The sequence below is a fragment of the Oncorhynchus tshawytscha genome, linkage group LG27 (assembly GCF_018296145.1).
Source record: "Oncorhynchus tshawytscha isolate Ot180627B linkage group LG27, Otsh_v2.0, whole genome shotgun sequence".
In the NCBI taxonomy this organism is placed as follows: domain Eukaryota; kingdom Metazoa; phylum Chordata; class Actinopteri; order Salmoniformes; family Salmonidae; genus Oncorhynchus; species Oncorhynchus tshawytscha.
In genome coordinates, this window is record NC_056455.1 from 977790 (window position 1) to 1200148 (window position 222359).

Genomic DNA, 222359 nt, shown 5'->3' on the forward strand with positions numbered 1-222359 from the left:
AGACACTAAACAGAAAATAACACCCCACAAAACCCAAACGGAAAATCACAACTTACAGTATATATGATCCCCAATCAGCAATAGACAACAATAGACAGCTGCCTCTGATTGGGAACCACACTCGGCCAAACCAACAAAGAAATAGAAAACATAGATATTCCCACCCTAGTCACACCCTGACCCAACCAACCATAGAGAATAAATAAGGATCTCTAAGGTCAGGGCATGACAATATTACAGTTTTTAACGTCCCGTTGGTAGGATAGTCTTAATCGTAGATTGTCCAGTTTGTTTTCCAATGATTGCACGTTGGCCCTTAATGCTGAGATAAGTAGTGGTTTACCTACTCATCTGCAAATTCTTACAAGGCACCCAGCCCTCCTCCCCTTTCCCCCCACCGTTTCTTCACACTGATGACGGGGATTTGGACCTTGTCTTGACGAAGCTTTATAACCTTTGCGTCGGAGTCATTAAAGAAAAAATCTTCATCCAGTTCGAGGTGAGTAATCGCTGTTCTGATTTCCAGGAGCTCTTTTGGTCATAAGATACGGTAGCAGCAAGATTATGTACAAAATGAGTTACCAACAATGCGTAAAAACAAGCAAAATAGCACAGTTGGTTATAGGAGCCCGTAAAACAGCAGCCATCCCCTCCGGCACCATTATATACAGAATGACAATGACACTGAGAAAAAGCAATCACATTCCTCAGCAAAGAGGTCCCCCAGTCAACATGTTGAACTGCCCAGGAGGGACCAGTACATCCAACTGTAGGGAAAGATGTGTGACATACTATCGAACAGATTCATGATTCCAGAAGTTATTAGGCCCTAATTAGAGCTCTATGAATTCATATTTTTCATGTGGTCTGGTATAATTTTGTTTTTTTTACAAAATGTGCAAATATTATATAACAATTACAACAACATATATAACAATTAAAACAACATATAACATTTAATGTGACATTTTGGATTAGATTTTGAATTATGTTGCTTGAGTTATTTTGCTTTTATTTTCCTCATATATAATTTCAATTGTGTCAGCAGCACTTGGTGATTTACACACTAGTTAAAAGTCCAAGGAAGTCGTTTTTATCTCAATATCAAATCACTTATGGGTAACAATTCATTACTTTACAGTGATTGTTTTCAATTGAAATGGTCAAAAATAAACAAAAATAGATTCATAGCAAAGAGCCATTTCTCAATCAAGAATTTTGCTAGGACTGTCTGGGAGTGGCCTGAGTGGGGAGGGGAAAGTTGAAAACTATCTGTTATTGGCATGGAGGTTTGTAACTGTCTTTGTTATTAGTCTACTAACTAATCTATCGTCTGGTGATGTCCCCAGCCATTCCAAAACTCCATCCCAAAACAGTCTTTTCAAACAGCTCTTACACTAAAACTGCATGGTCATCATTTTCACAATTTCATAGTATTATTCCAACCTTAAAGTGTGGAAAAATATATAAAACACAGGAAATCACATTTTTGACTGCAATGGGCCTTTAAATGGTGTTTTAAAACGATTAACATAAAAGACACATCAACACTACTATAATTAGCCTTTCAAGTAATTCAAGTGTCTTTGTTTCCCTCTGCAACATAATACAGCACTCTACACCTACAGCAATACATCATAAACTCTACTTTTGTTCAACACTTAGGCATGAGCAACCACTCATTACAGACATTTTGCACCTGCCAATAACTCATTAGAGCAACTCAGTTGTAAATTAGACCTTTGAACTGTTAAACTAAGTGGTTATTGATGCATTTTGTAAAACAGACAGTGAAACATAAATAAAAACACAAGTAAGCATTTCACTGTTATGGCTTTTTTCAATGTGTAAAGCTGAGGCGATATAAATGTAAAGTTCATTCAGATTGAGTAGATATATGCATCTTTTACCGAGAATGCTAAAGCAGAAACATTGTCTTTAAATTTCAATCACTCTGCAAAAGCTGAACTTCTGCGATGCGGATTGAATAGAGCCCTGTCTACACCTGTTGTTTACAAAGCATGTGACAAATAACATTTCATTTGAAATCTAAACATTTGAAATTCTTTTTAAAAATATCACAGTAACGTTTGCACACGTGCAGGTGCTCACTTATGAACTTCGAAGCCAACAAAAGATTCAGACATCTGTGTGTAAAGTCTGGTTTTCAATAACTACAAAATCCAATTTACCTCATCACATCATCTGTATGGCTTTTCACAGGATATAAATCTGCATCGGCCGCAAGTATATTTCATCCATAGCAAAAGTGTATATTATTAGCCCAATTTAATATTAAGCATACAAGTACCTTTTAAGCATCTTCATGTATGTATATATAAATAGAAAGGACCCCGACTACTGAACACATTTTCAACCAACTGTTTGCATGCGGTGTCTATTACATTACGTCTCATGTTTCAGGTGAGTAGGATATATAAGGTCGAAGGCTTAGGCAGGGGGGGCTTACACCATTTGGCAGAATCATCTTTGCGAATCCACTCAAGCCTTAGAGCCAAACCTGAGGTGAGTCTGTTGCAGAGGGATAAATCTTAATCTTGTCAGGTCGACAACATCTTGCATGTATCTTCAACCCTTCGGCTTTACTACACCTTGCTATGGAACTGAACATGGAGGAAGCATCTACTATAAACGATATCTCAATTAAAGAAACGCAGGAAAAGTTTTTTGCCTTTGGAATAATCAAGGAACCAAATGGAAGGACATCATACAACTAAATCCCTAGGCTGCATCATTGGGATGATATCCTTTATCATTCACTTCCTGCAAGTCTGGGCTTTGGAATAGAAGACCTTCCATCCTGATGCTCTCTGCTGTGTGAACCTATCCTAACCAAAAGAACCAAAACTAATGAAAAGAACCTGTCCTAATCTATCCTAACCAAAAGAACCAAAACTAATGAAAAGAACCTGTCCTAATCTATCCTAACCAAAAGAACCAAAACTAATGAAAAGAACCTGTCCTAATCTATCCTAACCAAAAGAACCAAAACTAATGAAAAGAACCTGTCCTAATCTATCCTAACCAAAAGAACCAAAACTAATGAAAATAACCTGTCCTAACCTATCCTAACCAAAATAACCAAAACTAATGAAAAGAACATGTCCTAACCTATCCTAACCAAAATAACCAAAACGATCCAAAATAATAGAACTTGATTTTCAGATGTTAATAACATAACAATAACAATGTTATTTCCACTTATATTATTAGGAAATGCAATTGTTTAATATGGGTTGAGAGGTTCAATCTTCCAAATATCCAAGGACAAAGTTTCAGCATAATGAAATCAGTAGTTTCAGTTGCTATACAGAAGCAGGTGAAGAACAGAATAACATTTGCTTTGCTGTAACTGATCTTCTCTGCTTTCTACACAGCTAAACATGTCCTTCGCCGGTCTTAACGATGCTGATGTTGCTGCAGCCCTCGCTGCTTGCGCAGGTAAACCTCTTATAGATGCCTCAATTCACTTTCACTCTCTAATTTCTGTCTGTCTGTCTGTCTGTCTGTCTGTCTGTCTGTCTGTCTGTCTGTCTGTCTGTCTGTCTGTCTGTCTGTCTGTCTGTCTGTCTGTCTGTCTGTCTGTCTGTCTGTCTGTCTGTCTGTCTGTCTGTCTGTCTGTCTGTCTGTCTGTGTGTGTCTCTCTCTCTCTCTCTCTCAATTCAATTCAATTCAAGGGGCTTTATTGGCATGGGAAACGTGTTAACACTCACTCTCTCTATGATTGTGTGTGACATTGTATAGAGCAGGCTTCTTTCTTTTCTTTCTGTTTGTGGTTGATGAGAAGATAGATGAGAGGGATACAGCACAGAAAAGAGTGACTGGAATATTGAACAGCTGCCTCCAGGAGAGTGTGGTCCAGTCCGGGGGCAGCAGCTCTACCACTAGACTATCCCTGGGCAAGCAGGCACAGCCATGGCCCACCAGCATCGTTCAGTGTAGTTGTAACTGTGAAATCCTCCTACAGCACTTTAATAGATACCTGATCTCCCCTCAGCTGCTGACTCCTTCAACCACAAGGCGTTCTTTGCCAAGGTTGGCCTGGCCAGCAAGTCTAACGATGACGTGAAGAAGGCCTTCTACGTCATTGACCAGGACAAGAGTGGCTTCATTGAGGAGGATGAGCTCAAGTAAGGACCCCTCTGATATTCCACTCATCCTCTAACACCTCTGATTCTGGTTTATGCCTGCTCTCTCATGCCTCACCAGGCTCACAGCTCCGATGTTGTGCTGAAAGGGAGAGTTTGATCATGTTCCTTAGAGTGAATGGGGGCTTGACTGATTGTTTAGTGTGGGGGGGGGAATACCTAACTTCAAACCTACCTCTCTGTATTTTTAGCTCAGCAAAATATGAGTGGAGAAGGAAAGCAGCAGGATAGTCTGTATTCACGGTCTTTGCTCATTGCCTGCATGCGCTTTATCCATCCAGGCTGTTCCTGCAGAACTTCTCTGCTTCTGCCAGAGCCCTGACTGATGCTGAGACCAAGGCTTTCCTGGCTGATGGGGACAAGGATGGTGATGGCATGATTGGAGTTGATGGTGAGGAATATTCCTTTTGGAATTTTGGAGCATTCTTTCAACAACAAGACATGCATGTTCCTGGCAAGTCTTTGCAATCTCAGATGTCATTGAAAATGAACTGTTGAATAAGACATTATTGAACCATTGATATACATTTCTGTGTTCACATTTTCAGAGTTTGCTGCCATGATCAAAGGATAAATAAAGACCTGACCAACACATCTTGATCTGAAGGAACAACTTGACCCAAGACATCCCCCTTTTCATCTTACCACTTTTATACACGTGACTGTGACTGTCTGAGATGACACCCTATCCAATAGATAGTGCACTACCTTTACCCATTGCCGATGGGCAAAAGTAGTGCACTACATAGGGAATAGGGTGTCATATCAGACATAGCCTGTGACTGTCTACCCATAGTGCATCTTTCTGTCCACTTTGAATGTAAATGTAGCATGGCTGTGTCTCCGCTGTCCTCGTTAATTTGAGTTTTGCTTTACTGTCAAATCAATGGTGCACTTTTTGGGAAATAGACATCGAATGATATAGAAGAGAATAAACGTTCTTTTTCAATATGGTGTCTCATCTTTTCTTAGGAGTTTGCTTGAATTTCAGTAACACTCCACATGCGAGTACCTTTTTAGACAAGAGGGGAATTTTGTCATCACCTGACCCACTTTAATAGAGCTTTTCTCACAATACTGATCTGAACTGAACCAAGCCAAACCAAGCTGTACTGAGCTGGCCTAGTTACACATCCCCCATAGTTGCTGAAAAGGACCAGGTGGAAAAAAAAATATCGAAACCAGCATAGTTGGACTCAGTAGGATAGTGCGAAGCGGATGTAAGCGGAGCATCCGCTATTTATAATCAAAATGATCACCACATACAGTAGAAACTAAGGTGAGGAGATGAGAGGTCAATGGTTGAACTGGAATAGTCACGTCATATAGTAGCGAACAAGTGGTTAGTCATGTATATTTCTGTCACTAAGACCTAAATCTAACTTTCAGTTACTTGAAAATGAGATAATCTCCAAAATATACAGTTGAAGTCATAAGTCTACATACACTTAGGTTGAAGTCATTAAAACCCGTTTTTCAACCACTCCACAAATTTCTTGTTAACAAACTATAGTTTTGGCAAGTTGGTTAGGACATCTACTTTGTGCATGACAAGTCATTTTTCCAACAATTGTTTACAGACAGATTATTTCACTTCTATAATTCACTGTATCACAATTCCAGTGGGTCAGAAGTTCACATACACTAAGTTGACTCTCCCTTTAAACAGCTTGGAAAATTCCAGAAAATTATGTCATGGCTTTAGAAGTTTCTGATAGGCAAATTGACATAATTGGAGTCAATTGGAGGTGTACTTGTGGATGTATTTCAAGGCCTACCTTCAAACTCAGAGCCTCTTTGCTTGGCATCATGGGAAAATCAAAAGAAATCAGCCAAGACCTCAGAAAAATAATTGTAGACCTCCACAAGTCTGGTTCATCCTTAGGAGGAATTTCCAAACACCTGAAGGTACCACGTTCGTCTGTACAAACAATAGTACGCAAGTATAAACACCATGGGACCACGCAGCCGCCATACCGCTCAGGAAGGAGACGCATTGTGTCTCCTAGAGATGAACGTACTTTGGTGAGAAAAGTGCAAATCAATCCCAGAACAACAGCAAAGGACCTTGTGAAGATGCTGGAGGAAACAGGTACAAAAGTATCTATATCCACAGTGAAACGAGTCCTATATCGACATAACCTGAAAGGCCGCTAGGCAAGGAAGAAGCCACTGCTCCAAAACTGCCATAAAAAAGCCAGACTACGGTTTGCAACTGCACATGGGGACAAAGATTGTACTTTTTGGAGCAATGTCCTCTGATCTGTTGAAACAAAAATAGAACTGTTTAGCCATAACGACCATCGTTATGTTTGGAGGAAAAGGGGGGAAGCTTGCAAAACCAAAGAACACCATCCCAACCGTGAAGCACGGGGGTGGCAGCATCATGTTGTAGGGGTGCTTTGCTGCAGGAGGGACTGGTGCATTTCACAAAATAGATGGCAACATGAGGGAGGAAAATTATGTGTATATATTGAAGCAGCATCTCAAGACATCAGTCAGGAAATTAAAGCTTGGTCGCAAATGGGTCTTCCAAAATGACCCCAAGCATACTTCCAAAGTTATGGCAAAATGGCTTAAGGACAACAAAGTCAAGTTATTATCGTGGCCATCACAAAGCCATGACCTCAATCCTATAGAAAATGTGTGGGCAGAACTGAAAAAGCGTGTGCAGGCAAGAAGGCCTACAAACCTGACTCAGTTACACCAGCTCTGTCAGGAGGAATGGTCCAAAATTCACCCAACTTATTGTGGGAAGCTCGTGGAAGGCTACCTGAAAAGTTTGACCCAAGTTAAACAATTTAAAGGCAATGCTACCAAATACTAATTGAGTGTATGTAAACATCTGAACCACTGGGAATGTGATGAAAGAAATAAACGCTGAAATAATTAATTCCCTCTACTATTGTTCTGACATTTCACATTCTTAAAATAAAGTGGTGATCCTAACTGACCTAAGACAGGGAATTTTTACTAGGATTAATTGTCAGGAATTGTGAAAAACTGAGTTTAAATGTTTATTTAATTTATTTATCTCACCTTTATTTAACCAGGTAGGCTAGTTGAGAAAAAGTTCTCATTTGCAACTGCGACCTGGCCAAGATAAAGCATAGCAATTCAACACATACATGGAATAAACAAAACATACAGTCAATAATACAGTAGAACAAAAGAAAACAAAAAGTCCATATGCAATGAGTGCAAATGAGGTAAGTTAAGGAAATAAATAGGCCATGGTGGCGAAGTAATTACAATATAGCAATTAAACACTGGTAGATCGGCAGAAGATTCATGTGCAAGTAGAGATACTGGGGTGCAAAGGAGCAAGATAAATAAATCAAATCAAATCAAATCAAATCAAATTTATTTATATAGCCCTTCGTACATCAGCTGATATCTCAAAGTGCTGTACAGAAACCCAGCCTAAAACCCCAAACAGCAAGCAATGCAGGTGTAGAAGCACGGTGGCTAGGAAAAGACTCCCTAGAAAGGCCAAAACCTAGGAAGAAACCTAGAGAGGAACCAGGCTATGTGGGGTGGCCAGTCCTCTTCTGGCTGTGCCGGGTGGAGATTATAACAGAACATGGCCAAGATGTTCAAATGTTCATAAATGACCAGCATGGTCGAATAATAATAATGCAGAACAGTTGAAACTGGAGCAGCAGCACAGTCAGGTGGAAGTTGAAACTGGAGCAGCAGCATGGCCAGGTGGACTGGGGACAGCAAGGAGTCATCATGTCAGGTAGTCCTGGGGCATGGTCCTAGGGCTCAGGTCCTCCGAGAGAGAGAAAGAAAGAGAGAAGGAGAGAATTAGAGAACGCACACTTAGATTCACACAGGACACTGAATAGGACAGGAGAAGTACTCCAGATATAACAAACTGACCCCAGCCCCCCGACACATAAACTACTGCAGCATAAATACTGGAGGCTGAGACAGGAGGGGTCAGGAGACACTGTGGCCCCATCCGAGGACACCCCCGGACAGGGCCAAACAGGAAGGATATAACCCCACCCACTTTGCCAAAGCACAGCCCCCACACCACTAGAGGGATATCTTAAATAAATACAGTATGGGGATGAGGTAGATAGATGGGCTGTTTACAGATGGGCTATGTACAGGTGCAGTGATCTGTGAGCTGCTCTGACAGCTGGTGCTTAAAGCTAGTGAGGGAGATGTAAGTGTCCAGCTTCAGAGATTTTTGCAGTTCGCTCCAGTCATGGGCAGCAGAGAACTGGAAGGAAAGACGACCAAAGGAGGAATTGGCTTTGGGGGTGACGAGTAAGATATACCTGCTGGAGTGCAGGCTACGAGTGGGTGCTGCTATGGTGACCAGTGAGCTGAGATAAGGTGGGGATTTACCTAGCAGAGACTTGTAGATAACCTGTAGCCAGTTGGTTTGGCGACGAGTATGACGCCAACCAACGAGAGTTTACAGGTCGCAATGGTGGGTAGTGTTTGGGGCTTTGGTGACAAAACGGATGGCACTGTGATAGACTGCATCTAGTTTGTTGAGTAGAGTGTTGGAGGCTATTTTATAGATGACATCACCGAAGTCGAGGATCGGTAGGCTGGTCAGTTTTACGAGGGTATGTTTGGCAGCATGAGTGAAGGATGCTTTGTTGCGATAAAGGAAGCCGATTCTAGATTTAATTTTGGATTGGAGATGCTTAATGTGAGTCTGGAAGGAGAGTTTACAGTCTAACCAGACACCCAGGTATTTGTAGTTGTCCACATATTCTTAGTCAGAGCTGTCCAGATGAGTGATGCTGGACGGGCGAGCAGGTGGGGGCAGTGATCGGTTGAATATCATGCATTTAGTTTTACTTGCGTTTATGAGCAGTTGGAGGCCATGGAAGGAGACGGGCGAGCAGGTGGGGGCATTGATCGGTTGAATAGCATGCATTTAGTTTTACTTGCGTTTAGAGTTGTCTGGCATTGAAACTCGTCTGGAGGTTACTTAACACAGTGTCCAAAGAGGGGCCAGAAGTATACAGAATGGTGTCGTCTGCATAGAGGTGGATCAGAGAGTCACCAGCAGCAAGAGCAACAGAAAATAGAGTCGGTCCGAGAATTGAACCCTATGGCACACCCATAGAGACTACCAGAGGTCCGGACAACAGGCCCTCCGATTTGACACACTGAACTCTATCAGAGAAGTAGTTGGTATACCAGGCGCGGCAATCATTTGAGAAACCAAGGCTGTCGAGTCTGCCAATAAGAATGTTGTGATTGACAAAGTCGAAAGCCTTGGCCAGGTCGATGAATACGGCTGCACAGTAATGTCTCTTATCGATGGCAGTTATGATGTCGTTTAGGACCTTGAGCGTGGCTGAGGTGCACCCATGACCAGCTCTGAAACCAGATTGCATAGCGGAGAAGGTACGTTGGGATTCGAAATGGTCGGTAATCTGTTTGTTAACTTGGCTTTCGAAGACCTTAGAAAGACAAGGTAGGATATATATAGGTCTATAGCAGTTTGGGTCTAGAGTGTCACCCCCTTTGAAGAGGGGGGTGACCGCGGCAGATTTCCAATCTTTGGGAATCTCAGATGATACGAAAGAGAGTTTGAACAGGCTAGTAATAGGGGTTGCAACAATTTTGGCAGGTAATTTTAGAAAGAGAGGGTCCAGATTGTCTAGCCCGGCTGATTTGTATGGGTCGAGATTATGCAGCTCTTTCAGAACATTAGCTATCTGATTTTGGTGAAGGAGAAATGGTGGGGGCTTTGGCGGGTTGCTGTGGAGGGTGCCGGGCAGTTGACTGGGGTAGGGGTTACCAGGTGGAAAGCATGGCCAGCCGTAGAGAAATGCTTTTTGAAATTCTCAATTATTGTGGATATATCGGTGGTAACAGTGTTTCCTAGCCTCAGAGCAGTGGGCAGCTGGGAGGAGGTGCTCTAATTATCCATAGACTTTACAGTGTCCAATAACCTTTTTGAGTTAGTACAACAGGATGCAAATTTCTGTTCGAAAAAGCTAGCCTTAGCTTTTCTAACTGCCTGTGTATATTGGTTCCTAACTTCCCTGAAAAGTTGCATATCATGGGGGCTATTCGATGCTAATGCAGAACGCCACAGGATGTTTTTGTGCTGGTCAAGGGCAGGTCTGGAGTGAACCAAAGACTATATCTATTCCTAGTTCTACATTTGTTGAGGGGGGCATGCTTATTTAAGATGGTGAGGAAGGCACTTTTAAAGAAAAGCCAGGCATCATCTTCTGATGGGATGAGGTCAATGTCATTCCAGGATACCCCGGCCAGGTCGATTAGAAAGGCCTGCTCGCAGAAGTGTTTTAGGGTGCGTTTGACAGTGATGAGGGATGGTCGTTTGGTCGCAGACCCATTACGGATGCAGGCAATGAGGCAGTGATTGCTGAGATCTTTTTTGAAAACAGCAGAAGTGTATTTGGAGGGCGAGTTAGTTAGGATGACATCTATGAGGGTGCTTACTGATGTTTACTGATTTGGTGTTGTACCTGGTAGGCTCATTGATAATTTGTGTGAGATTGAGGGCATCGAGCTTAGACTGTAGGATCAAATCAAATCAAATCAAATTTTATTTGTCATATACACATGGTTAGCAGATGTTAATGCGAGTTTAGCGAAATGCTTGTGCTTCTAGTTCCGACAATGCAGTAATAACCAACAAGTAATCTAACTAACAATTCCAAAACTACTGTCTTATACACAGTGTAAGGGGATAAAGAATATGTACATAAGGATATATGAATGAGTGATGGTACAGAGCAGCATAGGCAAGATACAGTAGATGGTATCGAGTACAGTATATACATATGAGATGAGTATGTGAGCAAAGTGGCATAGTTAAAGTGGCTAGTGATACATGTATTACATAAGGATGCAGTCGATGATATAGAGTACAGTATATACGTATGCATATGAGATGAATAATGTAGGGTAAGTAACATTATATAAGGTAGCATTGTTTAAAGTGGCTAGTGATATATTTACATCATTTCCCATCAATTCCCATTATTAAAGTGGCTGGAGTTGAGTCAGTGTCAGTGTCAGTGTGTTGGCAGCAGCCACTCAATGTTAGTGGTGGCTGTTTAACAGTCTGATGGCCTTGAGATAGAAGCTGTTTTTCAGTCTCTCGGTCCCAGCTTTGATGCACCTGTACTGACCTCGCCTTCTGGATGATAGCGGGGTGAACAGGCAGTGGCTCGGGTGGTTGATGTCCTTGATGATCTTTATGGCCTTCCTGTAACATCGGGTGGTGTAGGTGTCCTGGAGGGCAGGTAGTTTGCCCCCGGTGATGCGTTGTGCAGACCTCACTACCCTCTGGAGAGCCTTACGGTTGAGGGCGGAGCAGTTGCCGTACCAGGTGGTGATACAGCCCGCCAGGATGCTCTCGATTGTGCATCTGTAGAAGTTTGTGAGTGCTTTTGGTGACAAGCCAAATTTCTTCAGCCTCCTGAGGTTGAAGAGGCGCTGCTGCGCCTTCTTCACGATGCTGTCTGTGTGAGTGGACCAATTCAGTTTGTCTGTGATGTGTATGCCGAGGAACTTAAAACTTGCTACCCTCTCCACTACTGTTCCATCGATGTGGATAGGGGGGTGTTCCCTCTGCTGTTTCCTGAAGTCCACAATCATCTCCTTAGTTTTGTTGACGTTGAGTGTGAGGTTATTTTCCTGACACCACACTCCGAGGGCCCTCACCTCCTCCCTGTAGGCCGTCTCGTCGTTGTTGTTAATCAAGACTACCACTGTTGTGTCGTCCACAAACTTGATGATTGAGTTGGAGGCGTGCGTGGCCACGCAGTCGTGGGTGAACAGGGAGTACAGGAGAGGGCTCAGAACGCACCCTTGTGGGGCCCCAGTGTTGAGGATCAGCGGGGAGGAGATGTTGTTGCCTACCCTCACCACCTGGGGGCGGCCCGTCAGGAAGTTCAGTACCCAGTTGCACAGTGCGGGGTCGAGACCCAGGGTCTCGAGCTTGATGATGAGCTTGGAGGGTACTATGGTGTTGAATGCCAAGCTGTAGTCGATGAACAGCATTCTCACATAGGTATTCCTCTTGTCCAGATGGGTTAGGGCAGTGTGCAGTGTGGTTGAGATTGCATCGTCTGTGGACCTATTTGGGCGGTAAGCAAATTGGAGTGGGTCTAGGGTGTCAGGTAGGGTGGAGGTGATATGGTCCTTGACTAGTCTCTCAAAGCACTTCATGATGACGGAAGTGAGTGCTACGGGGCCGGGGTGTTAAGAATGTCCCAGTTTAGGTCACCTAGTAGCACGAGCACAGAAGATAGATGGGGGGCAATCAATTGACATATGGTATCGAGGGCACAGCTGGGGGCAGAGGGAGGTCTATAGCAAGCGGCAACAGTGAGAGACTTGTTTCTGGAAAGGTGAATTTTTAGAAGTAGGAGCTTGAATTGTTTGGGTACAGACTTGGATAGTAACACAGAACTCTGCCGGCTATCTTTGCAGTAGATTGCAACACCGCCCCCTTTGGCAGTTCTATCTTGGCGGAAAATATTATTGTTAGCGATGGAGATTTCATGTATTTGGCTAAGGTGTATGTAAACTTCCGACTTCAACTGTAGCTATTTTTAAAGCAAAACATAGTAAGTTCATTGCTGTTTCAGTTAAATCCACCAGAAAATACATATCAAATATTACAACAAATATTATGATTAAACACAAATATATTTTCAGGTCTCTCCAGAGATGTTCGATCGGGTTCATGTCCAAGCTCTGGCTGGGCCACTCAAGGACATTCATAGACTTGTCCCGAAGCCACTCCTGCATTGTCTTGGCTGTGTACTTAGGGTCATTGTCCTGTTGGAAGGTGAACCTTCGCCCCTGAGCGCTCTGGAGCTGGTTTTCATCATGGATCTCTCTGTACTTAGTGCCGTTCACCTTTCCCTCATGCTGACTTTTCTCCCATTCCCTGCTGCTGAAAAACATCCCCACAGCATGATGCTGCCACCTAATTCTTCACCATAGGAATGGTATTGGCCAAGTGATGAGCCATGCCTTGTTTCCTCCAGACGTGAAGCTTGGCATTCAGGCCAAACAGTTCAATCTTGGTTTCATCAGACCAGAGAATGTTATTGTGACCCACATGACCACACAGCGAGGAAGAGCTGTGACTCACTGGTCCGGACAGGAAGCTATTTAACAAAGCAATATTCACTCAGGAATTGAGCGGACGCATCGATTGGTCCTGTAAAAAGTTTTTTCCCCTGGGGGGTTGAGACGTCTCATTGTTTGGATTTGAAAATCCAACAGTTGTATTGTGTTACGGTTTTCTTCCGTCAAAAGAGAGTCGGACCAAAATGCAGCGTGGTTAAATCGATACATCTTTAATGACGATGAAATACGAACAATACAAAAACAACAAACGGAATGTGAAAACCTATACAGCCCTTCTGGTGACAACTAACACAAAGACAGGAACAATCACCCACGAAACACACAAAGAATATGGCTGCCTAAATACGGTTCCCAATCAGAGACAACGAGAATCACCTGCCTCTGATTGAGAACCACCTCAGGCAACCATAGACTTTGCTAGAACACCCCACTAAGCCACAATCCCAAAACCTACGAAAAAACCCCATACATAAACACAACACAAAATAAACCCATGTCACACCCTGGCCTGACCAAATAAATATAGAAAACACAAAATACTAAGACCAGGGCGTGACATATTGGAAGGGGCGGCGCTCGTGGGCTGTGTGTGGCTGTGCCTGTGGGTGTTTGAGTGAGAAAGACACACAGGAGAACCAACCAGTAAAACCACAGACCCCTTAATTATCAACACGTCGTACCAAAAACATAAAGACAAATTTTCCAGACTCTGAAGTCAGGAGGATTTCGAGTAAGGTGTCAGTGAATTGCAGGAAAAAGATTCAATCCAATGTCCATAAACTAATTATCATCACATTGTGTATCAATACATTGTGCAGTGCTAGCTGCGTTACTACAGATCCTGGTTCAAAAAGACCCATGAGGTGACGTACAATTGGCCCAGCGCAGTCTGGGTTAAGGGAGGGTTTGGCTGGCCGGGATGTCCTTGTCCCATCGCGCTATAGCGACTCCTGTGGCAGGCCGGGCGCATGCTCACTGACACGGTTGCCAGGTGTACAGTGTTTCCTCCGACACATTGGTGCGTCTGACTTCCAGGTTAAGCGTGCATTGTGTCAAGAAGCAGTGCGGCTTGGCGGGGTTGTGTTTGGGAGGATGTACGGGAGTTGCAGCGATGGGACAAGACTTTAACTACCAATTGGATGTGATGAAAAAGGGGGTAAAAATAAATAAGTAAATAAACATAACAAATAAATAAATCATATAAAAAAATATATATGAAAAAGATTCCCTCCCATGTCCATTAACTAATTATCAACACATTGGACCAAAAACATAAAGACCAACTTTCCAGACTCTGAAGTCAGGAGGACTTTGAGTTAGGTGACAGCCAATTGCATGATGAATGAAATGTTCATGCAGACGCTATAGCTGGTTGGACTTTTTGCCCATTTATTAGCAGCAAAATTCAAAAACATAAATTGCAACAATTCCATGCAGGCAGATGTAATTAGTAGGTTCTCCATACCTGTGCCAAAGATAGTGGATTTTAAAGATAATGCCAAAAGGCATTTTACCACTGGATAAAATAAAATCACAGTTCCGGTCTACTAAGGAGGTGGCTCTCCCATACGCACCAATGCGATAGCAGCTGGGTCTGGTCTACTTAGTTCTCCAACTCACCACAGATTAATCAGAAAAAAGGCCCTATGAAATGTCTTGCTTTCTCTATTGTCTCTGCCTGTGCCATAGAGCCCCACAGTGGAGGTGTCATAATACCCATAACACCTAGCGGTCAAACAGGGAAATGGTTCCAATTGTATTTCCACCATTAAGTTTTCCCATATGGGATTTTAGAAACACTTCAAATAAGGGCTGTGTTTCATGTAGGCTTACCCCTGCGTGGCGTTTTGATAACCGTGTAAATCTCTCTCAAACAAGCTGTCTTTTATCAATATATCCAGCTGTGCAGCCAGACGTATTTGCCATTCCTTTTGCCTCATCCCTCTCAACCATACAACATACAATTTTTCAATTCCTCATCAATCCACGGGGATTTAACAGTTTTACAGTCCTTTTCTTAATGAGTGCTTGCTTACTAGTAACTGGGATAAGACATTTCATAAATATTGAAAGTGCAGCATCTGGTTGCTCCTCACTACACACCACAGACCAGCAAATATTCTTTACGTCAACAACATAGGAATCACTACATGACCTCTTATACACTACATTAGGCCCGCCTTTGGAACTTTGCTTTCCTAGATATGGCTACTATATTGTGATCATTAAGATGGGATCAATACATGTTGATGATTTAATTCCTGTGCTGTTTGTAACTACACAACACAACTTCTGACTCAAACTCCAATCAATCAAACTAGAGGGTTGGGGGGGGAACAGCCTTATACCTTATTGATTTAATAAGCATATACAACAGTGAAAAATTGGTCGAAAACTTAGAAGCCATTTTGGCCTACTTATGTGGATGTTATGTTGAGGCCCGGGCATTGGCAGAGACAAACCGCTAGGTGGTGTGAAAGTCAAACGATCTAATGCCAGAGGCACTGTCTGGCACTGAATCAAATCATAAAAATTTCACAAACATGTTTCTTCTTCTATGCATACCTTCATATCATCTATCAAGATCTGTCAATCAAGAGATGAATGGTTGGTAAGGGGTTGGACTGGGTTTTGGGTCGAGTATAATTGAGAAAAATCATTCCCTTGGTCCCTTCATCTTCCCTCCACCTTCATTTTGTCCTTACTAAATGAAGTCATGAGAGATGCTGCTGCTGTTCCGGATGTTTTGAAAGCCTCTACTGATCCCTTACACATCCCTCGCCACAGCCAAGAAGGTTGTTATAGTGACCAGGTGGAATCACAAGCACAGTGTGCAGGCTACCAGCCAACATGTAGGTTGAGTGAATTTATTCAGGAGGCAGAATACTGTGTGTGGGCTATTCACCTTTACAGTGGAACAGAACACAGTTTGGTACCCTGAGAGTATAACAAAACTGTGCAGAGCAAACATTTCATACAGGAGTTTTTATTCTAACAATTTCCTGATATGTTCATATAAACTAAAAGACTTTTGAAAAAGAAAAAAAAGTAAAATAACATGTACAGTAGACTTTATTCACTAAGTATTGAGATTAAGATGTATGTGAGTTAATATGTTGGATTGAAGTGCAACCTTATACTGGTGGGGTGTGACATGGTTAAATTGCCATGCTGTTTGTTGATGGATGGCCAGTGTAATATCTGTCTGACAGCCTACATTAGATTAGCATGAGAAGATATTAGATAATCTGTCCCCATCTGCTCCCACTTAGTTTTTGACAGAATGGTAGGGGAATTCATATTTTAGGATTACTTACTTAACAGGCAATGCTCATTTTAATCTTCTCATGGATCAGTCAGTAGATGTTTCTTTTGATTATTTGTTAATAATATTTCTCAATGTTCAATGTTATTATATAAATTAAACTCATACATCATTTAGCACTGACTACCACATTTAAGCCTATAGGGCAGGGGATGGTCAGGGGAAAGAACACAGGTATATATCATTTGCAGACTGCAAATTGACAACAAGAATCCCAAACAGATATAGCATTTGACAAAAACAGAATAATTTCAAACCTTTATTACATTGGGATAATATCCCAAATGCCTCTATTTATGCGTGGGAATACTTGAGAACATATTTCCTAAATTAAAATCACTTTCAGCTGATTAGCTGGTGATTTTACCGTCTTTTATGTCCAACAACGAAAATGATTATTTTTTAAAGAACAGAAAACTTGGGGGACCAAATAAAATCATTGGGGAAATGCCTATAGATAACATTGCTATAGGGAATATCAATACGTGGTGTGTGTGTGTGTGTGTGTGTGTGTGTGTGTGTGTGTGTGTGTGTGTGTGTGTGTGTGTGTGTGTGTGTGTGTGTGTGTGTGTGTGTGTGTGTGCACGCGAGTTTGAGGGGAGAGAGAGAGAGAGAGAGAAAGAGAGAGAGAGATGCGTAAAACACTTGCTGCTATAGTATAAGGGCGGTACAGTTGCCAGTGCCTATTTGCACGCATCAGCCAGTGAAGACGGATATAAATAGCAGGCTAACGGTTAATTAGTTAGGTAAGGAATTCGAGAGGGGCCTGGCTGTGAGAATTTGATACACGGACAGGTAACTCAAGCATTGCTGATTCTCGGTGTATCCAGTCCATATATAAGTCCTCATCGGCTGACATCAGTCACCACAAAGCCTTACATCCTCTGCTTTGGACACCGGCAAGGCGAGACAATCAAAGCGGTGAGCAGGATAAAACACTATTGGAGTTTTTGGTGTGACGTGTGCGTGCTGTAACTTTGCCGACCGAGATATGCTTAGGTAGCCTAGTGCGGCCCAGGTGATACGGAGGAAGTTTCAGGTTAATTTACCTGGCTGACCCTCTCTTAGGTAATTTTTCTCGGGAATTTGTGTTTTTAACGGAATTTGGTTTAAAGGTTTTCGCTAAATAGCCCAGACTATTCCTAATCCATTTGGCAGACGCCATTATGCATATGCATGCAGATGTGTTGTTGCGTGTTCATCGATTGCCTTTTTGCCAGATAATTTCAAATCGGCTAAATCAGAGGAATCAGATCCAGCAGCCAGATTATGACAAAACAGACAGAACAGGGACATAGACATAATCTACATATGTAGATTAACAGAGCAAGGAGAGGAAAGAAGCTGACAGAACGAACTAAAACTGTACTTTTAGAAGTCATCACCTGGGAGGGAGGGAAAGGGACATATAGGTAGGTTTAAACGGTTGTGTTGTTCAATTCATGGCAGTGTTGTTGGTTCTGGTTACTTAAGATTGATTCATTTGAGAAAGATTCTGAAGAAATTGATTCGTAACATTGCATAGTTGATGAATTTTGTATCAATGCATTATTATTGGCATAGCCTACTGTACACCCTTGTGTAATCCAGCTGCTTTTCTCCATTCATTAAGGAATATGAATGCAGTCAGGATTACTGACTCATATTCTCAAAATGAAGAGACTGGATTTGACCGTTTAAATAGCCCTGGTGTGTGTGTGTGTGAATAATTTTCGATGTTCCTCTGTCCTACAGGATTAATATGTCACTCACTTCTATCCTTTCCGCGGAGGATATTGAGAATGCCGTTAAGGAGTTCCAAGGTAGGTCTTACTTCAGGAGGCAGGACTACCTGAGAAAAGGGAGAGAGTATTGAGAAAGAGAGAGAGAGAGAGAGAGAGAATGAGAGGAAAACAGAGAGATGAGAGAGATGGTCAGATTCTAACAGACAGTTATCAAGTACTGTAGGAGTTATTGTTAGGTGAAGTGCTTCCTACTCAGTAGTAGGCTGACAGTAGTCCACAAACTATTGCAGTAGAATTTAGCATCCTGAGGATCGGTTTACTCTACATGCTGGGGTGAAGAGGACTGTACCTGTTTAGGAAGAGTATCTGTGTGCCAGCCTATAAAGGGAGACATTTCCAGTCTGGACTGCAGCCACGCTACCTAAGCTCCTCAGCAAGTCAATCTTGCCTGAACTCTAACCTGTGTGTATATGTTTGTGTGTGTTTGTGTGCACTCACATGCTGTGTGTCTACTCTCTGTGTGTGCATGCATTGGTGCATTTATGGGTGCATGGGTTCCAGCGGTGGCTGGTGGCACTTTAAAAGGATGGGTCATAGTAATGGCTGGAATGGAATTAATGGAATGGTATCAAACACCTGGTTTCCATTTGTTTGATACCATTCAATTTACTCCATTCCAGCTCATTATTATGAGCCGTCCTCCCCTCACCAGCCTCCTCTGACATGTTCTCTCTTACTCCATTCAGCCCCAGACTCCTTCAGCTTCAAGAAGTTTTTCCAGCTGTGTGGCCTGACCTCCAAGTCTCCCAAAGAAGTCAAAGATGTCTTCCAGATCCTTGACGACGACAACAGTGGCTACATCGAGGAGTCAGAGCTCAAGTATGACATTTGGAGTAATCCTTTAGAAGGAGGGACACTTGTGACCAATTTCCTGTGTAATGATAATATAGGAATGCAAATTACATAGTCGTTTTACTGACACCTTTATTTAATTACATGGTCATTTTACTGACACCTTTATTTAATTACATGGTCATTTTACTGACATCTTTATTTAATTACATGGTCATTTTACTGACATTTTATTTAATTACATGGTCGTTTTACTGACACCTTTATTTAATTACATGGTCATTTTACTGACATCTTTATTCAAGTGACTTATCGTAATACATTCAGTTGGCTGTATGTCGCACTGGGGGGATTCAAAACTACAACTGTGCCAATTAGCAGATGCTTTTATCCATAACAACTCACAGTACAGTGAATACATACCATACATTTTTACTAGAGGCCGACCGATTAATCGGAATGGCCGATTAATTAAGGCTGATTTCAAGTTTTCATAACATTCGTAAATCTGTATTTTTGGACACCGATTTGGCCGATTTATTATTATTATTTTACACCTTTATTTAATCTTCATTTAACTAGGCAAGTCAGTTAAGAATACATTCTTATTTTCAATGACGGCCTAGGAACGGTGGGTTAACTGCCTCGTTCAGGGGCAGAACGACAGATTTTACCTTGTCAGCTCGGGGAATTCAATCTTGCAACCTTACAGTTAACTAGTCCAACGCTCTAACCACCTGCACTCCACGAGGAGACTGCCTGTTATGCGAATGCAGTAATCCAAGGTAAATTGCTAGCTAGCATTAAACTTATCTTATAAAAAACAATCAATCAATCACAATCACTAGTTAACTACACATGGTTGATGATATTACTAGTTCATCTAGCGTGTCCTGCATTGCATATAATCGATGCGGTGCGTATCGTTGCTCCAATGTGTACCTAACCATGAAGATCAATGCCTTTCTTAAAATCAATACACAGAAGTATATATTTTTTAAACCTGCATATTTAGCTAAAAGAAATCCAGGTTAGCAGGCAATATTAACTAGGTAAAATTGAGTCACTTCTCTTGCGTTCATTGCACGCAGAGTCAGTGTATATGCAACAGTTTCGGCCGCCTAATTTGCCAGAATTTTACGTAATTATGACATAACATTGAAGGTTGTGCAATGTAACAGGAATATTTAGACTGATGGATGCCACCCGTTAGATAAAATACGTAACGGTTCTGTATTTCACTGAAATAATAAATGTCTTGTTTTCGAGATGATAGTTTCCGGATTCGACCATATTAATGACCTAAGACTCGTATTTCTGTGTGTTATCATGTTATAACTATGTCTATTATTTGATAGAGCAGTCTGACTGAGCGGTGGTAGGCACCACCGCTCAGTCAGTCATTATTACAAAAATCAATAAATAAAGGCCGATCAATCGGTATCGGCTTTTTTTGGGGTCCTCCAATAATCGGTATCGGCGTTGAAAAATCACAATCGGTCAACCTCTAATTTTTTACTAAGTGTATGTGATTCCTGTGGGAATTGAACCCATGACATTGGCATTTTGCCAGCAGCACACTCTTATAACCTGAGCCACACAGGACCACCAACTATGCGGGCAGCAACCTGCTGAGCCATCAGAACCACAGAGAGCATTTCTAAATGTATGCTGTGTGACAGGAGACTTAATATTATTTAATACAATGAGCTATTTTTGTTGTTGCAAGTGCAACGAATGTCAATGAGATCAAATTGTCCAAGTACAGTTGAGTTCATGGACAGATGCAGTATAGCAGAGATTTTACTCAATTGACTGTCCCTCATATTCTATGACAATGCATATAAAAAACTCGTTAGGAATCTGGCGAGAAACCAGGCTGAACATTTTTACAAAGCTGGCGAGAGACCAGGCTGAACATTTTTACAAAGCTGGAGAGAAACCAGGCTGAGCATTGTTATAAAGCTGGCTAGAGACCAGGCTGAACATTTTTACAAAGCTGGAGAGAGACCAGGCTGAACATTGTTACAAAGTTGGCAAGAGACCAGGCTGAACATTGTTACAAACCTGGCAAGAGACCAGGGTGAACATTGTTACAAAGCTGGCGAGAGACCAGGCTGAACATTGTTACAAAGCTGGAGAGAGACCAGGCTGAACATTGTTGCAAAGCTGGAGAGAGACCAGGCTGAACATTGTTACAAAGCTGGCAAGAGACCAGGCTGAACATTGTTACAAAGCTGGAGCAAGACCAGGCTGAACATTGTTACAAAGCTGGAGAGAGACCAGGCTGAACATTTTTACAAAGCTGGAGAGAGACCAGGCTGAACATTGTTACAAACCTGGCAAGAGACCAGGGTGAACATTGTTACAAAGCTGGCGAGAGACCAGGCTGAACATTGTTACAAAGCTGGAGAGAGACCAGGCTGAACATTGTTACAAAGCTGGAGAGAGACCAGGCTGAACATTGTTACAAAGCTGGAGAGAGACCAGGGTGAACATTGTTACAAAGCTGGAGAGAGACCAGGCTGAACATTGTTACAAAGCTGGAGAGAGACCAGACAGAACATTGTGCCAGAGAGTTTATCATTTGATGTTTTGGCTATATAACCTAGCTATATTACTTTCAATCCTTGTTTAAGTTGAGCCAAATAACCTTTATGCCCGAAGGGCTGTCCTGGAAAACAAGTTGTGTGTGTGCGCATATGTGTTTGTATTCTGATTGTATGTATGTGTGTGTGTACTCCCCTAGGTTCTTCCTGCAACGGTTTGTTCCCGGGGCGCGGACACTGACAGACGCTGAGTGCAAAGGCTTCCTGTCTGCGGCTGATGATGACAACGACGGCAAGATCGGAGTAGAAGGTGAGTCGCTCTCTGTAATCACCTGCAGGCTGGGTTATTATCATGAGCCAGTTGGTAAGGCTGTTAGCATATCCTTGTATCAAATAGTTTAATGTTCTTTCTTAGTATTCTGCCATCCTGTCCAGAATGGCAGAATACTATTGAATCTAAGCCAAGCATGCCGATGGTCGGTTCTCTCTTCATATTTATGGCATTGTATGGCCGTGTGTATTTTGTAGTATGAGATTAACGTTATGCTCTTTAGAGTTGTAATCTGCCCTGACACCTGTCAACACACATGTATGGCTTTGAAGGGCCAGCCCAGGATAGACAGAATAGAATAGGTAGAGTGTAGGTTTTACAGACAGCAGATGTTTCAGGTCATTAGGAAGGCTTTGGGACAGGCCTGGTAGAGTATAGCGTAGCATGTGTTTTGAGGGTGACAAGAACAGATTGTGGAGTTCAATTGCTCTTAATGGCAATCCCTGTTGGTCTTCTTGCCAAGCAGAGATCCATAAGTCACAGCTTCCAGCAGACCTGGGTTTTAAATGGTATTCGAAAACTTTCATATACTTTTAGCGTTTGATTGAGCCTACCTGGAGTGCCAGATGGGTGACGTTTGCATTTTTGGGTCTATTCCATTGATTCCAATAAAGCAGACAATTCAGACAACCCTAAACATTATTGTCTGGTTACAAACCAACTATTTGGTTCAGGGTAATTTTGGTCCTTTTTTCCCACTTTCCCTCTGAAGGAATAATGAACCAAAAGGTTTTGTAAGCGTTTGGGTGTTTGTATTACCTAAGGTTTGTTGTTATGCTTTATCCAACATCTTTTGAACATGGGGGCGAATTGATTCTGTGAAAGATACTTATGTACAGTGGCATGCGAAACTATTCACCACCTTGGCATTTTTCCTATTTTGTTGCCTTACAACCTGGAATTAAAATAGATTTTTGGGGGGGGGGTTGTATAATTTGATTTACACAACACTTTGAAGATGCAAAATATTTTTTATTGTGAAAAAAACAAGAAATAAGTATATAATAATAATAATAATAATAACACAAAAAACTGAAAACTTGAGTGTGCATAACTATTCACCCCCCAAAGTTAATACTTTGTAGAGCCAACTTTTGCAACAATTACAGCTGCAAGTCTCTTGGGGTATGTCTCCATAAGCTTGGCACATCTAGCCACTGGGATTTTTGCCCATTCTTCAAGGCAAAACTGCTCCAGCTCCTTCAAGTTTGATGGGTTCCGCTGGTGTACAGCAATCTTTAAGTCATAGCACAGATTCTCAATTAGATTGAGGTCTGGGCTTTGACTTGACCATTCCAAGACATTTAAATGTTTCCCCTTAAACCACTCAAGTGTTTCTTCAGCAGTATGCTTAGGGTCATTGTCCTGCTGGAAGGTGAACTTCCATCCCAGTCTCAATCTCTGCAAGACTGAAACAGGTTTCCCTCAATAATTGCCCTGTATTTAGCACCATCCATCATTCCTTCAATTTTGACCAGTTTCTCAGTCCCTGCCGATGAAAAACATCCCCAGAGTATGATGCTGCCACCACCATGTTTCTTTGTGGGGATGGTGTTCTCGGGGTGATGAGAGGTGTTGGGTTTGCGCCATACATAGCGCTTTCCTTGATGGCCAAAAAGCTCAATTTCCGTCTCATCTGACCAGAGTACCTTCTTCCATACCCTCTCTTGGCATGTTTGTTGTGGTGCCATATTCTTTCATTTTTTAGTAATGGATTTAATGGTGCTCTGTGGGATGTTCAAAGTTTCTGATATTTTTTTATAACCCAACCCTGATCTGTATTTTCCACAACTTTTTCCCTGACCTGTTTGGAGAGCTCCTTGGTCTTCATGTGCCGCTTGCTTAGTGGTGTTGCAGACTCTGTAAGGCAACAAAATAGGAAAAACGCGAAGAGGAGTGAATACTTTTGCAAGGCACTGAATGTGTATGGTGGTATGCACCAATAAAAGTAAGGCATGTGATACAGTGCATTCGAAACTATTCAGACACCTTGACTTTTTCCACATTTTGCTATGTTACAGCCTTATTCTAAAATGGATACAATTATTTTTTCCCCTTATCAATCTACAGACAATACCCCATAATGACAAAGTGAAAACAGGTTTTAAGACATTTTTGCAAATGTATTAAAAATAAAAAACCAGAATTACTTTATTTACATAAGTATTCCGACAACATTTAGAGACTTATGGGAAAGCTTGTAAAACAGACCAAGCAGACCAGGCCGGGATTTGGGTTTTGAGAAGTCAATAAGAAGGCTTCCATTAATCAAAATCATTGCGACATGTGTAATGGAAACGTCAGATATTGGAGACATTTTCTAAAGATGGTCAACATTTTTACCTGTTGGACAGGAGTGGATTTTTATTTTTTCTGACTGTCTTTATTGCCACAAATTATGACGGAAATGATGTGATGTTTGCCGAGTACATTTGAAGGTACGCGGGGCACGGAATGTAACTATGAAGCTCCACTTCACACTCATTGGTGTAAAGTCCTGAAGTAAAAATACTTACAAGCACTTTTTTTGTATTTTTTTGGGTATCTATACTTTACTATACATAATAATAAATAAATAATGCATAAATAATACATAAATAATGTAGTAAAAAAGTACTCGTTACATTTTTTATGCTTAGCAGGACAGGAAAATGGTCCAATTCACACACTTATCAGGAGAACACGTGGTCATCTGTAGTGCCGTCTGCTTTGCTTAATATAAATAATTGGAAATTATTTATAATTGTACTTTTACTTGTAATACGTAAGTATATTTGATAAATTACATTTACTTTTGATACTTAAGTATATTTAGAACCAAATACTTTTAGACTTTTACTCAAGTAGCATTTTACTGGGTGACTTTAACTTTTACTTGAGTAACTTTCAACTGTTTCCACCACTGGAAACACTTCAACCACTACATTTTTATTCAACACATCTTTTTTAGGTGTGACGTCATTACGTCCAACTGTTTTTTATTGATACAAGATAATTCAATGGAAACGTACTTTAGCAGGCAATTGTTGTTTCTATTTTCTCTACTTCCTAAATGTCGACCCAAAAAATCCACGCCCCTACATTTTTTAAAGGTATATGTGACCGAGAGATGCATATCTGTTTTCCCAGTCATGTGAAATCCATAGGTTAGTGCCTAATGAATTTATTTCACTTAACTGAATTCCTTATATGAACTGTAACTCAGCAAAATCTTTTAAATTGTTGCGTGTTGTGTTTAGATTTTTGCTCAGTGTAGTTGAACATATTATTACTCCAACCTTGTGAAAGTGACAAACTGACATGTTTTCGTTTTCATCAATTACAACTTTATATTCGAAGGATTTGAAGGCCTGCACATGTGCATTTCGGCATGAGACGACTGTTAGACCCAAGGACATGTTTCTGCACATGAGTTTAGCTAGCCAACGTCGCCATGACATTGCCTAAATGTGTGATTGGGGATTTCTATTGGAGAAGCAGTTTCTGCCTATCTTCATACTGTACTTCATACTTCATTCTAGTATTCCAATTCTTAATTCTATGGGCTGTTTATTGAAGTGATTACATAAATAACCAACGCTTGCGGAGTACTGCTCTGATCTAATCTCAGAATGTTCTTGTTCTTATCCAGAATTAGAACTAATCTCACAATGTTTTTGCATTCTAATTCTATGGTTTCTCTCCCGCCACAGAATTCCTGATCATGGTCCAGTCCTGAGAGATCCATGGGCGCAGAGAGAGCAGCAGGTGTTCGTTCTCCTCTCCTTCCTCCAGCTTCCAGCCTCCAGTCTACTTCCTCAAGCCTACAGCAGCCTCCATTCCTGGAAATTTGATTTTCTCTGTCCTGCTTGAATTGTACCCTTCAAGTTTGATTTTTGTCAGAGCCCCTCTCGATTCAATTACATTTTGAATCCATGAGACCATTTTTTTTGCCTTTGATTAAGTTCTAGAAGGTTGTATAGCTGTGTCGCTCCATGTTTCCTTCCAATGCACACCACATTGTCTATCAAAGAAATGAATAAACACATTGTAACTTATTGTGGGTGAATTGCATTGCTTTTTTTTCCAAACACAACTCCTGAACATTTCAAACACAACTCCTGAACATTTACATCTGTTAAATGACTGTATCGTAACCATACAACAGATGCCATGTATGGAAGTGTTGTATGTTACACTTATCCCTCGAGAGAGTGCATTATCCTATTGTCCTGTAATGGATTTAACATAGCTTTTGGGCTAATCCACACTGGAAATCAATTTAATGCACTATTACTTTATGTTACGTAGTGTTGCCTAAAATGTAAAGAGCTGCTATGTTAGTTGTAACATTGTGTAACACCGTTCTGTCCATCCAAATCACAATATGAATACACTACAGCTTGTATGACACAGTGGTCTGTCTTAGTTGTGTAAAGCTCACAGGTCATTACAGTGGTTAGCGTCATTGCTAGCCCAGCATCAACCCACATATACATTGACCTAGTGCACATGAAACAGAAAACAAGATACCATTGAGGTGCCCATTCAGACAACTGTTGAAGGAGTAAGGGAAATCCTTGCCTGCTGTTTCTGACAATCAAGTGTAAAGGGAGCTGTTCTGTTATATTTTCCTCAGTGCTTAAGTAGCTAGTAAAAGTGAGCTATGACCTTAATTGACACCAGTCTATCTCTCAGGCTATATCGGGTAACACTTGTGTCCGTTACACCGCATTAAGTGTCTGTGTGTGTGTTTACCTGAATAGAAGAGGGCACAATAACCAACCACCATAGGAAATTCTGTCAAAATATATAGATTTTTTTTTTTCTGTCATGGGGTTATAAAAGGTTAATGGTCAACACTGAGCATAAGATTATTCCATTACATTTACAAGATTTTTTTGATATCTTTGTTTTAATATTTGATAATTAGGTGATGAATAATATATGAATAGTTCACTGAAAATAACATTGTTTATTCTTCAGAACAATGGGAAACCGTATTTTGTGGTTGATAGAAATGTAAATAATTCAAAAAATGGATGTTTCTCATTGTTTATCCAGGAATAGGTCTGGAATAAGAGTGTTAAAGATTTAAAGCAAATGGAGGTGACACAGGGTGCAGGTTAAGGCCTCTCAATGTCTCATTGGAAAGACTACCCCTCTTAGGTTTCTGTTGAATGAATCTAACTTAAAGTGAAGAGACAGAAAAATGTCCAGTTCCATAGAAATAGGAATTAGAATACTAGAATGTCCATGCACCTGGTCTAAAGGTCAGCCCTTTTTGTCAGGGAGTTGGTTTGCCAGCACTGTGATAAGATATTGTGTAAAATAATTAATTTGAAAAATATCTATACTGTATGTTTGTTAGCTAGCCAGCCAGTTTTAGAGGAACGATTCCATAGATTTTTCAAGTTAACTACCAATATGGCAACATTCCAACAATGCACTCAATCCAAAGCCATTCTGTACACTGGCCAAATCAGTTGATGATAGGAATTAGACACGTTTTTAAAGTACTGATATTGTTTAATACAATAGCACTCACAGCTTTCCAAGAAAACAAAAATTTAGACATTTATGGTATGTTTACATATAGTTTAGAGGCAATATATACAGAACATTGGTATAAAACCCATATAAACTGTATTTATATTTATATGACAATATTTTAGGTTGACAATCATTTGATTACACAATTTCTGATATCACATGCCTTACTTTTATTCTCTTACATAAGTAAAATCAGGATTATGCATCTATTGCCATCAATTTCAATTAGACTGGTTCGGATTTCTCCCTGACCAATATGGCTGCCATTTTCGTCCCACTTGTAATTTAATAGGATCTCTATGGCAAGTTCGCATATTACATTATTACTGATAATTTATCCAAATTGTAGTATCAACATCATACAATGACATGATAGAATTTGACAGTTGTCAATTGCCTGTCACTTGTTTAATTGTTCCATCAACCATTTTTAATAAACAAAGACCAATCCATGATCATCAAGACCAATTAATGTTCTTAATGTTCTCCTTCAACATTGTATTAGTATATAGGCCTAATTTATGCACAGCCTGGAAAGGCAAGGGCATCACAGGAAGTTTTGTTGTGGAACCAAGGTAAGTCGCTTCGTTGTGTTAAATTGTCAAATTCATCTGTGGTTCAGAATTAGTTTCCCCAGATCGCTGCGAAAACAACACAGTGTAGCGGATTGTTGGCGCTGCTGCAGTACAACCAGCATACAAATTGACCACCTAACTGCTTTCTATATTTAACAATTTAGCTTTTTAAATGTATAAACTTAGCTAGTTCGATTGCTTTGTATCACATGTGTCTTGTCAGATGGCAAAATATTCCCTGTTGTGCTCACCTGGCTAGGCCGATGTGGAATCCCTAGCCCTTGATCAAAACTCTCAGTTCCATTACACAAAAGAGTGATTGGATGAAGGCTTCTTCTGTACAGTGTGTTTTGTTAAGAACACCGACGCTCAATCTGAACATTAACACATAAGCTAAGCATTTTACAGACAGATTGACATTTACTGGGGGAGGGGCAGTGGTGTAAATTACTTAAGTAGAAATACTTAAATATTACTGAAGTTGTTTTTTGGGGGTATCTGTACTTTAATCAATCACATGTATTTATAAAGCCCTTTTTACATCAGCCAATGTCATAAAGAAACCCAGCCTAAAACCCCAAACAGCAAGCAATGCAGATGTAGAAGCATGGTGGCTAGGAAAAACTCCCTAGAAAGGCAGGAACCTAGGAAGAAACCAGGCTCTGAGGTGTGGCCAGTCCTCTTCTGGCTGTGCCGGGTTGAGGTTATAACAGTAAATGGCCAAGATGTTCAAACGTTCATAGATGACCAACAGGGTCAAATAATAATCACAGTGGTTGTAGAGGGTGCAACAGGTCAGCACCTAAATAAATAAATGTCAGTTGGCTTTTCATAGCCAAGCATTCAGAGTTAGAGACAGCAGATGCGGTAGAGAGAGAGTCAAAAACAGCAGGTCTGGGACAAGGTAGCACTTCCAGTGAACAGGTTAGGGTTCCAAAGGTGCAGGCAGAACAGTTGAAACTAGAGCAGTAGCACGACCAGGTGGACTGGGGACAGCAAGGAGTCATCAGGCCAGGTAGTCCTAAGGCATGGTCCCAGGGCTCAGGTCCTCTGGGAAGGAGAGAGAGAATTAGAGGGAACATACTTCAATTCACCCAGGACACCGGATAAGACAGGAGAAATACTCCAGATATAACAGACTGACCCTAGCCCCCCAACACAAACTATTGCATCATAAATACTGGAGGCTGAGACAGGAGGGGTCGGGAGACACTGTGGCCCTGTCCGATGATACCCCTGGACAGGGCCAAACAGGCAGGATATAACCCCACCCACTTTGCCAAAGCACAGCCCCCAGACCACTAGAGGGATATCTTCAACCACCAACTTACTACCCTGAGACAAGGCAGAGTACAACCCACAAAGACCTCCCCCACGGCACGAACCCGAGGGGGGCGCCAAACCCGGAAAGGAAGATCACGTCAGTGACTCAACCCACTCAAGTAACGCACCCCTCCTAGGGACGGGGTACTATTTATGGTTTTGACAACTTTTACTCCATACATTCCTGAAGAAAATTATGTACTTTTTTACTCCATACATTTTCCCTGACACCCAAAAGTACTCATTACATTTTGAATGCTTAGCAGGACAGGAAAATCGTCCAATTCACACACTTATCAAGAGAACATCCCTGGTCATCCCTACTGCATCTGATCTGGCAGACTCACTAAACATGAATGCATAATTTGAAAATTATGTCTGACTTTTGTAGAGTGCCCCTGGCAAAAATCATTTTCACATGACCCTCCCATTGTACTGTAAAATAAATTGAACACCCTCCCCCCTCATAGAATTAACTCAAAATAATGTTTACAACCACAAAGAACAATAACTGTAGTGACCCTGTGTTCACAAACATGGATGTCGACTTTGCCACTTCAACATGCTTTTTTGGCACAGTCGATGCCACGGAGGGCTAGAAGGTTGAGGGTTCCCCGAGCAGCACTGACAAGCTAACTCTCCATGTTTGTTTCATTACGCTACGATCATAGTCGGCTGCAGACAATGATCAGCTTGGGGGAAATCTGATTTTCAACATTTTGATGCCCTATTTATAATTATATAAAATATATGCAACAGATTTTCCACCAACAGGATTGTTGGCCAATGCACCACACAACCAATAAACAAAGCATACCGACTTCGGGCACTTCAATATCATTGTATCATTACCTTGTATCGAAATCTTGGCAATCTCTGAATGCCATTAAAACTTTTTGGCGTTTTGTAACCCATCTCTTTCCCTTCATCATTTGGTCACGGCACAGTTTGGATTGATTGATTGACTGATTTTATTTGTCAGTTAAAAAAAACACAAGTATACACAAAAACAAGTGACCTGGGATTGCACATTCAAGTCAGAGACTTATTTCCATTGTGGTCCCTATTTTTTCCCCACATAAATACATATACAATTACATAGATAAAGACACATTGGGGCTATAAAGATGGAAAACTGCTCAACCTCCAGATCAGTATGAGGGGGGAGTTTAAGTCAAATTCTTACAAGCTTGTTTGGCTGGTAGCTTATACTTTAGATGATTGGGGTTGTTGGTAAACCATGATGTGGAGGCATAATCAAACTGACACCTATAGCTAGGTTTCCATCCAGTTTGCAACTAATTTTCATGTGAATATTCTAAAATCTTCGTAAAAACAATATGCCATTTCAGAGTTTAATTTAGGAAAATTTGGCACCAGACAACATAACAGGGAAGATTATAATTGACCAAACATTTGAGACATTTTATGGACATCCATATGCATTCACATCCAACCTGTCGCAGCCAGTGACATCAAACGAGGGATGTTGGCCAAATGAGCCTAATTTACGTGTTCTTAAAAACAGCCTATAACAAATTTCAAAAACACAATTTCTTGTGTAGCATATACAAAACGTTATAGCCTGTTTTAGGCTACTATGTGGCTCAGTTGGTAGAGCATGGTGCTTGCAACGCCAAAGTTGTGGGACCAGTATGAAAATGTATGCACTCACTAATTTAAGTCACTCTACATAACATCATCTGCTAAATTACCCAAATGTTAATGTAAATACTATCCTAAAACAATAATTGCCCACCTCATGGTTCAGCTGTCAGTGATTTGAGCACTAAATGTATCAGTGCATTGCATGCAAAGGCCTATAGGCTTAGGTGTCCACTGTATAATATTCATGTATTAACAAAAGTATGTATGTATTGGAAGCACAGAATTGTCTAGAATGTCATTGTATGCTGTAGCGTTAAGATTTCCCTTCACTGAAACTAAGGGGCCTAGCCCCAGACCATTATTGCTCCTCCACCAAAACTTTACAGTTGGAACTATGCATTGGGGCAGGTAGCGTTCTCCTGCCAACCGCCAAACCCAGTTTCGTCCGTTGGACTGCCAGATGGTGAAGTGTGATTCATCACTCCAGAGAACGCATTTCCACTGCTCCAGAGTCCAATGGCGGCGAACTTTACACCACTCCAGCCGGTGCTTGGCATTGCACATGGTGATCTTAGGCTTGTGTGCGGCTGCTCGGCCATGGAAACAAATTTCATGAAGCTTTCATGAATCAGTTTTTGGGCTGACGTTGCTTCCAGAGGCAGTTTGAAACTCGGTAGTGAGCGTTACAACTGAGGATTTTTACGTGCTAGGCTTTTCAGCACTCGGCGGTCCTGTTTTGTGAGCTTGTGTGGTCTACCACTTTGCGGCTGAGCTGTTGTTGCTCCGATGTGTTTCCACTTCACAATAACAGCACTTACAGTTGACCGGGGGCAGCTCTAGCAGGGCAGAAATTTGACGAATTGACTTGTTGGAAAGGTGGCATCCTATGACAGAGCCACATTCAATGTCACTGAGCACTTCAGTAAGGCCATTCTCCTGCCAATGTTTGTCTATGAAGATTGCATGGCCATGTGCTTGATTTTATACACTTGTCAGCAACGGGTGTGGTTGAAATAGACAAATCCACTACTTTGAAGGGGTGTTCATATACTTTTGTATATGTAGCCTATATAAAGGAATAGAAACTTAAGCCTAACCCCAGAGACACCGACATGCATTTCTTTATGTAAGAATGCTACTGCGTCTGCTATACAGATGTACAGAAGGAGGGTATTTTGTAAAATCTGAATATTTTGTATAAAGATAAGCATTATATTGTTAGATTATAGGAGAACTCTGGTAGGCCTGAAACAGTCTTCCTCACCTCAAGTTCAACGGTCAGATTCAGTTGGAGTGCCTCCCTACCTTCATATCACAGGTCTGCTGTTGCTAAAGCTTAATAATAGCCACACCATATCAAACATTTACAAACGTTTCTAAACTTAATTAGGGTAATATCAAAAGTCCAGCCATTGTTTATTGGGAAAATACGAGCAGAAGACCGAACGTAAATCAGGGGGAAAATGCACTACCTTCCCATGTGCCGTGCCGCCCCCCCAAAAAATAAAGTTTGACAACCCTCTCCTATTTTGGACCACCCCTCCCCCTAGTACATTTAGATCTGTCCCTTATCTTTCATATCAGCTAGAAATAATATTATTATTAATAATACAAAGGTTAAATTGATACACACCTTGATAAAGTTGGAGTTACTTTTCCAACACGGCCATATCTCCACGTTACAGCACTTGTTTGCCGAAGACAGACTGAAGACAAGAGGCGAACACCTGTGTGTAAACTTAACTCGGGAAGTGTAGTTTCATCGAATGGAGACACCCATAGTTGTATGGATCTGTGCAAAACTGCTACAGTAAGTGTATATTTTTTATTGGAAGGATTCTTTCTTGTTAATGAAAGATAAGGGCCGTATGTTTTGAAAGCTGTACCCCAAGCGATTATTGACATTTCTAAACATTAAAATGCAACGTCTGGATTGTAGTTCACATAAGCCAGTCGTGGTCGAAGAACTGAGAACTGTAGGGAGAAGGCAGAATGTCGCCTAGAGGTTGAGCGCTAGGGACTCCCTAAAAACACGGCACCTAAATACGAGTGACTTTTGTTGGAGAGCATTTTCGCTAACCCTAGCCAGAATTGTTTTCCGAACCTACGCTTGCTTACAGCTGCACAGGGGTCGAACAGGCTTCCTGTTTACATTAAGACACCATGGAACCGCCGTGAGATATGGCTCAGTAAATGTACCTCAATCCAGGAATGAGAAATGCGTTGTTCCCCGAATTGCCCCATTATCCCAACTGTTACACCGAGAAGATTGAATTTCTGTTATAATCTCAACCCAGCACAGCCAGAAGAGGACTGGCCACCCCTCAGAGCCACTTGATTTGAGATTTTTCTAACCCAGTGCAAGGTGTGCAGATTGGAAAATGCATAGCTATCTTTCAGCCCTGGGTCAAGAGATCAAGATTGAGATTTTGATGCAATTTACTGTCTAAAGTAAACTGACCAAATTAACTGACACACTCACTGATTCTCTGAATCTGAAATGATGTGTAGAGTTTAAAGCTGATATTATTTTTGTCTGCAGCCACAAGGCTCAATTCACTCTAGAACAGAGGAAGTCAAGACACAAACCAAACTAATGCTGATGATCAGGTAAAACCAGGGTCTCATTGTGATAACAAGTGATACATCTTTCAGTCTGTTCAGTCACAGACAGTTGATCAGCATCTTCCTCTGTTGCAGTCTAAGAATGACTTTGCGAATGCAAGAGAAACGGTACACTTCATCTCTACTCAGTTTTTTCATCTATAATCCTTCATTTTGGCCATGGGAGGGAGAGGTGAGCTCCACTTGGTGGTTTTGATTTCCTGTGTGTGTTTCACATGTTTTCACTATGAACTTCAAACACAGTTAGCTGCTATAAATGATACAATGTGAATATCTGCCAACTTTGTTGTCTCCATTTAAATACTGTGCCTCATGGAAACGGTCTCCTTGTATGCATTATAGGAGAAGAAGATTTTATTCTACCATCCCAGTGAGGTCGAGAAGAATGAGAAGATCCGTAATGTTGGCCATAGTACAGTTTACCAGGTACACAAGAACTACAAACAAATCGATCATCTGGAAATACAACATCTCACATCTATGTTAGTTGTGTGTGTTGTCTTCCTGACCACCATCATTGCTATATTCCAGAACCTTCTGTCAAACAAAAGCTGCTTAATTCCTCCACTCACAGAAGAACAGGCAGTTCTTCTTTGAAGTGGAGGACAGTTTCTGGATCGTCATGGTAAGCTGGTGTGGGTGTTGACATCGTGACCAGTGAACTGAGATAAGGCGGAGCTTTACCTAGCATGGACTTGTAGATGACCTGGAGTCAGTGGGTCTGGCGACGAATATGTAGCGAGGGCCAGCCGACTAGAGCATACAGGTCGCAGTGGTGGGTGGTATAACGTGCTTTAGTAACAAAACGGATGGCACTGTGATAAACTGCATCCAGTTTTACAGTGAAAACATTAGCATCCGGTGTTGTAAGCTACAATGTGTAAATACTATCCACTTTGCTAACAGTCTGATGGTGGTGTCCAGGCCAGGCTGCCTGCTTGACAGACAGGGTGCTTCTAGCCGTCACCAGAAGGGTTGATCTTGTATTGCGTTTCCAGTGACTAAATGCAGTGTCAGATGACAGTCTTCAAATATGGCCTCCCCCACTAATTAGCCCTGCTCAGAAATAGTGCCTTCCTCAAGGAGAGCTGGTCAAAGCTTCTGCCATACAACAGGCCCAGCCCATTTACTTCCATGGCCTGTCAACATTATTCATACCTAGCCAATCAGAGGAAACCCCCAACTCTCCCTAATTGTATGAAGGGCTTCCCCTTCCATTATGTAACCTAAAGACACAGAAGGCATGTGGTGTCTGTATTGTATCCCAGGTTGAATGTCACTGTTCTAGCCATTTGAGATGGCGTCCTCTTGTCTTTGGGAACAGCAATGTATGCACTATGCAGGTAAACTAATATCTCCAGCTTTGACCTAACAGGGATCCACCTTGGACAGAAAAATTGTTGCTGCTGAAGCTGGAAATGGGAGCATTGTATTGTCCAGCATACAGTTTGCAGGCCTTTTGTGTTTCTCAATGAGGTTTCTCAGATCTGAAATCTGAGCACAATGGGATGTGTGTATAATCTTGCTTTCTAAGCTAACACCTCACCTTCCCCAAGTATCCCTAAATGGCTATTAACCAAACTGATACATGTCTTTCTATTCATCTTCCATTGTCCACTCAGACTGCGTGTATAACTGTCCTCTATCCCTGGTCTCCTCCAGTACCTGCAGACGCTGCACCTGCAGTCCTGTGACCTGCTGGACGTCTTCGGGGAGAATCACCTTTTCCCACCTGGACAAGATGACCTACCTGAAGATCCAGTCATTTGTCAACAGAGTGGAGGAGTGCCTCAGGCTGATCAAATGCTCAGCTTTCCTCTACAACGACCAGCTCATATGGTACAGTTGGGGGAACCAGATCGTGTGTAGGATGTGTGGGGGTGGTCTGCTGTACTTTGGTCTTAAACACCTGCCCACATGTAGAAACCAAATTTAGCCTACAATTTGCAAATGCATGGGTAGGAATAAAGCCAACAGAGCTGGTTGGAAAAACATAAGCTCTGAATTGTATTCTCCCATGATCTTGAGACACAGGCTGCTCCACCATTCAAATGGCCAGGCTCTGTATCTAGTAGGCTCTTTTTCAGGCCTCCCCACCATGCCAAAGCCAGGGAGGGGAGGAGAGGGCTTATTGGGCTTCCCCTCCTGGTGTGCGTGCTAGAGCCCTGATCTAGCCCTTGGTGCCTCCAGGCAGCCCTTTACCACTGTAAGGTGTGGGGGAGCCTGGCAGCAGTGCCAGGCATCCCTCCAACTCCTCATCCCATTAGGGTTGGGGCTGGGAGGCACAGAGACTTTAAATACATACCTTAATCTGATTACAGTAAACCTGTAATCCTGACATGTCTCTCACTTTTAACTCAGTCTGACCTGATATCTAATCCGGGGATTATGTGAACGATAATACAATTATTGTAATGATTTGATTGATTGCTAATCAAAGAATTTGAGCAGTTGTTATAGCATTGGGCCTGGAGAGATGATGGGAGATGATGGGCTTAGTTTATCAATACTCCTGAACAGACTGTGAACCGGAACAGGACATGTTTGATGCTAACTAAGGTGTGTCCCCTTTTTTTGTTGTCTGGAGCAGGATGACATGCGGATCCTGTACAAGTACCTGAAGACGTCACTGTTCCCCAGACACTCCGAACCAGAGGTGTGTGTGTGTGAGAGGGTCTCTCAGAGCATTCACAGTCAGCCCACTGACACCCCTATCAGATCACAGCAAAATCCTATTCTACTTGAACAGAGCAATACTCAATCATGAGGCATCAGAGCCAAAGGAACTGCATAATATTAAGTAATGCTATTGATGGAAGGAAAGTAGTGTAGAAATCTACCAAAAAACTATTAGGCAACAAGAAATTATATCCCTTTTTAGACAACTTCCGGGGCAATTCATTTCACAGTAATAGTGAAGGTGTAAACTTGGCAGTTGAAAACCTAGACAGTATACAGTGGGGCAAAAAAGTATTGTCAGCCACCAATTGTGCAAGTTCTCCCACTTAAAAAGATGAGAGGCCTGTAATTTTCATCATAGGTACACTTCAACTATGACAGACAAAATGAGAAAAAAAAATCACATTGTAGGATTTTTTAATGAATTTATTTGCAAATTATGGTGGAAAATAAGTATTTGGTCACTGACAAACAAGCAAGATTTCTGGCTCTCACAGACCTGTAACTTCTTCTTTAAGAGGCTCCTCTGTCCTCCAATCGTTACCTGTATTAATGGCACCTGTTTGAACTTGTTATCAGTATAAAAGACACCTGTCCACAACCTCAAACAGTCACACTCCAAACTCCACTATGGCCAAGACCAAAGAGCTGTCAAAGGACACCAGAAACAAAATTGTAGACCTGCACCAGGCTGGGAAGACTGAATCTGCAATAGGTAAGCAGCTTGGTTTGAAGAAACCAACTGTGGGAGCAATTATTAGGAAATGGAAGACATACAAGACCACTGATAATCTCCCTCGATCTGGGGCTCCACGCAAAATCTCACCCCGTGGGGTCAAAATGATCACAAGAACGGTGAGCAAAAATCCCAGAACCACACGGGGGTACCTAGTGAATGACCTTCAGAGAGCTGGGACCAAAGTAACAAAGCCTACCATCAGTAACACACTACGCCGCAAGGGACTCAAATCCTGCAGTGCCAGACGTGTCCCCCTGCTTAAGCCAGTACATGTCCAGGCCCGTTTGCTAGAGAGCATTTGGATGATCCAGAAGAAGATTGGGAGAATGTCATATGGTCAGATGAAACCAAAATATAACTTTTTGGTAAAAACTCAACTCGTCGTGTTTGGAGGACAAAGAACGCTGAGTTGCATCCAAAGAACACCATACCTACTGTGAAGCATGGGGGTGGAAACATCATGCTTTGGGGCTGTTTTTCTGCAAAGGGACTAGGACGACTGATCCGTGTAAAGGAAAGAATGAATGGGGCCATGTATCGTGAGATTTTGAGTGAAAACCTCCTTCCATCAGCAAGGGCATTGAAGAGGAAACGTGGCTGGGTCTTTCAGCATGACAATGATCCCAAACACACCGCCCGTGCAACCAAGGAGTGGCTTCGTAAGAAGCATTTCAAGGTCCTGGAGTGGACTAGCCAGTCTCCAGATCTCAACCCCATATAACATCTTTGGAGGGAGTTGAAAGTCCTTGTTGCCCAGCAACAGCCCCAAAACATCACTGCTCTAGAGGAGATCTCCATGGAGGAATGGGCCAAAATACCAGCAACAGTGTGTGAAAACCTTGTGAAGACTTACAGAAAACGTTTGACCTCTGTCATTGCCAACAAAGGGTATATAACAAAGTATTGAGATAAACTTTTGTTATTGACCAAATACTTATTTTCCACCATAATTTGCAAATAAATTAATTGAAAATCCTACAATGTGATTTTCTAGATTTTCTTTTCTCATTTTGTCTGTCATAGTTGAAGTGTACCTATGATGAAAATTACAGGCCTCTCTCATCTTTTTAAGTGGGAGAACTTGCACAATTGGTGGCTGACTAAATACTTTTTTGCCCCACTGTAATTGACCCGAAGAATGTATTATAACAGGCACAATTAGTTGAACACCCATTGTTGTTACCCCACAGGCTCCAGACAATGTTGATAATGATTTTTTAAGTTATATTAAAGCAGGTTTTCTCTTTCTCTCCACCATCTCTCTTCTCCACCCACTCTCCCTCTCTTCCCCTCCCTTCCTTTCTCTCTCCAGCTGGCTGGTAGGGACTATCCCCTAAGACCTGAGGTGGCAAGAAATCTGCTTCACTACGGGAGGCAAGTCCTTAAACACCCTCTCTGGTCCCCTGCCTCCCTCCCTCCCTCCAGGTCTCCTGGCTAGGCTGGGCCAGGTTCCCTCATCCCCTCCCTTGCTGGGGCTCTGGTCCCATGCAGAAGGACAGAGACACCATATCATCATGTCAGGGTGGAACCTTCTAGCCATGTCACATCTACTGCTAATCTGACTACAGAAGTGAAGAGGGGATGGGATGGATGGAATTATTTTTGGACTTTATCGTGTTCATTCAGGATGTGTTTAGTGGATATATTGTTAGGTCAATGTAGTGATGGAATAAATATATTATGTCAACGTAGTGATGGAAGAACTATATTTTTAGGTCAACGCAGTGATGGAAGGACTATATTGTTATGTCAACGTAGTGATGGAAGAACTACAGTTGAAGTCGGAAGTTTACATACACTTATGTTGGAGTCATTAAAACTCGTTTTTTTCAACCACTCCACAAATTTCTTGTCAACAAACTATAGTTTTGGCAAGTCGGTTAGGACATCTACTTTGTGCATGACACAAGCAATTTTTCCAACAATTGTTTACAGACAGATTATTTCACTTATAATTCACTGTATCACAATTCCAGTAGGTCAGAAGTTTACATACACTAAGCTGACTGTTTCTTTAACCCTGCTTGGAAAATTCCAGAAAAGGATGTCATGGCTTTAGAAGCTTCTGATAGGCTAATTGACATCATTTGAGTCAATTGGAGGTGTACCTGTGGATGTATTTCAAGGCCTACCTTCAAACTCTGTGCCTCTTTGCTTGACATCATTGGAAAACTAAAAGAAATCAGCCAAGACCTCATAAAAAAATTGGAGACCTTCACAAGTCTGGTTCATCCTTGGGAGAAATGTCCAAATGCCTGAAGGTACCAGGTTCATCTGTACAAACAATAGTATGCAAGTATAAACACCATGGGACCACGCAGCCGTCATAATGCTCAGGACGGAGATGCGTTCTGTCTCTTAGAGATGAAAATATTTGGTGCGAAAAGTGCAAATCATTCCCAGAACAACAGCAACGGACCTTGTGAAGATGCTGGAGGAAAAAGGTACAAAAGTATCTATATCCACAGTAAAACAAGTCCTATATCGACATAACCTGAAAGGCCGCTCAGCAAGGAAGAAGCCACTGCTCCAGAACCGCCATTAAAAAAGCCAGACTATGGTTTGCAACTGCACATGGGGACAACATCGTACTTTTTGGAGAAATGTCCTCTGGTCTGATGAAACAAAAATAGAACTGTTTGGCCATAACGACCGTCGTTATGTTTGGAGGAAAAAGTGGGAGGCTTGCAAGCCGAAGAACACCATCCCAACCTCGAAGCACGGGGTTGGCAGCATCATGTTGTGGGGATGCTTTGCTGCAGGAGGGACTGGTGCACTTCACAAAATAGATGGCATCATGAGGGAGGAAAATTATGTGTATATATTGAAGCAGCATCTCAAGACATCAGTCAGGAAGTTAAAGCTTGGTCGCACATGGGTCTTCCAAATGGACAATGACCCCAAGCATACTTCCAAAGTTATGGCAAAATGGCTTAAGCACAACAAAGTCAAGGTATTGGAGTGGCCATCACAAAACCCTAACCTCAAACCTATAGAAAATTTGTGGGCAGAACTGAAAAAGCATGTGCGGGCAAGGAGGCCTACAAACCTGACTCCGTTACACCAGCTCTGTCATGAGGAATGGGACAAAATTCACCCAACTTATTGTGGGAAGCTCGTGGAAGGCTACCCAAAACGTTTGACCCAAGTTAAACAATTTAAAGGCAATGCTACAAAATACTAATTGAGTATATGTAAACTTCTGACCCACAGGGAATGTGATGAAAGAAATATAAGCTGAAATAAATCATTCTCTCTACTATTATTCTGACATTTCACATTCTTAAAATAAAGTTGTGATCCTAACTGACCTAAGACAGGCAATTTTTATTAGGATTAATTGTCAGGAATTGTGAAAAACTGAGTTTAAATGTATTTGGCTAAGGTGTATGTAAACTTCTGACTTCAACTGTATATTGTTAGGTCAACGTATAGTGATGGAAGAACTATATTGTTAGGTCAACGTAGTGAAGGAAGAACCATATTGTTTTAGATTATCAAGTGAAATCAATCAAGCGTGATGGCACAATTGGGGTGGGGTATTTTTTTTATCGTTTTGCTACGAAAGTGTCATTATTGTAGCATTAGGTTGTAATTAAAGTGCGTTGGTGGCCAGGTAGGCGTAATATCCAGTCTGATTGTTTAACAACATGGAGGATTACTGATCAGTGTTACAACACAGCGTGGTCTTACCCCACTAACAATAATGAGATTTGCAGCTCTTTACCATCCCACACACAGACACAAAGGAGGGGGATTGACTCTGGGATCACACTTAACAGAGAGAGGGAGGGAGAGCTAAGCTGTTTAAGAGTCCCGGTCTAGCCTAGTCCACCCTAGAGCCCTCTGTGCTTGAGAGGAAGAGACACTATGCGACCGAAAGTATATGTGGACACCTGCTTGTCGAACATCTCATGCCAAAATCATGGGCATTAATATGGAGTTGGTCCCCCCCTTTGCTGATATAAGAGCCTCCACTCTTCTGGGAAGGCTTTCCACTAGATGTGGGGACTTTCTTCCATTCAGCCACAAGAGCATTAGTGAGGTCGGCACTGACGTTGGGCGATTAGGCCTAGTTCGCAGTCGGTGTTCCAATTCATCCCAAAGGTGTTCATGTGTTCGATGGGGTTGAGGTCAGGACTCTGTGCAGGCCATTCAAGTTATTCCACACCAATCTCGACAAAACATTTCTGTATGGACCTCGCTTTGTGCACATTGTCATGCTGAAACAGGAAAGGGCCTTCCCCATAATGTTGCCACAAAGTTGGTAGTACAGAATCATTGTCTAGAATGTCATTGTATGCTGTAGCATTAAGATTCCCCTTCACTAGAACCAAGAGGCCTAGCCCGAACCATGAAAAACAGCTCCAGACCATTATTCCTCCTGCACCAAACTTTACAGTTGGCACTATGCATTTGGGCAGGTAGCGTCCTCCTGGCATCCGCCAAACCCAGATTGGTCTGTTGGACTGCCAGATGGTGAAGTGTGATTCATCACTACAGAGAATGCGTTTCCACTGCTCCAGAGTCCAATGGTGGTGAGTTTTACACCACTCCAGTCAACGTTTGGTATTGCACATGGTGATCAAAGGCTTGTGTGCAGCTGCTCGGCCATGGAAACCCATTTCATGAAGCTCCTGACAAACAGTTGTGCTGACGTTGCTCCCAGAGGCAGTTTGGAACTCGGTGTTGAGTGTTGCAACTGAGGATAGATGATTTTTATGCGCTACGCGCTTTAGCACTCTGCGGTCCTGTTCTGTGAGCTTGTGTGGCCTACCACTTCGTGGCTGAGCCGTTGTTGCTCCTAGATGTTTCCACTTCAAAGTAACATCACTTAAAGTTGACTGGGAGCACCTCTAGTAGGCCAGAAATTTGATGAACTTGTGTTGGAAAGGTGGCATCCTATGACGGTGCCACGTTGAAAGTCACTGAGCTCTTCAGTAAGGCCATTCTACTGCCAATGTTTGTCTATGGAGATTGCATGGCGGTGTGCTCAATTTTATACACTTGTCAGCAACGGTTGTGACTGAAATAGCCGAATCCACTATTTTGACAGGGTGTCCACATACTTTTGTATATATAGTGTAATTTGCGGAGGCGCTCCTCAGTTTAGCCCAAGTCCCAGAGGTGGGCCTGTTGTACAGCTGTGTCTGAGAAAAGCCCTGGGCTCTGTATGAATACTGTAAAAGTGCACCCTTCCTGCGTCCCTTCCAATTACTGATTCAACACAGCTGTATAGATGAAAGAATGGGTTCCACTACACTGATTCAACACAGCTGTATAGACGAAAGAATAGGTTCCACTACAGTATAATGATTCAACACAGCTGTATAGATGAAAGAATGGGTTCCACTATACTGATTCAGCTTTAGCTGTATAGATGAAAGAATGGGTCCCACTATACTGATTCAACACAGCTGTATAGATGAAAGAATGGGTTCCACAACATGGCTTTCACCTATCCTGTCTGGTCAGATCTGCGATTACCTCATCGAAGGGAAGAGAATGAATGATCTCAAAGAATAGGTAGAATTAAGAGGTTATCCCTTTAGGGCAAGTAGCTTGGCAGAAAGTAGTCAAACACACACAGACAACATTTTATGTAGATCTAAGTAGAGTCACAGAGAAGACAATACAAGCACTTCATATAAATGCATTTTCAAAGCATTGAAATAGAGCCGTTGTTAGAGGAGGAGGTGGGGGGAGGTGACCCCTGAGAGTGTACTGCTGTCGGTGTGACTCGTGACTGCGAGGGGAATTGGATACGCCAAGCTCAGGCTGACTCCTGGGATACACAGAGAGAGAGAGAGAGAGGATCATTTAACAAGGAGATTATCCAGCAAAAGCCCCAAGGGCAGGGAAGAACTGTTAAAGTGTAAATGATGGAAGGGTCGCACGCAAGTACAGTACGTACGTACACACACAGTATGCAAACCCACACAGTCATACAGTATGCAAACCACACAGTCATACAGTATGCAAACCCACACAGTCATACAGTATGCAAACCCCACAGACATACAGTATGCAAACCCACACAGTCATACAGTATGCAAACCCACACAGTCATACAGTATGCAAACCCACACAGTCATACAGTATGCAAACCCACACAGTCATACAGTATGCAAACCCACACAGTCATACAGTATGCAAACCCACACAGTCATACAGTATGCAAACCCCACAGTCATACAGTATGCAAACCCCACAGTCATACAGTATGCAAACCCACACAATCATACAGTATTGCAAACCCACACAATCATACAGTATGCAAACCCACACAGTCATATAATATGCAAAACCACACAGTCATACAGTATGCAAACCCCCACAGTCATACAGTATGCAAACCCCACAGTCATACAGTATGCAAACCCCACAGTCATACAGTATGCAAACCCACACAGTCATACAGTATGCAAAGGACCTGCTAACCTCAAAGACCCAGAGGCCAAATTCCGCTTCCCCAGAATATTTGTCAACACAGAGGACAATTATGAGGAGCTGCATCTGATTGTTTATAAGGTGAGGAGATGTCTGCGTCCCAAATGGCAACATATTCCCTATATAATGCACTACTTTTAACCAGGGCCCATAGGGCTCTAGTCAAAAGTAGTGGAAGGCTCTGGTCAAAAGTAGGACACTATATAGGGAAAGGGGGGAGTTATTTGGGATGCAACTAAGGAGAAGGGAACTGTGGTCTTGAGTCCCGCTGGTTAGTAGGAACTCAGTAGCATTAATTATGGAAATCACCCAAAGCGGCTTTTTTTTATGTTTTAAAGAGAGCGAGATTGGTAGTACTCCCAACCCATTATTTGTTTGGCAGACAATTTGGTAATCTGGTATTATTTCATAACTGAAGGACAGAGGGAGGGTTTGACCCAAGTTGACCTCTTTGTTGGGAATAGACAGCTTTGTTCTCTGGTCTCTCAAATGGCTTCTAAATTCAATATATTTGGTAAGTTCTAAATTATAGTATTCCTTTCTCTAGACCCATTATATTCAAACGGCACATTGCTTTATTTCAGGCGATGAGTGCAGCGGTTTGTTTTATGATCAGTGGCGAGTATCTTCTCATATCATATAGTAAAACCCCCCCCTTCTAAACATCTGGGTTGATGCTTATTACATTTTCTTAGTCTGCTGTTCTTGCGAATATAGCAATGGCAAATTATTGGCAAAATATTATGTGGACTGTGAAAAGGAAAAAACCTAAAGTTCCTAAATCCATTCTACTAATTCTAACTGTATGGTCATATTCTCTCCCAGTGTCGGTGGAGCTGACGAGGGAGTTCTGTGAGCAGCTGGATGGCCTGGTGGGTCCTCAGCTCACCCTGCTGGCCTCAGACGTATGTGAACAGTACAACGTCAACCGCAGGATATCAGGGTCAGTACTGTCACTTTAATCCGCAAAGCCTCTAACCTCCACTCCAATTCCTCGGCCTGTGTTGCTTCAACATGCAATGGAGATTACGGTCCGAAATATTGAAAGAGGTATATAGTCGAACGACCCCTCATTAAACTTAGCATCTGGAACCAAATCTCACATGTGCGCTTGCCAACTTCGTCTGTCACAAGAGACTTACCCCTTATAAATACAACAACTAGAGACTATTGTCACAGCATGCACTGAAGTGGAGCTTGCCCTTATCTGGAGCAATTGAATGTAATTGAATTTGGACTGGAAGATTGTTCAGCAGCCAAACAGTTTTATTTTAGCTGTTTTAACACAAGCCACTTCTCTGTTGTCAGGATGGGTACCACCAGCCTATTTCCGCAACATTTAAGCGTGTTGAAGCACGAGAATAACCTTCTCTACCGTTGTTGTCTTGTAGCTACCCAGTTTAGCAATGTGAAGCGCACCTGCGCAGATACTCTGTGTGACTCTGAGAGCAAAGTCTTGCATCGTGCTCATCTCAATATCTGCGGTGCTGCGTCTACCCTTAACATAACATGTTGTGCTGGCAAGGATATTTTAGTTTCATATTGGCCTTTCCAGTACGGTTCCAGCAACTCCGTTGAATGAGCAAGCAGGCTAGCACAGTACAGTTCTGCTTGGCTCTGCTCATCTTGACTCAGTAGTGTGAAAAGGTTGTTTGACTCTCAACTCATCCTTGTAATTATCGTCATCCTTTCCCTCTGTGTTGCTGCAGGCCGGACAAGGAGCCCCAGTTCAAGTTCATTTACTTCAACCACATGAACCTGGCAGAGAAGAGCACCATCCACATGAGGAAGACTCCCAGCGTGTTTCTGACCTCCGTCCAAGCAGACATGAAGATTCTGGGAGACATCAACTGTGACTTTGCCCGGTAAGCACTAAGTACAACAACAATGTATCACAACAAAACTACAACCCTATTAGGGTTAGCTCTCTGAGGCTTAGTTTTGACAGCTCTCTGTGAGTAGAGTATATTATAGTGTCCTTTTGTTCATGTCCTTTTTGTATGTTGCCTCAGGGTTGATGAAGATCAAGAGATCATTGTGAAGGCAATGACAGACTACTGGGTGGTCGGCCAGAAGTCGGACCAGAGAGAGCTGTACGTCATCTTGAACCAGAAGAATGTCCATTTGTTTGAAGTTAACGGTAGGTCCAACATAGATAGATGGAAGAATTAAGGATTTTTTGGAGCTCATCTCACGTTTTCTTGGTATGCTTGCTTATCCCAACAGAAGAAGTGAAAAGGCTCTGTGCGACACAGTTCAACATTTTCTTCTTGGACTGAAGGAAGGAAGGAAAGAAAGAAAGAACTGCTCAAAGAAGAACAAGAACGAGAGACCGAGAGCGAAATGGACTGTTTCACCACATTAAAACTATCAGCATTGCAGGGTAGTATGACAGCATCAGTGTAATGCAATAATTGCGTAGATTATGTAAGGGTTCGACCAAACCATGAAAATGCCCCGCACACGTCCCTCCGTGGGGTTAGGTCCAGAATCTATTTAGTAACCACATTAGAGGCCTGTTAGAACACACACTTCTTGCACAGTCTTCACATTTTGCTGCCTTAAAATGAAATATAAAAAGGGAGTAAGTAGTTTGGTTTCTTACAGATCTACGCAACTCTACATTTTCAAAGAGAAAAAGTTATTGACAATTTTCTAATTAATACAAAAATGAAGGTGTCTTCACATCCCAGAGTTAATACTTGGTGGAAACACTGTTGGCAGCCATTACAGCTGTGAATAAATTGGAATAAGATTCTACCAACTTTGCACAACTCTTAGGGCAACATATGTCCATTGTTTTTGTCAAAATTTCTCAAGCTCGGTAAATTTGGACAGCTCAGTAATAATGGACAGCAATATTCAAACCTTGTGTCTGATTTTCAAGCACATTTAAGTCAGGACTGAGACTAGACCACTCAGGTGCACTCAACACCTATTGTAAAGCCACTGTGGTGTGTTTTCTGGGGCGGGTTTTCCTTTATCGTTTTCCCTGGCTTTGCCCCCTTCATATTTATTTTGCTCCTGACAAACTCCCCAGTCCCTGCCGGTGACAAGCATACCCATAACATGATGCTGCCATCCCAATACATCACAGCTATAGAGTTTTCTTTTTCTGCAGGACAATTACACAAATTATAATGCCAAAAACACCAGAATGGCTTCCCAAAGGTGTTGAGTGTTCCAGATTGGTCCAGTTAAATCTGCTTTAAAAAAAATCTGAGACAAGATTTGAATATTGCTGTCAATCAATGATTCCCAACCAAATTTGCTGAGCTTGAGAAATTTTTACAAAAACAATGGATATATGTATTTTGAATATTTTATTAGGATCCCCATTAGCTCTTGCAAAAGCAGCAGCTACTCTTCCTGTGGCCCACACAAAGCATGAAACATGACAGAATATTAATAGACAAGAACAGCTCAAGGACAGAACTACATCAATTTAATATGTTGCCCTAAGTGTTGTGCAAGGTTGGTAGAATCTTATTCAAAATTATTCACAGCTGTGATGGCGGCCAAAAGGTGCTTCCACCAAGTAGAAATTCTGGAGTGCGAAGACCTATTCAAATGCATACTCATTTTTTTATATTTCTTAGTCATTTGGAAAATGTTCTTGAATTTTTCTTTAACTTTGAAAACATGGAGTAGATTGTGTAGATCGATATGATTATTTTTTTATGTTATCCCTTTTTAGATTTAATCTTAAGGTAGCAAAATGTGAAGACCGTCCAAAGGGGTGTGTAGACTTTCACTAGCAACTGTACATTATGAAGGATTTGACAAATACTCACTTTTTTGTATCAGCTTTTCTAAATGTGTGCCTATGGTTGCATGGCCATCAGTGTTCCATTGATCTCTTACCGTATGTATAGTAAAACATGAAATAAAGAAGCTTTTCACATCATGTAATTTTAATTCTTGTAATTAAGAGTAAAATGATCAGAATTGTTTAGAAGCTTGCCCTAATGTGGATTATAAAATACAACCCCAACATTAAATAAATTAAGAAATTATCATTTTCCTCCCACGTAGCCCATTTCAACTACAGCCTAAAAATATATGTTCTGTTTGACAAGGGAATGCTCTCCTAACTGTAACGCCAAAACATGATACAAAGGTTCTCAGAAGGTTTTTTGCTAACATAGACAGTGTTCCCCCAACTAATGGAAAACTGGACACTCATAAGTTAGGGGAACATTACAGATAACATTACAGGGGGGTTTCCCCTAGGTGCAGATCTATACTGAACAAAAATATAAACGCAACATGTAAAGTGTTGGTCCCATATTTCATGAGCTGAAATAAAAGATTCCAGAAATGTTCCATATGCACAAAAAGCTTATTTCTTTCAAATGTTGTGCACAAATTTGTTTATATCAATGTTAGTAACAATTTCTCTTTTGCCAAGATATGCCACACCTGTCAGGTGGATGAATTATCAAGAAGTTGATTAAACAGCATGATCATTATACAGGTGCACCTTGTGCTGGGGACAATAAAAGGCAACTCTAAAATGTGCAGTTTTGACACACAACACAATGCCACAGATGTATTGTGTTTTAAGGGAGCGTGCAATTGGCACGCTGACTGCAGGAATGTCCACCAGAGCTGAATGTTCATTGAATGTTAATTTCTCTACCATAAGCCGCCTCCAATGTCGTTTTAGAGAATTTGGCAGTGCTTCCAACAGGCCTCGCAACCGCAGACCAAGTGTAACCTCCACATCCAACTTTTTCACCTACGGGATCATCTGAGATCAGCCACCCGGACAGCTGATGAAACTGTGGATTTGCACAACCAAAGAATTTCTACACAAACTGTCAGAAACGTCTCAGGGAAGCTTATCTGCGTTCTCGTTGTCCTCACCAGAGTCATGACCTGACTGCAGTTTGGCGTCGTAGTCGACTTCAGTGGGCAAATACTCACCTTCGCTGGTCACTGGCACGCTGGAGAAATGTGCTGAATCCCGGTTTCAACTGTACCGGGCAGATGGCAGACAGTGTGTATAGTGTCTTGTGGGCAAGCGGATTGCTGATGTCGACATTGTGAACAGTGCCCCATGGTGGCGGTGAGGTTATGGTATGGGCAGGCATAAGCTACGGACCACGGAAAACAATTGCATTTTATCAATGGCAATTTGAATGTACAGAGATATCATGACGAGATCCTGAGTCCCATTGTCGTGCCATTAATCTGCCGAAATCACCTCATGTTTCAGCATGTCGCAAGGATCTGTACACAATTCCTAGAAGCTGAAAATGTCCCAGTTCTTCCATGGCTTGCATACTCAACAGACATGTCAACCATTGAGCATGTTTGGAACGCTCTGGATCGACATGTACGACAGCATGTTCCAGTGGGATAACCTTCCACAGGCCAAAATGAACTGTCTGATCAACTCTATGCAAAGGAGATGTGTTGTGCTGCATGAGGCAAATGATGGACATACCAGATACTGACTGGTTTTCTGACACATTCCCTTACCTTTATTAAGGTATCTGTGACCAACAGATGCATATCTGTATTCCTAGTCATGTGAAAGCCATATATTAGGGCCTCGTTTATTTTAATTGACTGATTTCCTTATATGAACTGTAACTCAGTAAAATCTGTTAAATTGTTGCGTTTATATTAACCTCCACCATTGGTGAGGAAAATTAGAAATTGACCCAAGATCAGCATCTGTGGGCAACTTCACTCTACTCTGTCCGGCCAAGATCTTACCACAAGTAGGTCCCTAACTGATACAGGGTCAAATATATTTTCAACGCCCCACTGGTTGAGGTTATGATTGCGAGTAGGATGATCTGGCCCTGGTGCAACTTCTACTGTTAAAGCCACCTGGCTCATATACATGAAGTAATTTCCACCTGGGAGATACTGTCTGTCTGTCTGCCTCATGGTTGTGCTGCTGACAACACTGTGACCGCCCTTTTGTGGTGTGTTGAAAGTACACCCAAGGTGAAATTTGAAACGATAAAATTGGAGATGATGAGAGTGGGAAACAGTTACATTCCATAGGACAGGACATAGAATAATCTTTATGTTTAATAGGTCTACATTAAATGAGAATAATGCCAGGGACACAGGCGCACACACACACACAAATGGGTGCCAGACTTTGAAAGTTAGGGTGCTAAAACATACCTTTACACTGATATTTCGAAAGTGGGGGTGCAGCTGCTATGTTTTGCTAGATTGCTCAAGCGCCGATGCACCCACACAGAGAGATAAAGAAAATAGAGGGGAGGGAGTTCAAACTTTGGTTCAGTGATGACGCCATGACTTCTAGGCTTGTTGTACATCGATTACCCCTCAGGTACTTACAGTTGTTTTGCCCACAAACACACACGTCAAAGTATCTCAGAAAGTGTTCGAAATCATTAGCCTAGCAGCGCGACGCTCGCGACTGGAAATCAGTCACATTGGCATTGCCTAGCAGAATTTAGATTTTTCAAAACTGCCCCGCCATGTTGTTATTTTGAGTTAACGAGAACCCACGTCCAGAAAGCGTGCTAGCTGGACAGTTATAACTTTGAAATCACCACTAACAACTACTTTTTCCAACAGGTAAGAGTGCACTATGTTGGTAAATGTTTCTCATTAACGTTAATACAGTGGCTAACATTGACTGCGCCTAACGTTATTTGGCTAGATAGCTACAGTATACATTCACAAGATAATCAATGTATTTGTCTATAAAACGTGTAAGTAGCTAGTAGTTCCAAGCATTGTATTTATATTTGTCACAGGATCATGGACTCCATGGAAGTTCGTTTCGGCCACCTGCGTCAGCGTGACGCCAGTGTGGACATGCTGCGGGTGAAGATGTTTCGGAGACGTTCGCAGTCCCAGAAGGTGAACCGAGACAAGGCCCTGAACAGCCGCAGACAGCTTGACAATCTCCCCGAGTTTGAATGTTCTCAACTGGACATGTCGGTTGCGGAAAATGTGTCAGTAGTTCAGGAAAATGTACCGAATGCAAAGCAAGTGAAAAGTGAGTTGTTTTTGTGTGGTGATTCAGTTGTGCATTCGTGGTTCACTTATTTAACAATCTAAACAGTATTCAATAGGTCAGGGGTTCCCAAACGTTTTTCATTCAGGCCCCCCTTCCAGCATTTGAAACCCCCTTGCACGCGCACGTATATTTCTATGGGCACAAGCACTGTACATGACACAAACTGTTCACACCCCTCTTGTTGGTGGAGAGAAAATGTTGCAGGGTTTAAGCTCATTTTCTATTTCTTTTGTCATGTGATATTTCAGTTACTCAAACATTACATCAATCTAAGGCTAAAAACATTAGTTGACATGGGCTAGTTGATCTCGACAATTCTGAAAAGTCATAAATAGCTCTTTAATGGTCTGCAATGACTGGACTTGCACGACAAGAGAAACTGATGATACACTGCCTACATTCTACTATTAATTTGAATAATCATTTTAAAGCTGGACTGAGTTCCTTTATATGTTTGTACCAGTCAAAAGTTTGGACAGACACCCCCTCATTCAAGGCTTTCTTTATTTTATATGTTATTACATTGTAGAACAATAGTGAAGACATATCTTTGAAATAACACATGGAATTATGTAGTAACCAAAAAAGTGTATAAAAAATGAGATTCTTCAAAGTAGCCACCCTTTGCCTTGACGACAGCTTTGCATTCTCTCAACCAGCTTCATGAGGTAGTCACCTGGAATACGTTTCAATTAACAGGTGTGCCTGAAGCTAATTTGTGGAATTTCTTTCTTCAATGCGTTTGAGCCAATCAGTTGTGTTGTGACAAGGTAGGGGGGTAAACAAGAAAGCACTATTTGGTTAAACAAAATCCATATTATGGCAAGAACAGCTAAAATAAGCAGAGAGAAATGACAGACCATCATTACTTTAAGGCATGAAGGTCAGTCAATCTGGAAAATTTCAAGAACTTTGAATGTTTCTTCAAGTGCAGTCGCAAAAACCATCAAGCGCTATGATGAAATTGGCTCTCATGAGGACTGCCACTGGAAAGGAAGATGCAGAGGATAAGTTCATTATTTAACTGCACCTCAGATTGCATCCCAAAATAAATGCTTCAGAGTTCAAGTAACAGACACATCTCAACATCAACTGATCAGAGGAGACTGTGAATCAGGACTTCATGGTTGTATTTCTGCAAAGAAACCACTTCTAAAGGACACCAATAAGAAGAGACTTTCTTGGGCCAAGAAACACGAGCAATGGACATTAGACTGGTGGAAATCTGTCATTTGGTCTGATGAGTCCAAATTTGAGATTTTTGGTTCCAACCAGTTGAGTCTTTGTGAGCTGCAGAGTAGGTGAACGGATGAACTCCTTGTGTGGTTCCCACTGTGAAGCATGGAGGTGTGATGGTGTAGGGATGCTTTGCTGGTGACACAGTTAGTGGTTTATTTAGAATTTAAGGCACACTTAACCAGCATGTCTACCACAGCATTCTGCAGCAATACGCCATCCCATCTTGTTTGTGCTTAGTGGGACTATCATTTGTTTTTCAACAGGACCAATGACCCAAAACACACCTCCAGGCTGTGTAAGGGCTATTTGACCAAGAAGGAGTGATGGTGCTGCATTAGATGACCTGGCCTCCACAATCACCCAACCTCAACCCAATTGAGATGGTTTGGGATGAGTTGGACCGCAGAGTGAAGGAAAAGCAGCCAACAAGTGCTCAGCATATGTGGGAACTCCTTCAAGACTGTTGGACAAGCATTCCTCTTGAAGCTGATTGAGAGAATGCCAAAGCTTTCATCAAGGCAAAGGGTGGCTACTTTGAAGAATCTAAAATATATTTTTGATTTAACTTTTTTTGGTTACTACATGATTCCATATGTGTTATTTGAAAGTTATTATGTCTTCACTATTATTCTACAATGTAGAAAATATTTGTAAAAAAAAAAAAAAGAAAACCTTTGAATGAGGGGGTTTGTCCAAACTTTTGACTGGTACTGTATACATACATACAATGATTAAACAAAAATATAAACACAACATGTAAAGTGTTGGTCCCATGTTTCATGAGCTAAAATAAAATATCCCAGAAACCTTCCATACCCACAAAAAGCTTATTTCTGTGAAATGTTGTGCACAAATTTGTTTACACCCTTGTTAGTGTGCATTTTTCCTTGCCACGATAATCTGTCCACCTGACAGGTGTGGCATATCAAGAAGCTGATTAAACAGCATTGTCATTACCCCTATGTGAAAAAGTTGTGCCACATTTAGTGACAATGACTCCAATCAAACACTTGCTGTAGTTGTTGATCAGTCTCTCACGTCTCTTCTCTGATACAGAGCAGAATTAATGGCCGTCATTGTAAATAAGAATTTGTTCTTAACTGACTTGCCTAGTTAATTAAAGGTTAAATAACGTTTATTAAATTTTTATTACACAGGTGCACCTTGTGCTGAGGGACAATTAAAAGGTCACCAAAATGTGCAGTTTTGTCACACAAAACAATGCTACAGATGTCTCAAGTTTAATGTGCAATTGTCATGCTGACTGCATGAATGTCCACCAGAGCTGTTGCCAGATAATTTCATGTTAATTTCTCTACAATAGGCTGCCTAAACTGATGTTTTAGAGAATTTGGCAGTACGTCCAACAACCGCAAACCACGTGTACCAAGCCAAGACCTCTAAATACGGCTTCTTCACCTGCTGAATCGATACTAGCCACCCGTACTGCTGATGTGCAAACCCACAGTTTCAATCTAAGACTTTCTGCTCAAACTGTCAAAAATCGTCTCAGGGAAGCTCATCTCCGTACTCGTCACCAAGGTCTTGACCTGACTGCAGTTTGGCGTCATAATCAACTTCAATGGGCAAATGCGCACCTTCGATGGCCGCTGGCACGCAGGAGAAGTGTGCTCTTCACTGATGAAGCCCGGTTTCAACTTTACCGGGCAGGTAATGGGAGCCATCGGCATGTTTGGTTTTCACCAGGCATAATGGGAACTATCTCATCCAAAAAGTTGACTCAAGTTTGCCAAAAAGCACCTGGAAGCACCTGGATGATTAAGACTCTTGGAAGAATGTTCTATGGACAGATGAGTCAAAAGTATAACATTTTGAATGACATGGGTTCCATTATGTCTGGCGAAAACCAAACACTGCATTCCACAGTAAGAACCTCAGACCAACCGTCAAGCATGATGGTGATAGGGGACGGTTTGCTGCCTCAGGACCTGGACGACTTGCGTTAATAGAAGGAACCATTAAATCTGCTCTGTATCAGAGAAGAGACGTGAGAGACTGATCAACAACTACAGGAAGTGTTTGGTTGGAGTCACAACCAGTTATTGAGTGTAAGGGGGGCAATTACTTTTTCACACGGGCAGAATTATGTTATTGTTATTTGTTCACTCAGGATCCCTTTAACTGATATTAGGTTTTGGTTGAAGATCTGATAATATTCAAAAGTAGAGTAAATTAGAAGGGTGCAAATGCTTTTTAACTGCACTATACATATATATATATTTATTTATTATTTTGTGGGGACCCCCACACCCCCCCTACTGACACAAGGGGTGTGCTCCCCAAAGTTTGGGAACCACTGCTCTAGGTAATGTTACTGGCTACAATATTTTATTTTCTGAAACTGTGGAGTATGTCTAAAACATGAGCCTGAGCCAACTTCACCCTCATGCCTCTTCATCCTCCACTCCCACTAACATTATGTAATCCCACACTGATCTATTTTCTCTCCAACTCCCTCCTTCTTTTTTCTCAGACGCTGCAGTGGAGGAGCGAATGAAAAAGCTTGCCCGCTACAAAGAGAAGAAGGAGCTTGTGAAGGAGAAAGAAAAGAGGGCAAGGGAGAAGAAGGGGGTGTTCAAGGTTGGGCTGTACCGGCCAGAGGCTCAGCCCCTGGTCCCTCTGCCGCAGGCCCCAGCTGCCACAATCAAAGCCAGGGTGAGAGGGCACAGCTTAAGACTGACTCAGTATACCGCTGACATGTCTATAGATGTTATATCCATCGTCCTTGGGAGTCACTGTTCAATCATTGATTTGATGAAAATGTAATTGACTCATCACCGGAGGATCAACTTCGATGTGCCCAAAATTCATTAGCATATAAGAACAGAAGAACTGGTGTTCTTAGTGGTTGTTACATGGCCATAACTTGGCTTTTCCCCCCCAACCAGGCAACAACGCCAGTGGTCCAGCCCCAATCCACCAGAGTGACTCGCTCCACCATGAGGCAGCAGGCCCCCAAGGTGACTTTTTCCCTGCCAAGTCTACATTTGTTCTGCACATGTCTTTATGTAAGATTTTCTGTTACATTATTTAGTCAAGAACTACGATAGCTGCTTTTTTGAATAACCATATAATTTACAATATGCAGTTTTTTTCATTGTTCCATTGACCTTGGCAACACAGCCTATTGACACTCTCCCTGTTTCAAGAAAAGGTTGGTGTTTCTTTACCCCCACTTTACCTCTAAAACAATTAGTCCAGCCTATATCATCTTTAAATTGTTTGCATGATTCAACACTTGCTGACCCTTGACCTCTACCTGGTTTTGGCTTAGTTGAACCAGCTGTGGTCAAGTCAGCCAGAAGGACCGGGATTGCTATTGTTAACACTCCAAACCATGACAACAATCTGTCAACTGTACTACACACAGCTATTCTTTACGTTACTCTCTACGCCTTTTGTTTTGCCAATTATTTGACCCTGATAAACATATCCTTGACTCGTAACTCATGACTGTTATTTTTCCACTTTCCTGCAGTTGAACCAGTAGTCAGAGCCCCAAAGGACAAACCTGCTCCAGCTTCCAAGACCAGATCAAATGCCAAGCAGTCTGCAGCACCACCTGTTGGCAGAGGGAGGAACACCAGGGGTGAGCATTGGCAGCTGACGTCCCAACCTTGTTATGCACCATTCTTTAACAACATTTTGCTTGCTTTTCGACATGTTATTTCTACATTCAAAAATAATGATTTGGCATTCTCTTTAGGAAATGCTATGAGCAATAAGCAGGCTGCTGTGAAAGTGGACAAGCCATTAGAGGAGCCTAGGGCTGCCAGCCCCACGCCACCTAGTGCAGAGGAGCAGAAGGATGTGAAGATGGTAAAAGACCTTGTTCATCCAGGTCCAGAACCTGTCTCAGCCCAGGCTGACTGCATCCCCCCTTCAGCCCGCACCTTGTCCTCATTCACCCCCAAGGGCTTTGTGTTCCAGGCCCCAGCAGGCCTGTCCTCCTTCAACCCCAACCCTCTCACTCCCCGCTCTGCAGACTCCTTTTTCAAACCCAGGTAACTTTGTGCGTGACTCCTCACATCTATGGACCTTCATCCTCTCTATGGACCTTTATCCTGTCTTCTCTTGACCTTTATCCTCTCTTTGCACCTTCTCGAATGCCATTCTCTTCCAATGGGTTTTAAGAAGTCGAGGAGAGGATTCGAGGAAATCCTTTTTATGGCAGCAGGTAGCCTAGCCGTTAAGAGTGTTGGGCCAGTAACCGAAAGGTTTATGGTTGGTACCCCCGCGCTGACTAGGTGTAAAATCTGTCCATGTGCCCTAATTGCTTCTGTAAGTTGCGCTGGCGTAAGAGCATCTGCTAAATTACTAAAATGTAAATATTTCTTCACTCTTTTCTAATCAGTCTATATCCCTCTAACATATTAACGCTCTCTATTCCCTTTCAATAAATGAATATTTACTAGGTTTAGTCAGATTCATTTCTTCAGAGAATGAAAACCTGGTTGATATACCATTACTACTTATTAAAATATGACCGGCTGTCATTTTTTAGCTTTGTGTATGTATTAAACTTTTTTCATCCTCTCCAGTGTCTCAGTTCTACACCTTGTTCCACTCTGGCCCTCTGATAACCTGGTGCCCAAAATGGAGCTCATTGCTCTCTCTCCTGCCAAGTCCCCTGCTCACTCCCCACCTCGCCCTTCTCCTACCCCTCGGTGTCTTCCGAGTCCCAAGGAACCAGAGCATGATGTGCCCTACTTCAGGTGAGGGTTAATATGTGAAAGCAAGTCAACAGCTATGTTCCTGACTCAGACTAGTATTGGTGTGTCATGTGAATGTCTGTCCGTGTGTCTGTCAGGTCAGTGGTAGTCAGTGAGACAGAGGCTGACAGAATTTTGTCAGCAGTGGGAGCCCAGGGTGGATGATGCCTCTGTCCCTGAAGAGAGTGAGTGACTCATGTGTTTTAACCATTATGTGCTGTGGATTCTGATTTCTATAACCAAAAATCCATCACACCACATTTCCTCAATGTATCCTTCTCTCTCAATACCTTTTCTAACTGTGTTGACCTCCATCCCTGTGAAGTGTGTGACCGTATGCGTACGGCGGTGTGCCAGGCCAGGCTGCTGATGAAGGAGAGGTGTGGTCAGTTCTCTGGCCTGGTGGATGACTGTGAGCTGGGCAGAGGAGAGAAGATCACCACCTGCACTGACCTGCAAGGCTTCTGGGACATGGTGTACTACCAAGTGGGTTAGTGACTAGGAGGACATGATCTCCTACGATGTGGGTTAATGAGGACATGGTCTACTGTGTGTGTAGAATTAGATGAACAAATAGTCAGACACTGGTGGTTATACTCTGTTTGTGCCTGTCTGTTAACACTACAGCTAAACTATACTAGCTACCTCTAGGAATAATTACCACCTAGATTGGGTACAGCATACTGAAAGGTTGAAAATGTGGATGCAAGCTTTCTAAAAAGGGCAACCCCTCTTCTCTCTCTCTCTCTCTCCACTTGTTTGGCTCTTCCACTTTCAGGTGGAGGACGTGAACAAGAAGTTTGGTGCTCTGAAGGAGGTAGAGTCTAAAGGTTGGCAGGAGGAAAGCAAACCCCCACTACGACAGAGGAAGGTGGTCAAGAAGCTGCCCTCTGCTCTGGTGGCTAAGCCTGCCAGTGGTGCTGTCGCCAAGTCTCGTCTGGCTGCAATAAAGGCCAAGCAGCAGGCTGCAAAGGCCAAGCAGGCCGCAGGGCCAGGCAGTGCTGTGGACGACCCTGCTCCAGCTCCTGAGGACCCCCAGGCGGAGACCCAGGCCCCAGAACCACTGGTGGTGGTGTTCCAGGTGGAGAGTCCTGCCAAACTCACAGGTGAGACTCGTACCTCCACCGTTCTTCCCCCAAGCTTCCCCTCAACTGCTGTGATGCTCAGAGATATGGAGGCAGATGAAGATATGTAGAATGGCAGGCAGAATGGCGGATTTGCTCGAACCTGGAAGACCCCTGACCTCTCCCTCTGTCAGTGTTTGAGGTACCTGGTAAAGCTGTATAGAGCTCGTTAGTTGGGCATGGACTGATTGCTGTATGGGCTGTCTCTTTCCAGGCTCTGTAAGGAGATCCACCCATGTATCTGCCATGCCTCAGGCCTGTTCAGTCACCAAGTTCTCCACCCCCAGCAGAACTCGCCACTCCAGCACTGCTGCAGCTGCACACACCTCCCCTCTCCCCCACTTCACCCATACCACTACCTGCTCCACCCTCACCCTTGCTCACCCCACCCTCACCACGGCCTGCTCCACCCTCACCCCTGCCTGTTCCACCCTCACCCCTGCCTACCTGTTTAATGCCACCCCACTCCGTACCCCTCACCCTGATCCTCAGTTCTACACCCCGGCCCCCACCCAAAGTAGCCCCACGAGAGTCTCTCTCTGCATCTCAACAGTCAAAGAAGCTCTGGACACCCAGTCAGAGGAAGTCCCCAGCAACCAACCAGAGCTAGCCTCCGTGCAGAATGTCACTCCTGACCAACCAGAGCCCGAGCGCATGCAGGAAGATGTAGCTTGTGACCATTCTGAGGTTGTTTCAGAGCCCACTGTTTGCCCTGAGGAGCACTCTGAGAGCTGTGAATCATCATCCAACACACAACAGCTGACCAATGACGAACAGCATTGAGAAGCCTTCAGCCAATCGGTGTTGGCCACAGAAGAGCCCAACCAATTAGAGCTCCAGGACAGAAAAGAGGCCTATGATACCAGCCTACCCATCTCATCATGGCTCACAGTCTCCTCAAGGCTTCCCCTCTCACCCTCACTGCCCCACTACCATGGAGCAGAGTCCTATCCAGTCAGGAGCCCTGATTTCAGCTTCACCCTCTCCCCCACCCCAGCCAGGCCAAGATTTACTGAGGCCAGCCAATCTCCCCTCTCCTCCCCCTGCTTGGTGCCCCCCTCCTCTCCTCCTGTCTAGGTCTCCCTCAGCTTCCCAGCTGATGCCGACGTACCAGGGACCGTGACTCCAGACACTTCCATCACAGAGGTCAGTGTTTTGTTAAAGAAGATGTCTCATCTTAATGTATTACTAAATTACTGGCAAGAGTTCATCTGGGTTTACTTCTCAAAATACACAAGGGTCTTCCGGGGTTGGACTTTGAGCGCTACCTCCAACCTGCAGTGAGGTGTAGCCTGTCACCACGGGAGCCAGCTGTTGCAGAGATGCTGTCGCCCATGGTGATAGACGTAGAAATGGAGAGTCCGTTGGCTCCGTCTGAAGAGACCCCTCAGGAGGAAGTGTCGACTCCCACAGGTACTGTGTGTGTGCTTGGATATGGTTAGTCTTAGATATTTGTATTCCTTATGGTTTTAATTTTCCTGACTTCTCACTCCCATCGCAGCATCTCCCAGTTTCACACAAATGTTCATCCCACGGATCACACAGGTTAACTTCCTTGTTTTACCCTCGTCTTTCTCTCGTGTGTGTGTGTGTGTAATATATATATTTATATTAGAACCAGTCAAAAGTTTGGACACACCTACTCATTCAAGGTTTTTTCTTTATTTTTTACTATTTTCTACATTGTAGAATAATAGTGAAGACATCAAAATAACCAAAAAGTGTTAAACAAATCAAAATATGTTTGAGATTCTTCAAAGTAGCCACCTTTGCCTTGATGACAGCTTTACACACTCTTGGCATTCTCTTAACCATGAGGAATGCTTTTCCAAGTCTTGAAGGAGTTCCCACATATGCTGAGCACTTGTTGGCTGCTTTTCCTTCACCCTGCGGTCCAACTCATCCCAGACTATCTCAATTTGGTTGTGGTCGGGTGATTGTTGAGGCCAGGTCATCTGATGCAGCACTCCATCACTCTCCTTCTTGGTAAAATAGCCCTTACACAGCGTGATGGGTCATTGTTAAAGGACAAATGATAGTCCCACTAAGCGTAAACCAGATGGGATGGCGTATTGCTGCAGAATGCTGTGGTAGCCATGCTGGTTAAGTGTGTCTTGAATTCTAAATAAATCATTGAGTGTCACCAGCAAAGCACCATCATACCTCCTCCATGCTTCACGGTGGGAACCACACAAGATCATCCGTTCACCTACTCTGCATTTCACAAAGACATAGTGGTTAGAACCAAAAATCTCAAATTTGGACTCCTCAGACCAAATGACAGATTTCCACTGGTCTAATGTCCATTGCTGGTGTTTCTTGGCCCAAGCAAGTCTCTTCTTATTGGTGTCCTTTAGTTGTGGTTTCTTTGCAGCAATTCAACCATGAAGTCCTGATTCACGCAGTCTCCTCTGAACAGTTGATGTTGAGATGTCTGTTACTTGAAATCTGTGACGCATTTATTTGGGCTGCAATCTGAGGTGCAGTTAACTAATGAACTTATCCTCTGCAGCAGACTATGGGTCTTCCTTTTCTGTGGTGGTCCTCATCAGAGCCAGTTTCATCATATAGCTTGATGGTTTTTGCGACTGCAATTAAAGAAACGTTCAAAGCTCTTGAAATCTTCCGGATTGACTGACGTTCATGTCTTAAAGTAATGATTGGCTATCTTCTGTATACCACCCCTACCTTGTCACAACACAACTGATTTGGTTACCACATGATTCCATATGTGTTAATTCATAGTTTTGATGTCTTCACTATTCTACAATGTAGAAAATAGTAAAAATAAAGAAAAACCCTCGAATGAGTGTGTCCAAACTTGACTGGTACTGTACATATACTGAATGTACAAAACATTTTGACACTGACCAGGTGAAGGCTATGATCCGTTATTGATGTCACTTGTTAAATCCACTTTAATCAGTTTAGATGAAGGGGAGAAGACTGGTTAAAGAAGGGTTTTTAAACCTAGTGTCAATTGAGACATGGATTGGCACAACTCAATATTCGGAAGGTGTTCTGAATGTTTTGCACACCCATTGTATGTGTGTATGATTTCATTTGGTGTTCTGAAATACGTAATTTTTTTTGTTTATTTCTTATTTTACAATTAGGTATGCATTCCTCAACTGACCCATGCTGTCCCCATTTCCTCTCCAGCCAGTTGAGTCAGACCTGTTGCTGTTCACCCCAGATCAGATGGACAGAGTGAGACAGTCAATGTGCACCAGTGACCTCATGTCGTTTACACTTCCCTCTGACAGAACGAGCAACTGATGAGACTGATTTGCATAACTGCTGTTGTATATTTTGCTACACTAGTTTATAGTCTCAAAAATATATATTTTTTTATATGCATTGTTTTATTTTAAACTTATAATTGTCAGAATAGTTTTTTGTAACTTTCCTTACACTGTTTTGTGCTATCTGTACCATTTTATTATTTAATACCAAAAAGGCACCAGGTAGTGTTAACTATTAACCACATTCTATATGGAGCCCAGGTGTTCTATACAAAATCAACAAATTTGCTACCAACAGATAAAACATTTTTTGTCTCTTCTTCTACAACAACCAAACAATGACTGAATCACAAAACACTTGTCCCACTCCTGGAACTAAGTGTGAAATGCATGTTATTGACATCATAGAGGGCTGTTATGACTGCTCTGAAAAGGTCCGTTTTTATCCAGGACTAGGTTTAATCTGGCCCTACAGTTGGTGGTCTAAGAATCTATTTCCTCTTCTTCTTGACTGCAGTGGCAGGCGACTGTTTGGTGATGACCACAGAGGTGGTGGAGGCCACAGGCGTCTGAGCCGCTGGAGACGGGTTAAGGTCATCCTCTGGCCCTTCTACTCGCTCTGCCTCCTCATCCTCTTCTTCTTCCCTCCGTCTCTCCTCCTCCTCTGCCTCCCACTGTTCCCTCAACCTGGAACATTTTTCATAATTGCTTTATTTGTTGTGGAGTTAACATGTAGAGCTTGTGTGGTGCTCACATCAAGGGCAGATTTCTTGGACTAAAAATATCACTTCCAATGGAGATTCTCTGGGGCATCATCTGGATACATTTTGAATACAAACTGGATCAAGGGGCCTCATGTTGTCTCAGTAGCTGCCTACCTGGCGTCTTCCTTGGCCTTAGCCAGAGCGATGCGGGCTAGTGCCGCCTGCCTCAGCCTCTCTTCCTGCACCTCCCTCCTCAGCTCCAGGCTGTACTCGTACGCTGGGAAGAACCTCTGGGTAAAGAACTGGTGGGTCCTCTGGACCCAGCTGTCCAGTTCAGTCTCAGCAGGGCAGGAAGTCATACCTGCTCCACTCCTGTCTTCAACAGGCTCTGGTTAGGAGACACGGCAGGTGTAAGATTGGCATGGCAATTAAACATGTCAATGATAAGATATGTATGTAATATCGTTACTGATTTTCTGAGGTCAAATTCTTCCAAATTAGTGTAGTATACACTGAACAAATATAAGTGCAACAGGGGAGAAGCTCCAGGTGGTATCTGATTTGATCTGACAGGTGTGGCATATCAAGAAGCTTATTAAAACAGCATGATCATTACACAGGTGCACCTTGTGCTTGGGACAATAAAAGGCCACTAAAATGTGCAGTTTTGTGACACAACGCCACAGACGTTATGAGCGAGGGTGTAAATGGAATGCTGACAGCAGGAATGTCCACCAGAGCTGTTACCAGAGAATTTAATGTTAATTTCTCTACCATAAGCCACCTCCAATGTCATTTTAGAATATTTGGCAGTGCATCCAACAGGCATCGCAACCGCAGACCTCCACATCCGGCTTCTTCATCTGCGGGGTCATCTAAGACCAGCCACCCAGACAGCTGATAAAACTGGGTTTGCACAACCAAAGAATTTCTGCACAAACTGTCAGAAACCGTCTCAGGGAAGGTCATACGCGTGCTCATCCTCACCAGGGTCTTGACCTGACTGCAGTTCAGCGTCGTAACCAACTTCAGTGGGCAAATGCTCACCTTCGATGGCCATTGCCACGCTAGAGAAGTTGTATTCTTCATGGCTTAATTCCGGTTTGAACTGTACCGGGTAGATCGCAGACGGCGTCGTGTGGCGAGCGGTTTGCTGATGTCAATGTTGTGAACAGAGTGCCCCATGGTGGCGGTGGGGTTATGGTATGGGCAGGCATAAGCTACGGACAACGGAAAACAATTGCATTTTATCGATGGCAATTTGAATGCACAGAGATATTGTGACAACATCCTGAGGCCCATTGTCGTTCCATTCATCCGCCGCCATCACCTCATGTTTCAGCATAATGCACGGCCCCATGTCACAAGGATCTGTACACAATTTATAGGAGCTGAAAATGTCCCAATTCTTACATGGCCTGCATACTCACCAGACATGTCACCCATTGAGCCCGTTTGGGATGCTCTGGATCAACGTGTACTACAGCGTGTTCCAGTTCCCGCCAATATCCAGCAACTTCCCACAACCATTGAAGAGGACAAAATTCCACTGGCCACAATCAACAGCCTGATCAACTCTATGTGAAGGAGATGCGTCATGCTGCATGAGGCAAATGGTCACACTAGATACTGACTGGTTTTCTGATCCATGCCCCTAACTTAAAAAAACAAAAAATATGTAATCAACTTATGCATATTTCCCAGTCATGTGAAATCCATAGATTAGGGTCTAATGAATTTATTTCAATTGACTGATTTCCTTATATGAAATCTGTTCAGTGTACTTATTGTGCAATCTACCTGAGCTGGGGGGATGATCATGGGGAGGGTGGTTTGACACTTTGGCCTCCACTGCTGATCTAGCGCCACCTGAGCCCTCTCTCCTCTCAGTGTCTGACGAGTGGGTTGCTGACCCACCACCTGACTCAAACACACGCATACACCTTCAACAATGCCGCAAAGATGTGACCAGTCAGACTATACGGATATGTGAGTAGAGGAAAGATATGTGAGGAGAACACACCCCCAGTCTGTGATGTGAGGTTGCCTGCTGCGTTGGGACTCTGTCTGGGCTCCATCTCTTCAGGTGTAGACAGCTGGAGAATCTCCTTGGATTTTCCCATCTGGGTAGAAAAATATTGAATTAACTAATTTAGACAAGGAATGGTCTCGATTTCCAGACCGCCATGTGAGATTATGTATAGATTTGACAGAGCTGATCAAACCAACCTCCAGTGATTTGACACTACCCACATCAGGAGAGATGTTGGGGTTTGATGACTTTGCAGTAGGTCCAGTCAGAGGGGAATGCCGCTGTGAGGACCTCTGTAGAGGGCTGTCTCTGGTCCTCTCCCCAGGGGAAACCCTCCTGGTGTCAGCCAGAGGGCAGCTTTCCATCTGGCTGTCTGAGGATGTCTGACCATCCCTCTGATCGCTAACCTCTGCACAGCCCAGCAACGCCTCAAAGAACTCCAGGAACGTCATCTAGAATCAGGTTCACCATCAAACTTCCAATTAAGTTATTTTTTTCAAAGCATCTGAGATTCTTAATGGAATGAAAATCGCTATATAATCGTATTATTATTCATCCTAAACAGCTTCTATCCTCTGGCCTGTTAAACTACTGCTCAAAAACTACTGCTTCCCCTCATACCTACGATGCAGCAAAAATCATTATTGATTAGATTTATAACTGCCACTACACTGCTGTTCATTGATTATTGATTGCCATTGGTATTTATTTATCCTGCTACTGGTCACTATTACTCCTGTTTACAGCCAAATACAGTTTTTCACAATTCCTGACATTTAATCCTAGTAAAAATAATCTGTTTAGGTCAGTTAGGATCACCACTTTATTTTCAGAATTTGAAATGTCAGAATAATAGTGGAGATAATTATTTATTTAATCTTTTATTTCTTTCATCACATTCCCAGTGGTTCAGAAGTTTACATACTCAATTAGTATTTGGTAGCATTGCCTTTAAATTGTTGAACTTGGGTCAAATGTTTTGGGTAGCCTTCCACAAGCTTCCCACAATAAGTTGGGTGAATTTTGTCCCATTCCTCCTAACAGAGCTGGTGTAACTGAGTCAGGTTTGTGGGCCTCCTTGCTTACACATGCATTTTTCAGTTCTGCCCACAAATTTTATATAGGATTGAGGTCAGGGCTTTGTGATGGCCACTCCAATACCTTGACTTTGTTGTATGCTTGAGATCATTCTCATATCATTCTCTTTGGAAGACCCATTTGCGACCAAGCTGTAACTTCCTGACTGTTGTCTTGAGATGTTGCTTCAATATAGCCACATGGCATCATGAGGCAGGACAACTATCTATTTTGTGAAGTGCACCAGTCCCTCCTGCAGCAAAGCACCCCAAACACATGATGCTGCCACCCCCGTGCTTCACGGTTGGGATGGTGTTCTTCGGCTTGCAAGCCTCCACGTTTCCTCCAAAACATAACGATGGTCATTATAGCTAAACAGTTATATTTTTGTTTCATCAGACCAGAGGACATTTCTCCAAAAAGTACGATCTTTGTCCACATGTGCAGTTACAAACCGTAGTCTGGCTTTTTTATGGCGGTTTTGGAGCAGTGGCTTCTTCCTTGCTGTGCGGCCTGTCAGGTTATGTCGATATAGGACTTGTTTCATTGTGGATATAGATACTTTCATACCTGTTTCCTCCAGCATCTTCACAAGGTCTTTTGCTGTTGTTCTGGAATTGATTTGCTCTTTTCGCACCAAAGTATGTTCATCTCTAGGAGACAGAACGAGTCTCCTTCCTGAGCGGTATGACGGCTGCGTGGTCCCATGGTGTTTATACTTGCGTACTATTGTTTGCACAGATGAACATGGTACCTTCAGGCATTTGGTAATTGCTCCCAAGAATGAACCAGACTTGTGGAGGTCTCCAATTATTTTCTGAGGTCTTGGCTGATTTCCCTATGATGTCAAGCAAAGAGGCACTGAGTTTGAAGGTAGGCCTTGAAATACATCCACAGGTATACCTCCAATTGACTCAAATTATGTCAATTAGCCAATCAGAAGCTTCTAAAGCCATGACATCCTTTTTCCAAGCTGCTTAAAGGCACAGTCAACTTAGTGTATGTAAAATTCTGTCCCACTGGAATTGTGATACAGTGAATTAAAATTGAAATACTGTCTGTAAACAATTGTTGAAAAAATGGCTTGTGTCATGCACAAAGTAGATGTCCTAACCGACTTGCCAAAACTATAGTTTGTTAGCAAGAAATATGTGGAGTGGTTGAAAAACGAGTTTTAATGACTCCAACATAAGTGTATGTAAACTTCCGACTTTAACTGTATATATTACCATTAGTACGCTGAGTATATCAAACATTAAGAACACCTTCCTAATATTGAGTTGCAACCCCTTTTGCCTTCAAGAACAGCCTCAATTCGTCAGGGCATGGACTCTACAAGGAGTTGAAAGTGTTCCACAGGGATGCTGGCCCATGTTGACACCAGTGCCTCCCACAGTTGTGTCAAGTTGGCTACAGGGATGCTGGCCCATGTTGACACCAATGCCTCCCACAGTTGTGTCAAGTTGGCTGGATGTCCTTTGGGTGGTGGGCCATTCTTGATACACACAGGAAACTGTTGAGTATGAAAAACACAGCAGTGTAGGAGTTCTTGACACAAACCGGTGCGCCTGGCACCTACTACCATACCCTGTTCAAAGGCACAATTTCTGTTGTGCCCATTCACCCTCTGAATGGCACACATGCACAATCCATGTCTCAAGGCCTAAAAATCCTTCTTTTACCTGTCTCCTTCCTTTAAAATGATTGAAGTGGATTTAACAAGTGACATCAATAAGGGATCATAGCTTTAACTTGGATTATGCCTGTTCAGTCTGTCATGGGAAGAGCAGGTGTTCTTAATGTTTTGTACACTCAGTGTATATTACCATTAGTATTTATATATTCCTAACACCAGTCACTTTCCAGTTCTGTTTACATATCCCATCCATCGACCACTTATGCTGCTGCCATACTGTTTATTATTATCATTATTATTTATCCTGCTACCTGTTACTGTCTCCTAATCCCTGTCTACATATGCATATCTCCCTCAATACTCCAGTATCCCTACACATCGTCAATATGGTACTGGCACTGTATATAGCTTCCTCTCTTATTTGTGTTTCCTTTATTATATACGGTATTGGTCAACAGTTTGGACACACCTACTCATTCACGGGTTTTTCTTTATTTTTTACTATTTTCTACATTGTAGAATAATAGTGAGCACATCAAAACTATGAAATAACACATATGGAATCATGTAGTAACCAAAAAAGTGTTAAACAAATAAAAACATTTTATATTTGAGATTCTTCGAAGTAGCCACCCTTTGCCTTGATGACAGCTTTGCACACTCTTGGCATTCTCTCAACCAGCTTCATGAGGTAGTCACCTGGAATTCATTTCAATTAACAGGTGTGCCTTGTTTGTGGAATTTCTTTCCTTCTTAATGTGTTTGAGACAATCAGTTGTGTTTTGACAAGGTAGGGGTGGTATACAGAAGATAGCCCTATTTGGTAAAAGACCAAGTCCATATTATGGCAAGAACAGCTCAAATAAGCAAAGAGAAATGACAGTCCATCCTTACTTTAAGACATGAAGAATCAGTCAATACAGAAAATGTGAAGAACTTTGAAAGTTACTTCAAGTGCAGTCGCAAAAACCATCAAGCGTTATGATACTGGCTCTCTTGAGGACCGCCACAGGAAAGGAAGACCCAGTTACCTCTGCTGCAGAGGACAAGTTCATTAGAGTTAACTGCACCTCAGATTGCAGCCCAAATAAATGCTTCACAGAGTTCAAGTAACAGAACATTTTAACAACTGTTTAGAGACTGTGTGAATCAAGCCTTCATGGTCAAATTCCTGCAAAGAAACCCCTACTAAAGGACACCAATAAGAAGGCGAGAATTGATTGGGCAAAGAAACACGAGCAATGGACATTAGACCGTTGGAAATCTGTCCAACCGCCATGTCTTTATGAGAAGCAGAGTATGTGAACAGAATCTTCGCATGTGTGGTTCCCACCGTGAAGCTTGGAGGTGGTGGTGTGATAGTGCTTTGCTGGTGACAGTCAGTGATTTATTTAGAATTCAAGGCACACTTAACCAGCATGGCTAACACAGCATTCTGCAGTGATACGCCATCCCATCTGGTAAACATAAAGAAAAACCCTTAAATGGTACCCTTGACTGGTACTGTATATATATTTATTTATTTTATTAGTGTTACTATTTTGATATTGATTACTGCACTTTAGGGTAGAGCTTGTTCAGGATTTCAATGTACTTGTGCATGTGACAATAAAACGTGAATAAAACAAACTATTATTAGAAAGTTAGTGTCCCTTAATGCTGGTGAAGCTGTTCCACCACCTATTTAGCACGTTTGGGGAGTTGCAGTGACAAGATTGAAAATTGGGGAGAAAAAAATAAAATGATCAATTATTGAAGCATTTAGCTGACCTCTAGGTCTAGGTTGCAGTAGTAGCGGTCGTAAGCAGCTGGGTTCTCTACAGAGAGGATCTCTAGGAGTTTCCCTGTGGTCAGCTCAGCATCAAACAGACTAAGATCCTGTTGGTGGGACAGAACCAAGTTTCATCAATCAACTTACATCATGTAATGTTAGGGTTGTGATGGTCAGGAAAAACTCAGGGCTCTAAATATGAGCACCCATCACCACACAACATCAGTGTGTGGTCACATTAGTTGAACGTCACAAGTACCTTAAACATCCATATGAAGTGCCTGACAGTCATGGTTTGGTCAGCTAGGGGGGTTGGGTTGGCTCTGCAGAAGGCCTTGTAGATCTCCCAGCACCTCCCAATGTAGTTGACAGCAATCACAGCATGCATGGGGTTGGGGAACAACAGCCCTGCATTCAGTTTACAACAAGGAGAGCATGAATGTGGGTTACACTTGATAGAGTAAACAATGGTGTATACATGCGTACCTGTACCTTTTACATTCTTGGCATTAGGGATGATGTTCTCCCTCATCAGCTTGGACAAACATGCAACCAGTATGGTATCAGAGGGCCTGGGAAGGAGAGGAGAGGCTCAGGAGTAGAGTACATGGTGTTGATACGGTAATCACAGTGTTACTGCACAGGAGTAGGAGAGTAAGGGATAGCAATGTTGTCCTTACTCTATGTCCTTATGGTAGGTGTTGTAGGCCAGAACCACAACACAGCTGAGGAACCTTCTGAGCAGCATGGTGCTGAAGGGAGAGTGGATCTCCTCGGAAGGGACATCCTCTGCTTTGAAATTAGTTCACAAAACAAGAAAATGTAACATTGTAGACTCAAGTTCTGCTCAGGCTACCCCTGAGTCTCTATAATGTTATGTTGTGATGAGACTGAAACAAATTAACAAAGCAGGATGAATTGGCCAAACATGAAGGGAGAAACGGGAAATGAGGTGGTTATTTCTCCCTGGCCTTACCACAGATGTAGCGGTCGACCTGGGCCAGGGTGATGCCTTGCTGGTGGATGCTGCAGTCCTTGAGGAGTCTCCAAAGCTGCAGGCGGGACAGCAAGAAGGTATTGTCTGGGGACTGATCATGGCCCAGACTGCTGTAGAAGCTATAGATGGCCCTCAGCTCCGCTATGTGTCTCAGCACCACAAATTCCACCTGGCACACAGCGAGAGGGACAAATGGAGGCGCAAAAAACACCACCTGTGTGTCAACTCAGCGCAGAGTTGGGGTTGAAGCTATCATAACTTAGTTCAAGGATTGTTATAATATATGGAATCTAATTTGACAACTGAATTGACACAAATTGAAATGGATTTTCATATGCTGTTGTGGTCAGTCCCACTGACCTGTTTGAGCTGCAGGTCTCTCTGGTTCTCTGGGAGGTTCTCCAGCAGAGCAGTGATGTCCAGAGCCATGTCAGGCCCAAGCACGGCTGGACCACTGCCCGAGTCTCCTCCTGGTGCTCTTCTGGGGGATTCACCTGAAACACAGGACTTACTTTTACTATACTGGATAACCACATGAAAAATACAGGACCATTCCAGGGGGTTGATGTCAGATGAGTAATTTTATCAGACAGACATACATTTTTCAGAGGGACTTGGTGTACTTACCATCCTCAGGATGGGGAGTGTGCGTTCTAATCCCACTCAGATCAGGGGTGTTTGAACCATCCAGGCAGAACGCTGGGAACTCTGCCATGTGGTCATCCACAAACTCCCCTTCAAATATGCGTCCATTTTTAAAAATGAACTTTCCCTAGAATGTTTAACAAGATCTTATTATTTACACTCCATATTGACATCATTCAATTAGAATGATTACTCTATGGACATGTTCCCCCTTCACCTGTCCATGTTTTCTGTTGTCCTTCCACTCTCCTTTGTAAAGAGCCCCGCTTGCGTAGTAGAAGCTGCCCTGGCCATGCCTCAGCCCCTGGACAAAGTCCCCAGTGTACTCATTCCTTAGGGGATACTGAGAGCCTGTCACTCTCCTCAGGAACCATGTGTGGGTCCCTTGTCCATGCTGAAAGACAGAGGATGATTTATCAGTTATTTATGTGAAGTTACTCTAACCATGTTTTCTTTATCAAAAGCCAAATAATGGGTTTATTAATATATTATGTCATGGGGGATGAGGGTGATATGGTTTGACCTACCTGGACCCCATTCTCCCATATCCCGCTATACTGCTGACCCAGCTGCAGCCACCTCATCCTGCCCTCTCCATGTCTCACGTTGTTCCTCCACTGGCCCTCATACAGGTTTCCAGAGGGGTAACTTTGGCACAGCAGAGAGAACACATGCAAGGCGTATGACACTGATATAATTTAAGCATAAAAACACATTTGATGGGAGATCATTCACATGTGTAACACACTGTCTAAACACAAGTTCACCTACCATCGGACTCCCCATCCCTCTCTGTTATTGTTTACCAATTCTCCTTCATACCAGGACGTCGCTTCCTGGTTATAGTATATTGTACCCTAATAAAACAAACAAATATTGCAAATTAAACAACCCCACATTAAATAAACCTGCGGACAAGATGCAGGATTATCTGACTTAAATTGCTCACAACTGCAACAGGATCATACCTTTCCATGCCTTTTGCTGTGATGCCACTGCCCTCTGTATATCACAGAGGAATTGGCACACCTATATGTCCCCACACCATGGCGGATTCCACTGCACACCTCTCCCTCATAACAGCTACCATCCAACCAGGTGTATGTCCCATGGCCCATGGGCACATTGAATGCAAACTCACCCTGTCATTATGGGAATCAAATGGTTCACAGATCGCATCTGCAGTATAAGATTAACTAAGAAATAATACATCTTGTAAAGGTGGTGGACCAAAATACCTCATATTTCACGCCATCTGCCCATGTGTACAGACCATGTCCATGCATGACTCCTACTGAAAACATACCCTTGAAGAAAAACAAAGCTTATTGGTTTGATGTCATGTTTGCTGGTTCATTTTAGTCATCATGTAATGCATGCTATACAATGTGATATACACACCATATGGCAATGGCATAATGCAATACCTTGTAGACATGTCCTCCCTGAAAATATGCCACACCTTCTCCATGGAACTGCTCTCGATGCTTTTGACCCTCGTACCTGAGTGAGCACAGACTGCTTTTCATTGATAATGTAACAGTAGCTAGCTAACGTTATTATGGAAAAGAAACCCAACAACATGATATGAGACATTATTTCATGTTCATAGAAAGAGGCGAGTGATAAGCATTGGTTTACCTCTGGACAATAATATTAGGAAGAACAGGGACCTCATGAAATGCATCATCACTTATCTCAAGTTGTTTGTCGGCGAGTGGTGGTTGTGAAGGAAAGGAGGCAGTCATTACATCTGTTTCATGTCCCGACTCTTCATCTAACACATGTGGTTCTGATACAACACCAGCGTGGGAGTCATTTGACAAACATGTACTTAATGATTGTTCGGGAGTCGTTTTCTCGGGTTTTTTCTTTTTATCCCCTTTCGCCATTTCACCTGTTCATCCAGACGATGCAATTCCATAAACATGCCATGCGTCGCAACCGAGGCACCTGTTGCTAAGGAGCTCGGTATGGAATCCTCGGTACGGAATCCTCAGTATGTCAAAAAGCCAAGTCTTTACAAACTCACAAAGATGAATTGTTCTAATTAAAGTAGGTTTATGTACTGAAATGATCATGTGAGAGCATTTGTGTTTTGATTATTTTACCTAAAATAGACAATCGAAAATAAATGTTTAGAAATAAAAAAACTTTTTTTTAGTCAACATTTGAAAAAATATATATACTGTATATAACAGTGATTGATTTTACATAATGAGAGTTATACTTTTTTTGTTGTTGCTGAAATGCAACCTTAGTGTCTTTTCAGAGATATAGGAGCAGGCCAAAACTGTTGAGAGGTATTCAGTTGAGCCGGTCCAACTGGGTTGATCAGTCTTTTGAGATGAAGTTCAAGTTAGCAAGGTGTCTCATAGTGGGTCTGCCATGTGGGCAGTTCCATGGCTGCTCTATCTCCCCCATATGACCACCAGCTTCTTCATCTCACTGGTGCTCAAAGCTGTACAAATCATCACGTGGGAGGAAGAGTACATAAACATCATGGGGACCAGAGCTAAAATGAAAATTCTAAAGGAAACATATCATTTATGTATAGCTGGAAAACTTATGCAAAAGCACCAAACAAACATGTACACTTCAATCATTGCCTAACACCCATTATAACTGGTGCATTTCTACTAGCACTTCTTATTTAGTGCTGAAATCCAACAGCTCATATGTATCGCAAGTCATGGCCAACAAATCAATCACATCATAAATACATAAGCCTCACCGACTTCCTGCAGGCCCTGGAGGCAAACATCTGCCTGACACAAGACTGCCGACACATAACCCCCGGGCTGTCAATCAACATGAAGATGAGCTTCTCGATGTCCCCCAGACCAAATGTCCAGTTCTTACTTGTGGGCAGGGACACAAGCTTCACCCGCTCCATCACCTGAGCTGGAACACATAGCACAATGGAATTCAGAATCAGAAAACAGATAGGAGCCATACCCATGCATACTATTTTGAAATCTACTTTTTGGAAAGGTGCCATGCTAATTTCTTATGGCAGGGTATATTTTACCCCACTAAATATAGCAGTGAGTGAGCGTGTTGTATTCTATTTGATTTACCATCCGCATCTGAGGAAATCAAAGCCATTATTTTTTAAGATCTTAAGGTTCTCCATAAGAACGTTCTCGCTGACTGCCGTGAGCCTGAGGTGGAGATTCAGTGGACTGAAAACTTCATACATACAAACAAATGAAATACTTAACACAAAACTAGTACGTTTTTAGTAACCATCTAAAATAATTGATGAATGTCAGTGATTCATTACACGATGAGTCTCTGTCTTTGCAGCGCGGTGTTGTTGAAGCACTTCGAAGATGTACTTCTCATCAGTGGCGTGCTGGAAGGTCAGAGGAGGGTTTAGTTATGAGTTTAGTCATGATGAAGCACAGGTTAAACTGTCTCCATGTCCTAAATCTCCATGTCCATAAAACTGTCTTTGCTGTGGGGATTACAGAGGGAACATTTGTAATAAATGTAATAAAAAAATACATTAAATTGTGCCACTTTCTTTCTTCTTATTTTTTTCTGGTCAGATATAGTGTTCAGGAAAAAATATTGTCCTTACAATTAACCAACAAAAACAGCAGTTCTATTCCAACCTTCTCTTTCTTCAGCTCCTCCTTAGCACTCTGGTTCTCTCCAGGGCTGATCTTGGCTCCGGATCATCTGTAGCACAGCCCATCTTCAGCCTTCTCTCTATGCTGTTCCTGCAGCCTCTTCACCCTCCCACTCAGCTACTGTACAGAGAACTGCCCTCTTCTGTACACAGACTGGTTCGTCCACCTTAGATCCAGAGGATCCCTCAGAGCCCGCTGAATGTGTGGTCTTCTGTACACAGACTGGGGCGTCCAGGTTAGACCCAGAGGATCCCTCAGAGCCCGCTGAATGTGTGGTGTTGTTCTCTAAGAAACCACCATCCTCTAGTTAGGCCTTCTTGACGTTGGGACTGAGGCTCATCTCCTCAGACGTCTTTGAAAGATGTGGTTCAATTTGCCGGTCAAAGTGCCAAACTGTGAGTTCCTTGTCCAAAGGTTCATCGAGCGCCTCGCTTTTTATACTGGGTTCGCTGTCAACTGTGATGTCTGGCAAGTTGAACCCTGTAGTAGCAGAGGCTCTCTGGGGGAGCTGTGCTCCGACGGGACGCTCTTTTACCAGAGTCTAAGTCGCTGTCTGGCGTCTTTCCATACCTGGACCGGTCAAGCACAGACTTGCCCACAGGAGAACATTTCACTGCACCTTGACTGGATTTCAAAAGAGATTGTAAACTTGGCCTGTGTGTGTTCTGACTCTTCTCAGAGCCTCCAAAGAAAGACTGCAGCTTCTTCTGGGTTGGACCAGTGTTAGCATTCTTTGTAGTGTTCGATTTAGCCCCAGTGCCTGGGCTGTTGTGCATGGAGAAAGCAGATTTTAAGCCAGCCAGATTGAAAGATGATCTGGGACTTGGAATCACAGGTTCAAAATAATATCCAGCTTTGGGAGGCGTTGTCTCAGATGGAACCACCTGAACTTTCCATGTCAGACGGAGGCTCTGCTGGGCTGTAGGAAGCAAGCGAAAAGGTCAAACTCAACATTCATTCAAACCGATGAAACATAGCAGGATCAAATCAAATGTTATTTGTCAAATGCGCCAAATGTAACAGGTGTAGACCTTACAGTGAAATGTTTACTTACAAGCCCTTAACCAACAATGCAGTTAAGAAACATACCTACAAAAAATAAAGAAATAAAAGTAACAAATAATTCAAGGGCAGCAGTAAAATAGCAATAGCGAGGCTATATACAGGTGGTACCGGTACAGAGTCAATGTGCGGGGACACCGGTTAGTCAAGGTAATTGAGGTAATATGTACATGTAGGTAGAGTTATTAAAGTGACTATGCATAGATGGTAACAGAGAGTAGCAGCAGCGTAAAAGAGGGGTGGAAATGCAAATAGTCTGGGTAGCCATTTGATTTGATGTTCAGTAATCTTCTGGCTTGGGGGTAGAAGCTGTTTAGAAGCCTCTTGGACCTAGACTTGGCACTCTGGTACTGCTTGCCGTGCGGTAGCAGAGAGAACAGTCTATGACTAGGGTGGCTGGAGTCTTTGACAATTTTTAGGGCCTTCCTCTGACACCGCCTGGTGTAGAGATCCTGGACAGCAGGAAGCTTGGCCCCAGTGATGTACTGGGCCGTACGCACTACCCTCTGTAGTTGTCATGCCCTGACCATAAAGAGCCGTTGTTTCTCTATGGTATAGTAGGTCAGGGCGTGAATAGGGGGTGATCTACTATTTCTATGTCTATCTTGTGTTCTCGTCTCTTTTCTATGTATGATTCCCAATTAGAGGCAGCTGGTAATCGTTGTCTCTAATTGGGGATCATATTTAAGTCGTTATTTTTCCCACCTGTGTTTGTGGGATCTTGTTTATGTTTAGTTGTCTGTTAGTACTTCATTGACTTTCTTTATAGTTTTTTTTTGTGCGTTTTCACGAAATAAATATGTGGAAACCATATCAAGCTGCACCTTGGTCCGATGATTCTAACGACGATTGTGACAGAAGATTGCACCAAACCAGGACCAAGCAGCTTGTTCAACAGGTGAGAAATTGGGAGAGAAAGAGATGAGAGAGATGTTGTGCAAGTGTGTTCTGCTCAACATCCGACCAGAGGATCCGGTTAGCAGGTTGGTGCAACCTGTACCGGCTCCATGCTTCTGGCCTTCAGTGTGCCTCCCCAGTCCGGTACGTCCTGTGCCTCCTGCCCGCACTCGCCCTGAAGTGCGTGTCACCAGTCCGGTGCCACCTGTGCCTCCTGCCCACACTCGCCCTGAAGTGCGTGTCACCAGTCCGGTGCCACCTGTGCCGGCCCCACGCACCAGGCTTCCTGCAACGGTCCCTGGTCCAGAGCTTCCGGCGACGGTCCCCAGTCCAGAGCTTCCGGTGACGGTTCCCAGTCCAGAGCTTCCGGCGATGTTTCACAGTCCGGAACCTTCAACGACTGTCCACGGTCCGGAGCCTTCAGAGACGGTCCATGGTCCGGATCCTCCTGAGACGTTCCACGGTTCGGAACCTCCAACAACGGTCTGCGGTCCGGAACCTCCGGCGACAGTCCACGGTCCGGAACCTAGGGGCGGCAGGGTAGACTAGTGGTTAGAGCGTTGGACTAGTAACCGAAAGGTTGCAAGTTCGAATCCCCAAGCTGACAAGGTACAAATCTGTCGTTCTGCCCCTGAACAGGCAGTTAACCCACTGTTCCTAGGCCGTCATTGAAAATAAGAATTTGTTCTTAACTGACTTGCCTAGTTAAATAAAGGTAAAAAAATTAAAAATGAAATGAAAACCTTCAGCGAGGGTTCACAGTCTGGAACCTGCAGGAACGGTCAACGGTCCGGAACCTCCTGAGACGGTCCACGGTCCGGAACCTCGAGATGGTCCATGGTCCGGAACCTCGAGACGGTCCACGGTCCGGAACTTCCTGAGACGGTCCACGGTCCGGAACCTCCTGAGATGGTCCACGGTCCGGAAATGTCAGCGAGGGTCAACGGTCCGGAGCTTCCAAACAGGGCGTCCAGTCCAGCTCCACGGCAGGAGCCCTTCTCTGCGCCGATGTCCGGTCCAGACACGGCGTCCAGTCCCACTCCATGACAGGAGCCTTCCTCGGCACCGATGGTTGGGAGCCAGAACTGCCTGGATGGATACCAACTACCGGGAGTCAATTAGGCCATTTGAACGGCTGGCAACTTGTCACCACGTAAGCTAAATTCTAGTGAATTTTTAAAGCCTTTGATACCGTAACTTGTAAAGCCTTTGATACCGTAATTGATTGATATTAGATATATTTAATGTGCAACCTAGCTAGATAAAGGGCTCTCTAGTTAATAGCCCCTATGTGACATGAGATGGACTTTTACAGAATATTCATTAGGACTATAACTTTTCCCAAAGTTGGTTTAAAATCCTTTTTTAATGATGCAAAAGTTATAGTCCAAATGAAAAGAAAGTTTGGGTGCCTTCTGCTCTGATGAAGGTTGGCTGGTCTTCTCCAGGTACCCTTGTTGTTCAAGACAGTTACAGTCACTCACACTCATTAAATTCTTATTGGAATCACTTACACTCTTAGCAAAAAGGGTTCCAAAAGTGTCCTTCTGCATTCCCCATAGGATAACCCTTTTTGGTTTCAGGTCTGGACCCCTTTGGGGAAAAGGTTATACATGGAACCGAATAGGGTTCTACTTGGAACCAAAAGGGTACTAACTAGAAACAAAAAGGGCTGTTTTTCTCCTATGGGGACAGCCGGAGAACTCTTTTAGGTTCTAGATAGCACCTTTTTTTCTAAGAGTAGAGTTGGCCTGGGCTACAGTTTATTGGTATAGTCGTAGACTGAATTGTACTGTTTCAAGGCATTGTTAATGATGGTTGATGAGTATTTCAATATAATTAGTAGAGCGTAATAAACTGTAATGAGGTAGGTATATTAACTAGATACAATATGTGGGTGGAATTTCATGTTACACACAATATTGATAATTATATTTCAGATTCTTGGCGACAGGGGACTCCTACAGGACCATTGGATTCAGCTTCCTAGTTGGATGGTCCAAGGTGGCAGGCATTGTCCCCTCTGTGGCACAAGACATTTGGGACTGTCTGGTTGGTAAATACATGCCTATCCCCAAGGAGGAAGACTGGAGGGCCATTGCTGCCCAGTTCCTGGAGAGGTGGAATTTCCCCAACTGTCTTGGCTCCATTGACAGGAAACATGTAGTAATCCAGGCTCCACTGTGCTCGGGTTCGCAATTCTACAACTACAAGGGTACATATTCAGTTGTACACTTGGCTGTTGAAGATGTCTTCTACTGTTTCCGTGTCATTGATGCTGGTGCTTATGGCAAGGGAAGAGAGGCAGGCACTCCAGGTGAGGGAGAAGCTGACCACCTACTTCTCACCGCCAGCAGGTGAAGTCCAATGGCAGTATGCTGTGGAGTGAAACGTCTCTTTTAAAGCCCCCTAACACCAAGGTTATTTTAAGAACCATCCACATTTGTCCATAAAATATAATTTCCCCCCCAGATTTTATGTCTCCTTGTCGCTCTTCAATTGGAAGTTATATTTAAGTGAAATTTGGGAGTAAAGACCACACCTTAACCCCTAACCCTCTCCCATTAACATCAGTATTATACACACCTGGCATGGTACATCATGTGAGCAGGACCTCTAAGGTTATATGACATACAGTTAGTATGATAACAATGGGGAAAGGTAACCTAGGGTCCATACAAATAGTATAGTTTTCCACCATCTTCACTGGTCTGACAAAATGCAGGTGGAAAAAAAAAAACTATTAGGAAGAGAATGTGTTTTTACTTTCATCTTGTCTTAGATCTGCAAAGGTGTTGGGAAGAAATAAGCAGATTAGGTCTAAATGAGATATTAATAAACAAATGAAACAACTGACGATGAAAACATAATTTAATAAGTATTCAAGTACAGGAAAGAACATGACAGGTATATGTTGTAAAAACATTACAAAAAATAAAAACTATTGAGAGGTGTGTGTGTACTGTATGTGCCTGTAAAAATATAAAAATGAATGTGTAATCTGTAAGAGAACAACAAGAGCATGTATTTTTGGCATAACTGCAGACAGATACAGGGACTACTCATAAAGCCTAGACATAGTAGGGGAACTTCAGACATGGCCATAAAGAGAGAGGGCAGGGCATTGGAGATCTGAGGTACATAGAGGAGTGGAGGAGGTGTGTGTCTGAAAACTAAAAGTGAATTTGGAGCCACAATACAGGTAAACACATATTTCACCTTTAGTCTTGTAAAAGAACAACAAGAACATCTGAATTCTCTGGTGTGTCAGTTTCAATTCAGTCAATTTTCATGCAATCTATGTACAACTAATAATGAATGCTATCCTAAGTATTGAGAAACTACTAACAAGGACATAGTAATCGCAATAAGAACAGTTACAAAATCTCAGTTGAGGACAGTGGGAAAATCTCAGTTGCAGTTCCTTGATTCCTCACGTCCTTTCCTTACCTCCCGCTCAAAACCCATGGAGGAGAAGGTCAAAACAACAACCAGACAATCTCCTCTTCTTGTCCTTCCTATGAGCTGGTCTGCTAAATTGACTCCATCTCTGGAAGGGATGAGGAAAACAACACTTACAAGCATAATATAACACCATAAAAGGTGAGATATATGTTAACTAAATACTGCTTGTATAGTGTAGTTAGTGGCATAAATATTTGAACAGTGTTGTAAAGTTGGTAATTCTTGCTGTTTACTCATGGAATTTCTATTTCAGATCAAAAGATGAATATGACAGGCAAATATTTAGACAGCAAACTGTTTTAGGATATTTTCTAACATAGAAACAACAGCTATACATTTGCCTCATATTAATCTGAAATACCAATTAGCCTACATGAGTATACTGTAAAAATGACCTACTTCACTGTCGCAATACTTATGACACCACCTGTGTTGTGGAGAAGAAGAAAAAAAACACACCATTGAACTCAGCATAGAAAAGCAGCTGATGAATTTTAACCTTGAATGCTGCTTTTCTTCGCTGAGGCAGCCTCTTCAGGGTTAAAACCAGGCTCATGGCAAAGAAGGTTTCTTCATCCTCCTTCCTGTGAGCATCAGGTTGGGCTGCATCCTTCTCGATGGCTTGGAGGAGCCTCTGCTAAAATGAGTTGAGTGGATCTGGGGGCTGGTACCGCCGATGGCGCCTGGTGTGACGTTGGTCCTCTTGGTTTCTCTCCACGGCCACATCCTGTTCAACAAGGTCCTCAGTGGTCACTTCCCGTGAGGGTCTTAATAATCTCAGGTGGTCATAGATCCAGAGGTGCTTCCTCCATTTCATCATCTTCCATGGCTGCACCGGTGGTGGTCATATTTGTGGATGATGTAGAGGGTCTCACTGCACCGGTGGAGACTGGTCTCACTTGTTAATGACGTAGAGAGTCTTGATGCACCCGTGGCGCCCACACTTGTGGATGATGTAGAGGGTCTCACTGCACCGGTGGAGACTGGTCTCACTTGTTAATGACGTAGAGAGTCTTGATGCACCCGTGGCGCCCACACTTGTGGATGATGTAGAGGGTCTCACTGCACCGGTGGAGACTGGTCTCACTTGTTAATGACGTAGAGAGTCTTGATGCACCCGTGGCGCCCACACTTGTGGATGATGTAGAGGGTCTCACTGCACCGGTGGAGACTGGTCTCACTTGTTAATGACGTAGAGAGTCTTGATGCACCCGTGGCGCCCACACTTGTGGATGATGTAGAGGGTCTCACTGCACCGGTGGAGACTGGTCTCACTTGTTAATGACGTAGAGAGTCTTGATGCACCCGTGGCGCCCACACTTGTGGATGATGTAGAGGGTCTCACTGCACCGGTGGAGACTGGTCTCACTTGTTAATGACGTAGAGAGTCTTGATGCACCCGTGGCGCCCACACTTGTGGATGATGTAGAGGGTCTCACTGCACCGGTGGAGACTGGTCTCACTTGTTAATGACGTAGAGAGTCTTGATGCACCCGTGGCGCCCACACTTGTGGATGATGTAGAGGGTCTCACTGCACCGGTGGAGACTGGTCTCACTTGTTAATGACGTAGAGAGTCTTGATGCACCCGTGGCGCCCACACTTGTGGATGATGTAGAGGGTCTCACTGCACCAGTGGAGACTGGTCTCACTTGTTAATGACGTAGAGAGTCTTGATGCACCCGTGGCGCCCACACTTGTGGATGATGTAGAGGGTCTGGCTGTAAAATTGCCACTTGTTGCCCTAGGCACAATAAATGGATCCAGAAAAGAAAGAATGTGGCAGAAGTGCCAAGGCTGCTGACCTGAAGCTGCTGATCCAGACCTCTTCTCTTTCTCTGCCCTTCTCTCTCTGATACCTGTCCCTGAGTCCTCTCCACTTCTATATAGACATGAACATGATAAGCCAAACCATCACCTAGCATAACTATAATTATTAGATAACTATCATTGACATGTCACCTACTATACACACACGGTTATCTGACCAAATTATTAGGGGTACAGTAGTATCTACCATTTCTATTTATCTGACATACACACTCACACTCTTTCAAGCATGATTATTTGGGCAAGTTATCAGGGGTAGTAACCAGCATAATTTATTACTATTTCTTTGTCACACACACACACACACACACACACACACACACACACACACACACACACACACACACACACACACACACACACACACAAAAAATTGGCTAGGTAGCTAGCTAACTATTTTTACTAAACACCCTCCTCATCCTCATGTTGACGCATGCGTCTCTCCGGCCTCGAGCGCTTGTTCGCGAGTGATTCTGTGTAGAGAGTGCAAGTCTGCCACTCACCTTTGAAAAGAAAAGCCCGTGTCAGTCAGTGATGGGCTACGATGACGATACATTATCAACATGGTATATATACAAGACAATAACATTTACACATTTATTTTTGACACCACACATCAGAAAGAATACGCATTTTAGAGATGGGCTCAAACGAAAAAGTACTGACTTTTTCAATGATTCACCCCAAAGTCATATATTTAGTCTATATTGTATTGCTTCCGGTTCACCCTATTTTTTTTTAAATATCTCAAGTTTGTAATTGTATGTCACCAATAAACATTTGTAGCGTTTCATCGTCATCATTTGCAAGGATCACATGATAAGGAACGAAGTGAGATGAAATGCTACAGGGACTATCTGACGTGTCCCACAAAATAATAAAACGAACAAGATCGAGTTAAATGTATTGCATAAATGGATAGTTACTAAATGTGATACAATCTCATCAATATATGATGATACAAAAGAAATCAGACTTAATTCGTAAGCTTCTCACAGTGGACATGAAATTATTCAACTGAATTTATGTTCAGCTCGTGGTGTTTTAAGACAAGACTTCACTCCCTTCATGTGTGTATTGTTCGGCAATGCTGAAACTAGGCGGTATGGGACTTTTCTGACGAGCTTTTGACGTGATTCTTTTAGAATAACGTCTACCTTAACTAGTTATGATTCATGCGGAATGGAAAATATTAACGCCTAAGTATTCTAAAAGTTAGGTCATATTTAATAGGTTAACAAGCTGAATCTTCCTAAATCGCCATGTTTAGCTCTCTGAACGTGCAACGAGGGGTAAGTTCAAATAGCAGCAGCGTGATCAACCGAAATCTAACCACCACCACCACAACCGGACATGAGTGCAGTGTGTTCAATTTGACCAACAGTGAAGATGACGACGAGGTTATATTTGACAGTAAGTTGACAGACACCAGACACTGTACAAATATGTTCATGCTAACTAGCTAAGCAGAATTGAGAAATCATGTGTGGGGCTGTGGGCACAGTCTTCCTGTCAGCAATCCTCTCAACCTACCTGGACAGTTTTGGGGGCTGCTTTTGATCCACACCACCATCACATCACCACGGGGCAGATAGATAGCTAGTACATCACAGCTGTGGCTACATCCCTCACATTTTTGACAAATAACTAATTTAGCTTTGACCAATCAGCTAAGTGAGAGATTTTTCTATAATGTTGTTTGTAGCCATGTCTTTCCTTCGCTCCTATTGGGTGGTTGGCTTCATGACCAATTCTGCAGCCCTAAAAAGATAACCTTCTGAGTCATAACCCTCTAGTGATGCAACCAGGTGCTAAAGGAGCATCTTAAACTTGACCCTAAAAAAACATCTGGGTCAGACGGTTTACACCCTTTCTTCTTTATAATCGCCAAGCTTATCTCTGACCTTTTTAACCTCTTTCTCCTCTCTGGCGAGGTTCCCATTGCTTGAAAGGCAGGACCGGTTCATCCTTTATTTAAAGGGGGAGATCAAGCTGATCCTAACTGTTATAGGTCTATTTCTATTTTGCCCTATTTATCAAAAGTGTTGGAAAAACTTGTCAATAATCAACTGACTGGCTTTCTTGATGTTTATAGTGTTCTCTCTGGTATGCAATCTGGTTTCCGCTCAGGTTATGGATGTGTCACCGTAACCTTAAAGGTCCTCAATGATGTCACCATTGCCCTTGATTCTAAGCAATATTGTGCTGCTATTGTTATTGACTTGGCCAAAGCTTTTGATACGGTAGACTATTCCATTCTTGTGGGCCGGCTAAGGAGCATTGGTGTCTCTGAGGGGTCTTTGGCCTGGTTTGCTAACTACCTCTCTTAGAGTGCAGTGTATAAAGTCAGAATATCTGCTGCCTCAGCCACTGCCTGTCACCAAGGGACTAGCTCGATCCTAGGCCCCACGCCCTTCTCAATTTACATCAACAACATAGCTCAGGCAGTAGGAAGCTCTCTCATCCATTTATACACAGATTATACAGTTTTATACTCAGCTGGCCCTTCTCTAGATGTTGTGTTAAACGCTCTACAACAAAGCTTTCTTAGTGTCCAACAAGCTTCCTCTGCCTGTCATGTGGTTTGGTAAGAAGAATGTCCCTCTCCCCACAAGTGTGATTACTACCTCTGAGGGTTTAGAGCTTGAGGTAGTCACCTCATACATGTACTTGGGAGTATGTCTAGACGGTACACTGTTTTTCTCTCAGCACGTATCAAAGCTGCAGGCTAAAGTTAAATCGAGACTTGGTTTCCTCAATCGTAATCACTCTTTCACCCCAGCTACCAAACTAACCCTGATTCAGATGATCATCCTACCTATGCGGATACCCAATTATGGAGACGTAATTTATAGATCGGCAGGAAAGGGTGCTCTCGAGCGGCTAGATGTTCTTTACCATTCGACCATCAGATTTGCCACCAATGCTCCTTATAGGACACATCACTGCACTCTATACTCTTCTGTAAACTGGTCGTCTCTGTATGCCTTCGCAAGACTCACCGGTTGATTGCTTATTTATAAAAGCTTCTTAGGCCTCATTTCCCCCCTCCCCCTATCTGAGATACCTGCTGCAGCCCTCATCCTCCACATACAGTGGGGAGAACAAGTATTTGATACACTGCCGATTTTGCAGGTTTTCCTACTTACAAAGCATGTAGAGGTCTGTAATTTTTATCACAGGTACACTTCAACTGTGAGAGACGGAATCTAAAACAAAAATCCAGAAAATCACATTGTATGATTTTTAAGTAATTAATTTGCATAAGGTATGTAAACACTCTTAAAGTGGCATTGTTTAAAGTGACTAGTGATCCATTTGTGGCCAGTGATTGGGTCTCCATGTAGGGAGCAGCCACTCTGACACAACACTCCGAGTAGCCTACAGGGAGGAGGTGAGGACGTCTATCATTGTTGGTAATCAAGCCCATTACTGTTGTGTCGTCTGCAAACTTGATGATTGAGCTGAAGGTGTGCATGGCCACACAGTCGCGGGTGAACAGGTTGTACAGTAGGGGGCTGAGCACGCACCCTTGTGGGGTGTTAAGGGTCAGCGAGGTGGAGATGGTGTTTCCTACCTTCTCCACCTGGTGGCGGCCCGTCAAAGTTCAGGACCCAATTGCACAGGGCGGGGTACTATGGTGTTGAATGCTGAGCTGTAGTCAGTGAACAGCATTCTTACATAGGTATTCCTTTTCACCAGATGTGATTGTGCAGTGTCATGCCTATTGCATTGTCTGTGGACCTATTAGGGTGGTATGCAAACTGAAGTGGGTCTACGGTGGCTGGTAAAGTGGAGGTAATATGATCCTTGACTAGTCTGTCAAAGCACTTAATGATGACAGAAGTGAGTGCTACGGGGTGGTAGTCATTTTAGTTAATCTATTTGCCTTCTTGGGTACAAGAACAATGGTGGCCATCTTGAAGCATGTGGTGACAGCAGACTGGGATAAGGAGAGATTGAATATGTCTGTAAACACACCAGCCAGCTGGTCTGCACATGCTCTGAGGACACGGCTAGGGATGCTGTCTGGGCCAGCAGCCTTGCGAGGGTTAACTCGTTTAAAGGTTTTACTCACATCGGCCACGGAGAAGGGGGAGGGGGGGCGCAGTTCTTGTTAGAGGGCCGCGATGGTGGCACTGTATTATCCTCAAAGCAGGCAAAGAAGGTGTTTAGTTTGTCTGGAAGTGTGATGTCTGTGACGTGGCTGGTTTCCTTTTTGTAGTCCGTGATTTCTTGTAGACCCTGCCACATACGTCTCGTGTCTGAGCCTTTGAATTGCGACTCCACTTTGTCCCTGTACTGACATTTCACTTGTTTGATTGCCTTGCGGAGGGAATAACTACACTGTTTATATTCAGCATATTCCCAGACCTGTTTCCATGGTTAAATGCGGTGGTTCATGCTTTCAGTTTTGAGCGAATGCCGTCATCCATCAACAGGTTTTGGTTAGGGTAGGTTTTAATAGTCACAGTGGGTACAACATCTCCAATGCACTTCCATATAAATTCACTCAGAGTCAGCGTATAGGTCAATGTTATTCTGTGAGGCTGACCGGAACATATCCCAGTCCGCGTGATCAAAACAATCTTGAAGCGTGGATTCCGATTGGTCAGAGCAGCGTTGAATGGTTCTAGTCACTTTTATTTTATTTATTTAACTAGGAAGGGCTCATTGAGATTAAAATCTCTTTTTCAAGAGCACCCTGGCCAAAATAGGCAGCACCAAGTCATTACAAAAAAATTACAGACAGACAACATGGAAAAACTACAAATAATCTAGTAAAAACCATTGAATTCACAAGAGTATAAAACAGCAAATTAAAAACATTGACAGGTCAGGGAATCAGCCTCAAAATCCTTCATCAGTGATTTAAAAACACCAATCGGGACAAGTTCTTCCAGTTTAAAAGTATTTTGTAAGGTGTTCCAAGACGATGGCGCAGAGTACATAAAAGCCTTTACCAAATTCAGTTCGGACATTTGCAGGATAAAGTCCAGCGAACGAAGAGAGTACCCACCACATTTCTGAACAATAAAAATGCACAAATAAAAAGGTAGTAAACCCAAAATGGCTTTGTAAATAAAAGTATACCAGTGACTGAGCCTACGAGTGACTAGAGAAGGCCAGCCAACCCTGGTATACAAAGTGCAGTGGTGCGTAAGAGTTTTGCAGCTTAAAATAAATCTCAAAGTGCTATGGTAAAGAGTGTCAATTGATCTCAAACACTGAGCGGAAGCATTCATATATAAAATATCCCCATAGTCTAGTAAAGGCATAAATGTAGCTGATACTAGCCTCCTGGCTTCAAAAGAAAACGTTTTTGTGTCGGGCACAAAAACTGAACTCTCTCCTTTTAGCTCGGGAACAGTCTCCAACTATACGGAAGTCACCTTTCTTCCCTCAGTCCCTCTCCTTGTGTGCTGCCCTTCTGGCAGCTTTATGGGACTCATACAGCTGGTGAGCAATCAGCCCTTGATTACCCACCAACCACAATCAGCCTCAATTAGTCCTGGCCGGAGAGCCTGGCACATCCAGCAGAGGGAGCCGACATCACGAGGCGATGGCTCCGTCTGCCACCAGGCCTCGACGAGTCTCCCCCTGGTGGCTGACCTGCTGTACGCCACACAATACATTAAGATGGTAGGAGCAAAATGGCATCGTGGTCGGATTTTCTCAAGGGTTGGCGGGGGAGGGCTTTGTATGCTAAAAAAAAGTTAGAGTAGCAGTGGTCGAGTGTATTACCCCTACGCGTAGGGTAATGTATCAAAATACATTTTATATTTGAGATTCTTCAAAGTAGCCACCCTTTGCCTTGATGACAGCGTTGCACACTCTTGGCATTCTCTCAACCAGCTTCACCTGGAATGCTTTTCCAACAGTCTTGAATGAGTTCCCACAAATGCTGAGCACTTGTTGGCTGCTTTTCTTTCACTTTGCGGTCCAACTAATCCCAAACCATCTCAATTGGGTTGAGGTCTTGTGATTGTGGAGGCCAGGTCATCTGATGCAGCACTCCATCACTCTCCTTGGTCAAATAGCCCATACACATCCTGGAGGTGTGTTGGGTCATTGTCTTGTTGAAAAACAAATGATAGTCCCACTAAGCGCAATCCAGATGGGATGGCGTATCGCTGTAGAATGCTGTGGTAGTTATGCTGGTTAAGTGTGCCTTGAATTTTAAATAAATCACAGACAGTGTCACCAGTAAAGCACCATCACACCTCCTCGTCCATGCTTCATGGTGGGAGCCACACATGCAGAGATCGTCCGTTCACCTACTCTGCATTTCACAAGACACAGAGGTTGAAACCAAACATCTCAAATTTGGACTCATCAGACCAAAGGACAGATTTCCACCGGTCTAATGTCCATTGCTCGTGTTTCTAGGCCAAAGCATGTCTCTTCTTCTTATTGGTGTCCTTTAGTAGTGGTTTCTTTGCAGCAATTTGACCATGAAGGCTTGATTCACGCAGTCTCCTCTAAACAGTTGATGTTGTCTGTGACTTGAACTCTGTGAAGCATTTATTTGGGCTGCAATCTGAGGTGCAGTGAACTTATCCTCTGCAGCAGAGGTAACTCTGGGTCTTGTTTTCCTGTGGTGGTCTTCATGAGAGCCAGTTTCATCATAGCGCTTGTTGGTTTTAGCGACTGGACTTGAAAGCTCTTGAATTTTCCGGATTGACTGACCTTCATGTCTTAAAGTAATGATGGACTAACTTGGTCTTTTACCAAATATAGCTGTCTTCTGTATACCACCCCTACCTTGTCACAACACAACTGATTGGCTCAAATGCATTAAGAAGGAAAGAAATTCCACAAATTCACTTTTAACAAGGCACACCTGTTAATTGAAATGCATTCCAGGTGACTACCTCATGAAGCTGGTTGAGAGAATGTCAAGAGTGTGCAGAGCTGTCATCAAGGCAAAGGGTGGCTACTTTGAAGAATCTCAAATATAAAATATATTTAGATTTGTTTCACACTTTTCTGGTTACTACATGATTCCCTATGTGTTATTTCATAGTTTTGATGTCTTCACTACTATTCTACAATGAAGAAAATAGTAAAATAAAGAAACCCTTGACTGAGTAGGTGTGTCCAAACCTTTGACTGGTACTGTACATAAACTGTTGCCAAATCCAATGAGTACAGTATAAACCAACAGTCAGCATACACAAATATGAGAGTACATTACATACCGTTTTTGGCATGTTTCTCACACCTCTTCTTCCCTTATATTTTCCTCCACGTTAGCGACCTTGGGTGGAGGGTCCTGTGTGTACTGTTGTAGACAGATAAGCCCTACTACTGAGCACACCCCAGCATGCATAAACATGATGGGCTGGCTGACTTTGAAGTGGTTAGGTTAATCTTGCATTAGTGTTGAAGTGTTTCATATTGAGCTAATATCACACATACCGTTTGACAAAATGGACCTAGGGGAGAAAGAAATTGCAGCGCTAATTGCCAAAGTAATTGCCGAAGGTAAGATACATTTGCTCTTTCAACTGTTAACTATAAATCGTATTTTCTTCATAAAAGCGGTTCTAAAGTAATCACACACATGTTGGTGATTTTGTTATGCAATGTTGGCCATCTGGCTACAGGACGTTTTGGAGGGGGCTGTTCGCCATTGAGACACACAACTTAGCTTTTTCCCATTTATTACATAATCAATAATCTTGTTACAAACACGTACCACTCACTTCTCTGTCCTGTTTCTCATTCTCCTCTATGTAAACACAGCGTCCGACTCGGATAACAACTGTGAGGTTCTGATAGCTGGCAAGCAGTACCTGTCCACCCAGGAGTTTGCCTCTGCCATCCCCAACCACCTTCTGCTTGGGTCCCTGCTGGAACACCTGTGCTTTGTCTACGAGAGCGACCCGACCCGCTCACGTATGCTGTTCAAAGGTAAAGAGGATCAACTAAACTCTTTCTCGGTCAATAGAATATTAACATTCTCCGGTTGTTGTGTAGAGGGAGGTTAGGATATGATTTTTTTTAAACATCACTGACTTCTGTAAAAAATTATTTTGTTGTGTGAAAAATCATGAGAAGAAAAAAAGAACTTGTGAACAACAAACACTACAGTGAATAACTGCCCTCTACAGTCATTGGTCAGCGTTTAGCAGCGATGAACCTCCTCTCCCCATTGGCCATCAGTGAGGAGTTCAGTTCAGTCAGACTCCAGCACAACAGAGCCTTCATTGAACTACTGGATGCTGCCAGCACCTCCCTGTTCCCACAGGTAACACTTGATGTGGCCATTTAGTGATAATGTCATGTGGGACATGCATAGTCAAGTTTCTTGTTTATCATTGATATTCACTCACTGACAGTTTCTTTTCCTGCCATTTCAGGGTCAAAGATTATGTAATACAGACAGCCAGAGCCTTACGCTAAGGTAAGATTAGTACAGAAAAAAAATGGCACTTGTCTTTTTCTACTAGTGTTGACTTGTCTCACCTAGCTACTAGTGTTGTCTCACCTAGCTATCTTAAGATAAATGCACTAATTGTAAGTTTCTCTGGATAAGAGTGTCTGCTAAATGACTAAAATGTCAAAATAAATTAAATGTACTGCTGTGTACGTTGCGTTGTGAGAGGATCTTGAGGACCTGTCTCTTTGCTTATTATCCTCCTCACCGTAGACCAACAGAAGGTCTGTTCCAGGCACAGGCGTCGCGCTACCTCAGCGAGTTTGAAGAGCTCTCTAGACTTGGAAAAGGATCCTATGGCAAAGTCTTTAAGGTACCGTCTAGTCAAAATAAAAATGATACCAGTGCATTAATATAACCTACAGTGGAATAATTTCCCCCTCTTCGTTTTGGTCATGTGCTTTCCAGGTAACAAACAAGCTGGATGGCCAGAAGTATGCTGTGAAGAAAATTCTCATCAAGAATGTTTCACGGGAAGACTGCATGAAGGTATGTTATATATATATATATATATACACAATTAATTTAAAATGTATTGTGTTTTAATGATCCAAAAATGCAGTATACTTCAGTGCACTATTCGATAACGGACACAAGTGAGTTTGTCGTTGAGTATTTTCCTGTCTTTGTTTCAGGTTCTCAGAGAAGTTAAAGTGTTATCCAGTCTTCAGCACATCAACGTAGTGGGCTACCACACTGCCTGGATGGAGCATGTCGCACCTGCTTTTATCAGTGACTTCCGTTACTTCTCTCCTCTGACGTGTTCGAAATTCAAATGATTTCATTTATTCATAGCTAACCTCTCTTCATTATTGTTGTTTCTTCATTTACATTTCCCTATTTCAGACCCTGCATCAATACTCCCAGCACTGGAAACGCCTGCGCTGCCAGAACGGTACCATTATTATCTCATATAACTGAATTACAAGACCAGTTATGATTGAATATCAATATTAGATTCTGAAACATGTATTTTCCCACACTCACAGCACTGAGGAGAGTACCGGCAGTAGCAACAGCTCCTCAATAGTCTTTGAGAGCTCAGATCACTCGAAGGAGCCAGTGGCCATTGCAAAAGTACCAGAGATCCTCCGGGTGAAAGCCCTGGCCCCTAAAGAGGAGAAGAGCACACAGGCGGTGTGTCCTAAAACCATGCGCCACACCCGTGTCTCAGAGAACTTTGTCCCCTGTGTGTTCCTGGGACGGCGTGGCCTGACACCGGACGGTTGCCCTGTGGTCAGCTGGGATGGCTCGGCCCTGTCAGAGGAGGCTTCAGGAACCAGGAACAAGATGGAGCTGAACAACAACTCCTACATCGACGTGGGGAGCGAGGAATGGGACACGAAATGCCCCACCAAGGAGGTATTGATACTGTGTAACCTGTATAATGTAGCTCAGTAGGGCCTCTTATCCTGTTGTTTTAACACAATCTTCTAACCTTCCAACACTGACATCTACAAATGTCCCCTGTATATACACTACCAGTCAAAAGTTTTAGAACACCTACTCATTCAAGGGTTTTTCTTTATTTTTTACTATTTTCTACATTGTAGAATAATAGTGAAGACATCAAAGCTATGAAATAACACATAGGGAATCATGTAGTAACCAGAAAAGTATTAAACAAATCAAAATATATTTTATATTTGAGATTCTTCAAAGTAGCCACCTTTTGCCTTGATGACAGCTTTGCACACTCTTGGCATTCTCTCAACCAGCTTCAACTGGAATGCTTTTCCAACAGTCTTGAAGGACTTCCCACATATGCTGAGCATAACATATCACACTGCGGTCCGACTCATCCCAAACCATCTCAATTGGGTTGAGGTCTGGTCATCTGATGCAGCACTCCATCACTCTCCTTCTTGGTAAAATAGCCCTTATACACCCTGGAGGTGTTTTGGGTCATTGTCCTGTTGAAAAATAAATGATAGTCCCACTAAGCCGAAACCAGATGGGATGGCGTATCGCTGCAGAATTCTGTGGTAGCCATGCTGGTTAAGTGTGCCTTGAATTCTAAATAAATCACAGACAGTGTCACCAGCAAAGCACCCCCACACCACCACCCCTCCTACATGCTTTATGGTGGAAAATACACATGCGGAGATCATCCGTTCACCCACACCGTGTCTCACAAAGATCCAAAAATCTCAAATTTGGACTCATCAGACCAAAGGACAAATTTCTAACGGTCTAATGTCCATTGCTCGTGTTTCTTGGCCCAAGCAAGTCTTCTTCTCATTGGTGTCCTTTTAGTAGTTTTTTTGCAGCAATTCGACCATGAAGGCCTGATTCACACAGTCTCCTCTGAACAGTTGATGTTGAGATGTGCCTGTTACTTGAACTCTGAAGCATTTATTTGCGTTGCAATTTCTGAGGCTGGCAACTCTAATGAACTTATCCTCTGCAGCAGAGGTAACTGGGTCTTCCATTCTTGGGAGAGACAGTTTCATTATAGCGCTTGAGGGTTTTTGCGACTGCACTTTCTTGAAATGTTCCATATTGACAGACCTTCATGTCTTAAAGTAATGATGTACTGCTGTTTCTCTTTGCTAATTTGAGCTGTTCTTGCCATTATATGGGCTTGGTCTTTTACCAAATAGGGCTTTCTTCTGTATACTAACCATACCTTGTCTCAACACAACTGATTGGCTCAAACACATTAAGAAGGAAATAAATTCCACAAATGAACATTTAACAAGGCACACCTGTTAATTGAAATGGATTCCAGGTGACTATCTCATGAAGCCGGTTGAGAGAATGCCAAGAGTGTGCAAAGCTGTCATTAAGGCTAAGGGTGGCTATTTGAAGAATCTGTCTTCACTATTATTCTACAATGTAGGAAATAATAAAAAATAAAGAAAAACCCTTGAATGAGTAGGTGTTCTAAAACTTTTGCCTGGTAGTTTATAGATTCTCTTTTTGTCGAACTCTGATTTTACTGGACACTATTCTATGGCTACCTCAGGTGCAGTTCCACCTCATGCTGTATATTCAGATGCAGTTGTGTGAACGTTCACTCAAAGACTGGATCTCAGAGAGAACCACCGAACACATCTCACAAAGTGAGCATACATAACTTACACAATAAGATGCACCCCTTTGTTGCTTTCACTCTTCATTCAACATTATCAATGTTTTGATTCCGTTTCTATTATGCAGAATTTGTTAGAGTATGTTTTGTCTTTTGTTTTACAGATCCTTATGGGTCTGTGGACATCAAACAAACCCTTAGCATTCTACATAAAATACTTGAAGGAGTGGAATACATTCACTCTAGAAGTATCATGCACAGAGACCTGAAGGTATGTTCTTTACAAGTGTATATTATTTAATTTCACAAGAATAGAAGTGCACAATCAAATGGTCACAAAGGAGGTTTTGCCTCAGATAGATCACATGAGGTAATGTGTGTTAAAATGTAAAAGTAACATGCTTTCACCTTAATGGACAGGGGGAGTTAGACTCTTTGAGGCATTGTGAAGTCCTCCATATTGGGAAAGTGGGGGAACCGAGGTGGGACTTCATCACCCTCCTTAACAAACGTGACATAGCTGGTCCTTCTGGTCGAAGTAGAATTTGCTGCAGAGCACCTTGAGGCACTTTACAAACCATAATATAACTGCCTCAATGGGCACTTTGGAAATCAAGTTAACTAAGTAACGTGGCTATCATGCATCAGTTACAGTGGCTTGCGAAAGTATTCACCCCCTTGGCATTTTTACTATTTTGTTGCCTTATAACCTGGAATTAAAATGGATCTTTGGGGGGGGTTGTATCATTTGATTTACACAACATGCCTACCACTTTGAAGATGCAAAATATGTTTTATTGTGAAACAAACCACAAATAACACAAACTAAACTTGAGTGTGCATAACTATTTCCCCCCCAAGTCAATACTTTGTAGAGTCACCTTTTGCAGCAATTATAGCTGCAAGTCTCTTGGGGTATGTCTCTAAGCTTGGCACATCTAGCAACTGGGATTTTTGCCCATTCTTCAAGGCAAAACTGCTCCAGCTCCTTCAAGATGGATGGGTTCTGCTGGTGTACAGCAATCTTTAAGTCATAGCACAGATTCTCAATTGGATTGAGGTCTGGGCTTTGACTAGGCCATTCCAAGACATTTAAATGTTTCCCCTAAAACCACACAAGTTTTGCTTTAGCAGTATTCTTAGGGACATTGTCCTGCTGGAAGGTGAACCTCCGTCCCAGTCTCAAATCTCTGGAAGACTGAAACAGGTTTCCCTCAAGAATTTCCCTGCATTTAGTGCCATCCATCATTCCTTCCATTCTGACCAGTTTCTCAGTCCCTGCCGATGGAATAACATCCCCACAGCATGATGCTGCCACCACCACTGTAGGGATGGGGTGATGAGAGGTGTTGGGTTTGGACCGGACATAGCGTTTTCCTTGATGGCCAAAAAGCTCAATTTTAGTCTCATCTGACCAGAGTACCTTCTTCCATATGTTTGGGGAGTCTCTCACATGCCTTTTGGCGAACACCAAATGTGTTCGCTTATTTTTTTTCTTTAAGTAATGGCTTTTTTCTGGCCACTCTTCTGTAAAGCCCAGCTCTGTGGAGTGTAGGGCTTAAAGTGGTCCTATGGACAGATACTCCAATCTCTGGTGTGGTGCTTTGTAGCTCCTTCAGGGTCATCTTTGGTCTCTTTGTTGCCTCTCTGATTAATGCCCTCCTTGACTGGTCTGTGGGTTTTGGTGGGCGGCCCTCTCTTGGCAGGTTTGTTGTGATGCTATATTTTTTAAATAATGGATTTAATTGTGCTCTGTGGGATGTTCAAAGTTTCAGATATTTTTTTGTAACCCAACCCTGATCTGTACTTCTCCACAACTTTGTCCCTGACCTGTTTGGAGAGCTTCTTGGTCTTCATAGTGCCGCTTGCTTGGTGGTGCCCCTTACTTAGTTGTGTTGCAGATTCTGGGGCCTTTCAGAACAGGTGTATATATACTGAGATCATGTGACACTTAGATTGCATAGAGATGGACTGTATTTAACTAATTATGTGACTTCTGAAGGTAATTGGTTGCACCAGATCTTATTTAGGGGCTTCATAGCAAAGAGGGGGAATACAAACCACTTTTCAGGTTTTTTTTTTTCATTTCACTTCACCAATTTGGACTATTTTGTGTATGTCCATTTACATGAAATCCAAATAAAAATCTATTTAAATTACAGGTTGTAACGCAACAAAATAGACAACTCCAAGGGGGTGAATACTTTTGCAAGGCATTGTATATCTACAGAAGATAGAGTTTGCTTCTGTTTCCTGTTAGTGTTTGTTTAATAGCCTACTGATTCCGTGAGCACCAAGCCTCATGCAATGGCAAAATGTCGGATTCGGCAGTTTAATCTTTGCTATGCTGTAATAAAGGCTTTACTATTTTTTTTGTCGTTAGAACAGGCTGGTATTACTTAATTAGTTGTTTACAACTGTTCCAAACAGGCAGATAAATAATATTGTAATATTAACACCACCTGTTTGTCACACATAATATGCACGCAGCTCTCATTCCTATACTCTCCTTCTGATTGTTATTATTACAATTATTATTGTAATCATCACTATAACAATAAGTAATGTCGTTTTCATTAGTAGGCTTAATATAGCAGCCTTGTATAACCACCATCAATCTGTAGGCCAAAGAGTACATCCTGTTTAGTCTTAATACCGTAACTTACTTCGGCCTGTATTTCAATACTTTATATAGGCTACTGTATCATTTATTCGTTCATGTCATCACACAGCATACGAGTCATTCATGATTTGAAATGCAATCAAGCATTTTAATTTAAAAATTAAATAAGAAAAAGTGAGCTTTGAATAATTAGCCGATACAATAAATAAACCACAATTCATGAATGCATGCAACTGTTTTTAGTCTGCTGTAATAAAGGCTTTATATTATATTTTCTCCTCGTTAGAACAGACTCTCTGGTACACTCATTTCCAAATCATAATATTGTAATCTAACTGCAACTGTTTGGCACACACAATACTTATGTAACACTTACTCCTTTACCCTCCTTTTTCTTGATTTCCAATAGTTTCCACAACTAAGTGAAATTTCTTCCAAAGATCTAACTTCCCCTATCCCTCCTGAACAACCTGTAAACATTGTCCCGTTTCGAATGTCTTTTTCATGTCCTCTACATCCATTTTGCCATTGACATTACTTTGTTCGGAGTTTGTTATAACCAATTTATTGATGTAATTATGATAATCTATAGGTCAGGCCCTATTGGTCATATGCATGTGTCACGTAAAGAGAGAAAGGGTTGAGGGAAGAGGGAATCTTTTTCCTAAACAAATGAGGGATATCGGTAACAAAAATGTTCAGTCAGAAACAAGTAAGAAACTAAATGGCTGAAATGTTGCTGCTTCAACATGGACAGCGCAATAAACACTTGCTGTGTTGTGGTGCCTTTTCGCTGCAGTAGGGAGGAGAGCGAGACAACGTGCACCAGTCACACAGGGACTCACTGTCTTTTTTTAACACAATGTGACCATTGTGCTCTTTCTTGAGTACTTTGTGTGTCTTAATTATTTAATCAAAGGTGTGCTTAAAGCATCAAACAAGCTCAGTTTATATGTAGTTGGTTTTATTCAAACACACAGGTTGTGTCTGTCCTATATATGGAAAAATAAGTTTAAACATTTCGAACAATCGATCGGTTGACCAATATTTTTTGTTGTCAGGGACAGCCCTAATAAATTCAGCATCTGAAACATTTACGTTCATTTCGAAGAACATCCTACTAAAGCATTTGTCGCTTTGCTTTACAAATCAGTGTTTTACAAACTAGGGGTCAATTTTAAAATGGGGTCCCAAGAGGAGAAAATCCTAAAAATAATAATTAAAAAATTGCGCTTGGTTCATAGTTCCCGGGGTTATGTCAGTAACCTCCGGTAACCGCTAGACGCGGTTGTAATAAACATAACGTTTTTTGTTTTCTTCCTACTAATGTGGCTCTATCATGTGTATATGTCTTCTGCTTCCCGCTACAATTTTTACAAGTCTCATTAGATCAGAATGGACAAGACAGGCGCTAAATTAGAATGGGGGAAAAAGATCATCATTGATGATGTTCTAGTCTACACAAAAGATCATAAAGTATTGCCTGAGGATCTTCTGAATTTCCCAATACCTTTCTGATGCATTTCAGCAGGGGTGCAACTTTCACTGGGGACATGTCCCTCCCACCCCCACATTCTGAAATAAAGATGTTGTCCCCCCAGTTTTATCATTGGAATGTGATACAAAATGAGGCAATGGTGTGCTTTAGGACCATGCGGACACCTCAGAGTGGTCGGATAGGCTGTTTTGGAGTGTTTATCCGACTTCTAAAATTGCGCCCATGCATTTGTCACTTCAAACCATACTTTACGTTTTAAATACTGTCAAAAGTACTGTCTGACTGATTTGTAATAGACTTTCATAGCCCCAATTAAAAAAAGTAAACATTGGCTGTTGATTACATGGTGGGGTTGCACAATTTTTTAAAATATCAAAATGGGGTCGTGGCCCAAAAACGTTTGGGAACCCCTGCTCTACATTATTGAAAAGGTGCGTGTTTGGTTATCGTGAAATCCTGGTTTTCAGCCTCAACAGTAGCCTCGGAACAGCCAATTCCAGCGCTGTACTCTGTCAGTGCTCTGATGCTGTTTCTGAAGAATTGGCAAGTTTGGAAACGTCAACATTCTTCATTTTTGGTGACGACCCGTATTTTCTATTAAATTTAGGCCTATCCTACCTGAGCTATATTATTTTAATAATAATAACTTGATTTGTAAAGTGCTTTTTAAACATAACACATAGATGCATCATATTTCTGCAGCTGATATTTAGAACTTTTTGAGGGGCCAAGTAAAGGGGTCACCGCAGTCAGGGTATCAGACCCTGTGACTGATAACGCACTGGCAGATATTTCAGCTAGAAAACATGACAAACATGTTTTTAAACACTTACCTGTCTTTTGAAGTGTAGAAAAAACAGTACAGTATTTCCAAATCTGAACAGGTTCGTTGACGGGTGAGATTTAAAAATGTGATAATACTAGACACATCTTTAACTATTGCTTCATTAATTTTAAACTGCATATCATCAAATTGAGTTGCACCCCCTTTAGGCCTTAGAAAATACTAAATTCGTCAGGGCATGGACTCTAAAAGTTGTCGAAAGCGTTCCACATTTTTTTGGCCCATGTTGACTCCAATGCTTCCCACAGCTGTGTCAAGTTGACTGAGTGTCCTTTAGGTAGTGGACCTTTCTTGATACACATGGGAAACTGTTGCACTTCTTGACACACTCAAACCGGTGCACCTGGCAGCTGCTACCACATCCCGTTCAAAGGCACTTGAATCTTTTGTCTTGCCCATTCACCCTCTGAATGGAACAAATACACAATCCATGTCTCAATTCTCTTAAGCAAGGCTTTTAAAAAATCCTTCTTTGACCTCTCCCCTTCATCTACACTGATTGAAGTGGATTTAACAGGTGACATCAATAAGGGATCATAGCTTTCAACTGGATTAGCCTGGTCGGTCTGTGTCATGGAAAGAGCATGTGTTCCTAATGTTTTGTACACTCCATGTACAACGCATGTATTAGGGGTTAAGACATGGTTTGTTACTAATATTACCCATTTGAAATTACATTTTTTAAATTTTATTTAAAAGTTGAACAATATACTAAAGCATTAATGTGGCCTAGTGGTAATGACAAAATAGAATTGTGCATTTTAGAGTAGAATCCTTCTTTTAGAATCTCCTATAGCATTATGACCTCACACTCACCTTACAAATATGATATATACATGTTTTACATATTGTATGCTTTTGTTTTATAGCCCAGGAATATTTTCCTGCATGGACTTGACTGCCATGTGAGGATTGGAGACTTTGGACTGGCTTGCAGGGATATAATAATGGATGACGAGGCAAAGCCACCCTCCACCTCACAGAACACCGGTGAGAAACAGATTTAATCCATTTTTCTAATGTGTCTATTACCACAAGCTCAGTTGTTGTAACCGTTGTTACTATATATATATGTAAACATTCAACATCTCAAAGATGTATACAGTGTATCAAATCAAAGTGGACACTTGTATGTATAGGTGTAATTCCTGAAATCGCCAGTAGATGGGGCTATGGCTCTGCATCCAAATCCCTTTCTATGACAACATTTTCCCTGGTTGGTTCTGGTACTGTATATTTTTGACACTGCTTGAAATCTTTCTGCAGGTTCCTCACACACCACTGGAGTTGGGACATTTGTTTATGCTGCACCTGAACAACTGGAGGGCTCCCACTATGATTCAAAGGTAAATCATCTCCATCATTTCAGAAATATTTGACATACCAAAATTACTTGGCACAATTATTTATTTATTTATGTATTTATTTAACCAAGTAGGCAAGTTGAGAACAAGTTCTCATTTACAATTGCGACCTGGCCAAGATAAAGCAAAGCAGTTCGACACATACAACAACACAGAGTTACACATGGAGTAAAACAAACATACAGTCAATAATACAGTAGAAAAATATGTCTATATGCAATATGAGCAAATGGGGTGAGAAGGGAGGTAAAGGCAAGAAGGAAAAAAAAAGGCCATGGTGGCGAAGTAAATACAATACAGCAAGTAAAACACTGGAATGGTAGATTTGCAGTGGAAGAATGTGCAAGGTAGAGAGAAATAATGGGATGCAAAGGAGCAAAATAAATAAATACAGTAGGGGGAGAGGTAGTTGTTTGGGCTAAATTATAGATGGGCTATGTACAGGTGCAGTAATCTGTGAGCTGCTCTGACAGCTGGTGCTTAAAGCTAGTGAGGGAGATAAGTGTTTCTAGTTTCAGAGACTTTTGTAGTTCGTACCAGTCATTGGCAGCAGAGAACAGGAAGGAGAGGCGGCCAAAGGAAGATTTGGTTTTGGGGGTGACCAGAGAGATATACCTGCTGGAGCGCATGCTACAGATGGGTGCTGCTTTTGTGACCAGCGAGCTGAGATAAGGGGGGACTTTACCTGCCAGGTTCTTGTAGATGACATGTAGCCAGTGGGTTTGGCGACAAGTATGAAGCGAGGGCCAGCCAACGAGAGCGTACAGGTCTCAGTGGTGGGTAGTATATGGGGCTTTGGTGACAAAACGGATGGCACTGTGATAGACTGCATTCAATTTATTGAGTAGGGTATTGGAGGCTATTTTGTAAATGACATCGCCGAAGACGAGGATCGGTAGGATGGTCAGTTTTACAAGGGTATGTTTGGCAGCATGAGTGAAGGATGCTTTGTTTAACTTTAGATTTAACTTTGGATTGGAGATGTTTGATGTGAGTCTAGAAGGAGAGTTTACAGTCTAGCCAGACACCTAGGTATTTGTAGTTGTCCACATATTCTAAGTCAGAACCGTTCAGAGTAGTGATGTTGGACAGGTGGGCAGGTGCAGGCAGCGATCGGTTGAAGGGCATGCATTTAGTTTTACTTGTATTTAAGAGCAATTGGAGGCCACGGAAGGAGAGTTGTAATGGCATTGAAGCTCGCCTGGAGGGTTGTTAACAGTGTCGAAAGAAGGGCCAGAAGTATACAGAATGGTGTCGTCTGCGTAGAGGTGGATCAGAGACTCACCAGCAGCAAGAGCGACATCATTGATGTATACAGAGAAGAGTCGGTCCAAGAATTTAACCCTGTGGCGCCCCATAGAGACTGCCAGAGGCCAGGACAACAGGCCCTCCGATTTAACACACTGAACTCTATCAGAGAAGTAGTTGGTGAACCAGGCGAGGCAATCATTTGAGAAACCAAGGCTATCGAGTCTGCCGATGAGGATGTGGTGATTGACAGAGTCGAAAGCCTTGGCCAGGTCAATGAATACGACTGCACAGTATTGTTTCTTATCGATGGCGGTTAAGATATCGTTTAGGACCTTCAGCGTGGCTGAGGTGCACCCATGACCAACTCTGAAACCAGATTGCATAGCGGAGAAGGTATGGTGGGATTTGAAATGGTCGGTAATCTGTTTGTTTACTTGGCTTTCGAAGACCTTAGAAAGGCAGGGTAGGATAGATATAGGTCTGTAGCAGTTTGGGTCAAAAGTGTCCGGGGATGACCGCAGCTGCTTTCCAATCTTTGGGAATCTCAGACGACACGAGAGGTTGAACAGGCTAGTAATAGGGGTTGCAACAATTTCGGCAGATCATTTTAGAAAGAAAGGGTCCAGATTGTCTAGCCTGGCTGATTTGTAGGGGTCCAGATTTTTCAGCTCTTTCAGAACATCAGCTGAATTAGTGTGAGTTGTCTACATAAAACAAATGTATATAGAATTATAATAAGGATAATATAACATTTGTATTTATAAACCAATTGATACACAGTATATCAATACATAAAACATATTTACACATCAAGGACAACAACCACCCGAGCCACTGCCTGTTCACCCCGCTATCATCCAGAAGGCGAGGTCAGTACAGGTGCATCAAATCTGGAACAGAAGCTGTTTTTCAGTCTCTCGATCTCAAGGCCATCAGACTGTTAAATAGCCATCACTAGCACATAGAGGCTGCTGCCTATATACATAGACTTGAAGTCACTGGCCACTAATAAATGGAACACTAGTCACTTTAATAATGTCTACATATCTTGCATTACTCATCTCATATGTATATACTGTATCCTATACTATTCTACTGTATCTTATTCTATGCCGCGCTGACATTCTCATCCATATATGTATATATTCTTAATTCCATTAATTTACTTAAGATTTGTGTGTATTGGGTATATGTTGTGTAATTGTTAGATATTACTGCACTTTCAGAGCTAGAAGCACAAGCATTTTGCTACACATTTTGCAATAACATCTGCTAAACACATGTATGTGCTGATTTGATTTGGATCACTATGCCTTTTCTTCTGGCCTGCAGTCAGACATGTACAGTGTAGGAGTGGTGGCCCTGGAGCTGTTCCAGCCCTTTGGGACAGAGATGGAGCGCGTGCGTACACTAGGAGACCTCCGTGAGGGGAAGGTCCCAGACGCCTTCTCCCAGTGCTGGCCTGTCCTGGCCAAGTACATTACACTGCTGACCAGCAGAGACCCCTCTCTACGACCCAGCGCCACACAGCTGCTGCAGAGCGAGCTGTTCAGCAGCAAAGACATGGTATGGATGAACAGGCTGGCTGGGAACGAGACTACCATTTTGATAGATATGTGCTTGATGTACTTGTTGAATTTCAGCTTGCCATATTTACGCTGCTATTGATCAAGTTCAAACAGACATGAGCCAAATGCTAGTAGCATTGCTTGGATATAAATATTTGCCCTAGGTCACTTTGACACTGCAACCAGGTTCAATCTGGTGCCAAACTACTAAAAGTAAATATCAGGAGAAGAGTTAAACATTTATCACAGATCAAACATCTCCAATGGCCCTCTTCTCTTTCCAGGTTATCCATGGCTTGCAGAGAAGGGTTGAAGAGCAGGAAGAGGAGATAGTTCGACTCAGGAGACAGATCAGTCAGCTACAGACTCAGAGCAGGCAACAGGCATCCCATCCAACCGACAAGACCTGACATCAACCACCTCTGCCCATCTTCAAACCCAATATATTCAAACCCTTTACCTTACCACATGAATAATTTGGTGCACATGGTTGAATGTGTGTGTGGATCTAACACTGTGACATTTTAACGTTTTAAAACGGTACAATAAATCTTATTTAATTTACTCCTCTGTCTCCATTGTAGACAATATTTTTTATCTGGTCAAGATTAATTTACATAATTTGTGGTTGCGACTAATATACTCATATGATGAAGGTAATCAAGCCAACAAGGCTTGTATTTGTTTGACCACTTGAATTCCAGGAAATGAATTAGACACACTCACTCCCGTTAATTGTTGTTATGCATGCCTCAAACAGTCACGAATCGTCTGGGAGTACAGTTGTTGTATAAGCTTTGCTTAAGAACGATCCAAATCCAATATAATGCATAAAAACGATCCTTTAACGGTTTACCCGTTGCATCTCATCATAAAGGTCAAGGCGTGTAAGTGCTTTCTACGACTCCTGTGAACACGTTTCACTGAGCCTCAGCGAATCAAGAGTTCCTTTCATCCGTAGTACCCGGATTTACCCGTAGGGAAATTAGCTACGTCATTGTTCACGGACTGACTACAGCTGGAAATAATACATGGACATGCACGTATAATAATATATTTATAAAAAAATACAGGTAAGAGCATTTATGTTGTATTAAATACTGAGCATTGTATTAGTCTAGTTGGAGAAGTCCAACTGATTTAACCCATTGGGTTTTTCTGTAGTTAGCCTATACCGGGCGGCTCACTGAGTGTCATGTCGGAGGCGAGCGCTCAACCACCGGTGAATTTTAAATCTTGAGCCCCTCTTTAGAACGTAGTTAGCCTAGCAGCTAGCTAGCCATCTTTCCCATAGATAAACCTGTGAATGCTAAAATGGTTCGGCGTTAAAATCTCAGGTTTATCAGGGAACCATACATAAACACCACATGTATTGTTTTACCACCGAAAAGGCCAGCTACCTTGCATTGTACCAATGATTGCTAACCAACGTAGTTCGTTATTGTTGCACAATGACAATGCTCATAGCCCATTTGGGCAGTATTGTTAGCTACGTTTTACCGTTACCATGGCGTTTGTGGTTACCATACATGCACACCTCAGAATAAGACATTCTGAACGTGTTCATAAGAAATACGACATTATTTACTTTACTAACATTTATTTCAAAACAGGGTAAGAAAGTTTGAAATTATATTTTCTGATCTTTTGAATTACGTGTTAGAGGCCTATCGCGTTCGCTAAAGCCTCAGCCAGCCAGACTGCCAGGCAGAGGTGGGACTTGGGAGGAACAGTTGTCGTAAACGTGCGTGTAAAAAGTCAATCTTAATGGTTAACATTATTTGTTTGAAACGATTGTCGCTTGAAAGTCCTAGGAATACTACTTTGATTTATTGAGAACTTAAAATCCATGTAGCTAATTTTGTTTTTGATTTGTAATCATTAGCTAGTTTGCTACCGCAATTTGGGAATTTGCGTCTCTGCTAGGTAAAAATGGGGAAATAGCGTCCCTGCTAGGTACTGTACTAACGTTAGAACGCTTTCAACTAACGTTAGTTAGTAGCTATGTGCTAAAAAATGCTAGCTAAGTCAGCTTCTTGCACAGACAGCAGAGCGGTACAGTATATTAGAAAGCAGGATCAGTTACATTTGATAAACAACAGATTATTTTCTGTTTCATTAAGAAAACAAAACATATGTTTGGTTGTTGAGTCAATTAGACCATGCCCATTTCATGTTTTTTTTTTCTTTCAAAAAACTAAAATGCCTCATGAGCTTAGTTCAACTGTCATACTCCATCAGAACCCAAACTATAAGCATGTTTTACTCCAATGTTTGTAAACAAACACTATATAGCCTCAATTGTTGAAACTATAATTGTGATATCATGGATGGTCTGGTCTTGCATTCATAGCGCTGTCCATACATATCTCCAGCCCCATCCCTCAGCTTTTTACCGAAACCGGGTCGGGGGATTTGTTATTGTTTCGAATGCTGATTGCCCCTTTAAGATCAAAGCTTCCCTATTCTGATTTCGGAGAAAGATGGTTTCTTTCCCTGGAAATCTTTCACCAAAGATGGTGCATAAATTAAGATGTCTTACTCAGGTCTTTTACCATTGAAATAATTCTCAGTTATGGTCTGCTTAGTTATAACTATATGAACCAGAAAAAATGAGCGAGTGAGATGTCTCGCTTCCTCGTCCGTCTCTGGTTTCACTTTAGTGTTTGTATGTCACGTGTCATTACTGCTATCTACAATGTTGTCCATACCCTGCTCTATCCCTATTTGTAACTGATCAAACCAGCAAGGATATCAACAAAACTTTCCTAGACTTTATATGGAAAAATAAACAACACGCATGTAAGAAGTCTGTAATATCAAACCAAAGAGCTGATGGTGGGCTTGAAGTACTAGATTTCTTTGATATCAACAATACCTTTTAAAGTGAACTTAATAAAAAGATGTACGATTAGCTCGGAATCTATATGGTACTTCATTCCCTGTCATATTTTATTGTGGGGTCTTCAATTTTTGTGGAAGTGCAATTATTCTCCAGCAGAATTACCCATCAAACTGTCCAAATTTCATGAACATGCCCTTTTAGCCTGGAAACTGTCATGTCCTCCCCACACCAGGCACTTCTGTAGAACAACAAAGATATTGTTGTTAAAAACAAGTCTTTGTTCTTTCCTAAGTGGGTCGAAATAAATATTACATTTGTGCTTGATTTATTTGATAAAGAAGAAAATATACTCTCTTATAGAAAGTTCTTAGAAACATAACTTCCCAATACATTATAAAGAATTGTATTCTATATGCAAAGCAATACCTGCAGGACTGATTCAATTAATGAAATCTCATTTGTGTTTTGGTGAACATGTCATGATAGATGCACAACTTATGTTAGGTTTCCCCCTGCTGGATAAGAAATGTAAATACATAACTTTTTCACTCCAAGAACAAGATCTCTCCTAGAGGGATATTCTTCTGGAACGCACATAGTACTGAAATTGAATGGAAGAAAACTTGGTTGCTTCCTCACAAATTTTGTATATCAAATAAAGTAAAAGAAATTCACTTTAAAATCTTGCACAAACTATATCCTTGCAATAACCAGTCTAAATTAATTGTTTTAGAGGACATATGTCTTTTATTTGATAAAGAAGGAGAAACTATAATACACATTTTGACTCTGTGAAGTAATTTTGGAGCTAGTTAAGAATTTACATTTTTAATTTCATCAATAAGACCCATGTATTTACAATGAAAGATGTAATATGTTATTATTCAAATGAAAACAAAACCAATGAATTAGTAGTTAATTTCTTCCGGAAATTTTATATACACAAACTAATATTTGAAATCTGTCTCTAAATCCAATATCTAATAAAATCCCTAGAATTAGTCAATAACAAAAAAAAAACTTTTTACAGCTCTATCATATATACAACTGTAACCCCTGGTTTTGGAATCCTTTTTTTTTTAGGAACTTAAATCACAAGGATTGACCTTCAAAAGTTTTTGTTTATTCAGAAAAAAATATACATGTAGAGATGTCGTATGTTTGTATTTTAATTTGAAATGTTATATAAAAATAAAATGTTGTCCATGTGACTTCAGTAGTAGATAACTACACTGAACAAAACTAAACACTACATGCAACAATTTCAAAGATTTGACTAAGTTTATATTAGGAAATCAGTCAATTGAAATAAATTCATTAGGCCATAATCTATGAATTTCTCATGACTGGGAATACAGATATGCATCGGTTGGTCACAGATACCTTAAAAAAAACGTAGGGGCGTGGATCAGAAAACCAGTCAGTATCTGGTGTTACCACAATTTACGTCATGCAGCGTGACATCTCCTTCGCATACAGTTGATCAGGATGTTGATTGTGACCTGTGGAATGTTGTCCCACTCCTCCAATGATTGTGTGAAGTGGCGGGAATTGGTGGAAACTGGAACACGCTGTTGTACACGTCGATCCAGAGCATCCCAAACATGCTCAATGGATGACGTCTGGTGGCTATGCAGGCCATGGAAGAACTGGGACATTTTCAGCTTCCGGTATCTCTGTGTATTAAAATGTAATTGATGTAAAATGAAATTGTGTTCATTGCCCGTAGCGTATGCCTTCCCATACCATAACCCTACCGCCACCATGGGGCACTCTGTTCACAACATTGACATAAGCAAACCGCTTGCCCACACAATGCCATACACACTTTCTGCCATCTGCCCGGTACAGTTGAAATTGTGATTCTTCCGTGAAGAGCACACTTCTCCACCGTGCCAGTGGCCATCGAAGGTGAGCATTTGCCCACAGAAGTCAGTTACGATGCTGAACTGCAGAAATTCTTGGGTTGTCCAAACCCACAGTTTCATCAGCTGCCCGGGTGGCTGGTTTCAGATGATTCCGCAGGTGAAGAAGCTGGATGTGGAGATCCTGGGCTGGCGTGGGTACACGTGGTCTGCGGTTGTGAGTCCGGTTGGACGTACTGCCAAATTCTCTAAAACGAGGTTAGAGGTAGTTTATGGTAGAAAAATTAACATTCAGCTCTGGTGGACATACCTGCCAATTGCACACGCCCTCAAAACTTGAGACATCTGTGGCATTGTGTGACAAAACTGCACATTTTAGAGTGTCCTTTTATTGTCCCCAGCACAAGGTGTACCTGTGTAATGATCATGCTGTTTAATCAGCTTCTTGATATGCCACACCTGTCAGGTGGTACGGATATCTTGGCAAAGGAGAAATGCTCACTAACAGGGATATAAACAAATTTGTGCACAACATTTTAGAAAGATGTTTTTTGAGATGTTATTTCAGATCAGGAAAAATGGGACTAACACTTGTTGCATTTATATTTTTGTTCAGTATACAGTGCTAGCTGTGCCACCAGAGACTCTGGGCTCGAGCGGCGCACAACTGGCCTAGCGTCGTCCGGGTTAGGGAGGGTTTGGCTGGCAGGGATATCCTTGTCTCATCATGCACTAGCGACTCCTGTGGCGGGCCGGGCGCAGTGCACCCTGACCAGGTCGCTAGTTGTACGGTGTTTCCTCCGAAACATTGGTGCGGCTGGCTTCCGGGTTGGATGCGTGTTGTGTTAAGAAGCAGTGGTTGTGTTGTGTTTCGGAGGACGCAATAGATCTCGACCTTCGCCTCTCCCGAGTCTGCGCGGGAGTTGTAGCGATGAGACAAGACACTAACTACTAACAATTGGATACCACAAAATTGGGGGGAAAAGGGGGGTTAAAAAAATAAATAAAAATCGTTTAGACTACTGACCTGTAGTGATAATGTGATCTAATTTGGCGGCGTTTTAGTAAAGTTGTGTGTGTGTGTCTCAGAAACGCATTTACTATATATGCAACCCAGATGCCAGGTGTCGAAGATGCAACTCAAACGCTGAACCAAAGACCCCTAGACTCACTCAGGTAGGAAGCTAGATTCAGCCGCGGGCCGATTTTAGTTGGAGCAGATGGTCGAAGCATATTAATTTACACTGCAAATTGACCACAACTAAGCCAAAAAATAGATGTTTTTTTTCAAATACAATAATTTCATATCTAGATTACCTTGAAACATGATCACATACTTTTGTATATATAGTGTATGTTGACACCCCTTCAAATGAGTGGATTCGGCTATTTCAGCCACATCTATGGCTGACAGGTGTATAACATCGAGCACACAGCTATACAATTTCCATAGACAAACATTGGCAGTAGAATGTCCTTACTAAAGAACTCAGTGACTTTCAATGTGGCACCATCATAGGATGCCACCTTTCCAACAAGTCAGTTTATCACATTCCTGCCCTGCTAAAGCTGCCCTGGTCATCTGTAAGTGCTGTTATTGCTTAAAAATCGTCTGTCCTCAGTTGCAACACTCACTACCGAATTCCAAACTGCCTCTGGAAGCAACGTCAGCACAAGAACTCTTTGTCAGGAGCTTCATGAAATGGGTTTCCATGACCGAGCAGCCACACCCAAGCCTAAGATCACCATGTTCAATGCCAAAACGTCGGCTGGAGTGGTGTAAAGCTCGCCGCCATTGGACTCTGGAGCAGTGGAAACGCATTCTCTGGAGTGATGAATCACTACACCATCTGGCAGTCTGACAGATTAATCTGTGGTTGACGGATTAATCAGGGTTTGGCTGATGCCCGAATGCATATTACCAACTGTGAAGTTTTTTGGAGGAGAAATAATGGTCTGGGGCTTTTTTTCATGGTTTGGGCTAGGCCCCTTAGTTCCAGTGAAGGGAAATCTTAAAGCTATAGCATAAAATGACATTCTAGATGAATCTGTGCTTCCAACTTTGTGGCCACTGTTTAGGGAATGCTCTTTCCTGTTTCTGCATGACAATGCCCCTGTGCGCAAAGTAAGGTCCATACAGAACTGGTTTGTCGAGATCAGTGTCGAAGAACTTGACTGTCCTGCACAGAGCCCTGACCTCAATCCCACCGAACACCTTTGGGATGAATTAGAACGCCGACTGCTAGCCAGACCTAATTGCCCAACATCAGTACCTGACCTCAGTAATGCTCTTGTGGCTAAATGGAATATAGTCCCCGCTGCAATGTTACATTGCCTTCCCAGAAGAGTGTAGGCTGTAATTACAGCCCATGATTTTGGAATGAGATGTTCAACGAGCATGTGTCCACTTTTGCTCATCTACTGTATGTCTTTTTATTTTTGCGAACACTTGAACATATTTCCTAAATCATGTTTTTTTGTTTGTTGCTGAATTCCTGGATTTTAGTCTTGACTAAGGCAAAAATCATACATTTCCTGTCAAATTCTTTCAGATCTCCACTGGGGCATAGGATCCATTTAGGATTGCTGTTCACTTTGTTGTAATGTTCTTCTATAACTTGCAGTCACTAAACCAAACTTCAAAGCTTTGTCTCTATGTTGCATGTAAATTCAATGCAAAACCTAAACAGAGCATGCCTTTGGGGCTTCTACACTGTCTGCAGAACTCGTTTTCTCACTCTGAGAAATACTTTTGCTTTTATATCCATGGGGTTGTCTGCATGACTTTTATATGACCCATTTACACCACCAGACAGCCAAAGAAAGAATTGGTTTTGGGGGTGACCAGAGAGATATACCTGCTGGAGCGCGTGCTACAGGTGGGTGATGCTATGGTGACCAGCGAGCTGAGATAAGGGGGGACTTTACCTAGCAGGGTCTTGTAGATGACATGTAGCCAGTGGGTTTGGAGACGAGTATGAAGCGAGGGCCAGCCAACGAAAGCATACAGGTCGCAATGGTGGGTAGTATATGGGGCTTTGGTGACAAAACGGATGGCACTGTGATAGACTACATCCAATTTGTTGAGTAGGGTATTGGAGGCTATTTTGTAAATGACATCGCCGAAGTCGAGGATTGGTAGGATGGTCAGTTTTACAAGGGTATGTTTGGCAGCATGAGTGAAGGATGCTTTGTTGCGAAATAGGAAGCCAATTCTAGATTTAACTTTGGATTGGAGATGTTTGATGTGGGTCTGGAAGGAGAGTTTACAGTCTAACCAGACACCTAGGTATTTGTAGTTGTCCACATATTCTAAGTCAGAGCCATCCAGAGTAGTGATGGCGTGCAGGTGCAGGCAGCGATCGGTTGAAGAGCATGCACTTAGTTTTACTTGTATTTAAGAGCAATTGGAGGCCACGGAAGGAGAGTTGTATGGCATTGAAGCTTGCCTGGAGTGTTAACACAGTGTCCAAAGAAGGGCCAGAAGTATACAGAGTATACAGTATTCATAACAATCGGAAATTGTTATTTTTGGGCGCCGATTTGCCGATTTAAAAAATATATATATATATATATATAAATAAATAAAATAGGCAAGTCAGTTAAGAACACATTCTTATTTTCAATGACGGCCTAGTGGGTTAACTGCCTCGTTCAGGGGCAGAATGACAGATTTTCACCTTGTCAGCTCGGGGGATCCAATCTTGCAACCTTACAGTTAACTAGTCCAATGCAATAATGACCTGCCTCTCTCTCGTTGCACTCCACAAGGAGACTGCCTGTTACGCGAATGCAGTAAGCCAAGGTAAGTTGCTAGCTAGCATTAAACTTATCTTATAAAAAACAATCAATCATAATCACTAGTTAACTACACATGATTGATGATATTACTAGATATTATCTAGCGTGTCCTGCGTTGCATATCTGAGCACACAAGTATCTAAGTATCTGACTGAGCGATGGGAGGCAGAAGCAGGCATGTAAACATTCATTCAAACAGCACTTTTGTGTGTCTTGCCAGCAGCTCTTTGTTGTGCGTCAAGCATTGCGCTGTTTATGACTTCAAACCTATCAACTCCCAAGATGAGGCTGGTGTAACCGAAGTGAAATAGCTAGCTAGTTAGCGCGCGCTAATAGTGTTTCAAACGTCACTCGCTCTGAGCCTTCTAGTAGTTGTTCCCCTTGCTCTGCATGGGTAACGCTGCTTCGATGGTGGCTGTTGTGTTGCTGGTTCGAGCCCAGGGAGGAGCGAGGAGAGGGACGGACGCTATACTGTTACACTGGCAATACTAAAGTGCCTATAAGAACATCCAATAGTCAAAGGTTAATGAAATACAAATGGTATAGAGAGAAATAGTCCCATAATTCCTATAATAACTACAACCTAAAACTTCTTACCTGGGAATATTGAAGACTCATGTTAAAAGGAACCACCAGCTTTCATATGTTCTCATGTTCTGAGCAAGGAACTGAAACGTTAGCTTTCTTACATTAGCACATATTGCACTTTTACTTTCTTCTCCAACACTTTGTTTTTGCATTATTTAAACCAAATTGAACATGTTTCATTATTTACTTGAGGCTAAATTGATTTTACTGATGTATTATATTAAGTTAAAATAAGTATTCATTCAGTATTGTTGTAATTGTCATTATTACAAATAAAATAAAAATCGGCCGATTAATCGGTATCGGCGTGGAAAAATCATAATCGGCCGACCTCCAGTAGCACTGACCCATTAGAGTTCCAGCAAATAATGTGAGTTTGAAATGGAAAGTAGGATGCTTTTGGGTGGTTTATGGGCTGTTACAGTTTCTGTAAAGCTCTTTCATCCTCTTCTAGAGCTACAGAGCTAGTCTTGTTCAAGATGTTTACTTTTATATTCCTAGGTGTTACTTCATGTGTTCTACCTCCAAGATGATTTTTGACACAGTTCAGTACTCCCAACTAGGCCTAGGTTAGTATCTAAAGAAACATTGCCTAACATCACCCTCTCTATGTGTTTTTTTTGTCCAACAGCAATGAACAATGACCATAGTTGACAGATCTTCAGAGAAATCTGACCTAGAGTCAGTCGGGTGCAAGCGCTCAGGATCGCTGAACTTTCCCGGTGGTGACGGGAACGGGATGGACAGTGGCTGCTCCAGCTGGGGGGCGGGGGGCCCCTCGTCCTCCGACACCCCCAGGGTGAAGACAGGGGGCTGCATGGGTCCCACCCCTGGAGCCACAGTCAACAGCAGCAGTGCAGACAGGCCCAAGGAGCAAGGTGAGGAGGGTTGGTGTGCTCAACTCAAATCTTTTAACTCATAACAGATATAGTAGGTACAGACAAGGTATCTTTGGTTGCAGGACTCACAAGTGTATAAAATGAATCCCGGGACATATTCCATTCTGTGCTAGCAAAACAGTCTAGCATCGGCTTCATCTGACCACTTTTTATAGACCGAGTCACTGGTGCTTTCTGCTTTAATGTTTGCTTGTAAACAAGAATCAGGAGGATAGAATTATGGTCAGATTTGCACGAGTCTCTGTGTATGGAGTAAAGGTGGTCTGGATTTTGTCCCCCTCTGGTTGCAAATTTAACATGCTGATAGAAAATAGGTCAAAAGGATTTAAGTTAGCCTGCATTAAAGTCCACGGCCACTAGGAGCGCTGCCTCTGAATGAGCGTTTTCCTGTTTGCTTATGGCAGTATACAACTCATTGAGTACGGTTTTAGTGCCAGCATCGGTCTGTGGTGGTATGTTGACAGCTACAAAAAATACAAATTCAAATAAACCAAATGTTATTGGTCACATACACATGGTAATGCGAGTGTAGCGAAATGCTTGTGCTTCTAGCTCCGACCATGCAGTAATATCTAACAAGTAATCTAACAATTTCACAACAACTACCTTATACATGCAAGTGTAAAGGAATGAATAAGAATATGTACATAAGTATATGGATGAGCAATGGCCAAACGGCATAGGCAAGATGCAGTAGATGGTATAGAGTACAGTATATACATATTAGATGAGTAATATAGGGTATGTAAACATTATTTAAAGTGGCATTGTTTAAAGTGACTAGTGATACATTTATTACATCCAATTATTAAATAGGCTAGAGATGAGTCAGTATGTTGGCAGCAGCCACTCAATGTTAGTGATGGCTGTTTAACAGTCTGATGGCCTTGAGATAGAAGCTGTTTTTCAGTCTCTCGGTCCCAGCTTTGATGCACCTGTACTGACCTCGCCTTCTGGATGATAGCGGGGTGAACAGGCAGTGGCTCGGGTGGTTGTTGTCCTTGATTATCTTTTTGGCCTTCCTATGATATGATATCAGGTGGTGTAGGTGTCCTGGAGGGCAGGTAGTTTGCCCCCGGTGAGGCGTTGTGCAGACCTCACTACCCTCTGGAGAGCCTTGCGGTTGTGGGCGGAGCAGTTGCCGTACCAGGCGGTGATACAGCCCGACAGGATGCTCTCGATTGTGCATCTGTAAAAGTTTGAGTGTTTTTGGTGACAAGGCAAACTTCTTCAGCCTCCTGAGGTTGAAGAGGCGCTGTTACTTCTTCTTCACTACGCTGTCTGTGTGGGTGGACCATTTCAGTTCATCCGTGATGTGTACGCCGAAGAACTTAAAACTTTCCACCTTCTCCACTACTGTCCCGTCGATGTGGCTAGGGGGCTGCTCCCTCTGCTGTTTCCTGAAGTCCACGATAATCTCCTTTGTTTTGTTGACGTTGAGTGTGAGGTTATTTTCCTGACACCACACTGAGGGCCCTCACCTCCTCCCTGTTGTCCGTCTCGTCGTTGTTGGTAATCAACCCTACCACTGTATTGTTGTCTGCAAACTTGATGATTGAGTTGGAGGCGTGCATGGCCACGCAGTCGTGCGTGAACAGGGAGTACAGGAGAGGGCTGAGAAAGCACCCTTGTGGGACCCCAGTGTTGAGGATCAGCGGGGTGGAGATGTTGTTTCCTACTCTCACCACCTGGGGGCGGCTCGTCAGAAAGTCCAGGACTCAGTTGCACGGGGCGGGGTCGAGACCTATGGTCTCGAGCTTAATGACGAGTTTGGAGGGTACTATGGTGTTAAATCCTGAGCTGTAGTCGATGAACAGCATTCTTACATAGGTATTCCTCTTAGATGGGTTAGGGTAGTGTGCAGTGTGATTGCATTGTCTGTGGACCTATTGGGGCGGTAAGCAATTTGGAGTGGGTGTCGGGTAGGGTGGAGGTGATATGATCCTTGACTAGACTCTCAAAGCACTTCATGATGATGGAAGTGAGTGCTACGGGTGTGTGATAGTCATTTAGCTCAGTTACCTTAGCTTTCTTGGGAACAGGAACAATGTCGGCCCTCTTGAAGCATGTGGGAACAGCAGACTGCGATAGGGATTGATTGAATATGTCCGTAAACACACCAGCCAGCTGGTCTGCACATGCTCTGAGTACGCGGCTAGGGATGCCGTCTGGGCCGGCAGCCTTGCGAGGGTAAACACGTTATGTTTTACTCATGTTGGCTGCGGTGAAGGAGGGTCCGCAGATGAAAACTCTCTAGGTAGATAGTGTGATCTACAGCTTATCATGAGATACTCTACCTCAGGCAAGCAAAACCTAGAGACTTCCTTAGATATCGTGCACCAGCTGTTAACATATATGCATAGGCCCCCGCCCTGTGTCTTACCAGAGACTGCTGTTCTATCCTGACGATAGATATTGTATAACCCACCAGCTGTATGTTCTTAATGTCGTCGTTCAGCCACGACTCAGTGAAACATAAGATATTATAGTTTGTAATGTCTCATTGGTAGGATATACGTGCTTTCAGTTCGTCCCATTTTCCAGCGATTGAACGTTAGCTAGCAGGACGGAAGGCAAAGGCAGATTAGCCACTCGTCACCTGATCCTCACAAGGCACCCTGATTTTTTTCTGCGAAATCTCAGTTTCCTTCTCCAGCTAATGACGGGGATCTGGGCTTGGTCAGGTGTCTGTATTATCTCCCTCCCGTCTGACTCATTGAAGAAAAACTCTAATCTGAGGTGAGAAATCGCAGTTCTGATGTCAAGAAGCTCTTTTCGGTCATAAGAGACGGTACCAGCAACATTATGTACAAAACAAGACAAACAACGTGAAAAAACAAACAAAATAGCGTGGTTGGTTAAGAGCCGATAAGACTGCAGCCACCCCCACTGGCGCCATCTTCATATCTTTTTCCACATTTTGTTACGTTAGACTTATTCTCAAATGGATTATACATTTTTCCCCTCATCAATATATACACACAATACCCCATAATTACAAAGATAAAACAGGTGTGTAGATTTTTTTTTGCACATTTATTAAAAATATAAAACAGATACCTTATTTACATTAGTATTCAGACCCTTTGCTATGAGACTGGAAATTGAGCTCAGGTGCATCCTGTTTACATTGGTCATCCTTGATGTTTCTACAACTTGATTGGCATGATTTGGAAAGGCTCACACACCTGTCTATACAAGGTCCCGTCCCACAGTTGACAAGAATTGTCCATAGAGCTCCGGGACAGGATTGTATCGAGGCACAGATCTGGGGAAGGGTACCAAAACATTCTGCAGCATTGACGGTCCCCAAGAACAGTGGCCTCCGTCATTCTTGAATGGAACCACCAAGTTTGGAACCAGATGGGTTAGGGTCAGGGAGGTGACCAAGAACCCGATGGTCACTCTGACAGAGCTCTAGAGTACCTCTGTGGGAGAACCTTCCAGAAGGACAACCATCTCTGCAGCACTCCACCAATCAGGCCTTTATGGTAGCTTGGCCAGATGGAACCACTCCTCAGTAAAAGGCACATGACAGCCTGCTTGGAGTTTGCCAAAGGGTACCTAAAGGACTCTGACCATGAGAATCAAGATTCTCTGTTCTGATGAAACCAGGATTGAACTATTTAGCCTGAATGCCACGCGTTACGTCTGTAGGAAACCTGTCACCATCCCTACGGTGAAGCATGTGGGTGGCAGCATCGTGTTGTGGGGGTGTTTTTCAGCAGCAGGGAATGGGAGACTAGTCAGGATTGAGGCAAAGATGAATGGCACAAAGTACAGGGAGATCCTTGATGAAAACCTGCTCAGGACCTCAGACTGGGCCAACGGTTCACCTTCTAACAGGACAACGGCCTTAAACACACAACCAAGACAACGCAGTAGTGGCTTCAGGACAAGTCTCTGAATATCTTTGAGTGGCCCAGCCAGAGCCCGGGCTTGAACCGGATCGAACATCTCTGGTGCGACCTGAAAATAGCTGTGCAGCGACGCTCCCCATCCAACTTGACAGAGCTTGAGAGGATCTGCAGAGAAGAATGGGAGCAACTCTCCGAATACAGGTGTGCCAAGCTTGTAGCATAATATCCAAGAAGACTCAAGGCTGTAATCGCTGCCAAAGGTGCTTCAAAAGTACTGAGTAAAGGGTCTGAATACTTATGTAAATGTCATGAGTTAGATTTTTTTAAATATAAATTTGCCAAAAAATCTAAACCTATTTTTGCTTTGTCATTATGGAGTTGTGTGTGGATTGATGAGGGGGAAAATAATTGTATCCATTTTAGAATACGGCTGTAACGTAACAAATTGGAAAAAGTCAAGGGATCTGAATACTTTCTAAATGCACTGTATTTCAAGCCTCTCCACACAGAGTGCTGAGTTGAGTAGCTGTAGTTTCCCACATCTCTTCTCATAAGTGACTGCCTGAACCGGTTCTCATAGGTGTTTTATGTTGCTGTCTTTTATACTGGCCCAGTTATGTAAACATATTGTTCTCTGAGGGGGTTTAAATCAATAGCCTGATGTACCCTGAACCATAGATGAACCTGAACCCCCCCAATCAAATATGCCCTAGCTTTGAATTGAAGTCTTTTCAGACTCTCTCAAAAATGGTCATTTTCATCGTGCCTTGAAGTTGGACGCAGTCAAAAACAAACTTTTCCTTAGACGACCTTCAGAGATTTATTCCCACAGGGTTATCTACCAGGCAACACTCCTTTTGTCATGTATTTGACTATTTCTTTCCCCTTCCCCTTTGCAGTGGTGCTGACCAGTGGGGACGGCATCGCCCTGCCCCAGAAGGTGCTGTTCCCAGCCGAGCGGCTCAGCCTGAAGTGGAACCAGGTCCACCGCATCGGATCAGGTCTCCAGAACCTGGGAAACACCTGCTTCCTCAACTCTGCTCTGCAGTGTCTCACCTATACCGCTCCCCTCACTAACTACATGCTGTCCCGGGAGCACTCTAAAACATGTATGTGGGTAATAGAACCAGGGCTCTGTTACATTTTCATAGCAGGAGAAGGTTAGAAAGAGAAAGAAAATAAGTTATATTCGACAAACTGAGACTTCAGAAAGTATTCATACCACTTGATTTATTCCACGTTGTGTTACAGCCTGAATTCAAAATGGATTCATACATAAGGTACCACAGTTAACATGCATGTCAGAGCAGAAACTATACCATTAAGTCCAAGGAACTGTCTGCGCTTGATGGCTTTTGTGACTGCATTTGAAGTAACTTTCAAAGTTCTTGAAATTTTCCAGATTGACTGACCTTAAAGTAATGTAATGATGGACTGTCATTTTCTTTGCTTATTTGAGCTGTTCTTGCCATAATATGGGCTTGGTCTTTTACCAAATAGGGCTTTCTTCTGTATACTAACCCTACCTTGTCACACCACAACTGACTCAAATGTATTAAGAAGGAAAGAAATTCCACAAATTAACTTTTAACAAGGCACACCTGTTAATTGAAATGCATTCCAGGTGACTACCTCGTGAAGCTGGTTGAGAGAATGCAAAGCTGTCATTAAGGCAAAGGGTGGCTATTTGAATAATCTCAAATGTATAATATTTTATTTTATTTGTTTAACACTTTTTTGGTTACGACATGATTCCATATGTGTTATTTCATAGTTGAAGTCTTCACTATTATTCTACAATGTTAAGAAAGAAAAACCCTTGAATGAGCAGGTGTGTCCAAACTTTTGACAGGTACTATATATCTGGGGAAGGGTATAAAACAATTTCTTGAGTGTTGAATGTTTGGAACTATACAGACTCTGCCTAGAGCTGGCCGTCCGGCCGAACTGAGCAACCGGGCAAGAAGGACCTTGGTCAGGGAGGTGACCAAGAACCCAATGACCACTCTGACAGAACTACACAGTTCCTTGGCTGAGATGGGAGAACCTGCCAGAAGGACAACAGTCTCTACATGACAACACACCTGGAGTGGGAAACCGAGATCATAAGGCAAAAGATTCTGTGGTCTGATGAGACAAAAATGGAACTATTTGGCCTGAATACAAAGCGCTATGTCTGGAGAAAACCAGGCACAGCTCATCACCCGTCTAACACCATCCCTACTGTGAAGCATGGTGGTGGCAGCATCATGCTATGGTGATGCTATTCAGTGACTGGGAGACTGGTAAGGATAGCGGGAACAATGAATGGCGCCAAATACAGGCAAATCCTTTACTGAGAACCTGCTTCAGAGTGCAAACGACCTCAGACTGGGGGCGAAGATTTACATTCCAACAGGACAATAACCACAAGCAGACAGCCAAAGCAATGCTGGAATGGTTTCAAAACAAGAGTTTGAAAATCATTGATTGGCCCAGCCAAAGCCTAGACTTGAATCCTATTGAAAATCTGTGGAAAGACTTGAGGGTTGCCGTTCCCTATCTAACTTAACATAGCTTGAGAACATTTGCGAGAAAATCCCAAAAGTTGATCGACATATTCAAGATGACTCAAAGCTGTAATTGCCGCCAAAGGTCTTCTCCAAAGTCTTGACTCGGATGCGAAGATTTATGTAAATTCAACATTTTTTCTATTTCATTTTCAATACATTTGCTACAAATTCAAAAACCATGTTAACTTTTTAATATGGGGTATTGTGTGTAGATAAGTGAGAGAAATCAAATTAATCCATTTTGAATTCTGGCTGTAACATAATGTGGAATAAGTCATGGGGTGTGAATACTTTCTGGGCACTGTATGTTGGTTGTTTGCTTAAAGGGATACTTGGGGTTTTGGCAATTTGATGGGGTAAAAAAAAAAAAAGTTATTACATATCGGGATATTATTTTGATGATATATTTTACATAATTTTTTCGCTAGTTGGCTGTACCTGCACCAAGACTCTATGGTATAAACTTGAATTGCGCTAATGATAGAAGTAGAAGTAGTAGTTAGAAGTAGTTTTGTGAGCCGATGCTAACTTCCTTCATGCCGTTCATCTGACTCTGGGGAAATAGATAAAAGGGCTTCATTGCCAAAATCCCAAAGTATCCCTTTAAAGGCCAAGTGCAGTCAACTAGATTTGTGTTTTATATACATTTCCACCCTAAAAGTTGGAATAATACTGTGAAAATTATGATATTGCCCTTTAAGTGTAAGAGCTGTTTGAAAAGACTGCCTGAAATTTCAGCCTGTTTTGGTGGGATGGAGTTTTGGCCTGCCTAGTGACAACACCAGGTGGTAAATTAGTTAATAGACAAATAAGAAAGAGTTCCAAACCTCTGCCAGTAATAGCTAGTTTTTCCCTCCCCACTCAGATCACTCCCAGACAATCCTAGCAAAATTCTTGCTTGAGAAATAGATTTTTGTTAAGCTATTTTGATTGTTTTCAATTAAACTGGTAAAAACAAAAAAATCACATTAAGGTACTTAATTGTTACCCAGAAATGATAAATGATTTAATATTGAGACCTTTAAATGCATTGTACCTTTTAATACCTATTACTTGATTGACCGTCATCTGTGTTGATGTTCAGGTCATGAGCCTGGGTTCTGTATGATGTGCACAATGCAGAATCACATCACCCAGGTCTTCGCCAACTCTGGGAATGTCATCAAGCCCATCGGAGTCCTCAACGAGCTCAAAAGTAAGTAGTGTTTACTTGGAATCAGAGGGGGAAACACTTTAGCACAAAGTTGATAGGAAAGTCTTTGTTCAGGCGTGTTGAAAGCCATTACAACTAAATAACATGTCCGGAAAATAGTTTTTCCCTTCAAAAATCGAAAGAGAGTTGGGACTGCATCACAGGTGCAGAATTCTGGGAAACCTAGTCAGCAAAATAGTTTTCCCTCAAAAAAAAAGAGTTGATGCTGGGTTAAAGTCTATTTATTGAGTCTTCCTCCCCACCTCTGTATAACACCTGTGCAGGGATTGCAAAGCATTTCCGCTTTGGCAGCCAAGAGGACGCACATGAGTTCCTGCGGTACACAGTGGACGCTATGCAAAAGTCCTGCCTGCCTCTAAACAAGTAGGTGTTACACTGAAATTGGTGTTCAGCCACTAGGAAGCACTGTTCTGGACTTGCATCTCATCTGGCCCACATTCACATATAGCACAGAGTGAGACATGATTAATATATCATGGTTTAGTGACCATCTCCTATACACCAGGGGCCCTTAACTGACTTTAGGATCCCCCTCCCGTGTAGTGGAAGGCTATTCTGCCCCCCAACAGGTTGCCTCTACTCTCATTAATTACCTTTGCTCTATTTCCTCAGCTGTCTGTTGCTCCTCAAAGGGCTGTCCCAATGACAAATTAAATGAAGGCTATCTTGAGTTATATGATCCTGTGTATACACATAAAGTCAATTTCCCTTAAGGCTATTGGGAGTCACTGATAAGCATCTTTAACGATTTGATGTTTACTTTTACAACAGATTGGACAGGCAAACGCAAGCAACCAGTTTCATCCATCAGGTCTTTGGAGGGTATCTACGGTCCAGAGGTAGGCTTATTAGTGTAATCTTTAAATGTCTCACTTACTGAAGCCGATATGAGAGTCGCTTGCCCTTTGGGGTATTAGACTAGGTTCAGTTGAAGTCAGAGGTTTACATACACCTTAGCCAAATACATTTAAACTCAAATTTTCATAATTCCTGACATTTAATCCTTGTAAAAGATTCCCTGTCTTAGGATCACCACTTTATTTTAAGAATGTGAAATGTCAGAATAATAGTAGTGATTTATTTGAGCTTTTATTTATTTCATCACATTCCCAGTGGGTCAGAAGTTTACATACTCAATTAGTATTTGGTAGCATTGCCTTTAAATTGTTGAACTTGGGTCAAATGTTTTGGGTAGCCTTCCACAAGCTTCCCACAATAAATTGGGTGAATTTTGACTCATTCCTCCTGACAGAGCTGGTGTAACTTGAGTCAGGTTTGTAAGGCCTCCTTGCTCACACACGCAGTTCTGCCCACATGTCTTCTATAGGCTTGAGGTCAGGGCTTTGTGATGGCCACTTCAATACCTTGACTTTGTTGTCCTTAAGCCATCTTTCCACTACTTTAAAAGTATGCTTGGGGTTATTTTCCATTTGTAAGACCCATTTGCGACCAAGCTTTAACTTCCTAGCTGATGTCTTGAGATGTTGCTTCAATATATTCACATAATTTTCCTTCCTCATGATGCCATTTATTTTGTGAAGTGCACCAGTCCCTCCTGCAGCAAAGCACCCCCACAACATGATACTGCCACCCCCGTGCTTCACGGTTGGGATGGTGTTCTTCAGCTTGCAAGTGTCCCCCTTTTCCCTTGTTTTACTGTGGATATAGATACTTTTGTACCCGTTTCCTCCAGAATCTTCACAAGGTCCTTTGCTGTTGTTCTGGGATTGATTTGCACTTTTCGCACCAAAGTACGTTCATCTCTAGGAGACCGAACACGTCTCCTTCCTGAGCAGTATGGCGGCTGCGTGGTCCCATGGTGTTTATACTTGCGTACTATTGTTTGTACAGATGAACGTGGTACCTTCAGGCGTTTGGAAATTGCTCCCAAGGATGAACCAGACTTGTGGAGGTCTACCATTTTTTTCTGAGGTCTTTGCTGATTTCTTTCAATTTTCCCATGATGTCAAGCAAAGAGGCACTGAGTTTGAAGGTAGGCCTTGAAATACATCCACAGGTACACCTCTGGTGGACTCAAATTATGTCAATTAGCCTATCAGAAGCCTCTATATCCATGACAATTTTATGGAATTTTCCAAGCTGTTTAAAGGCACAGTCAACTTAGTGTATGTAAACTTCTGACCCACTAGAATTGTGATACAGTGAATTATAAGTTAAATAATCGGTCTGTAAACAATTGTTGGAAAAATGACTTGTGTCATGCACAAAGTAGATGTCCTAACTAACTTGCCAAACTATAGTTTGTTATCAAGAAATTTGTGGAGTGGTTGAAAAACGAGTTTTAATGACTCCAACCTAAGTGTATGTAAACTTCAACTGTATCTTTAAAGCACTGTGACAACTGCTGAATAAGTTTGATTGATTTCTATACTTTCTCGCTGTGTCTTGTACACCATTAGAACATTAGATGACTCATTTGTTAATAGGTAAGATGATCTAATTGTGTTTCTTTTTACAGTAAAATGTTTCAACTGCAAAGCGGTCTCTGACACGTTTGACCCTTATTTGGATGTTGCTTTGGAAATAAAGGTAACGGTGAACTGCCTTTCATGCTGCACAAAGGGGGAACCTGTCAAACCATTGTCTTGCTAAGAATGCATCATTGACAACTGTCACCCGTGTTACCTTTCAGACTGCTCCCAGTATCACAAAGGCTCTGGAACAGTTTGTTAAGCCTGAGCAGCTAGATGGAGAGAATGCCTACAGATGCGCTAAGTGAGTAGATCTGGATTCATTTATTGTTCTTCTTAGCAAAACGCTGCCTAAACCAGTGTTATTGTTGTTCATCTCAGTATAGAGCTGCCTAAACCAGTGTTATTGCGACCCAATTCTGCATGTTTTGTTTTTGGTATTTCTAACTGATCTGTCTGTGCAGGTGTAAGAAGATGGTTCCAGCCTCTAAGAGATTCACCATCCACCGCAGCGCTAATGTGCTCACCATCTCACTGAAGCGATTTGCCAACTACAACGGGGGCAAGATCGCTAAGGTAAGACATCAGGAAACATGGTCAGTGACAGCGAAATGTACATGGAAATCAGTTTTTTTTAAACAGATCTTTATCTAGATTTCCACTGCCATTGCCTGTTTCTCTCCTTTAGGATGTAAGGTATGCTGAGTGCCTAGACCTGCGTCCCTTCATGTCTCAGTCCCACGGCGAGCCCCAGGTCTACGTGCTCTATGCTGTCCTGGTGCACTCTGGCTTCAGCTGCCACGCTGGACACTACTACTGCTACGTCAAAGTAAGCACTAATATACAGTGCATTCAGAAAGTATTCAGACCCCTGGACTTTTTCCACATTTTATTACGTTACAGCCCTTTTCCAAAATAGATTTTTACTCCATCTACATACAATAATGACAAAGTGAAAAATCTGTGTTTATTTGTAACACCTTTTATCTACATAATTATTCAGACCCTTTGCTATGAGACTCGAAGTTGAGCTCTGGTGCATCCTGTTTCCATTGATCATTTTATTTTATCTTTATTTAACTAGGCAAGTCATTAAGAACACATTATTTAAAATGACAGCCTACAACGGCCAAAGACGCTGGGCCAATTGTGCGTTGCCTTATAGGACTCCCAATCACGGCTGGTTGTGATACAACCTGGATTTCAACCAGTGTAGTTACACTTCTAGCCTTTAGACCACTGCACCACTCGGGAGCCCCATCATCCTTGATGTTTCTACAACTTCATTGGAGCCCACCTGGGGTAAGTTCAATTGATTGGACATGATTTGGAAAGGCACACACCTGTCTATATAAGGTCCCACAGTTGACAGTGCACGTCAGAGCAAAAACCAAGGCATGAGGTCGAAGGATTTGTCCGTCTAGATCTGAGACAAGATTGTGTCGAGGCACAGATCTGGGAAAGGTTACCAAAACATTTCTGCAGCATTGAAGGTCCCCAAGAACACAGTGGCCTCATCATTCTTAGATGGAAAAAGTTTGTAACCACCAAGACTCTTCCTAGAGCTGGCCGCCCGGCCAAACTGCGCAATCGGGGGAGAAGGGACTTGGTCAGGGGAGGTGACCAAGAACCCGATGGTCACTCTGACAGAGCTCCAGGGTTCCTCTGTGAAGATGGGGGAACCTTCCCGATGGACAAACATCTCTGCAGCACTCCACCAATCAGGACTTTATGGTAGAGTGGCCAGATGGAAGCCACTCTTCATTAAAGGGCACATGACAGCCTGCTTGGAGTTTGCCAAAAGGCACCTAAAAGACTCTCAGACAATGATAAACAAGATTCTCTGGTCTGATGAAACCAAGATTGAACTCTTTGGCCTGAATGCCAAGCGTCACATCTGGAGGAAACCTGAAGCATGGTGGTGGCAGCATCATGCTGTGGGGATGTATTTCAGCAGCAGGGACTGGGAGACTAGCCAGGATCGAGGGAAAGATGAACAGAGCAAAGTACAGAACGATCCTTGATGAAAACCAGCTATAGAGCGCTCAGGACCTCAGACTGGGGCGATGGTTCACCTTCCAACAAGACAACGACCCTAAGCACACAGACAAGACGATGCAGGAATGACTTCAGGACAAGTCTCGGAATGTCCTTGAGTGGCCCAGCCAGAACCCGGATCGAACATCTCTGGAGAGGCCTGAAAATAGAATAAGGCTGTAACGTAACAAAGTGGAAAAGGGGAATCTGTTTGAATACTTTCCCGAATGCACTGTATTTTAGGGCTTCCTAAAATACACCATGTTGGGGTAAGCCCTAACATCTAACCTAATATATATTACTACTGCTACTTCAAGGTAAGCTCCAATATTGACAGAAGTCACTAGTAGGACGGTTCTCGGAACAATCAATGAAAGAAAGCTTAATGACGACAACCCAAACCCCCATGTGAATAATCCTCTCACCCTTTCTATGTAAGCCAGATGTTTGATTAGTCTTCTATAAAGGATTATGTTCATACTTACATATGTCAGTGTGATGCATGTTTTATAAATCTCTCTTTCAGGCTAGCAATGGCCAGTGGTACCAGTTGAATGACTCCTCTGTGTTGGTCAGTGACATCAGGTCAGTCCTCAACCAGCAGGCTTACGTCCTCTTCTACATCAGGTGAGTACCTCCCATTCATGTCAACCAAGGGGAGCCTTGTTTGAATGGTGTAAAATATTGGCATGTTAAAGCATTGTGTTGGACCACGCAACAGTTCTGTGCAGGTTGTTTTCCCTTTGTGGTTGAGCTTTTTGATCTGTGATGGGTGCTGCCTGTTCTGGCCACCAGGTCACCTGATCTGAAGAATGGAGGGGACTACAATCACACGTGCCGGACCCCGGGGCCCCTCGGCCAGTTGTCCCCCCGCCCCATCCTCACACCCCGGGTCAACATTGGGCCACGACACACCAGCACTGGCTTCATAGGGCCACAGCTGCCCCCACACATGGCCAAGGTACAGCCTAAACCCACCAGCTTTTGCACAATCATCTGTTCAGAGGCAAGATGTTTAGTAAGAGCCTGTAACAAATGTGTCCCCCTCCCCTCCCAGAACATCTTTCAAGTCAATGGGAACGGCTCGCTAAGGGACTACCCCTCTGGCTCTAAGCCCAGCACCAGCAGTGACAACAGCATGGGCAAGACTAGCTACAACCCGCTCGCCACCTCTCCCTCCCATCCTCTCAACCGTCCCACAGGCATCCCTGACCCTGCCAAGCGCCAGAAGCTCTCCTTCTTCATCGGTCAGGGCAAACAGATCCGCCCCTCATCATCCACTTATGCCCAGCCGTCCTCTTCGTCACAGTCTACATCAGACATGTCTACGCCCCGGGATCCTCGCATTAACGGCACTCCCTCCGTTAACAGAAACGGTCACGGGGCGTCGTTCCTGGTGCCGTACGGCCAGGAGTCGTCTGAGGAGTCGGACCAGGAGGGAGGCAGTGGTCTGGGGAACGGCACGGCTAAGCCTCACGTTAACGGGAGGAAGGGAGAGACCGTCTACGGCCCCGTCCCCAGAGTGCTGACCCTCAAGACCAACGGCATCGGTAATGGCCAGGCTACCATGCACCGTAACGGGACCAACAGCTTCTCCAAACTCAGTCAGAACGGACACCACAACATCAAACACCCTGAGAAGGTACCTATAGTCAGTCGACACACATTTTAAATACTTTACTGAACTCCACAAATCACATCAACACCTGTGTACTCATTATGTGTGTCTGTTGTTGTGTAGATCCACGGTAACGGTCATGCGATGTCACCCGGTTTGGGTTCCAGCATGTCTAATGGGGCGGAGGCTCACCACAGTGGCCCAAGGTGAGCGTGATCAAATTCTCTTCTTTTGATCCACGTTGCTTGATGATTTGAAGATCCAGTAATTCATGAACATTTTGTATTTTTCTACAGCAAAGAAGTGTATTGCGCCAACCCCAGCCAGGCCAGCACCTCTCAAGGCCTGCACAGTGCCGACATCGACAGCCGCCTCTCCCTCACCCCAGAGAAAAGGACTAAAACGCACTCTGGCCCCCTCCCTCACCACGCACCATCAACCGCTGCTAAACCTCCATCCTCATTGGCTGATGTTGGAGCTAAACCACTTACCGACGCCTTGAGGGAATCCAGCTCCAACCCTGGGGTCTTATTCCTCCAGCCCACTCCCCGCTCCCTCAGTACCCCAGTCGCCCCAGTCCTCTCCGGACCAGGCCTGGGAGCCACGAAAGATCTCGGAGCCCCACACAGGGGATCTGGGGAGGACGTCAGGGAGACCCAGAACAGCCCAGCTGTAGGGCTGGATGGAAAGCCCAGCTCCAGAGATGGAAGAGACCAGATGTACTCTTCCGATCGGGATAAGGAGAAAGGCGGGTTGAACTCTTCCGATCGGGATAAGGAGAAAGGCGGGTTGAACTCTTCCGATCGGGATAAGGAGAAAGGCGGGTTGAACTCTTCCGATCGGGATAAGGAGAAAGGCCGACTACATTCTTCGGACTGCGATAGGGATCGAGACCGGCTGTACTCTTCTGACCGGGATAAAGACGGAGAAGGGGATAGGTACCACCGGGACAGGAGCCGTGAACGCAACCGGGACCATGACTCAGACCACTACAGGCACCGGCGAGACCACCGAGACAGAGACCACCACCGGTCGTACCGGGACCGCTCGCTCAGCCGGGACAGACACCGGAACTGGGAGTCTGAGGCATTCCTCTCACAGCGACGCTATCACCCCAGAGAGAGGGACAGGGACCGCTGTCACCACCATTACCACCACAGAACGAGTAAGGACAGGAATAGGGACAGGAGGGAGCACAGCCACCACAGCCTCCCACACAGAGAGGAGCCTCATGGACGCTCAAGGTGGAGGGATGAAGGTAAAGAGAGGTGTTACTACCCTTCACAGGAGACCCCTCTACCCACCCCACTGAGCTCCAGCACCAAGCCCAGTCAGTCCCTCCCAGCCCTTTCCCCAGCCATACCAGCCCTGGTGAAACGACCCGAGCCTCACAGAGAGGAGAGAAAGGACAGCTCTGAGGAGCATCGGGCCAAGAAACCCAAGAAGAGCAAGAAGAAGAAGTCCAAGGACAGAGAGAGGCACCGAGAGAATAGGTAAGGCAGTCTTTCTTCTTTCTTAAGCCTCCACAATGAGACACTGTCAGATAAATTAACAACGGATCTATATTAGCTCTGACCTGGGTGTACTTTCTTCCAGGACATTTGACGTGAATTCCTCTGACAGGGCAGCCAACGGCAGCAGTTCCTCCAAACACAACAAAAGTAGGAGGTACGACACTGACACGGAGGATGAGAAGTCAGGGGGTGAGATCCAGTCTACCCAGAGTCCCGAGGGGCACTGTGACCCCAATGCCCCCCGGGAGGGTCGCAGGGCAAGCAGCAGCGATGATGAGAGGGCGAGCAAGAAGCGACGTTGCCAGGACGATGGCTATGACAAAAGCTACCCTAAGATACGCCATCGCGCCGATGACAACGACCGCTCCTTCTCCTCTCGTGATGGATCACCAACAGCAGCTCCTCAAAACGCATCGCACTGCCACTTCAACGAACACACAGGTAATAAAACAAGCAGATGTGGTTTCTATAGGTGGTTGTTTCTCAGTTTGTCACTGTGTTAATCTAGCATTTTGACCATAATGTTTTGTTGTAGGTAATGGCTTAGGTCAACCCAATGGAAACTCCCACGAATGTTCTACCAATGGACTGTACAATGACCTTAGACAGTAGATTTTCTCTGTTTGACCAGAGACACAGAACAATGTAAGTATCTTTCCTTTGCCTCTGTCTTACTCTCAGAATATCTATGCTCGACTGTGCATGGTTATGAGTGGAAAACCAGGAGCCGGTTTCAACTCATCTTGATTGTGTAAAGACTGATAGGACTGTCTGCAAACCTGACATCTTTCCCTCTCATTGCAGACTTGGAATACTTTACTTTAAATATCAACCTTTTATATAAGTGAAATTCAACAGCAACAGGAATGTCATCCCGAATATTTGAACGTGGTGCTGTATTATTGGGAATATACTGTATTTTTACCACATGAGAAATTAACATTCTACTAGATTCTTTTTTTAAATAGATTTTTTTCAACTTCACTCGTCACTCAATGTACATTTATGATAAATAATTAACAAAAGAATAAGCTGCACAGTGGAAGACTCAGGACTTTGTTCAAACGAGACGTATTCCTCCTCGGAGAACTGATCAACTGGTTAAATAATCCAAAAAGAGGAAGACGAATAGTTTTCTTGCCTAGGAGATTACCTGTTTGGTATGACATCAGTTGGCTGCAAGTTTGTCACCATTATCCACATAGGTGGAGGTATAAAACCTCTCTCTGATGGAGGGAAATGTTATTGAGTGAGTAGTGTCTGAAGGAGAAGGCCTGGTGTGACTACGTGTGTACTTAACACAACTCCACCTATCCTGGAGAGACTTCAGGAAAGCTCTTTGTTACTTTTGAAAGCCTAAGATCGTCTCCCTCCCTCTGCATCTTGCTCTCACTGAGATGTCCAATTCTTTTAACTTGTTATTCAAGCATTTAAAAAAAGCTGAACAATAATCATGTTCTCTCTTATGGCTTTGAACCTGTGTTTCTGCTTTAAAAAAAAAAATGTTTTCTAGCATCCATAAGAAATACTGTGAATACAATTTTGAACTGTACTATCAGTTTATACATAAGTCCTGTATCAGGAATAGTTTTGTTTTAGAGAATTACCACAATGTAATTTAGACCTTGTTCTAAATTGACACAAGTCAGTGAAATAGGTAGAATGGTTTGCTTGTTTTTTTTTCTACCTAAAAAGACAAATGGTCATGTTAACATGTTTTTAGTTCTACAATAGCATGTCAAATTTATACATTGTACAAGGTATATAAAAAGGCGTAAATACATTTGCTAATGTCAAAGTAACTCATCTTACTATGTTTACACACATTGTTTGTTGGAGTGAAAGCTGTTGATTAACTGGGCATGTATGTACACACCGATGGGAATAGTGTCTGCCTTTGTATTGGACGAATGAAGTCCGTTCTCTGAATTTTGGTAAAAGATTTTGCATATGAGCGATTGTTTAATTGATTGCTTTTAAGATCGTCAGATAAGACTGTTGAAACACTCTGGATTCAAGGCTAACAGTCGTAAGGTCATTTTTCATATTGTTTCCAGGTTACACAATGACAGTGAGGGAGTTCAAACCAGGACCTGGGTACTCAGTTCATAGTCACATGTCAGTGACACAGGAGAATATCTGAACATTCTATTTTATTCAAAATCCTCAACAGTTCAAAGGCTCCTGCAATGCTGAGAATCATGTGAACTTTTACACAACTTGGACCTGTAGAAAGTTCACTGATCTGTCAGTCTCACCCTGGGGCGTTGTAGATCCAAACCTTGAGGCGCTCTTCAGTCTGGATCACTGAAGTGTTTGCACGATATACGTGTTCACCGTACATGCAGAGTCAGAGCCCCTAGTGAGGAGTTGTTTCACCTTCCCATGTGAAACCCAGCTGGCTTGGCTGTTACGTCATTATTTGTTTACCTTAGAAATATGAAGACTATTTTTCCCCTCCATTTGCTCTGAGGAGTTGGAGATCAGGGTTTCTTCCACTGCAGTATGTACTCTTAATGCTCAACTTTAAGCGGGTATAGGATAGCCATAACTTTTACATGCTACAGAAACACAAATTATAAACATGTATAGATATATACACACACACAATGTAAAGATGAAAAAAAAAGATTTTTAGCGGTGGACTTTGAATCAATACATAAACTAGCTTTAGATAACTGTCCCACAAACATGACAATGTATTATAGCTCTAAGACAAAATGGCATCCTTCTCCAAGTCACATCTCCTTCACCATAGAGATATTTCTCTGGCATGGACATCTCATTGTTAAACAGAAATTGAAAAAAATAAAAACCCCATCCCTATTGTATTAGTGTCAATTGTTTCAGGGGTGGAAAATCAGACCAGCTGATTCATAAATTTAGGGTCTTCTGACATTGAAATCATACTCAACTCACCCACTAGAGGGCAACAATATCCATGCTTATATGGCTGACGAAAGCTCAGTCTGTGTGGGGACATTGGGTAAGCACAGACCATTCAGTTTCTCATTGTGTCCTCAATACTGTACATTCACACTTCATAGAATTTACAGTTGTGTGAATTGTATTCACACATACATCTGAAAAGAAACTGATGACCAAAATATCAAGTGCCCTTCCCCATTTTGTCCTTTATCCATGCTGATGAAGTGGAGAGGTGTAGCATCCAAAGTCAATTCCCCACGACATCTGGATCCCCTTACCCTGGTCTCTGCTGTGGCCGCGCAGCCATGTATCCTGTCCCTGGGCTGAGTGAAAGAGACACCCTGGTCGCCTGGACAGACTGGGGTCTATGCTGGTGTCACTGATGATGGGGAGGGTGTGGCCAGGCGCTCCTCCTCACTTCTTATTGGCTATTCTCCGCTTCCTGGTTGCCAGCATGTCATAGAAAGGATCCCTGCTGATGCTTGCTCTGCAGAAAGAAGAGATTGGTTATGAAAAATAGACAATGGTTGTGTATTACAGTAGCCTATGTACGTCTTCATGAGCAGGCGGGGGAATAGTTTCCCCAGCTTTACCCTTCATGAGCAGGCAGGGGAATAGTTTCCCCAGCTTTACCCTTCATGAGCAGGCAGGGGAATAGTTTCCCCAGCTTTACTACATTCAGTATCAGCACAGTACACATTTTAACCTACATTGTCAAAGAAAAACATTGCATTGCAGCATTCTGCTCTGACAGAGGACCTCAAAAGAGCTGTAACACAATGAAGTGGTTTATTATTTGTATTTATTATGGATCCCCATTAGTTCCTGCCAAGGCAGCAGCTACTCCTGGGGTTTATTATGGATCCCCATTAGTTCCTGCCAAGGCAGCAGCTACTCCTGGGGTTTATTATGGATCCCCATTAGTTCCTGCCAAGGCAGCAGCTACTCCTGGTGTTTATTATGGATCCCCATTAGTTCCTGCCAAGGCAGCAGCTACTCCTGGGGTTTATTATGGATCCCCATTAGTTCCTGCCAAGGCAGCAGCTACTCCTGGGGTTTATTATGGATCCCCATTAGTTCCTGCCAAGGCAGCAGCTACTCCTGGGGTTTATTATGGATCCCCATTAGTTCCTGCCAAGGCAGCAGCTACTCCTGGGGTCTATTATGGATCCCCATTAGTTCCTGCCAAGGCAGCAGCTACTCCTCCTGGGGTTTATTATGGATCCCAATTAGTTCCTGCCAAGGCAGCAGCTACTCCTCCTGGGGTTTATTATGGATCCCCATTAGTTCCTGCCAAGACAGCAGCTACTATTCTTGGAGTCCATCAAAATGAAAGCAGTTATACATTCACAACACACTAAGTGTGTGCCCTCAGGCCCCTACTCTACTACCACATATCTACAAAATCCATGGGTACGTGTGTAGTGCGTATGTTATCGTGTGATGGTATGCATGTGTTGCTTCACAGTTCCCGCTGTTCCAAAAGGTGTATTTTTAGCTGTTAAATTTTTAAATCTAATTTTACTGCTTGCATGAGTTACTTGATGTGGAATAGAGTTCCATGTAGTCATGGCTCTATGTAGTACTCTGCACCTCCCAAATTCGGTTCTGGACTTGGGGACTGTGAAGAGACCTCTGGTGGCATGTCTTGTGGGGTATGCATGGGTGTCCGAGCTGTGTGCCAGTAGTTCAAACAGACACCTCGGTGCATTCAACATGACAATACCTCTCCTAAATACAAGTTAAGTCAATCTCTCCTCCACTTTGAGCCAAGAGAGATTGACATGCATATTATTAATGTTAGCTCTCTGTGTACATCAAAGCGCCAGCTGTGCTGCCCCGTTCTGAGCCAATTGACATTTTCCCAAGTCTCTCTTTGTGGCACCTGACCACAAGACTGAACAGTTGTCACAAAACCACAGCCTGAAGGACCTGCCTTGTTGATAGTACTGTTAAGAAGGTAGAGTAGTGCTTTATTATGGACAGACTGCTCCCTATCTTAGCTACTGTTGTAGAAATATGTTTTGACTATGACAGTTTACCATCCAGGGTTACTCCAAGCAGTTTAGTCACCTCAACTTGCTCAATCACCACATTATTCATTACAATATTTAGTCGAGGTTTAGGGTTAGTGAATGATTTGTCACAAATATAAAGCTTTTAGTTTTTGAAATTAGTAGGAGTAACTTATTCTTTGTCACCCATTCTGAAACTAACTGCAGCTCTTTGTTAAGTGTTGCAGTGATTTCAGTCGCTGTAGTAGCTGACGTATAGTGTTGAGTCATCCACATACATAGACACACTCAAAGCCAGTGGCATGTTATTAGTAAAAATTGAAAAAAGTTGACAGGGCAACAGGTGTGTTCTTTGGTACATTAGTGCAGACTGTCTAGACTATAATACCCATATTTTCCCTTGGAGACTGCAGAGGGGAAAACCCATAGAGGTCCAAGCCTTGCATCCAATGGGACTGTAGTAGGGCTAAGTAATTCACTGCTTTCCTGGCAGTAGGAACACAGGACATGCTGGGATGGTCGTTCGGTGTGTGTATCATGCTGACCACAGGGGAGACTGAAGCGGACTCAGAGTACAGAGAGGGGGTGTGTGTGTGTGTGTGTGTGTGTGTGTGTATGTATGTATGTATGTATGTATGCATGCATGCATGCATGCATGTATGCATGCATGCATGCATGCATGCATGCATGCATGCATGCATGCATGTATGCATGCATGCATGCATGCATGCATGCATGCATGTATGTATGTATGTATGCATGCATGCATGTATGGTAAAGCAACCCAGGTCTGGCCTCTTCTGCACAGTCTGACAGCTACAACACAATGCAGAGGCCTATAAAGCTGACCTACGGCTGAGATTTCATATAGGGCTGGTATGGACTAGGATTGGCACTGGTTTCCCAATTCTCCCACTGTAAACTCATTTTCCAACACCCCATCTAAAGTTATGATAATTGCAGAACTAAAGTTGACATAATCATCATGTTCCCCTGTGTATTGCATCCACTTCATCCAAACAAGCTTGGCAGTAAGGTTGTGGCACGAGCAGAAAAATCTATTCTGTTGGTTCTAATGGAAACCCAGAGTTCAATCCTAATGGTGTTTCTATATCTTCATGCCTGATGAGAGCATCATATAATATGATTTCACAGCAGATATTGATCGTTGGAAAGCACTGCTGAGAGGAGCAATGATCAATCACCCTCTGGGTCCAATTTAACAGAGCACTTTCATCATTCCTTCTCTCCTTAACTAAACAGCAGTGGTGCCTGATAAATAGTGTGGATTTTGCGAAAAACACGAAGAGGAACAAATTGAGACTGAATGCTAGAAAGAGAGAGTGTAGCATGTGTGTTCTAGCGCTCCTGCCTACAGGACACTCTACAGGGCTTTATCAAACAGAAACCCATTTAACCTCCAGAGAGCTCAGATCAACTCTGAGCCTAGTCTTGTCTACCGCACACTGAGAAAGTGAGCCTCTCAGCCATATGGGTTAGTCTGTCACACAGTTACATCAAAGAGTTCACACATGGTCATGGTGCTTTGTGTGAAGACCAACCCATCTTCAAAGAAGTGTCAGTGGATACATACATACTGGTTTAATCCTAGCTTTGCCATTGAGTCGTTGAGATTCACTGGTGTCTCCTAGCAGATGACTATGGGCTTTGGACCCTGGTGAGTAATATCTGTTGTGTTTACATGGGGGTAAAACTCCCAAAACCTTAGGTGGGTTATAGACAAAAACATACTTGATGGATTTGATCCACTCCTCCTTCTCCTCTGTGGTGGGCGCTGATATCCTGTACACTGTGTGGTTGCCCTCGACGACCCGGCCGTCCGCCTCAGTCTTACACGCCTTGATCAACGAACCCTTGTGGTTCGGGTTGTAGAGCTCGAAACAGTTCTGATTGGACGACAGCGTCCAAAAGAGAGAGAGAGTGAGATGAGAGTACAGAACTAGTTATAGTGAAGACAAATAATTAGTCCCGCTGAAGAGGGACAGTTAGTCCCGTTGAAGAGTGTTACAGTGAAGAGGGACAGTTAGTCCCGGTGAAGAGGGACTAGAAGTGTTCAGTGCTTTATTAGTCCTTTCTTAGAAAGTGTTTCAGTATATTTTGAGGAACTTACAGGTTTCCTGGGCTCATCCACTTCTCTTATACTGAGGTTCTCCAAAGGAATGATCCCACGAGGTTCCTTGTCCTGCAGACGTGAAGAACACATTCATTTATTTAATATGTAGCCACACAGCATATACTTACAGGCCAATTGTTTTGTGCTGCTGGTTCAATAACAAAAAAATTGTAATGTGTGTTTTATTCACATAAGTGTGTATAAATCAGCAATATTCTGACAATATTCTATTGTACGAGGAAGTTACTTAAGGGAGAAGTAACCCAATCCTACAGTGGGTTTCTATTGTGTCTGGGGGCTGAGGAGACTTTGTGGAACAGAACAGCCCGGTCTTTCTCTTAATAAGAGAACACAGCAGGGAGGGGACGTCCAGGGACTGGGCTCAATCCTGGTAGTGGGCTCTAAGCTGTGATGTGTTGGGGCTGTACTCTCATCAGTGTGTATAGGATGATGAGGGGGTCTGGGCGATGCCAGATGTGCAGCAGACCTCCCAGATGGTTCCATGCATCGTGTTAATTGCTGGACCATGGTGCATTTAGGTCAAAGGGCCAGGCTGCATCTGCAACAGAAGTCTCATTGATAAAACTACACTAACTTACCGTTGTGTATTCAAAGTAGTACAGGCAGTTGTCAGTCAGAATGAACCACCGTCTCTTCCAGGTCTTCACTCTTCCACCTGTAGAGAAATATACCAGACATGTTGAGTAACAAGAGTTACATCCTCAAAGAGAGACATGTTGTGTAACAAACCACAGACAGAAGAGCCAATTGCCATGCAGAGATGCAGTGCTGTCGGCTACACAGCCAATGAGGTGATACATTTCTATCTGCAATACTAACCGTAATGTATAGAGTTGACCTGATTCTCTATATTCTACATGACAATGATATCTGTTCTAGGCAATCTATTTCTCCCTCCTGAATAGACCCTAGCATGGCATGTGTTACTCTTGGGCCTATACAATATTATGGGAAAGGCTTTAGATGGAGGCTGCTTATTGTCAACCTTTCAGCAACCAGCAAAGCCTTTCTCATAGACTTTCTCAGACTCATTTCAGTGCAAACTGCAACAGCAATTATGAACATTTCCTTTGAGACTCAATGTTGAGACAGACAGACTAGCCTATAGTCCAGCCCTCAGACCTTAGGGTACTCTTCCTATCTGATTGGCAGTCTGTCCATTAGGCTGATTTAATCAGGGGCCCAATATCCCCCCTCCCGCCCCTCAGCCTCCCTAGAGATCCCAAAGCAGTGCAGGTATTGCTTGTGAAAACAGTCAAAATGTGGGTTCAATTTGGGGAGAAATCCCAGAAATGAGGCCGGAGCTGGGGAGCGTGGTTCATTGGTCAGGGGTAGCAATGCATTCAGACTGGCATCACTGTATACCCAGCCCACTGCATAATAAAGACATTTGCCTCTTAAGTGATACATCTTCATTTTATTTCATTATTTTGCAGATATAAAGTGAAAAGAGAGGGACAATTACTCATTCTGCATTTCTGTAACAATACACTAAGCGAGTTTACTGCAATGAGTTTACTTGTTTAAATTCCTGTTCAAGTACAAACAATCAATACAAAATGGGGATGTGGACCCACTTCATGGAAGCATTCATCATAGTCTGAACTCAGTTCTTTTCACTTGGCCAAATCCCTCTCTGTACCGGGAAGCCAGTCTGTCTGACCAACCAGGGAGTGTGAGGAACAGATTGAGTAACAAGATACAATTCTCAGACGCTGCATTTTTTTCAGGAAGAATATCTCCTCACGATATGGAGTTAGCATTAACTCTTCTCTCCTTGAGTCAAGCCTTTGTCCACAGATAAATGCAGATAATTCTCTACAGTTGTCCAGATTAAGGATTATGAGTTTGTTAATTAAACCAAAATGATGCAAGCAGTCAATAATCCATGTAATTGTAAGTAATATTATTATGATTACTATTGTATTACTATACTTTAGGGGGTAGATCAGGGCCAAGAAACACGAGCAGTGGAAATTAGACCGGTGGGAACCTGTCCTTTGGTCTGATGAGTCCAAATTTGAGATTTTTTTGGACCGCTGTGTCTTTGAAATGCAGAGTAGGTGAACGGATGATCTCCACATGTATGGTTCCAACTGTGAAGTATGGAGGTGGTGGTGTGATAGTGCTTTGCTGGTGACACGGTCTGTGATTTATTTAGAATTCAAGGCACACTTAACCAGCATGACTACCACAGCATTCTGCAGAGATACACCATCCCTTCTGGTTTGCGCTTAGTGGGACCATCATTTATTTTTCAACAGGCCAATGACCCCAAAAACACCTCCAGGCTGTGTAAGGGCTATTTGACCAAGAGGGAGAGTGATGGAGTGCTGTATCAGATGACCTGGCCTCCACAATCACCTGACATCATCCTAAACCATCTCAAATTGGGTTGAATTGGACTGCAGACTGAAGGAAAAGCAAGCAACAACTGCTCAGCATGTGGGAACTCCTTCAAAACTGTTGGAAAGGCATTCCTCATGAAGCTGGTCGATAGAATGCCAAGAGTGTGCAAAGCTGTCAAGGCAAAGGGTGGCTACTTCGAAAAACAAATCTAAATATATTTTAGATTGAACAATTATTTAATTATTTAGAACAATTATGATTCCATGTGTTATTTCATTGTTTTGACGTCTAAACTATTATTCTACAATGTAGAAAATAGTAAAAAAAAAAAAAAAAAATTGAATGAGTAGCTGTCCAAACTTTTGACTGGTACTGTATATACAGTGCCTTTGGTAAGTATTCAGACCCCTTGACTTTTTCCACATTTTATGTTACAGCCTTATCCTAATTAGATTAAGGTTTTAAAAAATCTCAGCAATCTACACATAATACCTCATAATGACAAAGCGAAAACAGGTTAAGAAAATGTGCTAATTTATTTACATAAGTATTTCAGACCCTTCCCTATGAGACTCGAAATTGAGCTCAGGTGCATCCTGTTTCCCTTGATTATCCTTGAGATGTTTCTACAACTTGATTGGAGTCCACCTATGGTAAATTCAATTGATTGGACATGATTTGGAAAGGCAAACACCTGTCTATATAAGGTGCCACAGTTGCCAGTGCATGTCAGAGCAAAAACCAAGTCATGAGGTCGAAGGAATTGTCTGTGGAGTTCCGAGACGGGATTGTGTTGAGGCACAGATCTGGGGAAGGATACCAAAACATTTCTGCAGCATTAAAGGTCCCCAAGAACACAGTGGCCTCGTCATTCTTAAATGCAAGAAGTTTGGAACCATCAAGACTCTTCCTAGAGCTGGCAGCCCATCCAAACTGAGCAATCGGGGAGAAGAGCCTTGGTCAGGGAGGTGAAGAACCCGATGGTCACTCTGACAGAGCTCCAGAGTTCCTCTGTGGAGATGGGAGAACCTTCCAGAAGGACAACCATCTCTGCAGCACTCCGCCAATCAGGCCTTTATGATAGAGTGGCCAGACGGAAGACACTCCTCAGGAAAAGGCACATGACAGCCAGCTTGGAGTTTGCCAAAAGGCACCTAAAGACTCTCAGGCCATGAGAAACAAGAATCTCTGGTCTGATGAAACCAAGATTGAACCTTTTGGCCTGAATGCCAAGCGTCACTTATATAGGAAACCTGGCACCATCCATACAGTGAAGCATGGTGGTGGCAGCATCATGCTGTGGGGATGTTTTTCAGCAGCAGGGACTGGGAGATAGGACAGGATTGAGGGAAAGATGAACAAGCAAAAGTAGAGAAAGATCCTTGATGAAAACCTGAGTGCTCAGGGCCTCAGACTGGGGTGAAGGTTCAGCTTCCACCAACAGGACAACAACCCTAAGCACACAGCCAAGACAATGCAGGAGTGCCTTCAGGACAAGTCTCAATGTCCTTGAATGGCCCAGCCAGAGCCCGGACTTAAACCTGATCGAACATCTCTGGAGAGACCTGAAAATAGCTGTGCAGCGACGCTCCCCATCCAACCTGACAGAACTGCAGAGAAGAATGGGAGAAATTCCCCAAATACAGGTGTGTCAAGCTTGTAGTGTCATACCCAAGAAGACTTGAGGCTGTAATTGCTGCCAGAGGTACTTCAACAAAGTACTGAGTAAAGGGTCTGAATAATTATGTAAATGTAATATCAGTTTACACATTTATGAATGAGCACAAATTTCTAAAACAACCTGGTTTTGCTTTGTCATTATTAATGAGCGAAAAAAAAAAATCAATTTTAGAATAATAATAATAACTTAACAAAAATGTGAAAAAATTCAAGGGGTCTGAACACTTTCCAAAGGCACTGTAACTACCTGACAGGCTGCAGTAATGACCCATGTAACTACCTGACAGGCTGCAGTAATGACCCATGTAACTACCGGACAGGCTGCAGTAATGACCCATGTAACTACCTGACAGGCTGCAGTAATGACCCATGTAACTACCTGACAGGCTGCAGTAATGACCCATGTAACTACCTGACAGGCTGCAGTAATGACCCTTTTAACTACCTGACAGGCTGCAGTAATGACTCATGTAACTACCTGACAGGCTGCAGTAATGACCCATGTAACTACCTGCAGTAATGACCCATTTAACTACCTGCAGTAATGACCCATTTAACTACCTGCAGTAATGACCCATTTAACTACCTGACAGGCTGCAGTAATGACCCATGTAACTACCTGACAGGCTGCAGTAATGACCCATTTAACTACCTGCAGTAATGACCCATTTAACTACCTGACAGGCTGCTTTAATGACCCATTTAACTACCTGACAGGCTGCAGTAATGACCCATTTAACTACCTGACAGGCTGCAGTAATGACCCATTTAACTACCTGACAGGCTGCAGTAATGACCCATGTAACTACCTGACAGGCTGCAGTAATGACCCATTTAACTACCTGCAGTAATGACCCATTTAACTACCTGCAGTAATGACCCATTTAACTACCTGCAATAATGACCCATTTAACTACCTGACAGGCTGCAGTAATGACCCATTTAACTACCTGCAGTAATGACCCATGTAACTACCTGACAGGCTGCAGTAATGACCCATTTAACTACCTGCAGTAATGACCCATGTAACTACCTGACAGGCTGCAGTAATGACCCATTTAACTACCTGACAGGCTGCAGTAATGACCCATTTAACTACCTGACAGGCTGCAGTAATGACCCATGTAACTACCTGACAGGCTGCAGTAATGACCCATTTAACTACCTGACAGGCTGCAGTAATGACCCATTTAACTACATCATAAAATCCAAGGTGGCTAACAGGCAGCTCCTTCTAAAAGGATGCTAAAATGAGCATACAGATGTAATGCATACAACTTTGAGTGGAAAACAAACTCAAATTATCTGGCAAGCGCAGCCGGTGGGATGGAAAGAGGGGGATCCCAATGGATAGATAGGTTTCATCCCAAATGGCACTCTGTTCTCTACAATATAGTGCACTATTTTCACCAGTAGTGCACTATATAGGAGGCCATTTGAGACACACCCAGATAGGAGGAAGTAGGAAGCAGCAGTATGTGTTTGAGGCCTGGAGGGCAGCAGCAGCAGTATGTGTTTGAGGCCTGGAGGGCAGCAGTATGTGTTTGAGGCCTGGAGGGCAACAGTATGTGTTTGAGGCCTGGAGGGCAGCAGCAGCAGTATATGTGTTTGAGGCCTGGAGGGCAGCAGCAGCAGTATGTGTTTGAGGCCTGGAGGGCAGCAGCAGCAGTATGTGTTTGAGGCCTGGAGGGCAGCAGCAGCAGTATGTGTTTGATGCCTGGAGGGCAGCAGCAGCAGTATGTGTTTGATGCCTGGAGGGCAGCAGCAGCAGCAGTATGTGTTTGAGGCCTGGAGAGCAGCAGCAGCAGTATATATGTGTTTCAGGCCTGTAGGGCAGCAGCAGAAGCATATGTGTTTCAGGCCTGTAGGGCAGCAGCAGAAGCATGTGTGTTTCAGCCCTGTAGGGCAGCAGCAGAAGCATATGTGTTTCAGGCCTGTAGGGCCTGGAGGGCAGCAGCAGTGGATATGTTTCAGGCCTGGAGGGCAGCAGCAGCAGGATATGTTTCAGGCCTGGAGGGCAGCAGCAGCAGGATATGTTTCAGGCCTGGAGGGCAGCAGCAGCAGGATATGTTTCAGGCCTGGAGGCCTGGAGGGCAGCAGCAGCAGGATATGTTTCAGGCCTGGGGCAGCAGCAGGGGCCTGGAGGGCAGCAGGGAGGATATGTTTCAGGCCTGTAGGGCAGCAGCAGCAGGCCTGTAGGGCAGCAGCAGCAGGATATGTTTCAGGCCTGTAGGGCAGCAGCAGCAGGATATGTTTCAGGCCTGGAGGGCAGCAGCAGGAGGAACTCAAAACACCACAAGATCAGCACATACTGTAGCATACAGAACACATTCTCCAAGTGCAAACCCATGACCAAAATTAAATAGATGCACCCCTTCCTTGGGCCTTATTTAAGCTAGATGCTATAATAACTAGGGCCCTGAGATTTTCCTGGTCAGGTCACATGGGCTGGAAAAACAAACAGACTAACCAGCTAGCAGCTAATACATCTGTTGACTAAGAAGATTAACCGCTTGGTCTACATGTTAGCATGGGTTCTCAGGATGAGGGAGGGAAGGTTGGGAGAAGAAGTTGTCCCTAACCACGGATCTAGGATCAGTTTACGTCCACCCTCAATCCTAACCTTAACCAATATATTTGACCTTGTATCAGTAGTTAGGGGCAACTTCTACTGGGATCGAGGAGAGGTACCTACCTCCTAGTGCAGAGTAAGAAGAAACAGCCAGTCACAGAACAGAAAGGTGACAAGTTAAAGAGGGTGAGTGAAAACAAGAGGGCACATTTAACAGTAAGGGCATAAACCAAGGACAGAGAGAGAAGCAGCTGAATCACACAGACCATGCTTGGAGTGAGAGAGAAAAGACAGGTTGAGACAGTAGTGCAGAAATAATGAGTTTTTCACATTGCTAACATTAGATCATATCCTGAGATCATAGCCATCTGCACAAAAATGTAGTGAAAAAGGATAGGATATAGAATACTTGGAGTTATGTTGGTGAACCAAGATGTGGATTCTTTGGTCGTCACTCACCTAATTTCAGTAGCCACCCCTCTCTGTCAGGGTTGAAGAATGTATGTGTCAGATCGTTGCCATCGTCCTCTGGGATTTTGAAGGGCTCATTTTTTATGCTGTCAAATAAATTCTGTCAAATAGAATACAAAAAGGTTGAGTAATGGAAAAAACATTTGCTCTACACACGCACGCAAACACACGCACACTCTCACCCTGAGTAGTTCCTCTGGCAGGTCTCCTCCCTCATTGATACCTCTGTTCATGGAGATGAATCTCTCTACAGGGGGCTTGTCTCTGACATTGGGGTTGTGCAGGCTGGTGTTCAACATAATGATGGCAAATGACAGCACATAACAGGTGTCTACAGGAGGGAGAGAAGTAATGAATATTTAGTACTGATACACACCTCAGACATCTCTCTGCCTTTCACTGAGGTTAACCAAGGACGCCAGACACTAGTCAATTCATGAGTTTTGGGAAGAATTGTGTGATTAATATCAATATCTGAATATTGATCTAATAACAATAAACAACTTTTCTTCTCCTCTGCCCCCCTGCATACATGACACTACTACTAGTAGAGACTCACTACAGTAGATCAACCTGGTGACCCAGCAGGGAGTAGTCTACTGTTACTACTAGTAGAGACTCACTACAGTAGATCAACCTGGTGACCCAGCAGGGAGTAGTCTACTGTTACTACTAGTAGAGACTCGATATCTTTAAGTAATATATCCCCATAGAGTCAATTGACACACCGTAAAAAAAATAAGAATAATCCCCATGAAAATCTGTAAATTTTAGCTCAAGATTTTTTCTCTAAGACCCCCACAAGTGTCACAGGACTCGTCTGAAGGTAACCGGTACTGGTTTTAAAAAAAGTATGAAGGTAGATTTTACCCCAGTTAAGGTTTAAATATGTATAAAAATAAATAGATATTTCATGAGCTTTCTTGTCTCCTAGATTTAGGACAAACACTTGAAAAACATTTTTCTTATTATTTTTTGACTGTTTTGCTACTTGAATGTGTTATTCAATGTGTTTCTATGGGCTATAGTAGTAAAGGCCAAAATCGGTGTACTATGAGTTCTGGTACTGTTGTTCTGCTCTGTACATGACAGACTGTCTGTTCAGAGATGTGTCCATTGTGAACAGAGTACAGATAAACGGCACAGTCCAGCCCCTCTCTGAATGAACCCATGACTAGCATAGAAAATTAACTATAAAACTATTTACTACCTATTGTGGAAATATCCTTTCTCTGGCTCTTTATCATAAATAATTCCAGATTGTTTGGGGATAAGAAGTTGTGTGTCGAAATCCTGCACGGTGCCTACACCGTGAGCTGACACTTTAAGAGCGCACCAGCTGTCAGGAAGCAGGATGTAGATATGGCTCTTCTGTCCCTTTGTCAGAGGTCAGGCAGCAGTTCATGTGTGTGCCACTCATTACAGAAGCCTTGGTCATTTTCTATGTGCTTAGATTATAAAAGTTATAAATTAGCCTGTTTTTTCGTTCTACTCCCAATGTGTTTGGAACAGGTTGGGGCCGTTCAAACTTTGGCTCTTATGATTTACTAGAAACATTGTGGAGGACCGAGCACGCCCCCATTCTCATCGACGGGGCTGTAGTGGAGCAGGTTGAGAGCTTCAAGTTCCTTGGTGTCCACATCAACAACAAACTAGAATGGTCCAAACACACCAAGACAGTCGTGAAGAGGGGACGACAAAGCCTCTTCCCCCTCAGGAAACTAAAACGATTTGGCATGGGTCCTGAGATCATCAAAAGTTTCTACAGCTGCAACATCGAGAGCATCTTGACTGGTTGCATCACTGCCATCGCTCGGCCGCAAGGCACTACAGGCACTACAGTACGTCACTGGGGCTAAGCTGCCTGCCATCCAGGACCGCTACACCAGGCGGTGTCAGAGGAAGGCCATAAAATTTGTCAAAGACCCCAGCCACCCCAGTCAGACTGTTCTCTCTACTTCCGCATGGCAAGCGGTACCGGAGTGCCAAGTCTAGGACAAAAAGGCTTCTCAACAGCTTTTACCCCCAAGCCATAAGACTCCTGAACAGGTAATCAAATGGTTACCCGGACTATTTGTATTCTGATACTACCTCAGGCTGAGGAGCCCTACATTAACAAACCTGATACTACCTCAGGCTGAGGAGCCCTACATTAACAAACCTGATACTACCTCAGGCTGAGGAGCCCTACATTAACAAACCTGATACTACCTCAGGCTGAGGAGCCCTACATTAACAAACCTGATACTACCTCAGGCTGAGGAGCCCTACATTAACAAACCTGATACTACCTCAGGCTGAGGAGCCCTACATTAACAAACCTGATACTACCTCAGGCTGAGGAGCCCTACATTAACAAACCTGATACTACCTCAGGCTGAGGAGCCCTACATTAACAAACCTGATACTACCTCAGGCTGGGGAGCCCTACATTAACAAACCTGATACTACCTCAGGCTGGGGAGCCCTACATTAACAAACCTGATACTACCTCAGGCTGGGGAGCCCTACATTAACAAACCTGATACTACCTCAGGCTGGGGAGCCCTACATTAACAAACCTGATACTACCTCAGGCTGAGGAGCCCTACATTAACAAACCTGATACTACCTCAGGCTGAGGAGCCCTACATTAACAAACCTGATACTACCTCAGGCTGAGGAACCCTACATTAACAAACCTGATACTACCTCAGGCTGAGGAACCCTACATTAACAACATTTAAATGAGTCCAAGCCCAAATGATTGTGCCGTTATTCAATACATATGATATAGGCCACTGCACATTACGCACAACAGAAAAACAAAAACCCATAGATATAGCTAACTATATGCTCTGTTGCGTAAATAAATTAAACTACCTCCAGTTGGCTAATCTTTGAGTGTGAACTGTATTATATGGACTGGAATTACACACATAAATTCCAATCATGATAAAGCAGAAGAGAACGTGATTTTGGTGCAGCACATGCTGCCTACAAAGTTACAAGTATAGGCTAGCGGATTTGATTTCAATTTTGAAATATAATATAGTGCCCATTTGTATAATTAGTAGACTGATGCATATAAACTCAGCAAAAAAAAAGAAACTCCCCTTTTTTAGGACCCTGTCTTCCAAAGATAATCTAAATAACTTCACAGATCTTCATTGTTAAGGGTTTAAACACAGTTTCCTATGCCTGTTCAATGAACCATAAACAATTAATGAACATGCACCTGTGGAACGGTCTTTAAGACACTAACAGCTTACAGATGGTAGGCAATTAAAGTCACAGTAAGGGCAATAAAGAGGCCTTTCTACGGACTCTAGAAAACACCAAAAGATAGCTGCCCATGGTCCCTGCTCATCTGCGTGAACATGCTGCAAAGAGGCATGAAGACTGCAGCTGTGGCCAGGGAAATAAATTGCAATGTCCGTACTGTGAGACGCCCAAGACAGCGTTACAGGGTGACAGGACGGACAGCTGATCATCCTCGCAGTGGCAGACCACGTGTAACAACACCTGCACAGGATCGATACAGCCGAATATCACACCTGCGGGACAGGTACAGGATGGCAACAACAACTGCCAGAGTTCCACCAGGAACGCACAATCCCTCCATCAGTGCTCAGACTGTCTGGAAATAGGCTGAGAGAGGCTGGACTTACGGCTTGTAGGCTTGTTGTGAGGCATGTCCTCACCAGACATCACCGGCAACAAACCCACCATCGCTGGACCGTGGACAAGACTCTTCACTGACGAGTTGCGGTTTTGTCTCACCAGGAGTCGGATTTGCGTTTGTCAAAGGAATGAGAGTTACACCGAGGCCTGTACTCTGGAGCGGGATCGATTTGGAGGTGGAGGGTCCGTCATGGTCTGGTGCGGTGTGTCACAGCATCATCGGACTGAGCTTGTTGTCATTGCAGGCAATCTCAACGCTGTGCGTTACAGGGAAGACAACCTCCTCCCTCATGTGGTACCCTTCCTGCAGGCTCATCCTGACATGACACTCCAGCATGACAATGCCAGCAGCCATACTGCTCGTTCTGTGCGTGATTTCCTGCAAGACAGGAATGTCAGTGTTCTGCCATGATCAGCGAGGGCTAGGGCCATTTCCCCCCAGAAATGTCCGGGAACTTGCAGGTGCCTTGGTGGAAGACTGGGGTAACAACGCCACTATTCCACCACACAGGTGGATGTTCATTCATTGTTTATGGTTCATTGAACAAGCATGGGAAACAGTGTTCAAACCCTTTACAATGAAGATCTGTGAAGTTACTTGGATTTTTACTAATTATCTTTCAAAGACAGGGTCCTGAAAAAGGGACTTTTCTTTTTTTGCTGAGATTGTGAACCAGACTTGTGGAGGTCTACCATTTTTTTCTGAGGTCTTGGCTGATTTCTTTTGATTTTCCCATGATGTCAAGTAAAGAGGCACTGCGTTTGAAGGTAGGCCTTGAAATACATCCACAGGTACACCTCCAATTGACTCAAATAAGGTCAATTAGCCCATCAGAAGCTTCTAAAGCCATGACATGTTCTGGAATTTTCCAAGCTGTTTAAAGGCACAGTCAACTTAGTGCATCTAAACTTCTGACCCACTGGAATTGTGATACAGTGAATTATAAGTGAAATAATCTGTCTAAACAATTGTTGGAAAAAATTACTTGTGTCATGCACAAAGTAGATGTCCTAACAGACTTGCCAAAACATTTGTGGGGTGGTTGAAAAACAAGTTAATGACTGTAAACTTCCGACTTCAACTTTGTGTGTGTGTGTATATATCTGACACACACTTCATAATATTTCCAAATGTTATTAGCCTCTCTCTATTGTTGCTTCATTCCATCCAACAGTTAAATTAAATGTTTCGTTGTCCTTAACTTCCTCATTCTAAAATGTCATCCTTGAATAAAATAGAAATAGAATGAGATGCTTAAACTTCTCTTCAAAGATTGAATGGTTATTGGTCTGAATAAATAAATGCTATAAAACTACCACCATCGTCAGTTAGCTTCTTTTTCAAACTACCTGTGAGTTCCCCCTGACGAAGACCATGCAGCCGAAACGCGTCAGTTATTAATATTTGTTTACATTGAACATGCCATACAAATAAAGGGTTTTTAATTAATTATATGAAGAGTGCCTTGGTCCTCCTTTTTGATGACCCGTGCGTTATTGGCTGCTGCACTTAACAATCAGAAAAAAAGGAACTTGCGTCCCTCTTCCAAGTCTATTGGTATAAGAAATGCAAAAAAATAGAATGTCCAGCTAGCTATTCTAGTCTAAAGAGCGGCCAGCGGAGCACAGGTGCCTGTGTATTGCGCAAGAGACAGAGGTTAGAAACTTATATTTAGCTAATTAATGATGTGTTATGCATACAGTGGCTTGTGAAAGTAATCACCCCCTTGGCATTTTTCCTATTTTGTTGCCTTACAACCTGGAATTAAAATAGATTTTTGGGGGTTTGTATCATTTCATTTACACAACATGCCTACCACTTTGAAGATGCTAAATATTTATTGTGAAACAAACAAGACAAAAAAAAAACGGAAAACTTGAGCATGCGTAACTATTCACCCCCCCAAGTCAATACTTTGTAGAGCAACCTTTTGCAGCCATTACAGCTGCAAGTCTCTTGGGTTATTTCTCTATATGCTTGGCACATCTAGCCACTGGGATTTTTGCTCTTTCTTCAAGGCAAAACTGCTCCAGCGCCTTCAAGTTGGATGGGGTCCGCTGGTGTACAGCAATCTTTAAGTCAGAGCACAGAGTCTCAATTGGATTGAGGTCTGGGCTTTGACTAGGCCATTCCAAGACATTTCAATGTTATCCCTTAAACCACTCGAGTTTTGCATTAGCAGTATGCTTAGAGTCATTGTCCTGAAGGAAGGTGAACCTCTGTCCCAGTCTCAAATCTCTGGAAGACTGAAACAGGTTTCCCTCAAGAATTTCCCTGTATTTAGCACCATCCATCATTCTGACCAGTTTCCCCAGTCCCTGCCGATGAAAAACATCCTCACAGCATAATGCTGCCGCCAACATGCTTCACTGTGGGGATGGGTGTTCTCGGGGTGATGAGGTGTTGGGTTTACGCCAGACATAGCATTTTCCTTGATGGCCAAAAAGCTCAATTATAGTCTCCTCTGACCAGAGTACCTAATTCCATTTGTTTGGGGGAGTCTCCCACATGCCTTTTGGCAAACACCAAACGTGTTTGCTTATTTCTTTCTTTAAGCAATGGCTTTTTTGTAGCCACTCTTCTGTAAAGCCCAGGTCTGTGGAGTGTACGGCTTGAAGTGGTTCTATGGACAGATACTCCAATCTCCGCTGGGGAGCTTTGCAGCTCCTTCAGTCATCTTTGGTCTCTTTGTTGCCTCTGATTAATGCCCTCCTTGCCTGGTCTGTGTGTTCTGGTGGGCGGCCCTCTCTTGGCAGGTTTGTTGTGGTGCCATATTATTTCCATATTTTTTTAAATAATGTATTTAATGGTGCTCAGTGGGATGTTCAAAGTTTCTGATATTTTCTTTTTTATAACCCAACCCTGATCTGTACTTCTCCACAACTTTGTCCCTGACCTGTTTGGAGAGCTCCTTGGTCTTCATGGTGGTGCCCCTTGCTTAGTGGTGTTGCAGACTCTGGGGCCTTTCAGGACAGATGTGTATATATACACACTGAGATCATGTGACACTTACATAACGTCCACCTGTGTGCAATCTAACTAACTATGTGACATCTGAAGGTAATTGGTTGCACCAGATCTTATTTAGGGGCTTCATTGCAAAAAGGGGTGAAAACATACGCACGCACCACTTTTCATTTAAAAAAAAAATTTTTTTTTAAATAAGTTATTTTTCACTTCAACAATTTGGACTATTTTGTGGTGTCCATTACATGAAATCCAAATAAACATCCACTTAAATTACAGGTTGGAATGCAACAAAATAGAACAAATGGGGGATGAATACTTTTGCAAGGCACCGTAATAAGGCGAATACTGCATTGAATGTATTACCTGAAAGAGGTAGGCTAGGAAATCTAGAGTTGATGGTGAGAGAGAGACTGCTCACACATGCACCACTTTAAAGCAACGATATTCAAGCGATAGGTTGTTTTTTCAACTCTGCAGAGGCAATAAAAAAAGCCAGATGGAGATGGGTAAATTAGACACGCATTGGGTCTTTATATTACTGTAGCATAGGCTATGCTGCAACAAATATAGGCCTTCATGTCACAAGGAAAAAAGTGACCATGATGAGATGATAGCTCTACATGCATGGTGAACTGTGCTCCATACTGAGATGGGTCTGTCCCCACCCTGAGCATTGATTCATCATGCAGAGGCTGTAGAGAAGTCAGATTTAGACATTGCTTGGCTATAATTGAACGGTTCTAATTCAAGCCATACTGTTCATATAAATCATTTATTATAATTTACCGGTTTCTTGCAGGTATCCCAGGGAAAGGTAGTGGTTTTGGGCAGTAAATCTCAGTAACCAGGTTCCTGCTATTCAACACACACACCCACTCCCCCTCCACACACCCCCCTCCACACACACACACCCACTCCACACACACACACACACACACACACACACCCCCTCTGGGAATTAATAAAGATATTGCAAATCTAATAATGTTGATGACTAGGTTCTTTAAAATCTGTTGCCTCTAATTGCTGTAATCATTATTATTGGTTCCACATCCACATCGATGGAACAGTAGTGGAGAGGGTAGCAAGTTTTAAGTTCCTCGGCATACACATCACAGACAAACTGAATTGGTCCACTCACACAGACAGCATCGTGAGGAAGGCGCAGCAGCGCCTCTTCAACCTCAGGAGGCTGAAGAAATTCGGCTTGTCACCAAAAGCACTCACAAACTTCTACAGATGCACAATCGAGAGCATCCTGGCGGGCTGTATCACCGCCTGGTATGGCAACTGCACCGCCCTCAACCGTAAGGCTCTCCAGAGGGTAGTGAGGTCTGCACAACGCATCACCGGGGCAAACTACCTGCCCTCCAGGACACCTACACCACCCGATGCTACAGGAAGGCCATAAAGATCATCAAGGACATCAACCACCCGAGCCACTGCCTGTTCACCCCGCTGTCATCCAGAAGGCGAGGTCAGTACAGGTGCATCAAAGCTGGGACCGAGAGACTGAAAAACAGCTTCTATCTCAAGGCCATCAGACTGTTAAACAGCCACCACTAACATTGAGTGGCTACTGCCAACACACTGTCAATGACACTGACTCTACTCCAGCCACTTTAATCATGGGAATTGATGGGAAATGATGTAAATATATCACTAGCCACTTTAAACAATGCTACCTTATATAATGTTACTTACCCTACATTGTTCATCTCATATGCATACGTTGATACTGTACTCTATATCATCGACTGCATCCTTATGTAATACATGTATCACTAGCCACTTTAACTATGCCACTTGGTTTACATACTTATCTCATATGTATATACTGTACTTGATATCATCTACTGTATCTTGCCTATGCTGCTCTGTACCATCACTCATTCATATATCCTTATGTACATATTCTTTATCCCCTTACACTGTGTATAAGACAGTAGTTTTTTTTGGAATTGTTAGTTAGATTACTTGCTCGTTATTACTGCATTGTCGGAACTAGAAGCACAAGCATTTCGCTACACTCGCATTAACATCTGCTAACCATGTGTATGTGACAAATAAAATTTGATTTGATTTGATTTGATTTGATTTGGTTGGGTTACCAGTGCTGTGACTAGTGGTTATATAGTGCGTCTTATCCTTCCTCTCCACTGGCCAACAGACTACACTCTAGGCAGTCTTTTCTGCTGATGTGTGTTTGGTAGCAGTACTCTCTCCTACTCCTTTCATATCAGCAGTGTAAATACCTGCCTGGCGCCACAACAAGTCTTTCCCCCTCTCTAACAGCAGTAGTCTCATCCAACGCTGGTGTATTTCATACTTCTTTTTGCTTACATGGCCGCCTGGACGGATGTTCTGGTGGCTAAATACTTGTTGTTCAGTCCCCATGTGAACTTTTGACCCAGGACAGATGGCAATGGTCTCCAATCAATATCAGGAAGTATTCATTAGTGATAATTGAATAACAAGGCTGAGGGTGTCATAGACCCACAGCAGTCAAAACGCTGCTACATTAAAACACATATGAACTATCTGTAAGTCCCAAACGGCACCCTATTCCCTATATAGTATACGACTATGGGCCCTGGTCAAAAGTACCATTTAGGAGGTAGACAGTGTTGAATGCTGAGGATCAGACCTGTTGACTGGAACACCCCAGGGTTACAGCCGCAGTACCGCGAGGCAAACGCCTCCATCATCCGGTCAATTTTCTGAGCCTCACCAGGTAGACGAAAACTCCACAGGAACTGCCTGCAACAGACAGAGCAGAAACATTGACACTTAGCACCTCATTGAACACAATTTTCAATATCAGTATTGTGTGTGTACCATATAGAAGTATAAACATCTCCCATCAGTTCCTTATAAAGCCAGTTTTGTGCAGTTTGTTCCCTGTTAGATGAGAGAAACACATAGCTCACCTTAAGGCCTGGACGAGGTTGAGGTCAGCAAACTCATGAAGCTCTACGAACGCCTGTAGTACGTCGAGGTTAAACTCATCTCTGGGGACACAAGAACATGTAATCCCATCAGGAAATGCTTTTTCCTCAAGGGATTTTTCCAGAGCAAGGAATGGGAATATTATCAAGGGAATATAAAGTGTCCTGGAGAAGAGATGGAATAGTTGCACACACAGGTTGAGCCCAGAAGGGGAAAACAATATTTCCACTGTGAATGTTCTTTTGTCCAAGCAGATGCTTTTTCCTTTGAATTCCAGACATATGTCTGCCTTCATTGACATACAAAGCAGCGCTGCAAGAGTCTGGAAGCATTCTAATAGCTGGCCTCCTGAAATGGATCCCAACACCTCGAGGTTCTGGCCTCCTGAAATGGATCCCAACACCTCGAGGTGCTGGCCTCCTGAAATGGATCCCAACACCTCGAGGTGCTGGCCTCCTGAAATGGATCCCAACACCTCGAGGTGCTGGCCTCCTGAAATGGATCCCAACACCTCGAGGTGCTGGCCTCCTGAAATGGATCCCAACACCGAGGTGCTGGCCTCCTGAAATGGATCCCAACACCTCGAGGTGCTGGCCTCCTGAAATGGATCCCAACACCTCGAGGTGCTGGCATGGTCCAGGGTGCATTTGATTGATGAAAAACAAGACAGAATCCAGACACAGGAGCCTTCTGTGCGAAAGATTTGTTGCAGCTCCAAAGGGGAGTTTGAAAGAAAGTCAACATCACCTTTGAAACTATGTGGCCTGTGGTTCTCTGTTGTTTTGTAACATCCATTTGAATGTTTGAGCTTGAACACTCATTGTGTTATACTGCTCAAAAAAATAAAGGGAACACTTAAACAACACAATGTAACTCCAAGTCAATCACACTTCTGTGAAATCAAACTGTCCACTTAGGAAGCAACACTGATTGACAATACATTTCACATGCTGTTGTGCAAATGGAATAGACAACAGGTGGAAATTATAGGCAATTAGCAAGACACCCCCAATAAATGAGTGGTTCTGCAGGTGGCAACCACAGACCACTTCTCAGTTCCTATGCTTCCTGGCTGATGTTTTGGTCACTTTTGAATGCTGGCGGTGCTTTCACTCTAGTGGTAGCATGAGATGGAATCTACAACCCACACAAGTGGCTCAGGTAGTGCAGCTCATCCAGGATGGCACATCAATGCGAGCTGTGGCAAGAAGGTTTGCTGTGTCTGTCAGCGTAGTGTCCAGAGCATGGAGGCGCTACCAGGAGACAGGCCAGTACATCAGGAGACGTGGAATAGGCCGTAGGAGGGCAACAACCCAGCAGGAGGACCGCTACCTTCACCTTTGTGCAAGGAGGAGCAGGAGGAGCACTGCCAGAGCCCTGCAAAATGACCTCCAGCAGGCCACAAATGTGCATGTGTCTGCTCAAACGGTCAGAAACAGACTCCATGAGGGTGGTATGAGGGCCCGACATCCACAGGTGGGGGTTGTGCTTACAGCCCAACACCGTGCAGGACGTTTGGCATTTGCCAGAGAACACCAAGATTGGCAAATTCGCCACTGGCTCCCTGTGCTCTTCACAGATGAAAGCAGATTCACACTGAGCATGTGACAGACGTGAGAGTCTGGAGACGCCGTGGAGAACGTTCTGCTGCCTGCAACATCCTCCAGCATGACCGGTTTGGCGGTGGGTCAGTCATGGTGTGGGGTGACATTTCTTTGGGGGGCCGCACAGCCCTCCATGTGCTCGCCAGAGGTAGCATGACTGCCATTATGTACCGAGATGAGATCCTCAGACCCCTTGTGAGACCATATGCTGGTGCGATTGGCCCTGGGTTCCTCCTAATGCAAGACAATGCTAGACCTCATGTGGCTGGAGTGTGTCAGCAGTTCCTGCAAGAGGAAGGCATTGATGCTATGGACTGGCCCGCCCATTCCCCAGACCTGAATCCAATTGAGCACATCTGGGACATCATGTCTCGCTCCATCCACCAACGCCACGTTGCACCACAAGACTGTCCAGGAGTTGGCGGATGCTTTAGTCCAGGTCTGGGAGGAGATCCCTCAGGAGACCATCCGCCACCTCATCAGGAGCATGCCCAGGCGTTGTAGGGAGGTCATACAGGCACGTGGAGGCCACACACACTACCGAGCCTCATTTTGACTTGTTTTAAGGACATTACATCGAAGTTGGGTCCGCCTGTAGTGTGGTTTTCCACTTTAATTTTGAGTGTCACTCCAAATCCAGACCTCCGTGGGTTGATAAATTTCATTTCCATTGATAATTTGTGTGTGATTTTGTTGTCAGCACATTCAACTATGTAAAGAAAAAAGTATTTAATAAGAATATTTCATTCATTCAGATCTAGGATGTGTTATTTTAGTGTTCCCTTTATTTTTTTGAGCAGTGTATATATAAATAAATAAAATCACTCAAACTTCAGAAGGCAACCAAACAAAGTTAACTAAATAGAGAAATATCTAAGAAAGAATCTCTTCTAAAGAACCAATCATACTAATAAAAACAGTTGTATTATTGATGTACTACAGAATTTTGTCAATATCTCACTTAAAACATTAATCTGAAAAAATCTAAACTTATATTGTATCAACAGGAGTTAAGAAAAGCATGGAAATCAGGACAAGATTACTAATACATTGATCAAAGACCCCATCTGATTGTGTCATTCAAGACACTCGCCCACTCCCTTACGGAAAAAACATTTGAAATTCACATGTTTCACATGACAACATGCAAAAGCAACATGTGATAATGTGAAACTACACGTGAAAACGTTAACTCGCAAAATACATTTGACAACCTGTGGATGCAAAATTAAAGTTTTTCACATGTAAAACAGAGTCCGATGTTCACGTGTGAAAATCCAATTTCACATGTGAATCTTCAATTCTTCAATGTGAGGTGAAAACATGTTATTGTCCTCACGTGAAACTAAATTTAATACATATGATTATATTTAATTAGCATTGGCATGTGTAAGGGTTTCTCTCTCATACATTATCTGGAATTACAATGTGACAGAGACAATGTGGACACCCCCTTCAAATTAGTGGATTCGGCTATTTCAGCCACACCCGTTGCTGACAGGTGTATAAAATCAAACACACAGCCATGCAATTTCCATAGACAAACATTGTCAGTAGAATGGCCTTACTGAAGAGCTCAGTGACTTTCAACATGCCACCTTTCCAATAAGTCAGTTGGTCAAATTTCTGCCCTACTAGAGCTGCCCCAGCCAACTGTAAGTGCTGTGAAGTGGAAACGTCTAGGAGCAACAACGGCTCAGCCGCAAAGTGGTAGGCCACACAAGCTCACAGAATGGGACCGCCGAGTGCTGAAGCGCGTAGCGCATAAAAATAGCCTGTCCTCAGTTGCAGCACTCACTACAGAGTTCCAAACTGCCTCTGGAAGCAACGTAAGCACAATAACTGTTCGTCGTGAGCTTCATGAAAGCACTATGCACAATGCCAAGTGTCGGCTGGAGTGGTGTAAAGCTCACAGCCATTGGACTCTGGAGCAGTGGAAACCTGTTCTCTGGAGTGATGAAACACGCATTCCCATCTAGCAGTCCAACAGACAAATCTGGGTTTGGCGGATGCAAGGAGAATGCTACATGCCCGAATGCACAATGCAAACTGTAAAGTTTGGTGGAGGAGGAATAACGTTCTGGGGCTATTTTTCCTGATTTGGCCTAGGCCCCTTAGTTCCAGTGAAAGGAAAACTTAACACTACAGCAAGACAATGCCCTCGTGCACAAAGCGAGGTCCATGTAAAAATGGTTTGTCGAGATCAGTGTGGAAGAACTTGACTGTCCTGCAAAAAGCTCTAACCTCAACCCCATCGAATAACTTTGGGATGAATTGGAACGTTGACTGCGAGCAAGGCCTAATCGCCTAACATCAGTGCCTCACCTCACTAATGCTTGTGGCTGAATGATCGCAAGTCCCCGCTGCAATGTTCCAACATCTAGTGGAAAGCCTTCCCAGAAGAGTGGAGGCTGTTATAGCAGCAAAGGGGGGGATCAACTCCATCTCCCTCATCCTACTCCTCCTCTGTTCCTCGGGTGATGTGGAGGTAAACCCAGGCCCTGCATGTCCGCAGGCACCCTCATTTGTTGACTTCTGTGATCGAAAAAGCCTTGGTTTCATGCATGTCAACATCAGAAGCCTCCTCCCTAAGTTTGTCTTACTCACTGCTTTAGAACACTCTGCCAACCCTGATGTCCTTGCCGTGTCTGAATCCTGGCTTAGGAAGGCCACCAAAAATTCTGAGATTTCCATACCCAACTATAACACTTTCCATCAAGATAGAACTGCCAAAGGGGGAGGAGTTGCAATCTACTGCAGAGATAGCCTGCAAAGTTCTGTCATACTTTCCAGGTCTATGCCCAAACAGTTCGTACTTCTAATTTAAAAAATGAATCTTTCCAGAAATAAGTCTCTCACTGTTGCTGCCTGCTAACGACCCAGCTGTGCCCTGGACACCATCTGTGAATTGATCGCCCCCATCTAGCTTCAGAGTTTGTTCAGTTAGGTGACCTAAACTGGGATATGCTTAACACCCCGGCTGTCCTACAATCTAAGCTAGATGCCCTCAATCTCACACAAATCATCAAGGAATCCACCAGGTACAACCCTAAATCCGTAAACATGGGCACCCTAATTGACATTATCCTGACCAACTTGCCCTCCAAATACACCTCTGCTGTCTTCAATCAGGATCTCAGCAATCACTGCCTCATTGCCTGTATCCGCTACGGGTCCGCGGTCAAACGACCACCCCTCATCACTGTCAAACGCTCCCTAAAACACTTCTGCGAGCAGGCCTTTCTAATCGACCTGGCCCGGGTATCCTGTATGGATATTGACCACATCCCGTCAGTTGAGGATGCCTGGTCATTCTTTAAAAGTAACTTCCTCACCATCTTAGACAAGCATGCTCCGTTCAAAAAATGCAGAACTAAGAACAGATATAGCCCTTGGTTCACTCCAGACCTGACTGCCCTCGACCAGCACAAAAATATCCTGTGGCGGACTGCAATAGCAACGAATAGTCCCCGCGATATGCAACTGTTCAGGGAAGTCAGGAACCAATACACACAGTCAGTCAGGAAAGCAAAGGCCAGCTTTTTCAAGCAGAAATTAGCATCCTGTAGCTCTACCTCCAAAAAGTTCTGGGACACTGTAAAGTCCATGGAGAACAAGAGCACCTCCTCCCAGCTGCCCACTGCACTGAGGCTAGGTAACACGGTCACCACCGATAAATCCATGATAATCGAAAACGTCAACAAGCATTTCTCAACGGCTAGCCATGCCTTCCACCTGGCTACTCCAACCTCGGCCAACAGCTCCCCCCCCCCGCAGCTACTCGCCCACGCCTCCCCAGCTTCTCCTTTACCCAAATCCAGATAGCAGATGTTCTGAAAGAGCTGCAAAACCTGGACCCATACAAATCAGCTGGGCTTGACAATCTGGACCCTCTATTTCTGAAACTGTCCGCCGCCATTGTCACAACCCCTATTACCAGCCTGTTCAACCTCTTCTTCGTATCATCTGAGATCCCCTAGGATTGGAAAGCTGCCGCGGTCATCCCCCTCTTCAAAAGGGGGAGACCCAGGACCCAAACTGTTACAGACCTATATCCATCCTGCCCTGCCTATCTAAGGTCTCCGAAAGCCAAGCCAACAAACAGATCACTGACCATCTCGAATCCCACCGTACCTTCTCTGCTGTGCAATCCGGTTTCCGAGCCGGTCACGGGTGCACCCCAGCCACGCTCAAGGTACTAAACGATATCATAACCACCACCATCACAGTGCCACCCGTTTTGTTACTAAAGCACCTTATACCACCCACCACTGTGACCTGTAAGCTCTAGTCGGCTGTCCCTCGCTACATATTCGTCGCCAGACCCACTGGCTCCAGGTCATCTACAAGTCTATGCTAGGTAAAGCTCTGCCTTATCTCAGTTCACTGGTCACGATGGCAACACCTACCCGTAGCACGCGCTCCAGCAGGTGTATCTCACGGATCATCCCTAAAGCCAAAACCTCATTTGGCTGCCTTTCCTTCCAGTTCTCTGCTGCCTGCGACTGGAACGAATTGCAAAAATCTCTGAAGTTAGACTTTTATCTCCCTCACCAACTTTAAACATCTGCTATCTGAGCAGCTAACCTATCACTGCAGCTGTACATAGTCCATCGGTATATAGCCCACCCAATTTACCTACCTCATTCCCATACTGTTTTTATTTTATTTACTTTTCTGCTCTTTTGCACACCAGTATCTCTACCTGCACATGTTCATCTGATCATTTATCACTCGTGTTAATCTGCTAAATTGTAATTATTCGCTCCTATGGCCTATTTATTTATTTATTTATTGAGATGTTTGACAATTAAGGTGTCCACATACTTTTGGTCGTGTAGTGAGTCATCTGTAGCTGCCAGCAGTGTTGTCTTTAAGTCATATAAACTGCTGTATCTCCAGTCCCAAGCCGGCCCCCGACTTCTTACCTGAGAGTGTGTTTCTGCGCTGAGTTAAATGGGGAGTCAGGTGTTCAAAGTGGGGTGGCGAGACACCCACGACAAATCGTCGCTAAGGTGATTTGTGTTCTGAGGGAACCAGGTGGCCACTTTCATCAATAAATCAGACCATAATAACCCGTGGAGATGGCCTCAGAATCAGGGAACGAATGGACTAATCAAGAGGTGGACATAAATCTGCAGCACGGGTTTATAAGTATGACAGGGAGGGAAAACAGTATCTATACTAGGCAGATACAGTGCCTTGCAAAAGTATTCACCCCCTTGTGTTTTTCCTATTTTGTTGCCTTACCAGCTGTAATTTAAATGTATTTTTATTTGGATTTCATGTAATGGACATACACAAAATAGTTCAAATTGATGAAGTGAAAATAAATGACTGTTTCAAAAAAGAAATACAAAATAAAAACTGAAAAGTGGTGCGTGCATTTGTATTCACCCCCTTTGCTATGAAGCCCCTAAATAAGATCTGGTGCAACGAATTACCTTCAGAAGTCACATAATTAGTTAAAAAAACAGTCCACCTGTGTGCAATCTAAGTGCATGATCCGTCACATGATCTCAGTATATATATACACACACACCTGTTCTGAAAGGCTCCAGAGTCTGCAACACCACTAAGCAAGGGGCACTATGAAGACCAAGAAGCTCTCCAAACAGGTCAAGGACAAAATTGGGAAGAAGTACACATCAGGGTTGGGTTATAAAAGAAATATCCGAAACTTTGGACATCCCACGGAGCACCATTAAATGCATTATTCAAACATGTAAAGAATATGGCACCACAACAAACCTGCCAAGAGAGGGCCACCCACCAAAACTCACAGACCAGGCAAGGAGGGCATTAATCAGAGAGGCAACAAAGAGACCAAAGATGACCCTGAATGAGCTGCAAAGTACCACAGCAGAGATTGGAGTATCTGTCCATAGGACCACTTTAAGCCATACACTCCACAGAGCTGGGCTTTATGGAAGAGTGGCCACAAAAAAAGCCATTGCTTAAAGAAACAAACACATTTAGTGTTCATCAAAAGGCATGTGGGAGACTCCCCAAACATATGGAAGAAGGTACTCTGGTCAGATGAGACTAAAATGTAGCTTCTTGGCCATCAAGGAAAACACTATGTCTGGTGCAAACCTAATACCTCATCACCCTGAGAACACCCTCCCCACAGTGAAGCATGGTGGTGACAGCATCATGCTGTGGGGATGTTTTTCATCAGCAGGGACTGGGGAAACTGGTCAGAATGGAAGGAATGATGGATGGTGCTAAATACAGGGAAATTCTTGAGGGAAACCTGTTTCAGTCTTCCAGAGATTTGAGACTGGGACAGAGGTTCACCTTCCTTCAGGACAATGACCCTAAGCATACTGCTAAAGCAAAACTCAAGTGGTCTAAGGGAAAACATTTAAATGTCTTGGAATGGCCAAGTCAAAGCCCAGACCTCAATCCAATTGAGAATATGTGCTATGACTTAAAGATTTGTACACCAGCAGAACCCATCCAACTTGAAGGAGCTGGAGCAGTTTTTCCTTGAAAAATGGGCAAAAATCCCAGTGGCTAGATGTGCCAAGCTTAGAGACATAACCCAAGAGACTTGCAGCTGTAATTGCTGCAAAAGTTGGCTCTACAAAGTATTGACTTTGGGGGGGATAGCTATACCTCACTCAAATTCTGTTTTTTGTTTTTATTTCTTGTTTGTTTCACAATAAAAAAATATTTTGTGTGGCATGTTGTGTAAATCAAATGATACAAACCCCCCAAAAATCTATTTTAATTCCAGGTTGTGAGGCAACATAATAGGAAAAATGCCTAGGGGGTGAATAATTGCACAAACCACTATAGATGTGATGGCTTACCGCTCCCCTAAGTAATCTCCGATGACAGTCTTGTTCAGGCCCTCACCCTTGTAGAGGAACTGAGAGATGTCTTCTGGGGTGTGCTGCAGAAGGTTGTTTTCCAGGAGAAACTGGATCCCCTGGAACACAAGATGGGCGACAGACAGTGGACTGTTTATCTCAATCATTGGTGAATGATTCTATCAGAGCAGCAGTATATGACAGGGGTCCATTACTAGACAACACCCAGAAAAGCCATTCCAGGACTGAAATAAAAGAGGCCACACCAAAGAAGCCTGGGCCATACGTACAAACGTAAACATAGCTTTTTATGTCACTGGGGTACATTACTGGACACAAACCCGCCAAAAGCTATCCCAGAGCTGAAATAAAAAGACAGAAGATGTGGCCATCCCTGAACCCTGAGGCTCTGGTCATAAACATTTCAACCTGAAAATACCTTCTTAGGATCCATGTTGAATTTCTTCCTCCCCATGGCAATCTGTTTGTTCCTCTGTGTCATTTTACTGTGAGACATGACATGGAAGAAAACCCATGAATAACCTTCTAATACAACTAACCAACTTTTTTAAAAACAGCAACTTTCCATGTAAAAAGGTACCGTTTCAACCTTCAGCTGTTCAGACAGACCCATTAGTGCTGTATACATTGAGCCAGATTGAGTCAACTAATGATAGGAAACTGAGCAGGCTGATAGATGACATTATTTTTTAAAATTTATTTTATAAAGGGAACACTTAAACAACACAATGTAACTCCAAGTCAATCACACTTCTGTGAAATCAAACTGTCCACTTAGGAAGCAACACTGATTGACAATACATTTCACATGCTGTTGTGCAAATGGTATAGACAACAGGTGGAAATTATAGGCAATTAGCAAGACACCCCCAATAAAGGAGTGGTTCTGCAGGTGGTAACCACAGACCACTTCCTATTCTTCCAGGCTGATGTTTTGGCCAGTTTTGAATGCTGGCGGTGCTTTCACTCTAGTGGTAGCATGAGACGGAGTCTACAACCCACACAAGTGGCTCAGGTAGTGCAGCTCATCCAGGATGGCACATCAATGCGAGCTGTGGCAAGAAGGTTTGCTGTGTCTGTCAGCGTAGTGTCCAGAGCATGGAGGCGCTACCAGGAGATAGGCCAGTACATCAGGAGACATGGAGGAGGCCGTAGGAGGGCAACAACCCAGCAGCAGGACCGCTACCTCCGCCTTTGTGCAAGGAGGAGCAGGAGGAGCACTGCCAGAGCCCTGCAAAATGACCTCCAGCAGGCCACAAATGTGCATGTGTCTGCTCAAACGGTCAGAAACAGACTCCATGAGGGTGGTATGAGGGCCCAATGTCCACAGGTGGGGGTTGTGCTTACAGCCAAACACCGTGGAGGACGTTTGGCATTTGCCAGAGAACACCAAGATTGGCAAATTCGCCACTGGCGCCCTGTGCTCTTCACAGATAAAAGCAGGTTCACACTGAGCATGTGACAGACGTGAGAGTCTGGAGACGCCGTGGAGAACGTTCTGCTGCCTGCAACATCCTCCAGCATGACCGGTTTGGCGGTGCGTCAGTCATGGTGTGGGGTGGCATTTCTTTGGGGGGCCGCACAGCCCTCCATGTGCTCGCCAGAGGTAGCCTGACTGCCATTAGGTACAGAGATGAGATCCTCAGACCCCTTGTGAGACCATATGCTGGTTGGCCCTGGGTTCCTCCTAATGCAAGACAATGCTAGACCTCATGTGGCTAGTGTGTGTCAGCAGTTCCTGCAAGAGGAAGGCATTAATGCTATGGACTGGCCCGCCCGTTCCCCAGACCTGAATCCAATTGAGCACATCTGGGACATCATGTCTTGTTCCATCCACCAACGCCACGTTGCACCACAGACTGTCCAGGAGTTGGCGGATGCTTTAGTCCAGGTCTGGGAGGAGATCCCTCAGGAGACCATCCGCCACCTCATCAGGAGCATACCCAGGCGTTGTAGGGAGGTCATACAGGCACGTGGAGGCCACACACACACTACTGAGCCTCATTTTGACTTGTTTTAAGGACATTACATCGAAGTTGGATCAGCCTGTAGTGTGGTTTTCCACTTTAATTTTGAGTGTCACTCCAAATCCAGACCTCCATGGGTTGATAAATTTGATTTCCATTGATAATTTGTGTGTGATTTTGTTGTCAGCACATTCAACTATGTAAAGAAAAAAGTTTAAATCTAGGATGTGTTGTTTTAGTGTTCCCTTTATTTTTTTGAGCAGTGTAGTTCAGTCACATTTTGGGTAAGGACATTAGATATGGTACACCTGCAAAGACTGATTGAAATCACTGCATCGGCACAGATCACCTGATTGAAAGCACTGCACACCACATACTTGTTCAGTCTTGCAGTTAGAACAGTGAAAAGCAAATGCGAGCACCAGTGAATGAGACCATGGGCTGTTCACCCACCTCTCTCCTACACACGTTAGTTGCTCGATCTCAGTCATGACTTCAGCTATCGCAAACTTCAAGCGCTGAGAGGGGAAGAAAAGGTCATATAATTGGTATCTTGGACATAAGCTCATTCAGAGAAAATTATTCAACCTAATGAACAGAGACAGACAGGGATTAGACATTCTGAGAAAATGATACAAGCTACACGAGCATATCAGAAAAACAACACTCTTCTTTAAAGCTTTTCCAACTACTAAGCCGAGCCACAGCAACTTCAAGGCTACCCACCTCAATATCATCCAGCAGCTCTCTCTTCCTCCGCCGGATGTTTGACAGCTCATCCCTCTCTTCCAGTGAGAGATCCTCAGGTACTGAAGAGAGATCACAGAGAGAGAAACCTTCTTAGTCTTACTGCTGATACATCTTCTCACACTGCATGACACCACACACTATCTAAGCCTGCTACAGTACGAGGACCGTTACACTAACTAACTAAGCCTGCTACAGTACGAGGACCGTTACACACACACCAACTAAGCCTGCTACAGTACGGGGACCGTTACACTAACTAAGCCTGCTACAGTACAGGGACCGTTACACTAACTAAGCCTGCTACAGTACGAAGGACACTAACTAACTAAGCCTGCTACAGTACGAGGACCGTTACACTAACTAACCTGCTACAGTAAGGGACCTAAGCCTGCTACAGTACAGGGACCGTTACACTAACTAACTAAGCCTGCTACAGTACGAAGACCGTTACACTAACTAACTAAGCCTGCTACAGTACGAGGACCGTTACACTAACTAAGCCTGCTACAGTACGAAGACCGTTACACTAACTAACTAAGCCTGCTAGAGTACAAGGACCGTTACCCTAACTAAGCCTGCTACAGTACAAGGACCGTTACCCTAACTAAGCCTGCTACAGTACAAGGACCGTTACCCTAACTAAGCCTGCTACAGTAACATAACCGTTATACTAATTAAGCCTGCTACAGTAACATAACAGTTATACTAACTAAGCCTGCTACAGTACGATGACCGTTACACTAACTAACTAAGCCTGCTACAGTAACATAACCATTATACTAACTAATTAACTAAGCCTGCTACAGTAACATAACCGTTATACTAACTAACTAAGCCTGCTACAGTACGAGGACCATTACACTAACTAAGGAGATGATTGTGGACTTCAGGAAACAGCAGAGGGAACACCCCCCTATCCACATCGATGAAACAGTAGTGGAGAGGGTAGTAAGTTAAGTTCCTTGGCGTACACATCACAGACAAACTGAATTGGTCCACCCACACAGACAGCATCGTGAAGAAGGCGCAGCAGCGCCTCTTCAACCTCAGGAGGCTGAAGAAATTCGGCTTGTCGCTAAAAGCACTCACAAACTTCTACAGATGCACAATCGAGAGCATCCTGTCGGGCTGTATCACCGCCTGGTACGGCAACTGCTCCTCCCACAACCGTAAGGCTCTCCAGAGGGTAGTGAGGTCTGCACAACGCATCACTGGGGGCAAACTACCTGCCCTCCAGGACACCTACAACACCCGATGTCACAGGAAGGCCATAAAGATCATCAAGGACAACAACCACCCGAGCCACTTGCCCGTTCACCCCGTCCAGAAGGCGAGGTCAGTACAGGTGCATCAAAGCTGGGACCGAGAGACTGAAAAACAGCATCTATCTCAAGGCCATCAGACTGTTAAACAGCCACCACTAACATTGAGTGGCTGCTGCCAACACACTGACTCAACTCCAGCCACTTTAATAATGGGAATTGATGTAAAATATATATTTTTTTACCTTTATTTAACTAGGCAAGTCAGTTAAGAACAAATTCTTATTTTCAATGACGGCCTAGGAACAGTGGGTTAACTGCCTGTTCAGGGGCAGAACGACAGATTTGTACCTTGTCAGCTCGGGGGTTTGAACTTGCAACCTTCTGATTACTAGTCCAACACTCTAACCACTAGGCTACGCTGCCGTCCACTTTAAACAATGCTACCTAATATAATGTTTACATACGTATACATATGAGATAAATAATGTAGGGTATATACTGTACTCTATATCATCTACTGCATCTTTATGTAATACATTTATCACTAGCCACTTTAAACTATGCCACTTTGTTTACATACTCATCTCATATGTATATACTGTACTTGATACCATCTACTGCATCTTGCCTATGCCGCTCTGTACCATCACTCATTCATATATCTTTATGTACATATTCTTTATCCCTTTACACTTATGTGTATAAGGTAGTAGTTTTGGGAATTGTTAGCTAGATTACTCGTTGGTTATTACTGCATTGTCGGAACTAGAAGCACAAGCATTTCGCTACACTCGCATTAACATCTGCTAACCATGTGTATGTGACAAATAAAATTTGATTTGAACTAATTAAACTAAGCCTTCTACAGTAATATACCCGTTATACCAACTAATTAACTAAGCCAGCTACAGTAACATAACCGGTACACTAACTAAGCCAGCTACAGTAACATAACCGTTACACTAACTAAGCCAGCTACAGTAACATAACCGTTATACTAACTAACTAACGCCTGCTACAGTAATATAACCGTTATACAACTAACTAACGCCTGCTACAGTAATATAACCGTTACAACTAATTAACTAAGCCTGCAGCTGATGAGTAACAACTAACCGTTATAACATAACCGTTATACTAACTAAAGCCTGCTACAGTAATATAACCGTTATACAGTAACTAATTAACTAAGCCTGCTACACAGTATGATGACCGTTACACTAACTAAGCCTGCTACAGTATGATGACCGTTACACTAACTAAGCCTGCTACAGTAACATAACCGTTACACTAACTAAGCCAGCTACAGTAACATAACCGTTACACTAACTAAGCCAGCTACAGTAACATAACCGTTACACTAACTAAGCCTGCTACAGTAACATAACCGTTATACTAACTAAAGCCTGCTACAGTAACATAACCGTTACACTAACTAAGCCTGCTACAGTAACATAACCGTTACACTAACTAAGCCAGCTACAGTAACATAACCGTTACACTAACTAAGCCTGCTACAGTAACATAACCGTTACACTAACTAAGCCTGCTACAGTAACATAACCGTTACACTAACTAAGCCTGCTACAGTAACATAACCGTTACACTAACTAAGCCAGCTACAGTAACATAACCGTTACACTAACTAAGCCTGCTACAGTAACATAACCGTTACACTAACTAAGCCAGCTACAGTAACATAACCGTTACACTAACTAAGCCTGCTACAGTAACATAACCGTTACACTAACTAAGCCAGCTACAGTAACATAACCGTTACACTAACTAAGCCAGCTACAGTAACATAACCGTTACACTAACTAAGCCTGCTACAGTAACATAACTAAGCCTGCTATAGTAAATATTTCACTAACTATCAACCGTTACAGTACGATGACTGTTACACTAACTAACTCTGCTTCAGTACTATAACCGTTTCACTCAGTTTATCAGAGTCACACGTATCAAAGCAGATACAAGTTTACAGTTTTATTAGTCGTATGTACAGGATACACATGGTATTCACCATCCAACGAAATGCTTACTGGCAGTTTCCTTATGGACAATGCAACAATATGAAATAATAAAATCTAATACGTCTTAATTAGTGGGAAAAAAGGCTAACGGTCTTAATTATTCCACATGAAAGTGTTTTCCAACCCTTCATAAATGCGCGGGGGTATATTCTATTAATAAAACCAATCCAGATTCATTTCTTGCATTGAAAGTTAATTTCTCATTACCGCAACCTTCGCCCTCAACTCTACCCGCCCAGGGGCTTAGAGCTGGAGTGAAACATATCTCACTGTGTGTGTAACCACCAGAGAGGGGTCTCTGTGATCCGACTTCATTAACCCAGCTGAGAGGCAGATATTTAGTGTGCGTGTAGCCTCTTCATAAAGCAGGAACATGACAAGCCTGATATCACAGCTAAGCCTCTGCATATACGAGCTGTGGAAACATAGTCTTTACTTCAGAGCTTCCCTTTATACAGAATTTAAGCAATGTCTTGCCATTTAAAAGTGAACCAGGAAGCCTAGCTCAAGAGAGGCCTCGAACTCATTTGGCACGAGGTTGTACACGGCTAAGGGGTCCAAACAGTGATTGCAGCCACGATATTAATAACAATAACACAAAAGCCTGTGAAACGTCAAAATGACTGTTCCTAACTAGCATATGTAGTCCTGTGTCCGGGCTGGACGGGGGGGTAAAGGGGTCTGGTTTTCAGGGAGTGTGACAGACAGTTAAGGGACTTCCTTCTGGTCCATGATAGTAGGCTACGTGCTGCTGTATGACAACAGAAGGGATGTAGAGCGACAATAATCACTGACTGGAGTTCAACATCAAAATAGAGGCATTAATTAGCTGGCTAACCTCAGGGTTAACCTCTTCAGTTATACAACCTACTGGAACTGTGACTGATGCAATTAGTTTCCATTTAAGTTTCAAGTTGACACACAGCAGGCAGCTCTCAATTGAGAAATTAGACAAATTTGAAGTGGCACAATGTTATCTATGATAGAAATGACATGTTCCATTTCACCACTCTACTGTATTGTCTTACTGTTCCCAAGATCACAGGAAATCTGTTTCCCCAGAAACCGACTCGTGTCTATTTCGATCATAATGTGGATCATCCAATGCAAATTTCATTATTGCTTTTAACCTCAAATATTTTAGACTCATGTTATTTCTCATCATTTGCTTGTTGGATGGATGACATTCTGCATGGAGAGAATGTAGCCTGGTTTTGTCTGAGGCCTGAGGAGGTCTGTATTCAGGTTAATATGACCGTCTGGGGAAACTCATCTCTGACTGATCAGATTCAGCGTGGATGTTAATGAGACAGTGAATCGGAGATAGCCTGGTTAAACCAGACGGAATACTACAGACTGAGCACACCATGCGAGTACAGCATTCAGTTTGGTTTAACCAGGCTAGATGGGAGGCTGAGCTGCCTTCAGAAGCCTCCCTACATCACATCTGCTCTGACCATGACGTCACCCTACAAAACACACCTTCATTTATCAGATCAACAAGCAAAGCAAAAGGTCAGGAAGGTACATTTAAATGGGTAATAAAATGGACCCTTCTGGTCCAGTGGTAGTGGACATTAAACATGAAAATAGGGGTCTACAAATTATATTTCTAATTCAATCCCTCCTGGCAACTGCCCTCCGTCTCATCCAAAGAATGAGTTTAGTTGTCTCCAGTCGGCAGACAGAGTCGTCGTTTTCTTTTTTAACTGGCATCGTCCAGATCTCTGACGGTCACAACAACTGAATGGTTCCTTTATCAACAAAACGGTTGTCCTTTTATCGGTTCATGTCTCTTCACCACTCTGCACGGTCTAGCTGCCGCAGGTATGTCAAAGTTGTATCTGAATTGGATTTAATTTGAGTTTCATCTGAGTACCACTGAAAGAGCTACACAATGAATGAGATCTACTCCAGTGTGCGGAGCGATGGCTTGGGTTGGGTGGGTGCAAAGCAGGGGGCAGAGGGGATTAAATATATTTCAACATGTGCACCACAGAGCAGAGCCTCATTTACCCCCCCAAAAAAAAAAAAAAATCTAAATCCCAACAATGAGGTCCTCACACAAAAATGACCAACTGTTCACTACCCTCCCTCTGCCACTAGGGTAGCTGATGACAAAAATTCTGACTGAGCACCTAACAGAATCTCAGATGGGATGGTGATACATTTGGGGGCAGAAAGCCCCCCTCAAAACATTGTTAAATCAACCCAAAAGTGTACATTTCATCACATTCTTGCCACTTTTTGGACTGGACAGTGTAGTAAATCATAAATCAGACCCTTAGTGACACTAAAACCCCCACTCATCCCAGCTTGACCAGTGGAACAGAGTGGGACTTAGACCAAATCCCATTCTCACTTACAGACTGTACATGAGCCAACTTCCCATGTTAAGAGCTAAACTGGGTAATGGTCACAGCCTGGTCTGTTAATGTGTTGGGAGCATGAGAGAACCCCGTCACCCAAACATAAGGTGGAATGGGTCCGCTATCAAAAACATGTTGCATAAAGCTGATTTCATTATTATTGGTTTTTCCCCACTGCATCAGGGATCGCGTACACCGACGTTTTGGCTTTGCAGTCTTCTTCAGTGTGTAAGTGCAATTCTCTTTTAATTCAAAACAGCATTTATAAAGTACAACTGAAGACAGCAGGTGCTTTTAATCAGGAATGTGGCTTTTCTGGTCTACAAGTCACAAAGAAATACAGAATTATAGGGTGTGGGAGTGGGCACGAAGAGAAATTCATGAATCAATTGGCTTAGGTGTCTCCTCATTTGGATAAATTATATCAATTCCTGAGATAGCTTACCAAAAAAGGACATCAGGCACAGTCGTTCATAAATAGTTGGACTGACTCATCAATGATATGCAAAATCTGATATGGACAGTGTTCTTGTATAACAGCCTAAATGCGGCCTTTAAAGGAGGAGGTGAAGTCTAGTTCTGTGTTTACACCATTTGGAGATACAGAAATTAATTGATCTACCTACATGGCTTCTCTTTGTAGTCATTTGTTGTCGTAATCACATCCTGCCTGGTGGATGAACTTTTTAGATCCAAAGCAATTCATTAATATACGGATTTTGTTCTATAAAGTGTCTCGCAACTGGCGAGGTGATATCTTGATGTCTGATAGTGGATTTATGTTCTCCGAGGCGTACTTTTAAGGCGCAGAATGTTTTTCCAAGAACACTAACATATAAATAACTATTAGTAGTGCAAGTTCTACATGGCCTTCTCATAGGTCCTAGAAGTCTGAGGGCATACTAAGTTAAAAGGATGTTCTATGAATGCCTCCTCTCTCTGACCACATCTGATTTAACCAATATGTTTGATAGATTTCTTGATCATTTATAGGTGATACGGGTGGATTCTGGAAGTCAGAGGAGTCTGAGGATAGTATAGATGTCAGTGTTAACTGACAATAGACCTGATGTCATTACGGCCATCATTGAAAGTAAGTATATAGTTTACAGAGAAGTTTCTGTTTTTGTTGAAATTTAAGTAACTGGCTTCTGTCTTGAAGCTTTTTAGGGGGAGAGGGTGATGACTATCAGCTGTCAGTATACATTTAAAAAAATATGTATCTGTAGGTTTTCCGTAAACTGTAGGACTATAGAAAAGTAGAACACAGTCACCCCACTGGCCCCAGCAGGGAGATGGGATGAGATACAGGCCAGGCAGGCTGTCACAGAGCAGGGCGATGGGATGAGATACAGGCCAGGCAGGCAGTCACAGAGCAGGGATATGGGATGAGATAGACAGGCAGGCTGTCAGTGTGGCCCCTGGCGCAAACACCTAATCTGAAGCCTGCTGTCACAAATCCCTTTAACTTTATACCCCTTGGACTCCCCTCACATGCGCACGCAGGGACAAACACACATCATGCACACTCGCAGATGCTGGCATGCATGCATACAGACACATGCACACTGGTGCTGCCAGCTGGCTTTAACACCCACAGCTCTTAATCCCAATCTGACCATGGGGCTGAAGACCACAGTGGAAGTGTGATATATACACACAGAGGGGTTGTTGGCAGTGATAACATGGACACAGTAACAAACATCTGTAGTCTTGTTTAGCGGTCCGGTGATGTGACCTGGCAGTATGTCAAGGCACCAGAATATGATTAGTACAGAACAAGCCAAGGGGTTATGATGAGTGTCTGTATGTTAGTCAGTGCAGCTAATTTAAAGGGGTTTCTTTTCATGATCGTAAGATCTGGCATCTGTATGAACTTTTCAATAGTTGGGAATGTTGCGCCTCACTGCTTTATGGATCCAGATAAAGTGAATTGTGAATGTGTGATCCCTATACCATTATTTTCCAGTAATAGCTCACATCATTGTGTGAGAGGACAGCAAAGATTTTGGGGGGCAATATCTTGGGGTTTAGCTGCCTCTGTGGGTCAGGACTCAGGAGAGATCTAGGATCTAGTACTGAGGGGTTAAACTAAACTGTCATCCACTGATTACATTGTTTTAATCTGCTGTTTTCGGGAGCGGACCCCTACTAGGGGGTGATGCATCCGTCTGGGTGGCCCCTCTGTCCTGGTCTGTCCGGACGTCATGTCCCCTTACATCCAACATCTGCTCAGGGTCACCTCTATGATGTAAGTATTGGATTTGATGTGCTGGCGGTCTTATCTCCACGACCATAAGCCTGCTGCCAGAGTATTCATAATGGTGCCGTTTCTGGCACCCACTTCTAATCAGAGGGCTGGATGGGGGTTGAGTGACTGAGAAGACCGAATACGAACCCCTGGCTGGCGATTGTTGCCTGGAGGTCCAGGATGTTGTTGCTTGTCTCGTCTTACCAGGCAGAGTAACATTGTCTTTGGCTGACCTGCTGCAGGCTTAAAAGACTAGACACACAGGCCACTTCAAAATAACAGTCACCGAACACCTACATCGATGTCTGTGTTATATGTTGTGTAGTTAGGGTGGATGTTTGTAAAAATCTATACATAATCCGTACATAGTGTAGTTAGTAGCTAAAAGCACACATTTTAGAATCCCTGAAAATACAAGCACAGCACACCTCCTTTTAGAAGGCCTGTGAATTCCAAAGAGGTGTTCTGGTTCTACATTCTTGTCTTCTCGGGGTTGAGGGCTCCAAAGAACAGCACTTACCTAGCCTGGCCAAGAAACAAACCCTGTAGCCTCCCGCCATCTCCTTAATACTGGATCTGCTTCCATTTAGGTCCCCTACTAGTAGTGAAATAAGATGCATATTACTCAAGGAAAGTGTGGTCTCCCTCTCTTTTGATATTTCTCCTCCCTCTTTTCCTTCTACAGCATCCCGGAGTCGCCTCTTCACTGTAGACGTCGACACTGGTGTTTTGCTGGTACTATTTAATGAAGCTGCCAGTTGAGGACTTGTGAGGTGTCTGTTTTTCAAACTAGACACTAATGTACTTGTCCTCTTGTTCAGTTGTGCACCGGGGCCCCCCACTCCTCTTTCTATTCTGGTTAGAGCCAGTTTGCACTGTTCTGTGAAGGGAGTAGTACACAGCGTTGTATGAGATCTTCAGTTTCTTGGCAATTTCTAGCATGGAGTAGCCTTCATTTCTCAGAACAAGAATAGACTGACGAGTTTCAGAAGAAAGTTATTAGTTTCTGGCCATTTTGAGCCTGTAATCGAACCCACAAATGCTGATGCTCCAGATACTCAACTAGCTGAATTAAGGCCAGTTGTATTGCTTCTTTAAGCAGGACAACAGTTTTCAGCTGTGCTAACATAATTGCAAAAGGGTTTTCTAATGATCAATTAGCCTTTTAACATTATAAACTTGGATTAGCTAACAATGTGTCATTGGAACGCAAAAGTGATGGTGGCTGATAATGGGCCTCTGTACACCTACAGTATGTAGATATTCAAGAAAAAAAATTAGTCATTAAAATCAGCCGTTTCCTGCTACCTATAGTCATTTACAAATGTCTACACTGTATTTCTGATCAATTTGATGTTATTTTAATGGACAACAACTTTTCTCTCAAAAAACAGAACATTTCGAAGTCACCCCAAACTTTTGGACGGTAGTGTATTTTCTACTCTACTCCATCCCGGTCTCGTTCTCCTCATTTTCTAACTCAAACAGTTGGGGCAATATACTGCACCCAAACAAAATTCTGTGGTACATGCCAACCCTTCCAGACAGTTGTACGTGCTAGTCTACCCTCTCTTCCATTGCAATGAAACAGAATTTCACATAATCAATTCCATACATGGTGTTTCTCTACAGATGAGGCAGCAGTACTGGGAAACTTTATGAGACCCTCTCAATCCCTCCTTAAACCAGGTCTGCAGTGCCATTGATGACTCACCCCTTAAGGGGAGTGTGTGTCTACTGTCTAGCCTAATCCTTCAATGTTGTCCCACAATACAATAAAACTCCATATTAAATGGTCCAAATTAGCATAATAATGTTTCTAAATCTCCTGTTAAGCTGTTGAATAAGGCAAGATGGTGGGAGGACCTGAAAAGGCTATTTTAAGGATGAAAAAAAAAAGTTATTCTCATTTTGGTAATCTCAAAAGAATCAAATCAACACCTTCTTTGTGGCTTTAAATATAAAATGTATCAGATGGCCCGCAAAGAAAAAATATTTGTCTTCCTAAAGATACAGTGTGGAAGGAAGACCGTAAGACACAGGATGGTAAAGAAAACAGGACTTACTCTAACAAACCAGAAGGGCAGAGAGAGAGAGAGAGAAACAGCTGAGTAGATGGGCTAGTTAGCTGACTGGCTGTATCTGTTGTAGCCATTTAGCCAATGGCTGTAGCAACCAGATACTTTGTGCCAGCCAGAAGGTCCTCCAGGCAGGGTTAAAGCTACAGACCAGCTGCCCACAGCATGGCAATAATGACTTCCATTAGGAAGTCCTCCCACACCACTCACCCTACCGCCACAACAAAGACTGCTGGCCAACTCTGTTCTGTAGACTCAGGGCAGGAAACCACTAATGTCTGGATTCATATGAAACTTCATCACCCCAAAGACTCAAGCAGTTTGTATTGATGTTCTTCTCAAAGAACATGTATGTTTCCTTGCTCAGAGGGTGAGATTCATAAATGGCCATGAATTCAACATAAAGGGGTAAAGTAATAATTTACTAAACTAAATCGCACCCGGCAGTTCTGTCAAGTTGCCAATTTCTGATAATAAAAGCCTTTTGACAGAGTCAACTGACCCTCAACACCTCAAACTATCACCCAAAGAATAAACACATACATTTTCAGGCCATAGAGCATGGAAGGAAAGCAGTTTCCCATTTAGTGTTTCTCACAGTCAGTTAGGGAAAAGCGTGTTGAGAGAGAGGGAGTCACTAAAGTCATCAGGATCCTGACAGAAAATACTGTCAAGACACACAGCACTTAGTAAAAACACCATTCAAACAGAGCACTTTCCTTCTATCCCCCTGATAAAGGCAAAACTGAAAGTGTCCCTGCAGGAACTAGAGGCTCAAAAAATAAAAAATAAAACAGCATCAAGCGAGTGCTGGCCAATTTGTAGCTCTATATTGTAGTGGGTTCTCATCTTTCCACTTCTGCTTTAACTCTACTAGCCTAACTACACATGTCTATAAATAGACTTGGTGCCGTAAAACACTTGGGATTTAGGGTCTGTGTCACATGAGAGACCCATGTCTTGTGGCATGTAAACAGAACAGAGGATTGCACCAAGTGTAGAGAAGTAGGAGTAAACACACAGTAATTAATTCCATATTCTACTCTGCTCACTGCCATAGTTTCTGTGTGTGTGTTCTATGCATGAGGCAGTATGCATGCCCATTATCAGCCCATATAAGAAAATGGCCTAATCCTACACAATGGCACCCCCCCCCCCCTCCTAGTTAGCAGCCAGGCAGTCAACTGATGGAAAACAAATTATGCCCAAACTTTGACCATATGCTGCACAGTGCAGCTCCATGATATTACACTCTGCACTGCACTAATTTCAGTTGAAGGGGTTTGGCTTGAATTTAAAAAGCATTTTAACCAGCGCTGTTGTACGTGATTAGCTGGGGTAAATTTAGCATGCCAGCATAAATGCATTGACTTTGTGTGTCTGTGTACAATGTGCGTGTGTTACATCTATACTGTTGTTTTAATTCATGCAGTACAACATGTAATCGTTTCCATGCACTTATCTTCCCAGTGTGATCACAGGACCTCAAGCCTCTTTGTTCTGCTACCCCCGTCGCCATGCCGCTACCCCCGTCGCCATGCCGCTACCCCCGTCGCCATGCCGCTACCCCGTCGCCATGCCGCTACCCCGTCGCCATGCCGCTACCCCGTCGCCATGCCGCTACCCCGTCGCCATGCCGCTACCCCGTCGCCATGCCGCTACCCCCGTCGCCATGCCGCTACCCCGTCGCCATGCCGCTACCCCCGTCGCCATGCCGCTACCCCCGTCGCCATGCCGCTACCCCCGTCGCCATGCCTTCCTATGTCCAAAGACTACTCTGTGCTTTACAGATATTCCCTTTATCTATGAAAACATTTGAATAAATTAATTTGACTACTGCCGCATAGGCAAAGTGTGAGCTTACTTATTTAAGCATGATCGTGCATAAATTATAAATAAATATAAAGCTGTAAAACCTAAAACCTATAAACTCAGAGGGAACAATGGAAATGACTGGCGTTGGCAATGTCCTTATATGATGCTGTGACAAAGGCTTGTATTGTACATGTAGATACTGCTTCCCTAAAGACCAAGTTTTATGTTAACAAGCCATTGTTACGCAGCCCTTTAAATCTTTCCTCTTCTGTCCATTGAGTTTGAGTGTATACACACATACAGACCAATAGGAATAAAATCTATGGCGAGTAATACTAATGGTGAATGAGCCGTTGAACAGCATTCCAATTCACAGAAGGGCGGAAACATAACCTTGAAGAACAATTGTGAAATGTCCCTTTATATTCATCATCTCCAGCACCACCTCAACATATGTGAAAATGGCACGTTTCTATGTTCTGCAGTAAAAAAAGAGGAAGATAAGTGTTTCCAATGATCTCAACCAATTAGTAGGCAATGCCTACTCATAATTGGTTAACAATCACGATACACACCAATGATATCATTGGAAACACTCACCTTCCGCCATTTTCACATTCAGTTGGTTGATGTTGGGCCGGTCCTGGAGATGATTAATATGAAGTTGAAAAATAGTGAAACTTGACTTTAATTTAAATAGGCAAATAGGTTTCGACAGGGTTATGTAGAGCGTGAAAAGGGTTAACGCTACTGCAACATGATGGACCAGTGAGACATGTAGAGGGTCCCCTCTTCAGCGTCTGCTAAACTCTCCCAGTTTAACCCCAACAGATATCCTGCTTTTCTTCTCAAGACAAATGTTTACAATACATGGCCTTCGCCCCCTGCCTTGGGTTGTCTCTTCTTTTGCATCATGCAAGCAGTATTGAATACCACAGGCTGTGGTTTAGCACTGCCATTTGAATCAATCCATTCGGAACAGGTGCCACTGAAGGTTCTAATGAATGAGCCTGTTTTGAAAGCCTTCCAGCCGAAAAAGTCGACTTTCCTGTTGAAAAATACGTTTATCTGATATTTTTCACCCGTCCAGGGCATTGAGCAGCCGTTTCAATAAAACTGCTTTGCAATGGAAAGATTAGCCTAGCTTAAAGCTCCGGCACGAACTTCAAAGCAAGTCAGCGCAACAGACATATTGACGACGAAGCACATTGCTGCATGCGTTTTTACGCATTCACCACACCGAGTTCAATTAATATGCTGAGTATAGCAAACGTAACACCTTCCTAATAGAGTTGCGCACCCCCTTACAAGTGATCATAGCTTTCACCTGGTCAGTCTTATGAAAATACCAGGTGTTCTTAATGTTCTGTATACTCAATGTATATGCCCTCCTGTTTGATGGATACATATCGTTTGTTGTCCCACTTGATGATTAAGAAATGTGTCCAGTAACCATCCTCCACTAGAGAGCTCTTTATACCCTAGCTCTCAAACTCCAGGCAGCATACCGCCATTAGCTTCGCTCACGACTGCCTCATGTGATCTACAATCCCGATGCTGCGTTAACGTTTACAAAAACGTCAATAATCGCTTGCAACACGGCTTTCAAAACATATGGCCCTTTCAACCGCGAGAAGAATCATTACAATAAAAAATATACACTTACTGTAGCAGTTTTGCACAGATCCATACAACTATGGGTGCCTCCATCCGATGAAACTACACTTCCCGAGTTAAGTTTACACACAGGTGTTCGCCTCTTGTCTTCAGCAAACAAGCACTGTAGCGTGGAGATATGGCCTTGTGGGAACACTAACCGTACAAAGGTGTGTATCAATTTACCTTTTTTTTAACGATTTCTCGCTGATATGAAAGATAAGGTCCTTATGCTTCCGAAACCGTACTGCAAGCAATGCATGTTAAATGTTCAGAGTCTGGGATCATAATTAACAAAATGCCCCACTTCAGGAGCCGCCTTCGCCCAAATGACTTAATAAGTGTAATGGAATGGAACGGAGTCATGATCAAAGGCTATTTTTTTTACCCTACCTATATTTACACCCATTTATGACAACAGTTGACAAAATACCATTGCATTTCTTAATACCTTACTGTTAGAGGGAAACAAATACATTTCTGATTAAATGCATGCAGTGGTTACAACTATTCATTGACTCATGATTTACGGCGCATAACCTATATCAGTCCATCCACACACCAAAGCAAATGACCATGAAAGAGAGAGACGGTGAGTGAATCATCGTGAGTCTTACTTTGATTTTCTTCGTCCATCTCTTGAATGCAGTGATGAGAGTCCAGAAATCAGATCGGTGGGTCAAGGAAGATGTGTTTTATTACTGGCTATAAACTGTAGATACTGTAATGACAGACCTACGGCTCACACAGAGAGCTGAGCTGTGCAAAAATGCAACAGCGGCATGTGTCAATAACAAAATCCCTACATGAGAAATATATGCTGCCACCAAATCAACATCTATGTATTATGTGTAATAAAAATGTCAAAGAATTGGATGTATTTAATCCAATGAGAATAGCTATCCTGCCACTACAGAACCCTCTCGATCCTGGTTACACCAAAGCGATGCAAAGGATAGCGGATTCTTTACTCTGCGATGGCAACGTTTACCATACGTCATCCCTTCGCTCCGCCTTGGTGGTGACAGACAACCCCTCCCTTCATACAAATGTTTCATTCATTCCAAGTTGCCTGCACACATACAGTGAATTCGGAAATTATTCAGACCCCTTGACTTTTTCCACATTTTGTTACGTTACAGCCTTATTCTAAAATTGATTACATCGTTTCCCCCTCAATCTACACAATAGCCCATAATGACAAAGCAAAAACAAGTTTTTAGAAATGTTTCCAAATTTGTAAAAAATAAAATAAAATTTAAAAAATAAAATAAAATATCACATTTACATAAGTATTCAGACCCTGTACTCAGTACTTTGCTGAAGAACCTTCGGCAGCGATTACAGCCTTGAGTCTTCTTGGGTATGACGCTACAAGCTTGGCACACTTGTATTTGGGGAGTTTCTCCAATTCCTCTCTACAGATCTTCTCAAGCTCTGTCAGGTTGGATGGGGAATGCTTTGCATTCAGGCTAAAGAATTCAATCTTGGTTTCATCAGACCAGAGAATCTTGTTTCTCATGGTCTGAGAGTCTTTAGGTGCCTTAGGGCAAACTCCAAGCGGGCTGTCATGCGCCTTTTTACTGCGTAGTGGCTTCTGTCTGACCACTCTACCATAAAGGCCTGATTGGTGGAGTGCTGCAGAGATGGTTGTCCTTCTGGAAGGTTCTCCCATCTCCACAGAGGAACTTTGGAGCTCTGTCAGAGTGACCATCGGGTTCTTGGTCACCTCCCTGACCAAAGCCCTTCTCCCCCGATTGCGCAGTTTGGATGGGCTGCCAGCTCTAGGAAGAGTCTTGGTGGTTCCAAACTTATTCCATTTAAGAATGACGAGACCACTGTGTTCTTGGGGACCTTCAATGCTGCAGAAAGTTTTTGGTACTCTTCCCCAGATCTGTGCCTCGACACAATCCTGACTCTGAGTTCTACGGACAATTCCTTCAACCTCGTAGATTGGTTTTTCCTCTGACATGCACTGTCAACTGTGGGACCTTATATAGACAGGTGTGTGCCTTTCCAAACAATGTCCAATCAATTGAATTTACCACAGGTGGAATCCAATTAAGTTGTCGAAACATCTCAAGGATGATCAATGGAAACAGGATGCACCTGTTCAATTTCGAGTCTCATAGCAAAGTCACATAAGAAATAAGCTATTTCTGTTTTTTATTGTAATACATTTGCAAACATTTCTAAAAGCCTGTTTTCACTTTGTCATTATGGGTTATCGTGTGTAGATTTGCTGAGGAACATTTTTATGTAATCCCTTTTAGAATAAGGCTGTAACATAACAAAATGTGGAAAAAGTGAAGGGGTCTGAATACTTTCCGAGGGCACTGTATATATAAAAATGTAGCCTATACTATCCTGTATAAAACATAGAATTTTACTCCATCTATTCCAAAACTTCAGAAAAAATTCACAGATGTCAGATAAAGAGTCTCTGTTTTGTGCAACAAGCTTAAGCTGTCATTTAATGGTGATAATGACATTAATATGAATCTGTCTGGAGGAATATAATTTAAATTTGCCAATCGCATAATGAAATGGCATTCTGTATGACATTATTATTGAATTGCTCTTAGTCTTGGATATCAGGATCAAACTGTTCTTTCCCATTTCTCTGGAGAATGTTAGGGGAATATGTCCCTCCATTTCTCTTGGGAATAGGTTCCTCCATTTCTCTGGAGAATGTTAGGGGAATAGGTTCCTCCATTTCTCTGGAGAATGTTAGGGGAATAGGTTCCTCCATTTCTCTGGAGAATGTTAGGGGAATAGGTTCCTCCATTTCTCTGGGTAATAGGTTCCTCCATTTCTCTGGAGAATGTTAGGGGAATAGGTTCCTCCATTTCTCTGGGGAATGTTAGGGGAGTAGGTCCCTCCATTTCTCTGGGGAATGTTAGGGGAATAGGTTCCTCCATTTCTCTTGAGAATGTTAGGGGAATAGGTCCCTCCATTTCTCTTGGGAATGTTAGGGGAATAGGTCCCTCCATTTCTCTTGGGAATGTTATGGTAATAGGTTCTTCCCAATGGTGACATCACAGAGTAAACCAATAGTTAAGCATAGCAAATTATGACATACAGTATTCAGCATGTTACAGGAACTCCAGTCAGTTCCTTCCTGTCAATTCCAACCCAGTCATGCCTCAACATAGTGGTGATTTAGTGACTTCAGTCCATCCGACCTACATGGGGGAGTGTAACTAACTCACAGGAGTACAGGCACAGTCCACCCACAAGTCCTCCCACAGGGCCACTCACAGGTGGACCTACAGTTGCAGAGGACTCATGTCATGGCACAATGGCAGTTGAGGGCAAGAGCCATTGTACAGCAGGGAAGGGGGAGTGGAGGATGCTCTGTTGTCATGGTAAAGGAAATAGTTTGCTAATGTTCCTCTCTGTGTCCATTCACTCAGTTTTACGTGAGTGAACCCCTGACTCCCTATAGCGAGGTGTTGGGGTATAGACCTACTGCTTGAACCCCTGACTCCCTAGAGCGGTGTGTTGGGGTGTAGCCCTACTGCTTGAACCCCTGACTCCCTATAGCGAGGTGTTGGGGTATAGCCCTACTGCTTGAACCCCTGACTCCCTATAGCGGTATGTTGGGGTATAGCCCTACTGCTTGAACCCCTGACTCCCTATAGCGGTGTGTTGGGGTATAGCCCTACTGCTTGAACCCCTGACTCCCTATAGCGGTGTGTTGGGGTATAGACCTACTGCTTGAACCCCTGACTCCCTATAGCGAGGTGTTGGGGTATAGCCCTACTGCTTGAACCTCTGACTGACTCCCTGTTGGGGTGTAGCCCTACTATTTGAACCTCTGACTGATTCCCTGTTGGGGTGTAGCCCTACTGCTTGAACCTCTGACTGACTCCCTGTTGGGGTGTAGCCCTACTGCTTGAACCTCTGACTGACCCTGTTGGGGAGTAGCCCTAGTACTTGAACCTCTGACTCCCTGTTGGGGTGTAGCCCTACTACTTGAACCTCTGACTCCCTGTTGGGGTGTAGCCCTACTACTTGAAACTCTGACTTCCTGTTGGGGTGTAGCCCTACTACTTGAACTTCTGACTCCCTGTTGGGGTGTAGCCCTACTACTTGAACCTCTGACTCCCTGTTGGGGTGTAGGCCGGCTGCTTCAGGATTTGGAGGAAGAGTAGACAGGATGAGAGAAAGCATACAGAGTTAAATGGATTTCTCAAGTGGGACAGATCCACCCCTTAATTCCAATTTGGCCCCATACTGTTGGCTTACACTATTACTTGCCTTTTCCCCTCTCTCCTTAGTTACTGAGAAGTACACAGACTGTTGTTACATGAACCACACTGTGAGGATTGGAATACATTGAATTCTCTTCCGTTTCATGGATGGCCAAAGGATGGAGTCACAATTATGGGAAGCTGACCTCACTTCACCACACCCTTTTTACATAGTTTCCATGTTTTAAACACTGACGCTTGTTGACAGTAGAAGAGCCATGACCTAACTATTACAGCAAGTCAACGGGTATTGATTGATCCTTTATCTTGGATGACCTTTTACAGTTCCCTTACACAGTTTTCTCTTTCTCATATCATGATATCAGGCTAAGCCTAGGTAAACAAATGTACATGACATGGATCATGATATCCACTGACACAGAAGCCAACCAAGAGATTTTTATCTGACCAGAATAACGATGCAGCTGCTGTGTGTAATGAACATGCGACAACCGTTTCCTGGAATAGAAGATTAATGGTCCTCTCACGAAGGCTGCAGGGGTAAAAAAATGAAGAATCCTCACAGCTAATTCACAGAAAGACTCTAGTTAAGAGTCCAAGTTATATGCGGAGACCTCGATTAGCTAGAAGCACAAAGCAGTTCATATTACAAAGAAACTTGAAGGTAAGTCGAGTGGAATTCTGAATATTTTTTCTCTCTCAAACTTTTTTGTGACACTTGAGAATCTGCAAGGAGTTTAGAGGTTAACTCCTACAGTACATGATGTGTTGGAGACAGATGTTTTGGGAGTTTATGATGTTTGTATCTGAGCAGAGGTTAGGCCAATGTACAACAACCCCGTCCTCCATTACACACTAAATCAAATTTCCAGATTACCCTCGACAATCCTCCTCTTTCTCTCTCCCACTCCTGTCTCTCACCCTCTTTCTCGCTCTCTCTCTCTTGCTCTCTCTCTCTCCCCCACCTCTCTTGCTCTCTCTATCCCTCTTCCACTGTGACCTCTGTTTTATCTCAGCTACAACAGAAGATGTGATACAGAGAGTAACGCTAGCTGGTTATAATGATGCACTGAGGACCACTCATCAGGGGAGTAGACAGAGAATAGATCTAAAGTTCAATCCAACAACACAGAGACAGACGAGTACACACAGAGAGATAGCATCCCCATACTTTAATGATGACAGCTTCTCCATCCTAGAGGGAGAGATCAACCATTTCCAGGCCCAGGGACATGTACTAGTCTGTGGCGACCCAAATGCCAGAACTGGACAACAACCTGACACCCTCAGCACAAAGAGAGACAAACATCTACCTTGAGGTGACAGTATTCCCTCCCAAATATGACCCCCTGGACCAGGCCTGGGCAACTCCAGTCCTCGGGCCTGATTGGTGTCACACTTTTGCCCCAGTCCCATCTAACACACCTGTCTCCAATAATCACCTAATCATGATCTTCAGTTTAGAATGCAATTTGATTAATCAGCTGTGTTTGGTAGGGATGGAGAAAAAGTGTGTGTGTGTTGTTTTCTACTTGACTTACATTGTCTCTAAGAGATCAATACATGTGGTCACAGAAAAATATGGTGTATCTATGCATCTATACAATGAACTCACAAAGCAGTCGTGTAGGTCGTATATGATTTCTGATGTACTTTCACATGCGTATGTTTGAGTCATCCATTATAAATGTACATTTACTGCTGTACTGTATGATTCATAACCTAACCAAAGGTTATTACTGGTCAGTCCATGAGTCTGTCAAGCTAAGCCACCCTCTTAGCAGAACACACACGCTTCCTCTATACCATTGCTGCCCCCTGGAAAGTTGTATACATCTGTTTCAACACTTTGAAGCTCAACAGTGCTGTATTTCTGCACCGGAAATATTGTCTTTGAATTGTAAATTAACTTCTCTTCCTCTAACAAACTTTTCTTCCTCTAACAAATCCCCTCTAGGTATCCATCCCCATCCCTGGTTAGTTCATCATGCCATTATAGTCATAAACCATATCTAGCTCTTCTCTGATGGTGTCAGAAAAGCTTCCCTAATGTGTATGTAAGCCAGATGCTCTTGCTGTGAGGCTTCCTGCATGAAAATAGACCTACGAATGAAAGTATATGATTATAAGGCTGTTTGTGTGAGAAACTTCCTTTGTAATGAGTTGTATGAAGAATGAAAGCACATTCATTCATCAACCAGCAGCACTATTCTTTGGTGTTGCATTATAAAATCAGCAACCAGGACACTTTCAGTGAGAAAAAATTAAACCATAAACATTTGCCATAGTGTTCAGTGATGCATCCTGCTCCACTGTCCTACGCATCTCAACACATCTCCACTGTGCTACGCATCTCAACACATCTCCACTGTCCTACGCATCTCAACACATCTCCACTGTGCTACGCATCTCAACACATCTCCACTGTGTTACGCATCTCAACACATCTCCACTGTGTTACGCATCTCAACACATCTCCACTGTGCTACGCATCTCAACACATCTCCACTGTGCTACGCATCTCAACACATCTCCACTGTGCTACGCATCTCAACACATCTCCACTGTGCTACGCATCTCAACACATCTCCACTGTGCTACGCATCTCAACACATCTCCACTGTGCTACGCATCAACACATCTCCACTGTCCTACGAATCAACACATCTCCACTGTCCTACGCATCAACACATCTGCACTGTGCTACGCATCAACACATCTGCACTGTGCTACGCATCAACACATCTCCACTGTGCTACGCATCTCAACACATCTCCACTGTGCTACGCATCTCAACACATCTCCACTGTGTTACGCATCTCAACACATCTCCACTGTGCTACATATCAACACATCTCCACTGTGCTACGTATCAACACATCTCCACTGTGCCACGTATCAACACATCTCCACTGTCCTACGTATCAACACATCTGCACTGTGCTACGTATCAACACATCTGCACTGTGCTACGCATCAACACATCTGCACTGTGCTACGCATCAACACATCTCCACTGTCCTACGAATCAACACATCTCCACTGTGCTACGTATCAACACACCTGCACTGTGCTACGCATCAACACATCTCCACTGTGCTACGTATCAACACATCTCCACTGTGCTACGTATCAACACATTTCCACTGTGCTACGTATCTCAACACATCTCCACTGTGCTACATATCAACACATCTCCACTGTGCTACGCATCTCAACACATCTCCACTGTGCTACATATCAACACATCTCCACTGTGCTACGCATCAACACATTTCCACTGTGCTACGTATCAACACATCTCCACTGTGCTACGTATCAACACATTTCCACTGTGCTACGTATCAACACATTTCCACTGTGCTACATATCAACACATCTCCACTGTGCTACGCATCTCAACACATTTCCACTGTGCTACATATCAACACATCTCCACTGTGCTACGCATCTCATCACATCTCCACTGTGCTACGTATCAACACATCTCCACTGTGCTACGTATCAACACATCTCCACTGTGCTACGCATCTCGACACATCTCCACTGTGCTACGTATCAACACATCTCCACTGTGCTACGTATCAACACATCTCCACTGTGCTACGTATCAACACATCTCCACTGTGCTACGTATCAACACATCTCCACTGTGCTACGCATCTCAACACATCTCCACTGTGTTACGCATCTCAACACATCTCCACTGTGCCACGTATCAACACATCTCCACTGTGCTACGCATCTCAACACATCTCCACTGTGTTACGCATCTCAACACATCTCCACTGTGCTACATATCAACACATCTCCACTGTGCTACGTATCAACACATCTCCACTGTGCTACGTATCAACACATCTCCACTGTGCTACGTATCAACACATCTCCACTGTGCTACGTATCAACACATCTCCACTGTGCTACGTATCAACACATCTCCACTGTCCTACGCATCTCAACACATCTCCACTGTGCTACGTATCAACACATCTCCACTGTGCTACGCATCAACACATCTCCACTGTGCTACGTATCAACACATCTCCACTGTCCTACGCATCTCAACACATCTCCACTGTCCTACGTATCTCAACACATCTCCACTGTGCTACGCATCTCAACACATCTCCACTGTGCTACGCATCTCAACACATCTCCACTGTGCTACGCATCAACACATCTCCACTGTGCTACGTATCAACACATCTCCACTGTCCTACGCATCTCAACACATCTCCACTGTCCTACGCATCTCAACACATCTCCACTGTCCTACGCATCAACACATCTCCACTGTCCTACGCATCAACACATCTCCACTGTCCTACGCATCTCAACACATCTCCACTGTCCTACGCATCTCAACACATCTCCACTGTCCTACGCATCAACACATCTCCACTGTCCTACGCATCAACACATCTCCACTGTCCTACGCATCAACACATCTCCACTGTCCTACGCATCTCAACACATCTCCACTGTCCTACGCATCTCAACACATCTCCACTGTCCTACGCATCTCAACACATCTCCACTGTCCTACGCATCTCAACACATCTCCACTGTCCTACGCATCTCAACACATCTCCACTGTCCTACGCATCTCAACACATCTCCACTGTGCTACGCATCTCAACACATCTCCACTGTGCTACGCATCTCAACACATCTCCACTGTGCTACGCATCTCAACACATCTCCACTGTGCTACGCATCTCAACACATCTCCACTGTGCTACGCATCTCAACACATCTCCACTGTGCTACGCATCTCAACACATCTCCACTGTGCTACGCATCTCAACACATCTCCACTGTGTTACGCATCTCAACACATCTCCACTGTGTTACGCATCTCAACACATCTCCACTGTGCTACGCATCAACACATCTCCACTGTGCTACGCATCAACACATCTCCACTGTGCTACGCATCAACACATCTCCACTGTGCTACGCATCTCAACACATCTCTACTGTGCTACGCATCTCAACACATCTCCACTGTGCTACGCATCTCAACACATCTCCACTGTGTTACGCATCTCAACACATCTCCACTGTGCCACGTATCTCAACACATCTCCACTGTGCTACGCATCTCAACACATCTCCACTGTGTTACGCATCTCAACACATCTCCACTGTGCTACATATCAACACATCTCCACTGTGCTACGTATCAACACATCTCCACTGTGCTACGTATCAACACATCTCCACTGTGCTACGTATCAACACATCTCCACTATGCTACGCATCAACACATCTCCACTGTGCTACGTATCAACACATCTCCACTGTCCTACGCATCTCAACACATCTCCACTGTGCTACGTATCAACACATCTCCACTGTGCTACGTATCAACACATCTCCACTGTGCTACGTATCAACACATCTCCACTGTGCTACGTATCAACACATCTCCACTGTGCTACGTATCAACACATCTCCACTGTCCTACGCATCTCAACACATCTCCACTGTCCTACGCATCTCAACACATCTCCACTGTGCTACGCATCTCAACACATCTCCACTGTGCTACGCATCTCAACACATCTCCACTGTGCTACGCATCAACACATCTCCACTGTGCTACGTATCAACACATCTCCACTGTCCTACGCATCTCAACACATCTCCACTGTCCTACGCATCTCAACACATCTCCACTGTCCTACGCATCAACACATCTCCACTGTCCTACGCATCAACACATCTCCACTGTCCTACGCATCAACACATCTCCACTGTCCTACGCATCTCAACACATCTCCACTGTCCTACGCATCTCAACACATCTCCACTGTCCTACGCATCTCAACACATCTCCACTGTCCTACGCATCTCAACACATCTCCACTGTCCTACGCATCTCAACACATCTCCACTGTCCTACGCATCTCAACACATCTCCACTGTCCTACGCATCTCAACACATCTCCACTGTGCTACGCATCTCAACACATCTCCACTGTCCTACGCATCTCAACACATCTCCACTGTGCTACGCATCTCAACACATCTCCACATCTCAACACATCTCCACTGTCCTACGCATCTCAACACATCTCTACTGTGCTACGCATCTCAACACATCTCCACTGTGCTACGCATCTCAACACATCTCCACTGTGCTACGCATCTCAACACATCTCCACTGTGCTACGTATCAACACATCTCAAATACAAATCAGATCAGAATTCAATTGTAGAGTAGAATGAATGTTCCTGTATGGCAATGGATGGGAGGTGTCCTGACCAGCAGCCTTGCTCTATAATCAGGTCTAAGGTCATCATATTAAATCAGTCATTGTGAGAAGGAAGGATGTCCCCCACATTTCCCTTTCCCTCCAGCTCTGTGTCCCACTCCCTCGTCTGACCGCTTCACCCTCTCCCTCCCTCTGTGAGAAAGGAGGCTTATCACATTCACTTCACTGTGTTCAAGCTGCACGCACACACATTCACTTCACTGCAGTAGTTCTTGGAGAGTAGATGGGCATGCTTTTTCCCATGTCTGAGCTATGAGCAGTTTACCTGAATGTTGTGGCAAGAGACACAGTGGTCAGTGTAAAAAGACACTGATTTGATCTGATGTGGATGGCTGAAACAAGATAGGCGGTTCATCCCTAAACTCAGCTGACTCAGTGACTCATCACATTCCACATTCCTTGGAAATGTATCAACATTCGCCGCCCTGCCGAGAATCACTGCCAAGGGTTTCAATCTGATTTCTCTGTCAATGAACCGATTCTCACAACTATTCAACCACTGTTGTTGAGTCTGTCGCCAGTCATGGGCATGTGTAACCACTGTCCAGTGAAGACAAGAAGACTGTTCTGGGCACCAGTGGAACAGATGTGATCTTACTTCGTTAATCTTGGGTTGTGTTTTTAAAGAAAGGACTGTCCCAGCCAGTGAGCCCAGTTGATTGGTGTTTATTCTGACGATAGACACAAGGAAGCACATTAGATGTGCAGGACAACAGGATGTTGATGGCTGTAGATTGGTAATTTGTCTGTTAGAATGGAAATAACTGTGAATAAGCAGGAAGCTAATGTGACCATTACAATTAGTGCATGCTAGCTCTCGCTCTCACAGCAATAATATACAAAAGAAAATCCCCGGATTCCCGTCCTATGGGACTCCCAATCACAGCCGGATGTGATACAGCCTGGATTCGAACCAGGGACTGTAGTGACGCCTCTTGCACTGAGATGCAGTGCCTTAGACCGCTGCGCCACTCGGGAGCCCTGTTGTTTAGGCCGAGGTATGTATTGTTTTTTGTGTGCTCTAGGGCAACGGTGTCTAGACTGAATTTGTATTTGTGGTCAAATAGTCAAATAAAACATTCAGTAAGGCAACTGGTATCATATGAACACACACAACCTACAGTAAGTAAGCTGGTATCATATGAACACACACAACCTACAGTAAGTAAGCTGGTATCATAGGAACGCACACAACCTACAGTAAGTAAGCTGGTATCATAGGAACGGACACAACCTACAGTAAGCTGGTATCATAGGAACGCACATAACCAACAGTAAGCTGGTATCATAGGAACGCACATAACCAACAGTAAGCTGGTATCATAGGAACGCACATAACCTACAGTAAGCTGGTATCATAGGAACGCACATAACCTACAGTAAGCTGGTATCATAGGAACGTACATAACCTACAGTAAGCTGGTATCATAGGAACGCACATAACCTACAGTAAGCTGGTATCATAGGAACGCACATAACCTACAGTAAGCTGGGATCATAGGAACGCACATAACCTACAGTAAGCTGGGATCATAGGAACGCACATAACCTACAGTAAGCTGGTATCATAGGAACACACATAACCTACAGTAAGCTGGGATCATAGGAATGCACATAACCTACAGTAAGCTGGGATCATAGGAACGCACATAACCTACAGTAAGCTGGTATCATAGGAACACACATAACCTACAGTAAGCTGGGATCATAGGAATGCACATAACCTACAGTAAGCTGGGATCATAGGAACGCACATAACCTACAGTAAGCTGGTATCATAGGAACGCACATAACCTACAGTAAGCTGGTATCATAGGAACACACATAACCTACAGTAAGCTGGTATCATAGGAACACACATAACCTACAGTAAGTCATGGCAAAATTTGTGGATTTTTAGGAAATTAGCTTTAAACTGCAAAATGTTCTCTCTGCCAACGAGGGGTGTGAACAGTTTGGGGTCGCATGGGTTGCAAGGTGGGAGTTTGTTACTAAACAGATAAATGATGATATCCATTCCGACCTTTTCCACCTAGGAAATGTTTCTGACCGGATCTTCTCAAATAGTACATGAGTAGTCCTGCTCCACAGTGCATCCTGAAAGTATTCAGACGCATTCCTCTTTTCCACATTTTAATGTTACAACCTTATTCTAAAATGGATAAAATAAATAAATATTTTATCCATCTACACACAGTTGTCAGTGCATGTCAGAGCAAAAACCAAGCCATAAAGTAGGAGGAAATGTCTGTAGAGATCTGAGACAGGATTGTGTCAAGGCACAGATCTCGGGAAGAGTACCAAAAAAATGTCTGCAGGATTGAAAGTCCCCAAGAACACAGTGGCCTCATCATTCTGAAATGAAAGCAGTTTAGAACCACCAGGACTCTTCCTAGAGCTGGCCGCCTGGCCAAACTGAGCAATCGGTGGAGAAGGGCCTTGGTCAGGGAGGTGACCAAGAACCCGATGGTCACCCTGACAGAGCTCCAGAGTTCCAGAACCTTCCAGAAGGACAACCATCTCTGCAGCACTCCACCAATCAGGCCTTTATGGTAGAGTGGCCAGACAGAAGCAACTCCTCAGTAAAAGGCTTGGAGTTCGCCAAAAGGCACCTAAAGACTGTCAGACGATGAGAAACAGGATTCAATGGTCTGATGAAACCAAGATTGAACTCTTTTGCCTGAATGCCAAGTGTCATATCTGTAGGAAACCTTCCTCCATCCCTACGGTGAAGCATGGTGGTGGCAGCATCATGCTGTGGGGATGTTTTTCAGCGGCAGGGACTGGGAATCTAGTCATGATCGAGGGAAAGATGAACGGAGCAAAGTAAAGAAAGATCCTTGACGAAAACCTGCTCCAGAGCGCTCAGGACCTTAAACTGGGGGCGAAGCTTCACCTTCCGGGACAATGCATAGTCACGGGACAACGACCCTAAGCACATAGCCAAGACAACACAGGATTGGCTTCGGGACAAGTCTCTGAATGTCCTTGAGTAGAACAGCCAGAGACACTGATTAATTAACAATGAAGACACTAATAGTTTTGCTGATGAAATGAGAACGGGGAGGAGGATGAAGGAAGAGAGAAGGGGAGGTTTTATTCTGTTTTTATTCAGATGTTTTGGATCTGCAGTCAACAAACAATCTGTGTCGTGCCGGGGAGCAGGTAGCCTAACAAGTAGCCTTGCTGGTTAAGAACAATGGGCCAGTAACCAAAAGGTTAGTGGTTTGAATCCACAAGTGAAATGGGTGAAAAATCTGTCTGTCTACTATTGAGCAAGGCACTTAACCCTAAGTCACTCTGGATAAGATCATCTATCAAATGCCAACTTAGATAAGATGCTGTAATGTGGATAAACACATACTTTTTTTAAAGGATAAAACACGGGACAACCATGACAAAGTTCCCGGATGAATGAAATCATAAGACCCTAAGTATTGACTGACTGTCTTGTCTCATGACGCCTGCCACTCTGAAATGGTGCACCACCTTGAAGCGACTTTACAATATTCAGCTGATGAGGGAATACTGCCCTCTAATGTTCAGAAACTGAAAGTGGCTGTAGAAATGTTCTACTTACCGCTAGGTGGCGTCGCTTGACAGCCCTTTGAAAATTCCTTTATCCAATCTACGGTAAACGGAAATTACTTGTATGGAATGGGAGCTACAGCTTCCGTTGTCTGAGGGCGTTTTTTCAAGCTTAGCACCAGAGATTTTTGGGGTGGTGGCTGCTTGGTTTATAAGTTTGGAGCTCCACCAAGTTATTTGAGGACACTGATTTGAAGGAATTCTTCTAATTTCTAACCTATCGCAATTTGGGCTCTCCAATCCAGGCTTCAAACCTTTTTTTCTCCTTTTTGGGAAAACAAGTTCACGCATCAAAAGAGTGGTTTACCAGCTGACCAATAAGCTACAATTTGAGCTAGCTACTGTAGCTTGATAGCTGAGAGAGGCGTCGATGCAGGCCATCAAGTGTGTTGTAGTGGGGGACGGGTAAGTTAAACCTACATTTATGTAGCTAGTTAGGTATGCTTATAAAATGACGTCTTACAATATAAGTTATGATCTAGAATACATTGTCAACGTGAATTGTTTCTAGTAGCCCACAGTTTGAGCGTTGGCTTACTAATTGGTGACAACTGTCAGTTTCCAACACTAACGTTAGCTAATTAGCGTCAGCTAAGTTGGCTTGCTAACATCAGACTGCAAATTTGTTGTGGCATACTAACTAATTGTTACTTGACGGTAACTGTAATGCATTCTCGTTTGCTGTTAGGACCACACGTTTCTTGTTAGGCTAAAATGAGTAGTGGCTGGCGAGTGAGACAAAGCCCGCTGTATCCACTGTTATGAGAAATGATCCATTCCCAGCAACCCTTTAGTGTCCGTCCTATCATTCCACTTACTTCTTGTTACCGCCTTGTATTATGATAAGTGACATAATTTGCTACACCATTGGGTTTTAGATAATTTTCTTCCCTTTGCTTTATTGAGAACTTATTATAAACACTTGAGAACATGACCCACTATCTAGCAGATATTTATCAGAACCTCTTAGTTTCTTTAGAAAGCTTCATACACTACTTACTATAGCCATTTAATTTAAATATGTCTGGAAAAGAGTAGTTTAACTGCCTGTTGTTAATGAACTCCACCATCAACATTATTTAGAACATAGGGACATAGTGCCATTCTTTGTCAATGCTGGTACCATGTCCTAGATAAGGTTAGTCAGGCTGATTGAGGTAGTATATACATGTAGATATGGTTAAAGTGACTATGCATATATGATGAACAGAGTAGCAGTAGCGTTGACACGTTAAATAGTATATTTTTTGACACGCAAAGACCCAAACGACGTTCTGTAGAAATCCTGTTTGAGAATGAAACGACTGAACAAATGAACAACGAAACAGCACAGCAAGTAAGTGAAATAGGTTTTGATTGTTTTAGTGGTAATGGGGGACATAACTTTTTGGTCAGTGTGTGTGTAACTTAAATTAGGAAAGTCAGTTAAGAACAAATTCTTATTTACAATGACAGCCTACCCTGGCCAAACCCAGGCGCTGCCTGGCCAATTATGCGCCGCCCTATGGGACACCCAATCACGGCCGGATGTGATACAGCCTGGATTCGACTAGGGACTGTAGTGACACCTCTTGCACTGAAATGCAGTGCCATAGACCACTGCTCGTGTGTGTGATAACTATTCCCTGCTTGTTTTTTTTGGGCAAGGAAAATATCGGTTTCTGCCAAAAATGTCATATCGGTGCATCACTACTTGATAATGCAGACATTTATTCAGAGTTTAACTCATTGTCTCAAGTTGGCCAGTTAAACCCCTCCAAGTTCTCCTTTCAGTTTTGAAATTGACATAAACAAAACTAAAGCTGTTTATTTCTCCTCCTTATCCCTCCATCTCTTGTTTTCTCCTCCCAGAGCTGTGGGTAAAACATGCCTGCTCATCAGCTACACCACCAATGCGTTCCCCGGGGAATATATACCCACAGTGTAAGTGCTCACACTCTCTCTCACTCCGCAGCAGGTCTTACAAATGGCATGGAGTTTTGTCAGCAAAATAAATGCTGTGCCAGGGTTTAAGTTATAATGCTTAACCCTTCTCCCCTACACTAGAAACATAGTGCTGCATGTTCATGTTAGCATTCTATGTTTACATTTTATAAGAGGTGTGGTTTTAATTTTTTCCTGATGAATCAGGAAATTATATATTTAGCCTGTAGAATCATTGACATTTACTGGTTGCCATTATTTCCTGGTTGTGTGCTAATCACTTCCCTGACGATGTCATTGTGGCGTAACAATATGCATCTCTCCCTGCAGCTTTGACAACTACTCTGCCAATGTGATGGTTGATGGGAAACCAGTGAATCTGGGTCTATGGGATACAGCAGGACAGGAAGACTACGACAGACTCCGACCACTGTCCTATCCACAGACGGTAAAACAACAGGAGAAATGTACTGTTGTCACTAGTGTCATAATTAGTGACTCTCTTCATTTCTATCAGTGCATTGCTGTCAGCAGGGCGTAAAGCATCAATTCATACAACGGGTAGGCAACTAGATTCAGCCGCGGGTTGATTTTTGTCGCAGTGGATGGTCGGGGAGTTAATAAACTCTGTCTGTGTGGTTAATTTGTACCATTAACTATAGTAATTTCTACACTGAAAATTGACCAATGCTAAGCCCAAAAAGAGTGTTTTTGAAAATAACAATTTCATACCTTGATTTACATTGAGACACAATCACTTCTCTTTTATTTGTGGGAATACTTGGGAACAGACTGCCTAAATTTGTCGTTTTTAGCTGAATTCCTGGTGTTAGCTGAATATCCCCCTCAAAAACATTGTTTGCGTTCCGGTTTTGACAACATTGTGAACAATATAACACAAGTTATTCAGGGCGTTAGGGAAAGGCATATTGCGTTGTTGCCAACATTGAGCATTTATTATGTCAGTCTGCATGTATGGGGATGAGAGTACAGTCCTCTGCCCATAGTACCTAAACAATGTCTGGAGCAGGCATTAAGTGAAAGAGTGCTCTGTCTGCCCCTTTGTCTGCCCTCATTCTGGGCTCTGACTCCTCCCATCAATTGACAGTGGTCAGTGTTCAGTGAAACTTTGTCCTAGATTGAGGACTGGTTCATAAACTGTCTGTGTGGTTAATTTGTACCATTCATAATCTCCATGAATTGCAACTCAGTTTTTCATGGTGGATCTTGTATAAATTATGCTGTTTGTTTCCTCTCAACAGGATGTGTTCTTGATTTGCTTCTCCCTCGTGAGTCCTGCCTCCTTTGAAAACGTCCGTGCCAAGGTGAGCCATAGCCTTGGCTTTGTTTCTATCTAGTTCTGTGATAACTTAATGCTTTATCATCAAGGTCATTGCTTGAAAGGGTGGATTTTATCCACATACTCAAAACAACTGATGTATAGACCTGATAGGTAGGCCTCTAGTTTACAGTAATATCCTGATCCTATCCTGACTGACTTGTCCATGTCTCTGTCCTCCGTAGTGGTACCCAGAGGTGAGACACCACTGCCCCAACACCCCCATCATCCTGGTGGGCACCAAGCTGGATCTGAGAGATGACAAGGATACCATCGAGAAGCTGAAGGAGAAGAAACTCACCCCCATCACCTACCCCCAGGGCCTGGCCATGGCCAAAGAGATTGGTTAGTTTACTAATGGTACTTAGTCTTGTCCAGGGGGTCTATTGGTACATCAAGGTGCCTCACTACAGAAACAGGAGAGGGGCTAGTGTCCTGTCTGGGGGGGTACTGTACATCAAGGTGCCTCAGTACAGAAACAGGAGATGGGCTGTTCTGGCTCGGACAAGGCTTACTTAGTTCTTAGTAGTACTTTAGGGGCCAGTTTCCCGGACGTAGAGTAGGCCTATTACTGGACTCTACACAGCAATGTCAATGCAGTTTCTTCATAGCTTAACCTGGCTCCACTCAGGGTAGTCATAGCTATTAGTCTATTTAGGATTTTAATGAATTAAATCCCTATTTGCTGTTATGTTGACTGCCAGCCTGTCTCTCTACAGGAGCAGTAAAGTACCTGGAATGCTCAGCCTTGACACAGCGTGGCCTTAAGACAGTATTTGACGAAGCCATCCGGGCGGTCCTGTGTCCCCCACCTGTCAAGAAGAGGAAGAGGAAGTGCTCACTACTCTAAATTCCGCAGACAGGAAGTAGGAAGTCACGCTGCAGTCTGAGCTCACCTATTGGTAATGAATAAGAGGGCGGGGGAGTGTCTTAGGAGGAAGGGGGAGGATTCTATAAAAACCATATGTATCCAGATATAATTTTTTTCTCTTTCGTATTGTAATTGGTACATACTTAAATATGATTGATTTTATTATACGAACCTTACAATGAACTCTTCTTCAGCTCTAGGAAGAAGAGGGTTGGACAAGCCCTACATGTTTCCCCTACACTAAGAAATTCCTGCTGCCTTCAAAAATGTTCCCTTTTTTTATGTTCCTGGAAGGTAATACTAATTGCGCTTTTCAATTTCGGTCTCTTTCCACTCTGAGTCCATATTGTTTGTTTACAGACTTCAATGAATTGAGGTGTTGCCAAAATTCCTACTTCATATAACGGTCATCACTTTCTAGGAGCTCCGTGTACACTAAATGTCATGATTTCTTGTTTTTTCTCTTCTGTACAATGTTTGCGACCATAATTTGCTTAATCTTGACAAAACGGTTTATAGCTCAAGGGAAATCTAAATAAACAAATTCTAAGCGTTGTACTAGCTGTTAAGTTCTATAATCATACTCTTATGTAGATTTTGATCAATCATTTCTCCTCAGGTGAATTTTATCCACCTTGGAATACATTGTCAAAACAACTGATGTCAGTCATGGATAATAGCTATCACGTTATACCTAGGTGGATGTAAATGCATATTAGATCAATCTAAATCTCTACTTATTGTACTTGGTTCTCCCCCTTGGTCTGAGAAAAGATCCAGTATTTTACATTCTTAAGGTGTCTAGACTAAGAATGCACCTGACCAGGTGTATAGGTGAACCTATTGGTCAGAAAGAGGATGGAGAATGGTTATTTTTATCAGACCAATTTAGATGGATCCTTCTTGTTGGATTAAACTACAGTTTCAAACCATGAGTGTTACTGTACATATACATCCATTGTATGAGTGTAGTCCGCCAGCTTTACACTCCAGACACCTGGTGCATCATGACCTTTTTCTTATAGGCCTTGTTTGTTTTTATGGTAGAATCTAGGCCTGTATTTGACTTTATTCCCTTTTAACAGGTTCTGTCAGCAGTTGCCATCTGTCCAGTCCTTTAAAAAAAGTATAGTACAAGTGTGAAGAATCTGGAGTTTGTTTGCTACTCGAAAGGATGTCATTGACATGATGCTATGTAAACATTACTATTACTGTATCACTAAACTCTTTTAATAGCGTTCAGAAGAAGACTGACCATGTCGTTGGTTTACAGTAGCATCTAATGGCTGTATTTACAATATACAGTAGTTCAGTGGTTCAGTGCTCTTTATTTTTGACTGAGTGAGAGGCTGTTGCTCTGAGGTATTACCAGTGTACTAATGAATGGCACATTGAAAGAGAACTCGATTTTTGTTCTGCTTTTATTTGGACATGATAGTGGTTACTCTGCTGAAATTTTTTAAAAAGCAAATAAATTCATTTAAAATCTCTGCCTGTTGTCAGCTTTAAGTTCTGTTGTGCGGCTGTAGGAATGTAAACATTTTCCACCCACTCCCTTAACAGAACAGAAGGGTATACAAATCAAGATCAAGTACTTAGCCAGCTAACTTAACTAAATATTCTGAAATCACTTTTTTTGGTTGAGTTTAAAATGGGCATGGTCTACTTAACTCCATAACTAAAAACATATCATTTTAAACCTTATTCTAAAATGAATTAAATTAGTTTTTAAATTGTAGCCAATGTATAAAGTAAAATTAATACCCTATTTACATAACTAAATGAGACTTAAAATTGAGCTCGGGTGCATCCTGTTTCAATTGATCATCCTTGATGTTTCTACAACTTGATTGGAGTTCAACTGATTGGCCATGATTTGGAAAGGCACGCAACACAGTTAACAGTGCATGTCAGAGCAAAAACTTATCTGAGGTTGAAGGATTTGTCTGTAGAGCGAGAGACAGGAGTGAGTCACGGCACAGATCTAGGGAAAGAGTACCAACAAAAAATATTCAGCAATGAAGGTCCCCAAGAACACAGTGGCCTCATTCTTGAATGGAAGAAGTTTGGAACCACCAAGACTCTTCCTAAGAGCTTTGGTCAGGGCGGTGCCAAAGAATCCAATGGCCACAAAGTTCCTCTGTGGTGATGGGAGAATCTTACAAAATGACAACCATCTCTGGTGGATTGCTGCAATCAGGCCTTTATTGTAGTGGCCAGATGGAAGCCACTCCTCAGTAAAAGGTACATGACAGCCTGCTTGGAGTTTGCCTAAAGGACTCTCAGACCACGAGAGAAAGGATTCTCTCGTCTGATGAAACCAATATTGAACTCCTTAGCCTGAATGCCAAGCGTCCCTGGAAACCTGGCACCATCCCTAAGGTAAGGCATGGTGGTGGCAGTATCATGCTGTTGGGATGTTTTTCAGCCGCAGGGACTGGGAGACTAGTCAGGATTGAGGGAAATATGTACAGAGATCCTTGATAACCTGCTCCAGAGGGCTCAGGACCTCAGACTGGAGCGAAGGTTCACTTTCCAACAAGACAATGACCCTAAGCACACAGCCAAGACAACGCAGGAATGGCTTCATGACAAGTCTCTGAATGTTGAGTGGCCCAGCCCGAGCCTGGACTTGAACATCTCTGGAGAGCTCTGAAAATGCTGTGCAGCGACACTCCATCCAAACTGACAGAGAATAATGGCGGAAACTCCCCAAATACAGGTGTGCCAAACTTGTGTCATTGTCTCTACCTTGCCCTTTGTGCTGTTGTCTGTGCCCAGTAATGTTTGTAGCGCGTCGCTGCAGAAGGCTTTTTTGCCTTTTGGGAAGCTGTCATTGTAATTAGAATTTAACGGACTTGCCTTAAAATTACCCAAAATGAGGCTGTAATCGCTGCCAAAGGTGCTGCAAAGTACTGAGTAAAGGGTCTGAATACATATTTCAACATTACATTTTTTTAATTAGCAAATATTTCTAAAAACCTGTTTTTGCTTTGACATTATGGGTTGTCTATTTTCTGGGATCCTTTATTTCAGCTCATGAAATCAACACTTGACATGATACGTTTTATATTTTCACACATTGATATCTTAAGTCATGGCATAGTACCGTTTTCAGTCAGGAGTCTCCTCACCTGCCTTTACCCACTGGTTCACTGGCCTGTCAGAGACTGACATCTGCACCCCTTCACTAACCGACACTGGGCGGACTGGGTAGAACTCTTTCCTCCTGCTCCACACATCTGTAGGAGATGCACAAATCCAATGTGATCCCTCTGGCCTTCCATATTGTCTCATGATCCAGAACCCATTATGTCTGGAGGTAGGTACATAGAGACCCACTGGTATTGTAGCTAACCCACCCAACAAACATTCCAACGTTAGAACAAAAAGTTGACATAGCAAGTAAGTGTTTGCATGCACTCTGCAGCTGGAACAGGAATGTTATTTTTAACAGGACCTTACTACAAACGGGCGGGATCACTTCTGCGCTGTCCCATTTGGAAAACTTCCCATGCTACTTCAAAGCAACGTAACAATCCTTAAACCTCCGTGCTGTATAACGAGTGGCTCAGCCACGTGGCCAAAACATTTGCTCAACAAGGGTGCAGACAGTTTACATTTAGCTTTTGGATTCTCACGTCAGTGATAATCTCACTGTAAACTGATTCCTGCTTCGAGGCTGCGTTCAAGACATCAAATGGTTGCGTAAAAACACTCTACAGGACTTCAATGGGCACATTTAAATGCTGCCAAGACAGTTTGAGGACCGCCTAAAAACAAAAAAATCCTCTAGTTGGTTCATCCCTCCATCTCGGGTTCTCAACCATTATCTTGCATACAGTATTATACTGTACTAGTCTGACAATGGAAGAACACATTAAGCAAAAGAAACTCATGTTTTATCACAAAAGAATGAATGACATAGCACATGGACATTAATAATTTTATTTGCATGTCCCTGACAAAAGTAAAATAGATACATGTATACAAAATGTCTCTTCCAAAGACAAAACATAATCCATCTCCCTGATATAGTCTCTCAGACTATCCAATACAAACAGAGCAGATAAGTAACCAGATCAGACCAGCAGTCTCTCAATGGCCATCTGGGTAGACTGGATCTGGGGCTTCAGCTGAGAACCCTCCTTGATGGTGACCGAGGTGGCGATGACCGGGCGGGAGACCCCACAGGCGCGCCCCAGGGCCTGCTTGGATCGCACAAACACGTAGGGGACATTCTTGTCCTCGCAGAGCAGTGGCAGGTGGAGGATGATCTCCAGTGGCTCAGCATCAGCAGCCATCACAATGAACTCGGAGATACCACGGTTCAATGTCTTGGTGGCTGGAAGAGGGTAGACAAGATTCAAGGATTAATGACTTTGATAGATTAATAGTGCAGAATGAGACCCCCATAGATAACGTGTAGTGATTACGGTCGTAATCGGAGCAGGATTTGAAACATCTAATCAGTGGTCTGAGACCAAGCACACAACCTCCATTCAGGGGTAGACGTAACATAGTAAACAAATCTGGGACACTTAAATTAGTTTGATATGTTACATTGGTATCGTATGTATTAATTTGTGGATGTCCATCCACTTCATACGATATATTAAGAATTTGCAATGCATATGTTACAAATTCCAATTAATTGTGGCTAACATTAGCCAGGCTAAGGGTAAATGTTATGGTTAAGGCTAGGAGTTAACCCAGTATTGGACTAAAGGAGAGCACGGTAATCCTTAAGGCCTTCCCATCTGAAACAGTTCAAAACAGTTTGTGCATATATGACAATATTTCATAATATTTGTTTGTTTCTTTAGGCTTCCAGCAAGCAGTTTGGAATTCTATACTCAGTCGTCGGTGACTGGTCAACAGTAGGGATTCGTCAATGAAGTGATGTTATTTAGCGATATAAAATTTGCATATAAACAAGTCTAGCTTGAGAAATACTGCACCAAACACCCTAGTTTGATGTCAAATTACATGACCAAGATCTCTGCAAAAAAAAATCTAAATGAATGAAAGATTTGAGTTCGATTAATTCCATTTTGAGGAAGTGTATACTGGCTAAGACATCTCAAGATGGACAAACAGTACCGTTGTCACTCAGTTGAAGCAAAAGTTGAATAAATGCAAGCACACTCGTTTGGTTCACATAACAGAGTTGGCCTAGGTGCCGAACCGAAGCATGTGGAAGCTTAGTCCAAGGATCTTACATTTTCAGTTTAAAGGGCGAATTGGCTCTGGAAGCCAAAACAGCCAAATACTCCATCTAAACGTTAATCTGTTCTCAATTACTGTACGGTTCTAGAAATATACATCCCTCTCATATCACACCAAAATAATTTCACAAATGCTAAATACATAATTACTGTACACTGTTTTAACAGTTGCAGCCGACAGTATTTTTCAGTGACAACATGTTTGTTTTGTTGTCCCCCCCCCCAAAAAGTTGTCCATCTTCCATTTACACTGGTGTTCGGAGACACAGTTAGCTAATTAGCCTAGGTAGTCGACTAGGTGCTGTCTGTTTTCCATAAACAAGTGCTGCAACATAGCCTAGTGGCGGCAGGTAGCCTAGTGGTTAGAGCATTGGGCCAGTAACCAAAATGTTGCTAGATCGAATCCCCGAGCTGAACAAGGCAGTTAAACCACTGTTCCTAGGCCGTCAATTTAAATAAGAATTTGTTCTTAACCGACTTGCCTATTAAAAGGTTAAATAAAATATATACAATTGAAATATGGCAGAGTGGGAACTCTAACCCTATAAAAAGGTGTGCATTCATTTATTTTACCTTTATTTAACCAGGTAGGCAAGTTGAGAACAAGCAAAGCAGTTTGACACATACAACAACACAGAGTTACACATGGAGTAGAACAAACAAACATACAGAAAAATAAGTCTATATACAATGTGAGAAAATGAGGTGAGATAAGGGAGGTAAAGGCAAAAAAGAAAAAGGCCACGGTGGCGAAGTAAATACAATATAGCAAGTAAAACACTGGAATGGTAGATTTGCAGTGGAAGAATTTGCAAGGTAGAGAGGGGAATAATGGGGTGCAAAGTAGATAAATAAATACAGTAGGGGGAGAGGTAGTTGTTTGGGCTAAATTATAGATGGGCTATGTACAGGTGCAGTAATCTGTGAGCTGCTCTGACAGCTGGTGCTTAAAGCTAGTGAGGGAGATAAGTGTTTCTAGTTTCAGAGACTTTTGTAGTTCGCACCAGTCATTGGCAGCAGAGAACTGGAAGGAGAGGCGGCCAAAGGAAGAATTGGTTTTGGGGGTGACCAGAGAGATATACCTGCTGGAGTGCGTGCTACAGGTAGGTGCTGCTATGGTGACCAGCGAGCTGAGATAAGGGGGGACTTTACCTAGCAGGGTCTTGTAGATGACCTGGAGCCAGTGGGTTTGGCGACGAGTATGAAGCGAGGGCCAGCCAACGACAGCGTACAGGTCGCAATGGTGGGTAGTATATGGGGCTTTGGTGACAAAACGGATGGCACTGTGATAGACTGCATCCAATTTATTGAGTAGGGTATTGGAGGCTATTTTGTAAATGTCATCGCCGAAGTCGAGGATCGGTAGAATGGTCAGTTTTACAAGGGTGTTTGGCAGCACGAATGAAGGATGCTTAATTGCAAAATAGGATGCCAATTCTAGATTTAACTTTGGATTGGTGATGTGAGTCTAGAATGAGCGTTAACAGTCTAACCAGACACCTAGGTATTTGTAGTTGTCCACATATTCTAAGTCAGAACCGTCCAGAGTAGTGATGCTGGGCGGGCAGGTGCAGGCAGCGATCGGTTTTAGAGCATGCATTTGGTTTTACTTGTATTTAAGAGCAGTTGGAGGCCATGGAGTTGTATGGCATTGAAGCTCATCTGGAGGGTTGTTAACACAGTGTCCAAAGAAGGGCCAGAAGTATACAGAATGGTGTTGTCTGTGTAGTGGTGGATCAGAGACTCACCAGCAGCAAGAGCGACATCATTGATGTATACAGAGAAGAGAGTCGGCCCAAGAATTGAATTCTGTGGCACCCCCATAGAGATTGCCAGAGGCCCGGACAACAGGCCCTCTGATTTGACACACTGAACTCTATCAGAGAAGTAGATGGTGTACCAGGCGAGGCAATCATTTGAGAAACCTAGACTATCGAGTCTGCCGATGAGGATGTGGTGATTGACAGAGTCAAAAGCCTTGGCCAGGTCAATGAATACGGCTGCACAGTATTGTTTCTTATCGATGGCGGTTAAGATATTGTTTAGGACCTTGAGCGTGGCTGAGGTACACCCATGACCAGCTCTGAAACCAGATTGCATAGTGGAGAAGGTGCGGTGGGATTCGAAATGGCCGATAATCTGTTTGTTGACTTGGCTTTCGAAGACCTTAGAAAGACAGGGTAGGATAGATAGGTCTGTAGCAGTTTGGGTCAATAATGTCCCCCCTTTGAAGAGGGGGATGACCGCAGCTGCTTTCCAATCTTTGTGAATCTCAGACGACACGAAAGAGAGGCTGAACAGGCTAGTAATAAGGGTTGCAACAATGTCGGCAGATCATTTTAGAAAGAGTGGGTCCAGATTGTCTAGCCCGGCTAATTTGTAGGGGTGCAGATTTTGCAGCACTTTTATAACATCAGCTGACTGGATTTGGGAGAAGGAGAATGGGGAAGGCTTGGGCTAGTTGCTGTGGGTGGGTACAGTGCTGTTGACCGGGGTAGGGGTAGCCAGGTCGAAAGCATGGCGAGCCGTAGAAAAATGCTTCTTGAAATTCTCAATTATAGTGGATTTATCGGTGGTGACAGAGTTTCCTATCCTCAGTGCAGTGGGCAGCTGGGAGGAGGTGTTCTTATTCTCCATGGACTTTACAATGTCCCAGAACTTTTTTGAGTTAGTGTTGCAGGAAGCAAATTTCTGATAGAAAAGCCAAGGCTATCTTTTTCAAACTGCCTGTGTATATTGGTTTTAACTTCCCTGAAAAGTTGCATATCACAGGGGCTGTTTGATGCTAATGCAGAACGCCATAGGATGTTTTTGTGTTGGTTAAGGGCAGTCATGTCTGGATAGAACCAAGGGCCATATCTGTTCCTGGTTATACATTTCTTGAATGGGGCATGCTTATTTAAGATGGTGAGGAAGGCATTTAAAAAAAATAACCAGGCATCCTCTACTGACGGGATGAGGTCAATATCCTTCCAGGATACCCGGGCCAGGTCGATTAGAAAGGCCTGCTCGCTGAAGTGATTCATGGAGCGTTTGACAGTGATGAGTGGAGGTCGTTTGACCGCTGACCTAATACGGATGCAGGCAATGAGACAGTCATCGCTGAGATCTTGGTTGAAAACAGCAAAGGTGTATTTAGAGGGCAAGTTGGTTAGGATGATATCTATGAGGGTGCCCGTGTTTAAGGCTTTGGGGTGGTACCTGGTAGGTTCATTGATAATTTGTGTGAGATTGAGGGCATCAAGCTTAGATTGTAGGATGGCTGGGGTGTTAAGCATGTTCCAGTTTAGGTCAACTAGCAGCATGAGCTCTGAAGATGGATGGGGGGGCAATCAGTTCACATATGGTGTCCAGAGCACAGCTGGGGGCAGAGGGTGGTCTATAGCAGGCAGCAACAGTGAGAGACTTGTTTTTATAGAGTTAGATTTTTAAAAGTAGAAGTTCAAATTGTTTGGGTACAGACCTGGATATTAGGACAGAACTCTGCAGGCTAACACCACCCCCTTTGGCAGTTCTATCTTGTCTGAAAATGTTGTAGTTAGGGATGGAGATTTCAGAGTGTTTGGTGATCTTCCTAAGCCAGGATTCAGACGCAGCTAGGACATCCGGGTTGGCAGTGTGCTAAAGCAGTGAATAAAACAAACTTAGGGAGGAGGCTTCTAATGTTAACATGCATGAAGCCAAGGCTATTACAGTTACAGAAGTCATTAAAAGAGAGCGCTTGGGGAATAGTGGAGTGGAGCTAGGCACTGCAGGGCCTGGATTCACCTCTACATCACCAGAGGAGTAGGATAAGGGTACGGCTAAAAGCTATGAGAATTGGTCGTCGAGGATGTCCGGAACAGAGAGGAAAAGGAGGTTTCTGGGGGCGATAAAATAGCTTCAAGGTATAATGTACAGACAAAGGTATGGTATGATGTAAATACAGTAGAGGCATTGAGTGATGATGAGAGAGATATTGTCTCTAGAAACATTGAAACCAGATGATGTCATCACATGTGTGGGTGGTGGAACTGAAAGGTTGGATAAGGTATAATGAGCAGGGCTAGAGGCTCTACAGTGAAATAAGCCAATAAACACTAACCAGAACAGCAATGGACAAGGCATATTGACATCAAGGAGAGGCATGCATAGCCGAGTGATCATAAGGGTCCAGTGAGTCGTGAGGTTGGTTGGGGTCACGGCGATTCAGACAGCTAGCCGGGCCATCGGTAGCAAGCTGGCAGAGGATGGAGGTCTGTTTTTAGCCACCTCGTGCGTTTCTGTCGGTAGATTAATGGGGTTCTGTGTAGTAGAGGGGACCTGCAAGCTGCAAGATACAGGTGTAAATGTCCAGAGCTTGCAGTAGAAATCCGGGGATATGGAGAGAAAATAGGTCCGATATGCTCTGGTTTGAGTCGCGCTGTACAAAACTGGCGAAAGCTTTTTGAGCTAAAGGATAGCTAATGACCAGGAACAGTGGTTAGCTGAATACTAAGGTTAGCCAGTAAACTGGCCAACTTCTATTGTGGATTTCAGATTTGAGGTGAATAATACTTTTGCAGGTTGCAGGAGTGTTTTGAAGTTGAGATTTTTTGAAAAAAATATATCTAAAAAAGATATCCGAAGAAAAGATGTAAATATATATACACGGGACAAGACAAGACGTCTGACTGCTATGCCATCTTGGGAAAATGTTATCATTTTATTTTTCAGCCAATATGAAAGATAAGGTCCTTATGCTTCCAAAACCATCCCACAAGTGATGCGTGTTAATGTTCAGACCTGAGCATCACGGCTATTAACAAAACTCTCCCCTAGAGTCATGATCAAGGGCTAGGTTTGGGGTAGCCATCAAGCTAAGTAGTTGCAAAGGTCTAAAATGGTAGTAAGTAGTTGCCAAGCAGCTACAAAGTAGTTACTAAATACCTAAAGTTGTCAGCGATGCAATTCAAACGCACAACCTTTGGGTTGTTTCAAATGTCACATGTACAAGTACAGTGGCATGCCTTTCATGCAAGTTCTAAACACAACAATGCAGTAATCAATAACAATGTAAAACCAGATGGACTTTCATGTTGTGCCCACCCATCCACCCTCCTTTCAAATGTTGCCTTAAGTAACGGGTCTTACATAACCATACTAAAACGTAACATATATATATATTTCGTGTACTGTGTTACGTCCAGTCTATGAGACCAGCTTGCCTGTACCACATAGCCAGATGTCTTGGACGGGTAGGCAGGGTAGCCTAGTGGTTAGAGCGTTGGACTAGTAACTGAAAGGTTGCAAGTTCAAATCCCCGAGCTGACAAGGTACAAATCTGTCGTTCTGCCCCTGGACAGGCAGTTAACCTGTTATTGAAAATGGGAATTTGTTCTAAACTGACTTGCCTAGTTAAATAAAGGTCCAAAAAAAAGTTTTTAAATGGTGTTATATTCCCTTACCCTCATTGGCCCCTTTCCTCAACTGTTTGTAGTTGGAGGCTTGCTGAACGAGGTCCAGGATGGTTTTGGACAGTGTGGCGTCGGCCAGGGGGTAGGCCTTGGGATTCACTTCAGCTTCAGTCTGAAAAGAAACACAAAACAGTTAGATGTGGAAACTGACTGGCAGAGAACGAAACAACGCTATCCTTATCAATTAACTAGCTACGATACTAGCGGTATCCAGCTATTAGCTAGCAAATCTAACCGAAGCAGTTTATTCAAAAACTCACCATGATTACTTGTGTTTATTTCTGATATTTGTCCTCTCGGCGAACGCTTCACGGAGGACTATATCGCCTGCGATTGAGGTTTCGGTAAATCCCAAAATAATTATTTCTGTTGATACGACCTTTTTGTGTTCTCAAAAGCTCGAGGAACTTCTACATGCAACTACTTTGTAACAATAATAGCAGAGCGGTAACATCACGTGTGTGAGATTGAGTGTGGAACGCATTCGTATACGAGGGCTCTGCTCGCTGAACTGGACAGGAAGTGCGTTGTTTGAGCCCAAATTGTCCCGCCCATGTTCTTCTTTTTGCTTTGGTTTTGTTTCCGCAGCCATTAGTCACAGTTATTTTCAATGTAATTAAATTAGCATGTTGTGCATTTTCACGAAATGTGGGAAAAAAATTGTAGAACCCTGCAGAACAGATAAAAAGTTGTTTACTATATTTTAAACGGTGTCCCCTTGGACGGTAGGTGGTGACGTGCATCAACAGCATTCGTTAGTGCACAAAAAAATAGAGGAAAAATGTGGCGCGCTGGGAACTCTGGGTAGGATTTCTAGGTCAGCCATATTTAGTCGTCCTGGCTGAAGGATAGAGGGGAGATGAAGGGGATTCGGGGAATAAGTAAGCTGTCGGTAAGAAATCTGAATAGTTGACTATTCAGGAGACGGGTTTTGGTTTCCGATAGTACTAAGAGATTGTATGGCTTGTTTGGCGAGAAAGGTGCCTGCTCTACAAGCTGTGTAATGATGGCACTAGCTAGCATGCTTGCGCGGTCACATTAGTACGACCCGTTAGATACATGGCCTGCTGATGTTGGATGAACCCAACCTCAACGTTTGGCAGTGGATTAAAAGTTGTGGTTCTATATTAGAAGAAGACATCTATCCCCGCTGTCAAAGTGTTGTCAAATTCGTCTATCGGTCTGACCAATCAAAAGCTCAGATCATGCAGAGGATAACGGACGTTGGATGTGTCGACAAGCCTTTTGATTCTCCATCTAAAGTCAAATGTAGTTCATAGACGATGGTCATGTGCCCTCGACCTTGCACTATAATGCAAATAGCTGGCACGCACTGTCTTGGGTTAATTCATCAGGACATAACGTTACAACCTTACAGCCAAGTTTATCCTTGCTCAAGCTTCATCCTGCTCCAACATGGTGCATAATTCTATTTAGACCCTCCTCAGTCCTCCAAAACAAATGAGTGGCAGGGCTGCACCTTTGAATGGAAACAGAACCTACGGAATGTCTTCTTATTCAACATTACAACATTTGAATATTATTATGCAGGTGTGCCCTCCCCCATAAGGTCATTCCACGTCTGTCCAGCCAGCATTCAACCATCGTTCTCTGTCTATGAATCTTAATAATCTCATAGGTTCTCTCTATCCAGAGTCCAGACCCACCATAACACCCTAGTAGGATATGAAGTCACCTTGTATCTTTTCTGCATTACAGACAAGGCTTTACGCAGCCCAGGTGGCCCGTAAATTGGATGTCTCCGCGGAGCACTTAAAGTTTCAGCCGCAGGAGGTGCAGGTCAGTGGGTGTTGACATGTCTCTCTCTCCTTACAGAGACGATTCTATGCAGCCACCCGAACAGAGCAGCCTTTGACTCAGCCTCTGTCGGGTATCAGGGTCTCCACAGGGGCTGTCCATTTATACCAGGACGTCCATGTATGTGGTGATTTAGGGGTTGGAGATTGTGTCCTCTGCCCAGCTCTATCTCCTGTGTGTTTACATAGACCTTTGTTCCTTTGAGATATTATTCCACATAGAATATCTCTAGTGTTACAAACTCTCAGTCAAATTTCATGCTGATTACATTTTTAATAGTTGAAGTAAAAAGGTGTTTGGGATTTGATGCTTTGCTTCCCACCCATTTGTTGCCTTGTATGTGGACATGCTATAACAGAAGTTGGAGCTAAAATATGTTATACTACACTGCTCTGTTAACATTTTCTGACATCTTAAATGCATAAAACACGACCAAGGTGTGATGCTAACTGATATTTCTCTTGCAGGTGACCAAACTGCCCAGCGGTCTGATGATCGCCTCGTTGGACAACTACTCCCCAGGTTCCAGGATCGGTGTGTTTGTGAAGGCTGGCTGTCGCTATGAGTCCCCAGAGAACCAGGGAGTCACCCACCTGCTCCGTCTGGCTGCCAACCTGGTACGCCTGGTTCTGGTTCATTAACATGATGTAGACAGGAGCTTCAATGTACTCAATACTGTGTAGGAACTAGTGATGTGGTTAATCCCAATCTCTGTTTCTCTTTTCTAGACTACCAAAGGTGCTTCAGCCTTCAGGATCTGTCGTGGTGTGGAGGCAGTGGGAGGCAGTCTAGGGTCAGTAGTCTTCAGAGCCTGTGAATGAGTGTTTACATCCTCACGAGCCAAAAGACAACTAGACACATCTTTGTTTTCTATTGTTTGGTATACTTAACATATTTTCTGACTGACTGTACCACTGCCATGGATGACATAGTGTTTATCTTTGTGTGTTTTCTATGCAGCGTGACGTCATCCAGAGAGAACATGATCTACTCGGTTGACTGTCTCAGAGACCACATGTAAGTGATGCTTGCTTAAAGCGTACCTCAGTATTATGGCTGGGACCATACTAGAGGTCGACCGAATATGATTTTTCAATACCGATTTATTGGAGGACCAAAAAGGCCGATGCCGAATAATCGGCCATTTTTTAATTTTTTATTATTACTTTTTTATTTTAATTTATTTGTAATAATGACAATTACAACAATACTGAATGAACACTTATTTTAACTTAATATAATACATAAATAAAATCAATTTAGCCTCAAGTAAATAATGAAACATAATTTGGTTTAAATAATGCAAAAACAAAGTGTTGGAGAAGAAAGTAAAAGTGCAATATGTGCTAATGTAAGAAAGCTAACGTTTCAGTTCCTTGCTCAGAACATGAGAACATATGAAAGCTGGTGGTTTCTTTTAACATGAGTCTTCAATATTCCCAGGTAAGAAGTTTTAGGTTGTAGTTATTATAGGAATTATAGGACTATTTCCCTCTATACCATTTGTATTTCATGAACCTTTGACTATTGGATGTTCTTATAGGCACTTTAGTATTGCCAGTGTAACAGTATAGCTTCCGTCCCTCTCCTCGCTCCTCCCTGGGCTCGAACCAGCAGCACAACGACAACAGCCACCATCGAAGCAGCATTACCCATGCAGAGCAAGGGGAATAACTACTAGAAGGCTCAGAGCGAGTGATGTTTGAAACACTATTAGCGCGCGCTAACTAGCTAGCCATTTCACTTCGGTTACACCAGCCTCATCTCGGGAGTTGATAGGTTTGAAGTCATAAACAGCGCAATGCTTGACGCACAACGAAGAGCTGCTGGCAAAACGCACGAAAGTGCTGTTTGAATGAATGTTTACATGCCTGCTTGTGCCTACCACTGCTCAGTCAGATACTTAGATACTTGTATGCTTGTATGCTCAGTCAGATTATATGCAACGCAGGACACGCTAGATAATATCTAGTAATATCATCAATCATGTGTAGTTAACTAGTGATTATAACTAGTGACTACCTTGGCTTACTGCATTCGTGTAACAGGCAGCCTGCTTGTAGAGTGCAACCAGAGAGAGGCAGGTCTTCATTGCGTTGGACTAGTTAACTGTAAGGTTGCAAGATTGGATCCCCCCGAGCTGACAAGGTGAAAATCTGTCGTTCTGCCCCTGAACAAGGCAGTTAACCCACTGTTCCTAGGCCATCATTGAAAATAAGAATGTGTTCTTAACTGACTTGCATAGTTAAATAAAGGTATTTAAAAAATCGGCGCCCACAAATACCGATTTCCGATTGTTATGAAAACTTGAAATCGGCCCTAATTAATCGACCATTCCGATGAATCGGTCGACCTCGAGACTATACCAGTATCATGATACTCCCTAGTGTCGTGGCAGGGAAACAAAACACAAAGTGGATTTAACTTCTTTATGAAAACAGACCTAATGTTGGGAACAAATATCATTGTTGTCATCCAGAGTCACATTTATTTATTTTCCCAGCTATATCACACACTATTTTACATACAGCAGTTTTTTTTAAAGACCAAAAAGTGTTTTTGTTCTTTTATATTCCGGTACTGATACTGTCACAGCCCTACTATGCGTACACAAAGAATGACTGCAATTTATTCACCATATTCAGATCTACGTTTGTGTACGCATAGTAGGGCTGTGACAATACCAGTATCGCATTATAAAATACCAAATAAATTGCTATCATTGTAATTTCTGTGTTGTCTAATGCAGTGACACGGTGATGGAGTATCTGATCAATGTGACCACAGCCCCAGAGTTCAGGCCGTGGGAGGTGTCGGACCTTACCCCCAGGGTCAAGATGGACAAGGCCCTAGCCGCGCAGACCCCCCAGATGGGTGAGAACACACACACTGGTTGTTTCAGTTTGATTATTTGAATGCGCTTTCTGTTAATATCTCTGGATAATAGTATAATGTTACATGTTAAAAGATTGCAAATTGTCACCATCACACTGCAGCTGAAGCATATTGTGGATCTGTTCCTCAGGTGTGATTGAGGGTCTACATGGAGCTGCTTACAAGAATGCCCTGTCCAACTCCCTCTACTGCCCAGACTACATGGTTAGCCAGGTCGATTCTGACCATGTAAGACACTCAACATCCTGGTCCTAGCATGTTCTACTGTACAGCACTATTAATTATTTTGGGCTAATGCTATGGGTGTTCATCTTCCTCTCCAGATGAACATGCAGGGTTGTACTACTTCAGGAAGTGCAGCACTACGGTTGAATTTTTCATTAACCCTCTGTTTCTCTCCAGATGCACAATTTTATCCAGAACAATTTCACAAGTGCAAGAATGGCTCTGGTTGGGCTTGGTAAGTTTTTAATGTGTATTTCTAATAAAACATATTTTTAATCAAATGACTTGATGGCCATGTGTGTTAAGATCATTTTGAAAAGGATATTGTGTTTTCATATACATTCTATCTGTTCAGGTGTGGAACACAATGTTCTGAAGCAGGTGGGAGAGCAGTTCCTCAACATCCGCAGTGGGATGGGCACCGCTGGGACAAAGGCTCAGTACCGTGGTGGTAAGACCCTTATTCCAGAGGGGCTGAGATGACCACTATCTGCAAGAAGAGGGTTGGCTCCCCATGCATTGAATGTCATTTTCCTGGGAAATTTCCTGAATTCTAATGAGGTTTCTCCCTGCTTCTCTCCCTTTCTTTTTTTTCTCTCTAGGCGAGGTGCGGGTGCAGAACGGGTCCAGCCTGGTGCACTCTGTGGTGGTGTCTGAGGGGGCAGCGGTGGGCACAGACGAGGCTATGGCCTTCTCTGTACTACAGCACGTCCTGGGGGCGGGGCCACACATCAAGAGAGGCTCCAACCCCACCTCCAAACTCTTCCAGGGCGTCGCTAAGGCTACTGCAGACCCCTTCGACGTGAGTGACATAATCAGCAGATCAGATTGTGTTTTTATAGCTGGGCATTCTACAAGAGGGGAATGCAGTATGTGGAGGAGTCTTTGGGTAGAAGAGTTTTGTGCAGAATAGATTTCTGTCATGCAGTCATTCTCCTCTGGTGTCCCCTCCTTTTAGGCCTCTGCTTTCAATTCCAACTACTCTGACTCTGGCCTGTTTGGAGTCTACACCATCTCCCAGTCTGCAGCAGCTGGTGACGTGAGTATGATGTCTCTTACATTTCCACTGATAACATACATTGTATAAGAATTGATAAAGATTAATTGATCCTCTTCACAACAGCTTTTTGAAGGCGTTACTAATATGTCCTATGCACCCTGTGAAGGATAGTTGCTTTTACATAGAATGAAATGTAAGATCATTAATGTAGGATGAGGAAAGATCATAATGAAGATGAACTTTGACCTCCCATTGATTAATCGATTGACCTATCCCTGTCTTCCTATCCAGGTGATCAAGGCAGCTATTAGCCAGGTGAAGGCTGTTACAGGAGGAGTCTCAGAAGCTGACCTGACCCGTGCCAAGTAAGCTAACACACACACAGACTTAGAAACTTGAATATAGAATTTGAGTAGATAAAATCAAGAAAAGTATTGCAATGGAAGGGACTTTGAAGATGTTGACTTAAGGTGTATCTGTTTTTGTAGGACCCAGCTGAAGGCTGAGTACCTGATGTCGTTGGAGAGGTCAGAGGGTTTGTTAGACGCCATGGGTTCACAGGCTCTGTCCGGAGGCGTCTACCACTCCCCCGAGGCCATCGCACAGAGGATCGACTCCGTCTCCGCAACTGATGTCGCCAACGTAAGTTTATTCACTTTGGGGCGAATATTATCTTCCGCTGAAGTTGAATTTTCACTTAGTCATGTAGTGATGTCAATTGAACTAAGTGAAAATTCAAGTGGAATTTCATATACACTGCTCAAAAAAATAAAGGGAACACTAAAATAACACATCCTAGATCTGAATGAATGAAATATTCTTATTAAATACTTTTTTCTTGACATAGTTGAATGTGCTGACAACAAAATCACACAAAAATTATCAATGGAAATCACATTTATCAACCCATGGGGGTCTGGATTTGGAGTCACACTCAAAATTAAAGTGGAAAACCACACTACAGGCTGCTCCAACTGATGCAATGTCCTTAAAACAAGTCAAAATGAGGCTCAGTAGTGTGTGTGTGTGGCCTCCACGTGCCTGTATGACCTCTCTACAACGCCTGGGCATGCTCCTGATGAGGTGGCGGATGGTCTCCTGAGGGATCTCCTCCCAGACCTGGACTAAAGCATCCGCCAACTCCTGGACAGTCTGTGGTGCAACGTGGCGTTGGTGGATGGAGCGAGACATGATGTCCCAGATGTGCTCAATTTGATTCAGGTCTGGGGAACGGGTGGGCCAGTCCATAGCATCAATGCCTTCCTCTTGCATGAACTTCTGACACACTCCAGCCACATGAGGTCTAGCATTGTCTTGCATTAGGAGGAACCCAGGGCCAACCGCACCAGCATATGGTCTCACAAGGGGTCTGAGGATCTCATCTCGGTACCTAATGGCAGTCAGGCAACCTCTGGCGAGCACATGGAGGGCTGTGCGGCCCCTCAAAGAAATGCCACCCCACACCATGACTGACCCACCGCCAAACCGGTCATGCTGGAGGATGTTGCAGGCAGCAGAACGTTCTCCACGGCGTCTCCAGACTCTGTGACGTCTGTCACATGCTCAGTGTGAACCTGCTTTCATCTGTGAAGAGCACAGGGCGCCAGTGGCGAATTTGCCAATCTTGGTGTTCTCTGGCAAATGCCAAACGTCCTGCACGGTGTTGGGCTGTAAGCACAACCCCCACCTGTGGATGTCGGGCCCTCATACCACCCTCATGGAGTCTGTTTCTGACCGTTTGAGCAGACACATGCACATTTGTGGCCTGCTGGAGGTCATTTTGCAGGGCTCTGGCAGTGCTCCTCCTTGCACAAAGGCGGAGGTAGCGGTCCTGCTGCTGGGTTGTTGCCCTCCTACGGCCTCCTCCACGTCTCCTGATGTACTGGCCTGTCTCCTGGTAGTGCCTCCATGCTCTGGACACTACGCTGACAGACACAGCAAACCTTCTTGCCACAGCTCGCATTGATGTGCCATCCCGGATGAGCTGCACTACCTGAGCCACTTGTGTGTGTTGTAGACTCCGTCTCATGCTACCACTAGAGTGAAAGCACCGCCAGCATTCAAAAGTGACCAAAACATCAGCCAGGAAGGATAGGAACTGAGAAGTGGTCTGTGGTCACCACCTGCAGAACCACTCCTTTATTGGGAGTGTCTTGCTATTTGCCTATAATTTCCACCTGTTGTCTATTCCATTTCCACAACAGCATGTGAAATGTATTGTCAATCAGTGTTGCTTCCTAAGTGGACAGTTTGATTTCACAGAAGTGTGATTGACTTGGAGATACATTGTGTTGTTTAAGTGTTCCCTTTTATTTTTTTGAGCAGTGTATTTCTATATTAGTCTTTGCTGCAGCTCACTCTCGACTTGTACAGCACATTAGGAGTGTTTTCCTTGTTTGTTCGTTTTTCTGCTTAGATGGTCCCATGTGGCTCAGTTGATAGAGCATGGTGCTTGCAACACCAAGGTTCTTGGTTCGATTTCCACGGGGGACAAGTACAGAAAAAGTATGAAAAATGTATAAGTCGCTGTGGATAAGAATGTCTACTAAATGTAATGTGTTTTCCTTGTTCTCTCAGGCTGCAAATAAGTTTGTTTCAGGCAAGAAGTCCATGGCTTCCAGTGGAAACCTCATCAAGACGCCCTTCGTTGACGAGATCTAAAGCCTTTCAACTGTATTTCACGTGATATTAACTCACTACAAAGCCCTCTGTCCATTCAAAACAAACAAACTGAAACAGTCATTATCCTAATTGCGTCATTGTTCTTTTGAGGAAGTTATGTTGTAATCACACCAACTGCCAATATTTATAGTTGTTGCTATTTTTACGTGGATCTTGAACTGTATAGCTCATGTAAATTAATGAATAAAGAATATCTACCGTAAAGGTGGAATAAGTAGTTTTTTACTCTTGTAAATAGACCTAATGTCTTACCAGGTGATAATAAATGAAACCTTTTGATCCATGAAAAAGTATTGATACATTGTCCAATAGTGTGAAATTCTATTTCTCCTAATCTGTTCGTCGCTTTCATGAAAAAGTGTTTGATTACGTCTGACCATGTTGAACAAAATAACATAGTTGATACGTTATTTGTTCCCGGAAATACAAGTGAATTGTAGCCAGGTGGCTAATGTATGTTTTCCAATGAGAAAAGATACTTTTAGTCATGATGTGGACACCTGCTCGTCGAACATCTCATTCCAAAACCATGGGCAATAATATGGAGTTACCCCCCCCATAACAACCTCCACTCTTCTGGGAAAGCTTTCCATTAGATGTTGGAACATTGCTGTGGCGATTTTCTTCCATTCAGCCACACGAGCATTAGTAAGGTTGAGCACTGATGTTGGGCAAATAGGCCTGGCTCGAAGTCGGCGTTCCAATTCATCCCAAAGGTGTAAGATGGGGTTGAGATCAGGGCTCTGCATGCTAGTCAGGTTCTTCCACACCGATCTCAACAAACGATTACTGTATGGACCTCGCTTTATGCACAGGGGCTTTATAATGCTGAAACAGGAAAGTGCCTTCTTTGAATTGATGGTGAAGCGTGATTCATCACTCCAGAAGATGTGTTTCCACTGCTCCAAAGTCCAATGGCGGCAAGCTTTATACCACTCCAGGTATGCTTGTGCGGTTGCACGGCCATGGAAAACCATTTCAAGAATCTCCCAACGAACAGTTATTGTGCCAACATTACTTCCAGAGGCAGTTTTGAACTCTAGTGAGTGTTGCAACCGAGGACAGACAATTTTTACATGCTACGTGGTCCTGTTCTTTGAGCTTGTGTGGCTTACCACTGCGGCTGAGCCATTGTTGCTCCTAGACGTTTCCACTTCACAATAACAGCAGTTGACCGGGACAGCTCTAGCAGAGCAGGGCAGAAATTTGAAAAACTGATTTGTTAGAAAGGTGGCATCCTATGATGGTGCCATGTTGAAAATCACTGAGCTCCTCAGTATGGCCATTCTACTGCCAATGTTTGTCTATGGCGATTATATGGCTGTGTGCTCCATTTTATACACCTGTCAGCAACGGGTGTGGCAGGAATAGCAGAATCCACTCATTTGAAGGGGTGTCCACATACTTTTGGAAGACAATACAGTGGCTCTATGTTAATGTATATATTTAATCATACCAGATTCTTTTTTCAGTAGATTGAAGTTCATGTGGGTTATGGGTATACTTTATCAAGATGATCTTACAGATGATTTTACCATGACCATTAGCCTTTACATATGCTTAAATCAGTGATTTTGACTAAAACATTTCATTTGGTTATTTCAGGGGGAATTGGCAATGTATAGACCTTTTAAACTCAATTAGTGTAATAACGTATATACTTAATGTCAGTAGTTTTGTTCAGTGTCTCTTGCACAAGTATAGCCCTGGTTTAAGTGAGTTTTACTAAATAGTTACAAGGGCAGAGCTGTTTTTATCAACGTATTGTACATAGCCACAGGTGTAAACCAGGTTCGCATGGGTATATTACGGCAGAAGTGCAGGTTTGTAGGCCTGGTTTGTATGAATGTTGCAACTTGGACACGAGGGTAAACCTGTTTTATGAGTTAAACTTTATACCCATGAATTTACCTGGTTTATTTGAGTAATAAGATGTACCAGGCTAATACAGGTAATGGGTCTGAATGGATGTCAATTGTCCCTTCAAATCCTTTCTGGCAGTGATGTAGTCAATTCACTAAACCTCAGGTCCAGGTTGAGTCCCAAGTCACTTGGCAGTGCTAAAAGCTGTGGCCCAATAATCTTTGAAGCTATATTTAGTAAGGTAGAAAGCTAAGTAAGGCTAGACTGCTAATACAGTAGCTATGTAACATTTGCTCTTGTAGCTAGCATATTGAATCATGCAAGAGAGAAAGACTCAGTCTGTTGAGTCAGAGTCGAGTCACAAAAACCGTAACTTGAATCAGAGTTGTTACGAACCGGCTCATAGCCCGTAACAAAGAGGGAGACAACGCAAAGATAAAGAAATCAAACATATTTATTAAAGTAAACTATATCCAAGTAGAAATGTTGTGTGTAGTCAGCAGTGTAAGTGAGTGGATGCGTGTATAGATGGTGATAATGAGGGGTGTTGAGAGGTGCCAAAACAAACACAAAGAAGCCCCAAAATGCCACAACCAAAAACAGGAGTGTGTCTGCGTGGAGAGAGTCTCCTCAATGTATGGGGGGGAAGGTGTATTTATCCCCGGGACACACCCAAGCCCAGGTTTGTCACATTTCACTGACCCTCCCGGCTACGCCTACCGACATCCTATTAAGGAAAACAAGAGGAAAAATAAATAATTCGGCAGACAGAGTGGGAGGGTCATCACAGTGAAGTCCGGGACTCGAGTACTACAACACCGCTTTCTGGTAACAAGTTTGTGGTAGAAAAAAAGTGAATGAGCCTGAGGCAAATGAGTGATACCACTGTTCCATGATTTTATCTGTGAATTGGTTAAGGTACACAGGTCAGATGTCACAGGACTAAGACATGCAACTAACAAGGTTGGGTGTGCAAGGGATAGCTGGATATAGGTAAATGTTGGTGGCTTGGCAGAATACAGGCTTTGAAAAACTGGGTAACGGCTGAGATAGAACTGGAGTCTATGGGTAACAAATAGGGCTTTATAGGGCTAGGGTATGGGTGTAGTGGGACATTAGGGCTAGGATGTGGGTCTATTGGGACATTAGGGCTTGGATATGGGTGTATCAGGACTTGAATATATCAGTATTAGGGTATTGGAATGTGGGTGTTTGGGGTTAGGGCATTGGACTGGGGTGTGTAGGTAATTGGGTTTAGGTGTGTTGGTAAGTGGGCTGAGGTACATACACTACCTGTCAAAAGTTTTAGTGCCCCTACTCATTCAAAGGTTGTTCTTTATTTTTTTACTATTTTCTACATTGTAGAATAATAGTAAAGACATCAAAACTTTGAAATAACACATATGGAATCATGTAGTAACCAAAAAAGTGTTAATCAAATCAAAATATATTTTATATTTGAGATTCTTCAAATAGCCACCCTTTGCCTTGATGGCAGCTTTGCACACTCTTGGCATTCTTTCAACCAGCTTCACCTGAAATGCTTTTCCAACAGTCTCGAAGGAGTTCCCACATTTGATGAGCACTTGTTGACTGCTTTTCCTTCACTCTGCGGTCCGACTCATCCCAAACCATCTCAATTTTGTTGAGGTCGGGGGATTGTGGAGGCCAGGTCATATGACGCAGCACTCCATCACTCTCCTTCTTTATAAAATAGCCCTTGCACTGCCTGGATGTGTGTTAGGTCATTGTCCTAAATGATAGTCGCACTAAGCGCAAACCAGATGGGATGGTGTATTGCTGCAGAATGCTGGGGTAGCCATGCTGGTTAAGCGTGCCTTGAATTCTAAATCAATCACAGACAGTGTCACCAGCAAAGCACCCTGACACCATAACACCTCCTCCTCCATGCTTTACAGTGGGCAAAACACATGTGGAGATCATCTGTTCATCACACCACTTCTCACAAAGACACGGCGGTTGGAACCAAAAATCTCCAATTTGGACTCCACCAAAGGTCTAATTTCCATTGCTCGTGTTTCTTGGCCCAAGCAAGTCTCTTCTTCTTATTGGTGTCCTTTAGTAGTGGTTTCTTTGCAGGAATTCGACCATGAAGGCCTGATTCACGCAGTCTCCTCTGAACAGTAGCTGTTACTTGAACTCTGTGAAGCATTTATTTGGGCTGCAATTTCTGTGGCTGGTAACTCTAATGAACTTATCCTTTGCAGCAGAGGTAACTCTGTGTCTTCGATTCCTGTGGCGGTCCTCATGAGAGCCAGTTTCATCATAGCGCTTTATGGTTTTTGCAACTGCACTTGAAGAAACTGTCAAAGTTCTTCACATTTTCTGTATTGACTGACCTTCATGTCTTAAATTAATGATGGACTGTCATTTCTCTTTGCTTATTTGAGCTATTCTTGCCATAATATGGACTTGGTCTTTTACCAAATAGGGCTATCTTCTGTATACCCCCCTACCAGACACAACTGATTGGCTCAAACACATTAACAAGGAAAGAAAATCAATTAATTAACTTTTAAGTAGGCACACCTGTAAATTGAAATGCATTCCAGGTGACTACCTCATGAAGCTGGTTGAGAGAATGCCAAGAGTGTGCAAAGCTGTCATCAAGGCAAAGGGTGGCTATTTGAAGAATCTCAAATATAAAATATATTTTGATTTGTTTAACACTTTTTTGGTTACTACATGATCCCATATTTGTTATTTTATAGTTCTTATTTCAATGTAGAAAATAGTACTAATAAAGATAAACCCTTGAATGAGTAGTGTTCTAAAACTTTTGACCGGTAGTGTACACTACATGATGTGGACACCTGCTCATTCCAAAATCATTAACATGGACTTGGTACCCCCTTTGCTGCTACAACAGCCTCCACTCTCCTGGGACGGCTTTCCACTAGATGTTGGAACATTAATGAGGGGACTTACTCCCATTCAGCCACAAGAGCATTAGTGAGGTCGGACACTGATGTTGGGCGATAAGGCCTGGCTCGCAGTCTGTGTTCCAATTCATCCCAAACGTGTTCAATGGGGTTGAGGTCAGGGCTGTGTGCAGGCCAGTCATGTTCTTCCGCACCGATCTCCACAAACCATTTCTGTATGGACCTCGCTTTGTGGACAAGGGCATTGTCATGTTGAAACAGTAAAGGGCCTTCCCTAAACTGTTGCCAGAAAGTTGGAACAGTGTCACAATACCAGTGCTTACAGTTGACCGAGGCAGCACTAGCAGGGCAGACATTTGACGAACTGACTTGTTTGAAAGGTGGAATCCTATGACGGTGCCACGTTGAAAGTCACTGAGCTCAGTAAGGCCATTCTATTGCCAATGTTTGTCTATGAAGATTGCATGGCTGTGTGCTCAATTTTATACACCTGTCAGCAACGGGTGTGGCTGAAATAGCCAAATCCACTCATTTGAAAGAGTGTCCACATACCTTTGTATATACAGTTGAAGTCAGAAGTTTACATACCCCTTAGTCAGTTAGGATCACCAGTTTATTTTAAGAATGCAAAATGTCAGAGTAATAGTAGAGAGAATGATTTATTTCACCTTTAATTTCTTTCATCACATTCCCAGTGGGTCAGAAGTTTACATACACTCAATTAGTATTTGGTAACATTGCTTTTAAATTGTTTAACTTGGGTCAAACGTTACGAATAGCCTTCCACAAGCTTCCCACAATAAATTGGGTGAATTTCGGCCCATTCCTCCTGACAGAGCTGGTGTAACTGAGTCAGGTGTGTAGGCCTCCTTGCTCACACACGCATTTTCAGTTCTGCCCGCAAATTTTCAAATGGTATTGAGGTTAGAGCTTTGTGATGGCCACTTCAATACCTTTACTTTGTTGTCCTTAAGCCATTTTGCCACAACTTTGGAAGTATGGTTGGGGTCATTGTCCATTTGGAAGACCCATTTGCGACCAAGCTTTAACTTCCTGACTGATGTCTTGAGATGTTGCTTCAATAAATCCACATAATTTTCCTTCCTCATAAAGCCATCTATTTTGTGAAGTGCACCAGTCCCTCCTGCAGCAAAGCACCCTTACAACATGATGCTGCCATCATCCCTGTGCTTCATGGTTGGGATGGTGTTCTTCAGCTTGCAAGCATCCCCCTTTTTCCTCCAAACATAACAATGGTTATTATGGTCAAACAGTTCTATTTTTGTTTCATCAGACCAGAGGACATTTCTCCAAAAAGTACAATCTTTGTCCCCATGTGCAGTTGCAAACTGTAGTCAGGCTTTTTTATTGCGGTTTTGGAGTAGTGGCTTCTTCCTTGCTGAGCGGCCTGTCAGATTATGTCGATATAGGACTGGTTTTACTGTTTGAAATAGATACTTTCGTACCCGTTTCCTCCAGTGTCTTCACAAGGTCCTTTGCTGTTGTTCTGGGATTGATTTGCACTTTTCGCACCAAAGTACGTTCTACTCTAGAAGACAGAACGCATCTCCTTCCTGAGCGGTATGACGGCTGTGTGGTCCCATGGTGTTTATACTTGCGTACTATTGTTTGTATAGATGAACGTGGTACCTTCAGGCGTTTGGAAATTGCTCCCAAGGATGAACCAGACTTGTGGAGGTCTACAAATTATTTTCTGAGGTCTTGTCTGATTTCTTTTGATTTTCCCATGATGTCAAGCAAAGAGGCACTGAGTTGGAAGGTAGGCCTTGAAATACATCCACAAGTACACCTCCAATTGACTCAAATGATGTCAATTAGCCCATCAGAAGCTTCTAAATCCCTGACATCCTTTTCTGAAATTTTCCAAGCTGTTTAAAGGCACAGTCAACTTAGTGTATGTAAACTTCTGACCCACTGGAATTGTGATACAGTGAATTATAAGTGAAATAATCTGTCTGTAAACAATTGTTGAACAAATTACTTGTGTCATGCACAAAGTAGATGTCCTAACCAACTTGCCAAATCTAAATTAGTGGAGTGGTTGAAAAACGAGTTTTAATGACTACAACCTAAGTGTATGTAAACTTCCCACTTCAACTGTATAGTGTACATACTGAGGCTGGGGAATAGGGGTAAATGATTGTTAATTGTATTACAGGCAGAGCAATGCTTGTTCCCATATGCCACAATTGTGACTGAAAATAAAACATACTTTTTTACATTCTGCTCACTTAAAAGGTTTGTTTCTTTAAATAATATGGATTACATGTAAGAGTCACTAATTGCAAATTATTTGCATAGTGGCATGTCTGGGAAATGTTTTGGAGCAAAAGTCCATAGAGAATAAGAGCACCTCCTCCCAGCAGCCTACTGCACTGAGGCTAGGAAACACTGTCGCCATCGATAAATCCATGATAATTGAAAATTTCAATAAGCATTTCTCTACGGCTGGCCATGCTTTCATCCTGGCTACCCCAACCCCGTTCAACAGCTCTGCACTCCCCGCAGCTACTTCCCCAAGCCTCCCCAGCTTCTGCTTCACCCAAATCCAGATAGCAGTTGTTCTGAAAGAACAACTAGCATCACTACAACTACAAATACCTAGGTGTCTGGCTAGACTGTAAGTTCTCATTCCAGACTCATATTAAGCATCTCCAATCCAAAAATAAATCTAGAATCGGCTTCCTATTTCACAACAATGCCTCCTTCACTCACGCTGCCAAACATGCCCTCGTAAAACTGACTATGCTACCGATTCTCGACTTCGGCGAGGTAATTTACAAAATAGCCTCCAACACTCTACTCAGCAAACTGGATGTAGTCTATCACAGTGTCATCTGTTTTGTCACCAAAGTCCAATATACCACCCTTGCTACATATTCGTCGCCAGACCCACTGGCTCCAGGTCATCTATAAATCTTTGCTAGGTAAAGCTCCGCCTTTTCTCAGCTCACTGGTCACCATAACAACACCCACCCGTAGCACGCAGTCCAGCAGGTGCATCTCAATGGTCATCCCCAAAGCCAACACCTACTTTGGCCGCCTTTCCTTCCAGTTCTCTGCTGCCAATCACTGGAACGAATTGCAAAAATCGCTGAAGCTTGAGACTTATTTCTCCCTCACTAACTTTAAGCATCAGCTATCTGAGCAGCTTACCGATAACTGCAGCTGTACACAGCCCATCTGTAAATAGCCCATCCAACTACCTACCTCCTCCCCATATTGTTTTTATTTACTTTTTTGCACACCAGTATTTCTACTTGCACATCATCATCTGCACATCTATTCCTCCAGGGTTAATTTGCTAAATTGTAATTACTTCGCTACTATGGCCTAACCTCCTTACTCCATTAGCACACATTGCATATTGAGTTTTTGTGCTATTGTGTTATAGACTGTACTTTTTTTTATCCCATGTGTAATTCTGTTTTGTTGTTTATTGTCCCACTGCTTTGCTTTATCTTGGCCAGGTTGCAGTTGTAAATGAGAGCTTGTTCTCAACTGGCCTACCTGGTTAAATAAAGGTGAAATATATAAAATAAAATAAAAACGCCAAATCCTGACTCTGCTATCAGCATGACTAGTGGCAATTTTAGCATGTAATCTTGGTGGGGCGAAAATTGGTTGGATGCATGCCAGAAAACTACACAACACTAAACAATACATTAATTGCACTATAACGGTGACAAATGGTGCCCACAAACGGCGTACATAAAGTTGTCCCAAACATCTTACAACTGCTACACCTGGCTATCAGCGGAGCTTTGTCTGGCAGCGAAACAGTTCATTCAGCCTCATTTATTACCTTAAAAAACATAGCTGATATGGCTGACTTGCTTAAATAAATGGGGTTTCTAATGACATTTGAGATGTACAAACTATTGCATAATAGTTTGGCGGATAAGAGGCAATCCGTAATTTTATTAAGACATTAATGAGCGAGCTGATTGTCAATATAACTTTGTATAGTGAATATAATATATAGTCAATAGTCAATATAATAATTTGTTTAGCACTTTTGAAATATACAGCAACAGAATTCAGAACATGGGCCTTTCTTACAGTATTCTCCCTGTACACCAAGTCAGAACCATAGGATAAATAAAGGGAGCATATAAGCAGACAATGAAAGCTCTTACAATATTCGATGATTACATTTCTCAAAAACAGGTTATAGGCTACATGTGCACCACCAAGTCAGAACAGTAGGTGAAATTAAGAGGGGTAAATAGACAAAATTATTAGGGTGAGGCACATGGGCTACTAACAGATTATTACACAACATACACTTAGTATTACTTTCTTAGCTACAGTATTCATATCTCCCTGGCATATTACATAATTTATGCAGCAGCATACAATACATTTTTGGACACACCTTGTTGTGCTATGCTCACTTGAACAGGAAGGTGGCTTGGCGGTCCTTCGTGGGCAAATTCTGTCATCAAAGTCTGGCATTCTCTGGATTTATGATGCTTTCAAAACAACTGGGAACAAGGAAAAAAACAAGGTTGAATCATAATAATGTCATTGATCTTCAGGTCGTAGCTCTAGAAAGTAGCCGGATTTACAATTCCGAGTTGGAGGACCGTTCAAAACATATTTTCCTAGTCGTAGCTCGTTTATTCACAACTTCCCAGTTGTCTTGAACTCACTGAAGTCAAGTTTTCACAGTTCCGAGTTAACAGTTGTTGTGAGAGAGGCACAAATCATGCTTCATTGACAGCATGGCCAATGTTGAATGTTTATCATTTTAAACTTGGAAAAGAGCCCCTTAATCACAGATTTGGGACCACACAGCCACTCCACTGAATAGCAGGATAGTGATTGCTTTGCAATGCTTGCAGTTAGCCACTGTCACTGATTCCTTCCAAACCACTTGTCATGAAAGGGGAAAGGGGATACCTAGCCATGACTCTCCTGGTCGAGGATCCCAAATTATATCGTCCAAAAAAGTGAATATTGGAACAATATTTCTAAGATAGGAATGAGAAGAATGGTCAGTGGGGATCTAAAGAATAGTTATGTCATATTGCATTTAATTTTGTGATATTATTAAAAACTGTATTAACCAAATACTGTAACTTAGGAAGGAAACCCCCTTTGGCTGTTAAGTTTC

General features: G+C 43.1%; 12 protein-coding genes and 1 long non-coding RNA gene across 28 annotated transcripts; 9 read left to right on the forward strand and 4 right to left on the reverse strand.

Annotated features, from left to right (window-relative positions):
- Positions 1–2425: 2425 nt before the first annotated feature.
- Positions 2426–5118, forward strand: LOC112259379 (parvalbumin beta 2-like). Of its 2 annotated transcripts, XR_006080144.1 has the most exons (6): positions 2426–2526; positions 3399–3462; positions 4019–4151; positions 4451–4560; positions 4718–4838; positions 4928–5118. XR_006080144.1 is itself a non-coding variant. In XM_024434089.2 (5 exons), exons 2-5 carry the CDS (start codon positions 3405–3407, stop codon positions 4741–4743), a joined length of 327 nt encoding a protein of 108 aa, XP_024289857.1. In that variant the 5' UTR covers positions 2426–2526; positions 3399–3404; the 3' UTR covers positions 4744–5118. The 2 variants fall into 2 exon arrangements, 1 of the variants encoding a protein (XP_024289857.1); XM_024434089.2 differs by having other exon boundaries at positions 4718–5118.
- A 12112-nt stretch (positions 5119–17230) lies between these two features.
- On the forward strand, positions 17231–26107 carry LOC112259389 (parvalbumin, thymic CPV3-like). Its single transcript, XM_024434097.2, has 5 exons — positions 17231–17535; positions 18349–18416; positions 19085–19217; positions 21940–22049; positions 25763–26107. Exons 2-5 carry the CDS (start codon positions 18356–18358, stop codon positions 25786–25788), a joined length of 330 nt encoding a protein of 109 aa, XP_024289865.1. The 5' UTR covers positions 17231–17535; positions 18349–18355; the 3' UTR covers positions 25789–26107.
- Positions 26108–32658: 6551 nt separating this feature from the next.
- LOC112259400 (vacuolar fusion protein CCZ1 homolog) lies at positions 32659–38984 on the forward strand. Its single transcript, XM_024434107.1, has 7 exons — positions 32659–32918; positions 33651–33718; positions 33809–33905; positions 34076–34159; positions 35396–35572; positions 36324–36389; positions 38464–38984. The coding sequence occupies exons 1-7, from the start codon at positions 32895–32897 to the stop codon at positions 38587–38589; spliced, it is 642 nt and encodes a 213-aa protein (XP_024289875.1). The 5' UTR covers positions 32659–32894; the 3' UTR covers positions 38590–38984.
- Positions 38985–44043: 5059 nt separating this feature from the next.
- On the forward strand, positions 44044–47845 carry LOC112261373 (vacuolar fusion protein CCZ1 homolog). Its single transcript, XM_024436660.2, has 4 exons — positions 44044–44544; positions 45311–45466; positions 45614–45741; positions 45828–47845. Exons 1-4 carry the CDS (start codon positions 44321–44323, stop codon positions 45878–45880), a joined length of 561 nt encoding a protein of 186 aa, XP_024292428.2. The 5' UTR covers positions 44044–44320; the 3' UTR covers positions 45881–47845.
- Positions 47846–49757: 1912 nt separating this feature from the next.
- Positions 49758–61308, forward strand: LOC112261384 (disks large-associated protein 5-like). 3 transcript variants are annotated; one of them, XM_042307479.1, is made up of 13 exons: positions 50391–50601; positions 54356–54537; positions 54771–54842; positions 55361–55471; positions 55589–55701; positions 55813–55886; positions 56424–56597; positions 56693–56779; positions 56920–57084; positions 57373–58864; positions 58957–59131; positions 59220–59263; positions 60881–61308. In XM_042307479.1, exons 1-8 carry the CDS (start codon positions 50522–50524, stop codon positions 56757–56759), a joined length of 873 nt encoding a protein of 290 aa, XP_042163413.1. In that variant the 5' UTR covers positions 50391–50521; the 3' UTR covers positions 56760–56779; positions 56920–57084; positions 57373–58864; positions 58957–59131; positions 59220–59263; positions 60881–61308. The 3 variants fall into 3 exon arrangements, with proteins under 3 accessions (XP_042163414.1, XP_042163413.1, XP_042163412.1); XM_042307478.1 differs by having other exon boundaries at positions 55589–55886; XM_042307480.1 differs by lacking the exons at positions 55813–55886; positions 56424–56597; positions 56693–56779; ... (3 more) ...; positions 59220–59263; positions 60881–61308 and adding an exon at positions 49758–50174 and having other exon boundaries at positions 50357–50601; positions 55589–55613.
- A 137-nt stretch (positions 61309–61445) lies between these two features.
- Positions 61446–73134, reverse strand: rsph10b (radial spoke head 10 homolog B). Of its 5 annotated transcripts, none has more exons than XM_024434131.2 (20): positions 72560–73134; positions 71467–72286; positions 71253–71328; positions 71064–71132; positions 70794–70967; positions 70597–70682; positions 70353–70473; positions 70043–70219; positions 69808–69952; positions 69541–69674; positions 69160–69349; positions 68864–68975; positions 68676–68755; positions 68443–68591; positions 68183–68290; positions 63897–64151; positions 63691–63790; positions 63468–63587; positions 61842–62055; positions 61446–61650 (listed from the first exon to the last, which is right to left on the reverse strand). In XM_024434131.2, exons 2-20 carry the CDS (start codon positions 71715–71717, stop codon positions 61455–61457), a joined length of 2757 nt encoding a protein of 918 aa, XP_024289899.1. In that variant the 5' UTR covers positions 71718–72286; positions 72560–73134; the 3' UTR covers positions 61446–61454. The 5 variants fall into 5 exon arrangements, with proteins under 5 accessions (XP_024289899.1, XP_024289891.1, XP_024289884.1 ...); XM_024434123.2 differs by having other exon boundaries at positions 68864–68972; positions 71253–71343; positions 72560–73133; XM_024434116.2 differs by having other exon boundaries at positions 71253–71343; positions 72560–73133.
- Positions 73135–78275: 5141 nt separating this feature from the next.
- On the reverse strand, positions 78276–81065 carry LOC121841132. Its single transcript, XR_006080146.1, has 2 exons — positions 79347–81065; positions 78276–78972 (listed from the first exon to the last, which is right to left on the reverse strand). It is a non-coding gene; the product is annotated as an uncharacterized LOC121841132 (long non-coding RNA).
- Positions 81066–81552: 487 nt separating this feature from the next.
- On the forward strand, positions 81553–101905 carry eif2ak1 (eukaryotic translation initiation factor 2-alpha kinase 1). Of its 3 annotated transcripts, none has more exons than XM_024434172.2 (15): positions 81553–82129; positions 88466–88633; positions 88834–88970; positions 89083–89126; positions 89373–89472; positions 89568–89648; positions 89795–89921; positions 90006–90054; positions 90149–90521; positions 92128–92224; positions 92358–92464; positions 98028–98148; positions 98425–98504; positions 101106–101339; positions 101626–101905. In XM_024434172.2, the coding sequence occupies exons 1-15, from the start codon at positions 81979–81981 to the stop codon at positions 101749–101751; spliced, it is 1995 nt and encodes a 664-aa protein (XP_024289940.1). In that variant the 5' UTR covers positions 81553–81978; the 3' UTR covers positions 101752–101905. The 3 variants fall into 3 exon arrangements, with proteins under 3 accessions (XP_024289940.1, XP_024289947.1, XP_024289953.1); XM_024434179.2 differs by having other exon boundaries at positions 81555–82129; positions 89795–89891; XM_024434185.2 differs by lacking the exon at positions 81553–82129 and adding an exon at positions 88048–88204.
- Positions 101906–102174: 269 nt separating this feature from the next.
- Positions 102175–128519, forward strand: LOC112259439 (ubiquitin carboxyl-terminal hydrolase 42). 3 transcript variants are annotated; one of them, XM_024434159.2, is made up of 19 exons: positions 102175–102414; positions 111072–111318; positions 116099–116308; positions 118836–118946; positions 119228–119327; positions 119736–119803; positions 121444–121514; positions 121618–121700; positions 121861–121972; positions 122085–122225; positions 123960–124060; positions 124229–124394; positions 124491–125075; positions 125175–125257; positions 125348–125871; positions 125908–126544; positions 126648–127006; positions 127101–127210; positions 127370–128519. In XM_024434159.2, the coding sequence occupies exons 2-18, from the start codon at positions 111081–111083 to the stop codon at positions 127175–127177; spliced, it is 3666 nt and encodes a 1221-aa protein (XP_024289927.1). In that variant the 5' UTR covers positions 102175–102414; positions 111072–111080; the 3' UTR covers positions 127178–127210; positions 127370–128519. The 3 variants fall into 3 exon arrangements, with proteins under 3 accessions (XP_024289927.1, XP_024289933.1, XP_024289917.1); XM_024434165.2 differs by having other exon boundaries at positions 125348–125803; positions 125840–126544; XM_024434149.2 differs by having other exon boundaries at positions 102177–102414; positions 125348–126544.
- Positions 128520–129181: 662 nt separating this feature from the next.
- On the reverse strand, positions 129182–175904 carry LOC112259494 (cytohesin-3-like). 3 transcript variants are annotated; one of them, XM_042307490.1, is made up of 13 exons: positions 175566–175904; positions 161455–161537; positions 161182–161246; positions 159180–159246; positions 158741–158859; positions 150300–150380; positions 150017–150129; positions 140918–141066; positions 140724–140835; positions 134242–134318; positions 133640–133711; positions 133261–133415; positions 129182–129980 (listed from the first exon to the last, which is right to left on the reverse strand). In XM_042307490.1, the coding sequence occupies exons 1-13, from the start codon at positions 175582–175584 to the stop codon at positions 129908–129910; spliced, it is 1185 nt and encodes a 394-aa protein (XP_042163424.1). In that variant the 5' UTR covers positions 175585–175904; the 3' UTR covers positions 129182–129907. The 3 variants fall into 3 exon arrangements, with proteins under 3 accessions (XP_042163424.1, XP_042163425.1, XP_042163426.1); XM_042307491.1 differs by lacking the exon at positions 175566–175904 and adding an exon at positions 174959–175270; XM_042307492.1 differs by lacking the exon at positions 175566–175904 and adding an exon at positions 175135–175269.
- Positions 175905–189128: 13224 nt separating this feature from the next.
- LOC112259508 (ras-related C3 botulinum toxin substrate 1) lies at positions 189129–194660 on the forward strand. 2 transcript variants are annotated; one of them, XR_002954874.2, is made up of 7 exons: positions 189129–189442; positions 190889–190960; positions 191291–191408; positions 192223–192285; positions 192485–192644; positions 193019–193201; positions 193365–194660. XR_002954874.2 is itself a non-coding variant. In XM_024434196.2 (6 exons), the coding sequence occupies exons 1-6, from the start codon at positions 189408–189410 to the stop codon at positions 193147–193149; spliced, it is 579 nt and encodes a 192-aa protein (XP_024289964.1). In that variant the 5' UTR covers positions 189129–189407; the 3' UTR covers positions 193150–194660. The 2 variants fall into 2 exon arrangements, 1 of the variants encoding a protein (XP_024289964.1); XM_024434196.2 differs by having other exon boundaries at positions 193019–194660.
- A 2442-nt stretch (positions 194661–197102) lies between these two features.
- Positions 197103–204364, reverse strand: LOC112259556 (NHP2-like protein 1). The gene is made up of 3 exons (XM_024434199.2): positions 204094–204364; positions 203825–203945; positions 197103–197515 (listed from the first exon to the last, which is right to left on the reverse strand). The coding sequence occupies exons 1-3, from the start codon at positions 204094–204096 to the stop codon at positions 197253–197255; spliced, it is 387 nt and encodes a 128-aa protein (XP_024289967.1). The 5' UTR covers positions 204097–204364; the 3' UTR covers positions 197103–197252.
- A 215-nt stretch (positions 204365–204579) lies between these two features.
- Positions 204580–212746, forward strand: LOC112259530 (cytochrome b-c1 complex subunit 2, mitochondrial). 2 transcript variants are annotated; one of them, XM_024434198.2, is made up of 14 exons: positions 204580–204725; positions 205553–205633; positions 206119–206268; positions 206380–206444; positions 206612–206668; positions 208401–208525; positions 208677–208774; positions 208949–209006; positions 209127–209222; positions 209374–209573; positions 209730–209810; positions 210063–210136; positions 210260–210413; positions 212349–212746. In XM_024434198.2, exons 1-14 carry the CDS (start codon positions 204693–204695, stop codon positions 212430–212432), a joined length of 1356 nt encoding a protein of 451 aa, XP_024289966.1. In that variant the 5' UTR covers positions 204580–204692; the 3' UTR covers positions 212433–212746. The 2 variants fall into 2 exon arrangements, with proteins under 2 accessions (XP_024289966.1, XP_024289965.1); XM_024434197.2 differs by lacking the exon at positions 205553–205633 and adding an exon at positions 205670–205771 and having other exon boundaries at positions 204635–204725.
- The last annotated feature ends 9613 nt before the right edge of the window (positions 212747–222359 follow it).

Excerpts from the sequence above, each read along its gene's own strand:
- LOC112259379 (XM_024434089.2), top strand. The coding sequence starts at position 3,405 with ATGTCCTTCGCCGGTCTTAACGATGCTGATGTTGCTGCAGCCCTCGCT. Across the intron at positions 4,152-4,450 it reads ATTGAGGAGGATGAGCTCAA|GCTGTTCCTGCAGAACTTCT; the intron begins GTAAGGACCCCT and ends TTATCCATCCAG. Across the intron at positions 4,561-4,717 it reads TGGCATGATTGGAGTTGATG|AGTTTGCTGCCATGATCAAA; the intron begins GTGAGGAATATT and ends TCACATTTTCAG.
- rsph10b (XM_024434116.2), bottom strand. The coding sequence starts at position 71,717 with ATGGCGAAAGGGGATAAAAAGAAAAAACCCGAGAAAACGACTCCCGAA. Across the intron at positions 70,220-70,352 it reads TATGGGAGAATGGGGTCCAG|CATGGACAAGGGACCCACAC; the intron begins GTAGGTCAAACC and ends TCTGTCTTTCAG. Across the intron at positions 68,291-68,442 it reads ACTTCATATGGATGTTTAAG|GATCTTAGTCTGTTTGATGC; the intron begins GTACTTGTGACG and ends TCCCACCAACAG.
- LOC112259530 (XM_024434197.2), top strand. The coding sequence starts at position 204,693 with ATGAAGGGGATTCGGGGAATAAGTAAGCTGTCG. Across the intron at positions 204,726-205,669 it reads GGGGAATAAGTAAGCTGTCG|AGACGATTCTATGCAGCCAC; the intron begins GTAAGAAATCTG and ends CTCTCCTTACAG. Across the intron at positions 210,137-210,259 it reads GCTGACCTGACCCGTGCCAA|GACCCAGCTGAAGGCTGAGT; the intron begins GTAAGCTAACAC and ends CTGTTTTTGTAG.
- LOC112259494 (XM_042307490.1), bottom strand. Across the intron at positions 158,860-159,179 it reads TCAACATGGATCCTAAGAAG|GGGATCCAGTTTCTCCTGGA; the intron begins GTATTTTCAGGT and ends CTTGTGTTCCAG. Across the intron at positions 134,319-140,723 it reads GGGGTGGCTACTGAAATTAG|GTGGAAGAGTGAAGACCTGG; the intron begins GTGAGTGACGAC and ends ATTTCTCTACAG.
- LOC112259389 (XM_024434097.2), top strand. The coding sequence starts at position 18,356 with ATGTCACTCACTTCTATCCTTTCCGCGGAGGATATTGAGAATGCCGTT. Across the intron at positions 18,417-19,084 it reads TGCCGTTAAGGAGTTCCAAG|CCCCAGACTCCTTCAGCTTC; the intron begins GTAGGTCTTACT and ends TACTCCATTCAG. Across the intron at positions 19,218-21,939 it reads ATCGAGGAGTCAGAGCTCAA|GTTCTTCCTGCAACGGTTTG; the intron begins GTATGACATTTG and ends GTACTCCCCTAG.
- LOC112259556 (XM_024434199.2), bottom strand. Across the intron at positions 197,516-203,824 it reads GAGGAAAGGGGCCAATGAGG|CCACCAAGACATTGAACCGT; the intron begins GTAAGGGAATAT and ends ACCCTCTTCCAG.
- LOC112259439 (XM_024434149.2), top strand. The coding sequence starts at position 111,081 with ATGACCATAGTTGACAGATCTTCAGAGAAATCTGACCTAGAGTCAGTC. Across the intron at positions 118,947-119,227 it reads AGTCCTCAACGAGCTCAAAA|GGATTGCAAAGCATTTCCGC; the intron begins GTAAGTAGTGTT and ends ACACCTGTGCAG. Across the intron at positions 122,226-123,959 it reads ACTACTACTGCTACGTCAAA|GCTAGCAATGGCCAGTGGTA; the intron begins GTAAGCACTAAT and ends TCTCTCTTTCAG.
- LOC112261384 (XM_042307478.1), top strand. The coding sequence starts at position 50,522 with ATGTTCTCAACTGGACATGTCGGTTGCGGAAAATGTGTCAGTAGTTCA. Across the intron at positions 50,602-54,355 it reads GAATGCAAAGCAAGTGAAAA|ACGCTGCAGTGGAGGAGCGA; the intron begins GTGAGTTGTTTT and ends CTTTTTTCTCAG. Across the intron at positions 54,538-54,770 it reads CTGCCACAATCAAAGCCAGG|GCAACAACGCCAGTGGTCCA; the intron begins GTGAGAGGGCAC and ends CCCCCCAACCAG.
- eif2ak1 (XM_024434172.2), top strand. The coding sequence starts at position 81,979 with ATGTTTAGCTCTCTGAACGTGCAACGAGGGGTAAGTTCAAATAGCAGC. Across the intron at positions 89,127-89,372 it reads AGCCAGAGCCTTACGCTAAG|ACCAACAGAAGGTCTGTTCC; the intron begins GTAAGATTAGTA and ends TCCTCACCGTAG. Across the intron at positions 89,922-90,005 it reads TTACTTCTCTCCTCTGACGT|ACCCTGCATCAATACTCCCA; the intron begins GTTCGAAATTCA and ends TCCCTATTTCAG.
- LOC112259400 (XM_024434107.1), top strand. The coding sequence starts at position 32,895 with ATGGATCTGTGCAAAACTGCTACA. Across the intron at positions 35,573-36,323 it reads TACAACGACCAGCTCATATG|GATGACATGCGGATCCTGTA; the intron begins GTACAGTTGGGG and ends TGTCTGGAGCAG. Across the intron at positions 36,390-38,463 it reads CCAGACACTCCGAACCAGAG|CTGGCTGGTAGGGACTATCC; the intron begins GTGTGTGTGTGT and ends TTCTCTCTCCAG.
- LOC112259508 (XM_024434196.2), top strand. The coding sequence starts at position 189,408 with ATGCAGGCCATCAAGTGTGTTGTAGTGGGGGACGG. Across the intron at positions 191,409-192,222 it reads CACTGTCCTATCCACAGACG|GATGTGTTCTTGATTTGCTT; the intron begins GTAAAACAACAG and ends TCCTCTCAACAG. Across the intron at positions 192,645-193,018 it reads GGCCATGGCCAAAGAGATTG|GAGCAGTAAAGTACCTGGAA; the intron begins GTTAGTTTACTA and ends GTCTCTCTACAG.
- LOC112261373 (XM_024436660.2), top strand. The coding sequence starts at position 44,321 with ATGGCAAATTATTGGCAAAATATTATGTGGACTGTGAAAAGGAAAAAA. Across the intron at positions 44,545-45,310 it reads GTCAACCGCAGGATATCAGG|GCCGGACAAGGAGCCCCAGT; the intron begins GTCAGTACTGTC and ends GTGTTGCTGCAG. Across the intron at positions 45,467-45,613 it reads ATCAACTGTGACTTTGCCCG|GGTTGATGAAGATCAAGAGA; the intron begins GTAAGCACTAAG and ends ATGTTGCCTCAG.